General features: G+C 38.1%; 18 protein-coding genes, 1 long non-coding RNA gene, 1 other non-coding gene and 10 pseudogenes across 34 annotated transcripts in view; 4 read left to right on the top strand and 26 right to left on the bottom strand.

Moving 5' to 3' along the window:
• Positions 1-7,421: 7,421 nt before the first annotated feature.
• On the bottom strand, positions 7,422-14,808 carry LOC131778536 (uncharacterized). Its single transcript, XM_066164378.1, has 6 exons — positions 14,459-14,808; positions 14,144-14,200; positions 11,086-11,454; positions 10,005-10,193; positions 9,387-9,608; positions 7,422-8,779 (listed from the first exon to the last, which is right to left on the bottom strand). Exons 1-6 carry the CDS (start codon positions 14,724-14,726, stop codon positions 8,466-8,468), a joined length of 1,419 nt encoding a protein of 472 aa, XP_066020475.1. The 5' UTR covers positions 14,727-14,808; the 3' UTR covers positions 7,422-8,465.
• Positions 14,809-17,848: 3,040 nt separating this feature from the next.
• Positions 17,849-26,334, bottom strand: LOC131777562 (uncharacterized; annotated as a pseudogene).
• Positions 26,335-27,998: 1,664 nt separating this feature from the next.
• On the bottom strand, positions 27,999-41,134 carry LOC131795401 (uncharacterized). Of its 2 annotated transcripts, none has more exons than XM_066164375.1 (8): positions 40,503-41,134; positions 38,876-38,920; positions 37,233-37,280; positions 36,306-36,680; positions 35,345-35,569; positions 33,247-33,519; positions 31,273-31,860; positions 27,999-28,353 (listed from the first exon to the last, which is right to left on the bottom strand). In XM_066164375.1, exons 1-8 carry the CDS (start codon positions 41,050-41,052, stop codon positions 28,127-28,129), a joined length of 2,331 nt encoding a protein of 776 aa, XP_066020472.1. In that variant the 5' UTR covers positions 41,053-41,134; the 3' UTR covers positions 27,999-28,126. The 2 variants fall into 2 exon arrangements, with proteins under 2 accessions (XP_066020472.1, XP_066020468.1); XM_066164371.1 differs by having other exon boundaries at positions 28,231-30,468.
• Positions 41,135-46,996: 5,862 nt separating this feature from the next.
• Positions 46,997-54,945, bottom strand: LOC131785175 (uncharacterized; annotated as a pseudogene).
• Positions 54,946-56,069: 1,124 nt separating this feature from the next.
• On the bottom strand, positions 56,070-70,721 carry LOC131785174 (uncharacterized). 3 transcript variants are annotated; one of them, XM_066173427.1, is made up of 14 exons: positions 70,376-70,721; positions 70,077-70,113; positions 66,951-67,088; positions 66,803-66,841; positions 66,279-66,380; positions 65,634-65,716; positions 65,007-65,069; positions 62,500-64,221; positions 61,344-61,391; positions 60,730-61,104; positions 60,163-60,384; positions 59,579-59,809; positions 57,918-58,661; positions 56,070-57,716 (listed from the first exon to the last, which is right to left on the bottom strand). In XM_066173427.1, exons 8-14 carry the CDS (start codon positions 63,053-63,055, stop codon positions 57,334-57,336), a joined length of 2,559 nt encoding a protein of 852 aa, XP_066029524.1. In that variant the 5' UTR covers positions 63,056-64,221; positions 65,007-65,069; positions 65,634-65,716; positions 66,279-66,380; positions 66,803-66,841; positions 66,951-67,088; positions 70,077-70,113; positions 70,376-70,721; the 3' UTR covers positions 56,070-57,333. The 3 variants fall into 3 exon arrangements, with proteins under 3 accessions (XP_066029524.1, XP_066029535.1, XP_066029530.1); XM_066173438.1 differs by lacking the exon at positions 61,344-61,391; XM_066173433.1 differs by lacking the exons at positions 66,279-66,380; positions 66,803-66,841; positions 66,951-67,088; positions 70,077-70,113; positions 70,376-70,721 and having other exon boundaries at positions 65,634-66,230.
• Positions 70,722-72,595: 1,874 nt separating this feature from the next.
• On the bottom strand, positions 72,596-77,423 carry LOC136280157 (uncharacterized). The gene is made up of 3 exons (XM_066164885.1): positions 77,285-77,423; positions 75,534-76,391; positions 72,596-73,010 (listed from the first exon to the last, which is right to left on the bottom strand). Exons 1-3 carry the CDS (start codon positions 77,421-77,423, stop codon positions 72,640-72,642), a joined length of 1,368 nt encoding a protein of 455 aa, XP_066020982.1. The 3' UTR covers positions 72,596-72,639.
• Positions 77,424-77,700: 277 nt separating this feature from the next.
• On the bottom strand, positions 77,701-81,137 carry LOC131782725 (uncharacterized). The gene is made up of 4 exons (XR_010716613.1): positions 80,512-81,137; positions 79,247-79,292; positions 78,546-78,950; positions 77,701-77,791 (listed from the first exon to the last, which is right to left on the bottom strand). It is a non-coding gene; the product is annotated as an uncharacterized protein (transcript).
• A 1,111-nt stretch (positions 81,138-82,248) lies between these two features.
• LOC131782731 (uncharacterized) lies at positions 82,249-89,990 on the bottom strand. Its single transcript, XM_066164877.1, has 7 exons — positions 89,341-89,990; positions 88,209-88,256; positions 87,586-87,960; positions 87,028-87,252; positions 86,449-86,679; positions 84,966-85,724; positions 82,249-83,869 (listed from the first exon to the last, which is right to left on the bottom strand). Exons 1-7 carry the CDS (start codon positions 89,894-89,896, stop codon positions 83,472-83,474), a joined length of 2,592 nt encoding a protein of 863 aa, XP_066020974.1. The 5' UTR covers positions 89,897-89,990; the 3' UTR covers positions 82,249-83,471.
• Positions 89,991-89,999: 9 nt separating this feature from the next.
• Positions 90,000-95,346, bottom strand: LOC136278889 (glutamate dehydrogenase, mitochondrial-like). The gene is given in 11 exon segments (XM_066162044.1): positions 90,000-91,128; positions 91,918-91,980; positions 92,550-92,632; positions 93,066-93,189; positions 93,328-93,402; positions 94,088-94,189; positions 94,612-94,650; positions 94,755-94,778; positions 94,781-94,897; positions 95,114-95,145; positions 95,337-95,346. Coding segments are annotated over 11 exon segments (789 nt in total). The 3' UTR covers positions 90,000-91,008.
• A 5,196-nt stretch (positions 95,347-100,542) lies between these two features.
• Positions 100,543-109,907, bottom strand: LOC131782732 (uncharacterized). Of its 2 annotated transcripts, none has more exons than XM_066164872.1 (7): positions 109,250-109,907; positions 107,392-107,439; positions 106,730-107,104; positions 105,705-105,938; positions 105,386-105,604; positions 103,682-104,542; positions 100,543-101,377 (listed from the first exon to the last, which is right to left on the bottom strand). In XM_066164872.1, exons 1-7 carry the CDS (start codon positions 109,803-109,805, stop codon positions 101,001-101,003), a joined length of 2,670 nt encoding a protein of 889 aa, XP_066020969.1. In that variant the 5' UTR covers positions 109,806-109,907; the 3' UTR covers positions 100,543-101,000. The 2 variants fall into 2 exon arrangements, with proteins under 2 accessions (XP_066020969.1, XP_066020972.1); XM_066164875.1 differs by having other exon boundaries at positions 103,682-104,539.
• A 480-nt stretch (positions 109,908-110,387) lies between these two features.
• LOC136280160 (glutamate dehydrogenase, mitochondrial-like) lies at positions 110,388-118,427 on the bottom strand (annotated as a pseudogene).
• Positions 118,428-120,645: 2,218 nt separating this feature from the next.
• On the bottom strand, positions 120,646-125,534 carry LOC136278884 (uncharacterized; annotated as a pseudogene).
• Positions 125,535-125,665: 131 nt separating this feature from the next.
• On the bottom strand, positions 125,666-129,116 carry LOC136278880 (uncharacterized; annotated as a pseudogene).
• A 1,525-nt stretch (positions 129,117-130,641) lies between these two features.
• LOC136278875 (zinc finger protein 862-like) lies at positions 130,642-132,129 on the bottom strand. The gene is made up of 2 exons (XM_066162042.1): positions 132,058-132,129; positions 130,642-131,457 (listed from the first exon to the last, which is right to left on the bottom strand). Exons 1-2 carry the CDS (start codon positions 132,127-132,129, stop codon positions 130,642-130,644), a joined length of 888 nt encoding a protein of 295 aa, XP_066018139.1.
• On the bottom strand, positions 131,787-145,871 carry LOC131782727 (uncharacterized). Its single transcript, XM_066165937.1, has 7 exons — positions 145,196-145,871; positions 143,350-143,397; positions 142,688-143,062; positions 142,131-142,355; positions 141,531-141,761; positions 134,583-135,287; positions 131,787-133,522 (listed from the first exon to the last, which is right to left on the bottom strand). The coding sequence occupies exons 1-7, from the start codon at positions 145,749-145,751 to the stop codon at positions 133,119-133,121; spliced, it is 2,544 nt and encodes an 847-aa protein (XP_066022034.1). The 5' UTR covers positions 145,752-145,871; the 3' UTR covers positions 131,787-133,118.
• Positions 137,654-139,343, bottom strand: LOC136283358 (uncharacterized; annotated as a pseudogene).
• Positions 145,872-146,493: 622 nt separating the features above from the next.
• Positions 146,494-150,683, bottom strand: LOC131782728 (glutamate dehydrogenase, mitochondrial-like; annotated as a pseudogene).
• A 5-nt stretch (positions 150,684-150,688) lies between these two features.
• LOC136280551 (uncharacterized) lies at positions 150,689-154,385 on the bottom strand. Its single transcript, XR_010717292.1, has 3 exons — positions 154,038-154,385; positions 153,740-153,775; positions 150,689-151,870 (listed from the first exon to the last, which is right to left on the bottom strand). It is a non-coding gene; the product is annotated as an uncharacterized lncRNA (long non-coding RNA).
• Positions 154,386-156,448: 2,063 nt separating this feature from the next.
• Positions 156,449-161,252, bottom strand: LOC131782724 (uncharacterized). Its single transcript, XM_066162033.1, is given in 3 exon segments — positions 156,449-156,799; positions 159,367-160,223; positions 161,117-161,252. Coding segments are annotated over 3 exon segments (1,344 nt in total).
• Positions 161,253-161,515: 263 nt separating this feature from the next.
• On the bottom strand, positions 161,516-165,283 carry LOC136278872 (uncharacterized; annotated as a pseudogene).
• On the bottom strand, positions 164,755-180,110 carry LOC136280545 (uncharacterized). Of its 3 annotated transcripts, none has more exons than XM_066165928.1 (15): positions 179,855-180,110; positions 178,158-178,219; positions 176,654-176,791; positions 176,504-176,542; positions 175,985-176,089; positions 175,407-175,487; positions 175,147-175,270; positions 174,640-174,722; positions 172,018-173,810; positions 170,950-170,997; positions 170,329-170,703; positions 169,772-169,996; positions 169,216-169,446; positions 167,720-168,469; positions 164,755-166,618 (listed from the first exon to the last, which is right to left on the bottom strand). In XM_066165928.1, the coding sequence occupies exons 9-15, from the start codon at positions 172,571-172,573 to the stop codon at positions 166,221-166,223; spliced, it is 2,583 nt and encodes an 860-aa protein (XP_066022025.1). In that variant the 5' UTR covers positions 172,574-173,810; positions 174,640-174,722; positions 175,147-175,270; positions 175,407-175,487; positions 175,985-176,089; positions 176,504-176,542; positions 176,654-176,791; positions 178,158-178,219; positions 179,855-180,110; the 3' UTR covers positions 164,755-166,220. The 3 variants fall into 3 exon arrangements, with proteins under 3 accessions (XP_066022025.1, XP_066022033.1, XP_066022029.1); XM_066165936.1 differs by having other exon boundaries at positions 175,449-175,487; XM_066165932.1 differs by having other exon boundaries at positions 176,654-176,742.
• Positions 173,727-176,535, bottom strand: LOC136278870 (glutamate dehydrogenase 2, mitochondrial-like). Its single transcript, XM_066162026.1, has 6 exons — positions 176,504-176,535; positions 175,985-176,111; positions 175,407-175,487; positions 175,147-175,270; positions 174,640-174,722; positions 173,727-173,810 (listed from the first exon to the last, which is right to left on the bottom strand). The coding sequence occupies exons 1-6, from the start codon at positions 176,533-176,535 to the stop codon at positions 173,727-173,729; spliced, it is 531 nt and encodes a 176-aa protein (XP_066018123.1).
• Positions 180,111-183,182: 3,072 nt separating the features above from the next.
• On the bottom strand, positions 183,183-195,162 carry LOC131785176 (uncharacterized). Of its 3 annotated transcripts, XM_066165914.1 has the most exons (8): positions 194,030-195,162; positions 192,686-192,733; positions 192,087-192,461; positions 191,000-191,233; positions 190,682-190,900; positions 188,967-189,806; positions 188,155-188,299; positions 184,167-184,298 (listed from the first exon to the last, which is right to left on the bottom strand). In XM_066165914.1, the coding sequence occupies exons 1-7, from the start codon at positions 194,583-194,585 to the stop codon at positions 188,157-188,159; spliced, it is 2,415 nt and encodes an 804-aa protein (XP_066022011.1). In that variant the 5' UTR covers positions 194,586-195,162; the 3' UTR covers positions 184,167-184,298; positions 188,155-188,156. The 3 variants fall into 3 exon arrangements, with proteins under 3 accessions (XP_066022006.1, XP_066022008.1, XP_066022011.1); XM_066165909.1 differs by lacking the exon at positions 188,155-188,299 and having other exon boundaries at positions 183,183-184,298; XM_066165911.1 differs by lacking the exon at positions 188,155-188,299 and having other exon boundaries at positions 183,183-184,298; positions 188,967-189,803.
• Positions 185,046-187,342, bottom strand: LOC136283341 (uncharacterized; annotated as a pseudogene).
• Positions 195,163-195,308: 146 nt separating the features above from the next.
• Positions 195,309-207,792, bottom strand: LOC131768995 (glutamate dehydrogenase, mitochondrial). The gene is given in 17 exon segments (XM_066165921.1): positions 195,309-195,806; positions 196,671-196,733; positions 197,316-197,398; positions 197,798-197,921; positions 198,061-198,141; positions 198,939-199,040; positions 199,458-199,496; positions 199,607-199,744; positions 200,586-200,647; positions 201,794-201,805; positions 202,214-202,238; positions 202,348-202,386; positions 202,389-202,437; positions 202,887-203,041; positions 203,183-203,319; positions 205,047-205,181; positions 207,425-207,792. Coding segments are annotated over 17 exon segments (1,614 nt in total). The 5' UTR covers positions 207,675-207,792; the 3' UTR covers positions 195,309-195,686.
• Positions 207,793-209,034: 1,242 nt separating this feature from the next.
• On the bottom strand, positions 209,035-248,214 carry LOC131768999 (zinc finger MIZ domain-containing protein 1). Of its 7 annotated transcripts, XM_059084716.2 has the most exons (21): positions 240,526-240,573; positions 237,826-237,894; positions 226,133-226,363; positions 223,267-223,451; positions 222,486-222,531; positions 221,936-221,995; positions 220,514-220,685; positions 219,055-219,284; positions 217,746-218,048; positions 216,994-217,295; positions 215,844-216,417; positions 215,145-215,283; positions 214,382-214,496; positions 214,080-214,178; positions 213,880-213,985; positions 213,576-213,724; positions 213,222-213,289; positions 212,814-212,882; positions 212,236-212,591; positions 211,829-212,109; positions 209,035-211,511 (listed from the first exon to the last, which is right to left on the bottom strand). In XM_059084716.2, the coding sequence occupies exons 3-21, from the start codon at positions 226,263-226,265 to the stop codon at positions 211,419-211,421; spliced, it is 3,480 nt and encodes a 1,159-aa protein (XP_058940699.1). In that variant the 5' UTR covers positions 226,266-226,363; positions 237,826-237,894; positions 240,526-240,573; the 3' UTR covers positions 209,035-211,418. The 7 variants fall into 7 exon arrangements, with proteins under 7 accessions (XP_058940699.1, XP_058940702.1, XP_058940701.1 ...); XM_059084719.2 differs by lacking the exons at positions 226,133-226,363; positions 240,526-240,573 and adding an exon at positions 248,062-248,214; XM_059084718.2 differs by lacking the exons at positions 226,133-226,363; positions 240,526-240,573 and adding an exon at positions 243,965-244,100.
• A 2,753-nt stretch (positions 248,215-250,967) lies between these two features.
• On the top strand, positions 250,968-252,381 carry LOC131769034 (uncharacterized; annotated as a pseudogene).
• Positions 252,382-252,617: 236 nt separating this feature from the next.
• Positions 252,618-260,030, top strand: LOC131769038 (uncharacterized). The gene is made up of 4 exons (XM_059084776.2): positions 252,618-252,750; positions 255,388-255,540; positions 255,697-256,642; positions 257,018-260,030. Exons 2-4 carry the CDS (start codon positions 255,407-255,409, stop codon positions 258,233-258,235), a joined length of 2,298 nt encoding a protein of 765 aa, XP_058940759.2. The 5' UTR covers positions 252,618-252,750; positions 255,388-255,406; the 3' UTR covers positions 258,236-260,030.
• Positions 260,031-260,447: 417 nt separating this feature from the next.
• LOC131769032 (uncharacterized) lies at positions 260,448-266,912 on the top strand. Its single transcript, XM_066172499.1, has 4 exons — positions 260,448-260,512; positions 263,206-263,358; positions 263,512-264,454; positions 265,265-266,912. Exons 2-4 carry the CDS (start codon positions 263,225-263,227, stop codon positions 266,489-266,491), a joined length of 2,304 nt encoding a protein of 767 aa, XP_066028596.1. The 5' UTR covers positions 260,448-260,512; positions 263,206-263,224; the 3' UTR covers positions 266,492-266,912.
• Positions 266,913-278,778: 11,866 nt separating this feature from the next.
• The window catches only part of LOC131769015 (uncharacterized), a 5,760-nt gene continuing 5,025 nt past the window's right edge, over positions 278,779-279,513 (top strand). The window contains exon 1 of the mRNA XM_059084752.2: positions 278,779-279,000. The gene's annotated coding sequence lies outside the window, so the exon portion shown is untranslated. The remainder of the gene's footprint in view (positions 279,001-279,513) is intronic.

Raw genomic sequence — 279,513 nt, 5'->3', positions numbered from 1 at the left:
GGAGGTTATATTTAGCTATTATTTATTGTCTTTTTCCTCTAACCCCCCTCCCGTCCCCCCCCCCCCAAAAAAAAAAACCCCTCAGAACAAATAATAACTAGCCATTTAGTTCGTGGCTTGCAAAAATTTTGTTATCATAAGCTGGTGAAAACATACTCATGAGTTGTTTGAAAAACCTGGGACAGAATTCAAATTGATTGGTGTCTGATGGCGAATCTACGAGACATATCAGCCACCGAGGTAAGAAGTGAATAATTCAATATGCCAAACGATTGCAAAATATTTTTTAAGAGGTAGGGGGGGGAAGGGAGGTCATAGTTGAAGTTAACCACAAGGTGAGTGGGGGAGGAATAAAAAAAAAAGGGTACTTAACCCTTTCACTTATAAATCTCATTCGTATTTCTCCTCCTTGATGTTAGTTCGAATTGTATCGGACCAACTAATAATGAATACCCAAACAGATGTTTTTCTCTATCTAACCTTTTTTGTTCAAATTGTATCGGTATTATAAGGAGAAATTTTTTTTTGGCCACTCAACTGAGTTAAAGGTGTTAAGGAGAGGAGAGTGTATTTCCATAGAAGCAATCGAGGCAAAGAGGAGTGCGTGGAGAGAAGAAGTAAGGAGGGGTGGGACTGGGGGGACTGGTTTGGGAGTAGGTTTCGTTTTAGATTTTTTCCTTTCATTTCTTTCTTCACACTCTCGTTATACTGAAAATAAAAAGAATTATCTTCCCGAATCGGCGAATTTCGGGGTAAAGTTAACTGTTCACGTTAATATATGCAGCGGAAACTGAAATTGAACCTTACGCAGTTGATGAGTCTTATTTCGGAAAATAGACTAACTCTGGGATGACATATGACTCCTAGATTCATATCAACGACAAACGTGACTTTTGGCTACACGGGTTGTAGTCCTACTCAGTGGCTTGTAGAACGTCCACGTTTATTGTACTTTTCTTTTAAATAAAAACACGACGTGTAATTAAATTTCCGGTTCCTGAGCATTTTTCTGTGTTATGCTCATGACGGAGCAGAGGCGATCGGCTCAAAATTTTCTTCCAATGTACACGCAAAGCACAAATATAGAAGAAGGTATAACTACATTAAATAATATTTCTGCCGTTAGAGTTTTTCATCTTATAATGAAATTCTCAACATTGTCATACTTCTTGCCATCGCCCGGGAAACAAAAGCGAAACACAAATTCTTACCCTTGAATCTATGGGCCAATTTCAAGCTGGCTCATGCACGGGTTTTCATTGTAAGATTCACAGCTTTTGCGGGGGAAAGGTCGATATGACTTTGTCCCCTCGAACGTTAATAAGACCCCGTATTCAAAACGTCTTTGAGGAGACGCCAGTTTCTCTATATACCCGACAGTGTAATACTGTCAACCACAATACCTTCGCATCGATTTCTTCACAGATCGCCCATTCATTCGCGTGAGGATGAGCGTTTACGGTAATAGTGATACAAAGTGAAGAATCTCAGGCTTCATAAAACGACCACGCACACTATTTTTTCGTTTCCTCTCTCCTCGAAGACAGCTCGCTGTCTTCCAAAACCACCTTTTTTCATAGAAGCGCATTTTTCCACTTTCCGCACTGGTATTTGTTGTCTACCCCCTTTTCGACCTCAGACATCGAAACGCACGACATTATGTCATAGTTTACCAGTTTTGTTTGAGTTCATCTTTTTCCCATTAAAATCTCTCAATTCCAGCACTTTGTCTCTCTCTTTAAACGTCAGCAGATGTTCCTATTTTGGATCAAAAGCAAGCAGTTTCTCGATTGGACATGTGGCTGTCTTGCTGTTGATATATCTCTTTACTCGGTCTGAGACGTCTTCGAAATATGTGATCGCGTCTCAGAAACGATCTTCGTTTTCATTGGACTCCAATGATCCTTCCTTCACGATTTCCTTTGGAGTAAACTCCATCGACGCCGTGTGCAGCCGGCCCCATCAGCTTTTCTTCAATACTGATTCGCCATTGCTTCTTCGCTGATCTTTCAAACGGCTTATCGAGCTCTGGGGCAGTTGTTAGTAGACATGGAACTTTTTTATCAGTCGTGAAACTCAGCGATGTCCGATTTCCTCGTCTTTCTAGTTTGTCAGGACAAGTCCTCTTTGAAGCTGGAATCTGTTGGTTTCCAATTCGAGGCAGTCTTGGAAGGGAGAATGGCGAGGCTGAGGGATCAAAACCCAACTCTTTTACTTCGCAATTGTTTGCAGAGTGGAACTTTCTTCGAATTGGCGGTAATCTCGTTTTGCCCAAACCCGACGCGTATTTCTGCGCCATTTCCCTGCTTCTGCGCTATCTGGTGTACAATCGAACTATGAAACAATTGTACTAATACTGCCGTGCTTTACAGGAATAATGATTCTCTTAAAAACAGACATCTATTTTTGTCAGAGAATCAGCTCCATTAGGTATGGAAATTCACCGCTATTCCTGCCCAAAAACGTGGTTGTCGTAACTCATTTAAGTGCCACCGACTTCACTTTAAAGTGTCGTTAGCATCGTATATCTTCACTAAACTTTTTTCTTCTCGTTAGCAAGTTAGCGAGAACCCTTGTCAAACTCTTGAATTTTTCTTCATGTAAAGAGAAATCTCGACATGAAATCTCAAAGGAATACTTTAAATTATATTATCGCTGTCAAAAATCAGAACAGCTGAAAAAACTGAGCGAGTTAATTGCATAAACTCCTTTTTTTCACCTGCGCAAGCTATTCACTAAATATAAATGCTTAAGACAATTTTCAAATGCTGCTCTATTTATACTTTGCATACTTTACAATAACGGGGCCATTATTCCCAAGTTGTGCTCAGTAACATGACAAAAAACACACTGGTGAGGAGTGAAAACAAAAACCGAAACAACTAGATAAGAAATGAATAAGTGTCGATGGCACTTGCGGCGTGGGAAGGATTTTGCTTTACTGATATTCATTAGAGATATATATCGTTATTTAACCATTTATTCACTGTCAACATTTGTATCGTTAATTCTGCTCACATGAGCGTATATACTAGCGCAGTTCTTTGAAGTTGGCATAGTTTTTTTTTTTTTATATTTTCTGTACTGTATTTATTTTGCTTTTTTTTTGTTTTGCTGTTTTTTCTGTTGTTGTTGTTTTTATTGTTGTTGTTTTTTAGTGAGCAGGGAGCTATCAAGTCTAAGAAGTATTTTAAAACTAATAATTTTTTTGCCCAAAAGATTCCTGCAAGTTGCCTAATTTTTTTTACGAAATAGTCGAAGAAAAGAGAGGGTCATACGATACACTGAAACTGAGAGTTTGTTAGCCACTTCTCCATTTTCAGATCCATTACTGTTCTTATCTACTATACGCTGTTGAAACTTTCTTCACACTGACACTGGCGTAAGGTCTGAATGGTCATGTCAGTATTTCTACTTGATAACAGAGATAACGTTGGCCGTCTTCCCCTGAAGATTTCGGCACAGACTATTAGTGTTGCTCAGGATTATTATCAGCACACACCGTCTGAAAAAAGATGGTTTTACCACGCCGACCTAGGTTAAAATAGATAAAAAAAAACAAACAAAACAAAAAAAACATGCACACACCCACGCACACGTGGAAACTTTTGTAAAAGCTGACTTCGCCCACATCCTTCTTACTGCCAAAAAACTCTGACTTGCCCAAAATGTGGGGGGCTGCAGCCCTCCCCCCCGGCCCCCCAGCATGTACGCCTAAGTGGAGAGTTCTTTTTCCTGGATACCATCGATGCTCTAAGCTAGCAAGGCTTTGGTACAAGAAAATGAAGGACTGCTTCGATTTCTCGTATCAGGGCCCAGCTGGCTAAGGCGAGTCTGCAAAACAAAGTTCGGAAAAAGGTTGGGGGCCACAAAAAGGCCTAAGCCTACACGTGTTCCTAAAATCAGTCCAATCCAGAGTGGTAAATAGAAAGCGCTTTCAGCAGAGTTCTATCAACACTCCTCGATCATTTAAGACAACTCCCCGGAACAAACACGCTTCACCTGCCGAGACAGATTTTTCGAAAATCATATCATCGACTGGTAAGATCAGCAATGAAATATATTTAATTATTATACCGAAGTCAACCTTTAATGATCATTTTAGCCTCTGGTATTAAATAAGATACGCGAGTGGCTGATTTGAAAACCAATTATTATCGATAACAACAGCACAAAAAGAAAAGTATTTAGCTTTCAACCTTTCGCCACGACGGTGTGGCCGAAATACGGTTCGGGCCCTGAGATCGAGCCAATCTACGTGTTAAAAATAGCCCTTTGAAACAAAATATTTGTTCTACCGATAATAAATGAATGGGTTAAGGAAGGAATTGAAGTGTCAAAAATGTGTTGCAACAAATTGCATAAAGCTTGGATACACATAACGACGAAAAATACATTTCAAAGTTAATGGGAAATTTGACAGCGATCAGCCAATCAAAACACTCTGGCATGACAGGAGCTGAAGCGACGGAAATCCAGAGATAAGCGGTTGCCTGAAGCAAAAAAGATATTGGTTTGTTACTTAAAACGGACAGTTATAGTAGGTTGCGAAATCATCTGCCATAGAGGTCAATTCTTGCCTTGGCAAATGTTCGAACAGTTGACTTGAACAAATAAATGACGAATAACTGGTCCTAATAAGTGTAATCTAAATATGTATATTCAAACCAATTTTCTTTTCTGAATTTATGGCTGAGACCAATTTTTGAGGTAGGCAGATGTTAAAATCAGAGATAAAAAGCTAGGAGCCCCTTTATTGTTTCTTGTGTTTCTTCGAAATGAGTTTCAAGTTGAGAACAAATTTTAGATCGATCAAAGTCGGTTTCAGAGTCGCCTTCATGTAGTGTTAAGAGATACATTTTACGAAAAGCTGAAAATTAGAATAGGAGTAGCATTAAACCTCTTAAACACTGTTGACCGCTCAGTGAAAACGTTAGGAGCATAAATGACCCATTCTTTAAAAAAAAATAATAATTCTTTGAAATTACCGCTTAGCATATATGGGTTGCACTCTTTTTCCCCGACTCTTTCTCGCAAAAGCGTGAGGTTCTGCTGAGTTGATTTATCTTATTCATGAATTCTGTCGATCGGTTTACTTGAACCAGCAAGTTGCTATCAGTTTCGCCTCAGGCAGATTTCCAGATGGAGGGATGTCACCGCCATCGGAAGAAGTGGAGAATAGAGTGCTAATGACAACTGGGAATTTGTGCCGACGCCTCTTGTTTTCGACAGCGCATGTGTTTTTGTTTTTGTCTTAAAAGCGATTAATTTTCATGTGTGTCATTAGACCACCTCTGTTCTCTCGTGTTTGTACGTTTCGTTGCACGTCTTTTCATGTTTTATTGCTTTTTCGCTTTTTTTTTTTCAGATAGTTTTGAAAGTTGGCGCGCTCTAATTTAGAATAATGTAGGGGGAATCGTGCAACTCTCTGATAGCTCATCAGTTGACAAGCAACATTTGAGAATGGCGTACAGAAATCCAACAGGCAAGGAACCAACGAATCAAACGCGATTACCAAGGATTACGAAAAAAATCGGGAACACTCAAAACCCGGTTTCCAGCGAAAGTGCAGAAGACAACTCTCCTTTGAGCTTTTTGCGGCTTCCGCAAATTGGAAAGCGCTTTACCGGGCAAAGCAATGCGGAGTCTTGTCTCCATGGGGAACAAACATTCAAATCTTACGAGATCGCAAATGTGAACATGAAATATCAAACTGTGGGCCGAGCCACCAGACACCACATAACGTCTTCGATTGAAAGAAAGAAGGACTCGGAAGAGGTGACCAGGAGCGATGAGACATACGCTCGCTCGAAAGCATTTACTGTTGAAGGAAATCGATTCGATAACCATTCGGTAAGGGGTGAGATGGTAAAAGGCACCCTTGGTGGCGAGAACTCATTAAAAAAACCCATACATTTGCTTCGAAGGCGGCTAAGACCAGGGCGAGCCTATCAAGGTAGTTGTAGCCAGATATTACACGACGAACTTCTGACATTCGATCAAAATATGGATTTGCTGCGCACATGTACAGAAAGGGATAATATCGTCGAAGTCAGGGATTTCAGTGGGAAAAGGATTGATGTCAATAAAACCGGAGACAGCGATATAACATCTTACATAGCGATGTTTGAAGTTGAAAGGAGAACAACGGAGTCGTTCACGGACGACAACAAGAAGCTTTTAAATTGCACCGCGAAAGAGCAGAAAAGCTCAGAGGAAGAAACAAATGAACGTGTCCGTGGGCGTTTTTACGAGGCTCTAGATCATCATTTTTTCCACTACTATCGAAAGACTCATCCTGAGAGAAGAATGGCGATTTGTGAAGAAATTGAACGAACTATTGTTGTAAACGATTTGGCCCTATCTTGTTTCAGGGAACATTTAAGCCTTCAAGACGTCATGAACACTTGGATGCTATGAAAAAAATTTGTTAAGCTTTGGAGGAAAGTCCTGAGTTGAATTTACAGTTAAAAAAACTGACAGGAAATGATTCCACTGCACGTTTTTCAGCTGCCGCCATACAAACGGCTAATGACGCACTTGAAAAGTTCATTCTGTGTTTGACTATAAACGTAGAGGAAACACTCGAACGCGTCCTGGTCAGACTTTAAGGGAAAAGAGAAGATTAGAATAAGACCACTTAACATGTGACCTGATTAGCATTCTGCCGAGTACTGAAAATAATTTTTACCGTTTGACACAATCACACGCCGTTGTTAACCACTTTGATGTATTTTCGAAAAGCCGGAAAAAAGGAAACAATCTTAATTTCTGACGTTATTCAAACTCGCTTCTTAACAGGAAAAACAGCGAAGAAATAACGTCTAAAGATGAAAAGTAAATTTAAAATAGCAAAAAAATTCTGAATGTTTCCATTTAGTTAAAAGTGAACTGAAGTGACATTGTCATAGTTCCGTTTCTTTGTTTCCTCCTGGAGCAGGTGAGAGGCAGCAATTAGCAAACGAATCATAACCGGAGAAAAGTGTAAGTTTTCTGACCTTTTAAGGCGTCTTCTTATTCACAGTTTTTTACAAAGAAATTTACATCAAAAGAATTGGTAAAACTACCATTAATTCCTGTCTATCGTTGTTTTCAATTAGTGCAATGCCATAAAATTTAAAACTTCAATGCGCTAAGAACGTAGTTCAACCTGTAATATCTCTACCTTTTCTTGCATTTTTTTGTCTCGAATGACTGAGAAAATATGTTTTGTTTTTTATTTGCTTACAGCATCTCCCGACCAAATTTATCCAATAGTGTAAGAGAAGTCAACTTTCCTTCCATCATTCGTTCGTTTCTTCGATTGTTCTTTGGTTTTTCCGTGCGCGCATTCGTTTGTTCGTTTGTTTTTCGTTCGTTAGTTCATGCATTCGTTCTGTCGTTCATTTTTTCATTCTTCCATTTATTCGTTCGTTCGTACATTTGCTCATTGGTTGGCTCGTTCATTCGTTCTTCCGCTTGTTCATTGGTTCGCTCGTTCGTTTCTTTTTTTTTCCTTAGTACATTTGTTCTTTCATTCTTCGTTCGTGTGTTTGTTCGTTCGGTTGCTCGTTCGTGCGTGTGTTCGTTCGTTCGCTTGTTCGTTCGTTCGCTTGTTCGTTCGTTCGTGTGTTCTTTCGTTTGTTCGTTCGTTTGTTCCAGACAACCAAGCTACAACCTCTTTTCCACGAAAAAGATAAAATACCCCCATCACCCTCCTGGTTCATACTTACGGCTTAAAAAGTGGGCTCTTTCTACACTTTGAACCAGCATCGAAGTCACCAAAGCCTGACTACTTAAATCAGTAAACACCTCAACACCTTTACAGATTTAATGAATGTAACCGAAGAAGTTACAATTCATAGACCCAAAGTTTACAATTCATAGACCCAACGTTTTTTGTTTCTTAGTATTTAGCATAGCTGCCTGTTCGACAAAATACCGTCATAATTAGTGAGGATCGAACTAAAAATCCGATCAAACTAAAACGAAGCCGCTTTAAATCTGAGTTTGGGTCACTTGGGTCTCAGACAATCGTCTATTTCCTGAATAAAATAGTCCAATTGATTATAAAACGTAAATGTCTGAAAAGTGGCCTCTGTATTTTGTATAATTCAGCTGAAACTGAGTATAATCTAACTCGGTTAGCCTTGATGGTTTACCTCACTTTCCGCCGCAAAATTACTAATTAGTCGGCTCTTCATGCGTTATAAACCTTATAAGACACGACAAATTCTCCTCTGTTGTACACATGAACGTGGCTTCTTTCCATATTCTTTTCTGCTAAAGACCTCTAATTCTCTCATCATTGATATCAGGTCCACTGTTTGCCACAATCCAGCCTCGAGGTTAGAAAATTATCTCCTCCAGAAGAAGCAGACACGTCAACAAGGTTTTCGTGCAGCCCTATTCTTCGCTTCGATAACAAAGGACAGATAATCAATTTCACTTTTATGGGAAATGAGGTGACTAACCTCTCCTTTAATTTACCGAGTCAGATATTGATAACACGGCTGGGGAGTACGGTTCAATGTCACAACGGACGAGGATGAAAAATACAGCAAATAACGAAAATTTATCTGGGGATAAATTTTAAAACGAACGCTAAATTTAAGTCTCCTATTCTGCAAATAATTATGTACGAACATACGCCTCTCTAAGTCCATTTGTGCTCCTCCTTCTAAAGCTCGCTCTGGTTGTTTTCCAGTTTGTTCAACTCCCTCTTTTCTTGCCATGTAGTACAAGTTAGAATCAGAATTTCTGCGTCGCCTCTTCCAAGGTCTCCCGAGAGTCGTAGCTTCTGGAATAATTAAAGACAAAAAATGATAACTAAAAAAGCTTATCCTCAAGCAAAATGGAAGTTGTGATGGCCTAAAGAAGATATAATTTCTAAAACGTTTTATGTACTTATGCTTGTTTGTAACGGCCCCCTTGTAACCTCCTCATCGCAACTGGTTGTGATAGAAGGTTTGTCCTTAATCTGACCAGACTCTTCGTATCGATCGATGGAGATTCTTACCATGTTTGTCAATAGAATAAGACAGATGGTAAGTTTTGAGCTCGGTAGAGGAATAGAGAAAGATGTTTTTTGTCTTGTCACGAGCGTGGGACAAAGAAAATAAAAGAGTCCCCATGAGGAATCGAACCTGAAGCTATCGAAACTGCAGTATGCAGGACACGTGTCATATGAAATTCGAAATAGACCTCGCTCACCGTGGAGTATCTTCTACACCCTTTTCTTCAAGAAGCATTTATTTTACCACGCTAACTTGTTAGAGTGGAAAAATTCAGAATATCTTCTAAAGTATTACGAAAGCCATTCACGTGTTCGAACAAAAATTACTCTACCCACAATGTTACCACCCATCGCCGATATTTCGTTAAGCTCAAAAAGATTTAGTGGGTACCTGAATGCTTACGGTCCATATTGCTCATCCTTTCTGCTTTCAGAGTTTCTTCAAGCTCTGCGATCTTTAATTCAAAAATCTGTTTCTCTTTCCTCCATTCTTCTGCTTGCTCCAATTGCCTCATCGAAGCTACCTCGACCTCATTTCGTTTGTAATAAAGAAAAGACTCCGAATGCCTTCGAGTTCTTCGTCCAGGCAGTTCTTCCTGTTTGATATTTGGCGCTGTATGAAAGATCAAAAAAATAATTTAAAAATATTAAAAATTTGTCAGGTTTCAACGAAAATGAGCAAAAATCATCCCTGACTTCTTTGAACCGAGACCAGCGAGAAGAATAAGGATGGGAATGAAATCATCAGCATGCATTCTTGGTGCTTTTGCATTTGGTCGTGGTATATACTATACGAAGAATGTCAGATTGGCCTGAAAATCAACAAGGTACCATTCTACTACGACATTCTTTACTTTTTCAATTTAATTATACTCTACACAAAACGTAGCTGATTCCCGAGCTCTATCCCATATAAATGTGTTTTAAAATATAATCTTCACATTGTCCCGTAACTGATCCCAGCCAGAGCATAGGATACGTACAAAAGGTAGAGTTTAATCAATCCTACCCCTCGGCTCTCTTGCCAGGATAATCCTCTCCTTGAGTTTCTTTATTTCCTCTCCATGAACTTGTCTTTCAAAGCTCAACTGGTTTTCTGCCTGTGTCAGCTTCATCATAGCAATCTCTCTCTGATTTGAATTGATGTGAAAGAAGGAGTCAGATTTCCTTCGAAACCGCTCTTCTTTCAAATCAGGCACTGCCGTAAGGATACAATAAGAAAGAGGATTAAGTTAGGATCAATTAATGTTGCTGGATTGTCAGATACAGCAATCATTGTTCAATGCAAGATAACGACATCGTTTCTGGGTAACAGTACGTTCTTTCTTTTTAAAACAGGCTGATTACTTGTTTAAGTCGAGGATTAGCTTCCCATGTTGAAAGGGTAACTCTTACTTTTCCCTTTTTTTTTTATCATTCATAGCTGCAAACGGACTCAGGATTACCTTGATGAAACATGTTCCACATTGTTTGACCTACAAAGGAGGAACACTTAACGCAAAATTACTAAAAAACAAATTATTTCCTCTCTCCCCCAAAGAATGTCGTTTTGTAAACTTTGTCCTGTTTACTAGGGATAGAACTCTGACGAACGAGACTCAATTAAACTGTTTTATTTCGCTCTCGTATTCGCTTATTTACATCAGGTGTGTAAAAAGCTACTCTGCAAAATTTGTAAGAAATCACTCTCTTATACGATATTTTCTACATTTTGATTGGTTGTTGCCGAGTAGTGATTTAAAAGGGTCATTCAAGGTTGCGTTGATTATGTAAACCATTCAATGTCCATAGTGTTCGCACTCATCATCTGACATGTGTCACGCACGAATCAAAGTCTCCGACAGTCGAATTTGTGCACTCTGTAAACTTGATCAAAAAGTGGTGACTTTTAAGTTTTAACAACATCGTTCGAGGGGGAAGGGGAGGTTCTGTATACACGCAAGAATTGGTCTTTTTCAATATCTGGATATAGGATATGTTTTCAACAACTTTACGAAGGAATTTTAACCCTATCGTAGTAGCTTTTCCCGTTCAACGTTACATTTGTCCAAACTTAAATTCAACACGCATCTGCACATATGTTACCATACCTTGATTTTGCAGAAAATTAAATGACATCATATACTCTTTTTCATCGATGAAAACAGCCACCTCAATGTCTTTCGCATCTGTCAACTGTTTGATGTCATCGGTAACTAGAAATTTTTTAAGACGTCTCTGCAATGTTCCATCTTTGTAGATGTCCCATAACTCCTTTAGAGCTGCTGGCGTCTCTGCTTGTACTGTGAAGCACAGAGATCCCTCACTGATCTCAACCAGTTTGGTGTATGCAACCAGCACAACTTTGTTGAAGGTCTCCACAAACTCGTCAAGAGTTGAGCAGCTACGGAGAGCCATGCCACTACTAACTACCAGGAGAGCACCACCAATTGTGCGAAAATTACAAACCATCTTGATCGCTATTGAAAGAAGTCATTTTTGATCTTAAGTAATCATAATATCTCATCAAAAGAAACATTTGCAACAGACGTATGGCAAATTTTTTCAAAATATTTCCTCCAAGATAGAATTGTGCCACAGTCTGCCCCCTCCCCACTCCACATACTCACCCCCCACCCACCCACACACAGCATGTCACATGCAGCCACACCCACCCACCCACACACACACACACACTAATCCAATAATTTTTACAATATCAGTCACTCAAGGATGAAAGCCCTGTTTGAGTGATTTTAAGACATTAAAAATACAGTTATATTGACTAATTATATATACTCTCAAAATTATTTGTGGTATACTAGAAGCTTCTTTATAACTGCAGATTTTTTTAATAAGGGCAAGAAATTAATTACTCTAGTCTGAATTAATCATATTCAAAATTATTCAAGCATCAAGTTAAGACATTTTAAATATGAGGATATATGATTGGACAATCAAACTTCTCTTTTAAGAACATTTAAGGGAAAGAATGTTGTTTTTTAGATAGTTACAGTTTCTAACAGTTTTTAAAAGTGTTTCTAAAAACAAAATTAATCAATATACAGTATTGATATGCTTTCTTGTGAGAGGGCAGGAATAAATTAGGATGCAATATTGAACCCACAAGAAAAAAACAAAACTTCAGTTTTGAAATTATGTTTTCAGTAGTTTACAAGAGAAAGCCATACAAATTTAGCTTTGCATGGCTTTGCCTCTGTAAATGATGTGTTCAGGTTTTTGTAACTGCATGCAAAAGGGGAGTTTGAAAATAGAATAAGAAAGATGGTCAGTTTTGAGTTTTGTAAAGAAATAGAGAAGTATATTTTTCATCTTGGCACAAGTGTGGGACAAAGAAAACATTCTGAGTCCCCATGAGGAATTGAACCTCAGACCTACTGATTCTGCACTCTAATGCTCTACCACTAAGCCACAAAGATTCTAAGGTGAGCAAGGTCTATTATGAAGTTCATATGACATCATGTGTCCTGCATACTGCTAGGATTGTAGTAACACATTACACAAACTCTAATCACCTGATCACTAATAAAAGTGTCAGTAAAATAAAACTTAACTTTATTAACTGATTGTAGTTGTACAATACAAACTATTAGGGCCAAGAATCAATGTCCAAAGGTAAATTTTGTATAGTATTTTGTTCATATTAGTTTTCACCTCTATGTTTTACGATTAGATCTATTTGCAAATACTGATGCTAAAAACTTATTCAGCAACCAGTGGTGTTTTGTGGAGGACAACAATAATTGATTAATTTAAAGCTGGGAAAAACTCACAGATAAAATAATTAACAGTGGTAATAAGAGTTCCAGCCTGACTACACAATCTTTTGGTTTTGTTCTCACAATGCAAATGAATTCATTCGACATGACTGGAATGCTTTTGAACATTGTACAATGCCAGGTATGAAAATCTTATAAAAAAAACTGCTGTAAATAAATAATCAGGCAGATTTTAAAGTCACTGCACCACATTAACAATATAGACAACTACAGTCTGAAGGCCATTTGTATATGTATTTCAAACAAGGCTTGGTGTCCAAACTGGTAACTAACTATCTGACATCATTTAAGCCAATTCCGACATGTTATTCAATGCTATGGCTATGATTGTCAACTTCAGTTTAGCTGAAAAGTTGCCAACCACCCCTACCCCCAAACACACAAACACACACAACCCTAACCTACCAGAAAACAAAAATCATTTCATCTGACTAGCACCAAAAGAGTGCATGGAAGAAAGAGGGAAAGGGACCTCTGGAAATATGGACCAAAGTTTGCTGTTCTCAACCTTTAACAGCTCCCAGGATCTGATTGTTGATTCTCCCCTCTAGCTGCTACACATTTCCTTATAAATTAATTGCAAGAATTTGGTGTTAGATCAAGACCACAACTTCTACCTGATACATTTGAGTATTCTCATTACCTGTTTGCTGGATAGTGGATGGATGTTGTAGAGAGAAGTTGCATGTGAGTCACTTCTGGGAGTTAAAGGGTTAAAAAGAATTTTCCAGTTGTGATTGAAAGCTAGAGACAATATTACAGCATTATATAGATGGCAAATTTTCCACAAGCACAAATCCTAATTAATTCTCTCTCTAAAGCTTCCAGAGAAGTGCATTGTTGGCTTAAACTAATTTTTGTGTTAAACTGCATTTTGAGAAATTGATCTGGGTATGCATCCATTCTTGCATTCAGACAGTGGCAAGAATATTGCAAGCAAGTGGGCAAATAAATATATTTTCAAATTTTGCCAGTACATCAAGCAGAAGCCAAATTTTGAAAGTTTGTGAGTATTGAAAAAATTTAATCACTTGCTACTCCTTCAAAATGGGAAGTTTAGAAGAGAGGTTGACACTAAGTCATGTATTTTTGCCTGTATCCCTGATTATCATTGTTTCTGGCTATTTGGAACTTAAATTAGATGAACTGGGCCTTATAAGAGTCGACTTAATTGTTTAGCACACAACAATACTCTAATAAATCTATGTCGTGATGCATTAATGGCCAAGCACTGATTCTTACACCATTATAAATATTGTCTGATTTTATCTTACATTTCTGTTACTCATATTCAGCATCCGGCCTTAATGTCTGTTTGCCCTAAATATTTTACATGCACAATTAAGAACGTTGCCTTTTTACACCTTACCTCCTTTCAAATTGACGGCGGCTTGCTTAAATGAAGTAATGATGCCAAGTGACTGAGCTGAAATTTCAAGGATTCGTAAAGTTATCTAAAGCCATAATGAAATAAGATTCGTGATACTGGGAACTTCCAAAGCAATAAGTACTAAGCGAAATTATCAATTAATACATAATCCCCTTAACAAGAAATCATTTTCTTTGCAATCAGTATAGAACCTCTGGGCCTTAAATTGAACTTCTCGAGCAAAAAGGCGCTTCCGGCTTTTCAAATTTCCTTCGCTGAATTTCAAAACAAATACGACTAGCATTAATTGAGCACCTTTTCTCTTGATCTCAAACTCTTCCACCTTCTTGAGCATGGGTCGGTTCTTCAACTGTTTCAAAATCTGCTTCAAATTTTCTAACCGGTCCATTCCGAGGTTATCCTGTTTCTCGAGTTCTTTAAATAATCCGAGTGCATTTTGAATCGTTCCTTCACTGCCTTCTGAGATCAGCTTTCGGCACATAAAAATCAATCTATCTAATTGGTTTACATCAATTTTCGTACTTATCTGAAATAGAAGGTCACTATACTCGATTTCAGACATATTTTCTGTATATAAGGGTCTTCTGTAGCGCGAAGATGATGCAGAGTTTCACTGATGCGTGTTGGCCGACCAACATGGCGGACACAGGCGGAAGAATTGTGACTAAGTGTTGCATGACTAACTTTCAGCTTGCGTGACATTCAAAAACCGACCGTGTGCGACCGTCACGCGAGCTACCAGACCCCAACCCTATTTGATATAAGTGGATAAGGTCTAAGTACCTGACAATACATTTATCAAGATATCTGTGATAAAAATAAAAATAAACTCTCGACATTTATTTCATTTTAGTTCTTGAAAGTGGAATTTGAGTCAATCGTTCAGTAGTTCGTTCTTTGCTGTGATTTGTATCCAATGCCCGAACTCACAGAATTATCACCCTCTGGAAGACATCGCTGAACTGACACACCATCAGCCGAGAGGCATAAGCAACATCTTTAGAAAGTAATCATACAGAATCAGGATCAAGATTAGTTTGCTTGGAATTGAAATAGAGGGCGATACACCCAGTCTATCACGTGGTAGTATATAGATGCCCTGATATCACAAACGTTCCTTTCATCGATGCGACAAGAATTATTGGCTTGACGCAAAAATAAAAGTATTGTTCTCGACGATCATCGATCCGCTAGGAATTACTCATACTTCTTGGTATCGTGCACTTGTGCAGCAAGAAGAGAAAAGAGATCAGAGGCTAATAAACAGCATTGTTTACTCGCATAACGCGTAGTAGAGAGAAAGCATTCCACTTGCTGTAAGTTTTCAGTTGTACTATTCAGGGTCAACCAATAATTGGGAGGTTATTGTTGGGAAACAGAGCCCAGACAATCCGACAGAGGTGGACGCTTTGTTAGAAACATAATTCTTAAATGTTAGGCTATACAGGCCCTATACAAGCCGGCGCAAGGAATTTTAGTAGAGATAAAACGAGGCTAATTATATGCAATTAGGATGTTAATGCTGATTTCATAGTGATGCAATACTATTAATATTAACCGTCCAGGTATAGATTGCAGCAAATCATGGAATAAGAAGCCTCCTCGAAACATCAGGCATTGCTTATCTACATCAAACTTGTCCACTTTGATGAACCAAGATCCAGCCTGAATACAATTCATGGTAGATAATTGAATTCACGGTTTTTTCTCATTTAAATCAGTGTCCCGTTTATTCAATTCAAGCTGACAATTTCATGAGAAATTATAATTCGTCAGATCTAATGTGTGCAACGATGATCCATAAGTTTAATCAATTGGTTACCTAATCTGAACATGTTAAACAGTTCTTGACATACCTACATAGGTTCCCTTGTAAGGTTTTGAGGTTGAAATGACTGTCCAAAGTTCAGGGGACGGGAGGGTAGTTTCTGACATGCCCGTCAATCGGAGTGTGTTGTTGAGTCAAATGGGACTTCTTAGACTAACTTAATTTTGTCACGCGCTGTTTTGCTTTGAATGCATTAACACAAACACTTGATTGCTAGGTTTTTGCTTGAGAGTGGGCTTCACCTTTGATCTAGACTGGCCACTTAAAGCGCAGGTAGCTTAACGTCAAGGCTGGCACTCGAACACACTCGAACACAGCCCAGGGACCTCAGTCACTTAGAATTCGTTGCCCAGGGGGAGAGGTTTATGCGAAAGGATGGAAGTTGTAAGTTTGAACATGATAACCACGAGTAACCTCTTTCTAATGAATAATGTTTTCTTTATTTTTCGTTCAAGTAAACATAATACTGAATGTTTTTTCATTAGTTTTCGCGCAAGAAAAAAGTATTATGATCACTTCTCTAGAACACAATGTTTGTTTGTGCAATCATCAAATATTTTTCACTAGAATTGACCAGTTTGGTGGACCTTCCTAGTAAACTAAGTACTAATGACTTCCAACTATCATTTCAACAAATTCAGGCTGTGTTCACCACATTTAAAATTAACTTTCGTAGACTCGTTTGCTTTTTTCATTTGAGCTGCACACTTTTGAATGAGTACACAAGTTTTCACACCCTGGTAAAACATCGCTTAAAATGGTTTTAAGCACAAGCACCTGTCGTTCTCGAGCTGGTTTTGGGCGGAAACACAAACCCATTGTCTTACGTCCTTTTACAGTTGGAATGTATGCTGCCATTAAGGAATTGTGGAAAATAAAATAAGAGTTAAGCGTGTACATAAGTAATCCAAGAAAAACGTGAACTAAACACACTTATTTCATCCAAGAGCCTGTAATATTCCAAAGAAAAGAACACAGGTTGCATTAAATTCACAAACCATAATTGCATAAACGAGTGAATGTAAGTTAATCGTTTATTCCCATATTATTAGACATCACGGGCTATTATCCACTGAGGAGAAAACACTTTTGTGACAAAAGTTAAAAATACTATGGGAACCAATAACAGCTAAGCTATAGCTAAGGATGACAGCCGTTACCCTTATAGCACTGTACTATTTACACTATTGAAATTAGAGATCCTGTTGTCGCTTATGGAATTGTGTTTCATTAACATTCTCCGCCCCTGGCACCGATCTTTTAGATACTATACGGTTAAGAGGGAGATCACGCTTTTTGCTGTTTGCGAAGTTAAGCGTAAATTTTGCAGAAAATGTCAAAGGCAAGAATTTTTATTTCTCTCCGTTTGCTTTCAACCGTTCATACATCAGAGTTGTAATATTTTCAAAGAGAGGTTTTTTCCCCGCAGCTGTCATTTAAGGAGTAAAGAAAAGTGAATTGAATCAGATCTGCTGCGTTTCATGCATTTGTGAGATCTTGTTTGTTTCTGTTCGTGCATTTCATGATTTATGGTCCCTCGTGATGCTGTGAGGGGTTTTCAAATTCGAGAGGTAACGAAAACTTCTAAATAATCATTCACGCCTATTTGTCACGATATGCACTCGGTTACGTGCGATTTACTATACTTATACCAAAATCTTATTTATAGTGGATAATGCTTCTCCACTAAAAGTTAACCATACAATTCGTAAAAAAATTGGAGTGGTAAACATAAACAATGAACTAAAAAGTTTTGGAGAACGTGATAGCATAACAAGTTTAATTTGCATTGGTTAACATACTTATTGTACATCATGCGCAATTCTCAATGAGAAACACTTCTGTGAAACAAAGGGGAAAATACTATGGGAGCCAATAACAGCAAATAAAACCGGAATCTTAAAAGAGAAAAAAGCTAAGGATGACAGCCGTTATCCTTATAGCAATATTTACACTATTGAAATTAGAAATCCTATTGTGCCTTAGGGAGGTTTTTTCATTAACTTTCTCCGCCCTTAGCACTGATGTTTTGGATACTATACAACTAAGACGGAGATCGTCAAAAACTGATTTCGATCGGTCGTTGGAGAAAAGGGCCAATCGTAGATAAAAAATACAAAAAAAAACACGAATAGTTCTTTGAGGAATTTTACAAACAATGCAAAGTGTAAGCTTCCTTATCAGGTAAAAGTTACTAGCCGCCCAAACGAAAACACAATGATATACAAAGTAGTACCCCAAGATGATCTACGTTAATTGGAATTAGTTCTCAGTATTTAGCATGGCTACCTGCTCGACAAAATGACGTCATAATTACAGATGATCGAACTAAAAGTCCGATCAAACTGAAACGTAGCAGCTTTCAATCTGAGTTTAGGTTACTTGGGTCTCAGAAGATCGTCTATTTCCCATATAAAATAGTCCAAGTAGGAGGCAGGACAGCGTTTTCGAAAAAGACTAATTTTACAACGTCAATGTCTGAAAAGTGGCCTCTGTATTTAGTTTAATTCAGTTAAAACTGAGTATAATCTAATTCGGTTGGCCTTAATGGTTTACCTCGCTTCCTGCCGCAATGTTACTAATTAGTCGGCTCTTCATGCATTATAAACCTTACAAGACACGACAAATTCTCCTCTATAGTAGAGTTTTTAAGCTTTACTCGAGAAAGAAAGCCTCTCCTAGGCATTTCTGCCAAAGACCTCCCTAACTCTCTCATCATTGATATCAGGTCCATCGTTTGCCAGCGTTTGATAAAAATCTCCAGCATCAAAGGTAGAATAACATTATCATAAAAGGGAACAAACACATCAACAAGCTCTTTGTGTGGCCATGAATAATGCTGATGGAGCAACGAATGGACGATCAACTTCACTTTTGTGGGGAATGCGGTGACCAACCTCTCCTTTACAGATTCAAATAATGATTCTACTGCTAGGAAGCGCCATTTACATCCAGAGGTAGGACAATCGAGGATGAAAAATACAGCGACTAACGAATATTTATCTGAGGATAAATTTTAAAACGAACGCAAAATGTAAGTCTCCTCGTTACAAAACTACAATTACGAGTTACAGTTGACAATTAAATATTCAGTAACAGATGTAAGACTAAAAGTTGATCTATGTTAACGAGAATTGTTTCTCTGTATTTATCATCACCGCTTGCTCGAAAAAAAGCGCCTTGACTCATTTTAACAAAGGTCGATGCCATTAAATTAAACTGAATCAAGCACAGATTTGTTTCCAACCACGAGCGACATGAATTAGGAAATTAGTTGTTCCCTCGCCTGAAGAGCAAGCACAAGGTGAAAGCGAGGAGAGCGCATAGGGTGAGCCGCACGCAAGAGGAGGAGCACGTGACTCGCGCCTCCTCTCGCGCGTGTCTTCCATTTCGTGCTCGCCTCGCGCTTACCTCTCCTTGCCTGGATACGCTGAAAGAACTTCTGTTCTGCATGGTAAATGTCCCTTGTTTCTGGTGATATATCGATTTATTGATTCTTGGACCATAGTAAAAAAAACTAAAGAAACTTTTTAACTTTTGGGCGAAGGTGCAAAGTACAACCATAATACCGTTCTCGTCTAAGTTTATGGCACTAACAAAGTTTTACTTATGCCCTCAAGTGTTATAAATCACCAATAAATTACGCACTCACCATAAACCAGTAATGTAGACCAAGATGGTCAAGCTTTAGCTTAACTACTAAATTTATGTTTGTTTCGTGGTATGCAGACATACCACCCCGGCCGCGTTCTTTTTTTGTTAATTTCCGTTTATACATTTTCACCAACCTTGATTGGATATCCAACTCTGTATGACTTCTGAAACTTTCGGACTCAATATGTTCAACACCGTCGCCGGCACTGGGAGACTCTCAACTGCTTCAATAACGTTTCTGCAGCGTATCACAGTTACCTCGCTCTTAGTGTTAAGACCTTTAAAAAACTTTTCAATCCCCTCGGTGTCGTAAGTCTCCTCACCGTCAATAATCAGAACAGCAACACTGCTGTGATAAGATATGGGGCGATCATCAGGATTCCTTAATTTCTCCATTTCCTGTAGACGAAGAGCAGGTCGCACCAATCTTATGGCTCGTGGTTTTCCTTCTTCAAGCAAATCAATTAGGTCATATAACTGTAGAGCTTCAAAGACTTCTTTTAATAGCTTAACAGGTGTGTCCGGAAACATACCGAGATTTTCAATGAATGTTCTTACCCGAAGAGAGAGCAGTGAAATTCCAAATGACTGACATATTTGTTTAAAAGCAATTTGATCGTTTTTCAGTCTTCTCTCCAGTTTTCTGATTACTTCCCTGCTGAGATCTTTCCAGCAAAGTTTGTGGTCGTCGCCTGAAAAAAGATGAATACCAACATACAAAGAATTCAAAACAAAAAGGGGGGGTGGCTCTCTCATTATTATTATCATCATAATCGTTTCTTTTTTGTAAAGGATAGCACTGTTCAGTCCTACGCGAAATCGAACATAGCAAAGAGTAACTAAGTGAAAGCTCAACACAAACTGATGGATGTAATTCTCCTCCACTTTAGGTCGTTGTTAAAATAGAGGTGTTGGTACTCAACTGATATCAGCTTTTTACTTTAAAATCATTAAGCAAGATCTCGATGGGTGTTATTAAATTGTAGATCAGCAGACCGTGGAGCCTACGGAACCCGCAAAACCAGCGGAACTAGCGGAACCATTAGATTTTTTGCAGGAAAAAAAGTATGTATTTAGTCCGGTTTGTGTACACTGATTGGTCAGTTTTGCCGTGATGTCCAAACCGGACTAAGTACATTCGACTGACATCAACCTTTCACTTGACTCTGATGATGACTTCCGCTCAGGTTGTCGAAACGTCAGTCACCACTACCGACAACAGTCCTTCTCAGGACTACACTCACCCGGACGATCAAACTACACTATTACATGTTACCCCCGGGTTCAAACCATTTACTGTAATAAGTTTTGCGATAAAAATGCGATGATGTTACTTTACGCTCATGTTCCTCATTCCAGGTACAATGTCCAAGGAATGGAATTTAAGGCCACTAATTCCAGCTCTCACTCGGGGTAGGTTACTGCTGATTGTTCTCTATGACATTACGTACCCTTTTACGGTGAATGTCGCCACAGTTAAAGTTGGACGTCAACGACATTTAAAACATACTTCTCTTTGAAACTAATCTTCTGTATACCCGAAAACGAACTTTCAAACAGTGTTAAGGTCTTATAGTTTTATGCTTTATTTCATTACTATTCTTTTACAAAAATATAGGGCTTCACAGGTTCCGGAGGTTCCGCGGTCTGCTGATCCACAGTTTAGTAACACCCGATCTCAATCCAGAATCTCGTTAATTCCTAAAGCGCTCATTCAGTTCAATTATCTGGTAAACTAGATAACTTTACAAGAGACCTGAAGTTCTTCCCACCCCTAACCTCAGAAAAGTTCCCTTGTAGGTTACATGTACTGGCGGAGTAACTCAGTGTTTTACGATCCTGCTGAAATGTCACTCTGCTGTCTACCAAACACTTTGGGGGTTGACATGCCATGACTAAAATGAAATAATTACCAGGTATGTCTTGCATTTCTATCTCAGATGTTGTACCAAGTGTTCTTATTCCGCTGTCACTTGTGTCTGTCGTCATGCTGTGTGTTTCATGGATATTCTGTAAATAATTCTCTACGAACAAACGCTTCTCGATATCCAATTGTGCTCCACCCTCTAAAGCTCGTTCTGGTTGGTTATCAGTTTGTTCAACTTCCTCTTCTCTTGCTTTGTAATACAGATTGGAATCAGAATTTCTTCGACGTCTTTCCCTTGGACGTTCGAGAATCTCATATTCTGAAACAGAAAAAAAAACAATGAAGTGAAATAGCTTAAATTGAGGAGTACGATTGGTAATTATTACACTTAAAAGACCTTTTTAGGAAAGGATTTAAGAGTTTATCAAAATAAGCAGTTGACCTACTTTTTATCTATAATTTTGCTTATTTCCAACGACAATTTTTTTGGTGACTTGCTTATGGCAAGTGGATGTGAGGGGTGAGGGTCTCTCTTTGGTTTAACCAGGCTTTTCATTTTGATAGATGTATCTATCATAATTACTATCGTTCGGTTCGTACGGAGAATATGTGACATTTTAGTTAAACTTTGACAACGAACTATAACAAAGGTACGTGTGTACTCAGTTACGTAAGATGAATTTTGACATAATTATAATAATATATTTCAGTTCATCGAAATAATAACAGACTAACTGTTCAAAAAAAAAAAAAGCTTCTTTGGGCCAGCAAACTAACTCAGAAATTTGATTATGGATAAAATTGTTTCAAACAGAAAATGAGTGAATCCAATTAGTTCTTACGTATTATTCAGTTTGCCGATGCAGCACTAGAACTGTCCGAATTAGCCTGGCCAATTAGAAGGTACTTGTAAATTACATTTACATTTTGGCTTGTACAAGGAAACTTTCCCTGTACAAGCCACTATTTGAATGGCATATAACTACCTTTTATTATTGCAATCATACCTTGATGAGGTAAAAATAAATTGAAATAGGCTTCGTTATACTCGTGTACATCAGAACGCGTTTCGCCGAAGAAGTATGGTCAATAATCTGTTTAGTGTTACAAGACAAGGTCGCGGAAGAGAAAAGAATACAACACATCATCGCTTTTCAAGTGACGATAAAAGTACTATAGTCCGTACTTATTTCCCGAACCATTTATCATGTTTTCTATGATGGTCCTGTTTCTTGTTTTCCTCGAAAAATTGAACACCAAGACAGCAGGATAACAAATTGTTTAGAAAGTCATGGTCCTGAGAAAGAGCGACAGCACTGATCAGCTAACCACGTGCAAACAACTTTCCAGTTTGCTTATAAGGTTGGTTCTATATGTACTCTACTCTGTGTCACATTTCATTCTCTTTCGCTTTCGATTAATCTAACTTCTGATTGAATTCTACTAAAATAATTGCTTGCGGTATCTTCTACCCGTTTTTCTCCGGGAAGCATTTATTTTACAACATTAACTCGTTACAGTGGAAAAATTGAGGATGGCTTCTCATGTTTGCTCAAAATTATGCTGTATAAAAGATAAACAAAAGAATTTTTAAAAATAAAAAAAATTTGTCAGGTTGCAACGAAAATGAGCAAAAAAACATCCCTGACTTCTTTGAACCGAGACCGGCGATGAACGAAGGGAATGAAATTATCAGCATGCATTCTTGGTGCTTTGGCATTTGGTCGTAGTATAAACTACACAAAGCATGCCAGATTGATCTGAAAATATAAAAGATACCATTCTTCTAAGACATTCGTTTCTTTTTCAATTGAATTATACTCTACTCTACACAAAATCCGGCTGATTCCCGACCTCTATCCCATACACATGTGTTTTAAAATATAACCTTCACATTGTCCCATAACTGATCCCAGCCAGAGCATAGGATACGTACAAAAGGTAGAGTTTAATCAATCCTACCCCCTCGGCTCTCCTGCCAGGATAATCTTCTCCTTGAGTTTCTTTATTTCCTCTCCGTGAACTTGTCTTTCAAAACTCAACTGGTTTTCTGCTTGTGTCAGCTTCATCATAGCAATCTCTTTCTGATTTGAATTGATGTGAAAGAAGGAGTCAGATTTCCTTCGAAACCGCTCTACAATCATATCAGGCACTGCTGAAATGATACAATAAGCAAGAGAATTAAGTTTGGATCAACTAATCTTGCTGGATTGTCAGATACAGCAATCATTGTTCAACGCAAGATATCGTGATCACATCTGGGTAACCGTATGTTCTTTCTTTTTAAAACAGGCTGATTGCTTGTTTCAGTTGAGGATTAGCTTCCCATGCTGAAAAGGTGACTCTTCCTTTTCCCTTTTTTATAATTCATAGTTGCAAACGGACTCAGGATCACCTTGATGAAACATGTTCCTCACTGTTTGACCTACAAAAGAGGTTAAAAGTCTTGGGACACTTAACGCAAAATTACTAAAATCAGACCCTTCCCCCTCTCCCCCAAAGAATGTCGAATTGCGCTCTGTAAACTAGACCAAGATATGGTGACTGTTTAATTTCACCAACACTATTCGAGGGGGAGGGCAGGTTCTATGTACGCGCAATAATTGGTCTGTTAAAATATTTGGATATAGGATGTGTTTTCAGCAACTTTCCCAAGGAATTTTAACCCTATTGTAGTAGCTTTTCCCTTTCAACGTTTCATTTGTCCAAACTTAAATTCAACACGCATCTGTACATATGTTACCATACCTTGATTTTGCAGAAAATTAAATGACATCACATACTCTTGCTCATCGATGAAAACAGCCACCTCAATGTCTTCCGCATCTGTCAACTGTTTGATGTCATCGGTGACTAGGAATTCTTGAAGACGTTTCTGCAATGTTCCATCTTTGTACATGTTCCATTATTCCTTTACAGCTTTTGGCGTCTCTGCTTGTACTGTGAAGCACAGAGATCCCTCACTGATCTCAACCAGTTTGGTGTATGCAACCAGTACAACTTTGTTGAAGGTCTCCACAAACTCATCGACAGTTGAGCAGCTACGGAGAGCCATGCCACTACTAACTACCAGGAGAGCACCACCAATTGTGCGAAAATTACAAACCGTCTTGATCGCTGTTGAAACAAGTCATTTTTGATCTTAAGTAATCACAGTACAGTGTATCTCATCAAAAGAAACATGCAACAAACGCATACCAATTTTTTTTAAAAAAACAACTTCTCTGAGATAAAATTGTGCCACAATGCTGCCCCCTCCCCCCTCCCCCCTCCACACACTCACCCACTCCACACATACACACACCACATGCACCCACACACACTACTCCAGAAATTTTCACAATATCAGTTGCACAAGAATTACAGCCTTGTTTGAGTTATTTTAAGACATTAAAAATACAATTACATTGACTAATTTTGAATACACTCAAAATTATTTGTGGTATGCAAATAGCTTCTTTACAACGGCAGATTTTTTTAATAGTAAGAAATTAATTAGTCTGAATCAATAATATTCAAAATTATCTAAGCATCAAGTTAATATTACATTTTAAATATGAGGATTTTTTTGGAAAGCTCTCTTGATTGGACAGTCAAACTTCTCAACTTCAAAACTAAACTAATTTAATATGTAAAAATGCATTTTTAGCAATTGATCTGGATATGCATCCATGCATAGTAGCTAGAATATTGTTAGCTTGGGCATATAAAAATAATTTCAAATTTTGACAGTACATCAAGCAGAAGCCAAATTTTGAAAGCTTGTGAGCATTGAAAGAATTATACTATTTGGTACTCATCCAAAATGGAAAGTTTAGAAGAGAGGTTGGAAAGATTAGTCATGTATTTTTGCCTGTATCCCTGATTATCATTGTTTCTGGCTATTTGGAACTGACATTAGATGAACTGGGGCTTATGAGAGATGACTTAATTGCTTAGCACACAAAAATACTCTTATAAAACTATGTCATAATGCATGACAGGCTAAGTACTGATTCTTACACCATTACAAATACTATCTAATTTTATCTCACATTTCTGTTACTGGTGTTCAGCATCCGGCCTATGTCTGTTTGCCCTAAATATTTTAAATGCACAAGAACCTCGCCTTTTTACACCTTACCTCCTTTCAAATTGACAGCAGCCTGCTTAAATGAAGCAATGATGCCAAATGACTGAGCTGAAATTTTAATGAATCGTGAGGTTTTCTAAAGTCATGATAACAAAAGATTCTTAATAGTGGCAACATGGAAACTTAACATTCCAAAGCAATAACTGCTAGACGAAATTATCAAATTAATATGATACATAGTCCTTCTTAACAAGAAATCATTTCCTATGCAACAAATGAAGAAACTCTAAGCCTTAAATTGAACTTCTCGAGCACCAAGGCACTTCCGGCTTTTAAAATTTCCTTCGCTGAACTGACCTCAAAACAAATCAATATGACTAGCATTATATTTAATTGGGTACCTCTTCTCTTGATCTCAAACTCTTCCACATTCTTGAGCATGGCTCGCTTCTTCAACTGTTTCAAAATCTCTTTTAAATTTTCTAACCGGTCGATTCCGAGGTAACCTTGTTTCTCAAGTTCTTTAAATAATCCGCGTGCACTTTTTATAGTTCCTTCACTGCCTTCTGAGATCTTCTTTGTGCACATAAAAATCAATCTTTCTAATTGGTTTACGTCAATTTTCGTACTTATCTCAAATATAAGGTCATAACACTCGATTTCAGACATATTTTCTGAATATATGGGTCTTCTGTAGCGCGAAGATAATGCAGAGTTTAACTAAGGCCTGTTAACTAAGCCGACCAACATGGCGGACACAGGCGGAAGAATTGTGACTTCAAGTGTTGCATGACTAACTACCAGCTCGCGTGACGTTCGAAAACCGACCGTGTACGAACGTCACGCGAGCTACCAGACCAAAACCCTGTTTGTTTAGGGTGGGTAGGGTGTAAGTACCGGGAGAAAATTCATCAAGATATTCGTGATAAAAACTCTCGACATTTCTTTCATTTTAGCTCTTGAAAGAGGAATTTCAGTCAATCGTTCCGATGTTCGTTCTTTGATGTGATTTGTGCCCAATCCCCGAACTCGAAGAGTTATCATCCTCTGGGAGGCGTCGCTGGACTGACTCACTATCAGCAAAAAGGCATCAGCAATGTCTTAGGGACGTAATCATACAGAATAAGAGTCGAGTTCAGTTTGCTTGGAATCGAAATTGAGGGCGATACACCCAGTCTATCACGTGGTAGTATACAGATGCCCTGATATCACAGACGTTCCTTTCGTCGATGCGACAAGAATTATTGGCTTGACGCAAAAATAAAAGTATTGTTCATAACGATCATCGATCTGCTAGGAATTACCCATGCTTCTTGGTATCGTGCACTTATGCAGCAAGTAGAGAAAAGAGATCAGAGGCTAATAAACAGCATTGTTTACTTGCATAACGCGTAGTAGAGAGGAAATCCTCCCACTCGCTGAAAGTTTTCAGTTGTACTACTAAGGGTCAACCAATAAATGGGAAGTTATCGTTGGAAACAGAGCCCAGACAATCCGACAGAGGTGCACGCTTTGTTAGGAACATAATTTTAAATGTTAGGCTATACGGGCCCTATACAAGCCGGCGCAAGGAATTTTAGTAGGGATAAAACGAGGCTAATTATATGCATTTAGTATATAAATGCTGATTTCATTATGATGCCATACTATTAATATAGACTGTCCAGTTGTGGCTTGCAGCAAATCATGGGATAAGAGGCCTTCTCGACACATCAGGTATTGCTTATCTACATCAAACTTGTCCACCTTGATGAATCAAGATCCAGCCATAACGCAATTCATGGTAGATTATTGAATTCACGGTTCTGTCTCACTTAAATCAGTGTCCCGTTTATTCAATTCAAGCTGGCAATTTCAGGAGAAATGATAGTTCTTCAGAACTAATGTGTGCAAATTAAAGATGATCGTTTACGTTTAATCAATCGGTTACCTAATCTGAACATGTTAAAACAGTTCTTGACATACCTACATAGGTTCCCTTGTAAGCTTGTGAGGTTGAAATGACTGTCCAAAGTTCAGGGGATGGGAGGGTAGTTTCTGACACGCAGGTCAATCGGAGTGTGTTGCTGAGTCAAACGGGACTTCTTAGGTTAACTCAATTTTGTCACGCGCTGTTTTGCATTGGGCGCATTAACAAACACTTTATCGCTAGGTTTTTGCTTGAGAGTGGGCTTCCCCCACCTTTGATCTAGATTGGCGCAGTTAGCTTAACGTCAAGGCTAGCACTCGAACAAAGCCCGGGGACTTCAGTCTCTTAGAATTCGTTGTTCAGGGGGAGAGGATTCTGCGAAAGGATAGAAGTTGTAAGTTTGAACATGATAACCACGAGTAACCTCTTTCTAATGAATAATGTTTTCTTTATTTTCGTACAAGTAAACATAATACTGAATGTTTTTTCATTCGTTTTCGCGCAAGAAAAAAGTATTATGATCACTTCTCTAGAAGACAATGTTTGTTTGTGCAATCATCAAATATTTTTCACTGGAATTGACCAGTTTGGTCGACCTTCCTAGGAAATTAAGTATCCATGACTTCAAACCATCATTTCAACAAACTCAGGCTGTGTTCACCACATTTAAAATTACCTTTCGTAGTCTCGTTTGCTTTTTCATTTGAGCTGCACACTTTTGAATGAGTACACAAGTTTTCACATCCAGGTAAAACATCGCTTAAAGTGGTTTTAAGCACAAGCACCTGTTGTTCTCGAGCTGGTTTTGGGCGAAAACACAAACCCATCGTCTTACGTCCTTTTACAGTTGGAATGCATGCTGCCATAAAGGAATTGTAAAAAATCAAATAAGAGTTAAGCGTGTACTTGAGTAATCCATGAAAAACGTGAACTAAACACACTTATTTCATCCAAGAGCCTGTAATATTCCGAAGAAAAGAACACAGGTTGCATTAAATTTACAAACAATAATTGCATAAACAAGTGAATGTAAGTTACTCGTTTATTTCCATATCAAGGAAACACTTCTGTGAGACAAAAGTTAAAAATACTATGGGAACCAATAACAGCTAAGCTATAGCTAAGGATGACAGCCGTTACCCTTATAGCACTGTACTATTTACGCTATTGAAATTAGAGATTCTATTGTCGCTTATGGAATTGTGTTTCATTAACTTTCTCCGCCCCTAACACCGATCTTTTCGCTATTATACGGTTAAGAGGGAGATCACGCTTTTTGCTGTTAGCGAAGTTAAGCGTAAATTTTGCAGAAAACGTCAAAAGGCAATCATTTTTATTTCTCTCCGTTTGCTTTCAACCGTTCATACATCAGAGTTGTAATACTTTCAAAAAGAGGTTTTTTTCCCCGCAGCTGTCTTTTAGGGAGTAAAGAAAAGTGAATTAAATTAGATCTGGTGCATTTCATGCATTTGTGAGATCTTATTTGTTCCTGTTCGTGCATTTCATGATTTATGGTCCCTCGTGATGCTGTGAGGGGTTTTCAAATTACACTCTCGAAAAAATTCGAGAGATAACGAAAACTTCTACATAATCACTCGCGCCTATTTGTCACGATATGCACTCGCGTACGTGCGATTTGCTATACTTATACCAAAATCTTATGAATAGTGGATAATACTTCTCCGCTAAAAGTTAACCTTACAATTCGTAAAAAAAATTGGAGTGAAATGAACAATGATCTTCAAAGTTTCGGAGAACGTGATAGCATAAAAAGTTTAATTTGCATTGGTTAACATACTTATTATACATCATGGGCTATTCTCAATGAGAAAACACTTCTGTGAAACAAAGGGGAAAAAACTATGGGAGCCAATAACAGCAAATAATACCGGAATCTTAAAAGAGAACAAAGCTAAGGATGACAGCCGCTATCCTTACAGCACCATTTACATTATTCAATTTGGAGATCCTATTGTGCCTTATGAAGGTTTTTTTCATTAACTATCTCCGCCCCTAGCACTGATGTTTTGGATACTATACGACTAAGAGGGAGATCGTCAAAAACTGATTCCGATCGGTCGTTGGAGAAAAGGGCCAATCGTAGATAAAAAATACAAAAAATAACGAATAGTTCCCTGAGGAGTTTTACAAACAATGCAAAGTGTAAGCTTCCTTATCAGGTAAAAGTTAGTACCCGCCAAACGAAAACACAATGATATAAAAGTAGTATCCCACGATGATCTAAGTTAATTGGAATTAGTCATCAGTATTTGACATAGCTGCCTGCTCGACAAAATGCCGTCATAATTAGAGACGATCAAACTAAAACGAAGCCGCTTTAAATCTGAGTTTAGGTTACTTGGGTCTCAGAAGATCGTCTATTTCCCGTAGAAAATAGTCCAAGTAGGAGGCAGGACAGCGTTTTCAAAAAAGACTAATTTTACAAGGTAAATGTCTGAAAAGTGACCTCCGTATTTAGCTAAATTCAGTTAAAACTGAGTTTAATCTAATTCGGTTGGCCTTATTGCTTTACGTCGCTACCTGCCGCAATATTACTAATTAGTCGGCTCTTCATGCATTATGAACCTTACAAGACACGACAAATTCTCCTTTATAATTAACTCCTCATGGTCTCTTGGTAAAAGAAAGCCACTCCAAATAGGCTCTCCTGGAAAAGACCTCTTTAACTCTCTCATCATTGACATCAGGTCCATCGTTTGCCAGCGTTTGATAAAAATCTCCAGCATCAAAGGTAGAAAAACATTACCATTAAAAGGAACAAACACCTCAACAAGCTCTTTGTGCGGCCATGAATGTGGCTGACTGGACGACAAACGGATGATCAATTTCACTTTTGTGGGGAATGCGGTGACCAACCTCTCCTTTACAGATTCAAAAAATGAATCTGCTACCAGGGAGGACCAACTATAGGGACCATCGAAGATCAAAAATACAGCAACTAACGAATATTTATCTGAGGATGAATTTTAAAACGAACGCAAAATGTAAGTCTCTTCGTTACAAAACTACAACTACGAATTACAGTAGACGATTAAATATTCAGTAACAGATGTAAGACCACAAGTTCATTTATGTTAATGGGAATTATTTCTCAGTATTTATCATGATCGCTTGCTCGAAAAAAAGCGCCTTGACTCATTTTAACTACGCACAGATTTGCACAGATTTGTTTCCAACCACGAGCGACATGAATAAGGAAATTAGTTGTTCCCTCACCTGAAGAGCAGGCGTTATTCTTAATTATTTTTTAGCGGGCGGAGACAAACACAAGGTGAAAGCGAGAAGAGCGCGTAGGGTGAGCCGCATGCAAGAGGAGGAGTACGTGACCCGCGCGTCTTCCATTTCGTGCTCGCCTCGTGCTTACCTCTCCTTGCCTGGATATGCTGAAAGAACTTCTATTCTGCATGATAAATGTTCCCTTGTTTCTGGTGATATATCGACTTATTGATTCTTAGACCGTAGTGTTAGGTCTTAAATCCTCAAAGAAACTTTTTAACTTTTGGGCGAGGATTTCATGGTGCAAAGTGCAACATAATACCGTTCTCGTCTAAGGTTGTGGCACTAACAAAGTTCTACTCATGCCCTCAAGTGTTATAAATCACCAATAAATTATGCACCTACCATAAACCCGAGATATAGACCACGACGATCTAGCTTTGGCTTAACTATTAAAGATATGTTTGTTTCGTGGTATGCAGACATACCACCACGACCGCGTTCTTTTTTTGTTAATTTCCGTTCACATATTTTCACCAACCTTGATTGGATATCCAACTCTGTATGACTTCTGAATAGGTCGGACTCAATTTGTTCATCTCTCTCTTGAGTTTCTCCTTATTCTTCTCCAGCGACAGTGAGTAACTCTTAGCTTCTTCAAAAACGTTTCTGCAGCGCATCACAGTTACCTCGCTCTTAGTGTTAAGACCTTTAAAAAACTTTTCAATCCCCTCAGTGTCGAAAGTCTCCTCAAAGTCAATAATCAGAACAGCAACACTGCTGTGATAAGATATGGGACGATCATCAGGATTCCTTAGTTTCTCTACTTCCTGTAAACGAAGAGCAGGTCGCAGCGATGTTGTGGCTCGTGGTTCTCCTTCTTCAAGCAAATCAATCAGGTCATATAACTGTAAAGCTTCAAATACTTCCTTTAATAGCTTAACAGGTGTGTCCGGAAACATACTGAGAATTCGACTAAATGTACCTGCCCGAGAGAGGAACAGTGATCCATCAATTCCAAATGACCGACTTATTTGTTTAAAAGCAGTTTGATCGTTTCTCAGTCTTCCCTCCAGTTTTCCGATTACTTCGCTGCCGACATGTTTCCAACAAAGTTTGAGGTCGTCGCCTGAAAAAAAATGAATACCAATATACAAAGAATTCAAAACAAAAAGGGAGGTGGCTCTCATTATTATTATCATCATAATTTTTTTATCGAGGATAGTACTGTTCAGTCTTACGCGAAATCGAACATAGCAAAGAGTAACTAATTGAAAGCTCAACACAAACTGATTGATGCAATTCTCCTCCACTTTAGGTTGTTGTTAAAATAAAGGTGTTGGTGCTCAATTGATATCAGCTTTTTACTTTAAAATCATTAAGCAAGATCTCGATGGGATTGATTAAATTTTAAATCAGCCGACCGTGGAGCCTCCGGAACCCGCAAAACCAGCGGAAGCAGCGGAACCAGCAGCACCAGCAGAACCATTAGATTTTTTTGTAAGAAAAAAAGTAATAATATAATAAAATAAAAGCTAAAAATACCTTAACACTGTTCCAAATTTCGTTTTCGGGTAAAAAGAAGATAATGTTAAAAGGGAAATGTGGCTTTTTTGTAACCTTCAATCTTTGACGTCCAACCACAAGAAACCCAAGCTCACACAGTGAGCCTCTGTGAATATGAAACATGTTCCCGTTGCTCAATGGGTGAAATATAAGGATTTGCATGGAAATGAACGACAACGCTGTTTCTTAAAAAGTGGACATAAAAATTGATCCCCTGGACTAAATTTATTCACGAAACCTGACAAATTACTCAACATAATGACGTAACATCACGCAAACGGTAAAAACATCAACCACAAATTCACGATACAACTAATGAAACGAAATAAACACCCGCAGGTTATTAACGCGTAAACGAAATACACACAGAAAACAATAAGTTTCGCGATAAACATGCGATGATGTTACTTTACGCTCATGTTCCTCATTCCAGGTACAATGTCCAAGGAATGGAATTTAACACCGCTAATTCCAGCTCTCACTCGGGATAGGTGACTGCTGATTGCTCATTATGACATTACATACCCTTTTACGGTGAATGTCGCCACAGTTAAAGTTGGACGTCAACGACATTTAAAACATACTACATACATAATCTTCATACCCGAAAACGTTTAATAGTATTCTATTTTATTTAATTACTATTCTTTTACTAAAAATATAGGGTTCAGAAGTTCCGCGGTCTGCTGATCCACAGTGTAGTAACACCCGATCTCGATCCAGAATCTCGTTAACTCCTAAAGCACTCATTTAGTTCAATTCTCTTGTGAACTAGATATCTTTCAAAGAGACCTGAAGTTCTTCCGATCTCTAACCTCAGAAAAGTTCCCTTGTAGGTTACATGTACTAGCGGAGTAACTCAGTGTTTTACGATCCTGCTGAAATTTCACTCTGCCATCTGCCAAACACTTTGGGGACTGACATGCCATGACTAAAATGAAATAATTACCAGATATGTCTTGCATTTCTATCTCAGATGTTGCACCAAGACTTCTTATTCCGCTGTCACTTGTCTCTGTTGTCATGCTGCGTGCTTCATGGATAATCTGAAAATAATTCTCTATTTCCATACGCCTCCCGAAATCCAATCGTACTTCACCCTCTAAAGCTCGCTCTAGTTGGCTTTCAGTTTGTTCAGCCTCCACTTTCCTTGCTTTGCAATACAGATTGGAATCAGAGTTTCTTCGATGTCTTTTTCTTGGATGTTCGAGAATCTCATATTCTAATACAGAAAAAAAAAACAATGAAATAGCTTAGAATTGAGGGGTACGATTGGCAATGATTACACTTAAAATACCTTTTCAGGAAAGGATTTAAGAGTTCACCAAAATAAGTAATTGACCTACTTTTTATCTATAATTTTTTTTACTTCCAACGACAATTTTTGATGACTTACTTGTGGCAAGTGATTGTGAATGAAGAGAGTTTCTCTTTTGTTTAACCAGGCTTTTCATGTCGATAGATGTATTTGTCATCATTGCTATCGTTCGGTTCATATGGAGAATGTGACATTTCATTTAAACTTTGACAACGAACCGTAACAAAGGTACTTGTACGTTCAGTTATGTTAAATGGATTTTGACATACCGTAATTTCCGGTCGATTACCCGCGGGTAATCTGTTGATTTTGCATTAAATCCGCGCCACTGCGGGTAATAGGGAGGTGCGGGTTATGTGACAATTTTAAATTCTTCTGGAAGTTGAATTGAAAAAATTTCTCACCTACCTGCGTTTCCACCTCTCAAATGAATTTTATTGTATCAAAAGTGCCACAAAGCGGCACGAAAACATGATGCCAACTCGAGTTTATTTCACGCATAATTAGTTGCGTGACAAACAAATTTTTATCGGCACGCGTGAAAACAAAACCTTGATGGTGACAAAAATAATCCAAGGATATCCGGCGCATCAGTAACAAATTTCCAGTTTTCACTAGCTTGAGCTAAAGAGAATTTTCCCGTTTTAAGGGACTTGTTAGGCCCAGTAGAACAGGAGATATCGATTTTTTTGAGAAATTGCCGACAGTAATTTTAAATCCCAAATGCATCACCAGAATGTTGAAAATAATAGGTGCGAAACTTAACTAATTTCGCGCTGAAAAAGTATTTTAACGACAAATGAACAATGGATATTGCTCATTACGCTCCTACATGCTATAAAAAGGTAACTGACTGAATAAGAATTATAAACCTCGATCATTCGCGATAAGTGTATCCACGAGTCACCAATTAAGTTAAAATGCCTGCTGTGAAACGCCCACGTCACAGTTTTACGTTTGATTATAAGCTTAGAGTAATAACTCTTGCCGATGAAATCGGTAATAGAGCAGCAGCAATAATCAATCAATAAAGTATAAGCTAATATTGACACAGAATTGTGCACATGTCTGAATCGAAAGACTGAAATGTATCGCCTTAATGTCACGTTTTCGCCACCGAAAAAGTTGAATAACAACATGCGGGTTATCCACCGGTGCGGGTAATCCGTTGACTTTTTTTTTCGCCGTATGCAATAATCGGCCGGTGCGGGTAATCGGCCGTGCGGGTAATCGACCGGAAATTACGGTAATTATAACTAGAACCACCATTTGGAACTTACCGGGGCCCAGTGGGACACGGGATTGCAAAAATATAGTTAATCTCTCACACCGCTCCCCCTCTTCTGTAGCACGTTTTTTAAGATGATATAAAGTTAGCTTTGATAACGATTGCGACGGCACTTACAAGTTAACCACAAGCAAACAATGTTTCAGTTAACTTAAAGCTGGTTCTGCACCACGCTTGCTTACGGTAAATACGGTATCACTCACCTATGGCCCCGATTACGTTAACTTTTATTTGAATTTTGTGAAAATAGATGCTTCCGCTATGTTTTACCTGGTTTTCCGTCCCAGGAAAAATCAATTGAACCAATTCGTGGGAAGGACATGAAAGGTATTTTCTAATGCAATACGATAGTTATATGTTTGCAAGAAATTTACTCTGCCCTCTATTTTACCAGTGATCCCCTATACATTTTGCGAAAATAAATTAGGTATAACTAGTTACCTAAATGCTTGCGATCCAGATCTCTCGTCCTTTCCGCCTTCAGAGTTTCCTCAAGCTCTGCGATCCTTAATTCAAGCATTTTTTTCTCTTCTCTCCATTTGTCTTCTGTTTCCTCCATCAGCTTCATTAAGCCTATCTCATTCTCGTTGGGTTTGACGCAAAGAAATGAGTCCGAATTCCTTCGGGTTCTTCGTCCAGGCCGTTCTTCCTGTTCAACATTTGGCGCTAAAGGAAGAATTAACCAACAAGAACAATTAGAATGTAATTTGATTTGAGGTTGATTGATCCATTAAAAGAAAGATTTGATGATGATTAAATTTTAAACCATGTAAAAAATTGCGATTAATGTTCTTGAGCAACCCAGCATGAGCCCTCAATCCTGGCTTATGTAAACTCTGGCCATATATGTGTAAGGAAAAAAGAGGGAAGGGAGGGAGGGGAGGGAGGGGAGGGAGAGGAGGGATGTAGGAATGTTTGAAAACAACTGCTACGAAATAATGAGGGAAAGACGCCACCAAACTGTTCGATAACTCAAAGACTTCAACATTAACGTAATTGCGACATTTCAAATGAGCCTGCAATAATATGGCGATGACCGATCACACAGGTCATTTAAAAAAAGAAACATGTTCCGTTCCGAAATTTCAGATTTGTTTTGTATATTTTGTTGACGGTCACTAATCAGCTGATCAATAATTCAGCAGCTTCTTTGGGCCAGCGACAACTAATTCAGAAATTCGACCATGGATATAACTGTTTCAATAAGAAAGAGTGTATCCGGATAGGTTCTTACTTATTACTCAGTTTGCCTGATGTAGCACCAGAACTGTCCGAATTTAAACCTAGCCAATTAGAACGCACTTGTAAATTACATTTACATTTTGACTTGTGCGAGGAAGCTTTCCAAATACAAGCCCCTATTTACATGGCATATGACTACCTTTTATCATTACAAGCATACCTTGATGAAGTAAAAACAAATTGAAATAGGCTTCGTTATACTCGTGTTCATCAATGAACACTGTCACTTCAATGTCTTCTCCATTCGCAAGTTGCTTAATTTCATCCGTGACTAGGAATTCTTGAAGACGACTCTGCAATGTTCCATCTTTGTAAATCTCCCATAACTCCTTCAAAGCAATCAAATTCTCAGATTCTACCGTGAAGCGTACAGAACCATTACTGATCTCAATCAGCTTGTTGGATGAAGGTAATACAACTTTTTCAAAGGTCTCCTGGTAGTCCTGGCGACTGGAGCACTTTTGCAGAGCCATGCCACTGTTAACCGTTAGAAGACCACCAGCAACGGTACGAAAATTACACACCAAAGTTAAAGCTGTTGAAAAAAAGCACAACAATTGGTAAATAGTTCAGGAGATGGTTATTAGACATATACATATAATTTATTTCACGCGTAACACGCCCACACACTGAATAGAATGAGTGTGGCCATGACAATTCTGGTTTGCTTGGGAAGCAAATGGCACTAGGATATGAATGGGTGTTTGCAGACACTGTGTGCCGCAGATTTTGCAGCATTTCACGGAAAGTTTACTCAGACAAGAGAAAGAAGTTAGTTTATAATCGCTTGGTGGTAATTTTTGAGAATCAGGTTATGATGATAATAATTGACCACTACCCCTATAGGGCCATTCAAGGCCAATACAAACAAACTGGACACAGATACTGTAAAAAAAACATAGTTTTTAACAATCCCAGCTAGCCGGAGGCAGACCAGTAGGCTATACACAGCACACAGCAAATGAGTTGAACTTGGGGCAACTGACAACAAATCCAGGGCATAGAAGGGTGGAGGGCTTGAACACGGGATCATCAAAATATGAGTCTAGCACCACCACCACTCAGCCACATGCCTTCAGTGACTCACCTCTTTTTAAGTTCTCTACCACAAAGGACACACCCCCTACACACGGTGCTGAAAACAAAAATGTGGACAAATGAATAGAGAAATCTCTTATCAATTCAACTTTCCACAACTGACTTCCTTTAAAATTTAAAGCTATGCAGAAAGGGCCAAAATGCAGCAGCTTCTGACAGAACCTCTGTCATTCCAAAGGAAAGCTATTACTCTGTATACTCTTGCTGATCCTTATTCAGTTAAGCATTTTTGGAAGCCAGTCATGAGGTGGGGAGTGTGGGTTTGACCACATAGGGTTCATTTCAGTTTGCATGTGTTAAGTCTATCAAATTTGTTACTGGGATCCCCTTCCCCAGCCAATAAGATAGACACCTTCAAAACAAATTACTGTGAGTGCAAACATAGATGGAGTGAACCCAATCAGCCCAAGAACCTGTTCATCTACCCCCCCCCCCCCCCCAAAGAAGAAAAAATTCAATATACATCAACTAATGAGAACATCATATTTTGAGGACCAGAGAGACTTATCAGTTGGAAATCTTGTGAGAGGTAAAGGAAAAAGGAGAGGGAAAAGATAAAATAACCCTAGAACAGGGCCTGGAAATGAGAATTCTATTTTCCCACTCCTTTCACTAGTTAAAACTTTCAAAGCAATCAGCTCTGTAGAATAATTATTCATGAAATAGTATGATACAAGAGTCAGTCATCAAGTTTCAATTTTCATTTATTAGTAGCAGGGATTACTGCAAGGCTAAGTCAATTTAACTCTCTACCTAGTTTTACTTCAAACATGTGGATAAATCAAATCTTTTCCACACACTCAGTATTACTAATGCATCCAAATGTAAGATTTTATGTGGGAGCCATGTTAATTACATGCATATAACTGGATATTAAAACAGAAAGCTAAGAACCAGCTTTGGGTACAGTTATTGTTTATGGCCAATTAAATAATTGAAATTAAGGATAATAAACAGTAGTTAAGAGCTTTCTATGACTAATGATTGATCATCATATGATAATATCAATTAATATCAAATAATATAAAAGGCCCATTTGGTCAATGGTTTTGAAGTTAATGTTAAATCAGATCAACTTATCAATGTCCAAACAGTGGCCAAAAATAAATGGGTTAATTATTCTTAAATAAAACTATCCACATTAGGTCAGGTGGCTCCCCTAAATCCTCTTAGCCATTTAACACCCATGTGTGACTGAGACAGAATTTCTCCTTAAAAAATACAATACCAATGAGGCAATTATCAGTTCATTGAAGGTAAAATTCTCCAAACTAAAGGAGAATTTCCAATGAGATCTTGGGAGTAAAAGGGTTAAATTGACCTAGTTGAAAGTAAATTCCAAGATCAAAAGTTCAGCTCATATTTTGTTCGTTTTTGGCCTATACTTGAATTATTTTAGATGTTACACTTAAAGCTGCTCAAGTACTATTTCAGTCTTTGATTAACTTAAGAAATAAGCTGGTAAAAAAAATGACCACTCAATTAACATATGTTAGCTAGCCATTTGATTAAGCAAATAATTAATTTCAAGTTAATTATGTAACTATTGTATTGTTAGAAAAGTGTGGAATGTAATTAGGAAATAAATAAACTGTTATATATAATGATGAAAGTCTAATTTTAAATAAATACCTTTAATCCAGTCTGCAATAGATGTTACATAAGCAGCTGCTCGTCCTGAAATTATAAGTCAGAATTTGAATATAACATTTGCCCAAAAAAACCAGTACTCATTCATTGATGCTATATTCTATCTGATCAAAGGTCAGCTACCTTAACAATTCTTTCAATTTTTTAGTAAATATACTGATTTGCACAGATGGGGCTTGTAGACTATCCTGTGAATACCTTCTGTATAGCTAGAGATTTTTCTGGAAGTTTGATGTTAAGTGTAGGTGGCACAGCTGCCTAGTTTTTGCCTTGAACATTTTCTATTTAATGTTCTGTGCATCTCCCTTGAGAAGAAACCAGAACAGAAGATTGACATATAGCAGTATTCTTGGCCAATAGAAATTTCCTGCATGTTGCCATGCAGGGAAAACTCAAATCTATTATACTAAAAAAATACTTAAAATTTATGCATCCACCAAAATTTCAAGAATTTCTTCCAGGGCTCCCACAAAACCACATGTAAATTCAGTTTAGCACTCTCTTACTTGTGAAGTACCTTTTCATAATTTTTTCATTGACTTCATAGCTCTAATTAGCCAACATTACAATAATTCCAGTCTGCTGATTTGATTGTTTCATGAGCTTTAAAATTATTATGCATAAACACATTGAATTTTGTTAGTGACTGCTGTCAGACCATCACTCAGTCATTTAAAATGGTGCCAAAATTTCTTAAGCCTGAAGACTTTCCAGTTTATAAGAAGCAGAATAAAGGGGTAAGTTTCTAAAGAAACTGTGGTGCTGCGTCGGTGGGAGAGTATAGCAGGTAATTTAGTGTTAACAACTGGGTTGAAAACGTAAATTAGCCACCGTAAAGGGTAAAAAAGCTGACGTTTCGAGCGTTAGCCCTTCGCTCTGACGAAGGGCTAACGCTCGAAACGTCAGCTTTTTTACCCTTTACGGTGGCTAATTTACGTTTTCAACCCAGTTGTTAACACTAAATTACCTGCTATAAGCAGCAGAGTCCATGAAATTTAACGACCTAATGTTTGTGCTTCTACAGGTATCTATGGCACCTTAAGTTTTTTAATACTGGTATTTAATTGGCTTAACAGCATCAGTGATGTTCCAAACAATAATTCAATTCTATTGGCAACTTGTCAGAGTTGCCGACTTCGAAGAAAGTTTTATCTCATAATAAATTTCGGAGTATAAAACATAGAGCAAGAGAGCGAAAGCTGCCAGATTGTATTATGTTCGATCCTTTCCCAGACCTCTCTTTAACTTCTTTCGTTTATGGCATGTAAAATTTCGGAACATAGCAACAGAGGATCCAAGCAAAGGTTTTTAAACATGTCACGCGCCGTATTTGACGTTATTATAACGTGAGCAGAGACGAAAAACGAAATGGACACTCCGACTTTGAAGGTCTCCACACTCAGTTAGATTGCAAGCTTACGCACGGTAGTAAAAATCAAGCACAGCTAGCACTCGCGTTCCGTGTTCAAAAACAAAACAGAACATAACAGGAATGATGAAAAGTATAGTCAAACTGGCATAACTGTTAAAATTCATACTAAGCATGACGGTGTCGACGTTTGTAGTAGCTAACTCATCTATAAAAACAAGAAAGCAGCCTCAAGCTCACCTTTCTGACTTTTAAACTTAGCTTCCCGATTCCTTCGTTCTTCGAACTTTTCCACTTCCTGAAGCAAATCGCCTTCCTCTGTTATTGCCAGAAGATCTTTCAAAATATCAAGGCAGCTTATTCCCAGAATCTCTTCATCTTCTAGTCTTTGTAACAACGACTGAACATCTTGGATGTTTTCTTCTCTTTCTTCTGATATTTTCCCTTTACAAATCGTGATCAGCCCTTTCAGATCATTGAGTTCGTCGAGTGCAGACTTAGCCTTTTCAAGCAAAGCTTTATACTCCTTTCTTTTGATCTCAAATGTTTTCACTTTTTCTAAAAGGAACCACTCTCCAACCTCTTCCAAAAGCTCTTTCACTAACTTCAATCGATCAGTTCCCAGATAATTCTGTTCCTCCAATGTCTGGAACAACGCCAGGGCATTCTCGATGTTGCTGCCACGAGGTAGCTTCTTCCTGCACATAAATAGCAGCTTCTCCAGCATATTCAATTCGTCGAGTCTCTTACTTACTTCAAAGAGTAAGCTGCTGTATTCGATAGCTGACATTACTGCAAACAAAATGATTTTTTTTTGCAATTCGTTGGTTAACAAGAGTTGATGTCGGACATACGACACCACAGTCGCCAAGAGTCACGAATATTCCGAGAATGAGATTTACAACTTCTTCCTCAGTGGGATCCCCCAGAGGTCTTGCGCTAAGTGTAGTGAGCTCTGGGGACGAGACAGGAATGACAATGCAGACTTGTCATGTAACTGACCGGAAACAGACTTTAGTGCCCAAATAAGAGAATATATCATGGTAATCCAGACTATTTGAGGACATTTGAATCCCAAAAGTAAATTCCTACATAATATTCCTTCAACGTTTCAAGTTGCGGTCACTGATATTCATAAAATACAAAACATATCACATTAGATTCAGTTTAGTATCGGCATGAGGAGCTGACTTGAATATTTTCGGTAAATTTCGTCTTCTTGCAATTCATGTTGTGGTCAACCCTGTGTGTTTGGTGTCGACTCAAACCTTTTTAGGCTGCGTGATATCATGACGCATAATAACTCACCATCAAGAGTGCTCAATATCGTTCGTGACCACCATTTCATGAAGGTCACGCGAACCTCTCAAGGATGCATCTTCTTAGTGCACATAATCTAGGTCGCTCGCATGACATTTAGTAAATATGGTGGGTGAAAAACTTCCACAAATTGAATTGTTTCTATCAATAAAAAAAAATCAAAACCTCAGTTGACCGCTGAGATGTTCGTTATTTTCTATAAAATGCTCAAACTCACAGAAATGCAATAACATTAACGTCCCAAGAGCTTCACTGAATTGCACTCTTTTTTTTTCGTCTCCCAGTGTAGCCAAGAGAAAGCAGATGGTGAACATAACCTGATGCAAGAAAATATACTCACGGAGACTCTCTGACCTAGATATTGTAAGTCCTTCAGCAAAACAAAAAAAACAAAAGCAAAAAAAAAAAGAACGATTGTCTAACGGTTCCCAGCCGATGCCGGAGTGATTTGGGTGCACATGCACAGTTTGCTTTGGGAAATATGCTGTTTGACCAGGGCAGTCAAGGCTTGACGTGTTCTTCAAAAGTTTCATGACTTAATAGAGATAGAAACAGAGAATATTTCCAGAGGCCGGGAAACATTTCATTTTATTGTTTTCCCGTACGCTTGTTTGATGAAGCACTTTCCATTTTTGAGCTGGGTCTAAGGCAGGCTTGAAGTCAAGTAGAAGAAGAGCTTGAAACAAAAATCCGCAGTTTTTTTCTGCAGGATTTTTAGAGTCAAACAGAATTTTAAGAAAATTTTAGAATTTTTAAAACATTGAAGGAAATTTAGACGATAGCATGAAGACAAATTTACTTTGTTCTTCTTCCACTGTTTCCAAGCGGGTTCCATAAAAATTTCAAACTCTGCCAAACGTTTACTGTCGTTACCGTTTGGGGGTTTAAAAGAGAAATATGGAAGGAGACAACGCTGACGAACCACTAGCATTGTGTAGTAACAAGAGATTATAATCTCTTGGTAGTAAATAAATGATCATTTTGAATCAGTTTGAAGGTGCTTCCATGCAATTTTAGCACAGGAATCTCGCATTTTATGCAATTAATGTGATTATTTCGGCAAAAAAATTCATCGAGATTTTTAAAGACAAAATAAGATTTCTGGAAATTTTTTTGACAATTTCCGAAAAGATTTTTAGGCCATTATGAACCTTAAAAGACAAGACTAAGATAGTAAATATAGTCGAGATTTTTGCCATTCTTCGCAAGAGATTGTTTCTTCTTTCAATACACTTTTCTGCGAAAGTCCTCTTTAACTCTCTTATGAAGTTAAAAATCATCACCAGACGGATGCAGATTTCCACAGGGGTAAAAATGTAAGTGACAAAGATACTAATTATTAGGACGACGAAGATGGACAATGACGACGATGGAAGCGATGAGGCTAATGATGACGTAAGTTTTCTTCATTGCACAGAGTGAGGCAACAGGTTAAGCCGCTGTTGCGGCCCAGCCTTGATTCCTACATTAGTTGGCGTCTGTAAAAAAAATTATTTTTCTTCTCTGTAGCCTGTCACACTCAATTTGATCAAAGTGAACTGCAAACAGCTATGGAAAGTATTTTAAAGTAAGGAAATGTGCTTCATGAATTCTATTTATTTGGTGCATGTTGGTCTACATTAGTAAAGAAGCTTCAAATTTCTAATGCAAGAAAATGATTCAAAACATAAAAATAACTACCACTTTACGGCCATCTATAACAGGAAGCTGTTCAATTGGCTGCGAATTTTCTCGGTTTCCCTTTCGTTAGTTTTTTTTTAAAGTTGACTTAGTCCTAACCACATACAGTTCCTACCAAATATCTTATTTTAATTGAAATCTGTCATAGCTAATCGGATATATTTAGAAAAAATGACGAATCAGAACAAGAGGACTTGCCGGGCAAAAGCGATAGGTCCTCTTAAAAACAGAGTAAAAGAATTGAAATCTTAGTTAAGTGCCTATGACACGAAATTTTTTTTTTGCGTAAATATTTAGCGCATCATATCCACAAACCAATTCCGATCGAAGAAAAAATTTCGAAAAACCTAAAACTCGGTCTTTTCAGGCCCCAAAGTGCTCTTATTCAGTCTTAAAAGTGTCCCGTGGACTAGTAATGAATTAGCGGCTGATGACGTAGAAATCTGTGAAAACTCTCAGTTGACACTCGCAAATCTTTCACATCTCTCGTAATTTTGTATCAGTCAGCGTTGAAATACTCTCGAAATAATTTCCGATACCGATGTATACCTATCTTTAACAAGCTCTACCGAGAGTTGTGAGACATCGTACTCAAACAGTAGAGAAGAAATGGAAGTTGCGAGTACGGTTCAGCCCTATACAAAGGAGAACAGCGCTACATCAAACGAAGATTTCGACGAAGACTGACAAAGACGGTTTCTCGGCTGCGGTGTTAGGTCAAGATAGAAAAAAAAATTCCCGCTACTGAATGTTTAGTTTGCTGCGTTTGTGTTTTGTTTTCTATGGCGAAATCTATGTCAAGAATGAGTAGCTGTGTTCGTTTCTGTTGCCATTTTATTCCTTTGCACTATGTGCGGCGAAAGTTCCCCTCGGTCAGTGCTCCAGAGTTCCGTTGCTGTAGAGAAATTCCCTTATTAATCCAAAAGCTAACTTTTGACCAAATAATCAGCTGTATCACGAGGCACAACAATTTTTCACCGAGAAGTCATTAGGAAATTTCACTGCAAGTTGCTCCTCTCCTCGGAGATTGCAAAGGCAGAGCTACTGTCGCGATCGTCGAGCCGGTCAAACTGAACAACGACCTCTATAGATACTGGTTTTTTTTTTTTTTTTATACCCATTTTTCTTTGCTTGGAGAAGTATCGAAGCGACAAAAGCGTGGAGGTGGACAAAAGATGTAGATACCAGTAAGGAGACTACTTTCTTGCGTGGTGCATGCGCGAGTTCCTTTTATTTTCGCAACAGGTTATATACCCCTGCCTCTCCCCTGCTCTGCTCTAAGTAAATGTCAACATCAAAACTGAACACCTTGTAGATGATCATAAAGAGAAGGTATTTAGATTCAGGTACATACCCTAACCAAGTTTTTATTCGTCCTACTTTTGCAAATAAATTTTATATTGTTCGCAACTGCAAGTTAAACATCTTTGGATACTAATAATATTCCGTTAACATTGAATCAAGGAACTCCCTAATACAAATACAATTTTGTTCAAAAATATTCATACACAAAATCAATCTAAAGTCACCGTTTCTCTGGTTCTTTAAAACAAGAAGAATACAACTGTGGGACGTGGCACTTAAAGTTATGTTAGACACCAATAATTACTTATCACTTGGGGCTGAGCAGGGGGACGTTGGAGTGCATTTAGTCCGTCGATCCTTTCGCTTATTTCGATGAGAAATTTATTATTTTCAGTGGTGGACATTTTAAATACATGGCAATACCGCTTCTCTCCTTGTCTTGCGAAAGGTTCTATTTCTTACGGTTCTCTACAATCTATACAACATAGCAGGGACAAGGCCTAACAAAAGGTGTTTTCTTTAACTCACACAAATGAATTCCTGGATATGTGGTAATCTACTGTAAACGCTGCCTTTTACTTTAAGACACCAGCCCTCCTTTGCACATGAACAGAAGGCAACTGCGGACATTTTGCTCGTCGAGGTTTTCGCTTATTTCAAATAACAAATTACGATATTCTATCACTGACATGTTACAAAGGTTTAGAATGTTTTTGTCTTAAAGCAGGTGGCGAAATATTGCTGCACGGATCACAATTAAAGACCAAGAGTCCTCTGCCCTTTTACCGTGTAGATAGGCAGTGACAGTCATCACAGCAGTATGCTCGAAACACGGCGGCCTAACGTTTGCACATGTGCAAACGCCAGACGAGATTAGTTGTCATGGTTTGATTGCTAGATTTTCATAACGATAAGGAAACAAAACCCACACATGTATTTTCAGCACCTGACCCTCATGATTTAATTCCACTTAGCAAATTAACAACTATGTTATGCAATACCCAACACAACATTTTGTGTATGACACACCAGTTTGTATTCCATACCACTTTTCGCTTTTACAGTGGTCGGTGACAGAAAGAATTAGATTGAAACTCAAAGGTTATGGACTTTTTGTTTTGTTATTTTGTTGGATTGTTTGTTGTTTCTGATGCTGTTTTGTTTTTGTTGTTGTTATCATTGTTAGATTAATAGTTTGGACTTGGGTCTGGCTACAGCCATGACCAAATGGCAATGATCTGCCAGTCAGTCACATAATAAGAATAATAGGTATAATAATGATAATAGTAATAATAATAATAATAATGATAATAGTGATAATAATAATAATAATAATCATCATCATCATATAATAATAATGATAATCAGATATTATAAAGCGCAAATTACATAAATGTATGATCTAATGCGCCTCACAGAAAATAAAAATTTCCGTTAATAATGACAGCTACTTAAAACTGATATAAAGTTGAAAATAAATGAAATGTAAATAAATATTCACAAAACCTAATAAAATCACTATATTACTGGGCTAACAAACCTAAAATTTTCATCTTGTAAATATTCTAATCAGAAGAGAGATACTAACCTAATAGTCATTTAACTTTTTCAGCCGATCTAAAAAAATTGAGTTAGTTGATTCGTACTCGTCCTAACATTCAGTGGCGATCAAAATGTACGAGGTCTCACGAAATACCCCACACCCGAGCACGTGAACAGATGTCGATTATTGCGTATACGACAAATTAGTTTAAGAGTCGAGGGAGTAAGTTTTAAGTAGAATTCTGTTGTGTAGACTTGTTTCATCCCTAATAACGACTAAATTATTGTCTCGATTTTTAATAACAGTTAATTTGTGCATAAACAGAGCTCATCAAACGTAAATTATATTGCTATTTAACCGGCATAAGAAACCGACCTTACTTTTATCATAATTAACATTGAAAACATGTACTTCATTAGTAGGGATACGAAACGGCTAAACTGATTGAGTACGAATGCTCCCAGCTGGGAAAGAATCAATTGAGTCAAAAACTTCCAACTAGTAAGCTTCCCTGACCGAGGTTCAACTATACATTTTACTTCTCTAATTACAACAGTTTTCTTCGTTTTGCATTTACACGTTTGGACTTCTTTTAAAACGAATACAAAATTAACCTATACACAATTATATGCTCCAAGATATGCATCAAGGATATCGAGATCGCACATGCTTCCTTTAACTGACTATAAAGTGGCGCACAAAATATCATGTTTTAACTTTGTCTATACCTACGAAATACAGAACGATGTTGCTGCCTGTTCACTGCATGAAGATCACCCATGAATGCAATTAGAACTGACATTCGCTGAGTATCCATCATAAAAAGGATCTTAACATGCATTCTTTTCTGAAATTATGTCCACTTAATTAACATATAATTAGTTTTCTAAACACCCTTGACCATTTCTTTCTCAAACCGTGGAAGAGTCGACATTTTGCTTTCAATTTTTACTACGTATCGACTTGATGTCAGTTCCAGAGTTCTTTTCAGTTCTTGCATCATTGATAGAAGATCCAATGTGTACCATCGCTTGTTGAAAATCTCAATCATCGAACTAACAAAGAAATCAGCGGGTATATTTGAAAACTTTACGATAAGACTCTCAGGAAGGCTTCCAATCCACTTCGAGGAAGGTGCACCAACAAGAAGTTTCGTGTGATTCGGAAACAATGCCAACGTTTTCGCCACAACTTTATTCAGTGTTGAGCTATTGAGAATGGAAGAATCTTCACTGATGATAAAAAACACCGCAATATAGGTACATTTCTCTGTAAAAGAAACATATTATAAAACATGAAAAAGACAATAAAAACCAAATAAAAACTTGCGTATAGGTTACGAAACATGACGTTTACCAACTGATGCTCACTACTCGAAAGCTCGTTTACCAATATCACACTACGAAACTAGCTACCGCATGGAAACTGTCATGACCTAGAGTTCAAATACCTAAATAAGTTATTTCTAATAATGAAATGCCATGGGAACGCCAACGATGATGAACCCTTTCAAATGGAAACTTATATGGCCCAACATTTCAACCTTTATTTCTGCCTAAGAAATTTTAGTTACAACGAAGTTGTTTTATGTAGCTCTTATTTAAAAATCCCTTTTCTTTGCTTAAATATATATGCTTTTCTTTCTGTACAGTATCTGTCAACAACTGCTTATTTGATTTTTCTATTTAGCCGAGCTCTGTGGAAGTTCAACTTTCTGTACAGTAGTTTTCATTTTTACCCCAGATCACTCTGGGGTAAAATAGACGGCCATCAGACGGCGATAGACGACCATCAGTAAAAAAAGTAAAATCGACATTGCTCGGAAACGTAAGAAGAAAAGGCGCGTTGAAAACAGGAACTACAGACAAAGCCAAGTAGTGCGAACCTTCGCCTCTGAGTAATTCGAATTTTTCCGCATGACATGTCAGTCTGCATGTCACCGCATAAGGCGGAAAATCGTGCAAAGCTTAGATCCCCTTTAATTGTTCAGACTCCCTGATTTTGTCTGTTATATCTTTTTCCGGCCCACCAACTCCAGCTCAGTTTTTCTCGCAATATAGTTGTTTCTGATTTGTCAACAGACTACGCTGAGAAAGAGGGACTGCTTTGCAATACTTTTTATTTTACCAATTTCACTTCTGGGTTCTGATAACCACGCCACCGTGCCTAAAATTATTTTTAATGCTATATGTGCATGATCAGAAAGCAGAGAAGATTAAAAAGAGCTGTCCTCTAACAGAGAAGTTTGTTTTCTGCAACCAACCTTGATCGCGAAGTAAGTTTTCCATAGTCTTTAACACGTTCGTCTGTGCTCTCTCATTCCTTTCCTCCAGCTCCTTCATAAGCTCACTTTTCTTGTCCAACTCCCTTCTCAAAATTGCTAAATTGTCCCTTAGCGTCCTTAATCTTTCTTTCCTATGCTCAGTGACGCGGTAATGAGAATAACCAGACCGATCCTCACTCTCAAGGGAAAGCATCGTCTTTTTATCCACTTGTTCTAGATTTATCTTCCTTTGGTTTTTTCGTTTTAAGTCACAAAGTTCCCTTCGTTTTTCTACTTTCAAGGTTGAGTCTATGAGTGTTATCACATTTCGTAAATTCAAATCTCTACAGAACTTTTCGATCTTTTGAGCGTTGACACTTTCAGCAGTGTCATTGATTATCAAAACAAACGCATTGCTGTGAAAATTTGTGGGGAGATTACCAGTCTTTAATTTCTCTATTTCCTCTGGAGAAAGAACAGAATGAAGAGAACGCGGTCTCACTTTGGCGGCCAAAAACTCCACAAAATCGTACAGCTGCAGGGCTTCAAAACACTCCTTAAGTACGCTAATAGGAGTGTCAGGGAAAAAATATCCGATGTGGTCGAAAATCCCCTCTCCAGGATCGTAAAAGTTCAGGTGAATATTCCTTTGAAGTCCAAAAAACCGTAAGAATTTTTGACGAACACCCTCGTCTCTAAGCCTTTCAATCAACTCTCGTCTCACGTCAGGACTTAAATCCTTTAAACAAAGTCCACTGGTCCCTGGATGAGATAAAATAAGGACATAAGAACATTAAAAGCAGTTGATCGTGAAGTCAGATCGTCCAGATGAGGACAGTCCTGAAAGGTTTGCACTACGAGGATGAGTGCGCATGAAAGTGGTTTTAATATAAAATGAAGGAAACGACAGTTTAACTGTGCTTACCTCTAACTTCTTCTGTTTCAAATTCGGATGTTGCAGCGTGTATTCCAAGTGCACTAACACTTGTCTCAGTCGTTGTACTGCGCGTCTCTTGTACATCGTCTAAGTACTTCTGTACGAAGGCGAGTTTTTCAGCACCCATCAAGACAGCTCCATCTGACTGAGACACCCCTTTCTTGTCACTTTCTTTGATCTTCTCTCTAGAAACGAGGAATTTTTCACCTAGGACGAGAAAATAGATCGTGATTTTAATGGTTCAGAAGCACAGACGCACTCAGAAAAGTACTTCTAGTAACTTAACTATGCTGAGATTCATTCACACACCAATGTAAATTGACCACGAGCAGTCCTTCCTTTTCGGCGAAGTCCTTCGCGCGAGTCAAAAGAAAATCAGTGAAAAAAATTGATGTAGGCGTGCCGCGGGCAGCTCTTTGAGTGACGTCGATGCGGCGCTCCAAGTGCTTCTCGCGGTTCGATAAAAATTTGTTGTTTTTTAAACTGATATTTTCGACTCACGCGACAGACTTCGCCGAAAAGGAGGGACTGCTCGTAGTCTAGAAGCACTGATGTATTTGTACCTAAAAAACAAATCATAGCCAACCACTTGGGTTGATGTCCATCAAAAGGCTACAAAAATAAAAGCACGAGCTGTGATAATGATTGCCACAAAAGCAGCAAGCAAGTTATATTGTGTTTGAATTCACTAAAGACGACGACCTAAACCGTATATACATATCGAAATATACATACGCCCGTTTTCAAAAACGTTGCAATTTGGAAATTTATATGAAATATATTTACCTTCTGTTTCTCTATTAAAAAGGTGTTTCCAGAATAAATTATAGGGATATTTGGTTTCGTCACGCAAAGTGGAAGAGTATAAGTTGCGTGACAAGACCAAACAACGGTTGCAAAGGAGACTACAGTAAGTGTAGCACCAATGTACTTTATTTTTTTTTCTTAAAATCATTCAGATATTAGTGACAATGGACCACAAATCATATTTGAACTTAATGCTATCTCTCTTCCACAAACATTAGGTACTTGGAGTCCTACTTCGGGCACTAGCCTTGACGTTAAGCCCCTTGCATTTTCCTCGGCCAGGCCGGCTTGAAACCGAGGTGATTTGAAGTTTCTGTATGGGTGTCAAATTTCACGTTTTTAAATTCCGCGAGGATTTTTATGCGCGGGTCTAAATTTTCGCGATTTTTTATAATCGCGAGAATACGTACGAATTAAGTAAATCCAGAAAGTGGAACGGTCAACGAACGAATTGCTCCTAGTTAGAGGATCCAAAGGATTCCAGTGTCTTCTATAAAATGTTTAGTATGCGTAAATCAACCAACTTTAAACGATACTAGTAAACAAGAAATAAGTCGACTCAAAATTGACTCGTGACTCAAGCTTGAATATGGGTTCGAATTTGACTCATTCCAGGACAAATCTCTGTCTGGTACAACCCGTATCACATGTCCCCCGTTCGTGCTACTTTCAGGATATGATCACCTTTCTTTCTTTTACTTCCCTTCTCTTTTAAGCTGGTAGCTCGCGGGGCTGTACGGCTTTGAACAACCCCGGTAACGCCATCACGTACGGCCCTCGTGCGGGAATTTTTGTCGAACGCTTTTCAATGAGCGCACGCGTGAGGCCGTGAGGGTCATGTATATACTAAAACAGTGGATACCGTTGAAGGCGCGCTCTGATTGGCTACTCACACTCCGAATATCCTCTTTTATCAACCGAGCAACGGGATCTACGAACGAAATACTTTAATCGTTGCAGGAATAAAAGGGTTAAAATCATCTTTTGTGTGCTCTATTATCTCACTGTCTTCGAATATACTAAAGCACCTCTAATTTCTCAGTGTCGAAGGCTATTCGTGGATATTAAATATCCACCACCAAGCCCCTGGATAGTTGTTAATTATTATTTCATTGTCTCGCGTTCTAACATAACACTGTTCTGGCGAGGAATTTGGCCGACTCTTTTCTTCTTGTGAGCAACACGGACCAAGCGGCTGAACTGATGTATCTAAAACGTAGTCGAAGGTACCCTTAAAAAGTTTCATCACGAGATCAAAATCAATAAACTCAAAACTGACAAAACATTACTATTTTTATAGACGGGGTCAAGCCCTAAACACTGTTTGTTGTAAATCTATCAACCATTATATAAAAAGCTACAAGTAAAAAATACTGACTTGAAGCTCTCACCTTCCACAAACGTGCCTATTCTCATTCTGTTAATTTTTTGTTCCAAGCCTATTATTTTTTGCCGCAATTCAGCCTCGTCTCGTTGAAGTCTCAAGATTGGTGGTTCCTCATTTGCTTTTAAATACACAGCTGAATCAGAGTTTCTTCGTCCACGTTTCTCAAAATCAAAGGTTTTGTCTTCTGAAAAACAACCAAAACATAAACAGAAATTAAACAGTTCTACACACTCATCGGTACGCATGCATCAATATCCTCAATTGACCTAATCGAGAACGATTGGACCTGAACCAGTAAACGCCTGTACTCCTTTGCACTCGTAACGCTGAGCTTAATTCAATTTGAGGTGCTAAAATCTCAACCTTCTGAACGTTAGATGCAACCAAAATGGCCTTTGGACATGGGAAATTTTCGTCAAAGAGGAGGCAGTGTTTCAGTTGATAAACTGAAGCTTGCAATCTCGGATACAATAATTTCTCAGAAAATCTTTTGTTAAAAACTAAGGCTGGAATTCAGTGTGACAAGCTATGATCAAAATAACTAATGAAGGTACAACCGAGGATACGAAGCTATGAATCCCACAAAACAACCAGCCAAACGAACAAACAACCACACTTCGGTCTTACAGTGTCAACACTGTAAATGATTTCAAAACCAGTCCTTACCAAAATTTTTATCGGGTGATCCTGTAGGTGCAATTTCGTTTTGCTCAAAAGGATGCGATCCCAAATTCTCTTTTTTATCCTCCAGAAGAGCAATTCTGTTGTGCAGATATTTCACTTCAGTTTCTAGACATTTCAGTCTCGACAGTGGCAATTCTTTTGCGTCGAAATACACAGCTGAGTCAGAGTTTCGCCGTCTTCTTTCAACACAGTCAATCGTTGCACCTCCTAAAAGTAGTAAAATAAAAATTAACAACGATAACTTTAAAACTGATATTATTAGCGCGATAAATTTACACTTTAAAGGAAAGCCCCATAGATAAGTGGTGTGACAAGATAAAACTTAAGGTAAATTGTTAAAAAATGGTGCCTAAGTCTTATTTCGAACTTGCAATATTAAGTTAAAAAATCTCATTACCAAGAAATATTTAAGAGTACACGGAGCAGTGAATCTGCTCCTTCTAATTGTCCTAGCTCATTACTAGTGTTTTTCCATCCATCACACATTAGATAAATTTACTTGTTAAGCTCTGATGGGCCTCTGTCCTCTGTAGCAACCGTATCCGTAATAAATAGTTTCTGTACGACTTTGTCCATGCAATAACTATGTGAGGCATTGAGAAAAAGAAGAGAAGTAGGAAGGGCTCATGAGAAAGTCCCACGGAACTTGAAAACCCTGAAGAAGGAGGGCCTTTTTTTTCCGGTAAGGGGTGGGATTCTACATAGAGAACGGCCACAAACACAGTTGTATGCAGTAGAGAGTCACGCCCTTAGTTTTATTTTCTCTTGTTTTTTTACCCTTAAAGCAGAAAATACATCAAAGATGTATCAAGGAACGCTAAACGCGATCCATATGATAATTCGGGCTAAATTTGTTAAAGTTAAGTCAAACATAGCGATGCAGGGTCACCTTGGGTCCCATGTATGAGCTCGATACAAGCTTTCTGATATTCGTCCTCATCGATGTTGACATTCACCTCCACATCCTTTCCATCGGCTAGTTTTCTCATCTTATCAGTGACAAAGATATCGTACAGGCGTTTCTGAAGAGTTCCATCCTGGTATAACTTCCACAAGTTTGTAAGCGCTGATAAACTTTCAGCTTGAACTGTAAGGCACACACAGCCATCAGTGATTTGAACCAGACTTGTACCAGCCGGAAGCACACAGCTCTGTACAGCAGCGACAAGCTGATCATATGAGGACCAGCCACTCAAGACCTCCGTGGCGGAAATGATTACTAAACCACCAGCAAACAACTTGAATACGGTCTTCATATTTATCACTAGTGGACAACAAGAACGAGTTATAAGCTAAGTACAACTTAAAGGAACAGTGACGGATTAGTTAGCCTCATTTATTTAAGAGTTAATGACTGCACATGTTGGCCTAGTTGTTCAAGGGGAAGAGAAGCTATCTCAAAGATAATTTTAACAAAAAGCGCTGTACCATCCGCCGGTGAGAGAATTATCTAAAGGACAACATTACCCACCCCTGGATCAACTGGAGCATGCACCATATTTGTAGTCTATATCAAAGTCGTGTCAAAGAGCTCCTAACATTTAACAAGATACGGCCTACCTCCAGTGAGCGAATTTCTGACGGATGATGCAAGAGCCGCTGCTTGTGCTAGAACATAACAAACAGAAAGTCAGCTGGACAAAATTTACAAGTGAACCATCTCTTTGTTGGCATTCTATCATAGACTACACATGACAGTGGAATAAAAAGAATCTCTAAAGCTAATCATAATCATACTAATCATAAAATCTTTGGGTTTGCTTTCTGTTATTTTTTTCAGCAGATGGAAAGGAGTGACTGCCTCAGTTGAGGTGTCATATAATTGTCGATTAAGAAGTGACATGCGATCCAAAACACAGATCAACGACCTCACGCTTGGTTTGTCTTGGGCTCAGAGTACGGAACTATAGTTTGGGAAACTTGATGTGTTTGGGGGAAACTGCTGGTCGAGGCTTTCAAAGCGCGAAATGGCCGGATTGAAAAGCCGTACGAATCTCAGACCCAAACCGTCATTTAAACTGGAAGCCATTGGCACTCGGAATTTGCAAAGTACCTTCCCGAGTAACTAAATGTATGGGCGCTGAATTTGATTCAAAGTTGTGTTCTTTACGTGTCCGTAATATGCCAGTTCCATCATATTACATAAGAAAGAGCCGAAACGCGACAAACTTCGACACAGCAAAAATGATAAAACAAATATCTTTCTTCCTCTCAAACTCATCTTCCTTATTTCTTCGTTCCTCGAACTCTTCCACTTTCTTGAGTAGATCCTTTTTCTCCGTTTCGGTGAGGATCTCCTTTAAGATATCAAGACGATCAAGACCAAGAATATTCTGGTTTTCTAGTTCCTTGAATAACGAGCGAACATTCTCAATAAGGCCTTCACTTTCTTCAGACAACTTTCCTCTGCAAACTGAGACGAGCCGTTCCAGATCATTGAGTTCGTCGAGCACACGAATTATCGCCTCGAGCAAAGCGTTGTATTCTTTCCGTTTGTTCTCAAATCTTTTCACTTTTCCAAAAAGGGACCATTCTCTGAAACCTTTTAACAGCTCTTTGATAACCACAAGATTATCAATTCCAAGATTTTGCTGTTCTTCCAATTCCTTCAATAACGATAGCGTATCGTGGATGTTGCCGTCGCTTCCAGATGTTAGATACGTTCGACAAGTGAACAGAAGACGATGGATTGGACTAACTTCGTCAAGTTTTTCACTTTATTTCAACCAGTAAATAACTATATTCTATGGCAGACATGTCATGTGTGGACTACCCCTCACTTAGAGCAGGCTACGCTATTTTGTGCAAGACACGTTCAAACAACCCAAATAACCCGCTCCATTTCACTGGTCACGCACATCGAATTTTCTTACAAAACAGCTCTTGCGCAATGCATAAATCCATTTTGGTCCCAGCCTCTCATGAGCAAATTCAATGAAAAAAGAGGTAAAGTTTCGAAGAATGTTACGGGTAATGCAAACAGTTTTGATTTCCTCCTCTGGTTGAATATTTGTTGACAAGCCTGTATATCCATCAATAATTTGGTTTTATTAGGTGAAGAAATGGCGAGAAAGAAGCAAACATCAAATACCTGAAGGGCAAAGTGAAACAGATAAAGGTTACCACGAAGGTGGAAATATTAGTGACGACATTGGAAGTGTCATATCATCGTAGACGATGATGACGTAAGTTCTCTTGATCTGATTGCGCAGACTACGGGAAAGGGTTCAGCCGGTGTTGCGGTCTAACTTGTTTCTTAAATTACATGGCGTCTGTAAAAAGGCTAGGCTAGGCTATGACACGCAGTCTGATCAAAGTGCAAAGTGTTGTAGAGGCTTTAAGTTTTCTTCTTTTAACCAGGATCAAGTTGGTGCGCCCGAGAAAAGAAGCTTAGAATTTAACATAAAAAAAGTTATTTAAAATATTAAAATAGCCACTCCTTTACCATCATCCGTAACAGGAAGCTGTAAAATTAACCGCAAATTTCCTCGCTTTCCTTTCGTATATTTATTATAATTTGTTCTTTTTGAAAGTTGGCTTATTCCAAGCCTCCTACAGTTCCTATTATATACCCTAATTTTGTTTAAATCTAATTTTTGTTTAAAGCTAATCAAATATCTCAAGAAAAATGAAAAAAAGAGAATATTGACAAAACCAATTGGTGCTTCTACATGCATAGTAGAAGAACTCAAATGTTCCTAAAGAGCGACTTGATAAAATATTTTCGAAACCGAGGAGCACTAACAATGGTGGTGTAGAGAGTAACGAAAGGAAGAATGCATGCTACAACAGAGCACGCTGGGAAACATCAAGGACAGCGTGTCAAGAAGTGAAGGAAGGCTGAATGTATAAATCTCATGGAAATCATCACAATACCTCAGTTGAATTCAACTTTTTTGCAAAGAATTGTCGTCACTTTGCTTTTGAAGCCTTTGTGGATTCTCACTAATGTAAATTGAAGTTCATGGGTTACTCTACCGCAATCACAATATTCTTGATCATTACACTAACAAAATAACTGAACCTTGCTTAAAATACGTTTTTAAATCTCGTTAAAGGAACTACTGCTTTTTCCGCGGCTAATAATCCATGCATAACCATAAATTCTAGCAAAACTCTGAGTCACTAAAGTCATTTTCTTCTAAATATTGTTGTCGCATTGTTACAAAAATTCCAATTACCACATCTACACTAGTTTTTAAAGTTGAATTTTGCATCATAATCTGTTCCTACATGGTATATTAATATAGCTATCTGAACTGTTGTTGTTTTGTATAGATCAGCTTTGGATGTTCGGTTACATCGTGTAATAATTGTCAGCTTTATGAATTCTGTACTCATCCACCAACCTGCCAACCTAAAAAGCTATCGATCAATATCTTACTCATAAGAGGTGATCTCTATAGATACTGGTGGTTTTTCTTTTTCCCTTACTTGGAGATGCAACGCAGCGGGCAAAGCGTCGAAGTGGACGAAAGATGTAAATGCTAGTAAAGAGAAAACTGTCTTGCGTGCGCGTATGCTCGAGTTCATTCTAGTTTCGCGTCATGAAACCACTGCAACTCTAATGTTCAGTTCTAAGTAAGAGACAACATTAACCAAACCCCCGAGAGGATAATTTCAAAAAAGAAAATCGTTTTGATAATATTCCCTTGAAAGGAGATTCAGGTATATTCCTTTCCCAGGTTTCATTGGTCGTGCTTTTGCAAATAAATTTGTCCGCAACTGCATGATGAACATCTTTGAAAGTAAATTGCATTTCCTCCCTAATATAAGAAAAAAAGTTTGAATAACCCTGATACTTGAAAACAAGAAAAATACAACAATGGGATGGCGTGTATTATTCTGTTGGGAACCAGTAGTTATTTATCCCCTAGGGAGGGGGAGTGGAGGATTCTGAGAAGATTACCTGAGGTTCTTTTTCTTAGGGGGAAAGGAGGGGGATCAGTCAATTGACTGCCAGTGAGGAGAGGATCGTAAGAATACGACAGAGCCCTAAGGGGGGACTAGGTAAATTTAACAGCAAATATCCTCTACCTCCACGCCCACCCCCTTGACGATAAATAATAATCGGATGACTGGTCATTTATTAGTTGTTAATAATGTTTCCTATTTCAAATAGTGTTCCGTCAAATTCACATATCTTTAGCTTCGCTCGAGCTTCTGTTCTTTCCTTTTCTCAAACCTTGCATGAGCAGAAAGATGGCTTCGGATTTCACCCGAAACTATAACTTGTTTTCTCACTAATTCTCTCAACATTGACGCGAGATCCATTTCGTGGTATCGCTTGGCGAAAATCTCAATCATCGAATTGACTATCGAGGAGTTCATTAGCCTGATTGGAGTACCGACAGATAGAAACTCAGGAATATCAATAATCACTTTCCTCCATGGACCACCGACCAAAATTTTCGTGTGATCTGGAAGCGATGTCAACTTGGACTTCACACATTCTGATGAAACATCAAAATCCTCAATTGATTCCCTTTTGTCGACGATGAAAGCTAAAACAATCGCGGTGAATTTCTCTGTTGAACAAAAACAATAAAAACAATAAAATTATGATTATTTCGTAAGTCAATTTCTCAGCTGCTGTTGTTTCGTATCCTTCAAACTGCTCCAAGATGTGTGAGCCTCAACGTTTGTTTCTTTAGTGTTTCAAACCTTAAAATAATGAACTATCTCAAACAGTCGACACTTTCATGCTTAGAAAGTAATTTGCAACCAACCTTGATTCTGAATCCAATTGTCCATTGTAGACGTTATGATCGTCTTAGTCTCCTCATTCTCTTTCAGTAGCTCCTCCACAAGCGGTTTGTTCATCTCTATTTCTTTTTCAAGTTGTGCGACTTTAATCTCGATTTCTCTAAGATAAGAGGAATCAGATGCTATGTTGCTCGTTGCACATTTGCTGGTTGCACTCTGAAGTTCCTCCAACTGCTTGCTTAGTTTTTGCTTGTCCATTTGCTTAATTTTCAAATCATTCACTTTCTTGCGGTTTTCTTCCGAGAAAGAAGATCCAGTTATTGTGACATTGTTCTGTGAATTTAAATCTTTAAAAAATCGCTCGATCTTTTGATTGAGGTCCTTGTCCGCACTGAAATTTACTACCAGCACTGCCACATTGTTGTGAGACTTTGTGGGAAGATCACCAGTGCGTAACGTCTCGACTTCTTCCCGGGAAAGGACAGGACGAAGTGAAATTGGTTTCACTGCCGTCTCCAGAAAGTCAACAAGATCGTACATTTGCAGAGCCTCGAAACATTGCCGTATTAGGTCAACAGGAGTGTTAGGATACCTTTTTGCAATCAACTTCATAGCAAAAACATGTTTCTGCGTGATAACTCTTGTGTCCACTTTAACACCAAAAAATCGAAAAACCCTCTCCAACCCAACTTTATCAGAAGAAAGTATCTTATCCAGTTCGTTAATTGACTCTTCCCTCAGATCTTTTACGCAAAGTGTTTTAGAATCTGAGTAAGGTTGAAAGGAAAAATAACGATTAGAAATATTTGATTACGGTTAAACTTCTCCAATCAGGCCACCTTTGGCACCGTGAGGAGCGACCTTTGTAGAGAGAATGTTGTCAAAGGGAGATAGGGGTGTAATGTAGCATCTATTTTTTCTGTAGGTCGGACAGTTTTTTAAAATAATATTGGTATAAAATGAACAATACTATTAAATGAATCAAAACACAAAAAAAAAATTTGATTTTGGGCGAAAAACTGAATGTCAACAAAGGAAAATAAATAATGAAGGGTGACTAAAAGCAGTTTGTTAAACGTTCACCTTTGGCACTGGAGACATTTGTGTTTCCCTTAAGTGCATTAAAAATTTCAAGGGTTGTCTGCCTCAGCGAATAGCCTCGAAGTTTGATGTTCGTCCGTTGGTGATTGAACAGCTGTTCTCGAGTGATTATTTTTGAACGGCCTAATGGTTGTCGACGTGGTGGAAAGGAGGCAGGTAATGGAGGTTGACCGAATCAAAATTCCTGCACTAAACTACGTCAGACCTATGGTGCCATTCATGGTAGCTATGCCATCTTTTCAGAACAGAATACTTTTCAAGGGCGGAAAATGGACCACACCCTATGTTGGACTTATTTTGTTTTTTATTGGGTAAACTAAAAAGAATATCGATGATCTTTTTTTGCGGCTTGAGTTCAATCGAGTGCTACGTCTTAAACTGCATGTAACTTAAAATAGAAATACAAATAAAAATAAAAATACTCCTTTCTTCTTCAAACGCAAATTTGGATGCAATTTGTCGCATTAAGCTCTGATTAACAACACTCTTCCTTTACTCATGGAAAACTTGAAATTTGTAACGAGTCACCGTTGACATCGATTCATAAGAAATAACAACAGAAATGACAGTTAAACCAGTTTACCTCTCACGACTTCTATTCCTTCTTCGGATATAACAGTAAGTGTTCCCAAACCGCTGTCACTTGCCTCAGTCGTCATACTGCATGTCTCTTGCACATTCTCTAAATACCTCTGTACAAACTCCATTTTTTTGGCGCCCATTAATTTCATTAATTGTTCACTTTCGCGTCTTTCTGATCCTTCCATCTTTAGAGTGTCTTTCTCCATCTTCTTGGGGTCACATGGTTTGTTATCTAGGACAGATTACCTCACAGTTAGTACCACGAATTCAGTTTTCAGACTATTTGGAGAAGGAGGTAAGGTATTAAAAAAAAAGAAAAAAGAAAAAAGAAAAAAAGAAAAAGAACAAAACGCCCAAGAATTTTGGCTTTACTTCCATGACAATTTTTTCAAACCTAAAAAGTTTCTCCAAAGTTAGTTTAGGGACCAGAAATGACCAGGATTATGAGTTATGTTTAAGTCCGCAAAAACATAACAAACTAAACGAAATGCCAAGGATGATTCTTCACAATGACGGCAAACCACAAACAACCAGACAAACGACCAAGCAACCACACTTGGTATGAATTTCAAAAAGCGTACTTACCAAAACTTTCATCGGGTGATCCTATAGATGCAATTTCCTTTTCCTCACAAGGGTGGGATCCCAAATTCTCTTTTTTTTCTTCTATTTTTCTTCTTTTGTGGGGATTTTCCTCTGCAGTTTCTAGACATTTAAGCCTTGACACTGGCAATTCTTTTGGGCTGAAATACACAGCTGAATCAGAGTTTCGCCGTTTCCTTTTAAAATTATCAATCGTAGCACCTCCTAAAAGAAGTAAAATAAAATTTAAAAATGGTAACTATAAAAGTGATATTATTAGCACGATAAATTTACACTTCAAATGAACACACTATAGGTAAGCGGTAGGAACAGATAAAAACTTAGGTTAAATTGTTGAAAAACGGTGCCTGTATCTGATTTCGAACTGTAATACTAAGGGTGGTATATGCGGTAGACAACCATGCCCTTAGTCGTATTCTTTCTTGGTTGTTTACCCTCAAAGCGGTAACGAAAAAAGATATCTATCAAGGAACATTTAACAAGATCCATATGGAAATTCGGGCTCAGAGATTCACTAAAACTGAGTCAAACATAGCAATGCAGGGTCACCTTGGGTCCCTTGTATGAGCTCGATACAAGCTTTCTGATATTCGCCTTCATCGATGGTGACATTCACCTCCATATCCTCTCCATCGGCGAGTTCTCTCAACTCATCAGTGACAAAGAAATCGTGCAGATTTTTTTGAAGGGTTCCATCTTGATACAACTTCCACAAAAGTTTAAGAGCTGATAAACTTTCAGCTTGAACTGTGAGGCACACACAGCCATCAGTAATTTGAACCAGCCTTGTGCCGGCTGGAAGCACACAGGTTCGTACGGCTGCAACCAGCTGATCAAATGAGGACCAACGACTCAACACCTCCATGGCAGAAACGGCTGTAAGGCCGCCAGCAACTAATTTGAATACTGTTTTAATGTTCACCACTGAAAACAATAAAAATATGTATATGTTTTGTGACATGACTCATTCTACAAAGGATGGTGGTGTTGTTTTTCCAACTAATTCGAACCGCAAAGGAGAATGCGTTTCATGTTGACTCATTGCCAAGACTTTTTGATAACGGCCCCGTCCTGTCCTCCCTTATTGCCTAAAACTGTCGCGTCCAAGGGACAGGGTGAACCCTTTTAAGAGAATTTACCAGGAAAAATTTTAACTGGCTTACCTCCAACCAATGTGCTTCTAACGGATGACATAAGAGCAGCTCTTTGTGCTATATAAAGGGAACAGCAGGTGTCAGACACTTAAGTGAACTAAAATTCTTTCTGCCCATCATAGAAAAAGCTGTCTCAGGATCTTTCTCTTTTTCATGAGATTTACATCAAGAATGCTAAGTAACTAAGTCGGCTGCACCGTTGGATAAGCCCACTTGAAGGTTAAGGACAAGGATCTCAAGATAGTTGGTAACCTACTCAAGGAGGGATACTAAAAACAAAACAGTTCTTTAGGAGGTAAATATTGCGGTGGAAAGCTCCCCTGCCTGTCTCAGGAAATGTCTAAGTTAATAACATGATTTTCCATACCACATGTGGTATCTCTCTATACTTTCTCGAGACTAAAACTCAGAGGATTTAGAGGAGATGATGTCAAAGAAAACCAGCCCACACACTTCAACATTCCTCAAGAAAGGATAAGAGAAAAGAAGCTGGAAACAGGGTTGTACACGCCAGATAAACCCTACCTGCAACCTTCCCTTCTATTTTACACTGCAGGTAGGATCGTAAATAAGTTTGTCAAACTGACCTTCACATCTATCACAGAGATAAGTTGTTTTTATTTAGTGTTGCCCTCAAAGTTCTGGTGCTAGTTTTTAAATTTCACATTCTTGAAATAGGGTTAATTCATTTCAATTAATTTATTAGAATTGTATGCCATAGAATTTCATCTTATGCAGACAACTGATTGTCTGGTAGCAAACATTACCGTGAGCCCAACGAAGCGATTAATTCAGTAAGTATTATCAACTTCTACTAATTGGTAAACAAAAATTGCGAGAGCTCAGTAAGTGAAACAGGTCCACTAACACACGAAGCAAACGCGAAATTTTAAGACTTTCCGACCAGACTGTTATGCATCTACAAAAAGAATCAACCTGTCTCTCATATTTTGTCGCATTTCTTTGCAGTGTTGTTTCCCTACAACCGAAGATGAATAAAGTGAGGTTCTTGAACATTTCATTAATTCCCACACTCAAACCCGGATGATGTACAGCTTGTAGAGGACAAGGGCGGCAACAAATACTAGAGCCTTTTATACTTTTTATCGGGAGCATATCAAAGTTATTGTTGACCATTAAAAACAGAAAACAGAGATTGAAATACCTTTCCTCGCTTCGGATTTATCTTCCTGATTTCTTCTTTCTTCGAACTGTTCAAGTTCCTTCAAAAGCTCGTTTGACTCTGTTTCAGCTAGAATGTTCTTCACAACATCGAGATAGTCAATCTCAAGATTGTCTTGGTTCTCCAGTTCTCTAAACAGCGAGCGAACATCCTCAATGTTGCCTTCACTCCCTTCGCGAACACTTCCCCTGCATATCGCGATCAGTCGTTCCAAATCATTGAGCGCGTCGAGTGAAGAAATTATCTTTTCAAGCAAGGCCTTGTATTCCTTTCTTTTGCACTCGAATCTCTCCACTTTTTCAAGAAGAGCCCAGTCTTCGACACCCTTCAACAGCCTTTTCATTAGCTGGAGGTGATCACTTCCTAAATTATTATTTACCTCTAACTCTTTACACAACGACAGAGTATCGTGGATGTTGCCTTCGCTGCCAGACGCCAGCTTCCCTCTGCACATGAACAGAAGGTGATCGAGTGCATTCAGTTCGTCGAGTTTCCGACTTATTGCGAAGAGTAAGTTATTGTATTCAGTGACAGACATATTAAATCTATGACCGTAGCAATTCTCTCTTCCTATTGCAAAAGGCTTAGTAATCTCTTCATGGATCCAACATGGCGGATACAAGACATCACGGCAATACAAGTCACGCAACTAATTTCCCAGAAAACTGCGCACGTGCACCTCGGTTCCTCAGGAAGAAAGGGCGGAGCCCTAAGCCTGAAGGTTACATAACTTTCTGAAAGACGAGTCTCATTTATTACTCTCCATACTTTTGCTCCACTCACTATTACAATTTGGTAAACTGACTAGGGCAAATAGAAGTGGTACGTATGTTACCGCACATTTAAGACGTGCACGCCGTGTGCGGCAGAAAAGAACACTAAAATCAACTAGTTAGAGACAGAGCGTTAAGTAACTCATAATAGTACAAAAGGAAATGCACGCTATGAAAGATGCTTGAGTTTTGAATTTCTTTACGCCTGTGCACTGAAGAGCTAGATGGTTACAAAAAAGACCGATCAAGAAGCACCACGCTCCATGACGAGTTTAATTTCAGATAAATAGTTAAAACGAGCGGTTTTTTTTTCACTTCTCAGTAAAATAATCTTAACTTATAGTTCTCATCAAATTGTGGCGAAACAAGATCTCAATCATAAAAAGAGAAGATGGCAGGTTTCCTAAGAAAATCCCAAATCAAGCCCATTAAAAGTGACAAGAGCTTTCCGTTATTTATTGATGGAACATTTTCTCATTTTCTCATTTTCTCATTTTACTGTCTATTTCTTTCGTAATGTTGCGGTTTCAAAAACAACTGTGACCTAAAAAGTGCTACAGCTATGTCAAGTGTCGTTGTTTTACAGTTATGACCAAAGAATGCGACTGCTGTGTGATTCAAAATTCAGAAAAGACAACAAAACGTTGTCATTCGTTTCATCCAGTTTACAAAGACACACAATCATCATGGACGCATGACCGCTGCAGTAGATGCTTTTACAATAAATATCCTCCATGGAAAAGCTCATTCATAAATTTAGCCAAATGAAAATTATCTAAGAATTAATCACTGGTCAATTTTCACAGGAGGATCATGTAAATGTGAAATCAGCCACAGTGTATGTGTTATGGACTTTTTCCATGGACACGATATATGCAGCCGTCCTTATGTCTAGACCCAGTTGGTACTCATTAGCACAATGCCTAATTTGCTAAAAAGGAAAAGAAAAATCACAGTTAAATTCTCATTCAAGAAAAGACAAAGTTCAATATTGGCCCTATAAATTTTCATTGGGTGAGTGGTCCATTAATGTTATCATCATCGTTATGACACATTTTTGAAAAATCTCATGAATTACCAAACCTCACGTTTGTTTTGTCTGCTTCAGCCTTCGGTTCCGGTAGATGACTCAGACCTCCGTTTTGATAATTCATGTTGTTATATACCTTGATTTTCACTCAACAAAACGAGAACTGTGACTGGTTGATTCTTGGTCACGTGCCCCTGATCAAATTCAAATGTATCCCGACCGGGATACAATTGCGCAGTTGTTGCCCGGGCGCCCGAATTCAACAGCACATGATTGTTTAAGGGAAAGTCTAAATATATAACAAAGCACTTAATGTATGGTCGCACAAGAAATTAGTTACTTTTGTTTTCCCTCGAGTCCTGATGTCTTCCTCGACTTCGTCTCGGGAAACATCAAGACTCGAGGAAAAACAAAACTAACTGTTTCCCTCGGGACCATACATTAAGTATAGAATGTCATGCTCAAACTCATCCAATAACTGCTTATTATTACCGGACCAAAGGGTAAATTTGTTTTTTACTCATTACTAATTTCCCAGGAATGCTACCAGTATGTTATGACGTGATATACTCGCCGCAGTTTTCCAAATATCAAACGTGGGCCCTGTTTTGACGGCTCAGCACCCAAGGTAAGGACAAATATGGACGTAATTTCGTGAAGAAAACCTCGAATCAGTGACGACATACCTTAGCTGATCGTTCCATGGTGAACTCCAATCCAGAGTGAACAATATCTTTTTCATTCGCGCCCTAGAAGATTACAAAACTTTAAAATTAAAAGACTACATTACATTTTGGGAGAGAACAAATCTTATTGGAAAATCATGTACAAATCTTGCAGCTCAGGGTTTACCAGACAGTTGGGAATTCAAACGAAATTACATATAATTACTGTGTGCTTCATAAGGCACCACCTTCAGTGAAGCACCATCCCCCAAATAAGCAACGTACGGGAGAGTAAAAATAACGATAAGTGGTTTCCCCGAATAAACATCACATCTAGAAAAGCGGGGTTTATTTGGGTTGCAGGCAACTGAGTCGTAAAAAATGTAATAAAATTCGCGCTGCTCAATCGAGTATGCTGGGTGCCGAGAAGGATCCAGAATTCTTCTAAGGAGGGGAGTGCACCACTAAAGAAGGACGTAACTGACAGAGGGACGCAAACAAATTTTAGCAGGATACTAGTGATATAAAAAAGCCGTAGGTCATCACAGTGAGGGAGGGGGGGGGGGAAGGGCCGCGGAGTTGTCGCACCCATCCCCAGATCCAACTCTGTGGTGCGTAGCAATAAATAAAATAGAAAGCAATGCTCACAGCGATCTTTTGCAAGAACTTAGCCGGTGGTTTGATTGGAATGGCTTCCTTGAAATGATTATACAGGCTTTCTTGGACGCTACCTGTCGAAGAAGAGACAAACATGCAGAAACACTAAGAGATTATCAAATAACAGCACTTATACAATACATTTGAATCTAAGGGGACATTCAAAACCCATAATGACTTTAAGCAATGCAAAGAGGTCACCAAAAGTGTTAAACAATAAAAAAATGCCTATGAAGGTGAGCTGTCTCTGGTAGCTAATCAAGTAAAGAAGAAGAAGAAAAAAGTTATGCAGATCAAAAAAAGGTAAAATTGGTCGTGATGGGATTTATGCTCTCAGTCATATTTCACTATTTCATATGGCGAAGACAATATTATCTTAAATGACTCGATACTCATAGTAAAAGGAGTATAAGGAGTAATTGTGTCAATGTCACTCATGATAGTTAAAAGGTCAACCAAAAATTAACATCACCAAATATGTCAGGAAACCCTGTGAAAAATTATTATAGATTCCCATTCCTCTACAAACTGGGATAACCTTTCTCCCTAATGAGCAACCAAGTTTGAAAACCTAACAACCAAATAACAGCCCAAAAATCAAATATTATTAAATAAATACTTCTAGTAACAGAGTACCTTTGCTTTGACTTTGTGGGCATTTTTAAGGGTGATTTGTTTTTCGTTGGCTGCAGGAACTAAAATGTCACATTCTCCTTCTAGGGAGTTCTCCTCAGTCATCTGAAACATTGCATGAAAGTGAATATGTTTCAAAACCAATGTCTACAATTACTTATTTTATAATTTAATGTCAGTTGACTGCACCTGCTGAGGTTTTGAGACATTTTCCAACTGAGTAGGAGGTGAACAGAATGTTAACTTGAAAGCATTAATCCATCCTGAAGGTCTCAGGTAAACCAGCATATAACATTTCATTTTGCTTATATTCTTGGAGGAAGGAGCTACTTCATTAAAAAATTTATTTCCACAGTGTTTAAGTTTCATTATTCATCATTTAAGGACTTTGATGACCAGAATCAATAGAGCAGCATTACCTTGAGTCAGTAAACCTAAGCAAAAATGTTAATTTGCTATAAAAAAATTAGCAAAACCTTACATAGCGGTAAAAATAATGGTTATTTTGTTCACAGCATTTCACAAACCTTTGCACCTGGGAAACCTTTAACTGAGCCATTATTGTCCTGAAGTAAAAGAGAAAAAATAGACAAATGTAAGTTAAAGAAATTTTAAAATAAAATTTTAAAAAAAACACAGTAGAGAACTCTGCATGTAAAAAGCTACACATTGTACCAGTTTTTAGTTCTGAAGTTCTTTAGGATCAATTCCATTGGCATTGAAGAGATTTCCATCTTTCTCCATGATCCCAATACACCTAGCTCCTGCATGGTGAAGATGACAATAGGTGTGAAGACCAACATTACCAAATCCCTGTAAACATTAAAAAGCAGATATGAATTACTGAACTTATTTGTAAAGTGGAGGTGGCTAGTTATAGATATTTACTGAGCTGCAATATAGTGAGGTAAATATTCACCACCAGCCACCCACACTGGGGTAAATGAATGTTTTAATATTTACTATACAATGTGATAATATAGCACAAAAAGATGATTTTAACTCCTTTATTCCAGCAACAAACAATTACAATCTTTTTGGGCACAAATCCTGCACAAGTTGATTGAAGGTCAATAACAAAGGAAGAGTGCACCTTCAATGATATCCGCTGTTTTAGTATACACTTATGCCACTTAAAGCATGCTTATTTATCAGTAGAGGACACAAAGTGGCTAATGGTTGGTGGTGTGTTGAATATCAGGTCAACAGATTTGCATCCAAGCTCTGGCAGTGCCTTTGTGTTTTTTGATCTGAAGTAATAAACAATTACACCACTTTCACCAATACTGAGGTGAATCATTGTTTTAGTAAATAAAAATTAGTTTATTTCTGTCAATGTACTGAAAAATGGTCAGAAATTAAATTATTGACATATTTTGTCTCTTCAGCTGCTCAAAGGTAAATAGTACTTGCCAATCAATTTCCAACCAGCCAATCAGCATGCATTTGACTGTATTTTGGTGCCATCCTTTCTTTTGACTATTTTATGTTCCACCCTTTGACCCCTAAGAGTGACCAGCATCTAATTTCTCCTTACAATATTGCCTCTGAATCAAAGAAGATTACTAGAATAAAGGAAATGTTACCAACTAAAGAACCTCTTGATTGTTAAATAAATTCCCCTTATCAGCACCTTAACAAATGTATAGAGAAAAGTATGGAGAATATCCTTACAGATGCTAGGGTGAAAAGGGTTAAAAGATCAGAGCTTAAACCTTTGTGTTCATTTTCAAGAAGTGAATGATTGGTGTTATCACTCCACTTACACAGCACCTTGATACTATGTTACAGCTAGAACGCAGAACACTCAGCCAACTTGGTAACAGTAAGAGCACATTCAATGTCAATGTCCCCAAAAGTTAGTTGGGTATCAAACCATTCCTCATCAATTGTACTATAGGTGCCATCCACCCAGCCCCTTCAGGCTGCCTTGACAATTTCTTTCCCCTTTTACAGCTCATCATTGTTAAAGTCACAATTGGAGCAGAAAAATGTCAGTGAAAAGCCAGAAAAAATCCTTGTATTCAGTGGATCACAGCTTTTGATAACTACTTTCCTCCAACTCCATCACTATAAACTAAAAACCAGTCTTCAAAGTCTTTATTCTTGACACGATAGGTGAACCATGAGAAGGGATAAGTTTTGTATAGCCATTTGCTTTTAAGACATTAGAAACATATTTCCTCTCCTCAGCCTTCAAATCAAGTGAAGATGGTAGACAGTCAGCCCTCCTGAGAAAAGTTTTGGCCACACACTTTTTATAGAAAATAGGGTGGTGAGAATCGAAAGCGTGGTATTTGCCTGCGTGGGTAGGTTTACAATAAACACTTGTCTCTAAATTCTCTTGAAACCTTCTGGAAAAATTTGAATCAAGAAAGGGCAAATGTCTATCCTTTTCATGTTCAAGCAGACAGACCAAACATCAGTTTGGTACACATTTGAAAGAACATCAAAAAGCAATTTTCTTTTGCAAAAAAGAAAAATTGAGTTTTGTCGGAGCACACATGCCTAACTAACTATATAATTGGGTGGGATAAGTCTAAAATTATCATTACTAATAGATGCTTTTGTTTGGAAGCTTGGCATAGTAACAGAAGCCTATTTACACCTCATCAGAAAAAAGGCAGCTAATCAGTGATCGTATAAAAGGACTTCTTGTTGCAGCAATTAGATCAACCCTGATGAGGGCACTAGACAGGAGAGTCAAAACGTTGGGTCTATATATTATAACTTCTTTGGTTACATTCATGAAATCTTTAAACCAGAGTAGCATCAAACCATGTCTGTTACATTGAATTTGTTGATAGGTTTGTAATGGAAGTACAGAAATATGACGGGCAATTTGGGTTGATTGATTATAAGACCAGATTACTGGTGAGTAGGAGAATATAAATTGTGTACACAAACCAGTGTGATTGCACATTTGTTGCGAGATCATTTACAATGAACTTAAGTCTGACACACATGGATCACTTATTAATTGTGGATCACCACAACAATTTTACCCTCCAGGTGTATTTAGGGGATACATTCAAACACAGAGTAGAGCTCCAAGAGATCTTAATCTGAAGCCTAGTCCAAAGATCTAATCCATTGGACATTAAAAAAGCATCAAAGATAAGGAGAAGTTTATCCTTTGGATACTACCTATTTTGAACAATGGAACAAGATAAAATGCTTACTGTAATTTACAACAAAACACATCAAAACTCTTCATTTCATTGCTAGATGTAAATGTAGCTCTTTTAAGGGTCCGAGTCCATGAATTATTTTTTTATAAATTTAATCATGACTATTACAATTTCTTGAAATGTGATTGGAGCAGTAGCTGCTTTATTTTTCACTAATCATTTTGTAGAGTTGTAATCAGACAGTGTAATCGCATAGTTGGCTGTAATCGGACACCTGTAATCAGACAGTTGAGGCAGCCAATCATATTTTGTCCTTTCAGTCAAATCCACCACAGATTTGATCACAATAACCATAGCAACAACCACTTATCCTTAAAAAGTTGTGGAATTTCCAAAGTTGAGGAATTTTTTAATTTAGACACTGTCTCACCAGAGATGTTTGTCCTAAGTCTATCTGTTTTTCAGAAATTGTAACAGTTATGATTAATTGGTAACAGTACTTTGTGTTCTCCAATTCTGTCTGTAGCTATACTCGTGACTGCTTCACAGTCATGCAATTTTGCTAATCACTAGATGTGATTACAGACCAAATTGAACTCTACTCAACCCTATTACCATTATTAATTACAAATGTGCTAAATTCAATATTTTGTAAATTTTTAATGCATACCTGAACTTATAAAATTTTCTTTTCCATGGCAAACACCCTGAAAAACGGAATTTGGGCCACAGATTAATTTCTCATAACTGAATTATTACAAATCAGAAAAACAAATTCAAAAATAAGAAAATCCAAAATGAAATTATCAAATTAATACATAATCCCTCTTAACAAGAAATCATTTTCTTTGCAATCAGTGAAGAAGCTGTAAGCCTTAAACTGAACTTCTCAGGCTAAAAGGCACTTCCGGCCTTTCAAATTTCCTTCGCTAAATTTCAAAACAAATATGACTAGCATTAATTGGTCACCTTTTCTCTTGATCTCAAACCCTTCCACCTTCTCGAGTATGGATCGCTTCTTCAACTGTTTCAAAATCTGTTTCAAAATTCCTAACCGATCGATTCCGAGGTTATACTGTTTCTCAAGGTCTTCAAATAATCCGAGTGCATTTTGAGTGGTTCTTCCACTGTCTTTTGAGATCTGCTTTCTACACATAAAAACCAATCTTTCTGATTGGTTTTGGCCAATTTTCGTACTTATATCAAATATAAGGTCACAATAATCGATTTAAGACATATTCTCCGAATATATGGGTCTTCTGTAGCGCGAAAATGATGTAGAGTTTCACTAATGCTTGACAGTTAGCCGACCAACATGGCCGACACAGGCGGAAGAATTGTGACTTAAAGTGTTGCATGACTAAGCACCAGCTCGCGTGACATTCGAAAACCGATGGCGCGCGAACGTCACGCGAGCTACCTGACCCTAACCATACTTGTTAAGGATGGGTAGGGTCTAAGTACCTGACAAGACATTCACCAAGATATCTGTGATTTAATAAAACTCGCGACATTCCTTTCATTTTAGCCCTTGGAAGTGGAATTTGAGTCAACTGTTGAGATGTTCGTTCTTTGCTGTGATCTGTATCCAACGCCCGAACTGACAGAATTATCATCCTCTGGAGGACGTCGCTGGACTGACACACTATTGACAAAAAGGCATCAGGCATCTTAAGAACGTAATCATAGAGAATCATAAACAAGATCGGTTCGCCTGGAATCGAAAGTGAGAGCGATACACCCAGTCTATCAGGTGGTAGTATGCAGATGCCCTGATATTTCAAACGTTCCTTTCATCGATGCGACAAGAATTATTGGTTTGACACAAAAATAAAAGTATTGTTCGTAACGATCATCACCGCTGCTAGGAATTACTCATACTTCTTGGTATCGTGTGCTTACGTAGCAAGTAGAGAAAAGAGACAAATAAAAAGCATTGTTTACTTGCATAGCGCGTCAACACATCAGGCATTGCTTACATGGTACATCAACCTTTTCCACCTTGATGAATCAAGATCCAGCCAGAATGCAATTCATGGTAGGTTAATCGGAGTGTGTTGTTAAGTCAAACGGGACTTCTTAGGTTTGCTCAATTTTGTTACGCTCTGTTTTGCAGTGGGTGCATTAAACACCATAAACACTTGATCACTGGGTTTTTGCTTGAGAGTGGGCCTAACTCGCCTTAAAGCGCAGGAAGCTTAACGTCAAGGCTAGCACTTTAACACAGCTCGGGGACTGGATTGGTAGCAAGGGTGGAGAGGAAAGATTTTGGACACCTCAGTCTTTTAGAATTCGTTTCCCAGGGTGAGAGTTGTAAGTTTGAACATGACAACCACGAGTAACCTTTTTCTAATGAATAATGTTTCCTTTATTTTTCGCACAAGTAAACATAATACTGAATGTTTTTTCATTAGTTTTCGTGCAAGAAAAAGTATTATGTTCACTTCTCTAGAAGACAATGTTTGTTTGTGCGATCATCGAATATTTTTCACTGAAGTTGACCCGTTGGCTGGACCTTCCTAGTAAATTAAGTACCCATGACTTCAAACTATCATTTAAAAAAATTCAAGCTGCATTTACCACAGTTAAAACTTCATTTGAGCTGCACACTTGTGAATGAGTAAACAAGTTTTCACATCCTGGTAAAAACATCGCTTAAAGTGGTTTTAAGCACAAGCACCTGTTATTCTCGAGCTGGTTTTGGGCGGAAACAGAAACCTATTTTTCTACGTCCTTTTACAGTTGGGATGTATTCTGCCATTAAGGAGTTGTAGAAACTCAAATAAGGGCTAAGCGTGGCTTAAGTAATCATGGAAGAGGCAGAACATTTAAGTCCCCTTTGTCTCAAAAATACTGTTTACACGTATTTGGTTGTTTTGTTGAAAAATGTCCTGAAGACTAACCTTAACAATATTTGTCTTATACGGTACCAGTGTTTTTTGTAATTTACATTAGTGCACATTTCTTTTTCATGAGATATCGCGATTGAGATGCAACGAAACTCGTACAAAAAAATATCATTAAAGCGCACAGCCCATCTTGAAGGAAACCATGCTTATCCACTATCCTCCTTTACGTTGCTAAATCAGTGAGGACGACGGTTGATGGACAAGTCATTAACCGGATGCAATTTAAAAAGGACGTAAGATTATAATAAGATACATCCATACATATAATAAGATTATAATAAGATTATAAACCATGATCTATACAACAATCTTTTTGTTTACCTCCTAAAACCGTGACAGAGTAGACAAATTGTCCATCATTTCTAAATTATCTGGCCAAGTCCTTTTAAATTCTCTCATTATAGAAATAAGGTCCAAGGAAGACCAACGCTTCTTGAAAATTTCGATGAATGAAGTAAAAAGTTGCGAATCGTTGTCTGCTCTTCTCCGGACGCGACTATAACCAGTTTCCATAAATATTATATGAAGGGTTTCAGGAATTTTACTGATACTTTTCCATCTATGGGAGCTAGCCACGAGTTTTCCAAGATCTGAAATTGATGCCAACTTCTCCTCAATTGTTTCATGAAGGCGTTTGAGAAAAACTTTATGGGCCAAATGGTCAGGACAGATTAAAAATACCGCAATGAAGGTGGTAGGCCCAAAATGTGAAGCCTAAGCATACACTTCAGAGAAGTTGTCGCTTATGAAAAGAAAAGACCACGTTTCATTGAGTCTGAAAGTGTCACAGCGTTTTGGGTATCCCCGCGTTTTAAGTATCCCCGTAACCAAAATGTTATGTTTCTGGTATCCCCTCTGGGGATACTCAGAACACTGACAGTAAATTAAACAAGAGATTGGGACAAGTACACCTGATGCTGAAAATACGCATCTATTTGCGTGAAAAGGTGAACAATTGCCTGAAGTTGCATTCTTTAGCGACAAAAAAACCGATCATTTGCGCGTAAATCAGATTCAATAACGATTCAATAGCTCCTATTTCAAATGTTTTCTCGTTGTTATTGAGATGTTTCATTTTTTTTCAAATACAATTGTACATGCATCATGGCCGAACTAAAACCGAAGTAAGGAGAATGTTCCTCTTCTACAAACGCCTTAGAGTGACTAGGACACTCTCAACGCTTCAAAGACGTTTTATAGCTCTCCTGCCTTAAATACAACCCTGACGGACATGTCTGGAGCTATCTAACTTAAGAAAGCAATTTCTCTGACTTCAAGGAGCAGTATTGAAAGTCCACCACGACTCAACATTGGACGCCATATTACTTGCCCCAATCCCTTGTTTTATTTACTTTTAGCGCTCTGAGTATCCCCAGAGGGAGTAAAAATAAATTAAACAAGAGATTGGGGCAAGCACTCCTTTTCCCTGAAGATCGTGGAGCAGGCAATAAGCTGTCTAAAGGCGGCGATCAAGTCCGACATCTCGCGTCCAGAAATTCAAAGACGCATAGATAACAGCGATGAGGCCAGAGCCAGAGGAATCTCATCAAGAGAGTTTCGAACACAACAACTGCTTAAAGCTCTGCACAGAAACATTGACACTGTGACCGCAGCTAAAAGTGCACAATGGTACTGCTTTATGCAGATATATCTGCCAAGATGTTTGAATAGATAGATTATTGAAGGGTAAACTAAAATTCAGAACAAAATAAATTTGGAACGGCTATTTTTTTTAATTGGAATTCGATATTAATTTGAATATCGAATGTAAGAAACGCTCAATAGTTTGTACAAGCGCATTTAATAATGACTGTCTTAATCATATTTACGCCGTCTAGAAATGCTCTTGAATTGCAAAAAGTGTAATAAAAATGTTAATAATTGGTTTATGCACTATACTGTTTGTATATTGTCTCTATTGACTTTCATGATTGTGTTAATGACTTAAAGATTAGCGCAATTGAAAGTATATTTTTCCCTTTTGTGCGGCAAATGACGCATAAGAATGCCCAAAAACGTAAATGGAATACTGATTAAAATGCAAAAATTATTATTGAATCCGATTTACGCGTAAATGATCGTTTTTTTCTCACTAATGAATGTAACCTCACGCAATTGTTCGCCTTTACATGCAATTCTGCGTGTTCTCTCATTATGATCAGCAAAAGGCGTACTTGTCCCGGTCTCTTGTTTAATTCACTTTTAGCGTTTTGAGTATCCCCAGAACGGATACCGAAAACGCTAGCATTTTGGGTACGGGGATACTTAAAACGCAGGGATACCCAAAATGCTGTGACTGCGGCATTTCAATAAGTTGTGCTCAAACAAGCACAAAATTATTCATCATGGCTTAAAAAAGGAAGGAATTCAAAGACTCCAAGCCAAAATATCGGACAATGGAAAACAATACCCTTTTTCGATGATTTAACATATAATACGAGCGAACATTGCGGTAATTGCTCTTGTTTTTCCTCGCCCCCTACTTGGAGAAATAACATGCAACTCCCAAATATCTCCCGTGTTATGTCAATCCACCGAATTGGGTGCATGTTTATGACCCATTATTTGCAAGCATGAGCAGCTACTGTGTTTGTTAGCAATGCAACCTACGTGACAAAGTGAGTAGCTATCGTGGTTAAAACCAACAGACAGTATTTATCAACCCTCAAATCCAGGAAGATATACAAACACCCGTGTAAAACACATAAGTCGGAAAAGGCAATCAACGATGATCAGAGGAGCACACCTGGGACGCTCCTATTTGATTGGAATCACGTAGTAAAAAACAAGATCACTGCAGCTATAAACACAATTAAAACAGTTGCGAAAAAGAGTCATGAAAATAATTCAGGCTTTAACAGAAATTCCAGATTTTTCCTCTCTATCTTTTAATTGATTAAAATTCCGCAGTTCAAAAAACATTTCCATACAACCTTTTCAACAGAAAAAAAATATAGCTACCCACTAGATAAGATGGTTTTTTTAATTTGGCGGCCATTCTGTGCGCAGTGACTTCCGCAAAATTTGGAAAGCGATAATGTTTATAAATATTGCACCACAAAAATAACATTTTAAATTACCACCAGAAACTGACTTTTTGACGATGGGATATACAAGAGAGACTTAAAAAGTACACAAAGAGAAACAAGGAAGAGGTGAGCGGAAAGATCTTAAAAACACGTCTTTCCATAGTCACTTCCTAGAGTTTGTACAAATTTACCAACCTTGATCTTGGATCCATTTGTCCATGGCATTTAACAAGGCCAACTCTGCATCATTATTCTCCCTTTCAATATCTTCAATCCGCTTAGTTCCCCTTTTAATTTCTTCTCTCAGTTTCGTAATTTCTTCCATTATGGCCTCTAGTTGTTTTCTCAGGAAAAGTTCTTCCTCTTTGAGGTTTGTAATAGATTTCACCCTCAATCTCGAAAGCTGTGAATCAATCCACGGAGGGCCACCTACTTTCCGCACGCTTTCTTCTTCGGGGCTTTTGCTCTTCTCCTGGTCTTCCCCCTCAATCCTCTTTTTCATTTTCTCTAACCAATATCTGATTTCCTTCTCCTTGGCGACCGCATACATTTCCAACTGCTCCCTCTCCTCTATATTCTCCCGCACTAGATACTTCTTTTCCAGATTAGTAAATGGTATTACACCTACTTCGTTTCTTGGGTTTTGATCTTTAAAAAATGTTTCGATCATTTCTGCAGTGCCTTTTTCACTGCTAACATTAACTACCACAACTGCCATGTTGCTGTAGTTTTTCGTGTGACGATCACCGAGTTGCAATTTTTCCACTTGCTCCGAAGACAGCGCAGGACAAAGTGCACGTGGTTTCACTATTGCTAGAATCTCAGCGAGATCGTTCAATTTTAAGGCCTCAAAGCATCCTTTCAACACGCTCACAGTAGTGTAAGGAAAGAAACGTTCAATGGGAAGGAAAGAGAAAGAGAATGAATCACCTTTTAAACCGGAAAAACGGGAGACTTTTTCCATTGCAATAGCGTCAGCCCTAAGCCTTTGATTCAATTCACTTGTGACCAACTGACTGAGATCTTTACAGCAAAGTCTATCTGCCTCTTATGAAATGGAAAAGGAAAATTTAAGATAACAGTAGATAGGACTGTATTGAACAGACCGCAAACACATCAGAAACTGGGTTACGCGCTCAACTCAGTTCTCTTCCACGTAAGCACTACTGAGGAGAGAATCTTTATTTTGCGTTCATGTGAATCGTGCTGCATAAAGCCTGAGTTACGCCGACACTTAAAAAGATTTTCAAATCGACCTTCATGTTTTAAAAGAAGGCTGCTTAACTGAAAAGCTTAAAAGCCAGCCATCACCACCCAGACGGGTGGTGATTTGTGGTCCAAAGGAAAATGAGACGGGGTGCGCGAAGAGCCATCGTTGTAAGTGTACACGTTTCGTACTCCCCTTTTCCTACCATTTGTGCAGAGTCTAAAAGGACAAAGGAGACCTAGGCACTAGCATAATCTCCTCCGGATAACGTCTGTCTCACCTACGCATTACTAGTAGGCCAATCTTCCTCACTACCCAAAAATAGAAAATACTCTTTAACCTCGAGGCGTTCCACTCGACTCAACGTTTTGATTATTTCATGGATTTCCTTGAACGGACGAAATGATAGTATAGTAAAGATCTATTCATTGAATCAGATGTAAAACTAAAATCCCATTAAGCTGTGCACCTGTGAAATTTAGAGACGGAACATTTCTTCCCTACGCTTTTGGTCTCTGTTTTTTAGACCTCGATAGCTCAAAATTGAAATTCTTTCAGAGCTGCTGGTGTCGTTTTTGATGTGCTCCTCCGTAGCTTTCAAAAAATACACTGCATATTAATATGGAGTTTGCATTTATGGATTTTCAAGACTAATGTTTGCTCTTGGGGGCAAGGGGCAAATATTATTAAAAATCAATCCGTTTTTAGAGGGCTAGAGCTTGGGTAAATAAACCGCTAATTTCTTCTGTTTTAATTACGGATACCGCTGCTTGAGTACTCAGAGCACTGTCACTCGCCTCAGTCGTCACACTACGAGTTCCATGGACATCTTCCAGATACTTCTTTACAAGGGAAACCTTCTCCATATTCATTGGCTCGACTTTATTTGGTTCCCACAATCGATGCTCTTCTGGTGCTTTGTTGTCTGAGTAAGAATCACACACATGTTCTATGCGCTTCAGATCGATTTTAAGCTTTCAGGTATGCTGTGATATGTACTCATACACAAATTACATCGTTACCTTCGAGCTCGTAGGGTATTTTCCTGATTTTGGTTTGCTGCCTCTTAGCACTACGATCTCCAAAAACCTTCAAAGAAACTTCTTCAATTTCTTTCTCCATAACTGCCATTCTCTGATTAAATGCTGCCTATATGCGTTTGATCTTTAACATTGACAGTTCCTCCGTGACGCTTGCATACAGAACTGAATCAGAGTTTCTCCGGGTTCGTTCCTCTCGTCTAGTGAGTTTAACTTCTACAGAACAAAACAAAAACAGGCAAACAAGCTAATCACAAGAAAAGGAAGTAGTGTTTGCGTAGACCATGACAACATACTACATCATTACTAAGTGTTATGATCTGAGGAAGAAAGATTTGGTGAAAGCGATCAAAGAGGTGTCAACAGATATGGATTTTTTTGTGGTTAATTTCTCAAAAAAGTTGAAAATATACCATTGTCAGTTATAATTAACACACATCATACTTTATGAAATCCATGGCGTGTGGCTAGTCACAGATTCCCAAAGTTCATATTGCAAAAACATTTTTGAGATTAAAAAAAACTAGCATTGGGAGAAGTCGACAGAAGAAGAAATCTAAAGTAGACTTATTAGGGGTAAAATCTAACTCATAAAAAATTCAGTCAGACATTCTAGAAGAATTCTAGAAGAATTCAGTCAGACATTCTAGAAGGGGGTAAGAGTTAATGCATGTACTCCGATCGTGGATTCATACACCTATGGTTCTAACTATAATTTATGGTTGCGCTGGAGAATGTCAAACGAAACTATATAGTACATAGCACACCGTAGCATGAATTATGGGCCTCTGTACTTTATTGTAACTTTTGACAAATGTATCAATTCACTAGGGAAAGGGCAAGGTTTACGCTGAATTCTAACACGACTGCACTAGTCTCTCACGACCTTTCACTCATCCATCGACTGAACGCTAAAAACGTTTTAACTGACTAAGAAGGGCGGGCGACAGTAACAAGAAATCAACTGTGTAACATACAATACCTTGAGCTCCATTCATCAACTCGAGACAAGCTTTCTGATATTCTTCTCCTTCGATGGTGACATTCACCTCCACATCCTCTCCCTCGGCCAGTTTTCTCATCTCATCAGTGACAAAGAAATCGTAAAGTCGTTTCTGAAGAGTTCCATCCTGGTATAACCTGCACAAGTTTGTAAGCGCTGATAAACTTTCAGCTTGAACTGTGAGGCACACACAGCCATCAGTGATTTGAACCAGGGTTGTACCAGCCGGAAGCACACAGCTCTGTACAGCAGCGACAAGCTGGTCATATGAGGACCAGCCACTCAAGACCTCCGTGGCGGAAACGATTACTAAACCACCAGCAAACAACTTGAATACAGTCTTCATATTTACCACTAGAGGACAACAAGAACGAGTTATAGGCTAAGTACAACTTAAAGGAACAGTGACGGATTAGTTAGCCTCATTTATATAAAAGTTAATGACTGCACATGTTGGCCCAGTTGTTCAAGGGGAAGAGAAGCTATCTCAAAGATAATTTTAACAAAAAGCGCTGTTCTATCCACTGGTGAGAGAAGTATCCAGAGGACAACATTATCCACCCCTGGATCAACTGGAGCATGCACCATATTTGTAGCCTATATCAAAGTCGCGGCAAAGAGCTCCTAACATTTAACAAGATACGGCCTATCTCCAGTGAGTGAATTTCTGACGGATGATGCAAGAACCGCTGCTTGTGCTAGAACATAACAAACAGAAAGTCAGCTGGACAAAATTTACAAGTGAACATAGATGACAGTGGAATAAAAAAAGAATCTCTTAAGCGCGTAGAGAAAATCCTCGCTATCAGTTGACATCTAAACGCGCTGGTCACGTGTAATTTGTACAAGCACTCACCGGCATACCAGGTTTCGTAGCTGCATAAGAGAGCAAAAATCGTAATTGTTGGTGGGGGGCAAATTAATAATTCATCAGAGCCACTTTGTTTGCCAATACAACAACAGAGTTCATTAAATGTACTAATCATGAAATCTCTGGGTTTGCTTTCCGTTATTTTTTTAAGCAGATGAAAAGGAGTCACTGCCTTGGTTGAGGTGTCAAAGATTCACTGTACAGCGCAGATACAACAGTGTCATCTCCAGCTGACTAGAGTACGGAGATACTACTCAAGTAAAAACAATGAGGTGTGAGAGGTTCTAGGCTTAGGGAAGGAGAAAAAAAATGGCGCCGAATGACCGGCAAATCGACTTTTTTCGCCGGCACAAGCAGAATAGATCAATGAATTGAATCTAATTTCTACGGGACCGAAGAACTTTGTCGGATCTACAAAGCAAAATTATGAAGGAAATTTCAAAGGATGTTGGAGAACTAAAATTGTAAATTACAGAAACAGCCTGAAATTTGTTCGAGTTACACATATTCATAACACTGTGGCTAAATGACCGGCAGCCGGTCAAAATTTTTCAATACACGAATGGACCGGCAGTCCTACACATTTGGTAATTTGCAGAATCGAAGGAACTCAGTTAATCCGAACCATCATATAGTTGTCGATTAAGAAGTGACACGCGATCCAAAACACCTTACAAATCATCGACCTCACGCTTCGTTTATCTTGGGCTCAGAGTACGGAACTATAGTTTGGGAAACTTGATGTATTTGGGGAAAACTACTGGTCGAAGCTTTCAAAGCGCGAAATGGCCGGATTGAAAAGCCATACGAATCTCAGACTCAAACTGCCATTTAGACTGGAAGCCATCTTCGAGATAGCGCAACAATTTAATAGATTGGCACTCGGATTTTTAAGGTACCTTCCACTGTAACTAAACATGTGGGCGCTGAATTTGATTTAAAAAAAGTGTTCTTTACGTATCCGTAATAAGCCAGTTCCATCATATTACATAATAAAGTGCCGAAACGCGACAAACTTCGGTACAGCAAAAATGATAAACAAATACCTTTCTTCCTCTCAAACTCATCTTCCTAATTTCTTCGTTCCTCGAACTCTTCCCCTTTCTTAAGTAGATCCTTTTTCTCCGTTTCGGTGAGAATCTCCTTTAAGATATCAAGACGATCAAGACCTAGAATATTCTGGTTTTCTAGTTCCTTGAATAACGAGCGAACATCCTCAATAAGGCCTTCACTTTCTTCAGACAACTTTCCTCTGCAAACTGAGACGAGCCGTTCCAGATCATTGAGTTCGTCGAGCAAACGAATTATCTCCTCGAGCAAAGCGTTGTATTCTTTCCGTTTGTTCTCAAATCTTTTCACTTTACCAAAAATGGACCATTCTCTGACACCTTTTAACAGCTCTTTGATAACCACTAGATTATTAATGCCCAGATTTTGCTGTTCTTCCAATTCCTTAAATAACGATAGCGTATCCTGAATGTTGCCTTCACTTCCAGATGTTAGATACGTTCGACACGTAAACAGAAGAAGATGGATTGGACTAAGTTCGTCAAGTTTTTCACTTATTTCAATCAGTAAATAACTATATTCTATGGCAGACATGTCATGTGTTGACCACACCTCACTTAGAGCAGTCTACTATATTTTGTATTTCAAGACCCGTTCGAACAACTCAAATAGCGCTCCAATTCACTGGTCACGCACATCGAAATTTCTTAGAAAACAGCTCTTGCGCAATGCATAAATCCATTTCGGTACCAGCCTCATGAGTAAATTTTATGAGAAAAGAGGTCAAGTTCCGACGAATGTTACAGGTGATGCAAACAGTTTTGATTTCCTCCTCTAGTTGAATTTTTGTTGACAAGCCTGTATATCCATCAATACTTTGGTTTTATTGGGTGACTAAATGGCGAGAAAGAAGCAAACATCAAATAACTGAAGGGCAAAGTGAAACAGATAAAGGTTATCACGAAGGCGGAAATATTAGCGACGACATTAGAAGCGTCATATCATCGTAGACGATGATGACGTGAGTTCTCTTGATCTGATTGCGCCGACTAAGGGAAAGGGTTCAGCCGGTGTTGTGGTCTAGCCTTGTTTCTGAAATTACATGGCGTCTGTAAAAAGGCCAGGCTAGGTTATGACACGCAGTCTGACCAGAGTGCAAAGTGTTGTAAAAGCTTTCAAAAAAGTATTGAGAGGCGCTTCAAGAATTCTGCTTCATTTTACCTTGATCATGTTGGTGCGCCCGAGAAAAGAAGCTTAAAATTTGAACATAAAGAAGTTATTTAAAATACTAAAATAGCCACTCCTTTACCATCATCTGTAATAGGGAGCTGTAAAATTAACCGCAAATTTCCTCGCTTTGCCTTCGGTTATTTATCATAATTTTTTTTTGAAAGTTGGCTTATTCCCTAGCCTCCCACAGTTCCTATTATATAACGTACTTCTGTAAAAATCTGTCAGAGCTAATCAAATATCTTTAGAAAAATGAAAAAAAAAGAAGAGAATATTGGTAAAACCGATCGGTCATCTTACATTCATAGTAAAAGAACTCAAATGTTCCTAAAGAGCGACTTGATAAAATGTTTTCGAAACCGAGGAGCACTAACAATGGTGGTGTACAGAGTAATGAAAGGAAAAATGCATGCACTAACAAAGCACGTTGGGGAAAAACAAGGACAGCGTGTCAAGGAGAGTGAAGGAGGGGTGAATGTATAAATCGCATGAAAATCAATACAATACCTCAGTTCAATTCAACTTGTTTGCAAAGAATTGTCATCAATTTACTTTTAAATTCTTTGTAGATTCTCACCAATTTAACTTGAAGTTTATGGGTAATTCTACCGAAATCACAATATTCGGGATCATTAGACTAAAAACAAAAATGAGCTTTGCTTAAAATGCGTTTTTCAATCTCGTTAAAGGAACTACTGCCTTTTCCGCAGTTACTAATTTGCACAACAATAAATGCTAGTAACACTTTGCGCTACTTCTTACAAGTCATTTTCTACTGAATAGTGTTGTCGCATTGTTACAAAAATTCTAATTAACCCATCTAAACTAGTTTATAAAGCTGAATTTTGCATCATAATCTGTTCCTACCGAGTATTTTAATATAGTTATCTGATCTATTGTTTATTTGTAAAGATCAGCTTTGAATGCTCGGTTACGTCGTGTAATAAATGTCAGCTTTATGAATTCTGTACCCATTCCACTAACTACCAACCTAAAAAGCTATCGATCAATATCTTACTCATAAGAGGCGACCTCTATAGATACTAGTGGTTTTTCCTTTGCTTGGAGATGCAACGCAGCGGGCAAAGTGTCGAAGTGGACGAAAGATGTAAATGACAGTAAAGAGAAAACTGTCTTGCGTGCGCGCATGCTCGAGTTCATTCTAGTTTCGCGCTATGATACCTCTGCAACTCTACTGCTCAGCTCTGAGTAAGAGGCAACATTGACTCAAACCACTGAGAGAATAATTACAACCAAAAAAAAACGTTTTGATAATATTCCCTTGAAAGGAGATTCAGGTATATTCCTTTTCCAGGTATCATTCGTCGTGCTTTTGCAAACAAATTTGCCCGCAACTACATGATGAACATCTTTGAATGTAAATAGCATTTCCTCCCTAATATAGGAAAAAAACTTTGAATAACTCTGATACTTGAAAACAAGAAAAATACAACTATGGGATGGCGCGTGGTATTCTGTTAGGCACCAGTAATTATTTATCAGCCTGGGAAGATTAATTTACTACTCTTTTTTTAAAGGAAACGGATTGGGGATCGGTCAACTGACTGCCAATGAAGAGGGGGTCATATGAATACGACAGAGCCTCGAGGGGGGATCAGGTAAATTTCATTGTGACACAACAAAGAATCCTCTTACCCCCCCCCCCCCCCATCCCCTAGGCGATAGATAATGATCGGATGACTGGTCCCTTATTAGTTGTTGATAATGTTTCTTATTTCAAATAGTGTCTCGTTTAATTCACATATGATTAGCGTCGCTCGAGCTCCTGTTCTTTCCTTTTCTCAAAACTTGGAAGAGTAGAAAGATTGCTTCGGATGTCATTCATACCTCGATCAAAAGCTAGTTCCGGACATGTTCTTAATAATTCTCTCATCATTGAGACGACATCCACTTTGTGGTATCGCTTGATGAAAATGTCAATCATCGAATTGAAGATCGAGGAGGTAATTGGTATTAATGGAGAACCAACAGATAGCATCTCAGGAACCTTACGAACGATTTTCCCCCTTGGAGCACCAACCACGATTTTCGTGTGATATGGAAGCGATGACAACTTGGACGCCACACATTCTGATAAAACATCATAATCGTAAATTGATTTCTCTTCATCGATGATGAAAGCTAGAAAAATCGCGGTGAATTTCTCTGTTGAACGAAAATAACAACAAAATATAAATAAAAAGAACAGAGACTAAGAAAAGCAAGCAATTGTTGACGAAGATAAGCCGATAAGCTTGTCTCAATACGAATTTGTGTCACTGACAAATAGTTTATGCATAATCTTTCTCTCCTTGCCCTGGACAAAGGGGTGTTAAGGTGATTCCTCAGTATCGCACTGCGCATTCTGTACTGCGCATAGGAATCACGTAATCAGGCTAATAAGCGCGTGCATTGTGACAACATGGTATTCTTTTTTAATTAATAGACCAGGTAAAAAGGTACGACAGCCTTTAGCTCTTGAACGAGCACTGTGACCAATATTTTCTATTACGTAATTTTGGCGTACAAATTATCCCCTTTAAATTGGGGCATTAACAAAAAATTATTCGAAGGGAAAAAAAGATGGTTAAAATTATGCAAATTATGACCTTGAAAGGAACGGCTCGGGGAACTTTTTGAGTCGGTGTCGTTTAAATTTGCGCGTTTTTCTCCACAAACTATATATCAAATTGATCCATACGCTCGAGACTTTCTACCTATCGAATTTTTCAAGTGTTACTTTAAAAACCATTGTTTTCAGCTGCAGCAAAACGTACTGTGAACCGATGAAATGACGCGCGCGATTAGTGTCAGAACAGGCACAAATGGGGTAAGTTTGGTTCATCATATCTCTTAAACAAGCCCCTTTATTAATTTAATTTTTCGAAACAGACATTGGTGAGGGACATTTGAGGAAAGTTTAAAAAAAATTGTTCGACATCTTATTTTTATCAGGAAACATCTTGACTGAGCCAGTGAGAAATGAAGATGGAATTAAAATCAATGCTAGTTAAAATTCATTTTACGCCGTTCTTTTGGTTCCTGTGACTTTGGCGAAATGATAACGAAACGAGATCACATGTCATGTCATGAAGATTATTTCGAGGGTCAATTCCTCAGCTGATATTGTTTCGTATCCTTCAAACTGCTCTCAGATGAGTGAGCCTCAAGGTTTGTTTCTTTTGTGTTTCAAACCTTGATATAATTAACTATTTCACACAATCGATACTCTGTTATGCATAGAAAGAGGTTTACAACCAACCTTGATTCTGAATCCAGTTGTCCATTGTAGACGTTATGATCGTCTTAGTCTCCTTATTCTCTTTCAGTTGCTCCTCCACAAGCAGTTCGTTCATCTCCATTTCTTTTTCAAGCCGTGCGACATCAAAATTTATCTGAGAGACCAAATTACCCCTTCTACGTTTTGTGGTTGTAAACGGAAAATTTTCCCTTTTTTTTACCTTCTCGCTTTGTAGTTTCCAATGCATTTGCTCCTCGCGTAGTCGTTTCAAACGCTTTTGTTCCTGTTTCAAATCCTTCAGTTCCTTAAGCTTTTCTTCCGACCTAGAAGATCTAATTACAGTGACATCGTTCTGTGAATTTAATTCTTTAAAAAATTCCTCAGTCTTTTGATTGAGGTCTTTGTCCGCACTGTCATTCACTACCAGTACTACCACATTGTTGTGAGATTTTGTGGGAATATTACCAATGCGTAACGTCTCAACTTCTCTAGAGGAAAGGACAGGACGAAGTGAACTTGTTTTCAACGCCTTCTCCAGAAGGTCAACAAGATCATACATTTGAAGTGCCTCGAAACATTGTCTCATTAGGTCAACAGGAGTGTTTGGAAAGCTATGTGCAATATGCCTCATACAAGAAACATAACTGGAAGGTCTAAAGTCCACTTTAAGACCAAAAAATCGAAAAACCCTATCCAACGCAACTTTATCTGCAGAAAGTTTCCGATCCATTTCATGTAATGACCCTTCCCCCAGATCTTTAACGCAAAGTGTACTGGAATCTGAATAATGTTAAAAGGAAAAAATAACGATTAGAAACATTTGATTACATTGAATTTCTCCACAAAGGCCACCTTTGGGACCGAGAAGAGCGACCTTTGACGGACGGATTGTTTCCATAATGGATGGCGTGTGATGTAGCATTTTCTGATGGATGAGACATATTTTTTTTATGTTTGGGCAGAAAATGTCCACAAAAGAAAACGAGTAATGAAGCAGTTTTTAAAATGTTCACCTTTGTTGTTGGAAACATTTGTGTTGTCTGCCTAAGCGAATCACCACGCAGTGTAATGTTCGTCTGCCGGTGATTAAACAGTCGTTGTCGAGTGATTATTTTGGCTGCATGAACGACCTAAATGGCTGTCGACGGGGTGAAAAGGGGGCCACATCTTTTCAGAAGAGAACACTTTTTGTAAAGGCAATGATTACGGTAATGGACCGTACCTTATGTTGGTCTTCTTATAGGTTTATTTTCATTGGATAAACGAAAAGCAATATTGATGTTCTCTTTTGCAGCTCGAGTGCTACACCCAAAACTGCGTGTAAATCAAAATGAAAACAAAAATGAAAATACCTCTTTCTTCTTCAAACGCAAATTTGGATTTGACTTCTCGCAATAAGCTGTGATTGACAACCCTCTTCCTTTCCTTTGCTCTTTGCAACGAGTCATCGTTAACATTGTTTCATTAAAAATAACAACCGAAACGACAGTTAAATCAGTTTTACCTCTCACATCTTCTGTTTCCTCTTCGGACACAGCAGTGCGTGCTCCCAAACCACTGTCACTTGCTTCAGTCGTCAAGCTATATGTCTCTTGCACATTTTCTATATACCTCTGTACAAGATCCATTTTTTCTGCGCCCATAAATTTCATTGTTTGTTTACTCTCGCGTCTTTCTGATCCTTCCATCTTTAAAATGTCTTTCTCCATTGTCGTGGGGCCCCATGGTTTGTAATCTAAGACAGATTACCTCACAGTTAGAGCCGTGATAACTATGGTAATAATGATGATAATAATAATAATAAATATAATAATAATAACAATAATAATAATAATAATAATAATAACAATAATAATAATAATAATAATAACAATAATAATGTGTAATGAGGGAACCAAACTCGCCAAGGCGGTTTTCAGTGGTGATCTACGTTTTCATTTTTTTGGGAACTCGGTAACATAACAATCAAAACGAAATGCCGAGGATGGTAATTCATGACAACGGAAAAACATAAAACAACCAGACAAACGAACAAACAACAACACCTTAGTCCTATAGTGTTGAATTCACAATCAGTTCTTACCAAAACTTTCATCGTATGATCCTAAAGGTGCGATGTCCACTTTTTCCAAAGAGTGCGATCCCAAATTCTGGTTTTTTTCCTCCAGAAGTGTAATTCTGTTGTGGAGATATTTTAATTCAGTTTCTAGACATTCAAGCCTTGACAATGGTAATTCTTTTGCGTTGAAATACACAGCTGAATCAGAGTTTCGCCGTTTTCTTTCAACACTGTCAATCGTTGCACCTCCTAAAAGTAGTAGAATAAAAATCAATAATGGTAACTTTAAAACTTATATTATTAGCACGATAACTTTGACTTCAAATGAACGCACTATAAATAATCAGAAGGAACGGATAAAAACTTTAGTTAAATTGCTGAAAAATGGTGCCAGTATCTTATTTCGGACTTGCAAGATTAAGGGTGGTAAGGTTGACAATCTATTTGGTGAACAGCCACAAATACATTAATATGCGGAAACGAAAAAAGATATGCATCAAGGAACACTTAACACGATCCGAATGGAAATCCGGGCTCATAAATTCGCTAAAAAATGAGTCAAACATAGCAATGCAAGGTCACCTTGGGCCCCTTGTATGAGCTCGACACAAGCTTTCTGATATTCGCCTTCATCGATGGTGACATTCACCTCCACATCCTCTCCATCGGCGAGTTCTCTCACCTCATCAGTGACAAAGAAATCGTGCAGATGTTTTTGAAGGGTTCCATCCTGATACAACTTCCACAAAAGTTTAAGAGCTGATAAACTTTCGGCTTGAACTGTGAGGCACACACAGCCATCTGTGATTTGAACCAGCCTTGTGCCGGCTGGAAGCACACAGGTTTGTACGGCTGCAACCAGCTGATCAAATGAGGACCAACGACTCAAAACCTCCATGGCAGAGACGACTGTAAGGCCGCCAGCAACTACTTTGAATACTGTTTTAATGTTCACCACTGAAAATAATAAAAATATATATATATGTTTTGTGATATGACTCATTCTACAAAGGATGGTGGTGTTGTTTTTCCAACTAATTCGAGCCGCAAAAAAGAATGCGGTTTCACGTTGACTCTTTGTTGGAGCCAAGAATTTTAGATAATGGCCCTGTCCTCTACTCCCTTATTGTCTTAAACTGTCGCGTCCAAGGTACAGGGTGAGCCCTTTTAAGAGAATTTACCAAAAAATTTTGTTACTGGCTTACCTCCTACCAATGTGCTTCTGACGGATGACATAAGAGCAGCTCTTTGTGCTATATAAATGGAACAACAGGTGTCAGTCAGTTTAGTGAACTACAACTCTATCAAAGAAAGCTGTCTCAGGTTCTTTCTCTCTTTCATGAGATTTACATTAAGAGTGCTTAGTAACTAAGTCAACTGCACCGTTAAATAAGCCCACTTGAAGGTTAAGGACAAGGATCTCAAGATAGTCGGTAACCTACTCAAGGAGGGATACTAAAACAAAACAGTTCTTTAGGAGGTAAATATTGTGGTGGAAAGCTCCCCTGCCAGTCCTCTGAGTTAATAACATGATTTTTCATATCACATGTGGCATATCTCCCTACTTTCTCGAGGCTAAAACTCAGAGGATTTACAGCCTCCTACGAGATGATGTCAAAGACAACCAGCCTACACACTTCAACATTCCTTAGGAAAGGATAAGGTAAAAGAAGCTGGGAAGAGGGTTGTATACGCCTCGACAGATAAACCCTACCTGCAACCTTCCTTTCTATTTTACACTGCAGGTAGGATCGTAAATAATTTTGTTTGTTAAGGATCAAACTGACCTTCACATCTATCACAGAGATAAGTTGTTTTAAGCATTGCCCTCAAAGTTCTGATGCTCGTTTTTAAATTTCACACTTAAAATAGGGTTAATTCTTTTTATTAATTTATTAGAATTGTATGCCGTAGAATTTCATCTTATGCAGACAATTGATTGTCTGATAGCAAAGAGAAACGTGAGCCCAACGAAGCGATTAATTTCGTATTATCAACTTCTACTAATTGGTAAACAAAAATTTCGAGAGCTGAGTAAGTGAAACATGTCCACTAACACACGAAACAAACGCGAGACTTTCAGACCAGACTGTTATGCGTCTACAAAAAGAATCAACCTGTCTCTCATGTTTTGCCGCATTTCTTTGCGGTATTGTTTCCCTATAACCGAAGATTAATTGGTTGCTCTACTTGAACATTTCATTCCGTCGCTCGAACCTGGATGATGTTCAGCTTGTAGAGGACAAGAGCGCAACAAATACTAGGGACTTTTTCTACTTTTTATAGAGAACATATATAAAAGTTATTGTTGACCATTAAAAACAGAGATTGAAATACCTTTCCTCGCTTCGGATTTATCTTCCAGATTTCTTCGTTCTTCGAACTCTTCGAGTTCCTTCAAAAGCTCGTTTGACTCTGTTTCAGCTAGAATGTTCTTTACAACATCGAGATAGTCAATCTCAAGATTGTCTTGATTCTCCAGTTCTCTAAACAGCGAGCGAACATCATGAATGTTGCCTTCACTCCCTTCGCGAACACTTCCCCTGCATATCGCGATCAGTCGTTCCAGATCATTGAGCGCGTCGAGTGAAGAAATAACCTTTTCAAGCAAGGCCTTGTATTCCTTTCTTTTGCGCTCGAATTTCTCCACTTTTTCAAGAAGAGCCCAGTCTTCGACACCTCTTAACAGCCTTTTCATTAGCTGGAGGTGATCAATTCCTAAGTTGTTATTTTCCTCCAACTCTTTACATAACGACAGAGTATCGTGGATGTTGCCTTCGCTGCCAGGCGCCAGCTTCCCTCTGCACATGAACAGAAGGTCATCGAGTGCAATCAGTTCGTCAAATTTCCGGCTTATTGCGAGGAGTAAGTTATTGTATTCAGTGGCAGACATACTAAATCTATGACCGTAGGAATTCTCTCTTTCTATTTGCAAAAGGCTTTATAATCCCGTAACTGGTTTTTCTTTATGGATCCAACATGGCGGATACAAGACATCACCACAATGCAAGTCACGCAACTAATTTTCCGGAGAAAACTGCGCACGCGCACTCCGGTTCCTCAAGAAGAAAGGTCGGAGCCCGAAGCCTGAAGGTGACACAACTTCCTGAAAGACGAGTCTCTTTTATTACTTTCAATACTTTAGCTCCACTCACCATTACAATTTAGTAAACCGACAAGAGCAAATGGAAGTTGTACATAAAGCGTATGTTACCGCACATTAAAGTGCATGCCGAGGTGTTCAAGAGAAAAGAACACTAAAATTAACTAGTTGGAGATAGAGCGTTAAGTAACTCACAATATCACAAAAGGAAATGCGCGCTATGAAAGATGTTTGACTTTTGAATTTCTTTACGTCCCTGTGCACTGAAGAGCTAAATGGTTACAAAAAGAACCGATCAAGAAGCAGCACACTCCATGACGAGTTTAATTTTAACGGGGAAAACTGGAGTACGAAAAACACATCAGATAAATAGTTAAAACGTGCGTTTTTTTTTTTCACTTCTCAGTAAAATAATCTTAACTTACAGTTCTCATCAAATTGTGGCGAAACAAGATCTCACTCATGAAAAGAGAAGATCGCAGGTTCCCCAAGGAGATCCCACAGAAATTAGGAGTAACAAATCAAGCCCATTAAAAGTGACAAGAGCTTTCCGTTATTTATTGATGGAACATTTTCTCATTTTACTGTCTATTTCTGTCGTAACGTCGCGGTTTCAAAAACAACTATGACCTAAAATGCGCTACAGCTATGTCAAGTGTCGTTGTTTCAAGAACAGCTATGACCAAAGAATGCGACTGCTGTGTGATTCAAAATTCAGAAAAGGCAACAAAAACGTTGTCATTCATTTCATCCAGTTTACACAGACACACAATCATCATGGACGCATGACCGCTACAGTAGATGTTTTTACAATAAATATCCTCCATGGAAAAACTCATTCATAAATTTAGCCAAATGAAAATTATCTAAGATTTCATCACTGGTCAATTTTCACAGGAGGATTATGTAAATGTGAAACCAGCCACAGTGTATGTGTTGTAGACTTTTTCCATGGACACGATATATGCAGCCGTCCTTATGTCTAGACCCAGTTCGTACTCACTAGCACAGTGCCTAATTTGCTAAAAAGGAAAAGAAATATCACAGTTAAATTCACTTTTTTACGAAGAAAAGACAAAGTTCAATATTGGCCCTATAAATTTTCATTGGGTGAGTGGTCCATTAATGTTATCATCATCGTTATTATACATTTTTGAAAAATCTCATGAATTACCAAACCTCATGTTTGTTTTATCTGCTTCAGCCTTCGGTTTCGGCAGATGACTCAGACCTCCGTTTTGATAATTCATGTTGTTATATACCTTGATTTTCACTCAACAAAACGAGAACTGTGATTGGTTAATTTTTGGTCACGTACCCCTGATCAAATTCAAATGTATCCCGACCGGGATACAATTGCGCAGTTGTTGCCCGGGTGCCGAATTCAAAAGCACATGATTGTTTAAGGGAAAGTCTAAATATATAACAAAGCACTTAATGTATGGTCCCACAAGAAATTAGTTACTTTTGTTTTCCCTCGAGTCCTGATGTCTTCCTCGACTTCGTCTCGGGAAACATCAAGACTCGAGGAAAAACAAAACTAACTGTTTCCCTCGGGACCATACATTAAGTGTAGAATGTCACGCTCAAACTCATCCAATAACTGCTTATTATTACCGGACCAAAAGGGAAATTTGTTTTACACTTATTACTAATTTCCTAGGAATGCTACCAGTATGTTATGACGTGATATACTCGACGCAGTTTTCCAAATATCAAACGTGGGCCCTGTTTTGACGGCTCAGCACCCAAGGTAAGGGCAAATATGGACGTAATTTCGTGAAGAAAACCTCGAATCAGTGACGACATACCTTAGCTGATCGTTCCATGGTGAACTCCAATCCAGAATGAACAATATCTTTTTCATTTGCATCCTAGAAGATTACACAACTTTATAATTAAAAGACTACATTACATTTTGGGAGAGAACAAATCTTATTGGAAAATCATGTACAAATCTTGCAGCTCAGGGTTTACCAGACAGTTGGGAATTCAAACGAAATTACATATAATTACCGTGTGCTTCATAAGGCACCACCTTCAGTGAAGCACCATCCCCCAAATAAGCAACGAACGGGAGACTAAAAATATCGATAAGTGGTTTCCCCGAATAAACATCACATCTAGAAAAGCGGGGTTCGTTTGGGTTGCAGGCATCTGAGTCGTAAAAAATGTAATAAAATTCGCACTGCTCAATCGAGTATGCTGGGTGCCGAGAAGGATCCAGAATTCTTCTAAGGAGGGGAGTGCACCACTAAAGAAGGACGTAACTGACAGGGGGACGCAAACAAATTTTAGCAGGATACTAGTGATATAAAATAGATAGGTCATCACAGTGAGGGAGGGGGGGGGGGGGGGGAGAAGGGCCGCGGAGTTGTCACACCCATCCCAAGATCCAACTCTGTGGTGCGTAGTAATATATAAAATAAAAAGCAATGCTCACAGCGATCTTTTGCAAGAACTTAGCCGGTGGTTTGATTGGAATGACCTCCTTGAAATGATTATACAGGCTTTCTTGGACGCTACCTGTCGAAGAAGAGACAAACATGCAGAAACACTAAGAGATTATCAAATAACAGCACTTGTACAATACATTTTTATCTAAGGGGACATTCAAAACCCATAATGACTTTAATCAATACAAAGAGGTCACCAAAAGTGTTTAACAATAAAAAAATGTCTATGAAGGTGAGCTGTCTCTGGTAGCTAATCAAGTAAAGAAGAAGAAGAAGAAAAAAAGTTATGCAGTTCAAAAAAAGGTAAAATTGGTCGTGATGGGAGTTCGAAGTTGAAAGGAAACTGCAATTTATGCTCTTAGTCATATTTCACTATTTCATATGGCGAAAACAATATTATCTTAAATAACTTGATACTCATAGTTAAATTGCTTATCTACATATACAAAATGAGTGATGAAGATCCATCATTTAACGTATTCTTAGTGAAAAGACAAGCTCACCTAAAACATTAAAACTTGCCTCCTTCTCGTATTTCCAAGTCAAACGTCCAAAACTGACATGATTGATGTTCTTCAGCCACTCAAAATAGGATACTGTCACACCTCCCGCATTCAAATACAAGTCCTACATGGTCACAATATAAAACATTCAAGCTCAAACCATGCCTCTAGTGCAAAAATTAATCACGATAAATAAACACAAGTCAGAGCTTCATATCCAAATTTACTTCAGATTGCACTTGCTGTTTCTTTGTAAACTTACCAGAATAATAATTATTTTTCGATTTTCGATCTCTGCCTCAGGTGTGGTCAGCCCATTTGCCCCCTCAGCAATAACCTGAGTACACAAAGTAGAGTAATTAAGAAAAAAAAGACTTAACTGATGGTCTCCACTTTCTACTATTCACATAAAGGTGAACTTGTCTAGTAATTACTTTTAACAAATAAAATGTTCTGTTGTAAAGCAAGCAAGAAGCAGCTAGAGCACAAAAGAAGCGAAGGAGAAACACGAGACGCAGTTGAGTGTTTCTTCCTTCTTCTTTGTGCCTTATTTCCAAACTTTATTAAAATTCTGTTAGGAGGGAAGATTGAGATAGCGTAAAGTAAAATTAATGTATCAAACAATTAAAAAAAGCAAATTATATCAACCATTTCACTCCAAAGATCTCATTAGTAATTCTCCTTACTGTCTACTGTACAATTCTTATGTTAGTTTGGAGAAATTGGTAATGGATCAACTAATGAGCTCCTGATTGATATTTTTCTTTATACTCATCACTTGTCTTCTTGATATTGTAAGGAGTAATTGTGTCAATGTCACTCATGATAGTTAAAAGGTCAACCGAAAATTAACATCACCAAATATGTCAGGAAACCCTGTAACAAATTATTATAGATTCCCATTCCCCTAAAAACTGAGATAACCTTTCTCCCTAATGAGCAACCAAGCTTGAAAACCTAACAACCAAATAACAGCCCAAAAATCAAATATTATTAAATAAATACTTCTAGTAACAGAGTACCTTTGCTTTGATTTTGTGGGCATTTTTAGGGGTGATTTGTTTTTCGTTGGCTGCAGGAACTAAAATGTCACATTCTCCTTCTAGGGGGTTCTCCTCAGTCATCTGAAACATTGCATGAAAGTGAATATGTTTCAAAACCAATGTCTACAATTACTTATTTTATAATTTAATGTAAGTTGACTGCACCTGCTGAGGTTTTGAGACTTTTTCCAACTGAGTAGGAGGTGAACAGAATGTTAACTTGAAAGCATTAATCCATTCTGAAGGTCTCAGGTAAACCAGCATATAACATTTCAACTTGCTTATATTCTAGGAGGAAGGAGCTACTTCATTAAAAAATTTATTTCCACAGTGTTTTAGTTTCATTATTCATCATTTAAGGAATTTGATGACCAGAATCGATAGAGCAGCATTACCTTGAGTCAGTAAACCTAAGCAAAAATGTTAATTTGCTATAAGAAAATTAGCAAAACCTTACATAGCAGTAAAAATAATGGTTATTTTGTTCACAGCATTTCACAAACCTTTGCACCTGGGAAACCTTTAACTGAGCCATTATTGTCCTGGAGTAAAAGGGAAACAGTAGACAAATGTAAGCTAAAGAAATTTTAAAAAACATAAAAAAACACAGTAGAGAACTCTGCATGTAAAAAGCTACACATTGTACCAGTTTTTAGTTCTGAAGTTCTTTTAAGGATCTATTCCATTGGCATTGAAGAGATTTCCATCTTTCTCCATGATCCCAATACACCTAGCTCCTGCAGGGTGAAGAAGATGACAACAGGTGTGAAGACCAACATTACCAAATCCCTGTAAACATTAAAAAGCAGATATGAATTACTGAACTTATTTGTAAAGTGGAGGTGGCTAGTTATAGATATTTACTGAGCTGCAATAAGTGAGGTAAATATTCACCACCAGCCACCCACACTGGGGTAAATAAATGTTTTAATATTTACTATACAATGTGATAATATAGCACAAAAAGATGATTTTAACCCCTTTATTCCAGCAACAAACAATTACAATCTTTTTGGGCACAAATCCTGCACAAGTTGCTTGAAGGTCAATAACAAAAGATATTTTGAAGTCAATAGCAAAGGATATTCAGAGTTTGAGCAGCCAATCAGAGTGCCCTTTCAATGATATCCACTGTTTTAGTATACACTTATGCCACTTAAAGCATGCTTATTTATCAGTAGAGGACACGAAGTGGCTAATGGTTTGGTGTGTTGAATATCAGGTCAACAGATTTGCATCCAAGCTCTGGCAGTGCCTTTGTGTTTTTTGATCTGAAGTAATAAACAATTACACCACTTTCACCAATACTGAGGTGAATCACCCTTCCTAGGAATTCTCAAAATTCCCAATTATGCAAATGACCCTTGCAAACTGAATTCCCAGTTTTCTGGGAATTTCTGGGAATTCCTAGGAATTCCTAGGAATTCCTAGGAATTCTCAAAAATTCCCAACTATGCAAATTAACTCTGGTTTAAAAAGCTTGGAATTACTGGGAATTTCTGGGAAAGGAAGACTCCAGTTTTGTGAGGACTTTGAATCCCTAGGAATTCCTAGGAATTCTCAGCTTTACAAACTACCTATAATTTAAGAAGTGTGGAACTCTTGGGAATTTCTGGGAATTGAATTTGAGGCAATTTTAATACCCTGAGGTCCACATAAATTCTAAGAAGTTCTCAATACCTTGAATGTGAAGGTTTTAAGAAAAAGAGTAATTTCAGAAGCTGAAAACTTTGGCTCAATAAAAGGTATGCTATACAAAACTTACCAAGAGATATACATACATGTACATGTTTATAACTTAAAGATCATGAAATTTATTACTCAAACTAAGTTTTAGTAAATCTTTACATTAATATGGATTTTCTCATGAACCAGCTGTCAGTTATGTTAAATGGAAATTGCCAACTTCCACAATAATTAACAATAATTACATTGTTATCTTACTTCCCTAACCTACATTACTGGTCGCCTTTGTTAGAAAACCTTGGAACAGTCAAGCTCAGTTGCCTCAAACGCTGTCAGAGACTTTTTGTTGACAATACTTTTAGTAGAAATTTCATGCCTTAGACAAACAAATTCAACACCTAATTAATCTTTCTTTTTTCATGATTGTTGTTGCTACTTTTTTTTTTCAGTTTTTTGCTCTATTTTCATGACTAATTGCTGTAATTTGTTTTGCTGTTTTTATTCTTACAAAACATTTTTGTAAGAATTCCAATACTTGTGGATCATCCACACACTTTGCAAACATTTGGCATTCAGACAAGACAGAGGTAGTCAATGTTCCCTTTGAGGAAAAACACCTTTTATATGATATCTTCAATTTACTTTATTTGAAACTCTGATCTGAAAATATTTGTCAACAAGACTTGTTAGTAGTGAGAAGTACCAACCAAGTTTCCTTTCGTAACTTAATTTCTTAAATGTCCCAATCACTGGATCTCCCAAAAAATATTACATCTTTTTATTTTTGGTGCAAATTACAAGTCCTTCTTTATATAAAAATGAAAAGTGCTAGTCACACTTCAATAATAACAGCTCTTAAGTTTACTTGTTGTTCTTGTCTGTCTGTCAGCTATCAACAAAATTGTTTTATACTTCGGGCAGTGCATAACTATTTGTGGACCAGAGTTCCAACACACCTCTGTAATCGCATATAGCTACTTCTGTCTCTTGTACAAATGTTTCTCCTTCGTAAGACGCACTCTACTCTGTTGTCAATACTGCTTTAAGTTCAGTGGAAACGACTGACTGAGGAATCGAGATGGCGGTGTTGGAACGTGTTGCTGAACGCTTGCTACGGTCAAGCTTTGTAGATTTAGGTACTGGTACACTGGGATCATCTATGTATCTATTATACTTCCGAATGTGGTATCCTTCTTTTATAAATATGAGGGTAAAAGACGATTTGTAGTCGCATTCAAAACTGTGATTGGCTTGTGTTATTTCTCACCTTTGCCATTAACACAACTCAAGTGAGTTTCGAGTCTTTGTTTCCTCGACAACTTTCGGCCACAAATCGTGCATTTGTAATACGATCGATTCTTGTCGATTATTTCTACATAGAGTGAGCTCACATCTTTATTTATATCACCAAACTATCCATCTTCTAGAAGCAGAGAACCGGTCGGAGAAGTCAGAATGAAGTTGGGCGCTTCTCTTAACACTGCAATCGGCAAGCCAGCGGATTCACTTTGCTAGCCAATGACAAGTCCTAAAAGATCCACGTGATCATGCCCGTGATCGGAAACAAAGAAGACTCCATTTGGCGCTCATCTTTGAATGCACTTTTCATCGGTTGATCGCTTTTCTCAACTGTTTTGCTTAATATAACATTTCTAAAGATAGCTTTTATTGTGGTTCAATGGGAAAACGAGAATAGCGTGAGTGTTGTAAAAGAAAAGAAAGTCGTTGGCGCCGTGGAGTTAAAAGAAGGGACAAACAAGGGTCGAGTGGCCATCTGTAAAGCTACGATTTTGAAAGTTTGTGGTGAGTAAAAATTGCGATATTCGTTACGTGATCAAAATCTTATAAAAGAATAGATGTAGCGGGTTGAATTAAGCTTACATAACGCTCGGCACAACTGAAACTAGACTAATTCTGAGAATCGAATCGGTCACTTGCATGCCGCAGTTTCTTAAGCTTATGCTTTACAATGAAATAAACCTATCAGTAAGGTTTCAAGATTCCTCTAGTCACGTTTGGGAACATTTAAGATTATAATAGGAACTGTTATTAAACAAACCTTAGTACATAAAGAAGCCCTCCTTGGTAAAAACAAAATAATGTATTCAGCCCTTTTATAGTAAAATCCATGAGAGAGATATACTAACTCCAATATAAAAGTCACTCAATATAACAGAGATTTCTCAATTTGAGAATCCAATGAATGCCCTTTTCCTCATAGCCATCTTAAAAGCCTGGTCTGAGCTTTAAATATACATATTTTAATATATTATTTTTTTTCAAATTCAGATGTCAAGGAATCCAGATACAAAATGGTCAAGGTTCTTGTTGACAACCTCATTCAAGGCCAACTCATTGTGAGCCCAGGAAAAAAAATACAAACAGTACAAACAGCAGCTAAGTTTCCAGTTCAGGATAACTTCATTCTAATTTATTGTTACAGTTACAACAAGATTTTAATCAAAAAATCAATTTTATTTGTCTGTAATTAGCCCCTTCACTCCCAAGAGTGCTTGGTTTTCAAATATAACTTAAGATATTGTATTTTATGGAAAAGATTCAACAGATTTTATTCACAATTTGTGTCAAACCAAATTTAATGATTGGTTTAACTAATTTAACTATTTTATATGAATAGCTGTAATTGAGGATTAATCCATATGGAGTTTTCAAGAAAAGAAAAATAAATCAAATTCCATCCTAATATTACCACACATTGATGTTAATAATTAATCAAAAATATTTTACATGTAAGCCTTAATTAAGCTTCTAAATAAATTTCATTGAATACTTGAATTTTTTAGCTGGGTTTTTTTAATTTAAAGTATTTATTTTATATCATTAGCCTCATATTTTTGCTTAAAATTCCCAGTAATTCTTAAACATTCCTAAAAATTCCCAAAAATTCCCAGAAATTCCCAGAAATTCCTAGGAACTTTTTAGATTTACAGCTTTTCAGGGAAAGTCATTGGTTCTCTGAGTTGGAATTCCTAGGAATTCCTAGGAATTCCAAGTCCTGTTGGCTATAAACTTGGAATTTCTGGGAATTTCTGGGAATTTCTAGGAATTTCTAGGTTTTTAGAACCAGAGTTGTTATGGTTGGGAATTCCTAGGAATTCCTAGGAATTCCCAGTCCGAATTCACCGTGAAAATTCACACCTTTATTCCTAGGAATTCCTAGGAATAAATTCCTAGGAATTCCAAAAGCCATTTCACAAGGGCATTGTTTTAGTAAATAAAAATTAGTTTATTTCTGTCAATGTACTGAAAAATTGTCAGAAATTAAATTATTGACATATTTTGTCTCTTCAGCTGCTCAAAGGTAAATAGTACTTGCCAATCAATTTCCAACCATTTCAAAACAAATATGACTAGCATTAATTGGTCACCTTTTCTCGATCTCAAACTCTTCCACCTTCTTGAGCTTGGATCGCTTCTTGAACTGTTTCAAAATCTGTTTCAAAGTTCCTAACCGATCGAATCCGAGGTTATCCTGTTTCTCAAGTTCTTCAAATAATCCGAGTGCATTTTGAGTGGTTCTTTCACTGTCTTCTGAAATCTGCTTTCTACACATAAAAACCAATCTTTCTAATTGGTTTAGGCCAATTTTCCTACTTATATCAAATAGAAGGTCACAATACTCGATTTAAGACATATTCTCCGAATATATGGGTCTTCTGCGAAAATGATACAGAGTTTCATTAATGCTTTTTGGCCGACCAACATGGCGGACACAAGCGGAAGAATTATGTCTTAAGGTCTTGCATGACTAACCACCAGTTCGCGTGACATTCGAAAACCGACGGCGTGCGAACGTCACGCGAGCTGCCAGATCCTAACCCTACTGACAAGACATTCACCAAGATATCTGTGATAAAAAAAAAAAACTCGCGATATTCCTTTCATTTTAGCCCTTGAAAGTGGAATTTGAGTCAACCGTTGAGATGTTCGTTCTTTGCTGTGATCTGTATCCAATGCCCGAACTGACAGAATTATCATCCTCTGGAGGACGTCGCTGGACTGACACACTATCAGCAAAAAGGCATCAGGCATCTTAAGAACGTAATCATAAAGAATCAGAAATGAGATCATTTCGCCTGGAATCGAAATTGAGGGCGATACACCCAGTCTATCAGGTGGTAGTATGCAGATGCCCTGATATTTCAAACGTTCCTTTCATCGATGCGACAAGAATTATTGGCTTGACGCAAAAATAAAAGTATTGTTCGTAACGATCATCACCGCCGCTAGGAATTACTCATGCTTCTTGGTATCGTGTGCTTACGTAGCAAGTAGAGAAAAGAGACAAATAAAAAGCATTGTTTACTTGCATAGCGCGTAGTAGAGAGGAAAGCCTTCCACTTGCTGTAAGTATTCAGTTGTACAAGTAAGGATCAACCAATAATTGGGAGGTTATTGTTGAGAAACAAAGACCAGACAATCCGACAGAGGTGGACGCTTTGTTACGAAATAATTCTCAAAAGTTAAGCTATACGGGCCCCATACAAGCCGGCTCAAGGAATTTTAAGAGAGATAAAAGCGAGGCTGGTTATATGCAATTAGTATATGAATTCTGATTTCAAGATAATGCCATACTATTAAAATTAACCATTCAGGTATGGCTTGCAGCAAATCATGGGATAAGAAGCCTCCTCAACACATCCGGCATTGCCTATATGGTACGTAACACTTGTCCACCTTGATGAATCACGATCCAGCCAGAATGCAATTCATGGTAGGTTAATCGGAGTGTGTTGTTAAGTCACACGGGACTTCTTAGGTTAGCTCAATTTTGTCATGCTCTGTTTTGCATTAGGTGCATTAAACACCATAAACACTTGATCCTTAGGTTTTTGCTTGAGACTGGGCCTTAATTGCCTTAAAGCGCAGGAAGCTTAACGTCAAGGCTAGCATTCGAACACAGCTCGGGGGCTGGATTGGTAGCAAGAGTGGGGAGGAAAGGTTTTGGACACCTCAGTCTCTTAGAATTCGTTGTCAAGTCATCTTACGTTCCCCATACACAACAAAAGGGGAAGGCGATATATAATATCGCTACACGGGTATAAGCAACCAATTTGTCATACTTCTTACGATTTGAACTTCCATATTTACGACTGGAATAAAACGGTTTAAGAAATACCTATGTCCATACAGATGTTATAAGATTATAAACCATGATCTATACAACAATCTCTTCGTTTACATCCTAAAACCGTGGCAGAGCAGACAAATTGTCCTTCACTTCTACATTATCTGGCCAAGTTCTTTTAAATTCTCTCATTATAGAAACAAGGTCCAAGGAAAACCAACGCTTCTTGAAAATTTCAATGAATGAGGTAAAAAGTTGCGAATCGCCGTCTTCTCTTCTCCGGAGGTGACTATAACTAGTTTCCGTCAGTATTATATGGAGGGTTTCAGGAATTTTACTGATACTTTTCCATCTACGAGGGCTCACCACGAGTTTTCCAAGATCTGAAATTGATGCAAACTTCTCCTCAATTGTTTCATGAAGGCGTTCGAGAAAAACTTTATGGGTCCAATTGTCAGGACAGATTAAAAATACCGCAATGAAGGTGGATCCATCTACAATAGAAGACCAGGAAACGTATCACTGAATTATAAAAGAAGCAAACTAAAGGAAACAAATTCAAACAAAAGAAACACAAACAAGACAAAACGAAATAAACTAGAAGAGCGCAAAAATAGAAAAAACAGTGACATCATGGAAATCATCCTACGATTATCACCAATCGGCGGCCGCCCAAAATGTAAAGCATAAACATACTCTTTAGAGAAGTTGTCGCTTATCACCTGAAAATACCACGTTTCACTGAGTCTGAAAGTGTCACTGCGTTTTGGGTATTCCCGCGTTTTAAGTATCCCCGTAACCAAAATGCTAGCGTTTCCGGTATCCCCTCTGGGGATACTCAGAACACTAACAGTAAATTAAACAAGGAATTGGGGTACGTACACCTGATGCTGAAAATACTCATCCATTTGCGTGAAAATGTAAATAATTGCGTGAAGTTATATACTTTAACAACAAAAAAACGATCATTTGGCATGTAAATCAGATTCAATAACGGTTTTCGCATTTTAAGCGGCATTCAATAACATTTTTAGGCATTCTTATGCGTCATTCGCCGCATAAGTTAATGTTTGTAGTAACCCTCATGCTATTAGCTCCTATTTCAAATGATTTCTCGTTGTTATTGAGATGTTTCATTTTTTTTCAAAGACAATTATACATGTATCATCAAAAACCGAAGTAAGGAGAATGTTCCTGTTCTACCAACGCCTTAGAGTGACTAGGACACTCAACGCTTCAAAGACGTTTTATAACTCTCCTGCCTTAAATACAACCCTGACGGACATTCCTGGAGCTATCTAACTTAAGAAAGCAATTTCTCTGACTTCAAGGAGCTGTATTAAAAGTCCACCACGACTCAACATTGGACGCCATATTACTTGCCCCAATCCCTTGTTTTATTTACTTTTAGCGCTCTGAGTATCCCCAGAGGGTTTAAAAGTAAATTAAACAAGAGATTGGGGCAAGCACACCCTTTTCCTGAAGATCGTGGAAAAGGCAATAAGCTGTCTAAAAGCGACGATCAAGTCCGACATCTCGCGTCCAGAAACTCAAAGACGCATGGATAACTGAAATGAGGCCAGAGCCAGAGGAATCCCATTAGCAGAGTTTCGAGCACAACAACTGCTTGAAGCTCTGCACAGAAACATTGACACTATGACCGCAGCTCAATGGTAGGGGTTAAAGAGTATTTATGGTATTCAATGGTACCGCTTTATGCAGACATATCTGCCAAGATGTTTGAATAGAGAGATTATTGAAGGGTAAACTAAAATTCAGAACAAAATAAATTTGGAACGGCTATTTTTTTAAATTGGAATTCAATATTTGAATATCGAATGTAAGAAACGCTCAATAGTTTGAACAAGCGCATCTAAAAATGACTGTCTTAATCATATTCACGCCGTCTAGGAATGCTCTTGAATTGCAAACAGTGTAATAAAAATGTTTATAATTGGTTTATGCATAATACTGTTTGCGTATTGTTTCTATTGACTTTCACGATAGTGTTAATGACTTAAAGGTTAGCGCAAATGAAAGTATATTTTTCCCTTTTGTGCGACAAATGACGCATAAGAATGCCCAAAAATGTTACGGAATGCTGATTAAAATGCAAAAATCGTTATTGAATCCGATTTACGCGTAAGTGATCGTTTTTTCTTACTAATGAATGTAACTTCACGCAATTGTTCGCCTTTACATGCAAATGGTATGTATTTTCTCGTTATGATCAGCAAAAGGTGTACTTGCCCCTGTCTCTTGTTTAATTCACTTTTAGCGTTCTGATTATCCCCAAGGGGATACCGAAGACGCTAGCATTTTGGGTACGGGGATACTTAAAACGCGGGGATACCCAAAACGCTGTGACAAAATTATTCGTTATGGCCCAAAAAAGGAAGGAATTCGAAGTCTCCAAGCCAAAATATAGGACAATGGAAGATAAAACCCTTATTCGATGATTTAACATATAATACTAGCGAGCATTGCATTTCGGGTACGGGGAACATCGGTAGAGCGACTGATGAAGGGCTAACGCTCGAAACGTAAGCTTTTTTTACCCTTTACGGTGGCCGATTTACGTTTTCAACTCAGTTGTTAACACTAAATTACCTGCTATACTCTCCCACCGACGCAGTAGCACAGTTTCTTTAGAATCTTACCCCCTTTATTTTTGACGATGGGATATACAGTAGAGACATAAAAAGTACACAAAGAGAAACAAAGAAGAGGTGAGCGGAAAGATCTAAAAAACACTTCTTTCCATAGTCACTACCTACAGTTTGTACAAATTTACCAACCTTGATCTTGGATCCATTTGTCCATGACATTTAACAAGGTCGACTCTGCAACACTATTCTCCCTTTCAATGTCTTCAATCTGCTCAGTTCCCCTTTTAATTCCTTCTCTCAATTTCGTTATTTCTTCCGATGTGGTCTCTAGTCGTTTTCTCAGGAAAAGTCCTTCCTCTTTGAGGTTTGTAATAGATTTCACCCTCAATCTCGAAAGACGTGAATCAATCCGCGGAGGGCCACCTACTTTCCGCACGCTTTCTTCTTCAGGGCTTTTGCTCTTCTCCTGGTCTTCCCCCTCAATCCTCTTTGCCATTTTAGGAAGTTGGATCTCTAACCGATATCTGATTTTCTCCTCCTCGGCGACCGCATACGTCTCCAAATACTTCTTCTGCTCTATGCTCTCCCGCACTAGATGCATCTTTTTCAGATTAGTAAATGTTATAACACCTACTTCGTTTTTTGGGTTTAGATCTTTAAAAAATGTTTCGATCATTTTTGCAGTACCTTTTTCATAGCTACCATCAACTATCACAACTGCCATCTTGCTGTAGTTTTTCGTGCGACGATCACCGAGTTGCAATTTTTCTACTTGCTCCGGAGACAGCGCAGGACAAAGTGCACGTGGTTTCACTTTTGCTAGAATCTCAGCGAGATCGTACAATCGTAAAGCCTCAAAGCATTCTTTCAACACGCTCACAGTAGTGTCAGGAAAGAAATGTTCAATAGGATGGAAGGAGAAAGTGAATGGATCACCTTTTAAACCGAAAAAACGGAAAACTTTTTCCATTGCAGTAGCGTCAGCCTTAAGCCTTTGATTCAATTCATCTGTGACCAGCTGACTGACATCTTTCAAGCACAGTCTATCTGCTTCAAATGAAATGGAAAAGTACAATTAAAGATAACATTGGATAAGTCTGTATTAAACATACCGTAAATATATCGGAAACTGGGTTCTGCGCTCAACTTTTCTTCCCCGTAAGCATTATTGAGAAAACAATCCTTTTTTCTGCGTTGACCTGAATCGTGCTGCATTAGGCCTGAGTCACGAAGACACTTAAGCAGTTTTTCAAATCGACTTTCTTGTTTATAGGAAGGCTGTTCAACTTAACAGCTTAAAGGGAAATAAAGCGGAGTGCGCGAAGAATCATCGTTTTAAATGTACACGTTTCGTACTCCCCTCTTCCTCCCATTTGTACAGAGTCTAAAAGGACAAGGAAGACCAAGGCACTAGAATAATCTCTTCTTGATAACTTCTGTCTCACCTTCACATTACCAGTAAGCCAATCTGCCTCACTCCCCCAACAATAATAAATACTCTTTAACCCCTAAGAGTTCCATGCGACTCAAAGTTTCATAACTTTTGGATTATTTGATGAATTTCCCTTAACGGACAAAATGATAGTATACTAAAGATATGCTCATTGAATCAGATGTGAACCTAAAATCACATCAAGCTACCCACCTTTAAAATTTCTTCCTCACGTTTTTGGTGTTTATTTTTTAAAGCTAGTTAGCTCAATATGAAAATTCTTTCAAAGCAGCTGATATCGTTTTTGATGTGCCACTCCGTAGCTTTCAAAAGGTACACTGTATATTAACATGGAGTATGCATTTATGGATTTTCAAGACTGCCGTTTGCTCTTGGGGTAAGGGGCTAATATTATCAAAAATCAATCCATTTTTAGAGGGCTAGAGTTTGGGTAAACTTACTGCTAATTTCCTCTGTTTCAATTTCGGATACCGCTGCTTGTGTACTCAGTGCACTATCACTCGCCTCAGTCGTCATACTACGAGTTTCATGGACATCTTCCAGATACTTCTGTACGAGGGAAAACCTCTCCCTGTCCATTGGCTCGACCTTGTGTGGTTGCCACAATCGATGCTCTTCGAAACCTTTCTCAGTTTCTCTAAGTTCTTGTGCTTTAGTCTCTGAGAAAGAATAACACTCATGTTCTTCTATTCGCTTTAGATCGATTTTAAGCTTTCAGGTATGCTGTGATGTGTATTCATGCACTATTTACATCGTTACCTTCAAGCTCGTAAGGTATTTTCCTGAATATGGTTTGCTGCCTCTTAGCACTACGATCTCCAAAAACCTTCAAAGAGACTTCTTCAATTTCTTTCTCTATAACTGCCATTCTCTGATTAAATGCTGCCTGGATGTGCTTGATCTTTAACATTGACAGTTCCTCCTTGACGCTAGGATACAGAACTGAATCAGAGTTTCTTCGGGTTCGTTCCTCTCTTCCAGTGAGTTCAACTTCTACAAAACGAAATAAAAACAGGCAAACAATCTAGTCAAAAGAAAAAGAGGAAGTAGTGTTTGCGTAGACCATAACAAAGCACTTTATTTAGTGTTATGATCTGAGGGAGACATGTTTCGTGAAAGCGATCAAAGAAGTCAACAGATATAGATTTTTTGGGGAGCTAATTTCTTAAAAAGTGTCTAAAATATACCATTATCAGTTTCAGTTAATACGCATCGTTAACTTTATGAAATCCATGGCGCGTGGCTAGTCACAGATTCCCACATTTCATATTATAAAAGCATTTTAGAGATTCAGAAAAAAATTAGCATTGAGAGAAGTCGAAAGAAGAAGAAATCTAATTAGACGTTTTAAGGGTAAAATCTGATTCATAAAAATTTAGTCAGACATTATAGAACGGGGTAAGAGTTAAGGCACGTAACCAGACCGCCACCTTGCATAAAAGTTGCAAATTTTTGTCTGATGTGCGTTCCAGTATTGTTATGCGTTCGTGAATTCATGCGCCTAACGAATGTTAAAATGAATGTTAAACGGGGTATGAAAAAAAAACACGTTTTTTAAGGATTCTATTTATGACACCGTAACATCAATTAGAGGCCTCCGTTTCTTTATTGTAACTTTTGATAAGCGTGTCAATTCACTAGGGAAAGGGCAGGTTTAAACTATCACGATTGCACTAGTCTCTCGAGACCTATCACTCATCCATCGCCTGAACGCTAAAAACGTTTAAGCTAACTGAGAAGGGCAGGCGGAAGGAGCAAGAAACCAACTGTGCAACATACAATACCTTGAGCTCCATTCATCAACTCGAGACAAGCCTTCTGATATTCTTCTTCTTCGATGGTGACATTCACCTCCACATCCTCTCCCTCGGCCAGTTTTCTCATCTCATCAGTGACAAAGAAATCGTACAGTCGTTTCTGAAGAGTTCCATCCTGGTATAATTTCCACAAGTTTGTAAGCGCTGATAAACTTTCAGCTTGAACTGTAAGGCACACACAGCCGTCTGTGATTTGAACCAGGTTTGTACCAGCTGGAAGCACACAGCTCTGTACAGCAGCGACAAGCTGCTCATATGAGGACCAACCACTCAAGACCTCCGAGGCGGAAACGATTACTAAACCACCAGCTAACAACTTGAATACGGTCTTCATATTTACCACTAAGGGACAACAAGAATGAGTCATCGGCTAAGTACAACTTAAAGGAAAAGTGACGGATTAGTCAGCCTCGTTTATATAAGAGTTAATGACTGCACATGTGGGCCCAGTTGTTCAAATGGAAGAGAAAGCTATCTCAAGGATAATTTTAACAAAATGTGTTGTACTATCCATCGGTTAGAGAATTATTCAGTGGACAATATTATCCACCGCTGGATGAACTAGAGCATGCAACATGTTTGTAATCTATATCAAAGTCACCCCTAAAATTTAACAAGATACGGCCTACCTCCAATGAGTGAATTTCTGACGGATGATGCAAGAGCCGCTGCTTGTGCTAGAACATAACAAACAGAAAGTCAGCTGGACAAAATTTACAAGTGAACCGTCTATTTGTTGGCAATTGTTTTAGAACCATGGTTCGAGATCAGCTGTGCAGTATGCATCAATGCTTCGAAACTATTTTGAATTTGTAAACACTTCCGGAGGCGAATTCGATTGGCCGATCAAAACAATGACCTCTTGGTCGATTAGACAGGAGGGGACCCGTGACTCTAAAACAATTTGTTGATGATAAGTGACGGTGTGGTCCCCAGCGAGGCCCAGTTTTCAAAGGAGGCAGGGTAACCTAGCTGGGTTTTAACCGGTTGTGTCTGGGTTGATTGTGCTCGTGTGTCGTGGTAAATGTGTATGTGGTTCGTTAGAAACGTCTAAACCGGAAAATTGGAATCAAACTGCGGCTTAGCGTCGGTTTCACAGGGAGGATTGAGTCGGTAGTGAATTGAAATGAAACTACAATATATGTGCTGAGGTTCTGAGTTGGATTAATGGCCACCCGGTCATTTTGAGCTGGGATTTTTCGCTTCTGGGATCGGGCGTTCGGAAATGGAGTGTGCAGCCTTGAGCTTCTCTTATGTACGTAGTAAACCTAGAAATAACAATAACAGCGCGCGTTATGTCCGAACTTTATTATAAAATGTGTTGAATTTTACACAGTGAGGAGCAATATGATCACAGGGATTTATTTTGGCCCAGTTTTTGTCCATTGAGATATGCAATAGTTGAAGCCTTCCTTCCCTTCTTATCTGTATCAAGGATCAAGGTTGGAATAGGCTACTTTGTCCAAGAATTTAACATCCCCGTATAACGTAAACATAAGCCCCAGTTAGCAGTTATCTCTCGTTTGGTCTCGCATGTGCTCTTCGGGATGTCACGCCACGCTCCTCTCATAAAATTTAGGTTTTCTGTTCTTTAAAGCCACGAAATTGTTTGGGGTTAGGGATTATCATTCAGAATATTACTCGATTTATTCTAAATACACCAGTTTGTTTAGCATTTAAAATCGCAATTTGTTTCTTCAAATCTGAATGTAAGCTTTAAAAACACAATCAATTGTTTCATGGCGAACATAATAACGGCATATCGAAGCTATCAATCAATTTTAGCCAATTCGAAGCAAAATATCTGAAAAGTTCACGCACTTTGTAAAAGTTTGAGCTCTAAGTGGATCAAACAAGTTTATGAACAAGAAAAAACACCAAAGAAACACTCAGACTTCTAGACTATTATGTGTCAACGAAAGAAAATAAATAGTCTCACATTTCGTATCGTTTTAGTGCCCAGAAGTGACGCAGAGCGTGGAGTAAACATTATATTTCCTCGCTAGGTTTTGGCTGGTGTAGCTATAGTTTGTAAAAGGCAAAAGCAAGATAGTTATACGAAACTTTTCATATTCTATCAGGAACATACGTGGGATCTTGTTGACATCGCCACAAGAGAGGGTCCGGCCGCTTGCAGGGTGATGTCTACCATTCTTGATTTCCATATACTTAAGTTAGGGCCGGATTAATATAAGAACACTCTAGCACTAACTTCCCACTTACTCTAAGACTAACACAAACATTGCCCTTCATTCTGAACGCCAACCACTAACTCAGTTACCGATAAAAAATTCAGTCCAATGGGAATGTTTTCGAACAACAATAGCAACCAAACCAACCGTAAAAAAATAAACCTTTCTACAGATCTCGTGGAGGACAATTGAATTTGTAGGATCACGCTTTCGCAGAACTCGACTATGATCCTATGGTTACCTTCTGTGAGTACTGCCATTATTATAAGAATGAAGAAAACAGAGAACTAAATACCTTTCTTCGCTTCGAATTCATCCTCCTGGTCTCTTCGTTCTTCAAACTCTTCCACTTCCTTGAAAAGATCGGTCTTTCCCGTTTCTGCTAAAATGACTTTGACAACATCGAGGCAGTCGATTCCCAGAGTTTCTTGATTTTCTAACTCTTCGAACAAGGAGCGAACATCCACAATGTTACCAATGTTGCCATCACGAATATGTCCTCTACATAATGTGATCAGCCGTTCCATATCATTGAGTTCGTCGAGTACACAGATAATCTTTTCAAGCAAGCCTTTGTATTCTTTTCGCTTATTCTCGAATTTTTTAACTTTTCCAAACAGAGACCATTCCTTAACACTTTTCAACAGCTCTTTCATGAGTTTAAGGCGATCCACACCTAGATAACCATGTTCTTCTAGTTCTTTAAACAATGACAATGCGTCGTGTACGTTTCCACTGCCAGACTGGGCTAGCTTCCCACGGCAAATAAAAACAAGACGTTGGAGTGCATTAAGTCCGTCGATCCTTTCACTTATTTCGAAGAGCAAACTATTATATTCAGAGGTGGACATTTTAAATCTATGCCAATATCACTTCTTTTCTTGTCTTGCGGAAGGTTCTCTTTCTTACGGTTCCGCAAAAGGCTTAGTAATCCCGTAACTGTTATTTCTTTATAGATCCAATATGGCGGATACAAGACATCACGACAATGCAAGTCACGCAACTAATTTCCGAGAAAACTGCGCACGCGCACTCCGGTTCCTCAGGAAGAAAGAGCGGAGCCCTAAGCCTGAAGGTGATAGAACTTCCTGAGGGACGAGTCTCTTTTATTACTTTCATTACTTTAGTTCTACTCACCATTACAATTTTGTAAACCAACAAGGGCAAATATAAGTGGTACATAAAGCGTATATTACCGCACATTAAAGAGGTGTCCAAGAGAAAAGGGCTGGTTACAGATAGAGCGTTAAGTAACTCATAACAGTACAAAAGGAAATGCGCGCTATGAAAGATGTTTGAGTTTTGAGTTTCTTTACGTCCCTGTGCACTGACGAGCTAAATGGTTACAAAAAGAACCGATCAAGAAGCAGCACACTCCATTGCGAGTTTAATTTAACGGAAAAAACAGGAGTACGAAAAACACATCAGATAAATAGTTAAAACAAGCGGTTTTTTTTTCTTTCACTTCTCAATAAAATAATCTTAAATAACAGTTCTCATCAAATTGTGGCGAAACAAGATCTCAATCATAAAAAGAGAAGATCGCAGGTTCCCTGAGAAAATCCCAAAGAAATTAGGAGTAACTAATCAAGTCCATTAAAAGTGACAAGAGCTTTCCGTTATTTATTGATGGAACATTTTCTCATTTTCTCATTTTATTGACTATTTCTGTCGTAACGTCGCGGTTTCGAAAACAACTATGACCTAAAAAGTGCGACAGCTATGTCAAGTGTCGTTGTTTCAAGAACAGCCATGACCAAAGAATGCGACTGCTATGTGATTCAAAATTCAGAAAAGGCAACAAAACGTTGTCATTCATTTCATCCAGTTCACACAGACACACAACCATCATGGACGCATAACCGCTGCAGTAGATGCTTTTACAATAAATATCCTCTATGAAAAAGCTCATTCATAAATTTAGCCAAATGAAAATTATGTACGAATTCATCACTGGTCAATTTTGACAGGAGTATTATGTAAATGTAAAACCAGCCACAGTGTACGTGTTGTAGACTTTTTCCATGGACACGATATACGCAGCTGTCCTTATGTCTAGACCCAGTTCGTACTCACTAGCACAGTGCATAATTTGCTAAAAAGGAAAAGAAAAATTACAGTTAAATTCCCTTTTTTTACGAAGAAAAGTCCAAAATTACTGTATTTGTTCTCGATGCCCTGAGTTCAATTTCTTGGCCTTCCTTAATATAAAGCCAACTGGTGGGCTTCCTTAGCTTATTTACAATTTGTTCGTATTGGCCCTATAAATTTTTATTGGGTGGGTGGTCCATTAATGTTATCATCATCGTTATGATACATTTTTGAAAAATCTCATGAATTACCAAACTTCATGTTTGTTTTATCTGCTTCAGCCTTCGGTTTCGGTAGATGACTAAGACCTCGGTTTTAATAATTCATATTGTTATAATGACTTTTGATATATGAAATTCATATATTTGCAGTGTGGTGAAGAAACGAATTTAAGAGATCCTCACAGCTCAGAACACTACTGAAATAGTAGTTGAAAATAGGACCTGAAAAAAATTCAGTCCCGTACGGGATTTGAACCCATGAAATTATTGTTACCGGAAAGATTATTACTGGAACAAAAGGGAAATTTGTTTTATACTTGTTACTAATTTCCCAGGAATGCTACCAGTATGTTATGACGTGATATACTCGACGCAGTTTTCCAAATATCAAACGTGTGCCCTGTTTTGATGGCTCAGCACCCAAGGTAAGGACAAATATAGACGTGATTTCGTGAAGAAAACCTCGAATCAGTCACTACATACCTAAGCTGATCGTTTCATGGTGAACTCCAATCCAGAATGAACAATATCTTTTTCATTCGCGCCCTAGAAGATTACAAAGTTTAAAATTAAAAGACTCCGTTACATTTTGGGAGAGAACAAATCTTATTGGAAAATCATGTACAATTCTTGCAGCTCAGGGTTTACAAGACAGTTGGGAATTCAAACGAAATTAAATATAATTACCGTGTTTGCTCCATAAGGCACTGCCTTCAATGAAGCACCATCCCCCAAATAAGCAGGCAAGTGAGAGTAAAAATATCGACAAGTGGTTTCCCCGAATAAACATCACATCTAGAAAAGCGGGGTTTATTTGGGTTGCACGGCATCTGAGTCGCAAAAAACGTAATAAAAGTCGGACTGCTCAATCGAGTATGCTGGGTGCCGATAAGGATCCAGAATTCTTCTAAGGAGGGGGGTGCACCACTAAGGAAGGATGTAACTGACAGGGGGACGCAAACAAATTTTATTGCAGGATACTAGTGATATAAAAAAGCCGTAGGTCAACATAGTGAGAAAGGGGGGAAGGGGGCGGAGGGCGTAGGAGTTGTCGCACCCATCCCCAGATCCAACTCTGTGTACTAAAAATAAAAATCAATGCTCACAGCGATCTTTTGCAAGAACTCAGCCGATGGTTTAATTGGAATGGCTTCCTTGAAATGATTATACAGGCTTTCTTGGACGCTACCTGTCGAAGAAGAGACAAACATGCAGAAACACTAAGAGATTATCAAATAACGGCACTTGTACAACACATTTGTATCTAAGGGGTTATTCAAAACCCATAATGACTTTAAGCAATACAAAGAGGTCACCAAAAGTGTTAACAATAAAAAAATGCCTATGAGGGTGAGCTGTCTCTGGAAGCTAATCAAGTAAAGAAGAAGAAGAAAAAAAGTTATGCAGTTAAAAAAATGGTCGTGATGGGAGTTCGAGGTTGAAAGGAAACTGCAATTTAGGCTCTCAGTCATATTTCACTATTTCATATGGCGAAGACAATATTATCTTAAATAACTTGATACTCATAGTAAAATTACTTATCTATATATACAAAATGAGTGATGAAGATCCATCATTTAACGTATTTTTAGTGAAAAGACAAGCTCACCTAAAAGATTAAAATTTGCCTCCTTCTTGTATTTCCAAGTCAAACGTCCAAAACTGACATGATTGATGTTCTTCAGCCACTCAAAATAGGATACCGTCACACCTCCCGAAAATTCAAATACAAGTCCTACATGGTCGCAATATAAAACATTCAAGCTCAAACCATGCCTCTACTGCAAAAATGAATTACGATAAATAAATACAAGTCAGAGCTTCATATCCAAATTTACTTCAGATTGCACTTACTGTTTCTTTGAAAACTTACTAGAATAACGAGTTTCTTATTTACAATCAGAACTTCCTCTGCCTCGGGTGTGGTTGGCCCATTTGCCCCCACAGCAATAACCTGAGTACACAAAGTAGAGTAATTAAGAAAAAAAAGACTTAACTGATGGTCTCCACTTTCTACAATTCACATAAAGGTGAAGTTGTCTAGTAATTACTTTTAAGAAATAAAGAAGTCTTGACTAATTGTTCTGTTCTGTTGTAAAGCAAGCAAGAAGCAGCTAGAGCATGAAGGAAGCGAAGGAGAAACACGTGATGCAGTTGAGTGTTTCTTCCTTCTTCTTTGTGCCTTATTTCCGAACTTTATTACAATTCTGTTGAGAGGGAAGATTGAAATAGCATAAAGTAAAATTAATGTATCTAACAAAAAAAAAAGCAAATTATATCAACCATTTCACTCCAAAGATCTCATTAGTAATTCTCCATACTGCCTACTGTACAATTCTTATGTTAGTTTGGAAAAATTGGTTGTGGATCAACTAATAAGCCCCTAATTGAAATTTTTCTTTATACTCATCACTTGTCTTCTTGATATTGTAAGGAGTGATTGTGTCAATGTCACTCATGATAGTTAAAAGGTCAACCGAAAATTAACATCACCAAATATGTCAGGAAACCCTGTGACAAATTATTATAGATTCCCATTCCCCTACAAACTGGGATAACCTTTCTCCCTAATGAGCAACCAAGCTTGAAAACCTAACAACCAAATAACAGCCCAAAAATTAAATATTATTAAATAAATACTACTAGTAACAGAGTACCTTTGCTTTGATTTTGTGGGCATTTTTAAGGGTGATTTGTTTTTTGTTGGCTGCAGGAACTAAAATGTCACATTCTGCTTCTAAGAGGTTCTCCTCAGCCATCTGAAACATTGCATAAAAGTGAATATGTTTCAAAATCATTGTCTACAATTACTTATTTTATAATTTAATGTCAGTTGACTGAACCAGGTTTTTGAGGCTTTTTCCAACTGAGTAGGAGGTGAACAGAATGTTAACTTGAAAGCATTAATCCATTCTGAAGGTCTCAGGTAAACCAGTATATAACATTTTAACTTGCTTATACTCTAGGAGGAAGGAGCTACTTCATTAAAAAGTTTATGCCCCCAGTGTTCGTTTCATTATTCATCATTTAAGGACTTTGATGACCAGAATCGATAGAGCAGCATTTCCTTGAGTCAGTAAACCTGAACAAAAATGTTAATTTGCCATAAAAAATTAGCAAAACCTTACATAGAGGTAAAAATCATGGTTATTTCGTTTACAGCATTTCACAAACCTTTGCACCAGGGAAACCTTTAACTGAGCCATTATTGTCCTGGAGTAAAAGGGAAACGATAGACAAATGTAAGCTAAAGAAATTTTAAAATAAAACTTATAAAAAAACACAGTAGAGAACTCTGCATGTAAAAAGCTACGCATTGTACCAGTTTTTAGTTCTGAAGTTCTTTAGGATCTATTCCATTGGTGTTGAAGAGATTTCCATCTCTCTCCATGATCCCAATACACCTAGCTCCTGCATGGTGAAGAAGATGACAACAGGTGTGAAGACCAACATTACCAAATCCCTGTAAACATTTAAAAGCAGATATGAATTACTGAACTTATTTGTAAAGTGGAGGTGGCTAGTTATAGATATTTACTAAGCTGCAATATAGTGAGGTAAATATTCACCACCAGCTGCCCACTCTGAGGTAAATAAATGTATTAATATTTACTAAACAATGTGATAATATAGCACAAAAAGATGATTTTATTCCAGCAACAAACAATTACAACCTTTTTGGGCACAAATCCTGCACAAGTTGCTTGAAGGTCAATAACAAAGGATATTTTGAAGTCAATAGCAAAGGATATTCAGAGTTTGAGCAGCCAATCAGAGTGCCCTTTCAATGATATCCACTGTTTTAGTATACGCTTATGCCACTTAAAGCATGCTTATTTATCAGTAGAGGACACAAAATGGCTAATGGTTTGGTGTGTTGAATATCAGGTCAACAGATTTGCATCCAAGCTCTGGCAGTGCCTTTGTGTTTTTTAATCTGAAGTAATTAACAATTACACCATTTTCACCAATACTGAGGTGAATCATTGTATTAGTAAATAAAAAATAGTTTATTTCTGTCAATGTACTGAAAAATGGTCAGAAATTAAATTGTTGACATATTTTGTCTCTTCAGCTGCTTAAAGGTAAATAGTACTTGCCAATCAATTTCCAACCAGCCAATCAGCATGCATTTGACTGTATTTTGGTGTCATTCCTTCTTTTGACTATTTTATGTTCCACCCTTTGACCCCTAAGAGTGACCAGCATCTAATTTCTCCTTACAATATTGCCTCTGAATCAAAGAAGATTACTAGAATAAAGGAAATGTTACTAACTAAAGAACCTCTTGATTGTTAAATAAATTCTCCTTATCAGCACCTTAAGAAATGTATAGAGAAAAGTATGGAGAATATCCATACTGACACTAGGGTGAAAAGGGTTCAAAGATCAGAGCTTAAACCTTTGTGTTAATTTTCATGAAGTGAGTGATTAATGTTATCACTCCACTTACACAGCACCTTGTTACTACTGTACAGCTAGAACGCAGAACACCCAGCCAACTTGGTAATGGAGCACATTCAATGTCAATGTCCCCAAAAGTTAGTTGGGTATCAAACCATTCCTCATCAATTGTACTATAGGTACTATCCACCCAGCCCCTTCAGGCTGCCTTGACAATTTCTTTCCCCTTTTACAGCTCATCATGTTAAAGTCACAATTGGAGCAGAAAAAATGTCAGTGAAAAGCCAGAAAAAATCCTTGTATTCAGTGGATTATAGCTTTTGATAACTACTTTCCTCCAACTCTATCACTATAAACTAAAAACCAGTCTTCAAAGTCTTTATTTATGACACAATAGGTGAACCCTGAGAAGGGATAAGTTTTGTATAGCCATTTGCTTTTAAGACATTAGAAACATATTTCCTCTCCTCAGCCTTCAAATCAAGAGAAGATGGTGGATGGTCAGCCCTCCTGAGAAAAGTTTTGGCCACAGACTTTTTATAGAAAATAGGGTGGTGAGAATCAAAAGCGTGGTATTTGCCGTGTGGGTAGGTTTACAATATACACTTGTCCCTTGAAACCTTCTGGAAAAATTTGAATCAAGAAAGGGCAAATGTCTATCCTTTTCATGTTCAAGCAGACAGACCAAACATCAGTTTGGTAAACATTTGAAAGAGCATCAAAAAGTGATTTTCTTTTGCAAAAAAGAAAAATTGAGTTTTATCGGAGCACACATGCCTAACTAACCATATAATTGGGTGAGATAAGTCTAAAATTATCATCACTAATCGGTGTTACCACCAGAGCCTTTGTTTGGAAGCTTGGCATAGTAACTGAAGCCTATTTACACCTCATCAGAAAAAAGGCAGCCAATCAGTGATCGTATAAAAGGACCTCTTGTTGCAGCAATTAGATCGACCCTGATGAAGGCACTAGACAGGAGAGTCAAAACGTTGGGTCTATATATTATAACTTCTTTGGTTACATTCATTAAATCTTTAAACCAGAGTAGCATCAAACCATGTCTGTTACATTGAATTTGTTGATTAAGGTTCATGATGGAAGTACAGAAATATGACAGGCGATTTGGGTTGATTGATTATAAGACCAGATTACTGGTGAGTAGGAGAATATAAATAGTGTGCACAAACCAGTGTGATTGCACGTTTGTCGCGAGATCATTAACAATGAAATGTGAGTCCCCTGAGTTTAAGTCTGACAAACATGGATCACCCATTAAATGTGGATCACCACAACAATTTTACCCTCCATGTGTATGTAGGTTACACATTCAAACACAGAGTAGAGCTCCAAGAGATCTTAATCTGAAGCCTAGTCCAAAGATCTAATCCATTGGACCAATTATAAAAGCATCAAAGATAAGGAGAAGTTTATCCTTTGGATACTTAAACCTATTTTGAACAATGGAACAAAATTAACATGCTTACTGTAATAATTACAACAAAACACATAAAAACTCTTCATTTCATTGTTAGATGTAAATGTAGCTCTTTTAAGGGTCCGAGTCCATGAATTATTTTTTTATAAATTTAATCATGACTATTACAATTTCTTCAAATGTGATTGGAGCAGTAGCTGCTTTATTTTTCACTAATCATTTTGTAGAGTTGTAATCAGACAGTGTAATCACATAGTTGGCTGTAATCGGACACCTGTAATCAGACAGTTGAGGCAGCCAATCATATTTTGTCCTTTCAGTCAAATCCACCACAGATTTGATCACAACAACCATAGAAACAACCACTTATCCTTAAAAAGTTGTGGAGTTTCCAAAGTTGAGGAATTTTTTAATTTAGACACTGTCTCACCAGAGATGTTTGTCCTAAGTCTATCTGTTTTTCAGAAATTGTAACAGTTATGATTAATTGGTAACAGTACTTTGTGTTCTCCAATTCTGTCTGTAATTATACTCGTGACTGCTTCACGGTCATGCAATTTTGTTAATCACTAGATGTGATTACAGACCAAATTGAACTCTACTCAACCCTATTACCATTATTAATTACAAATGTGCTAAATATAATATTTTGTAAATTTTTAATGCATACCTGAACTTATCAAATTTTCTTTTCCATGGCAAACACCCTGAAAAACGGAATTTGGGCCACAGATTAATTTCTCATAACTGAATTATTACAAATCAGAAAAATGAATTCAAAAATAAGAAAATCCAAAATGAAATTATCAAATTAATACATAATCCCTCTTAACAAGAAATCATTTTCTTTGCAATCAGTGAAGAAGCTGTAAGCCTTAAACTGAACTCCTCAGGCTAAAAGGCACTTCCGGCCATTCAAATTTCCTTCGCTAAATTTCAAAACAAATATGACTAGCATTAATTGGTCACCTTTTCTCTTGATCTCAAACCCTTCCACCTTCTTGAGTATGGATCGCTTCTTCAACTGTTTCAAAATCTGTTTCAAAATTCCTAACCGATCGATTCCGAGGTTATACTGTTTCTCAAATTCTTCAAATAATCCGAGTGCATTTTGAGTGGTTCTTATTTACTGTCTTTTGAGATCTGCTTTCTACACATAAAACCAATCTTTCTGATTGGTTTTGGCCAATTTTCGTACTTATATCAAATATAAGGTCACAATAATTGATTTAAGACATATTCTCCGAATACATGGGTCTTCTGTAGCGCGAAAATGATGTAGAGTTTCACTAATGCTCGACTGTTGGCCGACCAACATGGCCGACACAGGCAGAAGAATTGTGACTGAAAGTGTTGCATGACTAAGCACCAGCTCGCGTGACATTCGAAAACCGATGGCGCGCGAACGTCACGCGAGCTACTAGACCCTAACCCTACTTGTTACGGATGGGTAGGGTCTAAGTACCTGACAAGACATTCACCAAGATATCTGTGATGAAAAAACTCGCGACATTCCTTTCATTTTAGCCCTTGAAAGTGGAATTTGAGTCAACTGTTGAGATGTTCGTTCTTTGTTGTGATCTGTATCCAACGCCCGAACTGACAGAATTATCATCCTCTGAAGGAAGTCGCTGGACTAACACACTATTGACAAAAAGGCATCAGGCATCTTAAGAACGTAATCATAAAGAATCATAAACAAGATCGGTTCGCCTGGAATCGAAACTGAGAGCGATACACCCAGTCTATCAAGTGGTAGTATGCAGATGCCCTGATATTTCAAACGTTCCTTTCATCGATGCGACAAGAATTATTGGTTTGACACAAAAATAAAAGTATTGTTCGTAACGATCATCACCGCCGCTAGGAATTACTCATACTTCTTGGTATCGTGTGCTTACGTAGCAAGTAGAGAAAAGAGACAAATAAAAAGCATTGTTTACTTGCATAGCGCGTAGTATATAGGAAAGCCTTTCACATGCTGTAAGTATTCAGTTGTACAAGTAAGATCAACCAATAATTGGGAGGTTAGTGTTGGGGAACAAAGTCCAGACAATTTGACAGAGGTGGACGCTTTTTTACGAAGTAATCCTCAAACGTTAAGCTATACGGGCCCCATATAAGCCGGCGCAAGGAATTTTAAGAGAGATAAAAACGAGGCTGGTTATATTAGTATAGGAATTCTGATTTCACAATGATGCCATACTATTAAAATTAACCGTTCAGGTATGGCTTGCAGCAAATCACAGGATAAAAAGCCTGCTCAACACATCAGGCATTGCTTACATGGTACATCAACCTTTTCCACCTTGATGAATCAAGATCCAGCCAGAACGCAATTCATGGTAGGTTAATCGGAGTGTGTTGTTAAGTCAAACGGGACTTCTTAGGTTTGCTCAATTTTGTTATGCTCTGTTTTGCAGTGGGTGCATTAAACACCATAAACACTTGATCCCTGGGTTTTTGCTTGAGAGTGGACCTAACTCGCCTTAAAGCGCAGGAAGCTTAACGTCAAGGCTAACGCTTTAACACAGCTCGGGGACTGGATTGGTAGCAAGGGTGGAGAGGAAAGATTTTGGACACCTCAGTCTCTTAGAATTCGTTGTCCAGGAGGAGAGTTTTCTACGAAAGGATAGAAGTTGCAAGTTTGAACATGATAACCACAAAAACCACTTTCTAATGAATAATGTTTTCTTTATTTTTCGCACAAGTAAACATAATACTGAATGTTTTTTCATTAGCTTTCGTGCAAGAAAAAGTATTATGTTCACTTCTCTAGAAGACAATGTTTGTTTGTGCGATAATCGAATATATTTCACTGAAGTTGACCCGTTGGCTGGACCTTCCTAGTAAATTAAGTACCCATGACTTCAAACTATCATTTCAAAAATTCAAACTGCATTTACCACAGTTAAAACTTCATTTGAGCTGCACACTTGTGAATGAGTAAACAAGTTTTCACATCCTGATAAAAACATCGCTTAAAGTGGTTCTAAGCACAAGCACCTGTTATTCTCGAGCTGGTTTTGGGCGGAAACAGAAACCTATTGTTTTACGTCCTTTTACAGTTGGGATGTATTCTGCCATTAAGGAGTTGTAGAAACTCAAACAAGGGCTAAGCGTGGCTTAAGTAATTCATGGAAGAGGCAGAACATTTAAGTCCCCTTTGTCTCAAAAATACTGTTTACACGTATTTGGTTGTTTTGTTGAAAAATGTCCTAAAGACTAACCTTAACAAAATTTGTTTTATACGGTACCAGTGTTTTTTTTTTAATTTACATTAGTGCACATTTCTTTTTCATGAGATATCGCGATTGAGATGCAATGAAACTCATACACAAAAATATCATTAAAGCGCACAGCCCATCTTGAAGGAAACCATGTTTATCTGCTATCCTCCTTTACGTTGTTAAAACAATGAGGACGACAGTTGATGGACGAGTCATTAACCGGATGCGATTTAAAAAGGAAGTAAGATTATAATAAGATACATCCATACATATAATAAGATTATAATAAGATTATAAGATTATAAAATTATAAACCATGATCTATAAAACAATCTTTTTGTTTACCTCCTAAAAACCGTGGCAGAGTAGACAAATTGTCCATCACTTCTAAATTATCTGGCCAAGTCCTTTCAAATTCTCTCATTATAGAAATAAGGTGCAAGGAAGACCAACGCTTCTTGAAAATTTCAATGAATGAAATAAAAAGTTGCGAATTGTTGTCTACTCTTCTCCGGACGCGACTATAACCAGTTTCCGTCAATATTATATGAAGGGTTTCAGGAATTTTACTGATACTTTTCCATCTAGGAGAGCTCACCACGAGTTTTCCAAGATCTGAAATTGATGCCAACTTCTCCTCAATTGTTTCATGAAGGCATTTGAGAAAAACTTTATGGGCCAAATGGTTAGGACAGATTAAAAATACCGCAATGAAGGTGGTAGGCCCAAAATGTGAAGCCTAACCATACACTTCAGGGAAGTTGTCGCTTATGAAAAGAAATTAAAAGACCACGTTCCATTGAGTCTGAAAGTGTCACAGCGTTTTGGGTATCCCTGCGTTTTAAGTATCCCCGTAACCAAAATGTTATGTTTCTGGTATCCCCTCTGGGGATACTCAGAACACTAACTGTAAATTAAACGAGATTGGGACAAGTGCACCTGATGCTGAAAATACGCATCCATTTGCGTGAAAAGGCGAACAATTGCCTGAAGTTATATTCTTTAACGACAAAAAATCGATCATTTGGCATGTAAATCAGATTCAATGACGATTTTCGCATTTTAAGCGGCATTCAATAACATTTTTAGGCATTCTTATGCGTCATTCGCCGCATAAGTTAATGTTTGTAGTAACCCTCATGTTGTTAGCTCCTATTCCAAATGTTTTCTCGTTGTTATTGAGATGTTTAATTTTTTTTCAAATACAATTGTACATGCATCATGGCCGAACTAAAACTGAAGTAAGGAGAATGTTCCTCTTCTACAAACGCCTTAGAGTGACTAGGACACTCTCAACGCTTCAAAGACGTTTTCTAGCTCTCCTGCCTTAAATACCACCCTGACGGACATTTCTGGAGCTATCTAACTTAAGAAAGCAATTTCTCTGACTTCAGGGAGCAGTATTGAAAGTCCACCACGAATCAACATTGGACGCCATATTACTTGCCCCAATCCCTTGTTTTATTTACTTTTAGCGCTCTGAGTATCCCCACAGGGGATAAAAATAAATTAAACAAGAGATTGGGGCAAGCACTCCTTTTCCCTGAAGATCATGGAGCAGGCAATAAGCTGTCTAAAGGCGGCGATCAAGTCCGACATCTCGCGTCCAGAAATTCAAAGACGCATAGATAACAGCGATGAGGCCAGAGCCAGAGGAATCTCATTAGGAGAGTTTCGAACACAACAACTGCTTGAAGCTCTGCACAGAAACATTGACACTGTGACCGCAGCTAAAAGTGCACAATGGTACTGCTTTATGCAGATATATCTGCCAAGATGTTTGAATAGAGAGATTGTTGAAGGGTAAACTAAAATTCAGAACAAAATAAATTTGGAACGGCTATTTTTTTAAATTGGAATTCGATATTTGAATATCGAATGTAAGAAACGCTCAAAAGTTTGTACAAGCGCATTTAATAATGACTGTCTTAATCATATTTACGCCGTCTAGAAATGCTCTTGAATTGCAAACAGTGTAATAAAAATGTTAATAATTGGTTTATGCACTATACTGTTTGTATATTGTCTCTATTGACTTTAATGATTGTGTTTATGACTTAAAGATTAGCGCAAATGAAAGTATATTTTTCCCTTTTGTGCGGCAAATGACGCATAAGAATGCCCAAAAACGTAAATGGAATACTGATTAAAATGCAAAAATCGTTATTGAATCCGATTTACGCGTAAATGATCGTTTTTTTCTCACTAATGAATGTAACCTCACGCAATTGTTCGCCTTTACATGCAAATCTGCGTGTTCTCTCATTGTGATCAGCAAAAGGCGTACTTGTCCCTGTCTCTTGTTTAATTCACTTTTAGCGTTTTGAGTATCCCCAGAACGGTACCGAAAACGCTAGCATTTTGGGTACGGGGATACTTAAAACGCAGGGATACCCAAAATGCTGTGACTGCGGCATTTCAATAAGTTGTGCTCAAACAAGCACAAAATTATTCATTATGGCTTAAAAAAGGAAGGAATTCAAAGACTCCAAGCCAAAATATCGGACAATGGAAAATAATACCCTTTTTCGATGATTTAACATATAATACGAGCGAACATTGCGGTAATTGCTCTTGTTTTTCCTCGCCCCCTACTTGGAGAAATAACATGCAACTCCCAAATATCTCCCGTGTTATATGTCAATCCACCGAATTGGGTGCATGTTTATGACCCATTATTTGCAAGCATGAGCAGCTACTGTGTTTGTTAGCAATGCAACCTACGTGACAAAGTGAGTAGCTATCGTGGTTAAAACCAACACACAGTATTTATCAACCCTCAAATCCAGGAAGATTGATATACAAACACCCGTGTAAAACACATATGTCGGAAAAGGCAATCAACGATGATCAGAGGAGCACACCAGAGGCGCTCCTATTTGATTGGAATCACGTAGTAAAAAACAAGATCACTGCAGCTATAAACACAATTAAAGCAGTTGCGAAAAAGAGTCATGAAAATAATTCAGGCTTTAACAAAAATTCCAGATTTTTCCTCTCTATCTTTTAAAATTTCGCAGTTCAAAAAACATTTCCATACAACCTTTTCAACAGAAAAAAAATATAGCTACCCACTAGATAAGATGGTTTTGTTAATTTGGCGGCCATTTTGTGCGCAGTGACTTCCGCAAAATTTGGAAAGCGAGAATGTTTTAGAACATTTTATCACACCATTAGTTTTCATGCGTCCTACTAGCTAGTTTTACACTATGCTAATTTACAGTGGCACCTCCAACGTTTAAAACCATAGCCCAAATATTTTATCGTCCTCCCTGATGATGCCGTAGAACGGCGAAAGCTCGGAGTGAATAAAGAAAGAACCACAGTAGCACTTAAAAGCTTCATTTGATCAATATCCCTTAGTTCCATTTGTTCATAACATTTCACGAGGCCAACTCTGCATCACTATTCTCCCTTTCAATATCTTCAATCTGCTCAGTTCCCCTTTTAATTTCTTCCCTCAGTTTCGTAATTTCTTCTATTATGGTCTCTAGTCGTTTTCTCAGGAAAAGTTCTTCCTCTTTGAGGTTTGTAATAGATTTCACCCTCAATCTCGAAAGATGTGAATCAATTCACGGAGGGCCACCTACTTTCCGCACGCTTTCTTCTTCGGGGCTTTTGCTCTTCTCCTGGTCTTCCCCCTCAATCCTGTTTTTCATTTTAGGAAGTTGGATCTCTAACCCATATCTGATTTCCTTCTTCTTGGCGACCGCGAACATCTCCAACTGCTCCCTCTCCTCTATATTCTCCCGCACTAGATACTTCTCTCTCAGATTAGTAAATGGTATTACACCTACTTCGTTTCTTGGGTTTAGATCTTTAAAAAATGTTTCGATCATTTTTGCAGTGTCTTTTTCACTGCTAACATCAACTACCACAACTGCCATGTTGCTGTAGTTTTTCATGCGACGATCACCGAGTTGCAATTTTTCAACTTGCTCCGAAGACAGCGCGGGACAAAGTGCACGTGGTTTCACTTTTGCTAGAATCTCAGCGAGATCCTTCAATTGTAAGACCTCAAAGCATTCTTTCAACACGCTCACAGTAGTGTCAGGAAAGAAATGTTCAATGGGAAGGAAAGAGAAAGAGAATGGATCACCTTTTAAACCGGAAAAACTGGAGACTTTTTCCATGGCAGTAGCGTCAGTCTTGAGCCTTTGATTCAATTCACTTGTGACCAACTGACTGAGATCTTTCAAGAAAAGTCTATCTGCCTCTAATGAAATGGAAAAGGACAATTTAAGATAACTGTGGATAGGACTGTATTAAACAGACCGCAAACACATCAGAAACTGGGTTACGCCCTCAACTCAGTTCTCTTCCCCGTAAGCACTACTGAGGAGAGAATCTTTAGTTTGCATTCATGTGAATCGTGTTGCATAAAGCCTGAGTTACGCCGACACTTCAAATCGACCTTCATGTTTTAAAAGAAGGCTGCTTAACTGAAAAGGTAAAAAGCCAGCCATCACCACCCAGACGGGTGGTGTTTTGCGGTCCAAAGGAAAATGAGACGGGGTGCGCGAAGAGCCATCGTTGTAAGTGTACACGTTTCGTACTCCCCTTTTCCTCCAATTTGTACAGAGTCTAAAAGGACAAGGGAGACCTAGGCACTAGCATAATCTCCTCCGGATAACGTCTGTCTCACCTACACATTACTAGTCGGCCAATCTTCCTCACTCCCCCAAAAATAGAAAATACTCTTTAACCTCGAGGCGTTCCACTCGACTCAACGTTTTGATTATTTCATGGATTTCCTTGAACGGACGAAATGATAGGATAGTAAAGATCTGTTCATTGAATCAGATGTAAAACTAAAATCTCATTAAGCTGTGCACCTGTGAAATTTAGAGACGGAACATTTCTTCCTTACGCTTTTGGTCTTTGTTTTTTAGACCTAGATGGCTCAAAATTGAAATTCTTTCAGAGCTGCTGATGTCGTTTTTTATGTGCTCCTCCGTAGCTTTCAAAAAATATACTGCATATTAATATGGAGTTTGCATTTATAGATTTTCAAGACTAATGTTTGCTCTTGGGGGCAAGGGGCGAATATTATTAAAAATCAGTCAGTTTTTAGAGGGCTAGAGCTTGGGTAAACATACCGCTAATTTCACTGTCAGTCGCCTCAGTCGTCACACTACGAGTTTCATGGACATCTTCCAGATACTTCTGTACAAGGGAAAACTTCTCCATATCCATTGGCTCGACTTTATTTGGTTGCCACAATTAATCAATCTTCTGGCGCTTTAGTGTCGGAGAAAGAATCACACTCATGTTCTTCTATGCGCTTCAGATCGATTTTAAGCTTTCAGGTATGCTGTGATATGTACTCATACACTATTCACATCGTTACCTTCGAGCTCGTCGGGTATTTTCCTGAATGTGATTTGCTGCCTCTTAGCACAATGATATCCAAAAACCTTCAAAGAGACTTCTTCAATTTTGTTCTTCATAACTGCCATTCTCTGATTAAATGCTGCCTGGATGCATTTGATCTTTAACATTGACAGTTCCTCCGTGACGCTAGTATACAGAACTGAATCAGAGTTTCTCCGGGTTCGTTCCCCTCGTCCAGTGAGTTCAGCTTCTACAGAACAAAACAAAAACAGGCAAACAAACTAATCAAAAGAAAAAGAGGAAGTAGTGTTTGCGCAGACCATGACAACATACTAAATCATTACTAAGTGTTATGATCTGAGGGAGACAGATTTGGTGAAAGCGATCAAAAAGGTGTCAACAGATATGGATTTTTTTGTGGTTAATTTCTCAAAGGTGTTGAAAATATATCATTATCAGTCATAATTAACACTCATCACACTTTATGAAATCCATAGCGTGTGGCTAGTCACAGATTCCCAAAGTTCATATTACAAAAGCATTTTAGAGATTTAAAAAAAACTAGCATTGGTAGAAGTCGAAAGAAGAAGAAATCTAAAGTAGACGTATTAGGCATAAAATCTAACCCATATAAAGTTCACTCAGACGTTAATGCATGTTCTCCGGTCGTGGATTCATACGCCTTATGGTTATGGCTATAATTTATGGTTACGCTGGGGAATATCAAACGAAACTACATAGTACATAGCACACCGTACCATGAATTATAGGCCTTTGTTACTTTATTGTAACTTTTGATAAATGTATCAATTCACTAGAGAAAGGGCAAGGTTTACGCTGAACTCTAACACGACTGCACTAGTCTCTCATGACCTTTCACTCATTCATCGACTGAACGCTAAAAACGTTTTAGCTGACTAAGAAGGGCAGGCGACAGTAACAAGAAAACAACTGTGCAACGTACAATAATGCCTTGAGCTCCATTCATCAACTCGAGACAAGCTTCTTCTTCGATGGTGACATTCACTCATTCATCCTGGTATAACTTCCACAAGTTTTTAAGCGCTGGTAAACTTTCAGCTTGAACTGCAAGGCACACACAGCCATCAGTGATTTGAACCAGACTTGTACCAGCCGGAAGCACACAGCTCTGTACAGCAGCGATAAGCTGGTCATTTGGCGAGGACCAGCCACTCAAGACCTCCGTGGCGGAAACGATTACTAAACCACCAGCAAATAACTTGAATACAGTCTTCATATTTACCACTAGAGGACAACAAGAATGAATAATTAGCTAAGTACAACTTAAAAGGAACAGTGACGGATTAGCTAGCCTCGTTTATATAAGAGTTAAAGACTGCACATGTGGGCCCAGTTGTTTAAGGAGAAGAGAAGCTATCTCAAAGATAATTTTAACAAAAAGTGCTGTACTATCCACCGGTGAGAGAATTATTCAGTCGGAAACATTACCCACCCCTGGGTCAATCGGAGCATGCAACATATTTGTAGTCTATATCAAAGTCGTGTCAAAGAACCCCTCATATTTAACAAGATACGGCCTACCTCCAGTGAGTGAATTTCTGACGGATGATGCAAGAGCCGCTGCTTGTGCTAGAAGAGAACAAACATAAAGTCAGCTGCAAAAAATTTACAAGTGAACCATCTCTTTGTTGGCATTCTATCATAGACTACACATGACAGTGGAATAAAAAAGAATCTCTAAAGCGTGTAGAAAAAATGCTCGCAATCAAGTTGGCATCTAAACGCACTGATCACGTGTAATTTGTACCAGCTGACTAGAGTACGGGGATACTATCACGTAAAAACAATGAAGTGTGACAGGTTCTAGGCCTAGGGAAGGAAGAAAAATTGCGTCGAATGACCTGCAAATCGACTTTTTTCACCGGCGTACCCACAAGCAGAATAGATCAATTAATTGAATCTAATATCTACGGAACCGAAGAAGTTTGTCGGATATACAAAGCAAAATTATGAAGGAAATTTCAAGAGATGTTGGACAACTGAAATTGTAAATTACAGAACAGCTTGAAATTCGTTCGAGTTACACATGTTCATAACGCTGTGGCTAAATGACTGGCAGTCGGTCAAAGTTTTCACTAAACGAATTGACCGACAGTCCTACACATTTGGTAATTTGAAGAATCGAAGGATCTCAGCTAATCCAAATATGATCCAAAACACCTTTACAGATCATCGACCCCACGCTTGGTTTATCTTGGGCTCAGAGTACGGAACTATGGTTTGGGAAACTTGATGTGCTTGGGGAAAACTGCTGGTCGAAGCTTTCAAAGCGCGAAATGGCCGGAATGAAAAGCCATACGAATCTCAGACCCAAACCGCCATTTAAACTGGAAGCCATGACTTCGACACAGCGCAACAATTCAATAGATTGGCACTCGGATTTTTAAAGTACCTTCCACTGTAACAATGTTTGGGCGCCAAATTTGATTCAAAAAAGTGTTCTTTACGTATCCGTAATGAGCCGGTTCCATCATATTATATAATAAAGTGCCGAAACGCGACAAACTTCGGTACAGCAAAAATGATAAAACAAATACCTTTCATCCTCTCAAACTCATCTTCCTAATTTCTTCGTTCCTCGAACTCTTCCACTTTCTTGAGTAGATCCTTTTCTCCGTTTCGGTGAGGATATCCTTTAAAATATCAAGACGATCAAGACCTAGAATATTCTGGTTTTTAGTTCCTTGAATAACGAGCGAACATCATCAAGAAGGCTTTCATTTTCTTCCGATAACTTTCCTCTGCAAACTGAGATGAGCCGTTCCAGATCTTTGAACTCGAAAATACTAAAATAGCCACTCCTTTACCATCATCCGTCACAGGAAGCAGTAAACGGTTAAGAATAAATGAAAGTCAGTCAGTAAGCAGTAAAATTAACTGCAAATTTCCTCGCTTTCCCTTCGGTTATTTATTATAATTTTTCTTTTTTTGAAAGTTGGCTTATTCCTAGCCTCTTACAGTTCCTACTATATAACCTTTTGTATAAATCTGTCAGAGCTAATCAAATATATATCTTTATAAAAATGAAAAAAAAATAGAATATCGGTAAAACCGATCGGTCATCTTACATGCATGGTAAAAGAACTCAAATGTTCCTAAAGAGCGACTTGATAAAATATTTTCGAAACCGAGGAGCACTAAGAATGGTGGTGTAGAGAGAAACGAAAGGAAAAATGCATGCAATAACAAAGCACGTTGGGGAAAAACAAACAGCGTGACAAGGAGATTGAAGGAAGGGTAAATGCATTAATCTCAGTTCAATTCAGCTGATTTGCAAAGAATTTTCATCATTTTCAGGGTTTTCAACTGTTTTGTAAAGTAGCGGACATACTTCTGAAAGCACCGGACGTGAATGTTTTCTTGGCAAAAGAAGGCGAAGCACCTAGGGCGGTCTGGGGGCATGCTCCCCCAGGAAATTTTTAAAATAGAATACTCAGAAACGCCATTTCCAGCGTTTCTGGAACCAAGGAAACAGTTTCCTAGGCAATGCTGGCGCTCACTAAAATTCTCTTTAAAAAGTAAATTACTGAATGAAAATGGTCAGTTGGTAGGGGGAGGGGGAGGGAGAATGGCAACAACAGAATTTTCATTGGCTCATCATTGCGAATTTATTTGATTTTCAAAAAAGATGTTTGGTAACTTGGGTTGTAGTCCATTCATCAAGAGTGTAGGCTATTCATCAAGGTCCGAGCCAAAAGCTGAATCATCACTGTCTGTGTCACAGTCCACCTCGCAAAGCCCAAGAGCAGCTGTGGCTATTTCTACCTCCTGTGAGAGAAAGAAATGAATAGCAACCGAGTAAGCACTCAGATATTTTAAGTTTTAGCAGCAGCTTGGTTCAGTTAAAACACTTTTGAAGCTCGCAAAAAAGCGATTAGGTAATGACTCTTAACGTGAATAGCTTTAGTCGTGTAACTGACCTCTTCAGTGCGGGCATCAGCATCAACCTCGTGGTCTTCAATTTCATCTACAGCCTCTTGACTTTGATTGCCACTCAGCCTCTCTCCCTCTGAAGCACGTGTTTCACTGACCGACTCAACTTCAGGCACCTGCAAAATTTAAACCGTATTGTTGTGAGCATATGACCATACAATACACTGCATCACTATTCAGGAAAAAATGTACCGTTATGTTACAAGGTTGTGTCAAAATAATGAGTACCTTGCTTTCCTTTGGTGAACGAGGCTTACGTCTGCTCTTTGCGGACAACCAGATTTCTGCCGCCCTTTGGACTATGTCAGTACACTCCTCTGTCCCAAACGATGGGCCATTGATGCTCACATGCATAAGTGCATTTAGCATGTCATCAGTGAGTCGACTTCTCATTCTTGTTTTGATGCGTTTAATAGCCTTTCCACCTCTTTCAGGCCAACAATTGCTAAGGGGCATCGTCCATGCAGCTTCCGCCACCATAAGAAGTTCTGAATAGGTATCCTGGTAGGTCTTACGCCGCGCAAGCAACCTTTGTAAGGTCCAGTCTGTTGTGGTGAGAATGTTGGTATCTTCAGGGCTTCTGTCATTCGGCTGCAACAGAGTTTGCGGCACTTGTTTCTTCCAAGCAACCATTTCAAACTTGAAATTCTCCCATTGTGCGAGTAATTTTGCAGACTTCATTTTCTTTTCCTCTTCTTCTTTTGTTCCATAGAAGTGGTTACTGATGATTTTTATCTCTGCCTGGCCATAGTCTTCAAATCCCGGGTCACTTTCATTTGGAAGATCAGCGATATCGAAGATGGAAAAGGCGCTAACTTGTGGCAAAGTGGGTTCAAAGCGATTGTTGATATTGTCTTGCAGGGCCACAATGTAGCGGTTCATGAGAGAACACAGCTCTTGCATCTTGTTGTCTGAAAGCGTTAAACCACAACGGTGAAGCCTTCCATTCTGAGCGAGGTCGTTCTGCAGCTTTTTCAAACATTCTTTGTCCTCTTTAAGCCTGTTTGGCCTTGATTGCAGGAAGCAGGTGTGAGAAGTTTACGTTTCCTCGTTGAAAACGCAAGACATCGTGGAGGATGTAAATGGTGCCGATGAATTTCATCTTTTTCATTCTTTTCAGGAGACCATCCGCTGCTGATCCCGTTGGTTCAGTTTTAAGCTGCTCCAGCGTTTCGATTACTGCGCAGAAATCCGTAAATACCGCCTCTACCGATTTATCTAACGACAACCAGCGTGTACGACAAGCCTTCTTCAGCTTTTTTGCTACCTGCTTCCTCCCCGCCGAATTTAGTGTACGATTCTTTGTACTCTCTTGCACTTTAAGATACGTTGCAGTGCGCTTTGCAGAATTCTCGAATAGCTTCCACAACTGGTGTAACTGTAGTTCACAGTGAGCAATGTAGTCAAGGGTATCTGCAGAGCTAGCACAAGCAAGAGCAAGTTTGTGTGCTAAGCAGTGGAAAGACAGGATCAATGGGTTCTCATCTTTTAGAAGCTTTGCCACCCCGTTTCTGGCCCCAGCCATAACAGACGCACCGTCAGAGACAAAGCTGCGCTTGGTTTGTACCTCTAACCTAACGGATTGCAACTGTTCGAGGAGTACATTTTTGAACTGTGGCGCATCTGCCGAGTTGTTGCCTTTCAGTGTGTTTGATATTGCAAGGAAACTGGTGGTGGTGGTACAGCTTTGACTGTCATAATACTGGATAAAAGTTACAAGCTGCTGCGTCAAAGAGATGTCGGTGACCTCATCAGTGAGGATGCCATAAACGCCATTACCAATCTTTTCTTTAATCTTTTCTTTGAAAACCTGTGCAAGAGTTAAAAACAGCTATCTTTCAATTCCCTTTGACGAGTAGGGGAACTGACGTTTCAGATCAACTCCAGCAATCTTCTTTATCATCTCAAGAACCGAGGACAACTTTCTGTTTAGCAACTCTTCTTTAGCTAGCCAATAAACAACTTCGAAAATTTTCTTGCGCTCTTTTCCCTTGTTCTCTTCCTTGTCAGCAGGAATGAGAACGAAATAGTCACTTCAATTCCGTTTAAATGAAGAGGGGAAACCAATAAAATATCCCGCTGCTCAATAAGCAAAGAAAAAAGAGTTATATGGCCGTTTTGAAGAATGTAATTGATTATTCTGTTATCCTCTAGTCAGTATGTTCATGAGATGCCTTAGTAAGAAAAATATATAATACAGTAGTAAAAAAAAATCGCCAATATTGATCTCAAAGTACCGGACGTGGAATGGCAAACGACCGGACGAAACGTCCGGCCTCCGGCCTCAAATGAAAACCCTGATCGTTTTGCTTTTAAATTCTTTGTGGATTCTCACTTGATCACTGCTTAGACTAAAAACAAAACTGAACCTTGCTTAAAATGCGTTTTTAAATCTCGTTAAAGGAATTACTGCCTTTTCGCAGTTACTAATCTGCACAACAATAAATGCTAGTAATACTCTGCGCCACTTATTATAAGTCATTTTCTACTGAATAGTGTTGTCGTATTGTTTCAAAAATTCCAATTAACCCATCTAAACTAGTCTCTAAAGCTGAATTTTGCATCATAATCTGTTCCTACCAAGTATTTTAATATGGTTATCTGATCTATTGTTTGTTTGTATAAATCAGCTTTGGATGTTCGGTTACATCGTGTAATAAATGTCAGCTTTATGAATTCTGTACCCATCCACCAACCTACCAACTTAAAAAGCTATCTATCATTATCTTACTCATAAGAGGCCACCTCTATAGATGCTAGTGGTTTTTATTTTTCCTTTGCTTGGAGAAGTCAACGAAAGATGTAAATGCCAATAAAGAGAAAACTGTCTTGCGTGCGCGCGTGCTCGAGTTCATTCTAGTTTCGCGTTATGATACCACTGCAACTCTACTGCTCAGCTCTAAGTAAGAGACAACATCGACTCAAACTACCGAGAGGATAATTACAACAACAAAAAAAACCGTTTTGAGAAGATTCCCTTGAAAGGAGATTCAGGTACATTCCTTCTCCAGGTTTCATTTGTTATGCATTTGCAAATAAATTTGTCCGCAACTGCATAATAAACATCTTTGAATATAAATAGCATTTCCTCCCTAATATAGGAATAAAAATTTGAATAACCCTGATGCTTGAAAACAAGAAAAATACAACTATAGGATGGCGCGTAATATTCTGTCGGGCACCAGTAATTATTTATCACCTGGGGAGGAGTAGTGGAGAATTCTGGAAAGATTAATTTATTACTCTTTTTTAAAGGGGAACGGATTGGAGATCAGTCAACTGACTGCCAATGAGGCGGGGATCATATGAATACGACAAAGCCTTGAGGGGGGATCAGGTAAATTTCATTGTGACGCAACAAAAAATCCTCTTACCCCCCCCCCCCCCCACCCCCTTGGCGATAAATAATGATCAGATGACCGGTCCCTTATTAGTTGTTGATAATGTTTCTTATTTCAAATAGTGTCTCGTTTAATCCACATATGATAAATGTCGCTCGAGCTCTTGTTCTTTCCTTTTCTCAAAACTTGGAAGAGTAGAAAGATTGTCATCCATATCTAGCTTAAAAACTATTTCCGGCCGCGTTCTTAATAATTCTCTCATCATTGAAACGAGATCCACTTTGTGATATCGCTTGATGAAAACCTCAATCATCGAATTGAAGATCGAGGGGCTAATTGGCTTGCCTGGAGAACCAATAGATAGCATCTCAGGAAAGTCATCAATGATTATCCTCCTGGGAGCACCAACCACGATTTTCGTGTGATATGGAAGCGATGACAACTTGGACGCCACACATTCTGATAAAACATCATAATCGTAAATTGATTTCTTTTCATCGATGATGAAAGCTAGAAAAATCGCGGTGAATTTCTCTGTTGAACGAAAATACAACAAAATATAAATAAAAAGAACAGAGACTAAGAAAAGCAATGCAATTGCTGACGACGATAAGCCGATAAGATTTTGCGTCACTGACAAATAATTTATGCATAATCCTTCTCTCATTGACCTGGACAAAGGGGTGTTAAGGTGATTCCTTAGTATTGCACAGCGCATTCTGTACTGCGCATAGGAATCACGTAATCAGGCTAATAAGCGCGCGCATTGTGACAACATGGTATTCTTTTTTAATTAATAGACCAGGTAAAAAGATACGATAGTTTTTAGCTCTTGAACGAGCACGGTGACCTATATTTTCTATTGCGTAATTTTGGAGTACAAATTATCCCCTTTAAATTGGGGCATTAACAAAAAATTATTCTAAGGGAAAAAAGATGGTTAAAACTATGCAAATTATGACATTGAAAGGAACGGCTCGGGAACTTTTTGAGTCGATGTCGTTTAAATTTGCGTGATTTCCCCACAAACTATATAGCACATCGTTTCATACGCACGAGACTTTCTACCTAGCGAATTTTTCAAGTGTTACTTTAAAAACCATTGTTTTCAGCTGCAGCAAAACGTACTGTGAACCGATGAAATGACGCGCGTGATTAGTGTCAGAACAGGCACAAATGGGGTAAGTTTGGCCAGACATTGGTGAGGGACATTTGAGGAAAGTTTAAAAAAAATTGTTCGACATCTTATTTTTATGAGGAAACATCTTAACTGAGCCAGTGAGAAATGAAGATACACTTATCGCGCTGTAGAATTAAAATCAATGCTAGTTAAAATTTATTTTACGCCGTTCTTTTGGTTCCTGTGTTTAGCATGTTTCACTTTGGCGAGATGATAACGAAACGAGATCACATGTCATGTCATGAAGATTATTTCGTGGGCCAATTCCTCAACTGATGTTGTTTCGAATCCTTTAACCTGCTCTCAGACGTATGAGCCTCGAGGTTTGTTTCTTTTGTGTTTCAAACCTTGATATAATTAACTAGTACACACAGTCGATACTCTGTTATACTTAGAAAGTAGTTTACAACCAACCTTGATTCTGAATCCAGTTGTCCATTGTAGACGTTATGATCGTCTTAGTCTCCTCATTCTCTTTCATTTGCTCCCCCACAAGCGTTGCTATTTTTTTTTCAAACTGTGCGATTTCAAACTCAAATTTAATGAAAAATTCTTCATTTGAACGTTTGGTCTCTTCAGATTTTACCATTTGCCTTAGGTATTGCAAATTTAATTGCCTGTGTTCCAAAGACTCTTTCAAATCCCACAGTTCCTGGAGCTTTTCTTTCGACCCAATTACAGTGACATCGTTCTGTGAATTTAATTCTTTAAAAAATCCCTCAATCTTTTGATTGAGGTCTTTGTCCGCACTGTCATTTACCACCAGTACTACCACATTATTGTGAGACTTTGTGGGAAGATTACTGGTGCGTAACGCCTCGACTTCTCCCGAGGAAAGGACAGGACGAAGTGAACTTGTTTTCACCGCCTTCTCCAGAAGGTCAACAAGATCATACATTTGAAGTGCCTCGAAACATTGCCTCATTAGATCAACAGGAGTGTTTGGAAAGTTATGTGCAAGCTGCCTCATACAAGAAACATGACTGGAAGGTCTAAAGTCCACTTTAAGACCGAAAAAACGAAAAACCCTATTCAACCCAACTTCATCAGCAGAAAGTTTCCGATCCACTTCATGTATTGACTCTTCCCTCAGATCTTTAACGCAAATTGTATTGGAATCTGAATAAGGTTAAAAGGAAAAATAACGATTAGAAAAATTTGATTACGTTAAATTTCTCCGCAAAGGCCACCTTTGGGACCGAGAAGAGCGACCTTTGACGGACGGATTGTTTTCATAATGGATGGGATGTGATGTAGCATTTTCTGATGGATGGGACATTTTTTTTTATGCTTGGGCAAATAATGTCCACAAAAGAAAACAAATAATGAAGCAGTTTCTAAGAGCAAATGTCAATAAAAATCACAGATTACCGAAAAAGTCGCGGACATGGTCAAAAATCGATTTGGTTCATTTTTTGCCTGTGGGTAGCCTTATCTAGTAAACAAACGGAAATGGGGTTAGATTTTTGAAATATGCACTTCAACGGGAATAATTTGTTTTAACATTTCCGGGGGTAAATAGCTCAAATTTCACCAAGCGCGATCCTGAAATTATGCACTTTTCGGCCACTTGTCATGCTAAGAAAAATGTAACGGAAGGACTTTTCTAGTCATAGAAATATTGAGTTGGACTTGCATTATCGAGACAAAGTGATAGTTTTTGTCTCATGTTATTCTTGGAGGAGCTACGTCCCTATTAAGAGACGACATCTTCGGCCTTTCGAAATTAAGGCAAAGGTGGCCTAGAATAGCTTGGCAAAAATACATGTGGTAGTGTCTCAAAGTTTACAATAACACTACCAAGAAGTCTTGAAAGATAGTTCTTTACGATGTGGGTTTTATTTCTTTGGGACCTTTGACTATCAAAAGATGACCACCAGCCGAATTTCGGTTAAATTATCATGACGCCATAATGAGATGCATAATAACAAAATTAAACGCGTCGGACACAAATAACTGTTTTGGTCAGTTTGACTAGAAACACATTAAATGTCTATAACTTCACTTGATTTTTATATACGGAGACAGGAGAAACAATTTTCGACTTTTGCTACCCTTTGAGAATCACGCCATAATTCTGCATAATTCTACACACAACAGGTTAAACAGTTGAATTGCACTCAAAAGGTTAAATTTGGCACAAAGCCGTTAGTTTCCGTTTACTTCTCATCCGGTGAACATGGATTCGAGCATTTGCATCCCTTCTGCGCCTTCTGCACTCGCCAGTTTCGAATTTACTGAAAATCGTCCAACATAAAGATAAGGAGGTTTCACAAGCAATGGTGAGCTCGAGTGACTAAAATCCGATATGTAGGACTCTGCTGTCACGCAACGCCTTCATGTAAATAATACACGCACCGCTTTTATAATCAGCAGATCAGTTATTCGTAAAACGTTCAGTGCTCAGTTACTTGGAAGAGCAGGTACACTCCTGGACTAATTGTGTGAGTCGTGCGATGAATGGCTTTTTCCTCTTCTGAGGTGAGATGTCAGAAATATCCAGCCCAAGGTCGATGCACATGTCTCTTAGCCTATCCACTCTTAAAGTTGTGAGTGTACGTTTTTGTACAAGTTCGCAGATGTTTAGATCGAAAAATACAATCGGATGTTGAATAGCCACATCTCTCATCACATTTGCACACACTGCAGATAGATGACTCTCAGCTTCGGCGGAAATTTCACCCTTGTCGACCCTCTCCATGTCCACTTCTGAGATTTCACTAGCTTTTGCTCGGTTACCGGCGGCTGTAACTTCTAATCGCTTCTTTGCTGAAAGACGGCTGAAGAAGCCACTAATCTGCTGCGACGTAAGGACTTCATCAGGTTGAAATCGACGTCCCCCCGCTTGGTCTCTTGCTAGGCTTATGGTTTTCGAAACTTCCTGTGGATCGCTTTTCCGTTCACTATACTTCCCTTTTTGAAATTGGTAAAAAGGTAAAAGTTTCATTTCAGTCTCAAATTTAACTGCAACACTGGTGTGATTTCACGCTACGCATGCTTCTTTAAGCATCTTAGATGGTGCTTTTTTTTCGTTTATTGCACGATTCGCCATTCGAAATCTCTAGTGCAAAATCTATAGTGTATTAAACTTCCATATTCGCACTTTGCTTTCAGTAAAAACTCAGGATACAGAAGTAATTGTTAGAGCTCGAAGCTACAAATCACAGAGAAAAAATGAAGAGCCATGGAGGTTACAGGTAAGCTTATTTATAATACTTAAGTTTTGTCTCAGTTCGAACTTTGCTTGATGTAATTTTCATTTAATTCTTAAAACATACACACACACATTCACAGCAGATATTTATCCATTTAATTTTTTTTAGGTTGAGATATCAAGGACTCCCGAAGTTAAAATAACCAGTACCTCCTGCAACTGTGAAGCAGGTGCAGGGCTCTGTAACCATGCAATAGGGCTGGTTTACCTCCTTGAGCATTATAGAAAACTGGGCTTAAAAATTGTACCTCCTGCCATGTCAAAAACAAGTCTACCACAAACATGGCACGTTCCCCCAGCTTCGATCTTGGTTTTCACTTTCAGTTAAGAAATTTGCTTTGACAGAGCTTTCCTTAATATGTCGGTGTCTCACAATCTTGAACGTCGGTGCGCCACTTGGACTCTGCGATGGCGAGTCTAGGATTTCCAATTTTTCGGGCTACTTCATGACTCCTTCGAACTTGGCCCATGGCACTACTTTACCGGAACCCACATTGAATGCTCTCCACACTCGTGTGTCACTTTCATCGTACTCACTTTTGTTGAGTTGTTGAGTAAGCTTATGCCATCCCATTTGATATTAAAGGTGCTTGACGGTTTGGCAGCAACATAACTTGCTTTCTCTCCTGTGGTTTCTTAGCCAGATTCAATTGCAATTGCTGTTTTGAACTGTAGAGCGTTGATGACATCACTGTCTTCGTTTACGTACCTTCCAACGTACCTTCCCTTGATTGTTGCTGCTTTGCGATCACATCCCCCCTTCCCACCTTGAGAGTCCGAAAAGTCGTTTCTTACAACAGCCACTCCAATGGCATCACCGGCCAGCTTAGCTGAGATGATTGAATTTCCGCTGTGATAACAGCCAGCGTTATCTTGTTTTTAATAAGCCATTTCCAGCTCTGGAATTTCCTTTTTCAGGGTAGTGAGGCAGTCAAGCATTATCGAAGCCACAGTCACACTGTCTTGAGCGCAGCTTTGAAATACGTGAACAGGTGTCTGCGATTCAAAGTGCTCAGAACCCTCTGACCGTCTTATGGCAACGCTAATGTGCCATGGCAATCCTCGCTTCGCAAACCAATCCGACTGTGCCTCTCGATATTTTCGGGGCGTATATTTCATTGCCCAGTCCTGGACTAACAACACCGATCGGCTGTCGAGTTTGGCTAAAACTGAATGCTTCGCCTCAGCTTGGTGGACTGAACGTAGCTGATGGACTTTCCAGCAAATGATATCATCCCTTGCCTGTTTGATGGTAAGTTGTAAGTCAGCTTGATCTTCTGCTGACGAGAGCGCACTTGAACACTCATCTTCTATGGTACACAATACTTCCTGTAACTCATAACACTGCTCATATGACTCATTGTGGAGATGGTCGCGGGAGCCCCGAAATTCAGCATTGCTCGGGTCACTTAGAGCGTAAATTTGACAATGATCGGGAACCTTTGAGGCCTCCACTGCATGTACCTAAAATAAAAAATAAAATGACAAGCGCGTGATTCAGTGTATATTTATAAAGCATTGCATGCGCATATGATCGACATTTCAAAAATATTACTTAATTGATTCTCAGCGTTGTATACATGTGTTTAAGCGTATTACAGTGAATTGTAAACTGTTGTTTCATCAATTAAGCATAAAGAAGACTTGGAGAGAAAGAAAGAGGTAGCCGTGAATCATAGTAAGAAGTTTATTACATCACCTCTGCAAAGGCAACGCATAATTATAAAATATGCACCCACCTTGTAGTCGCCCTTTAGGTACTGCTTCGAAAAACGAAGTTGCTGCTTAATTTCCCTCGCTCATTGCTGAGTCTTGCCACAGTCAACAAGCTTGTCTACGAGTTTTTCTATAGCATCAACTGCTTCCATTCCTGATGCTGAAAAGTTATCAAGTCCTTGCAGAGACTTGCGAACAGATGAAGAACACACGGCCCAAACTCTCTGAAGAGTTTTCTTACTCATGGGCTCAAAGTTCGTTTCACAGCAGTATTGTTGATACTATTGGACAATACGCTCTGGTATCATTGTTCTGATAACATTGGGTGTTTTTATGATCTCGCCAGTCGACAATTTTAGAAGTTTTTCCCGAAAGGAACATCTTGAGTAACGTGTGGACTCGTTATGAAAGAAACAAAATGTTCTAATCTTACAGGTTCAATTCTCATTCTCCTTTTCTCCTGGTTTGGAAGAGGAGCAGCTCCTCCGTGTATCAGGCTTCACGAAAATCCCGCTTCTTGCTAAGATAAGTTCAATCTCTGTCTCAACACCTGAAAATTGTAAAAAACGCTTGTGGCTTCCTCTGCGCCACAAACGCCACCTACAATATCAAGTAAAGATTAAGACATTCTTTTTCTGCTGGAGGTAAAGCAACCGTTGTCTTTATTCCCCTTCCCACGCTTCTGTTTTTAGTTTACTTTCGTTAACTGATCACATTTGTTTTCCGTGGGAAAATTGTATCGTTATTTTCGTTCCATAAGGTTTTCACTGTACGGTTTATATTTGTGAAATTTTTTAAAGTTTATTTCTTTGTTGTATCGTTCTCGTTCATGATGGCAATATATTTGTTTAGATCTTATATGTGAGGCAGAATGAATTGTTTGTTGATCTCGTTACGTGACAGATTATCATATGTCACGCAGAGTGACAGGAACCTGTGAAAAATTAAAATCCGGCAAATCGCTAGCGTTACCTGCCGTTTTGTACGGGACCCTTTTTGTGTGAGACGTCAAAAAAAACCAAAATTAGGATCAAAGTAGACTAAACGTAACTGGGTTGTGACACGCTGTAGAAAATGACAACAACAAGTAACTTTATTTTACTCATCCCGGCTCAGTGGCTTCCATGAGTTAGCCGGTCGGCCCCCTTCACACCAAATTGCAAAGGACAGTATTTCGAAAATATCTTCCAAGCGGAATAACAAGGGCCTATAAAAGATTTCTAAGGTAAGGAACTATTGATGTCAAAGCAAAAATAAAAAGCTAAGTGCGGCTGCGACTCAAATAATGCTTTGCTTGTGTCATTGCAATGTTGATTTTGTTCATTTCAATATGGCGCCATTTACAATTTTAGCGAAGTTTGGTTGGTTGGTACATCAAAACAGAAGAAGATACCAGAAGAATGAAACGATGAATTTGAAGACCCACCTTATAAGCCCTCGTGATAGTATTGCTGAAGATTTGGAGAAACTACCACATGTATTTTTGCCACACTACATTAGGCCGGGTTTGGCATGAATTAAAAATGGCGAACACGTACACTGGTAATTAACCCGTGGTTTCGTCAGGAAGGACACGATACAAAAAATATCACTATACCTTGGTAATGGAAGGCCACATGTATATATTTATGGCTAGAGAAGTCCTGCTGTTGCATTTTAGTTCATGCAAGGACGGGCTGAAAACTGCATAATTTAGAGCTCGCAGGCACTCATTTTCGATCATGCAATTAATATCGGTTTATTTCCGTTAAAATGAATATTTACAGAAACTAACCTCACTTCACTTTAAGTAGTACCTATAGCTACCTGTAGACAAAAAATGGGACGAAACGATTTTTTTTACCATGTCCGCGATTTTGTTATTTTTCTTTGATTTTTAGAGACATTCACTCTTAAAACGTTCACCTTTATTGTTGGAAACATTTGTGTTTTCCCTAAGCGCATTAAAAGTTGTCGATGGTTTTCTGCCTAGGCGAATCACCACGCAGTATAATATTCGTCTGTCGGGGATTAAATAGTCGTTGTCGAGTGATTATTTTGGCTGCATGAACGGCCTAAATGGCTGTCGACGGGGTGAAAAGTGGGCCACATCTTTTCAGAAGAGAACAATTTTTTGCAAAGGCAGTGATTACGGTAATGGGCCGTACCCTATGTTGGTCTTCTTATAAGTTTATTTTCATTGGATAAACGAAAAGCAATATTGATGTTCTCTTTTGCAGCTCGAGTGCTACGCCCAAAACTGCGTGTAAATTAAAATGAAAACAAAAATGAAAATACTTCTTTCTTCTTCAAACGCAAATTTGGATTTGACTTCTCGCAATAAGCTGTGATTGACAACCCTCTTCCTTTCCCCCTTTGCTCTTTGCAACGAGTCACCGTTAACATTGTTTCATTAAAAATAACAACCGAAACGAGAGTTAAATCAGTTTTACCTCTCACGTCTTCTGTTTCCTCTTTGGACACAGCAGTGCGTGCTCCCAAACCACTGTCACTTGCCTCAGTCGTCAAGCTATATGTCTCTTGCACATTTTCTATATACCTCTGTACAAGATCCATTTTTTCTGCGCCCATAAATTTCATTGCTTGTTTACTCTCGCGTCTTTCTGATCCTTCCATCTTTAAAATGTCTTTCTCCATTGTCGTGGGGCCCCATGGTTTGTAATCTAAGACAGATTACCTCACAGTTAGAGCCGTGATAACTATGGTAATAATGATGATAATAATAATAATAATAAATATAATAATAATAACAATAATAATAATAATAATAATAATAATAATAATAATAACAATAATAATAATAATAATAATAATAATAACAATAATAATGTGTAATGAGGGAACCAAACTCGCCAAGGCGGTTTTCAGCGGTGATCTACGTTTTCATTTTTTTGGGAACTCGGTAACATAACAATCAAAACGAAATGCCGAGGATGGTAATTCATGACAACGGAAAAACATAAAACAACCAGACAAACGAACAAACAACAACACCTTAGTCCTATAGTGTTGAATTCACAATCAGTTCTTACCAAAACTTTCATCGTATGATCCTAAAGGTGCGATGTCCACTTTTTCCAAAGAGTGCGATCCCAAATTCTGGTTTTTTTCCTCCAAAAGTGTAATTCTGTTGTGGAGATATTTTAATTCTGTTTCTAGACATTCAAGCCTTGACAATGGTAATTCTTTTGCGTTGAAATACACAGCTGAATCAGAGTTTCGCCGTTTTCTTTCAACACTGTCAATCGTTGCACCTCCTAAAATTAGTAGAATAAAAATCAATAATGGTAACTTTAAAACTTATATTATTAGCACGATAACTTTGACTTCAAATGAACGCACTATAAATAAGCAGAAGGAACAGATAAAAAGTTTATTTAAATTGCTGAAAAATGGCGCCAGTATCTTATTTCGGACTTGCAAGATTAAGGGTGGTAAGGTTGACAATCTATTTGGTGAACAGCCACAAATACATTAATATGCGGAACGAAAAAAGATATGCATCAACGAACACTTAACACGATCCGTATGGAAATCCGGGCTCATAAATTCGCTAAAAAATGAGTCAAACATAGCAATGCAAGGTCACCTTGGGCCCCTTGTATGAGCTCGACACAAGCTTTCTGATATTCTTCTTCTTCGATGGTGACATTCACCTCCACATCCTCCCCCTCGGCCAGTCTTCTCATCTCATCAGTGACAAAGAAATCGTACAGGCGTTTCTGAAGAGTTCCATCCTGGTATAATTTCCACAAGTTTGTAAGCGCTGATAAACTTTCAGCTTGAACTGTGAGGCACACACAGCCGTCTGTGATTTGAACCAGGTTTGTACCAGCTGGAAGCACACAGCTCTGTACAGCAGCGACAAGCTGCTCATATGAGGACCAACCACTCAAGACCTCCGAGGCGGAAACGATTACTAAACCACCAGCAAACAACTTGAATACAGTCTTCATATTTACCACTAGGGGACAACAAGAATGAGTCATCGGCTAAGTACAACTTAAAGGAAAAGTGACGGATTAGTTAGCCTCATTTATATAAGAGTTAATGACTGCACATGTGGGCCCAGTTGTTCAAATGGAAGAGAAAGCTATCTCAAAGATAATTTTAACAAAATGTGTTGTACTATCCATCGGTTAGAGAATTATTCAGTGGACAATATTATCCACCGCTGGATGAACTAGAGCATGCAACATGTTTGTAGTCTATATCAAAGTCGCCCCTAAAATTGAACAAGATACGGCCTACCTCCAATGAGTGAATTTCTGACGGATGATGCAAGAGCCGCTGCTTGTGCTAGAACATAACAAACAGAAAGTCAGCTGGACAAAATTTACAAGTGAACCGTCTATTTGTTGGCAATTGTTTTAGAACCATGGTTCGAGATCAGCTGTGCAGTATGCATCAATGCTTCGAAACTATTTTGAATTTGTAAACACTTCCGGAGGCGAATTCGATTGGCCGATCAAAACAATGACCTCTTGGTCGATTAGACAGGAGGGGACCCGTGACTCTAAAACAATTTGTTGATGATAAGTGACGGTGTGGTCCCCAGCGAGGCCCAGTTTTCAAAGGAGGCAGGGTAACCTAGCTGGTTTTCAACGGTTGTGTCTGGGCTGATTGTGCTCGTGTGTCGTGGTAAATGTGTATGTGGGTCGTTAGAAACGTCTAAACCGGAAAATTGGAATCAAACTGCGGCTTAGCGTCGGTTTCACAGGGAGGATTGAGTCGGTAGTGAATTGAAATGAAACTACAATATATGTGCTGAGGTTCTGAGTTGGATTAATGGCCACCCGGTCATTTTGAGGTGGGATTTTTCGCTTCTGGGATCGGGCGTTCGGAAATGGAGTGTGCAGCCTTGAGCTTCTCTTATGTACGTAGTAAACCTAGAAATAACAATAACAGCGCGCGTTATGTCCGAACTTTATTATAAAATGTGTTGAATTTTACACAGTGAGGAGCAATATGATCACAGGGATTTATTTTGTCCATTGAGATATGCAATAGTTGAAGCCTTCCTTCCCTTCTTATCTGTATCAAGGATCAAGGTTGGAATAGGCTACTTTGTCCAAGAATTTAACATCCCCGTATAACGTAAACATAAGCCCCAGTTAGCAGTTATCTCTCGTTTGGTCTCGCATGTGCTCTTCGGGATGTCACGCCACGCTCCTCTCATAAAATTTAGGTTTTCTGATCTTTAAAGCCACGAAATTGTTTGGGGTTAGGGATTATCATTCAGAATATTACTCGATTTATTCTAAATACACCAGTTTGTTTAGCATTTAAAATCGCAATTTGTTTCTTCAAATCTGAATGTAAGCTTTAAAAACACAATCAGTTGTTTGATGGCGAAGATAATAACGGCATATCGAAGCTATCAATCGATTTTAGCCAATTCGAAGCAAAATATCTGAAAAGTTCACGCACTTTGTAAAAGTTTGAGCTCTAAGTGGATCAAACAAGTTTATGAACAAGAAAAAACACCAAAGAAACACTCAGACTTCTAGACTATTATGTGTCAACGAAAGAAAATAAATAGTCTCACATTTCGTATCGTTTTAGTGCCCAGAAGTGAAGCAGAGCGTGGAGTAAACATTATATTTCCTCGCTAGGTTTTGGCTGGTGTAGCTATAGTTTGTAAAAGGCAAAAGCAAGATAGTTATACGAAGCTTTTCATATTCTATCAGGAACATACGTGGGATCTTGTTGACATCACCACAAGAGAGGGTCCGGCCGCTTGCAGGGTGATGTCTACCATTCTTGATTTCCATATACTTAAGTTAGGGCCGGATTAATATAGGAACACTCTAGCACTAACTTCCCACTTACTCTAAGACTAACACAAACATTGCCCTTCATTCTGAACGCCAACCACTAACTCAGTTACCGATACAAAATTCAGTCCAATGGGAATGTTTTCGAACTACAATAGAAACCAAACCAACCGTAAAAAAATTAACCTTTCTACAGATCTCGTGGAGGACAATTGAATTTTGTAGGATCACGCTTTCGCAGAACTCCACTATGATCCAATAGTTACCTTCTGTGAGTCCTGCCATTTTTATAAGAATGAAGAAAACAGAGAACTAAATACCTTTCTTTGCTTCGAATCCATCCTCCTGGTCTCTTCGTTCTTCAAACTCTTTAACTTCCTTGAAAAGATCGGTCTTTCCCGTTTCTGCTAGAATGACCTTGACGACATCGAGGCAGTCGATTCCCAGAGTTTCCTGATTTTCAAGCTCTTCGAACAAGGAGCGAACATCAACAATGTTACCAATGTTGCCATCACGAATATTTCCTCTACATAATGTGATCAGCCGTTCCATATCATTGAGTTCGTCGAGTGCACAGATAATCTTTTCAAGCAAGCCTTTGTATTCTTTACGCTTATTCTCGAATTTTTTAACTTTTCCAAACAGAGACCATTCCTTAACACTTTTCAACAGCTCTTTCATGAGTTTAAGGCGATCCACACCTAGATAACCATGTTCTTCTAGTTCTTTAAACAATGACAGTCCGTCGTGTACGTTTCCACTGCCAGACTGGGTTAGCTTCCCACGGCAAATAAAAACAAGACGTTGGAGTGCATTAAGTCCGTCGATCCTTTCACTTATTTCGAAGAGCAAACTATTATATTCAGAGGTGGACATTTTAAATCTATGCCAATATCACTTCTTTTCTTGTCTTGCGGAAGGCTCTCTTTCTTACGGTTCCGCAAAAGGCTTAGTAATCCCGTAACTGTTATTTCTTTATAGATCCAACATGGCGGATACAAGACATCACGACAATGCAAGTCACGCAACTAATTTCCGAGAAAACTGCGCACGCGCACTCCGGTTCCTCAGGAAGAAAGAGCGGAGCCCTAAGCCTGAAGGTGATAGAACTTCCTGAGGGACGAGTCTCTTTTATTACTTTCATTACTTTAGTTCCACTCACCATTACAATTTTGTAAACCAACAAGGGCAAATATAAGTGGTACATAAAGCGTATGTTACCGCACATTAAAGAGGTGTCCAAGAGAAAAGGGCTGGTTACAGATAGAGCGTTAAGTAACTCATAATAGTACAAAAGGAAATGCGCGCTATGAAAGATGTTTGAGTTTTGAGTTTCTTTACGTCCCTGTGCACTGAAGAGCTAAATGGTTACAAAAAGAACCGATCAAGAAGCAGCACACTCCATGACGAGTTTAATTTAACGGGGAAAACAGGAGTACGAAAAACACATCAGATAAATAGTTAAAACAAGCGGTTTTTTTTTTCTTTCACTTCTCAATAAAATAATCTTAAATAACAGTTCTCATCAAATTGTGGCGAAACAAGATCTCAATCATAAAAAGAGAAGATCGCAGGTTCCCTGAGAAAATCCCAAAGAAATTAGGAGTAACTAATCAAGTCCATTAAAAGTGACAAGAGCTTTCCGTTATTTATTGATGGAACATTTTCTCATTTTCTCATTTTATTGACTATTTCTGTCGTAACGTCGCGGTTTCGAAAACAACTATGACCTAAAAAGTGCGACAGCTATGTCAAGTGTCGTTGTTTCAAGAACAGCCATGACCAAAGAATGCGACTGCTATGTGATTCAAAATTCAGAAAAGGCAACAAAACGTTGTCATTCATTTCATCCAGTTCACACAGACACACAACCATCATGGACGCATAACCGCTGCAGTAGATGCTTTTACAATAAATATCCTCTATGAAAAAGCTCATTCATAAATTTAGCCAAATGAAAATTATGTACGAATTCATCACTGGTCAATTTTGACAGGAGTATTATGTAAATGTAAAACCAGCCACAGTGTACGTGTTGTAGACTTTTTCCATGGACACGATATACGCAGCTGTCCTTATGTCTAGACCCAGTTCGTACTCACTAGCACAGTGCATAATTTGCTAAAAAGGAAAAGAAAAATTACAGTTAAATTCCCTTTTTTTACGAAGAAAAGTCCAAAATTACTGTATTTGTTCTCGATGCCCTGAGTTCAATTTCTTGGCCTTCCTTAATATAAAGCCAACTGGTGGGCTTCCTTAGCTTATTTACAATTTGTTCGTATTGGCCCTATAAATTTTTATTGGGTGGGTGGTCCATTAATGTTATCATCATCGTTATGATACATTTTTGAAAAATCTCATGAATTACCAAACCTCATGTTTGTTTTATCTGCTTCAGCCTTCGGTTTCGGTAGATGACTAAGACCTCGGTTTTAATAATTCATATTGTTATAATGACTTTTGATATATGAAATTCATATATTTGCAGTGTGGTGGAGAAACGAATTTAAGAGATCCTCACAGCTCAGAACACTACTGAAATAGTAGTTGAAAATAGGACCTGAAAAAAATTCAGTCCCGTACGGGATTTGAACCCATGAAATTATTGTTACCGGAAAGATTATTACCAGAACAAAAGGGAAATTTGTTTTATACTTGTTACTAATTTCCCAGGAATACTACCAGTATGTTATGACGTGATATACTCGACGCAGTTTTCCAAATATCAAACGTGTGCCCTGTTTTGATGGCTCAGCACCCAAGGTAAGGACAAATATAGACGTGATTTCGTGAAGAAAACCTCGAATCAGTCACTACATACCTAAGCTGATCGTTTCATGGTGAACTCCAATCCAGAATGAACAATATCTTTTTCATTCGCGCCCTAGAAGATTACAAAGTTTAAAATTAAAAGACTCCGTTACATTTTGGGAGAGAACAAATCTTATTGGAAAATCATGTACAATTCTTGCAGCTCAGGGTTTACAAGACAGTTGGGAATTCAAACGAAATTAAATATAATTACCGTGTTTGCTCCATAAGGCACTGCCTTCAATGAAGCACCATCCCCCAAATAAGCAGGTAAGGGAGAGTAAAAATATCGACAAGTGGTTTCCCCGAATAAACATCACATCTAGAAAAGCGGGGTTTATTTGGGTTGCACGGCATCTGAGTCGCAAAAAACGTAATAAAAGTCGGACTGCTCAATCGAGTATGCTGGGTGCCGATAAGGATCCATAATTCTTCTAAGGAGGGGGGTGCACCACTAAGGAAGGATGTAACTGACAGGGGGACGCAAACAAATTTTATTGCAGGATACTAGTGATATAAAAAAGCCGTAGGTCAACAGAGTGAGAAAGGGGGGAGGGGGGGGGAGGGCGTAGGAGTTGTCGCACCCATCCCCAGATCCAACTCTGTGTACTAAAAATAAAAATCAATGCTCACAGCGATCTTTTGCAAGAACTAAGCCGATGGTTTAATTGGAATGGCTTCCTTGAAATGATTATACAGGCTTTCTTGGACGCTACCTGTCGAAGAAGAGACAAACATGCAGAAACACTAAGAGATTATCAAATAACGGCACTTGTACAATACATTTGTATCTAAGGGGTTATTCAAAACCCATAATGACTTTAAGCAATACAAAGAGGTCACCAAAAGTGTTAACAATAAAAAAATGCCTATGAGGGTGAGCTGTCTCTGGAAGCTAATCAAGTAAAGAAGAAGAAGAAGAAAAGTTATGCAGTTCAAAAAATGGTCGTGATGGGAGTTCGAGGTTGAAAGGAAACTGCAATTTAGGCTCTCAGTCATATTTCACTATTTCATATGGCGAAGACAATATTATCTTAAATAACTTGATACTCATAGTAAAATTACTTATCTATATATACAAAATGAGTGATGAAGATCCATCATTTAACGTATTTTTAGTGAAAAGACAAGCTCACCTAAAATATTAAAATTTGCCTCCTTCTCGTATTTCCAAGTCAAACGTCCAAAACTGACATGATTGATGTTCTTCAGCCACTCAAAATAGGATACCGTCACACCTCCCGAAAATTCAAATACAAGTCCTACATGGTCGCAATATAAAACATTCAAGCTCAAACCATGCCTCTACTGCAAAAATGAATTACGATAAATAAATACAAGTCAGAGCTTCATATCCAAATTTACTTCAGATTGCACTTGCTGTTTCTTTGAAAACTTACTAGAATAACGAGTTTCTTATTTACAATCAGAACTTCCTCTGCCTCGGGTGTGGTTGGCCCATTTGCCCCCACAGCAATAACCTGAGTACACAAAGTAGAGTAATTAAGAAAAAAAAGACTTAACTGATGGTCTCCACTTTCTACAATTCACATAAAGGTGAAGTTGTCTTACTAGTAATTACTTTTAAGAAATAAAGAAGTCTTGACTATGTTCTGTTCTGTTGTAAAGCAAGCAAGAAGCAGCTACAGCACGAAAGAAGCGAAGGAGAAACATGAGACGCAGTTGAGTGTTTCTTCCTTCTTCTTTGTGTCTTATTTCCAAACTTTATTACAATTCTGTTGAGAGGGAAGATTGAAATAGCATAAAGTAAAATTAATGTATCTAACAAAAAAAAAAGCAAATTATATCAACCATTTCACTCCAAAGATCTCATTAGTAATTCTCCGTACTGCCTACTGTACAATTCTTATGTTAGTTTGGAGAAATTGGTTGTGGATCAACTAATAAGCCCCTAATTGAAATTTTTCTTTATACTCATCACTTGTCTTCTTGATATTGTAAGGAGTGATTGTGTCAATGTCACTCATGATAGTTAAAAGGTCAACCAAAAATTAACATCACCAAATATGTCAGGAAACCCTGTGACAAATTATTATAGATTCCCATTCCCCTACAAACTGGGATAACCTTTCTCCCTAATGAGCAACCAAGCTTGAAAACCTAACAACCAAATAACAGCCCAAAAATTAAATATTATTAAATAAATACTACTAGTAACAGAGTACCTTTGCTTTGATTTTGTGGGCATTTTTAAGGGTGATTTGTTTTTTGTTGGCTGCAGGAACTAAAATGTCACATTCTGCTTCTAAGAGGTTCTCCTCAGCCATCTGAAACATTGCATAAAAGTGAATATGTTTCAAAATCATTGTCTACAATTACTTATTTTATAATTTAATGTCAGTTGACTGAACCAGGTTTTTGAGGCTTTTTCCAACTGAGTAGGAGGTGAACAGAATGTTACCTTGAAAGCATTAATCCATTCTGAAGGTCTCAGGTAAACCAGCATATAACATTTCAACTTGCTTATATTCTAGGAGGAAGGAGCTACTTCATTAAAAAGTTTATGCCCCCAGTGTTCGTTTCATTATTCATCATTTAAGGACTTTGATGACCAGAATCGATAGAGCAGCATTTCCTTGAGTCAGTAAACCTGAGCAAAAATGTTAATTTGCCATAAAAATTAGCAAAACCTTACATAGAGGTAAAAATCATGGTTATTTTGTTTACAGCATTTCACAAACCTTTGCACCAGGGAAACCTTTAACTGAGCCATTATTGTCCTGGAGTAAAAGGGAAACGATAGACAAATGTAAGCTAAAGAAATTTTAAAATAAAACTTATAAAAAAACACAGTAGAGAACTCTGCGTGTAAAAAGCTACGCATTGTACCAGTTTTTAGTTCTGAAGTTCTTTAGGATCTATTCCATTGGTGTTGAAGAGATTTCCATCTCTCTCCATGATCCCAATACACCTAGCTCCTGCATGGTGAAGAAGATGACAACAGGTGTAAAGACCAACATTACCAAATCCCTGTAAACATTAAAAAGCAGATATGAATTACTGAACTTATTTGTAAAGTGGAGGTGGCTGGTTATAGATATTTACTAAGCTGCAATATAGTGAGGTAAATATTCACCACCAGCCACCCACTCTGAGGTAAATAAATGTATTAATATTTACTAAACAATGTGATAATATAGCACAAAAAGATGATTTTATTCCAGCAACAAACAATTACAACCTTTTTGGGCACAAATCCTGCACAAGTTGCTTGAAGGTCAATAACAAAGGATATTTTGAAGTCAATAGCAAAGGATATTCAGAGTTTGAGCAGCCAATCAGAGTGCACCTTCAATGCTATCTGGCCACTGTTTTAGTATACACTTATGCCACTTAAAGCATGCTTATTTATCAGTAGAGGACACGAAGTGGCTAATGGTTGGTGGTGTGTTGAATATCAGGTCAATAGATTTGCATCCAAGCTCTGGCAGTGCCTTTGTGTTTTTTGATCTGAAGTAAAAAACAATTACACCACTTTCACCAATACCGAGGTGAATCATTGTTTTAGTAAATAAAAATCAGTTTATTTCTGTCAATGTACTGAAAAATGGTCAGAAATTAAATTGTTGACATATTTTGTCTCTTCAGCTGCTCAAAGGTAAATAGTACTTGCCAATCAATTTCCAACTAGCCAATCAGCATGCATTTGACTGTATTTTGGTGTCATCCCTTCTTTTGACTATTTTATGTTCCACCCTCTGACCCCTAAGAGTGACTAGCATCTAATTTCTCCTTACAATATTGCCTCTGAATCAAAGAAGATTACTAGAATAAAGGAAATGTTACTAACTAAAGAACCTCTTGATTGTTAAATAAATTCTCCTTATCAGCACCTTAAGAAATGTATAGAGAAAAGTATGGAGAATATCCATACTGACGCTAGGGTGAAAAGGGTTAAGAGATATCAGAGCTTAAACCTGTGTGTTAATTTTCATGAAGTGAATGATTAGTGTTATCAATCCACTTAGACAGCACCTTGTTACTACTGTACAGCTAGAACGCAGAACACTCAACCAACATGGTCACGGAGAACATTCAATGTCAATGTCCCCAAAAGTTAGTTGGGTATCAAACCATTCCTCATCAATTGTACTATAGGTACCATCCACCCAGCCCCTTCAGGCCGCCTTGACAATTTCTTTCCCCTTTTACAGCTCATCATGCTAAAGTCACAATTGGAGCAGAAAAAATGTCAGTGAAAAGCCAGAAAAAATCCTTGTATTCAGTGGATCATAGCTTTTGATAACTACTTTCCTCCAACTCTATCATTATAAACTAAAAACCAGTCTTCAAAGTCTTTATTCATGACACGATAGGTGAACCCTGAGAAGGGATAAGTTTTGTACAGCCATTTGCTTTTAAGACATTAGAAACATATTTCCTCTCCTCGGCCTTCAAATCAAGTGAAGATGGTAGACAGTCAGCCCTCCTGAGAAAAGTTTTGGCCACAGACTTTTTATAGAAAATAGGGTGGTGAGAATTGAAAGCGTCGTATTTGCCTGTGTGGGTAGGTTTACAATAGACACTTGTCTCTAAATTCCCTTGAAACCTTCTGGAAAAATTTGAATCAAGAAAGGGCAAATGTCTATCCTTTTCATGTTCAAGCAGACAGACCAAACATCAGTTTGGTACACATTTGAAAGAGCATCAAAAAGTGATTTTCTTTTGCAAAAAAGAAAAATTGAGTTTTATCGGAGCACACATGCCTAACTAACCATATAATTGGGTGGGATAAGTCTAAAATTATCATCACTAATCGGTGTTACCACCGGGGCCTTTGTTTGGAAGCTTGGCATAGTAACTGAAGCCTATTTACACCTCATCAGAAAAAAGGCAGCTAATCAGTGATCATATAAAAGGACCTCTTGTTGCAGCAATTAGATCAACCCTGATGAAGGCACTAGACAGGAGAGTCAAAACATTGGGTCTATATATTGTAACTTCTTTGGTTACATTCATTAAATCTTTAAACCAGAGTAGCATCAAACCATGTCTGTTACATTGAATTTGTTGATAGGTTTGTGATGGAAGCACAGAAATATGACAGGCATTTCGGGTTGACTGATTATATGACCAGATTACTGGTGAGTAGGAGAATATAAATAGTGTACATAAACCAGTGTGATTGCACGTTTGTCGTGAGATCATTTACAATGAAATGTGAGTCCCCTGAGCTTAAGTCTGACACACATGGATCACCCATTAAAAGTGGATCACCACAACAATTTTACCCTCCATGTGTATGTAGGTTACACATTCAAACACAGAGTAGAGCTCCAAGAGATCTTAATCTGAAGCCTAGTCCAAAGATCTAATCTATTGGACCAATTATAAAAGCATTAAAGCTAGTGAGAAATTTATCCTTTGGATACTTATACCTATTTTGAACAATGGAACAAACTAACATGCTTACTGTAATTTAAAAAAAAACATCAAAATTCCTCATTTCACTACTAGATGTAAATGTAGATCTTTTAAGGGTCCAAGTCTATGAATTATTTCTTTATAAATTTAATCATGACCATTACAATTTCTTCGAATGTGATTGGAGCAGTAGCTGCTTTATTTTTCACCAATCATTTTGTAGAGTTGTAATCAGACAGTGTAATTGCATAGTTGGCTGTAATTGGACACCTGTAATCAGACAGTTGAGGCAGCCAATCATATTTTGTCCTTTCGGTCAAATCCACCAATCACAGATTTGATCACAATAACCATAGCAACAACCACTTATCCTAAAAAAGTTGTGGAATTTACAAAGTTGAGGAAGTTTTTAATTTAGACAGTCTCACCAGAGATGTTTGTCCTAAGTCTATCTGTTTTTCAGAAATTGTAACAGTTATGATTAATTGGTAACAGGACTTTGTGTCCTCCAATTTTGTCTATAATTATACCTGTGACTGCTTCACGGTCATGCAATTTTGTTAATCACTAGATGTGATAACAGACCAAATTGAACTCTACTCAACCCTATTACCACTATTAATTACAAATGTGCTAAATATAATATTTTGTAAATTTTTAATGCATACCTGCACTTATAAATTTTCTTTTCCATGGCAAACACCCTGAAAAACGGAATTTGGGCTACAGATTAATTTCTCATACCTGAATTATTACAAATCAGAAAAATAAATTCAAAAATAAGAAAATCCAAAATGAAATTATCAAATTAATACATAATCCCTCTTAACAAGAAATCATTTTCTTTGCAATCAGTGAAGAAGCTGTAAGCCTTAAACTGAACTTCTCAGGCTAAAAGGCACTTCCGGCCTTTCAAATTTCCTTCGCTAATTTTCAAAACAAATATGACTAGCATTAATTGGTCACCTTTTCTCTTGATCTCAAACCCTTCAACCTTCTTGAGTATGGATCGCTTCTTCAACTGTTTCGAAATCTGTTTCAAAATTCCTAACCGATCGATTCCGAGGTTATACTGTTTCTCAAGTTCTTCAAATAATCCGAGTGCATTTTGAGTGGTTCTTCCACTGTCTTTTGAGATCTGCTTTCTACACATAAAAACCAATCTTTCTAATTGGTTTAGGCCAATTTTCGTACTTATATCAAATATAAGGTCACAATAAACGATTTAAGACATATTCTCCGAATATATGGGTCTTCTGTAGCGCGAAAATGATGTAGAGTTTCACTAATGCTTGTTGGCCGACCAACATGGCGGACACAGGCGGAAGAATTGTGATTTAAAGTGTTGCATGACTAAGCACCAGCTCGCGTGACATTCGAAAACCGACGGCGCGCGAACGTCACGCGAGCTACCAGATCCTAACCCTACTAAGGATGGATAGGGTCTAAGTACCTGACAAGACATTCACCAAGATATCTGTGATAAAAAACTCGCGACATTCCTTTCATTTTAGCCCTTGAAAGTGGAATTTGAGTCAACCGTTGAGATGTTCGTTCTTTGCTGTGATCTGTATCCAATGCCCGAACTGACAGAATTATCATCCTCTGGAGGACGTCGCTGGACTGACACACTTTTGGCAAAAAGGTATCAGGCATCTTAAGAACGTAATCATAAAAAATCATAAACAAGATCGGTTCGCCTGGAATCGAAATTGAGGGCGATACACCCAGTCTATCAGGTGGTAGTACGCAGACGCCCTGATATTTCAAACGTTCTTTTCATCGATGCGACAAGAATTATTGGCTTGACGCAAAAAAAAAAATTATTGTTCGTAACGATCATCACCACCGCTAGGAATTACTCATGCTTCTTGGTATCGTGTGCTTACGTAGCAAGTAGAGAAAAGAGACAAATTGTTTACTTGCATAGCGCGTGGTAGATAGGAAAGCCTTCCCTTGCTGTAAGTATTCAGTTGTACAAGTAAGATCAACCAATAATTGGGAGGTTAGTGTTGGGAAACAAAGCCCAAACAATTTGACAGAGGTGGACGCTTTTTTACGAAATAATCCTCAAACGTTAAGCTATACGGGCCCCATACAAGCCGGCACAAGGAATTTTAAGAGAGATAAAAACGAGGCTGGTTATATTAGTATAGGAATTCTGATTTCATAATGATGCCATACTATTAAAATTAACCGTTCAGGTATGGCTTGCAGCAAATCACGGGATATGAAGCCTCCTCAACACATCAGGCATTGCTTACATGGTACATCAAACTTGTTCACCTTGGTGAATCAAAATCCAGCCAGAACGCAATTCATGGTAGGTTTATCGGAGTGTGTTGTTAAGTCAAACGGGACTTCTAAGGTTTGCTCAATTTTGTTACGCTCTGTTTTGCATTGGGTGCATTAAACACCATTGACACTTGATCCCTAGGTTTTTGCTTGAGAGTGGGCCTAACTCGCCTTAAAGCGCAGGAAGCTTAACGTCCAGGCTAGCACTTTAACACAGCTCGGGGACTGGATTGGTAGCAAGGGTGGAGAGGAAAGATTTTGGACACCTCAGTCTCTTAGAATTCGTTTCCCAGGGTGAGAGTTTTCTACGAAAGGATAGAAGTTGTAAGTTTGAACATGATAACCACGAGTAACCTTTTTCTAATGAATAATAATGTTGCCTTTATTTTTCGCACAAGTAAACATAATACTGAATGTTTTTTCATTAGTTTTCGTGCAAGAAAAAGTATTATGTTCACTTCTCTAGAAGACAATGTTTGTTTGTGCGATCATCGAATATTTTTCACTGAAGTTGACCCGTTGGCTGGACCTTCCGAGTAAATTAAGTACCCATGACTTCAAACTATCATTTCAAAAAATTCAAGCTGCATTTTCCACAGTTAAAACTTCATTTGAGCTGCACACTTGTGAATGAGTAAACAAGTTTTCACATCCTGGTAAAAATATTGCTTAAAGTGGTTTTAAGCACAAGCACCTGTTATTCTCGAGCTGGTTTTGGGCGGAAACAGAAACCTATTGTTCTACGTCCTTTTACAGTTGGGATGTATTCTGCCATTAGGGAGTTGTAGAAACTCAAATAAGGGCTAAGCGTGGCTTAAGTAATTCATGGAAGAGGCAGAACATTTAGGTCCCCTTTGTCTCAAAAATACTGTTTACAAGTATTTGGTTGTTTTATTGAAAAATGTCCTAAAGACTAACCTTAACAATATTTGTTTTATACGGTACCAGTGTTTTTTTTAATTTACATTAGTGCACATTTCTTTTTCATGAGATATTGCGATTGAGATGCAATGAAACTCATACACAAAAATATTATTAAAGCGCACAGCCCATCTTGAAGGAAACCATGCTTATCCGCTATCCTACTTTACGTTGTTAAAATTAATAAATTCTCTCACTATAGGAATAAGGTCCAAGGAAGACCAACGCTTCTTGAAAATTTCAACGAATGAAATAAAAAGTTGTGAATCGTTGTCTACTCTTCTCCGGACGCGACTATAACCAGTTTCCGTCAATATTATATGAAGGGTTTTAGCAATTTTACTGATACTTTTCCATCTAGGAGAGCTCACCACGAGTTTTCCAAGATCTGAAATTGATGCCAACTTCTCCTCAATTGTTTCATGAAGGCATTTGAGAAAAACTTTATGGGCCAAATGGTCAGGACAGATTAAAAATACCGCAATGAAGGTGGTAGGCCCAAAATGTGAAGCCTAACCATACACTTCAGAGAAGTTGTCGCTATGAAAAGAAAAGACCACGTTCCATTGAGTCTGAAAGTGTCACAGCGTTTTGGGTATCCCCGCGTTTTAAGTATCCCCGTAACCAAAATGTTATGTTTCTGGTATCCCCTGTGGGGATACTCAGAACACTAACCGTAAATTAAACAAGAGATTGGGGCAAGTACACCTGATGCTGAAAATACGCATCCATTTGCGTGAAAAGGCGAACAATTGCCTGAAGTTGCATTCTTTAGCGACAAAAAAAAACCGATCAATTGCGCGTAAATCAGATTCAATGACGATTTTCGCATTTTAAGCGGCTATCAATAACATTTTTAGGCATTCTTATGCGTCATTTGCCGCATAAGTTAATGTTTGTAGTAACCCTCATGTTGTTAGCTCCTATTTCAAATGTTTCTCGTTGTTATTGAGATGTTTCGTTTTTTTTCAAATACAATTGTACATGTATCATGGCCGAACTAAAACCGAAGTAAGGATAATTCCTGTTCTACCAACGCCTTAGAGTGACTAGGACACTCTCAACGCTTCAAAGACGTTTTATAGCTCTCCTGCATTAAATACAACCCTGACGGACATTTCTGGAGCTATCTAACTTAAGAAAGCAATTTCTCTGACTTCAGGGAGCAGTATTGAAAGTCCACCACGACTCAACATTGGACTCCATATTACTTGCCCCAATCCCTTGTTTTATTTACTTTTAGCGCTCTGAGTATCCCCACAGGGGATAAAAATAAATTAAACAAGAGATTGGGGCAAGCACACCTTTTTCCTGAAGATCGTGGAGCAGGCAATAAGCTGTCTCAAGGCGGCGATCAAGTCCGACATCTCGCGTCCAGAAATTCAAAGACGCATAGATAACAGCGATGAGGCCAGAGCCAGAGGAATCTCATCAAGAGAGTTTCGAACACAACAACTGCTTGAAGCTCTGCACAGAAACATTGACACTGTGACCGCAGCTAAAAGTGCACAATGGTACTGCTTTATGCAGATATATCTGCCAAGATGTTTGAATAGATAGATTATTGAAGGGTAAACTAAAATTCAGAACAAAATAAATTTGGAACGGCTATTTTTTTTAATTGGAATTCGATATTTGAATATCGAATGTAAGAAACGCTCAATAGTTTGTACAAGCGCATTTAATAATGACTGTCTTAATCATATTTACGCCGTCTAGAAATGCTCTTGAATTGCAAACAGTGTAATAAAAATGTTAATAATTGGTTTATGCACTATACTGTTTGTATATTGTCTCTATTGACTTTCATGATTGTGTTAATGACTTAAAGATTAGCGCAAATGAAAGTATATTTTTCCCTTTTCTGCTGCAAATGACGCATAAGAATGCCCAAAAACGTAAATGGAATACTGATTAAAATGCAAAAATTATTATTGAATCCGATTTACGCGTAAATGATCGTTTTTTTCTCACTAATGAATGTAACCTCACGCAATTGTTCGCCTTTACATGCAAATCTGCGTGTTCTCTCATTATGATCAGCAAAAGGCGTACTTGTCCCTGTCTCTTGTTTAATTCACTTTTAGCGTTTTGAGTATCCCCAGAACGGATACCGAAAACGCTAGCATTTTGGGTACGGGGATACTTAAAACGCAGGGATACCCAAAATGCTGTGACTGCGGCATTTCAATAAGTTGTGCTCAAACAAGCACAAAATTATTCATCATGGCTTAAAAAAGGAAGGAATTCAAAGACTCCAAGCCAAAATATCGGACAATGGAAAATAATACCCTTTTTCGATGATTTAACATATAATACGAGCGAACATTGCGGTAATTGCTCTTGTTTTTCCTCGCCCCCTACTTGGAGAAATAACATGCAACTCACAAATATCTCCCGTGTTATATGTCAATCCATCGAATTAGGTGCATGTTTATGACCCATTATTTGCAAGCATGAGCAGCTACTGTGTTTGAGTAGCTATCGTGGTTAAAACCAACAGACAGTATTTATCAACCCTCAAATCCAGGAAGATTGATATACAAACGCCCGTGTAAAACACATAAATCGGAAAAGGCAATCAACGATGATCAGAGCAGCACTAGTGGCGCTCCTATTTGATTGGAATCACGTAGTAAAAAACAAGATCACTGCAGCTATAAACACAATTAAAGCAGTTGCGAAAAAGAGTCATGAAAATAATTCAGGCTTTAACAAAAATTCCAGATTTTTCCTCTCTATCTTTTAAAATTTCGCAGTTCAAAAAACATTTCCATACAACCTTTTCAACAGAAAAAAAATATAGCTACCCACTAGATAAGATGGTTTTGTTAATTTGGCGGCCATTCTGTGCGCAGTGACTTCCGCAAAATTTGGAAAGCGAGAATGTTTGTAAATATTGCACCACAAAAATAACATTTTAAATGACCACCCGAAACTGACTTTTTGACGATGGGATAGACAGGAGAGATTTAAAAAATAACAAAGACAAACAAGGAAAAGGTGAGCGGAAAGATCTTAAAAACACGTCTTTCCATAGCCACTTCCTAGAGTTTGTACAAATTTACCAACCTTGAACTTAGTTCCATTTGTTCATAACATTTCACGAGGCCAACTCTGCATCACTGTTCTCCCTTTCAATATCTTCAATCTGCTCAGTTCCCCTTTTAATTTCTTCCCTCAGTTTCGTAATTTCTTCTATTATGGTCTCTGGTCGTTTTCTCAGGAAAAGTTCTTCCTCTTTGAGGTTTGTAATAGATTTCACCCTCAATCTCGAAAGATGTGAATCAATCCACGGAGGGCCACCTACTTTCCGCACGCTTTCTTCTTCGGGGCTTTTGCTCTTCTCCTGGTCTTCCCCCTCAATCCTGTTTTTCATTTTAGGAAGTTGGATCTCTAACCCATATCTGATTTCCTTCTCCTTGGCGACCGCGAACATCTCCAACTGCTCCCTCTCCTCTATATTCTCCCGCACTAGATACTTCTCTCTCAGATTAGTAAATGGTATTACACCTACTTCGTTTCTTGGGTTTAGATCTTTAAAAAATGTTTCGATCATTTTTGCAGTGTCTTTTTCACTGCTAACATCAACTACCACAACTGCCATGTTGCTGTAGCTTTTTGTGTGACGATCACCGAGTTGCAATTTTTCAACTTGCTCCGAAGACAGCGCGGGACAAAGTGCACGTGGTTTCACTTTTGCTAGAATCTCAGCGAGATCCTTCAATTGTAAGACCTCAAAGCACTCTTTCAATACGCTCACAGTAGTGTCAGGAAAGAAATGTTCAATGGGAAGGAAAGAGAAAGAGAATGGATCACGTTTTAAACCGGAAAAACGGGAGACTTTTTCCATTACATTAGCGTCAGCCATAAGCCTTTGATTCAATTCACCTGTGACCAACTGACTGAGATCTTTCAAGGAAAGTCTATCTGCCTCTAATGAAATGGAAAAGGACAATTTAAGATAACAGTGGATAGGACTGTATTGAACAGACCGCAAACACATCAGAAACTGGGTTACGCCCTCAACTCAGTTCTCTTCCCCGTAAGCACTACTGAGGAAAGAATCTTTAGTTTGCATTCATGTGAATCGTGTTGCATAAAGCCTGAGTTACGCCGACACTTAAAAAGATTTTCAAATCGACCTTCATGTTTTAAAAGAAGGCTGCTTAACTGAAAAGGTAAAAAGCCAGCCATCACCACCCAGACGGGTGGTGTTTTGTGGTCCAAAGGAAAATGAGACGGGGTGCGCGAAGAGCCATCGTTGTAAGTGTACACGTTCCGTACTCCCCTTTTCCTCCAATTTGTACAGAGTCTAAAAGGACAAGGGAGACCTAGGCACTAGCGTAATCTCCCCTGGATAACGTCTGTCTCACCTACACATTACTAGTCGGCCAATCTTCCTCACTCCCCCAAAAATAGAAAATACTCCTTAACCTCGAGGCGTTCCACTCGACTCAACGTTTTGATTATTTCATGGATTTCCTTGAACGGACGAAATGATAGGATAGTAAAGATCTGTTCATTGAATCAGATGTAAAACTAAAATCTCATTAAGCTGTGCACCTGTGAAATTTAGAGACGGAGCATTTCTTCCTTACGCTTTTGGTCTTTGTTTTTTAGACCTAGATAGCTCAAAATTGAAATTCTTTCAGAGCTGCTGATGTCGTTTTTGATGAGCTCCTCCGTAGCTTTCAAAAAATATACTGCATATTAATATGGAGTTTGCATTTATGGATTTTCAAGACTAATGTTTGCTCTTGGGGCAAGGGGCGAATATTATTAAAAATCAGTCAGTTTTCAGAGGGCTAGAGATTGGGTAAACATACCGCTAATTTCTTCTGTTTCAATTTCGGATACCGCTGCTTGTGTACTCAGAGCACTGTCAGTCGCCTCAGTCGTTACGCTACGAGTTTCATGGACATCTTCCAGATACTTCTGTACAAGGGATATATCCATATCCATATCTATTGGCTCGACTTTATTTGGTTGCCACAATCGATGCTCTTCTGGTGCTTTAGTGTCGGAGAAAGAATCACACTCATGTTCTTCTATGCGCTTCAGATCGATTTTAAGCTTTCAGGTATGCTGTGATATGTACTCATACACTATTCACATCGTTACCTTCGAGCTCGTCGGGTATTTTCCTGAATGTGATTTGCTGCCTCTTAGCACAACGATATCCAAAAACCTTCAAAGAGACTTCTTCAATTTCGTTCTTCATAACTGCCATTCTCTGATTAAATGCTGCCTGGATGCGTTTGATCTTTAACATTGACAGTTCCTCCGTGACGCTAGTATACAGAACTGAATCAGAGTTTCTCCGGGTTCGTTCCTCTCGTCCAGTGAGTTCAGCTTCTACAGAACAAAACAAAAACAGGCAAACAAACTAATCAAAAGAAAAAGAGGAAGTAGTGTTTGCGTAGACCATGACAACATACTAAATCATGACTAAGTGTTATGATCTGAGAGAGACAGATTTGGTGAAAGCGATCAAAGAGGTGTCAACAGATATGGATTTTTTTTTGTGGTTAATTTCTCAAAGGTGTTGAAAATATACCATTATCAGTCATAATTAACACTCATCACACTTTATGAAATCCATGGCGTGTGGCTAGTCACAGATTCCCAAAGTTCATATTACAAAAACATTTTAGAGATTTAAAAAAAACTAGCTTTGGTAGAAGTCGAAAGAAGAAGAAATCTAAAGTAGACGTATTAGGCGTAAAATCTAACTCATATAAAATTCATTCAGACGTTAATGCATGTTCTCCGGTCGTGGATTCATACGCCTTATGGTTATGGCTATAATTTATGGTTACGCTGGGGAATATCAAACGAAACTACATAGTACATAGCACACCGTACCATGAATTATAGGCCTCTGTTACTTTATTGTACCTTTTGATAAATGTATCAATTCACTAGAGAAAGGGCAAGATTTACGCTGAACTCTAACACGACTGCACTAGTCTCTCATGACCTTTCACTCATCCATCGACTGAACGCTAAAAACGTTTTAGCTGACTAAGAAGGGCAGGCGACAATAACAAGAAAACAACTGTGCAACATACAATACCTTGAGCTCCATTCATCAACTCGAGACAAGCTTCTTCTTCGATGGTGACATTCACTCATTCATCCTGATATAACTTCCACATGTTTTTAAGCGCTGGTAAGCTTTCAGCTTGAACTGCAAGGCACACACAGCCATCAGTGATTTGAACCAGACTTGTACCAGCCGGAAGCACACAGCTCTGTACAGCAGCGATAAGCTGGTCATATGAGGACCAGCCACTCAAGACCTCCGTGGCGGAAAAGATTACTAAACCACCAGCAAATAACTTGAATACAGTCTTCATATTTACCACTAGAGGACAACAAGAATGAATTATTAGCTAAGTACAACTTAAAAGGAACAGTGACGGATTAGCTAGCCTCGTTTATATAAGAGTTAAAGACTGCACATGCGGGCCCAGTTGTTTAAGGAGAAGAGAAGCTATCTCAAAGATAATTTTAACAAAAAGTGCTGTACTATCCACCGGTTCGAGAATTATTCAGTGGACAACATTACCCACCCCTGGATCAATTGGAGCATGCAACATATTTGTAGTCTATATAAAAGTCGTGTCAAAGAACCCCTCATATTTAACAAGATACGGCCTACCTCCAGTGAGTGAATTTCTGACGGATGATGCAAGAGCCGCTGCTTGTGCTAGAAGATAACAAACAGAAAGTCAGCTGCACAAAATTTACAAGTGAACCATCTCTTTGTTGGCATTCTATCATAGACTACACATGACAGTGGAATAAAAAAGAATCTCTAAAGAATCTCTAAAGCGTGTAAAAATGCTCGCAATCAAGTTGGCATCTAAACGCACTGATCACGTGTAATTTGTACGAGCACTAACCAGCATACCAGGTTTCGTTGCTGCATAAGAGAGTCAAAATCGTAGTTGTTGGTGGGGGGCAAATCAATAATTCATCAGAGCCGCTTTGTTTGCCAATACAAAAACAGAGTTCATTAAATGTACTAATCATATAATCCCTGGGTTTGCTTTCTATTATTTTTTTCAGCAGATGGAAGGGAGTGACTGCCTCGGTTGAGGAGTCAAAGTTTCACTGTACAGCGCAGATACAACAGTGTCCTCTCCAGCTAACTAGGGTACGGGGATACTACTCACGTAAAAACAATGAAGTGTGACAGGCTCTAGGCCTAGGGAAGGAAGAAAAATTGCGTCGAATGACCTGCAAATCGACTTTTTTCGCCGGCATACCCACAAGCAGAATAGATCAATAAATTGAATCTAATATCTACGGGACCGAAGAAGTTTGTCGGATATACAAAGCAAAATTATGAAGGAAATTTCAAAAGATGTTGGACAACTGAAATTGTAAATTACAGAACAGCTTGAAATTCGTTCGAGTTACACATATTCATAACGCTGTGGCTACATGACTGGCAGTCGGTCAAAGTTTTCAATACACGAATTGACCGACAGTCCTACACATTTGGTAATTTGAAGAATCGAAGGAACTCAGCTAATCCAAATATGATCCAAAACACCTTTACAGATCATCGACCCCACGCTTGGTTTATCTTGGGCTCAGAGTACGGAACTATATATGGTTTGGGAAACTTGATGTGCTTGGGGAAAACTGCTGGTCGAAGCTTTCAAAGCGCGAAATGGCCGGAATGAAAAGTCATACGAATCTCAGACCCAAACCGCCATTTAAACTGGAAGCCATGACTTCGAGACAGCGCAACAATTTAATAGATTGGCACTCGGATTTTTAAAGTACCTTCCACTGTAACAATGTGTGGGTGCTAAATTTGATTAAAAAAAGTGTTCTTTACGTACCCGTAATGAACCGGTTCCATCATATTATATATTAAAGTGCCGAAACGCGACAAACTTCGGTACAGCAAAAATGATAAAACAAATACCTTTCATCCTCTCAAACTCATCTTCCTAATTTCTTCGTTCCTCGAACTCTTCCAATTCCTTGAGTAGATCCTTTTTCTCCGTTTCGTTGAGAATCTCCTTTAAGATATCAAGACGATCAAGACCTAGAATATTCTGGTTTTTAGTTCCTTGAATAACGAGCGAACATCATCAAGAAGGCTTTCATTTTCTTCCGATAACTTTCCTCTGCAAACTGAGATGAGCCGTTCCAGATCATTGAACTCGAAAATACTAAAATAGCCAATCCTTTACCATCATCCGTAACAGGAAGCAGTAAACGGTTAAGAATACATGAAAGTCAGTCAGGAAGCAGTAAAATTAACCGCAAATTTCCTCGCTTTCCCTTCGGTTATTTATTATAATTTTTCTTTTTTTGAAAGTTGGCTTATTCCTAGCCTCCTACAGTTCCTACTATATAACCTACTTTTGTATAAATCTGTCAGAGCTAATCAAATATCTCTAGAAAAAAAAAATAGAATATTGATAAAACCGATCGGTCATCTTACGTGCATAGTAAAAGAACTCAAATGTTCCTAAAGAGCGACTTGATAAAATATTTTCGAAACCAAGGAGCACTAACAATGGTGGTGTAGAGAGAAACGAAAGGAAAAATGCATGCAATAACAAAGTACGTTAGGAAAGACCAAGGACAGCGTGACAAGGAGAGTGAAGGAAGGGTGATTGCATTAATCTCAGTTCAATTCAGCTGGTTTGCAAAGAATTTTCATCATTTTGCTTTTAAATTCTTTGTGGATTCTTACTTGAAGTTAATGGATTACTCTAACGAAATCACAATATTCATGATCACTGCTTAGACTAAAAACAAAACTGAAGCTTGCTTAAAATGCGTTTTTAAATCTTGTTAAAGGAACTACTGCCTTTTCGCAGTTACTAATCTGCACAACAATAAATGCTAGTAATACTCTGCGCCACTTACTAAAAGTCATTTTCTACTGAATAGTGTTGTCGTATTGTTTCAAAAATTCCAATTAACCCATCTACACTAGACTCTAAAGCTGAATTTTGCATCATAATCTGTTCCTACTAAGTATTTTAAGATGGTTATCTGATCTATTGTTTGTTTGCATAAATCAGCTTTGGATGTTCGGTTACATCGTGTAATAAATGTTAGCTTTATGAATTCTGTACCCATCCACCAAACTAACAACCTAAAAAGCTATCGATCAATATCTTACTCATAAGAGGTGACCTCTATAGATACTAGAGGTTTTTATTTTTCCTTTGCTTGGAGAAGCAACGCAGTGGGCAAAGCGTCGAAGTCAACGAAAGATGTAAATGCCAATAAAGAGAAAACTGTCTTGCGTGCGCGCGTGCTCGAGTTCATTCTAGTTTCGCGTTATGATACCACTACAACTCTACTGCTCAGCTCTAAGTAAGAGACAACATTGACTCAAACTACCGAGAGGATAATTACAAAAAAAAAAAAAACGTTTTGAGAAGATTCCCTTGAAAGGAGATTCAGGTACATTCCTTTTTCAGGTTTCATTTGTTATGCATTTGCAAATAAATTTGTCCGCAACTGCATAATAAAAATCTTTGAATATAAATAGCATTTCCTCCCTAATATAGGAATAAAAATTTGAATAACCCTGATGCTTGAAAACAAGAAAAATACAACTATAGGATGGCGCGTAATATTCTGTCGGGCACCAGTAATTACTTATCACCTGGGTAGGGGTAGTGGAGAATTCTGGGAAGATTAATTTATTACTCTTTTTAAAGGGAAACGGATTGGGGATCAGTCAACTGACTGCCAATGAGGCGGGGATCATGAGAATACGACAGAGCCTTGAGGGGGGATCTGGTAAATTTCATTGTGACACAACAAAAAATCCTCTTAACCCCCCACCCCCTTGGCGATAAATAATGATCGGATGACCGGTCCTTTATTAGTTGTTGATAATGTTTCTTATTTCAAATAGTGTCTCGTTTAATTCACATATGATTAGCGTCGCTCGAGCTCCTGTTCTTTCCTTTTCTCAAAACTTGGAAGGGTGGAAAGATTGCTTTGGATGCAATTCATACCTGGCATATAAATTAGTTCTGGATTTGTTCTTAATAATTCTCTCATCATTGAGACGAGATCCACTTTGTGGTATCGCTTGATGAAAATCTCAATCAACGAATTGAAGATCGAGGAGGTAATTGGCCTGCCTGGAGAATCAATAGATAGCATCTCAGGAACCTTACCAATGATTATCCCCCTTGGAGCACCAACCACGATTTTCGTGTGATATGGAAGCGATGACAACTTGGACGCCACACATTCTAATAAAACATCATAATCGTAAATTGATTGCTTTCCATCGATGATGAAAGCTAGAAAAATCGCGGTGAATTTCTCTGTTGAACGAAAATAACAATAAAATATAAATAAAAAGAACAGAGACTAAGAAAAGCAAGCAATTGCTGACGACGATAAGCCGATAAGCTTGTCTCAATACGAATTTGTGTCACTGACAAATAATTTATGCGTAACCTTTCTCTCCTTGCCCTGGACAAAGGGGCGTTGAGGTGATTCCTCAGTATCGCACTGCGCATTCTGTACTGCGCATAGGAATCACGTAATCAGGCTAATAAGCGCACGCATTGTGACAACATGGTATTCTTTTTTAATTAATGGACCAGGTAAAAAGGTACGATAGTCTTTAGCTCTTGAACAAGCACGATGACCTATATTTTCTATTGCGTAATTTTGGAGTACAAATTATCCCCTTTAAATTGGGGCATTAACAAAAAATTATTCGAAGGGGGAAAAATGGTTAAAACTATGCAAATTATGACATTGAAAGGAACGGCTCGGGGAACTTTTTGAGTCGATGTCGTTTAAATTTGCGTGATTTCCCCACAAACTATATATCAAATTGTTCCATACGCTCGAGACTTTCTACCTATCGAATTTTGTCTAGTGTTACTTTAAAAACCATTGTTTTCAGCTGCAAAACGTACTGTGAACCAATGAAATGAAGCGCGTGATTAGTGTCAGAACAGGCACAAATGGGTAAGTTTGGCCCATCATATCTCTTAAACAAGCACCTTTTTTAATTTCATTTTCGAAACAGACATTGGTGAGGGACATTTAAGGAAAGTTTAAGAAAAATTGTTCGACATCTTATTTTTACGAGGAAACATCTTAACTAAGCCAGTGAGAAATGAAGATACACTTATCGTGCTATGGAATTAAAATCAATGCTAGTTAAAATTCATTTTACGCCGTTCTTTTGGTTCCTGTGTTTAGCATGTTTTACTTTGGCGAAATGATAACGAAACCAGATCACATGTCATGTGGGCCAATTCCTCAGCTGATGTTGTTTCGTATCCTTCAAAATGCTCTCAGACGTATGAGCCTCGAGGTTTGTTTCTTTTGTGTTTCAAACCTTGATACAATTAATTATTTCACACAGTCGATACTCTGTTATGCTTAGAAAGTAGTTTACAACCAACCTTGATTCTGAATCCAGTTGTCCATTGTAGATGTTATGATCGTCTTAGTCTCCTCATTCTCTTTCAGTTGCTCCTCCACAAGCGGTTTGTTCATTGCTATTTCTTTTTCAAGCTGTGCGATTTCAAACGTTATCTCAGAGACCTCATCATCCCGTCTAAGTTTTCTGCTTTTAGACCAAATACCTTCCATAATTTTTGCCACCTCGCTTATTCGTTTCAAATCCATTTGCTTCCGTTTCAAATCCATTTGGTTCCGTTTCAAATCCCTCAGTCTCTTGAGCTTTTCTTCCGACCAAGAAGATCCAATTACAGTGACATCGTTCTGTGAATTTAATTCTTTAAAAAATCCCTCAATCTTTTGATTGAGGTCTTTGTCCGCACTCTCATTTACTACCAGTACTACCACATTATTGTGAGACTTCGTGGGAAGATTACCAGTGCGTAACGTCTCGACTTCTCCCGAGGAAAGGACAGGACGAAGTGAAATTGTTTTCACCGCCTTCTCCAGGAGGTCAACAAGATCATACATTTGAAGTGCCTCGAAACATTGCCTCATTAGGTCAACAGGAGTGTTCGGAAAGCTATGTGCAATCTGCCTCATACTAGGAAAATGACTGGAAGGTCTAAAGTCCACTTTAAGACCAAAAAATCGAAAAACCCTTTCCAACCCAACTCTATCAGCAGAAAGTTTCCGATCCACTTCCTTTATTGACTCTTCCCCCAGATCTTTAACGCAAATTTTACTGGAATCTGAATAAGGTTAAAAGGAAAAATAACGATTAGAAATATTTGATTACGTTGAATTTCTCCACAAAGGCCACCTTTGGGACCGAGAAGAGCGACCTTTGACGGACGGGTTGTTTTAGTGGGGTGTGATGTAGCATTTTCTGATGGATGGGACATTTTTTTTAATGCTTGGGAAGAAAATGTCCACAAAAGAAAACGAATAATGAAGCAGTTTTTAAAACGTTCACCTTTGTTGTTGGAAACATTTGTGTTTTCCCTAAGCGCATTAAAAGTTGTCAATGGTTGTCTGCCTAAGCGAATCACCACGCAGTACAATGTTCGTTTGTCGCTGATTAAATAGTCGTTGTCGAGTGATTATTTTGGCTGCATGAACGGCCTAAATGGCTGTCGACGGGGTGAAAAGGGGGTCACATCTTTTCAGAAGAGAACACTTTATGCAAAGGCAGTGATTACGGTAATGGGCCGTACCCTATGTTGGTCTTCTTAAAGGTTTATTTTCATTGGATAAACGAAAGCAATATTGATGTCCTATTTTGCAGCTCGAGTGCTACGCTCAAAACTGCGTGTAAATGAAAATGAAAACAAAAATGAAAATACCTCTTTCTTCTTCAAACGCAAATTTGGATTTGACTTCTCGCAATAAGCTGTGATTGACAACCCTCTTCCTTTCCTTTGCTCTTTGCAACGAGTCATCGTTAACATTGTTTCATTAAAAATAACGACCGAAACGACAGTTAAATCAGTTTTACCTCTCACATCTTCTGTTTCCTCTTCGGACACAGCAGTGCGTGCTCCCAAACCACTGTCACTTGCCTCAGTCGTCAAGCTATATGTCTCTTGCACATTTTCTATATACCTCTGTACAAAATCCATTTTTTCTGCGCCCATAAATTTCATTGTTTGTTTACTCTCGCGTCTTTCTGATCCTTCCATCTTTAAAATGTCTTTCTCCATTGTCGTGGGGTCCCATGGTTTGTAATCTAAGACAGATTACCTCACAGTTAGAGCCGTGATAACTATGGTAATAATGATAATAATAATAATAATAATAATAAATATAATAATAATAACAATAATAATAACAATAATAATAATAATTATGTGTAATGAGGGAACCAAACTCGCCAAGGCGGTTTTCAGTGGTGATCTACGTTTTCATTTTTTAGGGAACTTGGTAACATAACAATCAAAAGGAAATGCCGAGGATGGTAATTCATGACAACGGAAAAACACAAAACAACCAGACAAACGAACAAACAACAACACCTAAGCCCTATAGTGTTGAATTTCACAATCAGTTCTTACCAAAACTTTCATCGTATGATCCTAAAGGTGCGATGTCCACTTTTTCCAAAGAGTGCGATCCCAAATTCTGGTTTTTTTCCTCCAGAAGTGTAATTCTGTTGTGGAGATATTTTAATTCTGTTTCTAGACATTCAAGCCTTGACAATGGCAATTCTCTTGCGTTGAAATACACAGCTGAATCAGAGTTTCGCCGTTTTCTTTCAACACTGTCAATCGTTGCACCTCCTAAAAGTAGTAGAATAAAAATCAATAATGGTAACTTTAAAACTTATATTATTAGCACGATAACTTTGACTTCAAATGAACGCACTAAAAATAAGCAGAAGGAACAGATAAAAACTTTAGTTAAATTGCTGAAAAATGGTGCCAGTATCTTATTTCGGACTTGCAAGATTAAGGGTGGTAAGGTTGACAATCTATTTGGTGAACAGCCACAAATACATTAATATGCGGAAACGAAAAAAGATATGCATCAAGGAACACTTAACACGATCCATATGGAAATCCGGGCTCATAAATTCGCTAAAACTGAGTGAAACATAGCAATGCAGGGTCACCTTGGGCCCCTTGTATGAGCTCGACACAAGCTTTCTGATATTCGCCTTCATCGATGGTAACATTCACCTCCACATCCTCTCCATCGGCGAGTTCTCTCAACTCATCAGTGACAAAGAAATCGTGCAGATGTTTTTGAAGGGTTCCATCCTGATACAACTTCCACAAAAGTTTAAGAGCTGATAAACTTTCAGCTTGAACTGTGAGGCACACACAGCCATCTGTGATTTGAACCAGCCTTGTGCCGGCTGGAAGCACACAGGTTTGTACGGCTGCAACCAGCTGATCAAATGAGGACCAACGACTCAAAACCTCCATGGCAGAAACGACTGTAAGGCTGCCAGCAACTACTTTGAATACTGTTTTAATGTTCACCACTGAAAATAATAAAAATATATATATATTTTGTGATATGACTCATTCTACAAAGGATAGTGGTGTTGTTTTTCAAACTAATTCGAGCCGCAAAAAAGAATGCAGTTTCACGTTGACTCTTTGTTGGAGCAAAGACTTTTAGATAATGGCCCTGTCCTCTACTCCCTTATTGTCTTAAACTGTCAAGTCCAAGGGACAAGGTGAGCCCTTTTAAGAGAATTTACCAAAAAATTTTTTTACTGGCTTACCTCCTACCAATGTGCTTCTGACAGATGACATAAGAGCAGCTCTTTGTGCTATATAAATGGAACAACAGGTGTCAGTCAGTTTAGTGAACTACAACTCGATCAAAGAAAGCTGTCTCAGGTTCTTTCTCTCTTTCATGAGATTTACATTAAGAGTGCTTAGTAACTAAGTCAGCTGCACCATTAAATAAGCCCACTTGAAGGTTAAGGACAAGGATCTCAAGATAGTTGGAAACCTACTCAAAGAGGGATACTAAAACAAAACAGTTCTTTAGGAAGTAAATATTGTGGTGGAAAGCTCCCCTGTCAGTCGTCATGTCTGAGTTAATAACATGATTTTCCATACCACTTGTGGTATCTCTCCCTACTTTCTCGAGGCTAAAACTCAGAGGATTTACAGCCTCCTACGAGATGATGTCAAAGACAACCAGCCTACACACTTCAACATTAAGGGAAAAGAAGCTGGGAACAGGGTTGTATACGCCTCGACAGATAAACCCTACTTGCAACCTTCCTTTCTATTTTACACTGCAGGTAGGATCGTAAATAATTTTGTTTGTTGAGGATCAAACTGACCTTCACATCTATCACAGAGATAAGTTGTTTTAAGCATTGCTCTCAAAGTTCTGGTGCTCGTTTTTTAAATTTCACATTAAAAATAGGGTTAATTATTTTCAATTAATTTATTAGAATTGTATGCCATAGAATTTCATCTTATGCAGACAACTGATTGTCTGGTGGTAAAGATAACTGTGAGCCCAATGAAGCGATTAATTCAGTAAGTATTATCAACTTCTTCTAATTGGTAAACAAAAATTTCGAGAGCTGAGTAAGTGAAACAAGTCCACTAACACACTAATATTTCTTTTCGGTGTTGTTTCCCTATAACCGAAGATTAATGGTGTGCCCTACTTGAACATTTCCTTAATTCCCTCGCTCAAACCCGGATGATATTCAGCTCGTAGAGGACAAGAGCGTTACAAATACTAAGGACTTTTTATACTTTTCATCGAAACATATATATAAAAGTTATTGTTGACCATTAAAAACAGAAAACAGAGATTGAAATACCTTTCCTCGCTTCGGATTTATCTTCCCGATTTCTTCGTTCTTCGAACTCTTCGAGTTCCTTCAAAAGCTCGTTTGACTCTGTTTCAGCTAGAATGTTCTTCACAACATCAAGATAGTCAATCTCAAGATTTTCTTGGTTCTCCAGTTCTCTAAACAGCGAGCGAACATCCTCAATGTTGCCTTCACTCCCTTCGCGAACACTTCCCCTGCATATCGCGATCAGTCGTTCCAGATCATTGAGCGCGTCGAGTGAAGAAATAACCTTTTCAAGCAAGGCCTTGTATTCCTTTCTTTTGCACTCGAATTTCTCCACTTTTTCAAGAAGAGCCCAGTCCTCGACACCTCTCAACAGCCTTTTCATTAGCTGGAGGCGATCAATTCCTAAATTATTATTTTCCTCCAACTCTTTACACAACGACAGAGTATCGTGGATGTTGCCTTCGCTTCCAGGCGCCAGCTTCCCTCTGCACATGAACAGAAGGTCATCGAGTGCAATCAGTTCGTTGAGTTTGCGGCTTATTGCGAGGAGTAAGTTATTGTATTCAGTGGCAGACATACTAAATCTATGACCGTAGGAATTCTCTCTTCCTATTCGCAAAAGGCTTTATAATCCCGTAACTGGTGTTGCTTTATGGATCCAACATGGCGGATACAAGACATCACGACAATGCAAGTCACGCAACTAATTTCCGGAGAAAACTGCGCACGCGCACTCCATTTCCTCAGGAAGAAAGGTCGGAGCCCTAAGCCTGAAGGTGACACAACTTCCTGAAAGACGAGTCTCTTTTATTACTTTCAATACTTTAGCTCCACTCACCATTACAATTTAGTAAACTGACAAGAGCAAATAGAAGTGATACATAAAGCGTATGTTACCGCACATTAAAGTGCACGCCGAGGTGTCCAAGAGGAAAGAACACTAAAATTAACTAGTTGGAGATAGAGCGTTAAGTAACTCACAATATTACAAAAGGAAATGCGCGCTATGAAAGATGTTTGACTTTTGAATTTCTTTACGTCCCTGTGCACTGAAGAGCTAAATGGTTACAAAAAGAACCGATCAAGAAGCAGCACACTCCATGACGAGTTTAATTTTAACGGAAAAAACTGGAGTACGAAAAACACATCAGATAAATAGTTAAAACGTGCGTTTCTTTTTTTTTCACTTCTCAGTAAAATAATCCTAACTTACAGTTCTCATCAAATTGTGGCGAAACAAGATCTCACTCATAAAAAGAGAAGATCGCAGGTTCCCCAAGGAGATCCCACAGAAATTAGGAGTAACTAATCAAGCCCATTAAAAGTGACAAGAGCTTTCCGTTATTTATGAAGGAACATTTTTCTCGTTTTCTCATTTTACTGTCTATTTCTGTCGTAATGTTGCGGTTTCAAAAACAACTATGACCTGAAAAGTGCTATAGCTACGTCAAGTGTCGTTGTTTCAAGAACAGCTATGACCAAAGAATGCGACTGCTATGTGATTCAAAATTCAGAAAAGGCAACAAAAACGTTGTCATTCATTTCATCCAGTTTACACAGACACAAAATCATCATGGACGCATGACCGCTACGATGCTTTTACAATAAATATCCTCCATGGAAAAACTCATTCATAAATTAAGGCAAATGAAAATTATCTAAGATTTCATCACTGGTCAATTTTCGCAGGAGGATTATGTAAATGTAAAACCAGCCACAGTGTATGTGTTTTAGACTTTTTCCATGGACACGATATATGCAGCCGTCCCTATGTCTAGACCCAGTTCGTACTCACTAGCACAATGCATAATTTGCTAAAAAAGAAAAGAAAAATCACTGTTAAATTCACTTTTTTACGAAGAAAAGACAAAGTTCAATATTGGCCCTATAAATTTTCATTGGGTGAGGGGTCCATCAATGTTATCATCTTCGTTATGATACATTTTTGAAAATCTCGTGAATTACCAAACCTTATGTTCGATTTCGGCAGATGACTCAGACCTCCGTTTTGATAATTCATGTTGTTATACGCCGAGACTTTCACTCAACAAAACGAGAACTGTGATTGGTCGATTCTTGGTCAGGTGCCCCTGATCAAATTCAAATGTATCCCGACTAGGATACAATTGCGCAGTTGTTACCCGCGCGCCGACTACAAAGCACATGATTGATTAAGGGAAAGTTTAAATATATAACAAAGCACTTAATGTATGGTCCCCCGGGAAATTAGTTACTTTTGTTTTCCCTCGAGTCCTGATGTCTTCCTCGACTTCGTCTCAGGAAACATCAAGACTCGAGGGAAAACAAGCTGTTTCCCTCGGGACCATACATTAAGTGCATAAAGTCATGCTCAAACTCATCCAATAACTGCCTATTATTACCGGACCAAAAGGGAAATTTGTTTTTCGCTCATTACTAATTTCCCAGGAATGCTACCAGTATGCTAGGACGTGATATACTCGACGCAGTTTTCCAAATATAAAACGTGGGTCCTGTTTTGACGGCTAAGCACCCAAGGTAAGGACAAATATGGATGTGATTTCGTGAAGAAAACCTCGAATCAGTGACGAAAGTGGCGCACCCTTCCCCAGAAATACCTCTGTAGTACGTATTAATAAACTAAAAATAAAAAGCAATGCTCACAGCGATCTTTTGCAAGAACTCAGCCGATGGTTTGATAGGAATGGTTTCTTTGAAATGATTATACAAGCCTTCTTGGACGCTACCTGTCGAAGAAGAGACAAACATGCAGAAACACTAAGAGATTATCAAATAACAGCACTTGTACAATACATTTGTATCTATGGGGACATTCAAAACCCATAATGACTTCAAGCAATACAAAGAGGTCACCAAAAGTGTTTAACAATAAAAAATGCCTAGGAGAGTGAGCTGTCTCTGGTAGCTAATGAAGTAAAGAAGAAGAAAAAAGTTATGCAGTTCAAAAAAAGGTAAGATTGGTCGTGATGGGAGTTCGAGGTTGAAAGGTAACTGCAAATTATGCTCTCAGTCATATTTCACTATTTCATATGGCGAAGACAATGTTATCTTAAATAACTTGAAACTCATAGTAAAATTGCTTATCTGTCAATACAAAATGAATGATGAAGATCCATCATTTAACGTATTCTTAATGAAAGACAAGCTCACCTAAAATATTAAAATTTGCCTCCTTCTCGTATTTCCAAGTCAAACGTCCAAAACTGACATGATTGATGTTCTTCAGCCACTCAAAATAGGATACTGTCACACCTCCCGCATTCAAATACAAGTCCTACATGGTCAAAATATAAAACATTTCAGCTCAAACCATGCCTCTGGTGCAAATTAATTACGATAAACAAACACAAGTCAGAGCTTCATATCCAAATTTACTTCATATTGCACTTGCTGTTTCGTTGTGAACTTACTGGAATAACAAGTTTCTTATTTTCAGTCCGAACTTTCTCTACCTCAGGTGTAGTCGGTCCATTTGCCCCCTCAGCAATAACCTGAAAACACAAAGTAGAGTAATCAAGAAAAAAAGACCTACCTGATAGTCTCCACTTTCTACTATTCACGTAAAGGTGAAATTGTCTAATAATTGCTTTTAACAAATAAAGAAGTCTTGACTTGACTAGAGTACACAAGATCTCATTAGTAATTCTCCTTACTGTCTACCGTACAATTCTTATGTTAGTTTTGGAGAATTTGGTATTGGATCAACTAATAATCCCCTAATTGAAATTTTTCTTCATACTCATCACTTGTCTTCTTGATATTGTAAGGAGTAACTGTGTCATTGTCACTCATGGGAGTTAAAAGGTCAACTGAAAATTAACATCACCAAATATGTCAGGAAACCCTGACGAATTATTATAGATTCCTATTCCCCTACAAACTGGGATAACCTTTCTCACTAGCGAGCAACCAAGCCTGAAAACCTGACAACCAAATAACAGCCCAAAAATTAGATAAATAAAAATTAATACTACTAGTAACAGAGTACCTTAAATGCTTTGATGTTGTGGGAATTTTTAAGGGTGATTTGTTTTTCGTTGGCTGCAGGAACTAATGTGTCACATTCTGCTTCTAGAAGGTTCTCCTCTGTCATCTGAAACATTGCATGATTGTAACTATTTTTCAAAATCAATGTCTACAATTATTTATTTTATAATTTTTTCAATTGACTGCACCAGGTTTTTTGAGGCTTTTTCCAACTGAGTAGGAGGTAAACAGAATGTTAACTTAAAAGCATTAATCCATTCTGAAGGTCTCAGGTAAACCAGCATATAACATTTCAACTTGCTCATATTCTAGGAGGAAGGAGCAACTTCATTAAAAATTTATGTCCCTAGCAGTTCGCTTCATTATTCTTAATTTAAGGACTTTGATGACCAGAATCAACAGAGTGGCTTTTCCTTGAGTTAGTAAACCTAAGCAAAAATGTTAATTAGCCATAAAAAAATAGTGAAACCTTACATAGAGGTAAAAATCACAGTTATTTTGTTCACAGCATTTCACAAACCTTTGCGCCTGGGAAACCTTTAACTGAGCCATTATTGTCCTGGAGCAAAAGGGAAACAATAAGCAAATGTTAGCTGAAGAAATTTTGATATAAAACTTATAAATAAAAACACTATAGAGAACTCTGTGTGTAAAAAGCTACACATCGTACCAGTTTTTAGTTCTGAAGTTCTTTAGGATCAATTCCATCTGCATTGAAGAGATTTCCATCTCTCTCCATGATCCCAATACACCTAGCTCCTGCACGGTGAAGATAACAACAAATGTGAAAACCAACATTACCAAATCCCTGTAAACATTAAAAAGAAGACATGAATTACTGAACTTATTTAACAACTCATCACCAAATTGGAGGTGGCTAGTTATAGATACTGGTATTTACTAAGCCATGATATGGTGAGGTAAATATTCACAACCAGCCACCCACACTGAGGTGAATAAATGTTTTAATATTTACTAAACAATGAGATAATATAGCATGAAAAGATGATTTTAACTCCTTTATTCCAACAACAAACAATTACAATCTTTTCAGGCACAAATCCTGCACAAGTTGCTTGACGGTCAAAAACAAAAGATATTCTGAGGTCAATAGCAAAGGACATTCAGAGTTTAGTAGCCAATCAGCATGCACCTTCAATGCCATCGACTGTTTTAGTATACACTTATGCCACGTAACCCTTTAACTCCCATGAGTGACTCAGACAGAATTTCTCCTTACAATATCAACCAGATAAGTGATTATAATAAATAAAAATATCAATTTGGGGATAATTAGTTGATCCAATACTAAATTCTCTGAGCTAACATTATAAGAATTGTATGGTTCACAGTAAAGAGAATTACAAATTTGGTCTGGGAGTTAAACTTTCTTTACAGTAAAGAGAATTACAAATTTGGTCTGGGAGTTAAAGGGTTAAAACATGCGTATTTATCAGTAGAGGACACAAAGTGGCTAATGGTTGGTGGTGTGTTGAACATCAGGTCAAAAGATTTGTATCCAGGCTCTAGCAGCGCCACTGGTTTTTTTTTTGTTCTGGAGTAATTAAAAATTACACCACTTTCACCAATGATTGTTTTCGTTTATTTCTGTCAATTGTACCAAAATATGGTCAGAAATTAAATTGTTCACATCATTTTGTCTCTTTGGCTACTCAAAGGTGAATAGTACTTGCCAATCACTTCTCGACCAGCTAATCAGCAAGCATGAAAAGCACTATTCACCTGAGTGTGTGGTATGTGCTAAAACAATTTATTCTCACAGTGCCTCTCTCTATAACTGGGCCAGTCAGCATACATGAAAAGCGCCATTCATCTAAGTGTGTGGTATATTCTAAAACAATTTATTCTCATAGTGCTTCTCTTTATAACTGGGTAAATGGCAAACTGTCGAGGCAAATCTAGAAAAATATTGAAGACTTGCTTCTAAAGGTAGAAAAACCCAGAAACCTCAGGTAGGTTGAGGCAACTCCCAACTATCTCTTCTACATACCAGTTTTAGTGTTTATCAAATAAATGCAGATTTTCTGCAACAACTTTAAAGCAACTTTAAATTACCTCTTTTTATTTAAAATAAACACATAGCAAACATTTTTCCAACATGACTGACAATGTTTCATATCAGCAATGATCATGTAATTCTTTTCAGTAATTACCTGAACTATGAATGTCTTTCCTTGAAGACCAGGTTCTAGGCCAATCAATTTAGCATATTTTTCTGAAAAAAGGCAGAAAGTATCAACATTATTTTACTATCAGTTGTTTTCCTTTGCCTGAACAGATTCCTTTTCTTTAAAGCCCTGCATGCTAATTATTATGCTGACAGATATGCAGGGTGTATGCCATAGCTTCCTGACACACAAAAATAATAGAACCAAAGAAAAAGACCGGGGTGAATGAGAGAAACTGAAGAGACATCTGCATTTTTAATGTATCAACTGAGACAATTGTGCATCTGGCCTTATGGGAACTAAACTTTTCTAATGTGCATTTGTATTTTGGTGTTATTCCTCCTCTTGACTTTTTTATGTTCAACCCTTTGACCCCTAAGAGTGACCAGCATTTAATTTCTCCTTACGATATTGCCTCTGAATCAAAGAAGATTACTAGAATAAAGGAAATGTCACCAACTAAAGAACTTCATGATTGTTAAACAAATTCTCCTTATCAGCACCTTTAGAAATGTACAGAGAACAGTATGGATACTGATATATGCATACTGACACTAGGATGAAAGGGTTAGGAGATCAAAGCTTAAACCTTGGTGTTAATTTTTATGACATGAATAAGTGGTGTTATCACTCCACTTAGGCGGTGCCTTGATACTACTGTACAGCTAGAATGCAGAACACCCAACAAACATGGTCACAGAGCACAATGTCAATGTCCCCTAAAGTTAGTTGGGTATCAAACCATCCCCCCATCAATTGTACTATAGGTACCATCCACCCAGCCTCTTTTTTGCTCTCTTTCACAGCTCATCATGTTTAAGTCACAATTGGAGCAGTAAAAACATTATTCAAAAGCCAGAACAAATCCTGGTTTTCAGTGGATCATAGCTTTTGATAACAACTCTCCTCTAACTCTATTGCAGTAAACTAAAAACCAGTCTTTAAAGTCTTTATCTAAGACACAACAAGTGAACCCTGAAAAGGGATGAAATGTGAGTCACCTGAGCTTAAGTCTGACACACATGGATGAGCCATTAAATATGGATCACCACTGACAACAATTGTATACAGATTCAAACACAGAGTAGTACTCTACAAATCTTGATCTGAGGCCTAGTCAAAAGATCTAATCCTTTGGATATTATAAAAGCATTAAAGCCAGTGGGAAGTTTGTCCTTTGGAATGCAGGATACAATCTATTTCAAACAATGGAACAGAATAACATGCTTACTGTAACATAGACAAAACACATCACAAAAAAATTCTTCATTTCATTGCTAGATGTAAATGAAGCTCTTTTAGGAGCCTAAGTTCATGAATTGCTTTCAATGTGCTAAAACTAGTTTTGTGTAAATTTTTAAAGCATACTTGAACTTATAAAATTTTCTATTCCATGGTAACCACCCTAAAAAATGGAATTTGGGCCACAGATTAATTTTCTCATAATTGAATTATTACAAACCTGAAAAATAAATTCAAAAATAAGAAAATCCATAGCAAAAACTGCCAAATGAAATTAACAAATTAATACATAATCACTCTGAACAAAAAATCATTTCCTTAGCAATCAGTGAAGAAGCTGTAAGCCATAAATTGAACTTCTCGAGCAAAAAGGCACTTCCGGCTTTTCAAATTTCCTTCGCTGAATTTCACAACAAATATGACTAGAATTAATTTGGCACCTTTTCACTCAAACACTTCCATCTTCTTGAGCATGGATCGGATCTTCAACTGTTTCAAAATCTGTTTCAAAGTTCCTAACCAGTCGATTTCGAGGTAACCCTGACTCTCAAGTTCTTCAAATAATTCGAGTGCATTTTTAATCGATCTTTACTGGCAGTTGAGATCTGCCTTCTGCACCTAAAAACCAACCTTCCTAAATGGTTTACGCCAATTTTCGTACTTATCTCAAATACAAGGTTTCAAACATATTTCCTAATTATGGGTCATCTGTATACCAATATGGCGGACACAGGCGGAAAATTGTGACAGTGTTACATGACCAACCACCAGCTCGCGTGACGTTCGAAAACCGACAGTATGTGAACGTCACGCAAGCTACCAGACCCCAAACCCTATTTGTTTAAGATGGATGAGGTCTAAGTACTTGAAGAGACATTTATCAAGATAACTGTGATAAAAAAAACTCTCGACATTACTTTCATTTTAGCTCTTGAAAGAGGTATTTGAGCCAATCGTTCAGATGTTCGTTCTTTGCTGTGATTTGTACCCAATGCCCGAACTCACAGAATTATCATCCTCTAGATGACGTCGCTGAACTGACACACCATCAGCAAAGAAGCATAAGCAAAATCTTAAGAACGTAATCATACAGAATCAGGATCAAGATCAGTTTACTTGGAATCGAAATTGAGGGCGATATACCCAGTCTATCACGTGGTAATATACAGATACCCTGATATCACAAACGTTCCTTTCATCGATGCGACAAGAATTACTGGCTTGACGCAAAATTAAAAGTATTGTTCGTAACGATCGTCACCGCCGCTAGGAATTACTCATGCTTCGTGGTATCGTTCACTTACGTAGTAAGTAAAGAAAAGAGATCAGAGACTAATAAACAGCATTGTTTAGTTGCATAACGCGTAGTTGAGAGAAAAGCCTTTCACTTGCTGTATGTTTTTAGCTGTACTATAAAGGGTCAACCAATAATTGGGAAGTTGGCTGTTGGGAAACAGAGTAAGGTAATACGGGCCCTATATAAGCCGGCGCAAGAAATTTTAGTAGAGATAAAACGAGGCTAATTGTGTGCAATTAGTATATGAATTCTTATTTCATAATGATACCATACTATTAATATCAACCATCCAGGTATGGCTTGCAGCAAATCATGGGGAAAAAAGCCTCCTCGAAACATCAGGCATTGATTATCTACATCAAACGTTTCCACTATGATGAATCAAGATCCAACCAGAATGCAGTTCATGGTAGATTATTGAGTTCACGGTTCTGTCTCCTTCAAATCAGTGTCCCTTTTATTCAATTCGGCTGGTAATTTCATGAGAAATTACAATACGTTAGATCTAATGTGTGCAACGATGATCCATTAAGTTTGATCAATTGGTTACCAAATCTGAACACGTTAAACGGTTCTTCACATAACTGAATAAGCTGCCTTGTGAGGTTTTCAGGTTACAACGACTATATGAAGATCAGGGAATGGGAAGGTAGTTTCTGACACGCCGGTCAATCGGAGTGTGTTGTTTAGTCAAACGGGACCGCTTAGGTTAGCTCAATTTTGTCACGCGCTATTTTACATTGGGTGCATTGACACAAAAAACGCTAGGTTTTTGCTTGAGAGTGGGCTTCACCCGCCTTTGATCCAGAGTGGCCACTTAAAGCGCAGGAAGCTTAATGTCAAGGCTAGCACTCGAACACAACCCAGGGACTGGATTGGTAACAAGGGTGGGGAGGAAAGGTTTTGGACACCTCAGTCTCTTAGAATTCGTTGTCCAGGGGAAGAGGTTTCTGCGAAAGGATAGAAGTTGTAAGTTTGAACATGATAACCACGATAACCTCTTTATAATGAATAATTTTTCCTTTATTTTTAGTACAAGTAAACATAATACTGGATGTTTTTCAATTAGTTTTCGTGCAAGAAAAAATATTATGATCACTTTCCTGGAGGACAAAGTTTGTTTATGCGATCATCAAATATTTTCTCTGGAATCGGCCCGTTTGGTAGACCCTCATAGTAAATTAAGTAGTCAACTATCAATTCAACAAAATTCAAGCTGTGTTCACCACATTTAAAATTATTACCTTTCGTAGTCTCGTTTAATTTTTCATTTGAGCTGCACACTTTTGAATGAGTACACAAGTTTTCACATCCTAGTAAAACATCGCTTAAAGTGGTTTTAAGCATAAGCACCTGTTGTTCTCGAGCTGGTTTTGGGCTGAAACACTAACCCATTGTTCTACGTCCTTTTACAGCTGGAATGTAGGCTTCTATTAAGGAGCTGTAGAAAATTAAATAACGGTTAAGTGTGTACTTTAGTAATTCATGGAAGAGGCGGAACATTTAAGTCCCCTTTCGTTTCAAAAATACCGTTCACGCGTATTTTTTTTTTATTTTATTAAAAAATGTTCCAAAGACTAACCTTGTAAATAATATTTGTTTTTAGAATAAGAGAGATGGTAAGTTTTTAGCTCGGTAAATAAATTTTCATGGGAACTTAAATGTTCTTACACGTTTTGTGAATAGGATAAGAGAGATGGTAAGTTTTATTCTATCATCTCTTATTCTATTTACAAAACATGACGCCATCGACATTAGTCGTGGTTACACTGGCCCTTTTACCTATGGTAAATAGCGTTTGCCCACGAGCAAGGACATTTTTGTGTGTAACCGCTTTCTCCAGACCGAAACTGCTTTAAGGTTATTTCCATGGATACATCAAAAAGAACATGACAGTTCCTGAACCGAAAAGTTCGGTTTATCTGCTCCCTAAGGTGGCTTGACCAATCATTAAGCAGAATGTAGCTAATACAGGAAATCGCCTGCAGTGTTTTGAGGTGACCTCCGATGCGCTTGGTCAATTTCGCGCCTTCTTCGGTGTCTTCTCGCAAAAAAACTGTTGGACTGTTATATTTATGGAGGACTGTCGTATAATGAGCAGGAGAATCACTGTAATTTAGCTTAATAGATCTCGATTCGTAACATCCATGTTGCTCTGTACTTTTCCTGCCAATTTGTCAGGTCAGTGAACTCATATCTAATTATCCAAGGGCAACATGAAACCTAAGCTTAACCAAACCCAAGCCATTTACCCTCCGTAAGGCCCCAAACCCAAGGTGTGTGTAACCACGGCTACCGTTGATCCTCGCAGTATGCAGGACGCGTGTCATATGAACTTCGTAATGGACCAGGCAATGGACCTCGCTCACTATGGAGTCTCTGTGGTTCAGTGTTTAGAGCATCGGAGCGCGAAATCCGAAGGTCTGAAGTTCGATTCCTCATGTTCCACGCTCGTGACAAAACGAAAAACGTCTTTCTCTAAATATTTATTTTAAACGGTACCATGCAGTGTTTTTTCTAATTTTTATTGGTGCACATTTCTTTTTAATGCGATATCGCGATTTGGATGCTAAAAAAACTCGTACAAAAAATGTTTTTAAAGCGCACAGCCCATCTTGAAGGAAACCATGCTTATCAGCTATCGTCCTTAAGGTTGCTAAAACAATGAGAACGATGGTTGACGGACGAGTCATTTACCGGATGCAATTTAAAAAGGACGTAGGCAATATATTTACGCAGAGATATGTAAACTTCCTTGAAGAAAGGTTTGTTAGACCGTGACCAATACGCCAAAAACAAAAAAGATTCGTAGTACAGAAAAAAAGTTCTCCCCCAAAGGCACTGACATTCCTCCACACTTCTCAACTCATGTTTGGCCGTTTAGCATGAAGTGAGCCAGTGGGCTACGACCCAAAAGTAGGGGGAGGTTATTTGAGCTCGCCGCGCTTACATGTATGTTCTGGAAAATCTACTCGAAAATATGTTACCTCAGGCCATCTTACCTTCCCCATGCACAACAAAAGGGGAAGGCGATATAAGATATCGCTACATGGGTATAAGCAATTAATTTGTCATATGACGGCCCACCCTCTTACCATTTGAACTTCCATATTCACGATTAGAATAAAACGATTTAGGAAATACCTATGTCCATACAGATATTATAAGATTATCAACCATGATCTATACAACAATCTCTTTGTTTAGCTCCTAAAACCGTGGCAGAATAGACAAATTGTCCTTCACTTCTAAATCATTTGGCCAAGTCCTTTTAAATTCTCTCATCATTGAAATAAGGTCCAACGAAGGCCAACGCTTCTTAAAAATTTCAATGAATGAAGTGAAAAGTGGCCAATCGTTTCTTACTATTCCCTTGAAGGGGTAGTGACGAGTTTGCTTCACTGTTATATGAAGAGTTTCGGGAATTTTGCTAATACTCTTCCATCCAGGAGGGCTCACCACAAGTTTCCCATGATCTGGAATTGATAACAACTTCTCCTCAATAGATTTATGAAGGCGTTTGGCGAAAAAACGTTGGGCCCAACTGTCAGAACAGATTAAAAATACCGCAATGAAGGTGGATCCATCTACAACAGAAGACCAATAAACGTATCACTGAATTAAAAAAGAAACAAACTAAAAGAAGAAATACAAAAAAAAAAAAAGAAAAACAAAATAAACGAAAAAGAGCGCGAAAAAAAGAAAAAACAATGACATCATGAAAATTATCCTACTGTTATCACCAAAATTAAACAAAATTATGAATCCGCGAACGCAGTCGAACCTCCGTGAGCAGCCGCCCAAAATGTAAGGCCTAACCAGACCTTTCAAAGGCGTTATTGCTTGCGACACGAAAAGACGACGTTTCACTGAGTCTGGCTCTACCTAGAATGCTAGCGTTTTCGGTATCCCCTCTGGAAATACCCAGAACACTGAAAGTAAATTAAACAAGAGATTGGGGCAGGCACACCTTTTGCTGTTCATTACGAGAAAATACGCATCCATTTGCGTGAAAAAGCGAACAATTGCGTAAAGTTACATTCGTTAAAGAGAAAAAATGATCATTTGTGCGTAATTCAGATTTCTAAAGATTTTTGCATTTTAATCAGCATTGGGTAGTAGACACAGACAGTACACAAACAGTATAGACCAATTATTAACATTTTTATTACACTGTATGCAGTTCAATAGCATTCCTAGACGGCGTTAGTACGATTAAGAAAGTCATTAACGAGCTTGTACAAACTATTGAGTGTTTCTTACATTCTGTATTCAAATACCGAATTCCATTTGAAAAATACCCATTCCAAAATTATTTTGTTCTAAATTTTAGTTTACTTTTCAATAATCTCTCTATTCAAAGACATTGGCAGATAGGTCTGCATTAAGTAGTACCATTGTGTACTTTAAGCTGCGTTCACAATGTCGATGTTTCTGTGCAGAGCTTCAAGCCGTTGTTGTGTTCGAAACTCCTCAGTGGGATTCCTCTGGCTCTGGTCTTATCTCTATTATCCATGCGTCTTTGAGCGAGATTTCGGCCTTGATTGCCGCTTTCAGACAGCTCTACGATGTTGAGGAAAGGGCTGTGGGGGGGGGGGGAAGGGAACATTTTAGGCTCTGTGTCTGGGGCGGGAATGACTAGGTTTCAGTGGGCCGGCACTCCGTCATACGCGAAGATCACCTCCTCCTTGATATCCAGACTTGTCCTCGCCTGCGCCAGGAAGTTGTCGAAATGCGCAGAATTCATTCCACCAACAGCTGCTGAGGAAAACACAAGTCCATTGATAGGCGATATTTTCATGGTCACAGTCAAGTTTATTACTCGCTGGCCGCACACTTGACGTTACGCCCTCTCTGCCTGCCGCGCTCTACCGTGACTTCTGGCCGTCCAAACGTTGTAGCCGCATTTGTCGACAAACACACAGTAGCATACTACGGCATGGTCCATAAACCAGGTTCCGTAATCGACTCGTTTGTTCAGCACATCAGGTCTGTTTCTGTCAGCAGGAAGGGGCCTTGCCAGTTTCACTCGAAACAGCATCCCGTCTAATGTCCTTTCCATGGTGCGGTCTTGGATCTCGGGTTTGAGTCATATTATGGTAGCCGTCTCCTCAGTTCACTGTTTATCCGACAAAGTGTGAGTAGACAGTTTTCGTTAATAATTTCCTCTAGGCAATCTCTTATCTCATCATTTACGCGCACGTTGTTTCTACCATCTCGTGGTCCATCCTGGATCCTGCCCTCTCAGATGTAGCGCGCCACAATGCCTCTTGCCGTTGATCGGTTCACTCCGAGCGCGTCTGCGACCACAAGATAGTCTTCCTCCTGGTCCTCGAATCCTCTTACGATTCTCTCACTGTGGTCGAGTGATATTCGGCTTCTTCGTGGCATTTGGCTAGCGGCCAGAAGACGTTCACGAAGCGAATGAACTGAACGAAATTTACTGACATTATAAAGTCAGGCAAAATAAGTGTTCAATTTAAAATCAATACTTGCCTGTTGAATGCAAAAAGCACTCAATTGCATGTACAAGCACATTAATGATTGTCTTTTTCATACTAATGCCGTCCAGGAATCCTTTTGAATTGCAAACAGTGTAATAAAAATGTTAATGAGTGGTTTATACTCTATAATGTTTGTGTACTCTCTCTAATGACTTTCATGATGGCTTTGATAACTTGTACTTTGTATACTGATATAAAGTTTTTTTTCTTTCATAAAGAAAAAAACAATATAAATGGACAAACAAAAAAGAAATATTTAGTTTCTTCCTCAAGTCAAACAATAGAAGGGTTAATTCCGTAGATTACTCCATATCCTTGTTAACCCTTCAGGCTAACGTTTAACATTGTTCGTATAATTTCCTGATTATACCCAAACAATCACGGTGTAAGTAGCAAAAATTTAACTACTGCTTTTTAAAGCTGAGTTCGAAAGAAATAGGGAAACCCAAAGTGCGGCTACATCATTCTTTGAATGCCATAAGTTAATGTTTGTAGTAACTCTCATGATTCTCACACCGATTTCAAATGTTTTGTCGTTTTTATTGAGATTTTTCATATTTTTCAAATACAATTGTATATTCATCAAGGCCGAATAAAAACCGAATTAAGGAGAATATCTCTTGTCTACCTACGCCTTTGAGTGACTAAGACACTCATCGCTTCAAAGACGTTTCATAGGTCTCCTGCCTTAAATAACATCTTAACAGACATTGCTGGAGTTATCTAACTTAGCAAAGCAATTTCTCTGACTTCAGGACGCAGTTTTAAAAGTCCACCACGACTCAACATTGGACGCCATATTACTTGCCCCAATCTCTTTTTAATTTACTTTTAGCGTTCTGAGTATCCCCAGAGGAGATGAAAGTAAATTAAACAAGAGATTGGGGTAAGGACACCTTTTTCCTCAAGATCGTAGAGCAAGCCGTACGCTGTCTGAAAGCGGTGATCAAGGCCGACATCTCACGTACGGAAACTCAAAGACGAATGCATAACAGCGATGAGGCCTGAGACAGAGGAATCCCATTGGGGGAGTTTCGAACACAACAACTGCTTGAAGCTCTGCACAGAAACATCGACACTGTGACCACAGCTAAAAGTGCATAATGGTACCGCTTTATGCAGACACATCTGCCGAGATGTTTGAATAGAGAGATTACGGGTAATCTAAAATTCAGAACAATATAAATTGGAACGGTTATTTTTTACATTGGAATTCGATATTTGAATATCGAATGTAAGAAACGCTCAATAGATTGTACAAGCGCATTTAATAATGACTGTCTTAATCATATTTACGCCGTATAGGAATGCTCTTAAATTGCAAACAGTGTAATAAAAATGTTAATAATCGCTTTATGCATAACACTGTTTGTACATTGTCTCTATTGACTTTCATGATGGTGTTCATGACTTGAAGGTTAGCGCAAATGAAAGTGTATTTTTCCCTTTTATGTGACAAACGACGCATAAGAATGCCCAAAAATGTAATTGAATGCTGATTAAAATGCAAAAATCGTAATTGAATCTGATTTACGCGCAAACGATCGTTTTTTTCTCGCCAATGAATGTAACTTTACGCAATTGTTCGCCTTTTCACGCAAATGGTGCGCATTTTCTCGTAATGAACAGCAAAAGGTGTACTTGCCCCAATCTCTTGTTTATTTCACTTTTATGTTCTGAGTATCCCCAGAAGGGATACCGAAAACGCTGGCATTTTGGGTACGGAGATACTTAAAACACGGGGATACCCAAAACGCCGTGACAGCGGTATTTCAATAAGTTGTGCTCAAACAAGTACAAAATTATCCAATCCAAAAAAAGGAAGAAATTCGAAGACTCCAAGTCAATGTACCGGACAATGGAAAAATAAATTCCTTACTCGATGATTTAACACATAATACGAGCGAAAATTGCTGTAATTGCCCTTATTTTCCCTCACCACTACTCGGAGAAATAACATGTAACTCCCAAATATCTCTCCGTGTTATATATGTTAATCCATAGAACAAGGTGCATGTCTAGAACCCATTGTTTGCAAGTATGAGCGTCACTTTTAGAGCCACTGTGTTTGTTAGGAATGCTACCTATGTGACAAAGAGAGTAGCTATCGTGGTTAAAACCAACAGACAGTATTTATCAACGCTTAAATCAAGGACGATTTGTATATAAACACCCGTATAAGACGTGTTAGTCGGAAAAGGCAATCAACGATGATCAGAGCAGCACACCGGGAGCGCTCCTATTCGATTGGAATCACGTACTAAAAACAAGCAAGATCATTGCAGTTTGTAACACAATTAAAGTAGTAGCGAAAATAAGTCATGAAAATAATTCAGGCTTTAACAAAATTCTTAGCCATGAATGTCCAGTGATTTTTCCTTTAAAGTTTAAAAATTCCGCAGTGAAAAAAAAAAATTCCATACAACCTCTTTTACAAAAAAACAAATATAAGTACCCCTGGATCAGATGATTTTGTTTCATTTGGTAGCCATTTTGTACGCAATGACTTCTAAAAGATTTGGAAAGCGAGAATTTTTGTACGGTTTCGAAGGTTTCCAGTTTCCAGAACATGTAGTATTGCACCACAAAAATACTATTCTAAATGACCACCGGAAACTGACTTTTTGGCGATGGGACACACAAGAGGGTCTTAAAAAGCACACAAAGAGAGGCAACGCAGAGGTGTGCAGAAAGATCTTAAAAACACTTCTTTTCATGGTCATTTCCTAGTATTTGTACAAATTTACTAACCTTGATCTTGGATCCATTTGTCCATGACATTTAACAAGGCCGACTCTGCATCACTTTCCTCCCTTTCAATATCTTTAATCCGCTCAGTTCCCCTTTTAATTTCTTCTTTAAGTTTCGTAATTTCTTCCATTTCGGTCTCGAGTTGTTTTCTCAGGGAAGGTTCATCCCTTTTGAGATCTGTAATAAATTTCACCCTCGCTATCGAAGAGTCACCTAATCTCCGCATGCCTTCTCCTTTGGGGCTTTTGCTCTTCTCCTGGCCTTCCCTTTCAATCCCACTTCTCACTTTAGAAAGCTGGATTTCTAACTCATGTCTGAGTTGCTTCTCCCAGGCGAACGTATGCATCTTCGACAACTCTTTCCGTTCGATATTTCTCCGCATTAGTAACTTATCTCTCTCATTAGGAGATGTTATTACATCTACTTCGTTTTTTGGGTTTAGATCTTTAAAAAATGTTTCAATCATTTTTACAGAATCCTTTTCGCTGCTAACATCAACTACCACAACTGCCATCTTGCTGTAGTTTTTCGTGCGACGATCACCGAGTTGCAATTTTTCAACTTGCTCCAGAGACAGCGCAGGACAAAGTGCACGTGGTTTCACTTTTGCTAGAACCTCAGCGAGATCGTACAATCGTAAGGCCTCAAAGCATTCTTTCAACACGCTCACAGTTGTGTCAGGAAAGAAATTTTCAATAGGAAGGAAGGAGAAAGACAATGGATCACCTTTTAAACCGAAAAAACGGGAGACTTTTTCCATTGCAGTAGCGTCAGCCTTAAGCCTTTGATTCAATTCAGATGTGACCAACTGACTGAGATCTCTCAAGCACAGTCTTTCTGCTTCAAATGAAATGGAAAAGTACAATTAAAGATAACATTGGATAAGCCTGTTTTAAACAGGCCACAAATGCTTCAGAAACTGGGTTACGCGCTCAACTTTTCTTCCCCGTAAGCACTACTGAGAAAAGAATCTTTTTTCTGTGTTCACTTGAATCGTGTTGCATAAGGCCTGAGTTACGCTGACACTTGAAAAGATTTTCAAATCGACTTTCTTGTTTTATAGGAAGGCTGCTTGTCTCAAAAGCTTAAAAGCCAGCCATCACCACCCAGACGGGTGGTGATTTGTGGTCCAAAGGAAAATGAGACGGGGTGCGCGAAGAGCCATCGTTGTAAGTGTACACGTTTCGTACTCCCCTTTTCCTCCCATTTGTACAGAGTCTAAAAGGACAAGGGAGACCTAGGCACTAGCGTAATCTCCCCTGGATAACGTCTGTCTCACCTACACATTACCAGCACGCCAATCCACCTCACTCCCCCAACAACAGAAAATACTCTTTAATCTCTAAGAGTTCCATTCGACTCAAAGTTTCATAACTTTTTGATTATTTGATGGATTTCCCTGAACGGACGAAATGATAGTGTAGTGAAGATATGCTCATTGAATCAGATGTAAAACTAAAATCACATTAAGCTGTGCACCTGTAAAATTTGGAGGAGGAAAATTTCTTTCGTACTTTTTTGATCTTTGTTTTTTAAAGCTAGTTAGCTCAAAATGAAAATTCTTTCAAAGCCGCTAATGTCGTTTTTGATGTGCCCCTCCATAGCTTTCAAAAGGTATACTGTATATTATCATGGAGTTTGCATTTATGGGGTAAGGGCCCCAATATTATCAAAGTCAATCAGTTTTTAAAGGGCTAGAGTTTGGGTAAACTTACCGCTAATTTCTTCTGTTTCAATTTCGGATACCGCTGCTTGTGTACCCAGAGCACTGTCACTCGCCTCAGTCGTCACACTGCGAGTTTCAGGGACATCTTCCAGATACTTCTGTACAAGGTAAAACTTCTCCATATCCATTGGCTCGACCTTGTGTGGTTGCCACAATCGATGCTCTTCAAGTCCTTCCTCGGTTTCTTTAAGTTCTTGTGCTTTAGTCTCTGAGAAAGAATCACATTCATGTTCTTCTATTTGTTTCAGATCGATTTAAGCTTTCAGGTATGCTGTGATATGTACTCATACACTATTCACATCGTTACCTTCAAGCTCGTAGGGTATTTTCTTGAATATGGTTTGCTGCCTCTTAGCACTACGATCTCCAAAAACCTTCAAAGAAACTTCTTCAATTTCTTTCTCTATAACTGCCATTCTCTGATTAAATGCTGCCTGGATGCGTTTGATCTTTAACATTGACAGTTCCTCCTTGACGACGGGATACAGAACTGAATCAGAGTTTCTCCGGGTTCGTTCCTCTCGTCCAGTGAGTTCAACTTCTACAAAACAAAATAAAAACAGGTAAACAAGCTAATCAAAAGAAATAGAAGGAAGTAATGTTTGCGGAGACAACATACTAAACCATTACTTAGTGTTATGATCTGAGGCGGGAGATAGATTTGGTGAAAGCGATCAAAGAAGTGTTCACAGATATAGATTTTTTTCCGGCTAATTTCTCAAAAGTATGTAAAATATACCAATATCAGTTACAATTAGCACATATCATTAACTTTATGAAATCCATGGCGTGTGGCTAGTCACAGATTCCCATATTACTTGTTATAAAAACACGTTTGAGATTCAGAAAAAAAAATTAGCATTCAGAGAAGTTGAAAGGAGAAGAAATCTAAATTAGACGTTTTAAGATAGGGTAAAATCTAACTGATACAAAATTCAGTCAGACATTATAGAACGGGGCAAGAGATAATGCATGTAACCAGACTGCCCCCTTGCATAAGTGTAATTTTTTGTCTGATATGCATTCGATATTATTGTGCGTTTCCCTAAACTTCCCTTTCCCGCCGATCGTGAATTCATACGCCTTACGAACGTTACACTAGGTGTGGAAAAAAAAAGTGTCGAAGAATTCTATTTATGGTTACGCTGGGGAATATCAAACGAAACTACACAGTAAATAGATATACACCGTAGCATTAATTATAGGCCTTTTGTTACTGTATAGTAACTTTTGACCAATGTGTCAATTCATTAGGAAAGCGCAGGGTCTTCGCTATCACGACTGCACTCGTCCCTCACGACCTATCATTCATCCATCGACTGAAAACGCCGGTTTAAGCTGACTGAGAAGAGTAGGTGACAGTAACAAGAAACCTATTGTGCAACATACAATACCTTGAGCTCCATTCATCAACTCGAGACAAGCTTTCTGATATTCGTCTTCATCGATGGTGACATTCACCTCCACATCTTCTCCACTGACGAGTTCTCTCACCTCATCAGTGACAAAGAAATCGTGCAGATGTCTTTGAAGGGTCCCATCTTGATACATCTTCCACAAAATTATAAGAGCTGATAAACTTTCAGCTTGAACTGTGAGGCACACACAGCCATCTGTGATTTGAACCAGCCTTGTACCGGCTGGAAGCACACAGGTTTGTACAGCTGCAACCAGCTGATCAAATGAGGACCAACGACTCAACACCTCCATGGCAGAAACGACTGTAAGGCCGCCAGCAACTACTTTGAATACTGTTTTAATGTTCACCACTGAAAATAATAAAATTATGTATATGTTTTGTGATATGACTCATTCTACCAAGGATAACTCGAACCGCAAAAAAGAATATGTTTCATGTTGACTCTTTGTTGGAGCCAAGACTTTTTGATAAGGGCCCAGTCCTCTTCTCCCTCTTTGTCTAAAACCGTCACGTCCAAGGGACAGGGTGAGCCCTTTTAAGAGAAATTATCAGGAAAAATTTTAACTGGCTTACCTCCTACTAATGTGCTTCTAAAGGATGACATAAGAGCAGCTCTTTGTGCTATATAAAGGGAACAGCAGGTGTCAGTCAGTTAAGTGAACAACAACTCTTCCTGCCTATCATAGAAAAAACTGTCTCAGGATCTTTCTCTCTTTCATCAGATTTATATTAAGAGTGCTTAGTTACTAAGTTGGCTGCACCATTGGATAAGCCTACTTGAAGGTTAAGGACGAGGATCTCAAGATAGTTGGCATCTTACTCAAGGAGTGATACTAAAACAAAACAGTTCTTTAGGAGGTAAATATTGCGGTGGAAAGCTCCCCTGCCAGTCTCAGGAAATGTCTGAGTAAATAACATGATTTTTCATACCACATGTGGTATCTCTCCTTCCTTTCTCGAGACTACAGTACCGTTCGAAGATAAGCGAACCACCTAACGCGTTGTCAACGCGTGGGCTCGAAGAAGTCAACGCGTTAGTGCTCTTTCGCTAACGCGTTAGCTAACGCGTTGATCATCGACCCGTATCGCCTTTGTTATTCACTTTGCCACCTCCAACCTTCTTTCTTTTGTATCCAAACTAAGAGGATTTACAGCCTCCTACGAGATGATGTCAAAGACAACCAGCCCACACACTTCAACATTCCTCAAGAAAGGATAAGGGAAAAGAAGCTGGGAACAGGGTTGTATACGCTTTGATAGATAAACCCTACCTGCAACCTTCCTTTCTATTTTACACTGCAGGTAGGATCGTAAATAATTTTGTTTGTTGAGGATCAAACTGACCTCCACATCTATCACAGACATAAATTGTTTTGAGCATTGCCCTCAAAGTTCTGGTGCTTGTTTTTAAATTTCACATTTGAAATAGGGTTAATTATTTTCAATTAATTTATTAGAATTGTATGCCATAGAATTTCATCTTCTGCAGACAACTGATTGTCTGGTGGCAAAGATAGCCGTGAGCCCAACGAAGCGATTAATTTAGTAAGTATTATCAAGTTCTACTAATTGGTAAACAAAAATTGCGAGAGCTGAGTAAGTGAAACAAGTCCATTAACACACGAAGCAAACGCGAGACTTTCAGACTTTCAGACCAGATTGTTATGCGTCTACAAAAAGAATCAACCTGTTTCATGTTTTGTCGCATTTCTTTGCGGTGTTGTTTCCCTACAACCGAAGATGAATAGTATGAGTTTCTTGAACATCCCATTAATTCCCTCAATCAAACCCGGATGATGTACAGCTTGTCGAGGACAAGAGCGGCAACAAATACTACGGACTTTTTATACTTTTTATCGAGAAAATTTATAAAAGTCATTGCTGACCATTAAAAACAGAAAACAGAGATTGAAATACCTTTCCTCGCTTCGGATTTATCTTCCCGATTTCTTCGTTCTTCGAACTGTTCGAGTTCCTTCAAAAGCTCGTTTGACTCTGTTTCAGCTAGAATGTTCTTCACAACATCGAGATAGTCAATCTCAAGATTGCCTTGATTCTCCAGTTCTCTAAATAGCGAGCGAACATCCTCAATGTTGCCTTCACTCCCTTCGCGAACACTTCCCCTGCATATCGCGATCAGCCGTTCCAAATCATTGAGCGTATCGAGTGAAGAAATTATCTTTTCAAGCAAGGCCTTGTATTCCTTTCTTTTGCACTCGAATTTCTCCACCTTTTCAAGAAGAGCCCAGTCTTCGACGCCCCTCAACAGTCTTTTCATTAGCTGAAGGCGATCACTTCCTAAATTATTATTTTCCTCCAACTCTTTACACAACGACAGAGTATCATGGATGTTGCCTTCGCTGCCTGGCGCCAGATTCCCTCTGCACATGAACAGAAGGTGATCGAGTGCATTCAGTTCGTCGAGTTTCCGACTTATTGCGAAGAGTAAGTTATTATATTCAGTGGCAGACATATTAAATCTATGACCGTAGCAATTCTCTTCCTATATGCAAAAGGCTTAGTAATCTCGTAGTTGATGTTTCTTTATGGATTCAACATGGCGGATACAAGAACATCACGACAATGCAAGTCACGCAACTGAGTGCCGTAGAAAACTGCGCACGCGCACTCCGGTTCCTCAGGAGGAAAGGGCGGAGCCCTAAGCCTGAAGGTGACACAACTTCCTGAAAGATGAGTCTCTTATTCTTTAGCTCCGCTTACCAGTACAATTTAGTAAACCGACAAGGGCAAATAGAAGTGGTGCATAAAGCGTATGTTACCGCACATTAAAGACATGCATGCCGAGATGTTCAAGAGAAAAGAACACTAAAATTAACTAGTTACAGATAGAGCTTTAAGTAACTCATAATAGTACAAAAGGAAATGCGCGCTATGAAAGATGTTTGACTTTTGAATTTCTTTACGTCCCTGCGCACTGAAAGCTAAATGGTTACAAAAAGGACCGATCAAGAAGCAGTACGCTACATGACGAGTTTAATTTTAACGGGGAAAACTGGAGTACGAAAAACACATCAGACAAATAGTTAAAACGAGCGCTTTTTTTTTTTCAATTCTCAGTAAAATAATCTTAACTTAAAGTTCTCATCAAATTGTGGCAAAATAAGATCATGAAAAGAGAAGATCTCAGGTTCCCTAAGAAAATCCCAAAGAAATTAGGAGTAACTTATCAAGCCCATTAAAAGTGACAAGAGCTTTCCGTTATTTATTGATGGAACATTTTCGCATTTTCTAATTTTACTGTCTATTTCTGTCGTAATGTCGCGGTTTCAAAAACAACTATGACCTAAAAAGTGCGACAGTTGTGTCAAGTGTCGTTGTTTCAAGAGCAGCTATGACCAAAGAGTGCGACTGCTATATGATTCGAACTTCAGAAAAGGCAACAAAACGTTGTCATTCATTTCATCCAGTTTACACAGACACACAATCATCATGGACGCATGACCGCTGCAGTAGTTGCTTTTATAATAAATATCCTCAATGGAAAAGCTCATTCGTAAATTTAGCCAAATGAAATTATCTTAGAATTAATCACTGGTCAATTTTCACAGAAGGATTATGTAAATGTGAAACCAGCCACAGTGTATGTGTTGTAGACTTTTTCCATGGACACGATATACGCAGCTGTCCTTATGTCTAGACCCAGTTCGTACTCACTAGCACAGTGCATAATTTGCTAAAAGGAAAAGAAAATCACAGTTAAATTCACTTTTTAACGAAGAAAAGTCCAAAATTACTGGATTTGTTCTCGATACCCTGAGTTCAATTTCTTGGCCTCGCTTATTATACGACCAACTGGTCGGCTTTCTTAGCTTATTTACAATTTGTTCGTATTGGCCCTATAAATTTTCATTATGTGAGTGGTCCATTAATTTTATCATCATCGTTATGATACATTTTTGAAAAATCTCATGAATTATCAAATCTCGTGCTTGTTTCATCTGCTTTAGCCTTCGGTTTCGGCAGATGACTCAGACCTCGGTTTTGATACGTAGACTTTCACTCAACAAAACGAGAACTGTGATTGGTTGATTCTTGGTCACGTGCCCCTGGTCAAATTCACATGTATCCCGACCGGGATACAATTGCGTAGTTGGTGCCCGCGCGCCAATTACAACAGCACATGATTGTTTAAGGGAAGTCTAAATATATAACCAAAACACTTAATGTATGGTCCCTCGGGAAATTAGTTACTTTTGTTTTCCCGCGAGTCCTGATGTTTCCCTCGACTTCGTCTCAAGAAACATCAGGAGTCTCGGGAAAACAAAACTAACTGTTTCCCTAGGGACCATACGTTAAGTGTATGGTGTCATGCTCAACCTCATCCAATAACTGCTTATCATTACCGGACCAAAAGGGAAATTTGTTTTACACTTATTATTAATTTCCCAGGAATGCTACCAGTATGTTATGACGTGATATACTCGAAGCAGTTTTCCAAATATCAAACGTGGGCTCTTTTTTGACGGCTCAGCACCCAAGGTAAGCACAAATATGGACATGATTTCGTGAAGAAAACCTCGAATCAGTGACGACATACCTTGGCTGATCGTTCCATGGTGAACTCCAATCCAGAATGAACAATATCTTTTTCATTCGCGCCCTAGAAGATTACAAAAGTTTAAAATTAAAAGACTACATTACATTTTGGGAGAAAACAAATCTTATTGGAAGATCATGTACAAATCTTGCAGCTCAGGGTTTACAAGACAGTTGGGAATTCAAACGAAATTACATATAGTTACCGTGTTTGCTCCATAAGGCACTGCCTTCAATGAAGCACCTTCCCCCAAATAAGCAACGTAAGGGAGAGTAAAAATATCGATTGTTGGTTTGTCCGAATAAACATCACATCAAGAAAAGCGGGGTTTATTTGGGTTGCGCGGCATCTGAGTCGCTAAAAATGTATCAAAAGTCGCACTGCTCAATCGAGTTACACTGGGTGCTGAGAAAGATCCAGAATTCTTCTAAGGAGGGGTGCACCACTTAGGACGGCCGTAACTGACAGGGGGACGCAGACAAATTTTACTACAGGATACTAGTGACATAAAAAAGCCGTTAGTCATCACATTGAGGGGGGGGGGGGGGGGGGAAGAGAGAGAGGGAGGGAGGGCGGCCGAGTTGGCACACCCTTCCCCAGGTCCACCTATGTGGTGCGTATTAACAAAGTGAAAGCAATGCTCACAGCGATCTTTTGCAAGAACTCAGCCGACGGTTTGATTGGAATGGCTTCCTTGAAATGATTATACAGGCTTTCTTGGACGCTACCTGTCGAAGAAGAGACAAACATTCAGAGACACTAAGAGATTATCAAATAACAGCACTTGTACAATACATTTGTATCTATGGGGACATTCAATACAAAGAGGTCACCAAAAGTGTTTATCAATAAAAAAAAAAATGCCTATGAAGGTGAGCTGTCTCTGGTAGCTAATCAAGTAAAGAGGAAGAAAAAAAGTTATGCAGTTCAAAAAAAGGTAAGATTGGTCGTGATGGGAGTTCGAGGTTGAAAGGAAACTGCAATTTATGCTCTCAGTCATTTTTCACTATTTCATATGGCGAAGACAATATTATCTTAAATAACTTGATACTCATAGTAATAAGTAAATACAGAATGAATGATAAAGATCCATCTTTAATGTATTCTTAGTGAAAAGACACGCTCACCTAAGAGATTAAAATTTGCCTCCTTCTCGTATTTCCAAGTCAAACGTCCAAAACTGACATGATTGATATTCTTCAGCCACTCAAAATAGGATACCGTCACACCTCCCGCATTCAAATACAAGTCCTACATGGTCACAACAAAAAAACATTTCAGCTCAAACCATGCCTCTGGTGCAAATATTAATTACAATAAACAAACACAAGTCAGAGCTTCATATCCAAATTTACTTCAGATTGCACTTGCTGTTTCGTTGTAAACTTACTGGAATAACGAGTTTCTTATTTTCAATTAGAACTTTCTCTGCCTCAGGTGTGGTCGGTCCATTTGCCCCCTCAGCAATAACCTAAGAACACAAAGTAGAGTAATCAAGAAAAAAAAAAGGCAACTGATGGTCTCCACTTTCCGCTATTCACGTAAAGGTGAAGTTGTCTAACTATTAGTTAATTTTAACAGATAAAGAAGTCTTTACTATATTTTGTTCAGTTGTAAAGCAAGCAAGAAGCAGCTACAGCACGAAAGAAGCGAAGGAGAAACATGAGACGCAGTTGAGTGTTTCTTCTTCGCGCCTTATTCCCGAACTTTATTACAATTCTGTTGAGAGGAAAGATTGAGATAGCATGAAGTAAAATTAACGTATCGAACAACTGCAAAGAGAAGAAAGGTGGTCTGGCGGTAAGCATGGCAAACTCTGGATCAAGTGGGACGAATTCTATATTAAGTGATTGAAACATTTATGTTGTACGTTGTAAAAAAGCAAATTATATCAACCATTTCACTCCAAAGATCTCATTAGTAATTCTCCTTACTATCTACCGTACAATTCTTACGTTAACTTGGAGAATTTCGTATTGGATCCACTAATAATCCACTAATTGATATTTTTCTTTATACTCATCACTTGTCTTCTTGATATTGTAAGGAGTAATTGTGTCAATGTCACTCATGAGAGTTAAAAGGTCAACCGAAAATTAACATCACTAAATGAGTCAGAAAACTCTGACGAATTATTATAGATTCCCATTCCCTTACAAACTGGGATAACCTTTCTCACTAATGAGCAACCAAGCTTGAAAACCTAACAACCAAATAACAGCCCAAAAATTAGATATCATTAAATAAATACTACTAGTAACAGAGTACCTTTGCTTTGATTTTGTGGGCATTTTTAAGGGTGATTTGTTTTTCGTTGGCTGCAGGAACTAATATGTCACATTCTGCTTCTAGAAGGTTCTCCTCGGTCATCTGAAATATTGCATGATTGTAGTTATTTTTCAAAATCAATGTCTAAAATTATTTATTTAATAATTTTGTCAATTGACCGCACCAGGTTTTTGAAGCTTTTTCCAACTAAGAAAGAGGTGAACAGAATGTTAACTTGAAAGCATTAATCCATTCTGAAGGTCTCAGGTAAACCAGCATATAACATTTCAACTTGCTTATAATCTAGGGGAAGGAGCAACTTCATTACAAATTTATTTCCCTAACAGTTCACTGCATTATTCCTTATTTAAGGACTATGATGACCAGAATCAACAGAGTAGCATTTCCTTGAGTAAGTAAACCTAAGCAAAAAATGTTAATTAGCCATGACGAATTGGCGAAACCTTACATAAAGGTGAAAATTACTGACAGTTACTTTTTTCACAGCATTTCACAAACCTTTGCACCTGGGAATCCTTTAACTGAGCCATTGTTGTCCTGGAGAAAAAGGGAAACAATAAACAAATGTAAGCCGAAGACATTTTAAAATAAAACTTATAAAAAAGACACTATAGAGAACTCTGTGTGTAAAAAGCTACACACTGTACCAGTTTGTAGTTCTCAAGTTCTTTAGGATCAATTCCATCTGCATTGAAGAGATTTCCATCTCTCTCCATGATCCCAATACACCTAGCTCCTGCACGGTGAAGATAACGACAGGTGTGAAGACCAACATTACCAAATCCCTATAAACATTAAAAAGAAGTCATGAATTACTGAATTTATTTAACAATTCATCACCAAAGTGGAGGTGGTTATAGATATTTACTAAGCCACGATATAGTGAGGTTAATATTCACCACCAGCCACCCACACTGGGGTAAATACATGTTTTAATATTTACTAAACAATGAGATAATAAAGCACAAAAAGATGATTTTAACTCCTTTATTTTGTCTCTTCAGCTGCTCAAAGGTGAATAGTATACTTGCCAATCACTTCCCAACCAGCCAATCAGCATGTATGAAAAGCACTATTCACCTGTGTGTGTGGTGTATTCTAAAACAATTTATTCTCACAATACCTCTTTCTATAACTAGGCCAGTCAGCATTCACAAAAAGCACTATTCACCTGAGTGTGTGGCATATTCTAAAACAATTTATTCTTACAGTGCCTCTTTTTACAGCTGGGCCTGGGTCAGCATAGATGAAAAGCACTATTTATCTAAGTGTGTGATATATACTAATTAACAATTTATTGTCACAGTCTCTCTCTATATAACTTGGTAAATGGTTATTAAACTGTTGAGGCAAACCTAAAAAAATATCGAAGGGTTGCTTAGAAAGGCAGAGAAATCCAGAAAATCTCCTGCAGGTTGAGCCAACACCTAGCTATCTCTTCTCCATATCAGTTTTGTGTTTATCAAATAAATGCAAATGTTCCAGGACCACTTAAAAGCAACTTTAAATTATGTAAAGCAACTTTACATTTCCTCTCTTTTTTTAACAATGAACATATAGCAAACATTTTTCCAACATGACTGACAATGTTTCGTATTAGCAATGGTCATTCTTTTTAATAATTACCTGAACTATGAATGTCTTCCCTCGAAGACCAGGTTCTAGGCCAACCAATTTAGCATATTTTTCTGAAAAAGGCAGAAAGTATTAACATTATTTTACTATCAGTTGTTTTGCTTTGCCTGTACAGATTTCTCTAAGTCCTGCATGCCAATTAATATTCTTACAGATATGCAGGGTGTATGCCATAGCTTCCTGACACCTAACACAAAAGAATCAAAGAAAAAAGACTAAGGATGAATGGGAGGAACTGAAGAGACATTTGTAGTTTTCATGTATCAATTGAGATAATTGTACATGTGAACCTATGGGAACTGAACTTTGCTGATGTGCATTTGTATTTTAGTGTCATTCCTCCTTTTGACTTTTTTATTTTCAACCCTTTGACCCCTAAGAGTGACCAGCATGTAATTTCTCCTTACAATATTGCCTCTGAATCAAAGAAGATTACTAGAATAAAGGAAATTTTACTAACTAAAGAATCTCTTGATTGTTAAATAAATTCCCCTTATCAGCACCTTAAGAAATGTATAGAGAACAGTATGGAGAATATCCATACTGATGCTAGGGTATAAAGGGTTAAGAGATCAGAGCTTAAACCTTTGTGTTAATTTTTGTGAAGTGAATGAGTGGTGTTATTACTCCCCTTAGACAGCACCTTGACACTACTGTACAACTAGAGTGCAGAACACCCAGCTAACATGGTCACAGAGCACAATGTCAATGTCTTCCAAACTTAGTTGGGTATCAAACCATCCCCCCATCAATTGTACTCTATATAGATACCATCCACCCAGCCTCTTAAGGCTGCCTCGACAATTTTTCTACCCTTTCAGAGTTCATCATGATGTTAAAGTCACAATTGGAGCAGAAAAAATGTTAGTTAAGAGCTAGAACAAATCCTGATATTCAGAAGATCATAGCTTTTGATAACAACTCTCCTGTAACTCTATCACTATAACCTAAAAACCAGTCTTTAAGGTCTTTAACTGTGACACAATAGGTGAACCCTGACAAGGGATGCAATTAATTTGAGCAAAGCATAACACTGAATTTGTTGATAGATTCATGACAGAAGTACAGAAATATGATAGGTAATTTGGGTTGATTGATTGACAGATTGGAACTACTATTGAGTAGGAAAATGAAAATAATGTACCACAAACCAGTGTGATTGTTTGTCGCAATATCATTTACGACAAAATGTGAGTCACCTGAGCTTAAGTCTGACACACATGGATGACCCATTAAATATGGATCACCGCAATAATTGACACTGCCCTCCATGTGTAGATTACACATTCAAACACAGAGTAGACTTCTAGAATTCTTAATCTAAAGCCTGGTCCAAAGATCATATCCTTTGGACATTATAAAACATCAAAGCTAGTAGAAGTCTGGTCATTTGAATACTATCTATTTTAAGACAATGGAACAAAATAACATGCTTACTGTAACATTACAACAAACACATCACCCAAAAAAAAACTCCTCATTTCATTCCTAGAAGTACTTGTTAGCTCTAACGTTGTAAGAGCCCAAGTCTAAGAATTGCTAATATATAAACATAATTACCAAATATGCTAAAAAAAATTTTTTGCAAATTTTGAATTCAATATACCTGAACTTATAACATTTTACTATTCCATGGTAAACACCCTGAAATGGAATTAGGTCACAGATTAATTTCTCATAATTTTTTTATTACAAATCAGAAAAATAAATTCAAAAATAGGAGGAAAATCTGAAAGAATAAAAAATATATTACCCTTCCTGTGGCTGACACTCTTCCATGAATTCCTTTCTCCAACGATGAATTGGTTTCCCAGTGACACAAGCATATGCATTCATGTGCCCAATAACCTGTAGTGAATGCAATTCACAATAATACATAACATGACAAATGTGTGATGATAAAGTAGCATGGCCTGTCCCCTTTAATGTCTGAAGGGCTTGACTTATGGAGCAAACTTCCAATATGCCCAACATGCAAGTTTGTAATGTAGCAGCTCTGATTACTTTAAAAACAAATTGTGCTAACTTAGGAGTCAACAACTTTTGGGTTCTATCTGAGTACTTCTGGAAGGCATCTGGCTTTCATTAGCTACTCAACTATTTATACAAGGTATGACGAGAGAGACCGGTGAGAGCTAAAGGATCTTGTATTGAAACATCTAGGATTACAATGATCCTTGCCAGGGCTTGAACCTAGGAACCTTTAAGTTTGTAGAAGAGTCTAGCTCATTATACCTAAGTAGGCCACCAAATCACATAGGGAGTGGCAGTGAGCTTAAATTGTCATGTACTTACCTAAAGTCATAATCAAAGAGTCAGCAATTCCAACTCATTTCTCTCTCCCCCTTTCCCATGTCTGGGGCTGGAACATCAAGACCAGGCCCAATGAAATTCTTTTTAGCAAGCTCCACATTGAATCGGCGTGTGATCCTCTCCAGCTCAGGTTGCTATAAAAGAAAGACAAAGCAAAAAAAAAAAACATTTAAGTTAAGGAGAGAAGAGTTACATCTCAAAAGAAGCCTTAAAAACAAAACCAGAGAATGAAAACCAATGAAAACATAAAAATCTATGTATAACAAGAAACATACTGAGTATTTTGAAGGGTTAATTTTGATGCCACCCTTTGCACCACCAAAAGGAACATCTACCACTGCACATTTGTACGTCATAAGAGTGGCCAATGCCTGTACCTCATCAATATCAACATCATCACTGTACCTAATACCTGGAGAAAAAAAAATATCCACATTGGACATGAAAGTGAGCCACAAAAAACAAACTATTTTAATAGCATATTGTGTACAGCCACCAGTTCTTGAACCTCATCAGTTGGTTTTTCTTTACCCATCAAGAAATATTTCTGGTATTTACTGTTTCTAGGTTTCTCGGTTAGAATATACATGGAAAAATTTCTCAGTTCTGATTGGTTAAGATAAATGCAGTTTTCAGGTAATTCAGTGCAGAAGAGAGTTAATTCAGTGCAGGAGGGGGTTGATTCAGTGCAAAAAAAGTAACAAATCAGACATTCTGATTGGTCAATAATCAGAGAAACTCACAGATAGCCAATCAAATGTGAGCCTTGGACATCACAACAAAATTTGAAAATTTGAAATTTGCGAGCAAAACAATGGTTGGCATTTTAAGTAGGCTTTCTTTTGCAACTGCAGATGAAAAACAGCTCAAACAACGAAAACATTGTAAAAAGCACTGCTTTTTGGTTGTTGGTTTGGAAAAAGTGGTGATTAGAGAAGGGAATTGCCAAGGAAATTGAAAATTACGAGCCAACCCAGCTTAATACTGTGCTCTGGCGATCCAACACTGAAATTAAAAACAAACATGGTTAAACCTTGAAAACGACAATCCATTTCATCGAAAGTGATTCGGACACATACTGAACAATTCCTTGAACTGTTTAGTCAGACTCTGAACTTTTTTGCGCCTTAAAGATGTGAAGATATCATCACATATTATTGTTTTAATCGTACGTTGTTGTTTTGACCGAACGCAGGTTTGAATAAATTATTTTTGCACTTGATGTGCGCACTTTGCTTATGCTTAATTTTGATAAGCCATCTTGTATTTTTCCATGTATATTATTACACTTAATCACATGATTTTACTCGTGCAATTTGGAATAAACAAGCACTTGTTAATTTTTTCAAAGACCACAAATTGCACGAGCCCTATGGGCTTGTGCAATTTTGTTTGTCTTTGAAAAAATTTACTCATGCTTATTTATTCCAAGTTGCACTCGAAATCATGTGATTACCTATACGAACTGACAACATTATTTGAATCCATGTCTAGAAATGACAAATCTACAACAAAGACATGTGTGGCTGAGTAGGGACTTCAACAGTATATATGGTTTGCTGACACTGAGCTGGTATCCACAGCAACTATGTCAATAGTAATTACCACCAAATTTCAGTAACAGCACCACTAAATGCAAGCTAGGTTAACCATCAAAAAACCAAAAATTACCTTGATGTGCCAGATGATACAGCTTATGTAACTGACAAGTATGTTAACAACAAAAACTTGAAAATATATCAAGTGCCATTATGCTTGGTCACAAGTGAGTATTTGGCTTGAAAATAAGACCATGTATAAAGTGTATAAAGCAAAGTGTTTGGAACACATAAACTGTAAAATGCACTGACTCCAGAAATTTACTTCCTCTCATTTTGTTTATGTATCAGACTCTGTGACCAACAAGAGTCCTTTTCAGAGCTTCTCTCAACTGCACAATCAGATCATAGTCTTAATTTTACACTCCTGATATTATAGCATCTAAAGTATACACATTCTGATTCTGATCCAATAAAGAGTAACTGTCTAAAATCAGCTGGAAGGAAAGAGTTGCTGTAATAACCCTGTCTAGCATGCAAAAATATGTTTGTTCATACTGTTATTTTAAATTATTTCATTTTGGAAAATAAGCCAACCAACCTCCTTTGCACGGAGTCCTGTGATGGCTGTGCTGTGCCCTGTAACCCTGGATAAGCTCAAATGCACCATTATCTCGTCTGATAGGAAACATTACTGAAAGAACATCTGCACATGGCTTCATAACATCTAGTGTCCCTAAAAGAAAAACAACCTGGAACTCACTTGAAGTAGAATTAATTGGACTGAAACAAATGCTTCTTAAAATTAGAACAAGCTGAGGCAATTGCACCAAAAGTGCAAAACATCATCGGCGCAGTACTGCTGGACTTTAGTAAAGTTTTTGATCTGGTAGATCACAGCTTACTTTTATCAAAAATCAGTATGTACCACACTGATAATACATCTCTGCGGTGGTTTGAGTCTTACCTACATGATCGAACACAGCGATGTTGTATCAATGGATCATTGTCTGACGCACTACCAATTACTCGAGGCGTCCCACAAGGTTCTATTTTGGGTCCCATCCTTTTCTTCTTACATATCAATGACCTTCCACTTGCAATACCCGATTGCAATGTGGATATTTACGCTGATGACACTACATTATGGATGGCTAATTCTAATCCTTTGCATATCCAACTTCAGGGAAATCTCAACAAAGCGAATCACTGGTTCTTGCTAAACAAGATGGTCCCAAATGCAAAGAAAATAAAACAGCTACTTCTTGGAACCAAGCAAAAACTTTCCTACTGCACAAACCCATCGCTTAACCTTTCGTTGCAAGGCACTGAAATCAAAGAGGCCGTAAATGAAAAGTTGCTTGGTGTGAAGATAGACAAGCATCTTAATTGAAATAGCCATATAGATTACATGATCACTAAATTAAATTCTAGGGTAAAATCTTCTTAAAAGAGCCAGAAAGTACCTGAATTTATCACTTAGGAATTAGCTATACAATGCTTTAATTAAACCAATATTTGAATATTGTTGTTCAGTGTGGGGAAACACTAAGATTGATAATTTACAAAGGCTCCCCATAATTAAAAAATGTTGTGCCAGAGTAATTTTAAATGCAAGCACTGAAAGATCAGTTGGCCTTTTTAAGAGATTAGGATGGATACCCATTAGTGACATAATAGAGCAAAGGAAATTGTGTATTATGCATAACATTATCCATGGGAAATGTCCTGATTACTTTAATCATTATATTTGTTATGTTAAAAATAGACATCTTTACACAACTCAGGCATCAACTAATATGGACTTATCCACACCTTTCTTTTGCACTATGACTGGCAAACGTTCATTCCTTGCAAGTGACACTAAGATTATGGAATAACCAAGACAGTGCCACTAGGAGTCTCGCTTCCCTTTGTAAATTTAAAAATCAACTATACAAGAAATATATAGATCAGAACTCCAGAGTTGATAATTTTACTATAAGCAGAAATTTTTAATTAATTTCTAATTTTTAACTGTATTTTTACTTCACATTTTTGCTATTTGAATTTGAAGTTTTAGTGGACCGCAATGAGAACTACTGGTTTTACCAGTAATTGTGTTATCCAATTAAGTCATTATTCTTTGTTCTTAAGCTGTCAAGTTTTTTTTGGTAAAATTTCCACACAGCCCCATACTATTGTAAAACAAATCTGTTTTCCCAATGGCAATGTATTGTTTTTGTCATTGTTTTCTCTATCCAAGAACTGAATACATAATGTAGTATGGGGCTGTGTGGAAATTTTACCAGTGTTTTATTTTCAAGTTTTGGCATTAGTAGTAATATAATCAGCTGGGAGACATCAAGCTCATTTGGGAGAGCACACACCAAAGTATTTCAAATCACTTAATGAATGTGACTGTTCATTTATTTAAGGCTATAACACTATAATCATGGTGAATTCATTATTTTTTATCAACACAAAAGTTTTGCTTAAACCATCATGATTCGAACACAACAGTATGCCCATATTTGGAGAAAACGGAGGATGGTCGGGGGCGTGAATGCAATGTCACAAAAGCTTCGAGAACCGGTTGAATATTAATTTTAGCTGAAGCATAAGAATTTCGTTTATCGGATCTAAGCTTAAAATACTGAAATTAGACTTCAAAACTTGATGCCTCACTCTCTAGTCTAAAATTTTTCAAAATTACGTGCGAATGTCAAATGTGAAAGTAAGAGTTCATGGGGGCTGAGGTCACATTTCACGAGCTGGTAAAGATCTACCGACAATTATCCACCAGTCTCGCCAAGCTGTGGTTCAGATGAGCAACAAAAAATAAATCGATTTAACCCTGGACGATCGTACAGTTCACGCGAATGGCGATTGATTTAAACCTCCCATACAATAACACTGAAATGTTCCGTCGAGCGACTTAATCTAATTTTGTTGAAAGACGAGTCTCAGCCGATGGTGGTAATTCAAGAGAGCTGTTACCTTTTATCCTGTGTTGCTTGTCTTCAAACTTTTCTGGACGATAACCTGGTGGATCAGGCTTGGTTAATAACCTGTGTTCCACGTATACTCTCGCATTCTCAAAGAAGCCCTCACACATTTGAGTGAAAGATGGATCTTTGGGATCAGAACTCGTCGACATCTTTTCAACAGCATTTTGAACAGCAGGAAGGCATTTCTTGCTTCTGGCGAATGCGCCTCTTAAAGAACTAACACACTGAAGACCGAACATTGTAAAATCAAGAGAAATCACAACTATCTACGTATGGCATAAATCTTTCGATGAACAAATTTACGTCGTTCACGTCAGCTAGTCAAACCGTGCTCAGTCGATTGTGAGGTGACTTTTCCGCCAATTAGAGACTAGTGCCAGGTTCTTACCAAAACTCCTCACTTCTTCTAAAAAAAACCTTCTCTGAGTCAGAGTCCTAATAAGGAGCTTGCTCCTAAGCTAAGGAAAACAAAATGAACAAGTTCGGACACGAAACATCACATCTTAACATCAGAAAACCAAAAAACGATTTGGAAAACAAGGAAGACAAGAATTAGTGATCTAATGTTTCCTTATGAAAAACTGGAAATGAAATTAGACTCGCCTCTCTCTTTATCGTTTAATTTGAAGTTCATGTCAAATCAATCGTGTTCGGAAGTACCTCATCTACATTGATGCAAGTTTTTGAAGTGAACCCACGCGTTCCTTAACTTCCGGAGCCACATAAAGATCTGCGACCCATAGCCGGTCACAGTCACGTTTATTCTCCTAGACATCTCCTTACCCTCAACAATGTTTTCTACGAAAATATTTGCAAAGCCACGCTTTGGCTAGAACTTAGGGTTTTTTATGGCAAGTTTAATTAAAAACACCCGCCGCTAAAGCCGCACTCGAATTTTAATTCGCAAACTAATATGACGTCAATAAAGGGGTACGAATTCTTTGATATTGGACCAGGCTACCGGCTATGTCTGCTATGCTTGTTTTTTCGATAACTGGAGGTACCTCTTCAGGATTATAACTATTGAAAGGTTGAAACTTACAATTGAAAAGGATAAGATAGAGGCAAGAACTCCATAATTCCGCCGTTCCAATTGTTGCGATCAAAAATACTCCTATTTCCCAGTACTATGTTTAATTATTGTTCAGACGGGAAAATCAAACCGATATCGTGACCTCACGCCTTTAACAAGGTTAACAAATAAATTTATAAAATTTCAATCTTTTACCCACGAGGTAATTTACGAGTAAAGACAACTTACAAACTAATACTTTTAACCTGTTCACTAATCCCCCGAGAAATATAGTACACCGATCAAGTCATCGAAGTATAAATTAAGAGTAGGTTTCCAAAGAAATTGTTTTGAGGCGTCGGTTGGGCTATTACAAGATAATCTGGTTTAATCAACTGAGTAGAGAATTTGCCACCTTGAAGAGTTTCTAAAGCTGTTTCGAGCAGTGGTCCTTCGTCAGAGTGAAATTACTTCGAAACATCATCGGAGTAATGGGTAAAGGGCGACAGTGGGTCCAAACTACACTAAAATCCACTGCTCTAAATCCAATAGTGAACAACAATAAGACTTGAATGACCTTTATTTCTTATAAAATTTAGATATAGAATATCTACACATACAGGCGGCTTTAATAAGTCTATCGTAGCCTTCTTCGTAAGAATTTGTTCTCTCCTACAGAACTGTAGTTGTACACTCTAAGTTATAAATAGGTATAAAATCTACTATGCTATCGATACTACAAGAGAGATGACAATGATTTACTTCGCTTATAATCTCGAACTTACATTGAACACATTTTTCCCTGAAAACGATCGTCATAAAATGTCCGGCGTCGCTTGTAGAAGTAGAGAATAATATGACAGATTTCCGAACTCACTTCAATCTTATTACGGTGGATTCAGACGGGGTTTTGGAGTGGTGCTCATTTCGTAGCCAGTACTTGATGTGTTATCCAAATAAATCTGCGAACTACGGCACTACTATAAATTAAAGTATTTCCCTAACATTTTGAAACATCTTGGGCTAAAGGCTAACAACGACAGTAACAGAAATGCGGCTTTTACCAACCAACTATCTCATTTTTCCAGATATGCGTTCCATACGAGTATTTACAAAGACTAGATCATATTTTGATATACATTATTTATAGATATATAAATACATGTTCACTTTATGTACAGCATGACATAAATGCCACCAAATAAAGCGCAACTACGTCTAATAACGTCTTCTTAAATCTGAAAGTCGTACGGGGGAAACAATCGCGCACAAACCGTCGGCAGTCTTCGCCCAGACTCTCTTTGCAATACTTTTTTAGTCATGTTTTATTTTGTCTCTGAACTTAGAAATGGCTAAGGAATACACATCATGTTACCTGGAATCTGAATAAATTAATTTGCTTACAAGTATTCTCCCTGAAATAAATGCTACCCGAACAATCTGAAGCAAGTTTTCAAAGGAAAAAGAAAATTGTGACTGGAAAAGAAAGTAAAGTTCGAGCTCTTGCAACATTATGAATCAGAAAAGAATGTGGAAAAAAAAAGAAGAGACGGAAAACTGTCAACCAATTCGTGAAAGACAAGTCGTTACTGTTCATACTGCAGGACAGAAATGGTTTGAAAGGAAGACAAATTCGTAACAGGTTTTTGAATGTTCACACGGGAAAAGAAATTGGATGGCTCAAGCGTTTGATGAAAGTAAGATTTGAATGTGCACACAAAAGTTCGAGAAATTTGTACTAACTGCCAGACAGGAAAGACGCTTCTCGAGACAAATCTTTTGCTTGAATCTTCCATTTTGACAACAACGGGTCATCAAAAGTCAAGTCCTTCTTAGGAGAGTGATAACATAGAAGTGCAGAAATGAGAAGCTCATACTGAACTGTACCTCGTACTTATAAAAATACAATAAAAAAACGTGGTAAAATATTTCATCAGGCGAAAGACTCTTGACTGATGTGAATAATAAAACCGACAGTTAAAAAAAATTAAAAGTCGAGATCCCAAGAAAGAAAGAAAGAAGAATACCGACTTGGTCAACGTTATTCCACGAAGGAATGTTCTGTAGAGGAGATTATGAAACAAGTATCATGCGTGTCCCTTTCTAGATAATATACCTAAACGCTATCATTACTACGATAAATCTCATTAACACAATACTACATTTTGTTCTAATACTTCTGTCATGGCGCTACCTACGTGTAACTAAAACCTATAAATCCCTCTAATTAAAACGAAAAAGAATACTTCTACTTCATTTCTATGCTTGTACACAATGAGGGTTACATGCCCCATTTAATTTATTTATGCATATATTATAGCATTTACCGAACTAATTCCAAATGTTGGAATGATTAATAATTCTCTTTGTCTTTCACCCGCACTTGAGGAGTACAAGGTGCAAAGTGGAGTACTTTGTGTGACTCACAACGGAAATGGCCTCTCTTTCTTAGTACTCTGTTAGATAAAATTTTCAGCTTGAGTTTGACCCAAATCATAGCTTCCTTATCACTATACATACACCACGACACTAATATAGCTTTGACTACACAGCCTGTAAAAAAGCACAAACCGCCAAGATATCCAGGATAAAAAACTGCCGCAACCAAGAAAATTTTCCTTGCTCCTTACATCAGATTATAGTACGAAACGAAACCGAAGTGATGGATAAGAAAAAAAAAGAGTTACTCACAAAAGGAAGTATGAAAATTGAAAAGGGTTTACACATAAAAGTAAGGACAAAACTTCACTAGAAAAACAGAAAACATTCCAAATAGTAATGTATTATAGCAATAATCAATTTTGTTTAACTACGTAAACTTGAGAATATTTGTACTATACAAAAAAAGTACGTAGAGGTCTTTCAACCTACCCCTTCAATACAAATTATTCGCTCTATTTTCAAGTACAGCAAAGTAAAATATTTCTAGCATGAATCTTTCCTGTGAGCGAACGACATCACCATGACAAAGCTACTCGAACATGGACAAGATATCTTCGCTGGGAAGGTCGGACGGCGTCAGATAGTTGAAAAGCTCTTCTGGGTCGAGGGTTCCAGGTAAAACCTATAAGATTGTCACCACACTCAACGTCAGAATACGATGCATGGCCAATGTTGACCTCCGATCCTTAGACCTTCGTACATGCAAGCAGCACTGACATAACGACGAAAATGACCCGTTTTTGCGCGCACTTATGCAGTTAGAGTGATAACTTGCTTTCAGGCATGCAGAACAACCCAACGCCAAACCAAAGGTTTGGAGAGGTTCAGAGCAGAACAACGATTTACGCTCACAGCTGTCACTGTCATATGAACAGTCCATTAAACAAGAAAATTAGTTTATGTAAAGAATAATCTACTTCCCCCCGGATATCAACTTACGTCTAAAGCGCCTTCCACTCCATCAGTTCCTCCGCCATGATCTTCCAGAACACCAAAGTTAAAATCGTCCGGAAGATTGTCGTGTTCGAGGTCGGCGGCAATGCTATCAGCATTCCCTGACACGGGCGGCTGGGAGAGGCTTGACGAGTGCTGCGTTCTTTCAGCAGCACCTTTTGGATTTGTATGACTCCCTGGAGTTTGAGGAGTGGCGGGACCTCGAGTGTGGTTGCTGCTTTGCGTCGTGGCTTGGCTAGTGACTGGACTGGGTGTCATCTTTTCACCTAAGGAAGTAGAACAAAGACACTCTTGAATTAGAATGCGTTTAGAGGTTAAAAATTAAAGACAAAGTACCATAAAAGCGCATATAATAAATGTTGTTCTCAACAGCACACTGCTCAGTCACTCACCACTGGGCGTAGATGCCGCTGGTTGCGTCGTTGCAGAATTGCTAGCGTTATGCTCTTGCAGCTGATTTCCACCTGATGAGCTGTGAGACTCAGGGGGTGTCCGTCCAGGAGGAGTAGGTGCACCCATACCAGGGTTAGACGGTGGTTGCGTTTGATAAGGCGAGTAGTGTCCACTACTGCTGGACATTTGTGATGTGGGTGTCCTAACACCAGAGAGCGGTAACGAGTCAGGAGGAGACGGTCGAGCCTTCTTAGCCGGCTGTGGTCCTTGACATTCGTCATCTTTTGGTTCCTGTTTAACAGGAACAGGCTTCCATTGACTGTTTGGATCAATTGTTACTTCTTCCACATCAGAGCTGAAATAGAAAGAAGTCGCTACGGTTAATGTGGAATGCTCTATGATCAACAACACAGCAGTCTTATCAACATCATAACTACCTAGAGGATTTTAATTTAAAATTCTCCAAAACGATAAATAATATTCTTTCATTTGGTTAACTGCATTAGATTCGAATTTGTCTGTGTAAAAACGGTGCACGTCGCCGATCAATTTTTTGTTAAATGGTAACTATAGCAACCACCTGGACGTTGTTAGGATGCCCCACATGAACTGATCCACTTCGAGTCCTTCAAGAAGTGCAACTTTGCTGAAAAATGAAAAAATTGAAAATAGATTAAGTTTAGAGTTAAAAAAAAACAGGAGGAAAGTTAAAGATGGTAGAAAATAAAATAAAACAGTTTAAATGCTTTTATAATAGCCTTGCGACTTCCTCTGATCTATAACTATGGGGAAACCACTCGGGCACATGAATCCCATCGACTGAATTGATACAACTGGAGTTTTATCACAATGTAAAACTTCCTTTCTATGACATGAATATTTTCAACGATTTGCATCAAATTAAAAGTAGCTTAAGCTCTCGCAAAAAGAACAGGGGAAACAAAAGTAAAATGCCAACAATAACAGTAACTTCTAAAGCACTCACCTACAAACAGGACATTTCCAGCTTCCTCTTTCACAGTTGAGCCTTAAATACGATTCTAAGTCAAAACACTATGGAAAAAACAGATTGGAGTTGCGAATTCAGTAAACTGGACGACAGCCAGACATTCCAAGTCTAAGAAAATGGTATTTGACTTTGGATTCAGGGTATTTGTAATGGTTCGGTCTCATATTTGATAAATAGTACATGTACACGCATACACCATGTTCCTATTGCCACACTTTATCATACTGAACTGTTTGCTGTTATTCTACCTTGGAAAACATAATGTAATCAGATGGATTTCAAGATGTTAAACAAAACCCTGTAAGCCAAGCATACGTATAAGTTACATACCTGGATATGTTTACAATCATGGCCTCTGGCTGGTAACGTTATCCTTCTGAATGTGATGGGGCATTTAAGCGATACTTTGATAGCCGTTTGCTCTACACTGTCGTCTGTGCCGCCAGCAGCAGAAGAACTGAACGAGAAATTCCTTTTAACTGTGGATCAAAGAAGATCATATCTGAATTAGCAATGAATGCGTGGTACTTGAAAAAGAATACAATGCCTGATGCAAGCCTTTCAGCTCTGGAAACCAGTCACAAGCTCTACAAAACAAACATCAGGTACAGCAGCAAGTATTTGCAATACTCACTTTTTGTGATACAGTGTTCTGCTGGAAGAAGTCTTTTACGTAACAAGCTTTGTAAAACTGAGCTTACGGAAGGTCTGTGGACCAACTGAAGAACGAAGAGGTGGGACTGAAAGGATAAACATTAAAAACAAGTTTCGTAAATAATAATGCTTATCATAAGAAAAAGAATACCAAATGATCGAAATGTTGATGTTACTTACACAGCAGCAAGCTGTGACTGTAATCTGTATTGTGTTCCTTCCTGGTTTACAAACATTCTTCAAATGAAGAGGTTTATGCGAAGTTTTATTGTCCCCTTGCTGTAACAAAATAAATAAATAAATTCAAAAATATATATTTATCAAATTGCTAGTTTAACACCAACAACACATTCATACAAGGGTCTACTGGGTTTTAGTTAATCAATAAACCAACAAAGACACATCTATATGGAATGGTTATTTCAGCAACACATTAGTAACAAATTAAAAAAAATAAAATATAACTCCTGATTTTAACGCACCCTTTCAATAATAAGAGGGTTGGCATTCACACTGACAGTCACAGACTGTGGCCAATTTGTATACATCTGTTTATCTTCATGGTGGTAGCATTTGAACTGAAGCTCAAGATCAGGTCTGGAAAGGAAAAATTTGTTCTCAAATTTTTACACTCTTGCACATTTAACTTCTTCTTAAGAAAGACCTTCAAGTTCTATATAAAACACCCACTGTTCCTTGTTTCCCATGCCTTGCACATAATTCCTAGAATAACGACTTTGTGAGCCCTTTTAACACTTAAGTCTCATGATCTAAATGCTAAATCTGCCCCACCATATATAATGAAAATATTTCTGGTTTTTATTTAAAGGATAACCCTTGATCTACAAAAACATGTCCCTACAGAATTTAGTTTCCCCCACCCACCCCACTCCCCCCTCAAAAAAGGTGAAAACATGACACATTTCCCAAGAAGTGTTTTGATACTTGATCAAAAAATAGTAAAAATAACTTTCCAACAAAAATTTAATTCATCTCAATCCCAAAACTTTTTCCCCTCTAAACAAAAGGAAAAAAATGGCTAATCCACAAATTAGAAGTCCTAAAAAATTCCATGCTACACCATAGTTAAAGATTCTACTCCTTAGTCAAATTTTTAATTTATTTATTTGCTTGACATTGTCCCTGATAATTCTATATTTGAAGAAAATAAAACACTGGTTCCTCCTGGAATTCAAAAGAGGGTCAAAGAGGATAAAAAGTAAATAATTAAAAATGAAACATTACCTCATCATTAGTGTCTGATGGACCGAGTCCCTGAGATGGAACACATGATTACTGACTGCCAGATTATGCTCCAGTCTAAAGGGAGCAAGGACTATGCCATCTCTTACAGGAAATGTCAATCTTATGACATCGTTTTCACCTAATAATGACAGAGAGGAATACATAAAAAAACTGTGTTAAACAGACTGATCTGTGTTACTGTAATAAAGTCAGCTCCTAAAGAAGGAATGACAAATTTAAAGCTAATGGTATTTGTATCAAAGCCCTACAGCTGATTGCAAATAAGTGCCAGCGGACATCTACAGAGTATGTGTAACCCACAATACCAAGACAATATGCAACAGGGAGTATTCAAATTACATTGTAAGTTCATTGCAAAATAGTATGACCGCAATTCAGCCAACTTTGCACAAATGTACCTTGCAACTGTCTGCACAGCTAAAAAGGTCTGTTAAAAATTATTGTTCTAAACTAAAAGGAATGATGTTATTTGCGATAATATTTGTAGAAGCCTAGGAAGGACTGCCAGTTGCTTAACTAAAACAAATGTTGTTATTTGTGATAATATTTGTAAAAGCCTACAAAGAACTGCCAGTGGCTCTGGGACTCTGAAATGGTGATATTCAACAACATACACACAATTCAATGGTGATCTATTTGTAAAAAGAAGAAAATAAATATGGGACTTATCTCACTTACTATTCAACCTTGTGGGCTTGACATCCTCATAAGCTTGTGGTGAAGCAGTGTTAGGAACCACTTGGGGTTTGATGTCATAGCAGTTTGATGGATTCAGGGCAGCATCACTGATACTCATGTAAGGGCTTGGCATTGCCCCTGGTGTGACTGGCGGTGACATTGCATTTGCCATTGTAGCATTAGGATACTGGGGTGTACTCTTGCGTCGTCTCTGCATGGGTCGTGGCCCCTGTTGTGGCAGATGAGGGCCGTACATTCCTGGTTGGGGTATCTGCCCCACTGAGGGCAGCTGAGGACCTTGTGGCACTTGTGGCATTTGACTCATGGGACTCATTTGAGACATCTGGTTTAATGGACCTATTGGTGGCATCTGCGGGCCCATCTGTGGTCCAACTGGCTGGTTTATCTGCCCCATTGATTGGTTGACTGAGTTTGGCTGCATCATGTGTCCCATCTGTTGGTTCATCTGTGACATGGGGCTCATACTTGGTGTATAGGGTGGAGGAGGTGTTGGTTGTTGTTGATAACCAGCCTGTGCTTGATATGAAGAAGGCATCTGATAGCCACCCTGTTGCTGAAAAGGAAAATAAATTTATTGAACACAAAAACCACATGATGGCTTTATTGCACAAAAGAATAACAGTCATACAGGGGGTTAGCACTTTCTAAGTACATTTTGCCTATGACTCCACCCTATTGGTCCACTGAACTTCAAAACTGAACAATTACACAGTAATCCCACACCAAAAAAAAATGGTTTAAGGGGCAATCAAGGAGATGGAAAGGCTGCATGCACTTATTTTATACATCATGGAATGATGAATAAACAAACATTTAAAATATCATTTGACATTTGCTATCACACATTCACAAGTGAAAACTTGCAAAACCTTTATGATGATTTAATTTAATATGCAATTTCTCATGAGCTGGTATAGTTATACAAAGAGCAGCTTCATCACCACAAATATTTAAAGGGGCATTTTCTATGCCAACTCACCTTGTGTGTTATACCCAAGGACACTTCTAAAGCTAAATTATTTATGGTAGTCAAAAGTGTGTAGGTGACATAATGGTTAAGAGGTATGAAGTTAGCTAAATTTCATCATCCAAAGCATTAGAACAAAAAGTAAAAAAGAGTACACCTTACCCCATATTGTCCAGCATACTGCTGCTTGTAATGTTGTTGCATTTGCTGTTGTTGTTGTTGCAATTGCTGTTGTTGCTGCTGTTGTTGTTTTCTCATCATGTAATCCTGTAAATATTGAGTGCGGCTGATCCCAGAGTTGGGTTTCTGCATACCCTGCTGGGCACCGGGTTGTTGCTGCTGCTGTTGTCCAAATGGCTGTGGATATTGGGGGAAGTTGCTGCGCTGATATGGTGGGGGAGGGTGTTGCGGGTGGCTGGCTTGGTTGGGACCATATTGGCTCTGCCCTGGAGGGAAACCATAATCTGTAGGGAAAATGCAAAGAGGATCCCAAATTCATTAAAAACTAGGAAAACAGAGTGTATGTAGAAATTTATAAGCAACACTTTATCAGAACCTCCTTAAGGATATTCTCAATACATCTGTGATCATTACAAACACAGATCTTCAAATGACTTGTAAAAATCAGTCAAGGGGAAATTCATGGTGGAATGGCTAACACCAAACCCAAAAGAAACATCTTAAGTAAAGGCTTCCTTCAAAAATTGCCCATCAAACTTTCAAAGAGTGTAATGCTGTAGGCACTATATATACTCCAACAAATTAAAACTTCTGAGTCTCTGAGTATGCTGGCAAAATGGCAAAACTTTTCTGGCCTGTGGCAAAATCACTTCCATTCCTGCCCCATATGTTACTATATTACAGCTTTGTTACCCTAGAGGATCAAATTTGAGTTTTCTGTTTTCTTCACTTACCCATTTGTTGCTGATCTTGAAGTGCAGCAGTGGCAGTTGCTGTGGCTGTTGCCGTTGCTGTAGCAGCTGCTGCAGCAACAGCAGCTGCAGCCGCAGCAGCAGCTGGGTTGGCAGCAGGCTGTGGAAAGGGTGATGCATTAGGTGGACCAGCATTTTGTTGCGAGTAATAATTATTACTTCCAGGAGGAACACTGGGTGTGCTTCCTGTGGCAGGGAAGCTGTTTTGCCGCTGCATGTAGTTCTGTGCTACAGGCTGTGTTGTCTCTTGAGGAAGCCTGCTTCCTGGTCTTGCTGGGTAACCCCCTTTTTACAGACAGATAACAAAGAAATTTTACATTATCCCTCAATACATTTAGTTGCTACAAATGTTTTTCAGCACATTACCCGCTTCTTCTTGAGCTGAAGAGGCAAAGCTAGATTTTAGTGATAATGCACAACTTCAAAGTGAAATTGGGAAAAAAATATGGGCTGCCTTTAAATCAAACCCTACAATCAAGCTCTGATTGGTTAACCTCATTTAAAGCTTCCATGCATTTCCTTGTGCTGTCATGTCCAGTCAAGTAACAACTTTGTAAGTTTAGTATTTGGTGACACTTTCACGGGATAGTTTGAAAGTTTGCAAGGTTTTCTATTAGGGCAGTTGGCCTGTGAATTCTGCTGGCTATTTGACAAGCTTCCACCACCTTTTTAGGTTTGAGTATTACCCCAAAGTTTAAATCTAGTACCAAACTGTAATCACAAAGTACAAGCTTAAAATGAGCCAAGATCAATTCATGAAAAAGCAAATAAGGAACTTGCTCTAATTCTGTTTGAAAGTGCATGGCAGCAATTTAATTTATTTATTTGTTTATTAGGAACACATACTCAGTTCTCTACTTACTCTTAAACATTTTTATCTACCCTGACTCTTATTGAAAGCCTTAATATTATGTTTAAAAGAATTCATTTTAAAGCAAGTTTGGGAGTTACTGAGTCATAATACTGAAGATTACTTGCTATCCCTTACAGAATGCAATATTTCCTAACTGTTATCTAATAGAGATTAAATTCATTCAGTGGATAATAATGATTCTACCTTAAAACATTCATTGCCACAAGCATGATATTGAAAAGGTACACGCAATTAAACTGAACATAGCCACTTGAAATGAATTTGATATCGTACACCATCACTAAACAGAGTGAATAAAACCAATTGAAAACCTTAACATTTGACGACATATCCCCCAAAAGCCTCATAATATTTAGGAAGGTATCAGTAGTGATTAATTTCTTAGTATACACAGAGAAAACACAATTTCATTCTGACCTGATTGTGCATATTGCTTTGGATTTGCAGAAGTTGAGAGATAGGGATGTCCCACAGAATTAACTGTGTTTGTGGTGGGAATTCCTGGATTGGTTGGATCATGTGTCATGTTTGCTGTTCCATTAGTCATTGGGGACGTGACACCCCAAACTGTTGTCACCACAGATAGTGACGGCTGCTGTTGGCCATGACCTTGAGTACTCTGTGGCCACATGACAGTCGATGCATCACTGTAATATAAGAGTTATATATTAAGCACTGTTGTCAGATATCTATGCCTTGGGTCAATTGCTTACGTGTGGGAACTGACCTAAGGACAATTGTTTTATCCTAGTAAGTACATACTGAGAACACATCTTGAATAAAATATTGCCCCTGGCCAGTGATATTCAATTGATGTGCTGATAACAGGAAATTAGCTGCTCAAACAATTCCTCTTGCACAACATCACTGATTCAGAACAAAAAACAATGAACCATTCAGTGCTTAGATATTTGCAAAGTTAAAATGAACATAGAGGGCTCTTATTCTCCTCATGGAAAACAAGCAGTACACTTTAGGGGATCTCATGACTGTCGAGGCATTAAACAGTTACAGCCTTCTGAGATAAAAAAAAAATTGCAAGGGCAGTATACCCAGTGTTCTTTATAACCATGTTAATAGAAAAAGGATGTTTAGACCTCAAGTAATCAAGCCTTTTTTAATCAATATCAGTATTAACTTCCGAAAACTCTAGAAATCACTTCTGAATTTTCATAATATCTAAAATTAAAAAAGGTGTAAAAATATTGGTCTTTTCAACTTAGTATTGCGACACACTGAGTCTCGTAGTTAAGCCTTTTCACACAAAATCAAATTTACTGCATGGTTACTTTATTAATTGGCAAACAGTTAAATTACTAATAATTGGAGCAAAATTCTTGGTTTATAAAAAATTTGAGGTAAGAGAGATTTCTTATGCAGGGATATCAAATGCAGTGACTAATCTCTAGGGACATTATCTTCAAAAATGTAAATTTCTGTGGCAATAATTTCCACAGAAGCAGAAGTTGTAAACTCAAATTCCTTTAAGTTCACAAGCTTAAAATCAATTTGTTACTCAGATCATCATTTTAGCAAAGGAAACTAAGAGGACACCACAAAACCTGTTGAATATTCTCTTGCCAAGAGATTTCAAGCTGATGCCTAATGAATTCAAAACAAATCCAGAGTAATTAATTCAGGTAAACTAGACCATGTGTTCAAAGCTGGTTTAATTGCTACTGTTTTAAGGCAGGAGACCAACAAGCATTTATTAGCAGCCCTCAAGGATCAGCAACAGCAAAAGGTAGTGGCACAGTAAGCAAATAGAAGGTTAAAATACTCAGTTATGATGTTAATGAACACAAGAACAATCTAACACTTCAAAGTGCAAGACTACACAAAAAATTAGTTTTAAAAAACCCAACAAGCGTCTTACTTGTTTGAGAGCTGACTTAATTGATTCATTGGGTTCAACTGATTCATCTGAGCAAGCTTGTTTCCTGGTGCTGTGGGGTAGCCTGCTGTCTTCTGAGTATCAACATTTCTCTGCTTTTGATGCCGAAGTAAGAGAAGTCTGCCGAGATCTTCACACCAAACACCTAACATAGCTGAGAATAAGACATGATCAATACAATGTAGCAATATTAGGTTGGGAATCTGCAGAGGGCAAATATAAATAATGCCATTTTTGGCTAATTAAGTGTTCATTTCAATAGTTTTCTTTATGAACAACCAGTACTTTGATCCATTTAACATCAAACAAGAAAACAAAAACAGCTCATGTATAAATACTGCTTTGGTTTTCACAGCTGTGAATATTACTCAAGTTTGACATCTTATGTTAAAAAAAAAAAGAAGAAGAAGACACTTCCATGACAATATTTCTTGACAGTTTTTGTTGATGAAGTCAACATTACCATTGTGATTTCAATGGTTTAGTCACCTTCACAATACAACACGGGAAAATATTTTGCAAGAAGTAAAACTGAACATGCAAGATTATGTCCACCAGATAATTTCAGTGTAAAAGTGAGCCTAATCTCATAGTCAAGTACACTGACACTGTGCTTCAGAACCTGCACCTTAGTTTTATTTTTTTACTCTAAACCCATCACAAAACTCCAAGAAATGATTGCATGTTCTTTCAGTCTTCCCACCCGCAAATTTATGACCTTGTTCCCACACCAGCCCACCTTCACCACACTTGTTTAATATACTAATCCTACACAAAGTAGTTTAACTTTCCACCTAGCAACTGCTACCTTAATCCCTCAACAAACACAAACCAGATTTCAACCTTCACAGCTCTTCACAAAATTAATTTGTGTGCATCACATTTTATACCATAAGATATTGCATCATGAGCCAGTCGTGCATGCACAACAAAACTTGGCCATCGCTGGTACAAGGATAATAAGCTCTACAATCTCATCTGATTTTTTTAATATTCTTTTTTTTAAATATTACACACCAGAATCATAAGTTTTAAAACATTGCTTGGCATTGTCACTTACTAAAAATCTCTGACTCTTTCCCAAAATGAATCTTAGAAAAGAGAATTTCCCTTATAAAATAAATACTAAATTTGCCAACAGTAGCCCTACAACAACCTTTCTTTTTCCCCTAAAAGCTTCCTTTTCCCCATAAAAAATTGTAGCAAGGAATACTCATACAAGTGCCTCAACAAAACAATATAGACTGACAAAACAAATGAGTCATAGTGCTCTTTATTCAATAATACCTCACTTTCCATTGAAATTTCAGTTTCCTTGGCTTTAAAAATACTTTACAACCATTATTCTTGTTTTATCCTAAGGTGTCACAAAGTATATTTAATGATAAAGATGGAGGTACCTACCAGCTGACTTTGTGGTGAACTTGTCTCTGTGTGCAGCACAAACAGCCAGGAGTCGATAACCTAAAAAATGGAAATTTATAAGACTTCACAAAGTAGATTTGTGGTCAATCTTGAAATGCACATCTCCATGCCATGAAACCACTTTTAATTAATTTGTCAGAGGCTTTTGGTTAATGTGATTAAAATTAGAATTTTTGTGTCTGAATTTATGCACAACACTAAGAAACCTTAAGTTCCAGGTGTATCTATGGTCAGTATTTAACTGATTATTTAGAGTCCTTCTAGACAAACTCACTCTTTTGGTGGGTTAAGAACTGTATATGAAACTTATCCTGTAATCAGTTGTATAAATTAAATAGAATGGCTCATTGAAAGCAAGTCAGAGTATGCAGAATGGAAAATAAGCTATCCAGATTAGTACTTGAGATAAATCACTCTTCAGAAATGTTAAATAATCCAATCATCCTAATATCCCCTGCAGTTGGTGAATGCAGAATTATCAGTGTTGTTAAACAGAGGAATATGAAGGAAGCAAAACTGGTGCACATACCTAAATCCAAATCATAACCTGGGTTGGCTGCAACTTGACTCACAACCTACACAACAGTAAATTGCAAAGTTTTGGTACATAACAATCTGCACAATATAGATTTAGCTAGACAAGTATAGCACATCTAATTAGCAAACTTGAAACTTAAACTCAAAACCCTAATTTACAATCCATCACCGACACATTTTTGCTCTCCTGCAATTGGTCTAAATGCATCACGTGGACAAATCTGCCCCAGCTAAAACGTATTTATCCTGGAATATTCTCTAATTAATATTTTCCAAATTTTAAATCCTGTGTGGAGTACAATTAAAGCTTTCATTTAAAATTCCATTCAACAAGAGAGCATTTTGCTGTTTCTACAGTAGGTACAAATTTCATTGTTTATCAAATTGCACCAGAAACCACACAAAGGGTGAACTTCCAACAAAGTAAACAGTTAGCTATTCAAACATTTTTTTCTCCATATAAAACAAAAAATGTTTTGAAAGAAAATAAGCAAATATGGCACAAAAAATATGCTTGTTCTTGGACATTATCTGTTCCTCAAATTTCACAGTTTTCCCTGACCCTTGCTCTTGCAAAACTTTTCCTTCCTCAGAACAGGTAATATCAAGGGACAAATATACAAAGATGGTTTTTCACCAAATATAGGCTAATGCCTACAGGTACCACTTTTCCATGAGTTCACGCCTTCATGCCCAAAGGACAAGGCTTAATTATTACAACTGCAAGATTGACTATCCAGTTTGTACAACCAAACTGATAAAACAATGCCTACCGTGAGACATCCCATCAAGTTGCTTTCAAATGCTCGTTGAAAAGCACGTACATCCCCACACCATTCCAGAAGTTCTCTTGCAGAAGTCTGAAATCCTTGTGGAGAGGACAGGTGCTGTTTTATACACTGGAGTCTTTCATTAGTTTGTTGAATGTGCCGTTCCATGCTCAGGCTCATTCCAGCACCTACAGAAAATGTGATTTTCTTATATTCACAGTATTAACAACTTAAAGATATTCTTAAATTATGGTCCACAGAGGATATGATGATGAGTTATCTTTTCCACCTTAGGAGGAAGGAGGAGCTTCTACTAGTTCTGCTAATATGCATGCAGGAGTATCACTAACACTGATTCATCAGAGTTTAAACCTAACACTTTTTACTGTATTTCATACTAGATTCCCTCAAGTGGCAGAAAGCATACCTGAGCCCAGTCACTTCTAGGAATACATAGAGCTTACAGGGAGTTTTAAAAACACAAATGGAAATATCATGACCCTGTCTACTTCTGGGTGCTGCACACAAGGGCTTTATCAGTTCAACCCTCCACGACCCAGTTGCTCGTAGGGTAGATAATGCCTTCCAAAAGATAAATTTATTTTCACTGAATAGCACAAAACCCTTTCTAAAGACTTCCCCACTGGACAGTAATTAAACTGTTGGATAGCGTTGTCCACCCTTTGAGTGACTGGCCTCAGAACAGGTAGATTACTGTGAAAGTGGACCACAGTATACTTCATGCAAAGTAACTTAAATTATGTATACTGTGCAATGTCCCCAGATTACTCTGAGGGGTCTTACTAGTAGCCATGCTCATCTACCTAGTGACATAAATATTCTACCAAATTCTGAACACAACTACCCTTCATAACATATCTTCCAAAATGTACTAAACAAATCTCCAAGTAATCAGTGCAGCTAGCTAGGGCTGTGAGATTAAGTCAAAAAATGAAAGTGCAAACACTCTGCTTTGTCCTTCTTGTGCTAACAATGGTGTGAAAACCATTAAAACAGTGTTCTCTGATTAATTCCTTTTGATCTGATAAACAACACTTCCCTCTTGTGGCATCATAATTACATATACCAAATTACCAACAAAGGAACTTAAGTTAAGATGTAATTAAACACCCATCCAAAAAGCATGTAATCTTTGTTGATAATTAGCAACCAAATCTCAACATAATTTGCCAGTGGCAATATTTATAAATGGCCATCATGTTAGTATTGGTTTCAATTTTTCAACTTTAGACATACACTACAAAGTCAGCATGGAACCTAACAGTTCAAAATCTTTCAAAGACTTCTTTGATTCCGATCTGCCAATATATCATGTATACAGGGTCAGCTTCTTCCCTAAAACTAACCCTCACCTACTTAACGTGTGCAACACAGATTTTGAAACAAACTGAACAATTAAGTTGTAAAAAATGCTAAGGTAAAACTCGCATGCCTACCTTATGAATTTACTACACAAATCACCCTGCATGCCCCAACAAATATACAGGCTGTATGTTGTCAAGCAGGGCAAATTTGCATGAGGACTTAAGAGTTCACAGCCCATGAAAAATTATGCAAACAAAGCTTAATTCCAACATGTTTGAATAAGCTAAATTTTCAAAGACACAGAGGAACTGATACTAACAGAAAAGAAAGTAAACACTTTTGAGAGGCCATATTTAAATTCTGTACAATTGTTCAAAGTAACCTTGCCAGTTGAAAAAGAAACCAGAGTCAAAATAAAAGGCCAACCGCACAAGCTATTGCATGGTCTTTGTTACCACCAACTCAATAGTGGAGCTTAATTATTCAAAGACCACAAGCAATTCCATTGTCTTCCATCCCCATTCAATACTTGTCTTTGGTCCACCACATAGACTTCCACATGTACCTCTTTTGAAAAGATGAATTAATTAAGAAAACAGTAGTGCTCTCCCACAGAACCCAATTCACACTCCTCAAGAAAACTGCTCTGTGGTCCTTGAAGAAAGCAGCCTCTCTGTTTGATAACTTTTTTATACAAACAAAGACTCTCCTGGGCTCCACTCAAAACATCTTTTTCCTATGGAGTAAACCTATCAACCGTATCACGTCTCATAAAGAGCAAAACTGGAAACAAAAGCTGCTCTAAATACCACTATTTCAGCTCAAATTACAACACACAGTTGTACAATTTACATGCGATTTATACACCAAAGAAACAGTAAAGAGAACAATGAATTTGGTAAATACACCTTGTGAATGCAGCCTGTTTTCTAATCCAACCCTTAAGCCGCTCATTTAGGAAAATCAGTGTAAAAACTACAGTCAATCTAATTGACAAAACCCTTATACAAATGATTATAATTGTTTAAAACCTTTTCATTGCACCTTTTATATAATCCTTAAAACTACATTTCTATAATTTCCTGTGCTTAATGTAATGGTTATCTTTATCAATTTGTCTGTAGGATATATGTTAAGTCAACTGGTGTCAGTAAACTGTTACCAAGGTTCAATTCACCCACCAAAACAAGCTCAATTTAATTCTCACAGAGGCTTTTTTTGATGTTCTACCCACTTTAATTTATAAGAAAATTGCTGTGAACTGAAAGCCCACTTTGACCACATGCCTGGGTGCAAAAAAAAACTTTGGTCTATGTCAAAATAATAGCAATTTTCTGACAATGTTTTAGCCAAACAAAAAAACATCTTGTTAAATATAGTGGTGTTGATTGTAACTTGACTATATTCATGTTAAGGAGTTTAAATGCAGCTCTTGACGAGAGTCATATTAACAGTAGTTGGATTCAAGACATTTTAAGTTAATATTAAAAAGTTCAAAATTAATCAAGATTAAAATATGTCAAGTAAAAAAAGGTCCATTTACTGTTCTGGTTGAGGTGTTGGTTATCCAATGGTTGACTCTGGGCTGTTGCTGTTCCATAGAAAAGTCCATCATCCAAGTCACCCATGTTTTTGCCGGTGAAGTCCCCCAAACCATTTAGAGGGAAATCCCCCATACTGACACAAGAGTTTCCAAAAATACCACAGAGTTGCGAGTCTTCAGTGTAACCAAAACTTGTTAAAACACCTCAGTGTTATGAGCTTTGGGATAGAGCTAACAGAGTAATGAGAACACTTGGTTAGGTTTAAAAATTTTATGTTTTAAGGGTTTCAGTCATTACTTATTTAACAGTTTCAATTTTAGCATCTGAGAAAATTTATAATAGAGAGTAACCTGGATTTTAGACAAAAAGTTACCATTTATGCAAAAATTACCACCAAGAAAATGCCATTTTAAAAATTTTATGCCTTTAGGTGTTAATAACAGCAATTTATTTTCCCTGCACATGCATTTCAAGTATTGAACCAAGTGCTAGACACATCATTAAGATTTAATAACCAGAAGCCTGTGTGCCCATGTGCAAATTGAGGCTTTTTCAAAACTGATGACTGACAATAAGAACAAGTCAAACCAATGCAGGTACATGGAACATGACAACCACCTGTACACAAAAACCAACCCCTCCCATTCACATAAACATGTAACTACTTACAGCCCCTGGTCCACAAACAAAACCTGACACAAACTATTTGAAATCTTTAAAAAAATTCTACACACAGTGCTAAGATTCCCTACCAAGCATCAGCCCCCCTAACAGGTTTGTTTGAGCTCACTGTCTCAGACCAGTGGGCATGAAATGTTTAATTCTAGGTCAGTGACACTATCAACTCTTTCAAAAAGCATGCATGGACACCCTTAACATAGTGCTATCAATAAAATTAAATACCTGATGATCAACACACTGGCACCCCCCGTCCCCGTATTTCAATAAATATGTTTCTTGTTATCAGGAGGGAGGAGGCAATTGGTGTAATAGTGGAACTCTTAACAACTCTTCAGCCAAGTCTTCAGCTACTAATTGCAGGGTGTGATTATGACAGCAGACACATCTAACTCTTAGGCAAATAAGTTTTGAGAGCAATTCACGTGTTATCACACAGACAAACAGCCATGCTGTATCTTTCAACAATGAAATCATATTCAAGTATTACGACAACTTAGGTAATCCAATAAACAACGTTAACAACACCACTGACATGAGCACAAGCCAAACACTCTGGGCTTGCAGATCAAATTTTTAACTTGCTTTGAAAAACCTTTTCTGAACAATTTCAATCAATTTCTCATCTTCCTTTGTTTAAGATTATAATAATGGTCATAAAAATAAATTCAGAAAACCAAACTTAAGCAAAACTTACAAAAAAAAAAAGAGGAAACAGGAACCCTACCTGTGCACCTAAAAGATAAAAATTAAACAAACAACTCCCATAACTAGTTTGCTTAGGGCAAGATAGACAGGCCTATATTTGGCCCATCAGGTAAAATGTCATTCTGGATCAGAAACCTTCAAAAGGATGTAGGCATTGGTGACAAGCAGTTAATAGGTTTCCATGAATAATTTTTCATTCTGATGCTAATTCTACTGCCCACCAGTCAGGCATGGTTGGCCTTAATAGCATGGCCCCACCATGATTTCTCTGAGGTGCACAACCCACTAAAGAACCTAATTAAGATTCGATACCATTCTTTATGTAATCTGCACTTTTGCTTATGATTTCCTTTAACGGTTATTTTGCTGTTTAGAACTATTTTTATTCAAATATGACTATGGTACAATAATAAATATCCACTTTTCTGAGTAAACATGTTTATGTGTAATTTTCTTCATGTGTCCCATCAACTACAGCAAAGCATTAGGAGACAATGTTGACAATGGCTCCGACAAACAACATACATGTACATTTACATGCAGGAACAGTGTGAAACAAAAAGGTCAAAGCATTATTCTATTTTTTTAAATTTAATTCTACGTCCCATTAATTTGGTTTTGTTTATTTCCTGTTTGTGTTTTCTTTCTGACATGTAGTTTTGGTATGATTTCCATCTTTAGAAGACAAAATTTATGAAATGTTTCAAAAAGTAATAAATTATGATTATTCCTGTTTCAATACAACTTAAAGCAGGTTTATTTAGACATTTGAATTTCCTTTAAAAGAGGTGTCAAAGAGACTCCTTACAAAACTGGTGTCATAGCAACCACTTCAAAAGACAATGGAATAAAAAATCCAAACAAAAGAGAAAGCAGCTGCTACATCATAGAAGGGTGGATGAATTATTATCAACAAATATTTTTTACACCTATCATGCTGGCTTTTAACCACAAGCAATCTTTGCTTATAAAGTAACACTCTACAAAACTGCAGTTGAAACTGCTGTTTTTTTTTTCCAACAAAGTATTATTCAAGTTTTAATCAAATGTAAGGAAAAATGGAATATCATGATAGGGTTAACTTGACATTTAAATGTTAATTAGCCAGGGTCCTGTCAGCTGAAAAATATATAAAATTAAAATATTTCACCTCACAAGCCAGTGATTCTTGACGTTAATTGTTATTCCAAACCAAACCTTAATTACTCACAAACATCTTTGAAAGACCCAGAACCTGTACACATTTCTATACCCATGGAACAATAAAACCAAAAATGAAGGTTTACTTTGGACAATTCACCATTCCATGCATTTGCATGTTTTAATTTCTAAACAAAACCTTTTAACTCAAATTTAAATTGCCATAAAAAGCTCTGGACATTTCTTCACAGTTTTTACATGAAAACGATGGGTAACTGACATGTTTACATTAACCTCAGAAATAGGAATTCCCTTGATTGGTTCATGATGATAAACCAGCTGTTTTATAATCAACAGTACAAAAATGATTGACAACAAGAATGGTACAGGTGCTTTACAATATTCAATTTAATATTGCAAAGGAACATGAAATGCTGAGACCTTTCGCCAACTCCTTTCAACTTATGAGATTAACCTAAAAGAATATCTGAAAAAGACCATGCCTCTTCCATCATAAATTAATTGAATGAATTCAACTGCACAATATTTAATATCAAAGAAATGTAATATTTTTCATAATAACTGTGACCTTCCAAATTATACAGAACATCTAAAAATATTAGCAAGCTAAATGGGTTCATATCAGTTTTGGTTACATGCAAAAAAAATTTTTGCATGTGTACCTGAAATGACAATTCAGAAAAGGATTAAAGAAATGTCATTAACATTTTGACCAAAAAGGTGGAGGAACTTTCTTAAGCTAGGAACATGCGCATGTGTGGTTACAATACTGCCATCCACAAATATTTCTGGAAAATAGATTAACATTAAAAAAACCCAGACTGTTTCTGATAAAGGTATTAAAAGAGACTAACAAACAAAATTAATGTTGACATCCTGATAAAGATCAATGCTCAACTGACTGTATTGGACATTGGTATGTGTTGTAAACAGTATGTATAAAAGTGAACTGCACAGTATTTTAAAATAATTAAATAAAGAAATTTACAGTTGCAACATAACAGGATTCCAATTAGCTATTCACCTTTCATGATGCAGTTGCGTGCAAACAGAGTCTGATCATCAGTGAATTAAGACAAAGCACTTCCAAAGAACATGCCTGTACTTGATCTCATTAAAAAGTACTCCAATGCATTACATTTGACCAACATTTAAAACATTTCTTGATTCACAGCCACGCAAGTTAAGGTAAAGCAGGGCCTCATTGGTTCTCTTGATGTATGCTCAAGTCAGCTGTTACAACTGTATCATTTAATATGTAGTCAAGTCTTCAAATAAACCTCGCTGTGAAACTCACTGTACCCCACTGAGCCAAGTTTCATTTCCACTTTTTCAGTGACATTGGAAAAAAACTTGTCAAAGTGAGTAAGACAGTGAACTGAATCTTGACATACATGAATGTTTATTAAGTTTTTGGACATTTCCTTTAACTTGTGAAAGACATACAATAGAACATCATAAAAAATAAGTTACACCAGAACAATTCTTAATTGCAAGAAAAAATATTTGGGACCAAGTCCAAGGCGTGTGTCAATCATGTGATTGCTTTCCAAAGGTTTCCAGGGATAACAAGGTTTTTATCATATGAAGAACAAAATTGTACTACAAAAAATTTTTAAGCATCTTATTTTATAGCGTATAAGCCTTTGAAACCTCTTGTCAGAAAATCTGTTATGAGCATAATCCACCAAACCAAAGAACAATTGAAAAACTTTGAAACATTCTTCAACAAAAGATGATTTTAAAAATAAATTAAGAAACATAGCACATGAAAATCAACAGTTCTTGTATATTTGACACTCACAATTTGAAACAACAGTTATCAAAGATCATAGGCCAAGATTAAAAATTTGAACATCATTAAGGCACGTGGAAAGTGTATCCAGTGTACTATTGAGCCCTTCTACGATGTATAGTATATCAGAAATCTTTTCATAGTAAAAAATCTTTAAGAAAATGGTGATCAAAGTTAAAGGCTATCAATGTCCTCTAATTATTTCAATCCTCTATCCACTCTATTCAAGCAAGGTCATGGAGAAAGAATAGCTGATTTATAAACATGTAATCAATCTGTCTCAACGCATGAATTTTCTTCTCTGTCAGTTTAATTCCTGATGGAAAAGAATTTTCATTTATGTGTCAACTCCAACAAAGATTCATTGTGTGGGAACACAATGGTCATAATATGCCCAATAAGTTATTAACATAGTTTGTAAGCTTGTAGAGGGGGAAAAAAAAAAAACAGGAAAACAACACTCAAGGGTGCATGTCATTGTTATGCTTGATTCCCTTACATAGGATACATACATGTACCTATACACACATTTTGGAATGAAACACAGATTACACAATTAAGAAGGGAGTTACATTATAAAGAATGAAAGGAATGACAATATCAAAGCTTGTTAAGTAGGTGTTTGACAAAGAAAAATTCCAGATGTCATAATATTTTGCCTGTGTCAGCAAATCTGTGAGGACAAATTCACTCTGTATTACCATGACCAGGAAATTATCTTTGTTCCTGACGTTTTACTAACAAAAACAAGTTTGCATCAGCATCCAGAAGGACATGTACAACTAGCATTCAATTGTAACTTTAAATAGTTCCCGCCCAGAAGTGGAAAACAAGAGTGGAAAAAGATCAAATCATGCAATAACTATTGTATTGCCTTTGGCCCAATAACATGTATTAAGCCAGAACAAATATCACGACTTGTGTTTTGACTCAAGATTTCTTTCAACACCATCGTTTGAAAAGGTAACATGCTTTATCTCCATGTTATTGATAAAATGATAAGACGAGGAGACTTTTTCAAGTTAAGACTACACAGACTTTCCAAATATTCAAACGTGTAATATTTTCCTTTTGAAATAAACATCATCGGAACAGCAAGTCATTAATGCACGTTGTTTCCTCATTCAATCCCGCCATATAAATTAAAGCTGTCACGCCACAATAATTGATTACTGAGAAAGCTGGAAATTCGCACTGATGGAAATTATACCCTGACGACTTCCCGTTTTCCTGATGATCGAAAATAGGTAAACGTTTTTCTTCTCCATTTCTGTTTCATTTCTTTTGATCCAAATGGTAAGTTGAACAAAAATCCGGGTTGAGGTCGAGCGATTTCTCTGATTAACCATTCGTAAGTTGAGATACTCAAATTTTAGCTGTCAACAAAATACGCTTCCCTAAATAAACTTGAGGGTTCAGATTTTGCAGTGTCATTTAATTACTTTTTTTAGCGACTAGTCATTAGAAATTGAAAAGATCGGTCGCAAAGAAACCTGCGTGTCTGTGCGCGGAAAACAAACTTGAAGGCCTTCTAAACTTTCAATCACTATGATGAGCATTTTCAGTATTTGGCGGGACTGTTTTAGTCTTCAATACCTTAGCATACGACAATAATGAAGTACTGTTTAGTTTTCACTAAAAGATTACTCATTCATTGTCGACTGGACGCTCTAAACAGGTTTTTCGATAAGGGCAAACAACGCTGCACGCGCGATCTGATCGCTTACTAGCAAACAATAGCCAAACTATTCCTCAGAAATTTAAAACTTGAAGAGCAATACGGATCAAAATACAGGGGTCTTCAAAGAAAGCTGTACTCCCGGTGACCTCAATATTGACGATAAAACAAATACTTCAGCAATCGCAACAGACACACTTCGCAAAAATGCAAATTAGCAAAAAAGCAGGTCTGTGATGCAAATCAAATCAGGTTGCCTTTATCAGCACCGTTTTCTCTTACAATTTGTACCGCAAGTTTACTCATTATGCCACTCTGGAATGAGACGAGAGGCTGGCCAAGGTCGTGGATAGAAAGCAGTGGACATGATTAACGAATTAGCATTAAAAAGCCGATACTAAAATTATTTTCTAGTAGGAGCAAGGGAAAGTCTCGATATTTGCATAAGAAGCGGTACGCTTGATCAGTAATTCAAAATCCCTAGGCATCAAAATTGAACGTATTTTAGAGTGATAACCCAACTAGAAACCACAAAATTCTTTAAATAATTTAGTTTAACCTAGTCGTTCGTACATTTATGACGGTTCTTTAAGATCTACTGCTGCTAGCAGTAGACACAATGGCCTATTTTAATAAGTAAGCTTACTGCCATTCTGTGTATCATAGCGAAAATTGCAAACTTTGAGTCCGTGATCACAATATTAAACTTCAATAAGACTGCAATAAGACTATTTTGGTAATGAAGGAAAACTAATCACGCGTGCAAAGGGAAATATTGAAAAGTCAATTCGAGCCTGGGTACTCGGAAATTTTACGACGCATTTCGAACACAAAGCATTTTGATAGATCCCCGCGAGAACTGTTTACAACTCTCTCCTGATCCAACACAAAGACAAATTGAAATCCTGTGTGTGCCGTCTTACCTGGGCTCAGGACACAACTGAAGCTAAGACGTCACCAAATGGCTATCGAAATTTTATAAACAGTCTTAGAGGAAAGGATGGCGAGGTTAAAATAGCGAAATATACAGTGATTTTGATGCGATCTCTCAAACTACATGCATGAGAGATAGCTCGGAACCTTAGATCATCCCAGATTTTTTTCTTTAAATACGAGTCACCGCTATGTTTATATGTCTTCCTAACGGTATACACGGGTCAGAAACTTCTCACAATGCTACAATAAAACCCGCTTTGGGTACTTTTGGAAGCAATTTACAAAATAACTACAAAGAGGCAAATTGAAGTTCAAAGCCCAACCGCGCCGCGGCTGGCGAAAGTCGAAGCGAAGAGCGCTTATGCCCGCAACATTACACCACAGTTCTAACTCTTTGAAATTCAAAGCGCCAGAACCTTTCGAAACTAGCTCTATACAATAAATTATTCACTTAAATTCTCTGATAAGTTACACATCATCGAACATAAAACAAGAGGAAGAAAACTTACGTTATAAACCATCACGTTGTAGGTGAAATGTCTCAATCCAATTTTCGCGTAAAATCCTTTCGAAAGCAAAGTTCCTATTTCCCAAAAGAATTCCACTCGCCTCACATCATTCTAGACGAATGATCCCTCGTTATTATCCGCTATATGCTGAATCACAAAATGTCCAATTATTACCAAACTCAACGCTTGAAACCTTTAAATTTGTTCAATATAGAACGTCGAGGAGCTTCGCCCGGTCAGGCTTTCCAGACAAAAAAGCCAAGTTTCATTGTAAACGACACACATGCAATCCAAGTGATTGGATGTCAAATATCCACCAATCAAACGCGTTCTGAAATGTACCGCATTGTCAATCACCCGCCAACACGAAATCACCCGCGCTTTAGAATTTCCGGTCAAATCACCTAGAACACTTGTAAAACACCCCAAAAATAGTAGCAATAAGGGCCAGATTACTCCATGCTTAGGTAAACGGAGAGACTGAAAGTGGAAGGGTACGAAATTTTGCGCTACCGCTGGCGTGAATTTCAAGGCAGAATCTCAAAAATAGGACAAGTGGTGACAAGTTGACGTTGTTTTGTCATTATTTTTATTGACCACATGTGACGTGGTCCTCATTGGATAAGATATATGCAGATTGATAAACAATGGTGAACAAGGAGGCCATTGAGATGAACAAAGGTTGAAAACGTATTAACCAATGGAAGAAGGCGGTGGCGGCTTTACAATGATAAAGGCAGCACACGCGTGATGCGAATTTTGATTTCTCGCACATTTTGGCGTGACAGTGATCTGGCGACACCGCACGCAAAACGAAAAACAGATTTGTCTCGAACTTGAATGTATCTGAGTTACACTGACGCAAATATCTTAACAGGCTTCGTTTATTTTTAGCTTAATCTCCGAAATAAAAGATACCTTTCCCTTGATACGAAAGCTCAAAACATACTAATCGACCTCTGTTACAGAATTAAAGCAACTCCGATCAAACCCGCCGGTGTGAAAGGATAACTGGGATCAATGATAAATCACTCAGTAAAATGATGAAATGGACATCTTTTAAAAATAGATATGATCACGCAACAGAGGAGGGTTGAGTATACGTGGGAATGGAATCTCCTACACTATTTCATGATTCAGCTAAGGCAACAAAACAGGATGCGAAGTGCACGTACGAATACGTCAAAGAATACATATTACTTCAGGTAAGTATCCGCTTTCGAAGATCTCTTCAGACACTCTCTGAGAAACCGCGAATGTTTCTATGAGCAAACACTTAAGAGAGAGCACACGATACCCTTTTTTAGTCAAAACAGAAAGAGGTGGAATATGGGAATATGTGCCAAGAGCCACGCGTGTTGACCAAAGAACTAGAAGAGTCAGTAAACAAATTCATGGCAGCTAACATCGGCAGTTGTTCATCTTCAACTGGAGGCCAGTGATATTTCCCCCTCTTAAAGTTACTTCTTTATTTTTACATTTTGGCAAAACGTTGATTAAGAACACATAAGGCCAAACACTGCCAACTGCGAGCATAACTCTGAGACTAATAGAAAAAATTAAGATGAGTCGACCACGATGGCCGTTTTATTTCGAATTAACTTGGCGAAAAACACAACAAAAAAAACACTTGAGTATTGAGCAATAAAATTAAAAATATACGAAATATTGTGCGATGAAAAACAACTGGCGGTGTTGCTCTAATCATAAGCTCCTCAACTTTGAAAACACTTGGCTCAGTAAGGAATGGACTCAAAGGCTTATCGATCCAAAATTAAGAAGGATTGCACAAAATTCCGAGCATTTAGACGAATATGAACGTTGTGCGTGCTCTTTGTCTTATGTAAAAAGCCATTTTCCTCAGTTAATGATGGTTTTTTTTCCCTTCTTTCTGTTTAATTTTTAATTTCTTTCCTTTTTTCATCCGTTAACGTGACCGGAAGGAAGGGAAATTTTCAAGTGTCCGAATCATTGCAAGGTGGGGTCGGCATTCGAACCAAACGTAATTGCGCGCAAGTCGTAAAATTTGATCGCCGGCTCCTCGCTGGTTTCTTTTGTCAACCGGCTCATCTCTCAAGATTCTCAGGTAGAGCCGTAACACCAATTGGGAATCTGCCCGTTGGTTGAAAATGGCGTGACTTTGTTGGGTGAAATGAAATAACCTCCTTAAACAAGGGAGTAATATTTTAAAACATTCAATGGGTTCCTTATCGTTTACACATAAAATACTAGATTTTGGTGGTGAATATTACCATATGTCTCAAATCGTAAAAAGCCATCCCCAGGATTTATAAATATATAGTGGAGATAAAGAAGTGGAAATAAAACAAAGTCTTACTCAAAGGTAAACGGAGACTGGATTCCTGGATTATTGTGTCCGAAGGATGAGTATGCTACAAATTTAGTTTATATGCGCAGTTTTGTTGCAACAAGAGAATACGAACTAAATTCATTGTCAATTCTTTAATACGCCGGCATTTGTAAATTTCAAACGAATGTTAACAATAAATTTTGCTCCAAAAGATTTCACGCACTCAGGGTTGTCAAAGTAGGCGGTGCAATGTCATGCTTCAATGCTGAAAATTGAGCCTCAAACATTCGGAATTTTTAGAGTAGATGATGAAATGACGGTTGCCGCTCACTGCAGACACGTTGCCCCTGAAGGTGTGGCATAATTGGTAACTGTATCTATCGTGCATAAAACTATCTGACGCTGTTTGTTTGTTTGTGTTTTTTATGTATATATCGTGATGGTGAGCAGAGATCATTTGTTTTAAAAAGAGGCGCAATTGGAAATTACTTTTACGCAAAGATATCAAACTGGCCGACAGTTTCAGCGTAAAAGGACGCCAATCGATTCTGTCGTCATTTAGTTGACCGTGCGCGAATAGCTTTTAATCTGAAAGTGATCTGATCGTTTTTCCAATTTCCATTTAAAGAACCATGAAAATATAAATAGTTTCCTTTTCTGTGGGTAAAACTTGTAGTTTGATTTTCATTGATTTGTTGACAAACCCAAATATATCCCTTTAAAAAGTTGTTGCAGTGATATTGTTTCAATATGACACAGCGCGAATCAAAAAGGAATTGAGAAAAAAGATTTTAAATTGTCGGAGACGATCCCTTATCCGTCCATGCGAGACCCACTATTTTTGTTTCAACGATCAACGGTATTCAGAAAGAGAACTTTAAATATTTAAAAAGAAAGCTGTAATCGTGTATCAATTACTAGAGTTATACATGAATTCTGTACAACTGATTACATAAGGAGACAACCATTGAATTTTTATCCTCTTTCGAGTTTTCTGTCCAACTTGGCAATACGTGAATCAGACGATGAAAGAAAGAATTAAATATCACTCCTCATCCACACATCTTAAGACGCATGAGTCATGTATCTAAGGTAGAGAGCAAACTCCCTTATGATAAACTTGAATATCGTAAATCAGAGAGAGAATACAAATAAAAAACCGGATAAAAGTACATTTCCCGATTGGCCCGCCTCGCGATCCTTCCATTGATTCAAACACCTTTCCTTCGAAGCTATCGGTGGGAAATTTCTTCGACAAAGACCTTCTTTGCGAGAAAATGTGCCCGTGAGTTAGGTAACTTGTTGGTCTTCAACCGGGCAAATCTAATTTCCCGCTAACAAGATAGCCAAACTAACACATTTGCGGCGCTGTTCTTAAATTCTAATGCCTCCTTCGCAAGTCGCATAAAACGATTTTGTTTTTTATGCAGAAAAGTGCAATTTATGGAGAAGGAGGATTTTCACGGTCGCAGGAAAAACCGAGGCGAAACCCGCGTGTAAAAGTCGCGATAGATTTGGCCTTTTGACGCGAAAAGCAAAATAACGCACACAAAATATACAATATCAGGTGAAAGTTAATTGCGACGAATTTCATTTACAGGCAAACTTAGCTTGTGTCTAACGCTGAATAATTAGACGAGCCTAGAATCTGTTTCTTAACATTTAAATACGTTCACCTTGGTTGAAATCTCGCTGGGAAAAAAATTAACCGATTTCCAGTAACATTTTCTCTGCTGCCCTAAAAAGTCCATTGTTGAGCACTCCCCGAGGTTTGCGACGAGTCAATAAAGATTATTTCTATGCCTGGACTCTCGCACGAGCGGAATATTTAAATTGCCTTTCGGTTTAATGCGGCGGGAAACGTATTGCCAGTCAATCTCTCTAAAGTAATTCAGCATTACTTTTAGTTAGCTTACCTGCGCTGGTTATTCCGGTTGTTTCCAAATCTATGTATTCAAGCTCCATCCGAAGTAAAATTCACCTACCTACAAACAAAGTAAATTTGAAAATTTATCTTTAATGTTAATTAATTCAAAAATAGATTAGGTTGTCAGGTAGGCATAAAATTTTCATGCATACATGTCATCAATTTAGCTATTGAAAACAGCTGAAACTGTTCGTTTTCGCTACTTTATTTTGGAAGGGATAAAATTTAACCACGATCGCACAAGCGATCGTTTTTGCATGAAGTCTAGTCGTATCGACACAAGGAGTCTTAAAAAAAAACAATCTGTTTTTATTACTAAAGATTTCACATAAAGGGAATCTTCGCGTCGTGGAAATGATTATGCGTTTTCAGTCGAAAGCTACAGAAACGCTCATTTCATTTTCCACAGCGGCTAAATGAAAATGACCCCGTTCTAGGTCTTCATTACCATATTAATAGTCCACAAAACAGAAGGAGAACAAGCAGAACAAGCCAGAGGGGAATATTCTTGATAATTTTGCCTTTGCTCATCGCCTTAAACAGCAAACGCAGAAAGTTAACATTAACACTGGAGGCCGCTTGATCAGGTCACTTTCATGAGTAAACATTAGATCTCAAAAGCGCGGGTTATACCGAACCATTGAGTGGAGGGGGAAGAAACATTCACGAACCTTCTCGCAACAGTTCTTGTGTCACGGTTTGAATAACTTAAAAAATCAAGCTTTCATTTTTCGTTCGTTGTCCGTAATCGTTGGAAATCTTTTCCTTACTTAAATATCCTCTTTCTTTTTTATCTGATGGTTTCGTGCTATCCTTGTCGTGTTAGTTCATCCCAACTAAACATGAATTTAAGGTTTTATTGCATTCTGAAAAAGATTCCTGCATCACCAAAATGACCTAAAATATCATGATAAAGTTCTTCAAGATGATGCAGAAAATATCGTGATAAAAACCTGAGCATTCAGACTTCGTCCAGACGAATGAAGTTGAGATTGCGCTTGCGTTCCCGCTATAAAATTTACTATATTTCCTGGTGATAACTGTAAAAACACTGACGGTCATAAGTTATTGTTCTTTTAGCAGCAGTTCTTAGGGCAAACAAAAATTGTCAGCTGCCCATAACAGTGACTGAAAACGAGCCTGGAGGAAATTGTAGTTTGATCTGCAAGTTTATCCTGATTGAAATATTGTTAAAAATCATACTAGCCGCAAAAAAAATATTGATTTTACAACATGAGGTATGCGAGGATATCACAAACGTTTTCCCGCAGGCCTCTTTTTTTAATCTTGGCAACAAGAACAGGGTAAACACGAGATCATAAGTGTGATGAAAAGAAATTTTCCTTTCAGGCTTTGCATCTAAAAATTCTTCAGATAATTGTTTAAGTAATATAAACAAATTTCACAACAAAACATCTGCGAATTTTGCAATATATTTTCCGCTGATTTTATAGCCTAACTAGACAACTTTTTTTGCTTTCATTATTGCATAATCTCGAAATAACGCCAATTTTGTTTCTTCAAATCGAGTAGATAAGATATGTCTTTCTTTTTGGGTGAACTAAAAGAAAAAATATTCATTAATTTAATGAATGGTTCACTTATTCTGATCACACAAAAATGAATTCATTTTTTTTTCAATTTTTTGTTTCTAACGCGTTCCTCATCCCTAATCGCTCATCTTTAAAAAGAAGGCGGGCAATTTGTATCTCTTAGCCAATCAGAAACAGTTTATTCCTGAGCGCGTGCTTGATTGACTTTGTAACATCACAATAGGTTTCTTCAATGTTTTGATCTTATTCAAAAGCTAATATTGAAACTTGTTTTCTCGCAGGCAAGTATCTTTTATGCGGTTTACCGATGTTTCCTGTAGTAAGGAAGGGACCGTAGCTTATTAAAAAAAAAAGGTATTCTAGGCAATTAAGTTTTTGGCAGCAGCGACTGACCTCGCGGCCGTAAATAATTGGATGCAAAGTTGCGTTATTTTCTTTAGTGACACAACCGAAGAAGCTTTCACACTGGCGTTTTGAAGTTTCCAGTCCTACTGGATTATCTATAATTTTCAGTTTATCTAAACACATAATTTTGAAGAAGGTGATTTATAGTGTAGTCGAAGGAGCCATTAACACTGACAACACAAATTATTTACTTTTTCGTGAAAAGGGTAAAAATGTAATAAAAATCCCACTGCCACTGAAGTAAATTGCTAAGCGACACCTTTAAGATTCCTAATCTCGAATACAAAAATACAAATTATCATAAACGTAAGTGTGATCGTCGCAAATACAGAAACGTTTATGAGAGCCACGCACAAAGATTGCTCTTTCTAAGAGAAAATAAAACAAAGAAATACAAGTTATTCCTTTGCCAAGAACGCGTAGCCTAGTAACTGCACAAGCGATACCGTAGTATTCGGATTAGATCATAAATTTCGCAATTTGTCGCGGCGCGCTTGGGTTGGTTTCATACTGACAGTGTTTATATTTTTCTGACAACAGTGTAACTGAAAATTAAGGAAGCTATCATTGTAAACTAGTATAAATTGAACAACAAACTTGTGCCTTGCTGGTGGACGTGATCATTGCCTTGGAAGAGGTGTAATTATATCACTCTTAAAAAGAACCGCTCCGTAGGCGCATAGACGGTATAATTTACCGTATTTCACAGATGTAAAAAATTGAACAATAACCTTCATCAATTGACAAGCCCTTGTCAGTCGAAAGCCACGCGTACAGCGGTAAAGAACTCCATGATCATCTGGATACAATGAGAAGGCGAATCTATCTTGGCATCGTTTTATTCAAGTTGTTGGACCACCCCCTCTATTTACATAAAAAGGGACAGTCGGCACAACCAGCGAATGGCAAAGTGGCTAGCAACGTCTCGATGTTTTATGCATTTGAAAAGAAGCTGTTTTTTCTTTTCTCTCGGGATATGAGATGGGCGGGATATATACACCACTTATGCGATGTTACTTACTAGCAAATCGCTTGAGCTCATCAAATTTAAGTTTGATTAATTTTCCTCGAAAAATCAGCAAAGTGCACAAGCAAAAAAAATCAGACTTTTTGATATATATTTTTAAAAATGGACAATTGTTCCATTTACTGAAGTAAATCTCCAAGCAAACACGAATATTTTTATTGTCCAGAGAACTGACACACAAAGATGATTTTTACCTTATAATACATTATTTCATATTTCCAGAACAGTCCGGCTAAAATCACTTGTCATATGCGAAGAAACTTGGATTGAAAAATTACTTAGTGATGAAAGAAGATTGTAAGCGTTGACTTTATTACGCAGAATATAGGTCAACAACACATCAATTGCATTTAATTCAGGGATAAAAACACCTTCAAAGATTAAAAAAAAACCTAGAAAATTTCGTAGAAAAAAACAAATAACATACCGAAAGGGTAAAAAAATTCATTCGTGACACAAAATCCATTTTCAAGATAGTAACAACAAAGAATTGTGTTCGCGCTGTCATTGGTGATATGATTACGACTTGGTCGCTAAGTAAGTAATACGCTTAACCCTCTTTGAGGTTTATCGGATTTGGTCGTCATGTAAGCGAGCGACCTAGTAATAGCAGAAAATGGTATTAAAGTTTAGTCAGGGCACATTTAAAATTCTTTGTTGTTATTTTTCAGGAGCATAGTTGTAAGCTTAAAGTACTTTGTTGCCCAGTTCTTATGCTTACGGCCAGCACCCCATTCCTTGTCATTTGCTGGTGGCAAGCAACTGCCTTCATCCATTTCAAACAGCCATGTGATTGTTGAACCTTTCCACTAGTTGTTGTTGTTGTATTTTTTTTTAATGTCATTCTTGCGCACATCCTATTAGAGACTTACAGCGATATCAATTTCGATCGTAATTGAAAGCTGGATTTGTTTTGGAATGTTGTAAACTAAGTAACAATATCCACCCTTGTTTCGTTCTTCATTTATTCAGCCCTTAGCTTGTTCGTTAGGTCAAAATTAGTTCTTCCATTTAAAAACCTATAAATCTTCCGATCCGGCGCAAAGAAGAGAGTTTCTTGAGCGAACAAGGAGAACATTTGGAAATGTGCGTTTGTAATGTATCTGTATACACGAATATGTATGAAGGAATTCGCAGTTTCTTTTCTTCATCATCAAAGCATATCTATAACTGGTAGCTAAACCTTACGTACGCACTTAAAATCTGATAAACGAGGAGACGAGGAAGTGGTCTCTAACCTAGTATGACTTCATGTTCTCACAAGCATATCTAAAAAGAAAAGTGGAAACAACATATGGTATTAATCTTGCTAAAGGGTGTGATAGGTTATACAAGAGATAACGCTGATCAAAGGTGTCTCGACTCCGCTTTTTCTTCAGGCTGGGTGCATGTGTGGTGTGCTTGTATTCATAACAACTGATGCTCATCTGTTTATACACCGCACCGGCAAACTTTGTGCTTCACGTTTCTTCCTGTAGCTCTTAAGGTCAGACATTCCTTAAATCTTCGCGAAAGATATTATTGATATTACTGATCATAAACGACAGGAAAGACTGAGGTTAAGATCACCGTATTGTTCCTTCTCTTCTGAAAGTAAATTTACTCCTTCGGATTGATATAAGCTATTTGGAAGGAAAAAAGTTCCGGACTTTGTCGCTCAGCGGTACTGAGTAAGTAAGAATAATTTAAGGTTGCTCTGTCAAAATTAATCCGCCAATTTCTTCAGAATTGAATAGCCAATTCTTCGGGAAAGGGAGCAAAGAAGAAACCTGTTTCACGATGACAGAGGAGAAAAATACCAAACACTTTGATTTCATTTACTCTGGCAGATGCAAGCTGGCAGAAGAAACACGGCGCTTGAGCCATAACATCTGACTATTTGAATAAGAAATGAAAAACGAGCTGAAAAACTGTCGCATTAAGCACGTTGGGTGGTTAGCAAAAACATACCGTGGTCTGGTGGTTGTATTTCTTTAAATACGGTATGAGCATAGGTGTTTTTTCTGTCCCTATGTTTCTGAATAATTTAAAGATTTCAAATAAAATCGAAATCGGGAAACATAAATTAAGAGTTCCTGCTGGCGAAGGTAAGAAATTTCGAATACGAAGGAGCAACCTTCACATCGAGTTTTCAACTCCTCTCAACGAACGCAATCTACCGCTCAACAATAACCTAAACAAATTTCACGGTTCAAAACTGGGAGAAAGTCAGCGGAACCATTCTTTTAAGTCAAAACCTGTATAAAGTTGAAGTTCGATTTACGACCCAACAAGTAGCGCTTAACGAGAAACACCGTTCTTGAAAATATTCCAACTTAAAAGATTCACGCCGTATCATGATGACTTGTCTTTCTTGAAGCTCAACTGCTATGGAAATTAAAGGTCAATTTTCTGTCAAATATTCCTTTAAGTCTCACGAATACGCAAGAATAGAGATAAAAAGGGAAGACCACACCATAATCTCGAAAAAGTTAGGTTACAGTCCGTGTTCATTAAATTAAAAGTCATGAAACACCCCCGTTGAACACTTTGAAAAGGATAAAAATTGGTTGACTGTAGTTGTATTTTGCATAAAGTTAGAGATTTTGAAAAGTCGCTTATTAAATATGCGAACAGGAAATAGGCCATTGTTCACAACTGACTAAAGCGACAACCTGGCTTTGCCAGAGTAATGCGCATAGGTAAATTAACGATTACGATGAAATGCGCACCATAAAAACTCAATGAATAAAAATGGTTCATTCCACGAAATGGGCCGTTTTTTGCCACACTTTCGACAAATCCAAGCCAGTAGCGTTGTCAGAGCGAAGATTTATTTCAACACAAGTCTTAAAGATTTCGTACATGTCCAATTTAGAAAATATACGAGTGTCGATGCCAATTCGATTCATGACACGCTTGTAAAACGTTCTTTGGGCCCACGCTGAAACAAAACATAATTAAATAGAAACGATAGCGGTCGGTGAAGATTCAAAACACACAATCTCTTCAAGATCTAACCAACTATGTTAGTTGACTACAACAATATTAGGAGAACGTAAACAAGCTTTCACAGGTTGGAGTTGAGTCCATTTCAAATTGAGATCGAATTCGATTCACATCGTTAAGTACACGTTTGGGTATCAGGGCTTACATTAAGTTACCTCTTGCGTGCCTTCCAAGTGATTCAAAGACATCAGCTGCGACAACGATCATATTAATCTTGTAATAACCACATAAAATCAAAGTTCTCCTCCCCTCAGGTGGACACCAAACATTTGATTTCAGTGCTAATACACAAGGCATACCTTTTGTTTGGGAGCCACCATTCACAAATGCGACCGCTGCGGCCAATGAACAAAGCCCTTGATCAAATAGGCTTTCAAGGTTTTTCAAAAGACAAGGAATCAACGCTTGGCTGATATTGTGACAGCGATTGTAATCGAGCAATCTTCGCCTTGATGCTAATGAGGCGAGATTTTGGTACAAAGAAAAGCTACATAGTGACTTTTTTGCTGTTAACACTAAACGGCTTGATTATAATTGCATTGCAAAAAGTTACCCTCGAATGCTTAGGTGCGAGTGAAGAATCCGTCGATTTAATGTTCCGTTAGAAAATAATTTTTCGATTCGATTTCAATTTTCACATGCACAAAGAGGTTAATTACAAAGCACTTAAACAATTACTTGAATTCTTTCCACCTTGTTAACTTTTTGACTTTCTCGTATTGTTTACCTTTTCTCATTCTGTTCCCCAGAGCTTACCTTAATCGAGAGAGGTAAAAAATAATCCATACAAAACAGTTAATTGAATATCACTTTCATGACGTGAAACGGAGCATCATAAAAATAGCTGGTGAAAATCTGTTGATATTCAATATCAGGTGAACTTTCATTTTCACACGATATTTATCCAGTTTGAATAACTTGAGGGTTTTGCTTCCTTGAGCTTTTTCAGAGTTAAGCAGATACATGTAAATTTGTGTAAGCACAAATACTATGTTTCTAGAAGCGGGTTCTGGTCAGTTATCTTTGAGGTGTACAATATCATTCCCAAAAATTATGAACACCTTAATTCTCCTTACTCCTTTCTCCTGTTCGCCAATGGGTGGACAATGAGAATTAGACTAGTTATCAACTGAAGAATGACATTATGGACTGGAATATCAACTTCTCATCAGCATATAACAAAAAATTGGTTTGCCATTTGTTGGGAGAGTTTAAAACCAGTGCACTTTGTCTCTGCCATCCTTTCTCGAAATAACAATAAATTATCGCAACTACAAGTTTTGTTATTCATTTAACAGTAATTACATTACCATCCAGCAAATCACTCAAAACATATGTTGTTAATCAATTTAACGACACATGATTTTGTTTGATCTTCCTAAACAAAGATAGACTACGAGCTGTCCCTTCTTTACGCCGAAGTCCGTCGTGCGATTAAGAAAAAAAATCATTAAAAAAATAATAAATAAATAAATAAATTGATGTTAGCGCGCCGTGCGGAACAATGGGAGTGAGGCGCACGAAAAGTTCTGCGTAGCGCGCTTAGATCAATTTTTTTCTCTGAATTTTACACTCGCGCGATGGACTTTGTTGTAAAGGAGCGACTGCTCGTAATCGTAACCCAAGGAGCTCAGGCCCTATTTCATGCAAAGAAACTATATTCGTTGTTTCGGTGTTTTGTAACAATAAGTTAAGAAAATAAGCCTCTTAATCATGCTATGTGTAAAACTTGCCTTACAATTTACATAGTGTTACTGCCGAAAACAAAAAAAGAAAACTGTTCATTCATTGACCCTACTCGTGATCCATTTATGCTCGTTGGACAGTTCTTAATCCTTTAACTCCCAGATCAAATTTGTAATTCTCCTTACTGTCAAACATACAATTCCTATACTGTTAGTTCAGGACAATTTAGTATTGGATCAACTTATTATCCCCAGATTGATAATTTTCTTTGTTCTCATCACTTATCTGGTTGATATTGTATTGATAACGTAAGGAGAAAATCTGTCATGGTCACACATGGGAGTTAAATGGTTAAACAATCGGTGTGCTCATTGTAGTTTGCACTGAGAACCAATTACTTCTTGGAATTGAAGTGCAACCTTCACGAAGGATTTATCTGAATATCAACGGACCCATGTCTCTTCAATCATACACAGTCTTAAATGAGAGTTGAAAGTAGCTCGATGTCTACGACGCAGTGTATAGGACAGAAAATTTCCAATCATAAATGTATTTCATTTCTACCCTGACTTTCAAGAAAAATAGAAGTTTACAAAAAGTCCGGGTGAAAACAGACTTTTGCGAGCGAACCAATGATTGACCAAGACTGTGATTGTAATTTCACTTCGAATGCACTTGCTGATCTTTGCGGATAATCTGTCTGTCTCAGACGAAACTAGTTGTAATATGAGATCTTGCTCCTCTTATTTGTAATCTAATGCAGTGGGGTGACATAACGATATCGAGCGGAGATCGAGGATAATACCATGTTGTCAATTGCAATGACTCTGCGTAAATCTTGTTCCTCTATCACTGAAGTGGAACAGTAATATGCAATTTTTTCAAAACATCATCTCGACTTGCGGAGTTTCATCCCACGATCAAGCAAAACAAGCTCTCTTTCAAAGGAACCTAATGATTTCCCGGAACATATCAAGAGAACCGGAGGAAATAAGGTTAATTCGTATCAAATGAAAAAAGCAAAGAGCTTATTCGTGCATCATTTCAGCCAAATGCAACAACTGTGGCGTGTTTGATGAGTGGCTTTTTCTAACACCTAGAAATAATACATGTTATTTTCATAATTGCCTGTATTTCCACCGAATTTCAAAGGATTAGTCATCATTTAATTAATTTGGTCCCAATGATTACGGGTCGGTAACTACGCCGGGCATAATTAGACGCCTCTCAGCGGTAGCATATCGAGTTCAAAATAGAAACAATTTATGCGGAGCGCAACAAAAGTTCTTTTTGCGAGAAAACGCAAAGTGCAATTAGGTCAAGAATAACTTCCGTTTTAGTTAAAATACTACAAGTCTCCATGGAGATTGGTGATGTGACGTCAAACATCACGTGTGCAACAGGTTACTTGTATTGTTTTCAAGCTTTCTTGGCATTTCCTTTCAGGAAGCTCTCAGGAAGCAGACGAAATTTGCAATAAAACAGAGATGTCTGGTTATATTAAAACATGCAATAGACTAAACTGAATATTACAACCTGTTAATTACTTGTTACTGAACGGCAATGATGTCATCAAGTCAGCTTAGATTTTAAAGTTTGCGCTTTATGAGGCGATAGTGTAATGCGCGCGAAACGAATCGCTAAAAGAGTGGTCGACTTAAAACCTTAATTCCCGTTGTGATGGACAAAATGAAAGCTCATTTCCGGTGAAACTCGACAAGCGGGAGATACACAGATTGAAACATCACTAACAACGATGAATTCATTAGCCGATTGAAAATAAGAAGAAGCGTTTTAATTACTCCTAGCAAAGATTTGCGTTGGTATTTAAAGCGAGCCGTTCTGTGGCTTTAAAGAACGGTTATCTATCCTAAGAATCTTTACTTTGCCGACGTTAAAATCTGTCATTCACCCTCTCGGATAATAATTGTCTCCTTCTTGGGTCTCCAATCTGTTCGATAACCCAATTTCACTGGTGCTGGCCTCCAAGTACCGTCTGATTCAGAAACAGGTAATTGATAGAGATCAAATAAAACAACTTAGACCAATGTGTATGTGGGCAACTTTGTAGTGCATCATAATTTGTTCTAATCAATTACCAGCTATTTGTCCTTTCGTTTATATTCAGAGCAAACAGCACCATCACAAACATTACCGATCTCAATAATTAAATACCTTTTTTTAATAGTCAAGTCTCTAATGGTTTTCCAACTGCACTGTCGCACTTTTTTAATTGATAAGGAGACGTTTAAAGGGTTTCTTATCAAAATTAGGCGTTTCGCACGATTTATTTTGACGCGAAGTTTACCCACTTGTAAGAGAATGGCTCTGTGACCCACAAGGGGCGGGAATATTTTAACCTGGTGCTCTACGCCAAATAAACTTGAAAGCAATGAGGCGAAAGATCCGTTGGTTTTTTCTCTGACTGATATCTAGGGATAACCTGAATTCAGGCGCAAGTAGTAAGTAAGTGTAATCTATAGTCTTATTGGACAGGCGCGTTTCACTGGGGGTGTTACCGTGCTCGTTACACAGAGATCAGCGAATATAAACTGTAGTAACTCACCTGTAGTCACTGGATCTACCCTGACTCAAGGCAAAGGTCCTTTGCTCATTGAAGACCACGTGGTCGGCTACGGCTTTAATAGAGCTACACAAGCGTGATAAAGAAACGTAAAGAAAGCCAGGGCCTTTAACGTTGAATGTTCGCCATGGCTCAGCGGCGCGGCGCAGATTGTATGTTTTGAGCAACATCAAATGAGCATCGACATCATTTCCTGTTTGGTTGTTCGCGTGACTCCCGGGGGACATACGAAGCTCGGAATATCTGTGAAAGCCAATGAAATGCGCTGGCAACTCAACTTGAGCCTTTTCAGGGTGATTTTTATTTTTCTGGTTCAAATTAAACTTGAGAAGCTTTGTGTTGTTGTTGTGAGGTGTAATAGCGCTACAGGATTAACCAAAGTACACGAGGCAGCGCATTTTTGATACTCGTAAGTTGATTACCTTCGAACCCATCAAAGAAATAAAACCAAGCTTAACCCGTGGAGGCATCTGCCATGCCAGATGTTTCTCTGTACATGCAGCATCTTACATACCGTGCGTCACTGATTTGTCAACAAACGCTGTTTTAACTTTGCGGAACTAACGTAAGGTCTTGATGTTCCAAGAAATACCGAAGCCAATAGGAGGATTCCCAACCACAATACTGACCGAGTGGAAAGACTGCCGAAGGCTTTCAAGGAAGAAATAATTGATTTGGCTCAATTTGGAGGATAAGTAGCTTGATAAGGTAGAATCAAATGCTGTCATTTAGTCATTCTTATATCTTAACATCTGACATTTGACATCCAGCACTTTTCAATAGTTTCGTCTCAGTATTATTTGGTCAATTTCTGTTATAAAGTCAAGCTACATTTTTAAATAAATGGCAAGTTGCGTGTTCCAACTTTCTGGCTAAGATAATACTAACTTCTATTCAAACTGCTCATTTTATTACTGAAACAAAGTTTTTTGACAGAAAAAAGTAGGGTTGCCCTGTGTGGAATATGGACACATGAAACACTCCTCAGTCTTTATAACTTCACCCTTCGTCACGAATTGTCGAAACTACGCTAAATGTTTCGATAAAATATTAACTGTTAATTATCTAAAATGCTGAGTAAATAAAATGTCATTTTTTTCCTTTCAACAGATTACGAGCAGTCCTAAACTGTAAGCTTAGTCCATCGCGTGAGACAAACATAATCAGCAGAAAAAAAATTATAATGATGAGATAGCCATGGAAAATGTTTTTTCTTTTTAAACGCCGTTTACATTTCACTCACGCCATGGACTAAGCTAAGAAAACTAGGAAGGTGTAAGATTATCTTTTCAGTCAATGGTTTGATTTGTTTGTCTACAGTCCAGCGTCCTGTTTCATTTGATTTGATTTCACTTCGCCTATCATAATCCAACAATAATCAGGCTGGTTGGCGTGGATAACAATGATTTTGAGAAAATTGCCAGTTGATCGTCAGGGAATGAGTATAAACGTAGCGTAGTAATATAATTTGAGTTGCGTGTGACCGTGTTGGAGTCGTGTCATGCTCAGGAAATCATTTTTATGGGAACAAATAATCCGTCCGCCATTTCTTCACGCATCAGTCACGCGACACTCTTAGGAGAGGGGGAAGCAGTATTTTACAGTAGGAGGGTCATATACTGGCGTCCTATTGACATTCCACTGCAAGATGTATTATTTAATCATCACAAACAGGAGAGGATAACTTTATTCTCTCTCGTCACACAGTACAACTCTCCCACCCCTCCCCCCCAACCCCAGCACTGACCTTGACTCAAGTAACTTCGCTTTTCTTTTGTGCACTCTAATATAAAATCCTACTGAAGTGGACTTTTTCATCACATGGCTTAAAAACTTTTCGCGGTCGCGTCATTATGGTCAGATCATGACGCACAAACCTTGTTTGATTCAAATGCACGTGGTGCGCAGAAAGGAATACCGCGTCTTTGGTAGCCTGAGCTAACATCAAAAAATACCACCATATGTATTATTAAATAGACAATTTAAAGAGATTTGATGAGTATTACATGCATTCTGCGCTAATCTGCGATAAGCAGGAAAACGATTAGAGGCCAAAGAGATTGCAGGATACCTTCAGTACATGCAAACGTTGTCTATTTTATTATTATTTATTTTCCACAAGAATGTGGTATTTCCTTTTCCCAGTTTACTTGTAAGTTTATCTTTCCAAACCTGCCGCCTAAATTTTTTTGTCGGTTGACGAACAATCTTAATATTCAGGCCTATGTTGTATCCGGTTTCCTCAGTCGCTTTTAGCAGCCTTCTTTCTACGCTGGAAAAACTCAAAAGTATAATGAGTTGGTTTATCTTATGCCACAGATGGTAGAATCCAAATTGACTTTGGCCCTCAGCTGAACCGCACGACTGCTAAGAAATATGGGAAATGTTTGGATTGTGAGAAAGACCAACTTACTGGCCGAAAATTTTGAAGACGCTGGCAACGTAGATAAAAGCATAACTCTATATTGAGTGGTCGTTGTCTGATGGGAGAAACTCACGCAAACGCTGACTGTGACAACGTTACGATTATCCATGCAGCTAGCGCGTGACCGATGATAACTCATTGGGCCTTCTACTGCCGAGGTTCAGACATCAACTCTCTACACTGTTATTTGCAGAAAAAAATATGGCACAATCTTCTTAGCTTCATGTTATTTTGCAAATAGTTAGACATCATTTGTATTTGTGGTTTAGAATAGTTTGCCTCCTTATTAGCCATGTGTCCTAGAGCAGAAACAAACACTTGAAGTAATGTAGGAGTAATCATAGGCTAATCGGTTTAAGTACCTCTTGTACCCAAGCATATTGAGTAATGGCTTAGTGATTCGTTTTAATTTTGCTTTCTTTTTCGAATTTTCTCCCTGTTTAGGAATACTTCATAATCAGCCATGGAGTCCCGTCTCGAGTTTCGATTCGGTATTGATTTAGTGGAAGCTGCTCTTGCTCAACGCCAGTTCTTGATGCTCGTTGATGATCATTAAAATTTACATGCCGGTCCACACGTTAAAAGGTATGCTCTGTTCCTTTCATGTACATTACTGAACGAGGAATTCTCGAGAAGAAGACTAATGGTATACACGCAATATGGTTTTGTGACGAAATATACTGCTTTGTTATTTTCCCAGTCCAGAACTTGATACTCTCGACGAACTTTGCTCAAGACTGAAATTCCCACCAGGGAGGCGTAAAATGATTCAGAAGCTTGTAAATGTAAAGCGAAAGAACTTAGTGAACAAGTGAGAGAGAGTTAGTTGGTTTCGATCCTCCTTTCATTTTTCGTCCCCGGTTCTGTCTCTCTTGAGTATTCAGTCCTAATAGGGCTCTTTTTATCTAAAGGCAAAACTTCCCTCGGTTTTTTTCTTTTTTTAATTTGAGTCTCTTTTGGCGTGTGTTTTAGAAGCTGTTCCTTAATCACCGAGCATTTCTTCGCGACATCTCAACCATGCTAAAGAATGAATTGTGATCTTTGGTTGAAGATCATGAAAATTTGAGCGTAATCGATACGCTCTTAGCCTAATATGTACAATTGCTTTTGTAAGGTAAAGCTCGTCGTAGGTTCATAACAAGCACTCTTGCCTTACCCACTTCTATTTCCTTTAGATATGAACTTCTCTGGTTGCCTTTGCTAGCTCAGTATGTCACTCGTATCAAGAAATGGTCTATTGCTTTGGGTGTGGCATGTGCACATGCTGTCCCCTGTCGATTACCTGATAGACTGCAATTAAATTGTCTCTACTCGGTAGGAATACAACATAATCTAAGAGCTACGCCAGAAAGGGCTTATAAAGGCCAGGCCCCGTTCGTTCGAAAGTTGGATAACGCTATCCACCGGATAAATCTTTATCTGCTGAATAGCAATGTATCCGTTAAATAGCGTTATCTGCCCTTTGAATAACTAGGCCCAGGGCCCTTTGGGGAGATCTGGATCCTGAGGAACCTTTCAAAGTTGAACTGACGGCCCCTGTTGATAAGGCACCAGATTTCAAATCAAGAATTGAGTATGACATCGAGGCTGCTTGTGCTCGACAGAGGGTTTTTAATTATCAGGTGTCCCTACCTCATTTTGCGGATAACAAATTCTTGATCGAAGCATTGGAGAGGTATAAATTACATCTTCATCTAAAGCAGTAAAATCCAGAAATGTGTTTTGTACCGTGCTATGACTTTGACCTTATTTAATGGCATATCAGGTTAATCCTGGGTAAAGTATTCGATCACAATAATGATTCGATTGAACAACCGACAGCCAGGGTCAAAACTAGGCAAGTAACACGAAAGGAATGGAAAAACCCGGGGCATTAATTTGAACTTAATGAAGCCATGTTTCGCAGAGAGCATCCACTTGGTTCGCAGAAAGAATCCATTGATTACAGTTTGTATGGAGCTTTTGAGTACACCGTAGACGAGTTCGCGAGCATCATGACACTAATAGTTCCTCTACCTCAGCCTGCAAATTCGAGGTTCGGTGAACAACAACTTCCTTTTGCAAAATAGATGAGCCCTGACAAAGGCTAACTCATGCCCTTGATGGCTTGAATTGCTAAGTAGACGATGACAAACCTTGATATTAAGTGGTTAACGCTTGACAGAAGATAATCAATTCAAAGTTGACGTTGGAAAGGCTGGAATCCATCTCAGAAAACCAAGGCTCAGGGAAAGAGATTCACACAGGTAACGCGTAAACTTTATTTCTTACTATTTCCTTCCTTATCGTTTTTCTTCCATGCTTCCCGGAAACTTGAACCAGTTATATCGGGTAATCGCTTATCTTAGCTAAGTTTCTGCTCAGCAGAGTGTTTCAAAATGGCTCTTCGACTCTATAAAGAACATCTCATACAGTTTTTCATGAAGAATGTCAGTTTTGCTTGCATCATCTCGCATTTTTTCACTTTTGCGCAGTAATTTTTAGTAGTTAGTATCAAAGTCAGGGGTCTTAATATCTGAGCCCTTTGGATAAATACCAATTACTATGTAGTTCTCACCACAGCATAGATTTATTGAAAGTAAATAATCCGAATTCTAAAAGTTTCAATGTCTGCATATCAGAGACATCCATTTTAGTCGAGGCGCTCTATCTCAATCGATTCGCAGTCAAAAACAGTTTCCAGTTTCTCTTTCAATATATGAATTTTATTAATAAAATGAGACATTCAAAGTCAATGCAGAGACAAAACAAATTAAAGAGAGAATAATTATACTTTGTCTGTGTTCAGCTAGTTGTTCACCACAGTAAAAGTATTTTATATCACCTGTAAATACAGCCATTTTTTCAAGTTTTTTCGCTGTTGATTTGAAAAAATAGAGCTAAAGAGGAGTTTTAAGGTTTTAAGAATTCGAAACTTGAGCAAAACAAGAGTTCATTTTCTCAGTAAGTTTACGTATCCGCTACAGCGGAGTCATGCATTAAGTGGCTTGAGTGGGTGGGAAAACAAAGGGGTCTTTGGTCAGGCCGCACCTGTCACCACGATAAAAGGCTCCCGTATATTAGAAATTACAAAAGACTTCGTGTTTGATTTAATTCACGGCTGACTAGTTTTTCATGTGCTTTGAAGTTCTCGTCTCAGGAGAGATTTCCTTATAATTCTACTATATTTTGGTCTTCCAATTGATTTATTCTGCAAACGGAAAGGAGATTCACAGTTTTGACCATTTAACTCCCAGATCAAATTTGTAATTCTCCTTACTGTCAACCATACAATTCTTATAGAGTTAGTTCACAGAATTTAATATTGAATAAACCTATCATTCCCAAATTGATATTTTTCTATATTCTCATCACGTATCTGGTTGATATTGTATTGATATTGTAAGGAGAAATTCTGTTTTGGTCACTCATGGGAGTTAGAGGGTTAAAAGAGGTAAGCGCTCTCAATGGAGTGCACTTCTGCACACCTCCATGATAAGCTTGTTGATATCTGAGTAATGACTTCGAACTGAGTAATCTGTCTTCAAACATCTCATAAAATACACTTCATGGCCCTCTCTGTATCGTTCAACTATTTATTTGCTATTCACAAGTACTGCGTAGTGTTTACGATAAATCGAAAGCGGAAAATTATACCTTGTCTGTATCAACGTGTGCACACCTCCATATCGAGTAACTCTAGACATAGAGGGTCAAGTCAGAGTTGCTAGTCAGTAAAAAGGCTAAGATTGTTTTAAGGAAACTAGGATCATTGTAGGAACATAATTTTCGGTATTAAGACGTGTTCCTTTTTTTCCTTTCGCTTACTGTTTTGAAACCTGAGACATCGATATAATTAAGTGGGAACTTTCTGCCAACCGTTCAGCACCGTTCAGCACCGTTCAGCACCGTTCAGGATGAGAGCTTGATTATCATGTTAGTTAAGTTGCTGCTCATGGGGCTATTTTGAAGGGATCCAAGATTTTCTGAAGCACTTCCTGATATGTTTCTCACAAAAAATATCAGGTTTGACCATAGCATTTTCATTGATGCCACATCTCTCATCTCTGTTCAAGAAACTCGTGTTAGAATAGTTTGAACCTGTGGGAGATTGTTCCGTCGAGTCTTGTGTTTTAAATCTCTTAGTTCTCGATAGGTAAATTCAAAAGGGTTGGGGAGGAAGCCCTTCCTAATAAAGTAGGCGTAAACATTGGAAACAAGGCTCTGATGAATCGACAAGATCGGGTCACGCAATTGCGAAGGTGACTAGGATTACATGTAGTGATCTACGGTGCTTCTTCTCCAAGCCCCTTCGATAGCGAGTAATTAAAGCTTGACTAAAAGAAAGTTGCCGGCAGTTGATTGTGGAGAGGCCTGGATTATTTACAGAAAAAACCGTGCGCAGCTCAGTGTAATCTTAATTTGGATGGGGAAACGTTTGTCTTTTCATTGCCATCAATTACTGTTGTAACACCGATGCTTCTTAGAAACTTAAATCATGTATCTACGCTTGCTGTTAAAATTAGGTTGAGCATCAAGTCAGTTAGCTTTCTTGTAACGAAAGTATTTCAAAAATGTTTTCAGACTCTCTATTTCACTCATAAATATGTTTAAAAATTAACATAATGCTGGTTTGACCATAGTATCTTGAAAATATAGCCACAGCTGTCATCTTAATTTGCGCGAAATTTTACTGTGGCTGAATCATAATGCTCTGCATCTCAGAGTGATTGTTAGCTGGTTGAATAATTTTAAATTGTTTCCCCCTTTTTTCCAATATCTCCTCTTAGAATGAATCATTTTGCAAGTTCTTGACTTGTGATTGCTCTAATTTTTAGGAATATCCTAAATTTACATCTTTAGACGAGGAAACCTTTAGCTTTTTTCATTTTTTACTTGTTTAGTAACCTTTCAAAGTAAGCCATGACGTTCTGTCCCGAGTTTCAATTCGGTATTGATTTAGTGGAAGCCGCTATTGCTCAACGCCAGTTCCTGCGGATCGTTGATGATTATCCAAGTTTATACGCCGGTCCACACGTTCGAAATGCAATCAGAAGGTATGCTCTGTTCCTTTCATTGACAGTACTAAACAAGGAATTCTTGAGAAGACTGATCGAATGCAACCAATTGTTTTTATTTCATGAAATCTACTGCTTTGCTATTTTCTCAGTAACAAAAATCCCTCTTGCCTTAACTATTTCCTTTTCCTTTAGATATGAACTTTTCTGGCTGCCTTTGCTGGCTCAGTATGCCACTCGTATCAAGAAATGGTTTATTCCTTTGAACGTCGCAGCACCACTTGACATCGCCTGGGTGTGGCATGTGCACATGCTGTCCCCTGTCGATTACCAGAGGGACTGTAATGAAATTGTCGCCACTTTGGTGGATCATAAAATACTAGTCGGTGAGCAACGTGATAGAGGGCTTGTAAAGGCCAGGGCCCTATGGGAAAAGGTGTATCCCGAAGAACCTTTTGAAGTAGACCTGGCGGCCCCTGTTTGCGACGCGCCAGATTTCCAATCAAGAATTGAATATGACATCGAGGCTGCTTGTGCTCGACAGAGGGTTTTTAATTATCAAGTGTCCCTACCTCATTTTGCGGACAAGAGATTTTTGACCGAAGCAGTGAAGAGGTATAAATTGCATCTTTATCTGAAGCAAAAAAATCCAGAATTGTTTTTTGTACCGTGCTATGACTTTGACCTTATTTGGCACGCACATCAGCTTAATCCATTAATCTACACACAAGACACCACGGAAATCCTAGGTAAAGTATACGATCACAATGATTCAGTGAACGACCGACGGCCAGGCTCACAACTAAGCAAGTCTGAAACAGTAACACGAGAGAAATGGAAAAACCTGGGCCAGATATTTGCACTAAATGGAGCCATGTTTCGCGGAGAGCCTCCTCTTGGTACGCAGAAAGAATCCATTGATTACAGCTTGCATGGAGCATTTGAGTACACCGTGGACTTGTCCATGTTGGAAGTTGAAGGTCTCCCAATGAAATCGAAAACCTATACTGTCAAAATTGAAGATGTCAATGGCTCGCAAGTGCTAAAGGTGCAAGTTCGTGGACCTGCTGCAAGAGTTACAAAATCTAATGGTGTGTTATCAAGGTTTGCATACAAAAAGAAGAATAGCGGAAATTTGAGGGTGAGTGTTCTTATACAATTTTTTTTCTTTAATGTTTTATTTCCATCAGGACTTGAAACTAGCTTTTTAATAAATTATTGACAAAACTGACATACCTGAAGGTTTTGTATAAACGAATAATAATAGGTAGTCGTATCTAGCCACAAGTCATATTACAATCATAGGCTTTCCGCGGTGAGTAATCTTACTGAGGGTTGCCGAATTACTGAGAACATTAAGATTCATTGATGAAAAATTATAGCGGAGCTCGCAGAGCGTAGCCCCATGATTATACAAAATAGTAGTAACTCATCAAGCCGCAAAAATTTGGATGTACGACCGTACGACCGTACAAGGTGCTACTTTTGACATGCATGGTTTGGTTTACTTTGTTAGGTTCGTATTCAGCAACATGGGACTTGCTCTTGCTTTTCACATTTACTAGACGAGTCTGCAGAGTATTACTTCTCAGCCGAATATCTGGCCTGGAGAGTCTCCTACAAAAGTAACGTGGTGCCTCAACCGGAAACGCACAAGTTAACCATTGCTGGAAACCTGATTGTTCGGTTTACCACTGTGGTGCATCCACCTCAGCCAGATGAATACATTTTCACAGTAATGCCAAATGGGGATTTCAGCCCAGTCCAAGATGCTGCTTCCATTTTGAGCTCACCAGCACTGTTCCTTTCGCCTTGTTCTTTGAACCAAACCCTGGCTTCTAGTGAAATGTCAATGCATCGGCTACTGGATTATTGGGGACGAGAAGCGTTTACCTGCCGAGTGATACACTCCGCTGAGTTGCTGTTCTCCTCCGTAGAGGTCATGAACCGCGTCGGTAATGTTGTTAGCACCGCGCACCTTCTACGCGAAAATATCCTTCCGACGAAGGAGCAAGTCGGCAAGCCTGATTTTTGTTGCACTTTGAATGAGGCGGGAGGGGTAAGAGCCATATTGATTAGAGGGTGCATAGACTGGGGCATCTGCATCGGCAAATGGGAAGGAGCTGTAAAGGGCGTCCCTGGTGTACCTGGAATAAAAGGGTCTGAAGGTAGTCCAGGTGTTAAAGGAACGCCTGGTGTGAAGGGCCAACCGGGTGATTTGTGCATCGAGTTCTTCTCATTGTCCGGAGCACAAGAGTGGAAAAGAGTGAAGAAACGGGGAGAAAACTTCAGGGTAAGTCTTAGCAAAAAAGAGATAGTCAACGTAAACCTTCGGACTGGAGTGATCTCTTTTCCATCCGCGGTAAGTGCCGTACCAGAAAACATTGCACTGGGATTCTCTATAGCTGTCCTTCATCTTCTGTGTCAGCCTAACACTTCGACAAGAATGACCGACCACACGAAGCCATCAGTTATGGCGTCAAGCCTGGAAGACAAACCTCGCAGAATCCGTTGTGAAGACCTGGCGCTGGTAGTCGCAGCAGGGTTCTATGCCACCACTGTACCGAGCAACGCATATATTAAGCACAAACTTGGGGACGCCTGTGGTGGCGGTGGTGGATACGGAGGATGTGGAGGATGTGGAGGATGTGGAGGATGTGGAGGATGTGGTGGATGTGGTGGCTGTGGCTGTGGCTGTGGCTGTGGCTGTGGCTGTGGCTGTGGCTGTGCCTGAGGTTGTGGTTGTGGCTGTGGTGGCTGACGGGATTATGGCTTGCTTACTAACTAAGGATGAACTGAAAGGCTGAGGAACTGAGGAACTTACGTTTAAGTCCTCGAAAATAGAGAGATTTTTATGACCTGCCCTCACTGACATGAAACTGTGCTCTAATTTGAAAGTAACAGAAATATCTTTAGAGAAGGGAACATGCCCGCATGAACCGAGTCTGGTGCATCTTTGGGTTTGCGCATAGTATTGAGTAATTTTCTTTAACCTCTGTGCCGTCATTTCCAAATAGGACTGTCACAATTACTTACCGAGGAACTTCGCCGTATTTCGGCGAGATTTTGCGAGTGTTTCTAGGGTACTCTTAAGTTAGATGTATAAGTCAAAGATTTATTAGACTTAATTAATTGGATACAACGTTATTCTCTGGACATTAGAAAAAATATGATGTAGTAACATAAAATATCCACTTGTATCTCGATTTAATGGTAAAGTAGAGAACACACAAATATGTAATTTATAGTTGATTGTTACCCGATAGATGTTATGCTAACTTGTCGCTTAATCGAGAGTCGTGATTCACAAAGATAGAAAAAAAAATAATTCGAGAAGCACAAAGACATTTTTCTTGATAGTTATTCACTAAAGATTCATGGTTTTTCATGTAGTTTTACTATCCTTTACTTTATCAGTTAATAACAGTAGACGAATGTTTGACGCTGTCGCTGAAAATAAATCGAGGAAGACTGCGGTTATTTAGCGAAGTTTTACGCGATAAAATATTTTTTGGCTGTATTTTTCGCCAGCATAGCACAATTGTTGCTTGGGATAATTTTTCCCTCGGACAGATATAATTCAGTTTTTACCTTCCAGGCCTCCCGGCAACCTGATCGATTGTTTCTCGTAAATATTTTATGTGGATTGATATTCATGTCAGTTAAGTTCTTTTTTCGGGAGGATACCGGTATTTCGAAGTGGCTCCACAACTCTCTCTAATAGTTCTTGTTTACTTTCTCATACAGAACATTTTTTCAGTTAAAACTTCCCTCCATTGTTAATTTGATGGTTGTGTGAATAGGTGTGGATAGCAGTAGATATGTAACGAATTTAGGAAAGTATACGACACTTTTAAAAAACATGTTTCGACAGTTCTTCTGTCATCTTAAGTTCTGTTTTATACAAAGTACAAAGTTGAATTCAAGGTGTATAAACCAATGCTGATTGGCCAAAACAAACAACAGAAACAGAACAATGTATGCATTTGCAAGGAAATGTTAATTTAAAACTTTGCGGAACTAACGTAATATCTTAATGTTCTAAGAAATACCGAAGCCCATGGGAGGATTGCCAACCACAATACTGACCGAGTGGAAAGACTGGCGAAGGCTTTCAAGCAAGAAATATTTAATTTGGCTCAATTTGGAGGATAATTAGCTTGATAAGGTAGAATCAAACGCTGTTATTCAGCCATTCTTGTAACTTAGCATCTGACATTTGACTCACATCCAGCGCAATAGTTTCGTCTCAGTACTATTTGGTTATTTTCTGTTACAAAATCAAGCTACATTTTTAAATACGTAAGAAGCCGCATGCTCCAACTTTCTTGCCAAGATAATCCAGATAATACGAGGTCCGGGTAATCGAGGTTAGACTGTAAAAAATTCTATTCAAACTGCTAATTTTATTACTGACACAAAGTTTTTTGATAGAAAAAATAGGGTTGCCTTGTATGGAATATGGACATATGAAACACTCCTTAACAATGTATCCAAAGTCGTTATAACTTCACCCTTCGTCACGAATTGTCGACACTACGTTAAATGTTTCGATAAAATATTAAGTGTAAATGATCTAAAATGTTGAGTAAATAAAATGTCAGTTTTTTTCCTTTCGCGTCATTATAGTCAGATCATGATGCACGAACCTTGTATGATTCACATGCGCGTGGTGCACGGCAAGGAATACCGCGTCCTTGACAGCCTGAGATAACATCAAAAAGTACCACCTTGTTTATTATCAAATAAACAATTTAAAGAGATTTAATGAGTATTACATGCATTTTGCACCAATCTGCGATAAGCAGGAAAACAATTAGGGGCCAAAAAGACTGCAGTGCCTGACAAAAGCTGACTCATGCCCTTAATGGCTTAAATTGCTACGTAGACGATGACGGACCTTGATATCGAATAGTTAACGCTTGACAGAAGGTAATCAAGTCAGAGTTGGCGTTGTAAAGGCTGGAATCTATCTCAGCAAACTAAAGTTCAGGAAAAGAGATCCATTCAGGTAACTTGAAAAGTTTATTTCTAACCTTTTCCTCGCTTATCGTTTTTCCTTCCATGCTTCCCGGAAACTTGAGTCAGTTACATCGAGTAATCGTTTGATATGGATAAGAGTTTATTTTAGTTAAGTTTCTGCTCAGGAGGGTATTTCAAAACGGCTCTTTGACTCTTTAAAGAACATCTCGTGCAGTTTCTCATAAAGAATGTTGGTTTTATCTGCATCACCTCGCATTTTTTTCACTTTTGCGCAAGTTAGTTTAGTTAGTTTTACGGGTCTCAATATCTGAGCTTCTGTCCCTTTGGGTAAATACTTATGAATATGTAGTTATCGCCATAGAATAGATTTATTGAAATTAAATAATCCGAATTATCAAATGTGTCAACGTGCGTGCATATTAAAGACAACCATCTTGGACGAGGCGCTCTATCTCAATCGATTCGGAGACAAAAAAAGTTTCCAGTTCCTTTCAATATTGTTCTAAGAACATATGAAATTTATAAAGAAAATGAGACATTGAAAGTCAATGCAGAGACATTAGAAAAATAAATTAAAGAGAGTTTAATAGGCTTGCTGATATCTGATTAACGACTTCGAATTAAAAACCGAACAATCCGTCTTCAAACATATCATGGGGCATACTTCATGGCTTTCTCTGTATCGTTCAGCTCTTACTATTCATTGGTACTGCGTGGTGTTTACGACAAATAGAGAGCGGAAAAATTATACTTTGTTTGTGTTCAGCTCCTTGTGTTCTACAGTAAGAGTATCTTAAATAACCTGTAAACGCAGCCATTTTTCAAGTTTTTCCGTTGTTGATTTGAAGATTGTGAAAAAATTTTGCAAAACAGGAGTTTGAAGGTTTTGGGAATTCGAAAATTGAGCAAAACAAGAGTGTATTTTCTCAGTCAGTTTACGGATCCGCTTAAGCTGAGTCATGCATTAAGTGGCTTGAGAGGGTGGGAAACAACGGCAGACATTGAGGGGTCTTTGGTAAAGCCGCATCTGTCACCTTGATAAAAGACTCCCATATGCCTACAAAAGACTTAATGTTTGATTTTATGGCTGACTAGTTTTTCATATACTTTGAGTTTCTTGTCTCAGGAGAGATATTTTCATAGTAAGACCATAGCTTGGTCTTCCAATTAGTTCATTCTGCAAACGAAAAGTAGATTTACAGTTTTAAAGAAGGTAAGCACTCAATCGAGTACGGGGCAGTATTAAAGACAAATTCCAATTTTCTTACGATATTGGTCTTGTGACATCATGTACTTTTGCGAATTATCAAGCCATCGAAGTAGAGGTCGGAAGAGTGATTTCGGAAATCTTAGGCGCTTACAGCAAACTTGAAACATTTTTTGAGGGTAAAGGTATCACCTCCCCGAGTTGTTTAAGGAATAGCTAGAAAAAGTCACTTTTAGAGCAGCACGCTTCTTTGTATTAGCCATGTGTTTTGGTGCAGAAAAAGACACACTGTATCACCGTGAGCACACCTCCATATCGAGTAACCTAGTCAGAGTTAATAGTCAGTGGAAAGACTAAGATTTTTTTAAGGAAGCTAAGATCAGAATAGAAACATAAATATCGGTATGAAGACGTGTTCCTTTTTTTTTTTTTTTGGCTTACTGTTATGAAACCTGATAACATCGATGCAATTTAGAGGAAACTTTCTGCTAACCGTTCAGCACCGTTTAGGATGAGAGGCTGATTATCATGTTAGTTGAGTTGCTGTTCATGGGGATACTTTGAAAGGATTCCAGATTTTCTGAAGCCCTTCCTGATATGTTTCTTATGAAAAATATCAGGTTTGACCATAGCATCTTAACTTATGCTACATCTCTCATCTTTGTTCAAGAAACTTGTGTGGCTATCTTAGAATAGTTTGAACCTTTGGGTGATTTTTCCGTCGAGTCGTGTAGTTTGAATCTCTAACTTCTCGATATGTCAAATCAAAAGGGCTAGGGAGGAAACCCTACCTAATAAAGTAGGTGTAAACGTTGGAAATAGAATTCACTTTTTAACGGGATAAGGCTCTGGTGAATCGCAATTGCGAAGGTGATGTAGGAATACATGCAGTGATCTACGGTGCTTCCTCCCCAAGCCACGTCGATAGCGAGTGGTTAAAACTCGACAGAAGAAAGTTACTGGCAGTTGATTGTGGAAAGACCTGGATTATTTGCAGATAAAAACTATGGCGCAGCTCAGTGCAATCTTAATTTGGATGGGGAAACGTTTGTCTTTTCATTGCCATCAGTCACTGTTTTAACACCGATGTTTCTAACAAACTTAATTCATGTATCTACCGCTTACTGTTGAAATCAGTTTGAACATCAAGTCAGTTAAGTTTCTTGTTACGAAGGTATTTCAAAAATGTTTCCAGGCTCTCCAAAGCACTTATAAGTAAGTTTCTCATGCAAAATGATAATGGTTTGACCAAAGTATCTTGACTATAGTTATATCTGTCACCTCAATTTGCGCGAATTTTACTGCGGCTGAATCATAATGCTCTACATCTCAGAGTGATTGTTCGCTAGTTGAATGATTAAAATAATTAAAAACCCTTTTTTCTTGTATCTCTTTCAAGAATGAATTACTTTACAAGTTCTTGACTTGTGATTGCTCTAATTTTCATGCATATCCAAAAATTACATCTTTTGTCGACGTAACCTTAGGCTTTTATTAATTTTCTCCCTGTTTAGTAACCCTTCAAAGTAAGCCATGACGTTCCGTCCCGAGTTTCAATTCGGTTTTCATTTAGTGGAAGATGCTCTTGCCCAACGCCAGTTCCTACGGATCGTTGATGATTATCCAAGTTTATACGCCGGTCCACACGTTCGAAACGCAATCAGAAGGTATGCTCAGCTCCTTTCATACACATTACTAAACATGGAATTCGCGAGAAGACCAATCGAATACAATCAATTATTTTGTCATGAAATCTACCGCTTTGCTATTTTCCCAGCGACAAGAAGCGCCCTTGCCTTAACTATTTCCTTTTCCTTTAGATATGAACTTTTCTGGCTGCCTTTGCTGGCTCAGAATGCCACTCGTACAGAGAAATGGTTCATTGCTTTGAACATTGCAGCACCACTTGACATCGCCTGGGTGTGGCATGTGCACATGCTGTCCCCTGTCAGTTACCAAAGGGACTGTAATGAAATTGTCGCCGCTTTGGTGGATCATAAGATACTAGTCGGTGAGCAACGGTATGAAGGGCTTGTAAAGGCCAGGGCCCTATGGGAAAAGCTGTATCCTGAAGAACCTTTTGAAGTAGACCTGACGGCCCCTGTTTGCGACGCGCCAGATTTCCAATCAAGAATTGAGTATGACATCGAGGCTGCTTGTGCTCGACAGAGGGTTTTTAATTATCAGGTGTCCTTACCTCATTTTGCGGATAAGAAATTTTTGACCAAAGCAGTGGAGAGGTATAAATTACATCTTTACCTGAAGCAGCAAAATCCAGAGACGTTTTTTGTACCGTGCTATGACTCTGACCTTATTTGGCACGCACATCAGCTTAATCCATTAATCTACACAAGAGACACCACGAAAATCCTAGGTAAAGTATTCAACCACAATGATTCGGTGAACGATCGAAAGCCCGGCTCAAAACTTAGCAAGTCTGAAACAGTAACACGAGAGAAATGGAAAAACCTGGGTCATCAATTTGCACTTAATGGAGCCATGTTTCGCGGAGAGCCTCCACTTATTACACAGAAAGAATCCATTGATTACAGTTTGCATGCAGCATTGGAGTACACCGTGGACTTGACCACGTTGGAAGTTGAAGGTCTCCCAAAACCGAAACCCTACACTGTCGAAATTGATGATATCAATGGCTCGCAAGTGCTAAAGATGCATGTTCGTGAACCAGCCGCAAGAGTAACAAAATCTGATGGTGTGCTATCAAGATTTGCATATAAAAAGAAGAATAGCGTGAATTTAAGGGTGAGCGTTCTTGTACTAATTTTTTCTTTCTCTAATGTTTTATTTCCATCAAGGCTTGAAACTAGCTTTTAAATGAAGTAGTATCATAATTGACACACCTGAAGTTTTTGTATGAATGAATAAAGATTGGTACTCGAATCTAGCTACAAAGTCATACTACAATCATAGGCTTTCCGCGGTGAGTCACTGTTGCCGAAGAAATAATACAAGATATCCACTGGACTAACGTTTTTCAAGCTGACCAACAGAGGGGTGCCGAATTACTGAGAACATAAAGATTCTTTGAAGAACAACCATATGAAATAATATCGCGAGTAGTAAGAGGCGAGCAGGTCCAGTATGATTTGACATGGGCAAATCACAAGAAATAGTAATAAGAAATTTTTTAGTAATTTTATCATCGAGTTTGTTTTTGTTTATCAATCATTGATCGCTTCAGATACGGTCAATCATTTTCCGTTGGAGAATGTAGCCAAAGGTAAGCATGAAGGCGAATAATTTGCACCAAGTTACACAATAAGTCGTATTACTTATGAGCGAACTCTAGTTTGTAGGTGGATATTTTCAACTTGGAAAGTTGTTTGTTGGACGAGGGAAAGGAAGAATGATTTGAGTAAAGAAGTAGCAGTCTCGGAAAGGATTGTTTTCGTCAACCTATAAGAACTAACGACCTTTTCCTTAATTGAAATCTGGTTATCACCGAACCTTAAGTCACAGTCACGGACTAAAAAACTTTCCATAAGCTACCCCTTCCTAAAATATTTCTTTGCACATAATGAATATGCATGTGTTTTTGGTTTACTCTGTTAGGTTCGTATTCAGCAACGTGGGACTTGCTCTTGCTTTTCACATTCATTAGACGAGTCTGCTGAGTATTCCTTCTCAGCCGAATATCTGGCTGAGAGATTCCCTTGCGAAAGGAACGTAGTGTCTCAACCGGAAACGCACGAGTTAACCATCGCTGAAAACCTGATTGTTCGATTTACTACTGTGGTGCATTCACCTAAGCCAGATGAATACTTTTTCTCAGTAATGCCAAATGGGGATTTCAACCCAGTCCAAGATGTTACTTCCATTTTGAGCTCACCAGCACTGTTCCTTTCACCATTTTCTTTGAATCAAACGGTGGCTTCTAGTGAAATGTCCTTGCATCGGCTAGTGGATTATTTTGAGCGAGAAGCGTTTATCTGCCGAGTGATGCACTCGGCTGAGTTGCTGTTCTCCTCCGTAGAGGTCATGAACCACGTCGGTGATGTTGTTAGCACCGCGCACCTTCTACGCGGAAATGTCCTTCCAGCAAAGAAGCAAGTCGGCGAACCCCAGTTTTGTTGCACTTTGGATGAGGCGGGAGGGGAAAGAGCCATGTTGATTAGAGGGTGCAAAGACTGGGGCATCTGCATTGGCAAATGGAAAGGAGTTGTGAAGGGTGTCCCTGGCGTACCTGGAATAAAAGGGTCTGAAGGTAGTCCAGGTGTTAAAGGAACGCCTGGCGTTAAGGGCCAACCGGGTGATTTGTGCATTGAGTTCTTCTCATTGTCCGGGGCACAAGAGTGGAAAAGGGTGAGGAAACAGGGAGAAAACTTCAGGGTAAGTCTTAGCGAAAAAGAGATAGTCAACGTAGACCTTCGGACTGGCGTGATCTCTTTTCCATCCGCAATAAGTGCCGTACCAGAAAGCATTGCACTGGGATTCTCTATAGCTGTCCTTCATCTTCTGTGTCAGCCTAACACTTCGACAAGAATGACCGACCACACGAAGCCATCAGTTATGGCGTCAAGCAGCCAGAATTACAAGACTCGTAGAATCCGTTGTGAAGACCTGACGCTGGTAGTAGCAGCAGGGCTCTATGCTACCACAGTACCGAGCAACGCATATATTAAGCACGAACTTGGGGATGCCTGTGGTGGCTGTGGTGGGTGTGGAGGATGTGGAGGATGTGGAGGTTGTGGAGGTTGTGGAAGTTGTGGAGGATGCGGTAGCTGTGGTGGATGTGGTGGGTGCGGGGCATGTGGTGGTTGTGGTGGCTGCGGGGATTAAGGCCTGTTTACTAACTGAGGATGAACTGAAAGGCTAAGGAACTGAGGAACTTACGTTTAAGTCCTCGAAAATGGAGGGATTTTATGACCTGCCCTCACCGACAAGAAAACTGTGTTCTAATTTGAAAGTAAGAGAAATATCTTTAAGGAAGGGAATATGTCTGCATGAACCGAGTCGGTGCATCTTTGAGTTTTTGCATAGCACTGAGTAATTTTCTTTCACCTCTGTGCAGTCATTTCCAAATAGGACTGTCACAATTGATTACGGAGGAATTTCGCCATATATCGGCAAAAATTTGCGATTTTTTCTCGGGTATGGAAGTCTGTAAGATTTAAAACTGAATGCGAACGTACCTATGTACATTTTGAAGACTCGCAGTTCTTTGCTCCCAAGTTTAAAATGTTTCATTTAATTGGATACAAAGTTATTCTCTTGACACGAGTAAAAAAAAAACGATGCAGTATCTCGATGTAATGGTAAAGTAGAGAACACGCAATTATGTAATTTACAGTTGATTGTTACTCGATAGATGTTAAGCTAACTGGTCGGTTAATGAGGAGTCATTATTATAATGATAGAAAGAAAATCTAGTGAGCACAATGATATTTTTCTTGCTTGTTATTCAGTAACGATTCAAGGTGATAAATGTAGTTTCACTATTTTTCAATCTTTACTTCGTCAATTAATAACAGTAGATGAATGTTTGTGAAGTTGTCGCTGAAAATAAATCGAGGAACACTGAGGTTGTTTAGCGAAGTTTTATGCGATAAAATTTTTTTGGCCATATTTTTCGCCGGCATAGCACAATTATTGCTTGGGATAATTTGTTTCTCTGACAAATATAATTCAGTTTGCATTTTAAATAGCCGACTAGCTGCTGCGCTAATTTTTGCATTAATTACAGACCTTGATTGGCAAGGACTATATGGAAAGATTAGGATCAATCTCAGGAAATTGAAGCTCAGGAAGATCCAGGCAATTGATAAATTTTTTTTACTCTTCTCTTACTCACTGTTCTACCCTCCAGGCCTCCAGGAAACCTGATCGACTGTTTCTCGTAAATATTTGATATGGATTGAAATTCATGTTAGTTAAGTTCTTTTTTCGGAAAGATACCGGTATTTCGTAGGAGGTCCACGACTCTTTATAGCATATCTTGTACAGTTTCTCATACAGAACGTTTTTTCTGTCAGAATTGTCCTCCATTCTTAATTTGAAGGTTGGGTGAAAATTTACCGAAACAGGAGTTTATTTCCTCAGTTTTCCGTGGTCATGCATTGAGTGGCTTAGAAAACAACGGTGGATATCGAGGGGTCAACACTTAAAAGAAGACAGTCACTTCAGAGTTGACTATCGAAATATTAGATTTATTTATGGTTAAAAGATGAAAAAAAAAACGAAAGTGGGCGTAAATTTTGGTAGCTATACTTTCCCCTTTCCTTAAACCTAGGACAATTGTTGCTAGAAACTCGAATCAGTTGTTTCTTTAGCTAACTGTTGAAATTAGACGATCATAAGTGGTTGCTTAGGAAGACAACGTTTTTGGTTGTTCGCATGACAACCGGGGGACATACGAAGCTCGGGAATATCTGTGAAAGCCAATGAAATGCGCTAGCAACTCAACTTGAACCTTTTCAAGGTGATCTTCATTTTTCTGGTTCAAATTAAACTTGAGAAGCTTTGTGTTGTTGTTGTGAGGTGTAATAGCGCCACAGGATTAATCAAAGTACACAAAGCAGCGCATTTTTGATACTGGTAAGTTGATTACCTAAGAACCCATCAAAGAAATACAACCAAGGTTAACCCGTGGAGGCATCTGCCATGCCAGATGTTTCTCTGTACATGCAGCATCTTACAAATCGCACGTCACTGATTTGTCAACAAACGCTGTTTTAACTTTGTGGAACTAACATAGGGCCTTGATGTTCCAAGAAATACCGAAGCCCATGGGAGGATTCCCAACCACAATACTGACCGAGTGGAACGACTGACGAAGGCTATCAGGTAAGAAATAATTGATTTGGCTCAGAACTTTGTTAACAAGTGTGAGAGAGGTGGTTGGCTTCGATCCTCCTTTTATTGTTTTTCCCCGGTTCTGTCTCCCTTGAGTAGTCAGTCCTCTATGGGCTCTTGTTATCTGAAGGTAAAAATTTTTTGGTTTTCTATTTTTTGTTCACCCGATTCTGTCTCTCTTGGGTAGTCAGTCGCATTTGGGCTGCTGCTATCTGAAGACAGAACTTTTAATCTTTTTTCTTCTGGTTCTCTCGGGTCTCTCTTTGCATGTGTTTTAGACTGACTGTTCCTTAATCACTGTGCGTTTTTGTTCGCGACACCTCGACGATGCTAAAAAATAGGTTATGATCTTTTTGTGAAGATCCTGAAAATTTGAGCGCATAAACAAAAGATAATCAAGCCAGAGTTGACGTTGGAAAGGCTGGAATCCATCTCAGCAAACTAAAGCTCAGTGAAAGAGATCCATTCAGGTAACTGGTAAACTTTATTTCTTACTTTTTCCTCGCTTATCGTTTTTCCTTCCATGCTTCCCGGAAACTTGAGTCAGTTATATCGAGTAATCGTTTGATATTGATAATAATTTGTTTTAGTTAAGTTTCTGCTCAGGAGGGTATTTCAAAATGGCTCTTTGGCTCTTTGAAGAACAACTCGTGCAGTTTCTCGTAGAGAATGTTAGTTTTACCTACATCACCTGGCATTTTTCCACTTTTACGCAACAATTTTCAGTAGTTAGCTTTAAAGTTACGGTTCTTAAAATCTGAGCTTCTGTCCCTTTGGGTAAATAGCTATTAAGATGTAGTTCTCACCACAGAATAGATTTATTGACATTAGATGATCCTAATTCTCAAATGTGTCAACGTACGCGCATATCAGAGACAACCGTTTTAGACGAGGCGCTCTATCTTAATCGAGTCGGGGTCAAAAACAGTTTCCAGTTTCTTTCAATATTGTTGCTCTAAGAACATGTGAAATTTATAGAGGAAATGAGACATTGAAAGTCAATACAGTGACCTTAGAAGAACAAATAAAAGAGAGTTTACTAGGCTTGCTGATATCTGAGTTATGACTTCGAATTAAAACCGAACAATCTTTCTTCAAACATTTCATAGAACACACTTCATGGCCTTCTCTGTATAGTTCATTGATTTGCTATTCACATACATATATATATATATATATATATATATATATATATATAGATACATACATATACATATGTGCGTAGTGTTTACGACAGATAGAAAGCGGAAAATTGTACTTTGTTTGTGTTCAGCTATTTGTTTACAAGAGTAAAAGTATTTTATATCACCTGTGAACACAGTTGCATGATGAGCCTTGCCCACAGAAATTGACAAGCCTACGGATCATTTTACGCTTCCCTGGTGGGAATCTTTTTCTTGAGCAAAGCACGTCGTGCTTTTTATGTTTTTCATGTTTTGGTCATTTTGAAGAAAATGACCAAAACAGTAGCTTGAAGGTTTTGTGAATTCGAAAATCGAGCAAAAGAAGAGTTCATTTTCTCAATCAGTTTAAGTATCCGCTAAAGCTGAGCCATACATTAAGTGGCTTGAGTGGGTGAGAAAACAAAGGCAAACATCGTGGGGTCTTTGGTCAAGCCGTATCTGCCACCATGATAAAAGACTCCCACATACCAGCAATTGCAAAAGAACCCCCATCCCCCCTTCGCCGCTTAGCCAGAAATCCGTGACAGCATGGCCGCCACGCACGCGCATCCATGACGAACTTGGTCCCAGGTTAATAACGAGTCGCAAATTCACTACAAGGAAAACAGTGCAATTTCAGCTAACCTTCTAATAATTGCTCTTGTATTACAACCACCGGAGGAGACGAACTCTTCCAGCTCGCAAAATAAAGAAGATTATATGTTCAACCTTTTGCTGCGTGCTCCATGTGCATTTGGGTGTTAAAGCGCTTCCCAAAGCGATTTCTGTTGGACGCATAAATCCTCGCAGTGCGCCATAAATTTTCTTAATAATGGTCCAAAGGTAGCATAAATTGTCTAAAATCTCCCCATTTTGCAGGTCTTCCCGATCGAACTGTTTTGTTCACATGCTAACTTCATTTATAATGCAAAATTAGGAGCCATTGAAGCAACTAAATCGGTTCCAAATTTGGTGGAAAAATAGCCCAAATACCGCTGAAGAATCCAAAATGCGACGCCCGTTTTAAAGCTCGAGAAAAGTTACAGGGAAAACGCCATTTTTTGTTGGCCGTAAACCGTAGCTTCTAGCCGAATCGTCCTCCATCTTAAATCCCAGAATGCTTTAATTGGCCTTGGTAACCTTGCCTTTAATAAACAATCGTCGAAAATTTGCAAGTGAAATGAGCAACGAATGTAGTCAATGTTGCTCGCGTTTTGAGGATGCAATCAGATTCACTCAACCAGAATGCTTTGTCTTTGGCGATAGTGAAAATGTGCGAAGTGGAATTGATGTAGCTTTGTTAAATATTGCCTGAAAAATTTCATTAGATTACAAAAAATCTAAAGGCAGGACAAGAAACGAGTGGGATAATCGAGTCCGAAAGTTTCATCTTATGGAGGGTCAAACAAAATCTGCTCATGAACTCTACCAAGATATTCAAAACATACAAAATGAACTACAAGGTTGGAAAAAGGCCTATGAGAATTTAGAGCTAGAGAAGGAAAGAATCTATGAAGAAATGGTGCTGGCAGTGAACCAAAGGGAAAATGAAACCCAAGTTCTGCATAAAACAAGCAAATAGCTTGTGCATCGTAGAAAAATTAAGTGGGAATTAATTCATACCAGGGAAAAATTTATTCAATTGTGAAAAAAGTTCGAACCTTGAAAACTTTTAGTTCACGGGCCGAAGTTGTTCTTTAGTTCTGCTCTTCCTTTGTTGTTAAACTACTATGGTTAACTGTCAAAGAATCAGACAGTAATGTGGTTCACAACATCAAAGCTCAACCACTCAAGGGAAAGGAGGAAGAAAGTACAGACCTTGTCTGAAAAAGAAAAACTGAAAGTGGAAAAAATTGTCTTCCTATTTGATAAATGTTTTGTGGGAGATGCATTTTATCACGAAATATTTATGATCACTGATGGTCTACCGAGGTCCTACTCAGTTAAACAATGCTGTGATGAACTGAACAAAATGTGCCAAACTGAACCACTAAATACCAAGTTTGAGGGGGTCACATTAAATTCAGTTTCAAACTGTGTTCAGAGTACATATGTCTGACTTTGTCAAGCAAAACAGTGACTTTGACCTCATCACTGATAAAATCAAATTCAAAATCAATGGTGACAGTGCAAGAATGACCCGAAATCCAAATTTATTTTGCTTTCATTTACTATTTTGCAAACAGAGGAGTCAGGTATGTCTGCTAACGAAATAGAACTCTTGGTATAGTCCATGGAACTGAGAGTTACCACACAATAAAAGAGTCGTTTCAGAGTTTATTCATCGAGGTAAATGACTTGATTGCCACAGGTAAAATGAATGTGGATGGCCAAGAGGTCAAAACTGAATTCTATCTTGGTGGTAATTACAAATTTAATTAAAGATGCTTCGACTCAAGGGGGCAACATCCAACTATGCTTGTGCATGGTGTAAAATACACAAAACTGTTAAATATCCCACTTGATCATTTAGTGGTAGATGAGCTTCACTTAATGCTAACAGTTACAGACATTTTCATTGGAAATCTGGCAAAACAGAAACAGCATCAACTGTGGTTGCAATCTGGACAGAGTTTGCAGAAATTTACAAAATCGTCAATGACTGGAACCTTGAGAAAGACCCCATAGAATTTTTCATGAAAGCCAAAGAATGGATTTCTCTTTTTGTCAGTCTTAATGGTAAAAGAGAAGGGTATGAGAGAGCCTGAGTTACCCCATACATGCACATCATGGTTACACACATTCCCAAGTTCTTTGAGCTCCACAAATCAGTCAAAATATTTACAGGGCAAGAGGTTGAAAAGAACAATGATGTAGCTCTTGCAATAATTCTGAGAAAGTCCAACAAGTGGGATTCTGCAGGAGATGTTCTGCAACAATAGCAATGTCAGTGGGAGCTTAAAGAACACAAGCAGGAAGTATGTAGTTGCACAATGTGCAAGGAAAGCTGGGGATATTGAAATTAAAGAAAACTGAAAAAAGGCATTGGTAAATTTAGTCAAGATCCTCTCCAACAATCAAGCAAAGCTCAAAATGAACTTCCCCTCTGTGAGTCCACTACCACTGACACTAGCTTTTCTCATATGACACCAAAGCAATTGAAAAACAAATAAAAGAAGAGAAATGTTAAAGGATTCAGCAACAAAAACAAGGCTGAACTTATCAAACAACAGGAGGAAATTTGTCAATAAAAAAATATGCAACATTTAGTATTCTGGGAGCATGAAATGGCTTTAGTTACTCTAAGGGGGACTCCCTTACACATTCAAAATTATGTTAACAAACTCAAAGGAAAAACTACATGATGAGCAAAGAGTGCAGTGAAAAGAAATTCCAAGCAAATTCATCACTGTGGATTAAGCCTAGGGTTACTAGATAGGGGCCATTTTTATTTTGTACATTCAACTCACCTATTGGTCATATTCTTAGCAGCTCTTGCATTCAAGCAGAACTCCTAAAAGTCCCTAAAGCCATTAGAGTGAATTTCATTTTCAGTAATACTATAATATCTATGATTAAATAGTTACCGATTGGCAACTGAAATCAATTGAAAGTTTCTCAGTTAACATTCTGTGATCTTCTTTAATTTGCCCATTTATAATAGAATATTTTTTTGGTGATTTGGATGTTTAGCCCTGACCCAATCCCCACTAAAATCAATAACCCTATCCCAGTTTTTCAGTTTATTACACCCATTTTGAAATCACTGGTGGTCCCTGTAATCTGATTGGCTCTGATTGATGCAATTTATTCACAAATCGCACCATTTTTTGCTTTAAATTGCATCCTTTTTCCAGCCAACGAGGTGGCTAAACTAAAAACAAAACAACCAATCAGATTTCAAGGCTTGTTTAAAGTAACCAATCAAATTGCAGGAAAATGAAAGACAAAGAGTATCATGTGGCAAATTTTGCAACTTTTATTTCCAAAACTCTTACTTTTTCCCCCCAAAAAATGGATGAATTTAATTTCAGACCAGCTCAGTAATGCATCAATAAAATATTTTAACTTACCATGTCCTGTATTTTGGGCAATTTCAAAATGGATGCAATAAAGTGGTAATTGAACCTCATGTCGTGTAATTTTGGTCTGAAATCATACTTGTGATTTCAAATCGACCTCGTGCTGTGTGCTCATTTGATTTTGAAATCATGCATATGATTTAAGCCCAAATTGCACTCCAATCAGTTCAATTACCATTATAAATTACATTGGTTAAAATTATCCTTATCCAACAAAGGATACCCTTTTTCCCTTCCCTCCTTTCCTTTACCATAAAACCAAAAAAACAAACATGATAGAAGTCCAAAATAGCATTAGACCCAGATTTAATTTTCAATTTCAACAGGGCTGATAATCTCAGGTTATCAACTTGTTGAGTTAGCCTCTCTTGGTCAACAATTGGTTTGTCTAAATTCTGTATTAAAAATAATAAAAATGGAAACATTGTAAGAGGGGTTGTCTATAAACAAGTAATACTGGAAGCACTGCAAAGGCAGAAAAAAAAGGAGAGCAGCAATTACTGTAATATTATTTGTGAAAAAAAAAACTTAGTTAAGCATATACCTTTCCATGTACAAGCTTATACTAGTGCATCTCTCTTGTTATGTCTGTATTTCAATTTCAGCAGGTTCAATTATAATGTTAATTTAACCCTTTAAATCCCAGATCAAATTTGTAGTCCTCCTTACTGTCAGCCATACAATTCTTATAATGTAAGTTTAGAGAAGTTAGTATTGGATCAACTAATTATCCCTAAATTGATATTCTTCTTTATTCTCACCACTTATCTGGTTGATGCTGTATTGATATTGTAAGGAGAAATTCTGTCTTGGTCACTGGTGGAAGTTTAAGGGTTAAATACAGTTCTAAAAAAATGATACAATAACATTTAAAAGGTTCGGTAGTTAAGTTCTCTTCATCTTCCCAACTTGTTTAAAACCCGCTACACTCTTTCCATTTCACCATATAATGAACCTGAAGATTGTAATTATCAAACTTGACAAACATTGACAAACATTGTAAACCAAGGCAGGCGAATTGTGAACTCACCGTTCCATGTGATGTCCTTTTCGAGATTAGCCTTTCCACGGCAAAATAATTAGGAGATACATTAGCTTTTATTTTCATTAATTTCTTTTTTGTATCTTAAAGAAGGTCCGCTGAAGAAATACTATGCATTTGGAGGAATAAACCGCGGCTATTCTCGCTTGAACACCTTCCAGGGCTCGTCATTACGTAATCTGATGCAATTACGCAGGCGTAGCAGGAATTTTTTCTTTTCTTCTTCTTCTTCTTTTTTTTTTTTTTTATTTTTTTAATTTTTATTTTTTATTGCAGATATGACCACCCGTTTCAAACCGCTGACTGTCTCGGATTTCTGGTCATCCCCGATTGTTTGAGTTTAATTATGGCTGTCTTGGTTTTTTTTATGTACTTTGAGGTTCTCGTCTCCGGAGAGCTTTTCTCAGTTACAATATAATTTTGTCTTCCAATTGATTCATTCTGGAAACGGGAAGGAGAGTTACATTTTAAAGGAGGTAAGTGCTCTCAATCGACATACTTTTGCGAATTGTCAAGCCATCGTAGCGGAATTCGGTAGAGTGATTTCGGAAATCTGAGGCGCTTAAAGCAAACTAAGAACACATTTTGAGGGTAAAGCTATCACATTCTCCTCAAGTTGTTTCAGGAATAGCCAGACGTCACTTTTAGAGCGGCTCACTTTTTTGTATTAGCCATGTGTTTTGGTGCAGAAAAAAACACACTGTATCAACGTGAGCACACCTCCATATGGAGTAACTCGTTACAGAGAGAGTCAGAGTCAGAGTTGATAATCAGTGGAAAGGCTAAGATTTTCTTTTAAGAAACTAGAGTCGGTTCAAAAACAATAATTTCGGTATGAAGACGTGTTCCCTTTTTTTCTTTCCCTTGCTGTTATGAAATCTGATAACATCGATACAATTAAGTTAAAACTCCCCGCTGACCGTTCAGCACCGTTCAGGATGAGAGACTGATTGCGTTATTTAAGTTGCTGCTCATGGGGTTATTTTGGATGGATTCTAGATTTTCTGAAGCCCTTGCTGACATGTTTCTCAGGAAAAATATCAGGTTTGACCATAGCATCTTCACTGATGCTACATCTCCCATCTCTGTTCAAGAAACTCGTGTGGCTATCTTAGAGTAGTTTAAATCTGTGGGTGATTGTTCCGTCGAGTCGCGTACTTGGAATTTTAAACTTCTCGATTGGTCAATTCAAAAGGATAAGGGAGGAAACCCTTTCTAATAAAGTAGGTATAAACGTTGGAAATATAATCTTAATGATGTAGCAGAAGGCTCTAGTGAATCGAAAAGATCGAATCACGCTGCAATTGCGATGGTGACTAGGAATACATGCAGTGATCTACAGTGCTTCTTCTCCAAGCCACTTCGATAGCGAGTAGTTAAAGCTTGACCAGAAGAAAGCCACTGGGAGTTGATTGTCGAAAGGCCTGGATTATTTGTAGACAAAAACTATGACGCAGCTTACTGCAATCTAAATTTGGACGGGGAAACGTTGTCTTTTTATCGCCATCAGTTACTGTTTTGACACCGATGTTTCTTGGAAACTTAAATCATGTATCTACTGCTTAAGTCAGTTAAGTTTCTTGTTGCAAAGCTATTTCCAAAATGTTTTCAGACTCTCCAATGCACTCATAGGAGATTTTTTTGGCCTGCCCTCACTGACATGAAACTGTGTTATAATATGAAATTAAGAGAAATATCTTTAAGGAAGGGAACAGGCCTGCATGAATCGAGTCTGGTGCATCTCTGGGTTTGACTGTCACCCTTATTTACCGAGGAACATTCGCCGTATTTGAGCAAAATTTGCGAGTGTTTCTAGGATACTCATCAATTGGGTACGTAAGTCTGTAAGACTTAAAACTAAATGCACCTATGCACATTTTTAAATTAAAGATTCGAAGTCAGTTTCTCCCAAGTTTAAAATGTTTCATTTAATTAGATACAACGTTATTTTCTTGACACTAGCAGAAAAAAAAGGGTGTAGTAACATAAAATATCCACTTGTATCTCAATTCAATGGTAAAGTAGAGAACAAGCAATTATGTAATTTATAATTGATGGTTACTCGGTGGATATTATGCTAACTTGTCGGTTAATGAGGAGTCATGATTTATTAAGATAGAAAAAATAATAACTCGAGAAGCACAAAGACATTTTTTCTTACTTGTTATTCACTAACGATTCAAGGTTTTACATTTAGTTTTACCATTCTTTACTTTATCAATTAATAACAGTAGATGAATGTCGCTGAAAATAAACCGAGGAAGACTGAGGTTGTTTGGCGAGGTTTTATGCGATGAAATATTTTTTGGTTATAATTTTTGCCGGCAGAGCACAATTGTTGCTTGGGATAATTTGTTTCTCTGACAAAATAATTTTTGCATTTGAAATAGCTTCACTTCAGAGAGAAATGATTGTGTAGGGTAACGTGGTTCGACTCAACATCGATTTAGTGGAGGCATTCCATGCTCACCGCCAGTTCTTACAGATTGTCGATGATCGTCCAAATTTATATGCAGGTCCACACGTTCAAATTGTTATCAGGAGGTATACTTACAAGGAACTAAAAAATTGAGTTCATGGTTTTTTTTTCTCAAGAAATCTACATCTATACTAATTAAATCTTACTCTTTAAACTAATTCTGATCTAGAGCGGCTCACACACGAAATGAGCGCCTTTCGACTTATTTCTTCAAGATATGAGCTGTTCTGGCTGCTATTGCTTGCTCAGTCTACCACTACTGCAGAAATTGAAATGCGACTGGATGTAGCCTGGGTATGGCAAGTGCACATACTGTCACCTGTCAGTTACAAAAGGGACTGTAATGAATTTTGTCGCAACTTTGGTGAATCATAAAATATTGGTCGCTGAGCAACGTCAGAATGGGCTTGTAAAGGCCCGGGCCTATGGGAAGAACTGTATCCTGGGGAATCTTTTGAAGGTGACCTGACGGGCCTGGAAACAGTGTTCCTGATTTTAGGTCAAGAATTCAGGTTCCCTTAATTTTGTGTTAGTTTACACCGTCTGCATTTTGGGAAATTTTGGGACACAGCTTCTTTAAGTAAACCTTCAGCAAAAAGTTTTCACTACCTCATTTTCCATCTGTTTGTTTCCTTCCCCTTCATCTTTTTCCACTCCCATTATTTTTTTCACATTTTCTTTAAAGCCCGGGCTTCACTGCATATTTTGTTATGCAGCATTTGCATTATGTCACAATAAATTATATCGAGTTACCGGTACATTTCAAAGACTTCTCAGTCAAATAACGTTACTCAATGATTTGCTCAAAAGAGAAAATAGTAGTGACCATCACGTTTGGAAATGACTGATACATTACGCATAGGTGATAGATATAAAAGTAATACTAAAAGACACCCATAATTTTTTTCTACATGAGAACTTAAATCTCCGGGAGTTTAAAGATAAAAATCTCACCTCACATGCCAACGAGGTGAGATTCTGTAGTGTTCTTAGCTGCGAGGATCTCTTAATTTCATCTCTTCACCGCAGTGCAAATACATGAATTTCATATATCTAAAACCATCATTCATTACTTGGATGGTTTATTTGGACCCAACACATTGACCAGTTGGCTTGTTAGCTCAGTTGGTAGAGCGCTGCACCGGTATCGCAAAGGTCATGGGTTCAAACCCCGTACGGGCCTGAATTTTTCAGGTCCTATTTTCAACTACTCGAATCAGTAGTGCTTTTAGCTGCGAAGATCTCCTAATTTCATGTTACGATTTGATTGCACAACAAATGCGTTTGAACCATTTGGACGATGTCTTCATTCTTTTACATCAACAAATTTTGACAGACAACGATGAAAACATAGATTTCTCGAAGCAGCTGGGTCATAACGTAGTGTTAATCCCCATTTATTGGCCTCCAGGAGGCTTTGTAGACGTCGATTTGCCATGAATCTGTAATAGCATGTAAATGATATGCATGGATTTTCAATCGTTTGCCACTCAAAAATAAAACATTGAATGACAACAAAACAAAACAAAACTTACCTTAACAAACGATGAAAAAGATGAAAGCAAATAACAAAATGATAGTGAAAGGAGGGCGAGGATGACAAAGACTCATGCCAAATAGCCAATAACTGAAGAAAACGAAATGGAGTGGGAACTAACTTGTGTCTCGCATGGCCCACATGATGATTCGCACGGCTCGCTGGCTCGCAACTTGTCAAGACTCTTGAGCTTCTACCTCCGAGAAAGGGGAATTTCTTTTCAGAAGGCGAGGGTTTGCGGGCGATAAGTTCGGTGGGTAAGAAGTTTTAACTTTTTCATCTCTCCCCGTTACACTTTCAACATTCTATAGAGATGTAAAATTTCCGTTTTTGCCGATTGTTGGAATCGACCTGATTTTCGCAAAGTTGAAGTCACTAAGACAATTCAATATTTTTCGGTTTCTCTGACGTACTTATTGTGAAATTTGTCAAATATCTCTGACGGAAATCTTTTGAGATGTGTAGGATGGATCTGTCACCTTTGCGCAGCAATCTTGTACGGCCAGAAATATTTAGTTATACCTTAAGTTCGATTCTCCCAATAAATTTTTCATTATCCTTGTCTGCATGGCTAAAATCGCGTATCACGCAGTTTTTTACCTTCGAGACGATTATCCAAATATTATTAACATATATGACTTGCAATTATTCAAATGGCTATTATTTGATAAAATTTTACGCAGTCATATCAAACAGCCGCTCTCAATCAAGTAAAGGGTGTGCATTTGTAACGCGAATTCAACTAGACAAAGTTCACGTATGCAAA

This window comes from Pocillopora verrucosa, chromosome 1 (genome assembly GCF_036669915.1).
Source record: "Pocillopora verrucosa isolate sample1 chromosome 1, ASM3666991v2, whole genome shotgun sequence".
Classification (NCBI taxonomy): domain Eukaryota; kingdom Metazoa; phylum Cnidaria; class Anthozoa; order Scleractinia; family Pocilloporidae; genus Pocillopora; species Pocillopora verrucosa.
Note: the sequence above shows the minus strand (reverse complement) of the source record. Positions and strands in the feature narration are given on the sequence as shown.

What these genes read in the sequence shown, in the direction of transcription:
- LOC131778536 (XM_066164378.1), bottom strand. Translation starts at nt 14,726, where the DNA reads ATGTCTGAAATCGAGTATAGTGACCTTCTATTTCAGATAAGTACGAAA. An exon ending in CCTGGCAAGAGAGCCGAGGG is followed by an intron (nt 9,609 to 10,004) that starts GTAGGATTGATT and finishes TCTTTCATACAG; the next exon opens with CGCCAAATATCAAACAGGAA. An exon ending in TATGGACCGTAAGCATTCAG is followed by an intron (nt 8,780 to 9,386) that starts GTACCCACTAAA and finishes TAATTATTCCAG; the next exon opens with AAGCTACGACTCTCGGGAGA.
- LOC131785176 (XM_066165909.1), bottom strand. Translation starts at nt 194,585, where the DNA reads ATGTCTGCCACTGAATATAATAACTTACTCTTCGCAATAAGTCGGAAA. An exon ending in TAAATCCGAAGCGAGGAAAG is followed by an intron (nt 192,734 to 194,029) that starts GTATTTCAATCT and finishes CCCTTTATATAG; the next exon opens with CACAAAGAGCTGCTCTTATG. An exon ending in TGAAACAGAAGAAATTAGCG is followed by an intron (nt 189,807 to 190,681) that starts GTAAGTTTACCC and finishes TTTCATTTGAAG; the next exon opens with CAGAAAGACTGTGCTTGAGA.
- LOC131769032 (XM_066172499.1), top strand. Translation starts at nt 263,225, where the DNA reads ATGACGTTCCGTCCCGAGTTTCAATTCGGTTTTCATTTAGTGGAAGAT. An exon ending in GTTCGAAACGCAATCAGAAG is followed by an intron (nt 263,359 to 263,511) that starts GTATGCTCAGCT and finishes CTTTTCCTTTAG; the next exon opens with ATATGAACTTTTCTGGCTGC. An exon ending in AGAATAGCGTGAATTTAAGG is followed by an intron (nt 264,455 to 265,264) that starts GTGAGCGTTCTT and finishes TTACTCTGTTAG; the next exon opens with GTTCGTATTCAGCAACGTGG.
- LOC136280157 (XM_066164885.1), bottom strand. Translation starts at nt 77,423, where the DNA reads ATGAATATGGAGAAGGTTTCCCTTGTAAAGAAGTATCTGGAAGATGTC. An exon ending in TAAAACAGAAGAAATTAGCG is followed by an intron (nt 76,392 to 77,284) that starts GTTTATTTACCC and finishes CCATTTCATAAG; the next exon opens with AGGCAGATAGACTTTGCTGT. An exon ending in GATCCAAGATCAAGGTTGGT is followed by an intron (nt 73,011 to 75,533) that starts AAATTTGTACAA and finishes ATTTTGGGCCTA; the next exon opens with CCACCTTCATTGCGGTATTT.
- LOC131795401 (XM_066164371.1), bottom strand. Translation starts at nt 41,052, where the DNA reads ATGTCAGCTATCGAATACAGCAGCTTACTCTTTGAAGTAAGTAAGAGA. An exon ending in TTTGTTTTTACTTCATCAAG is followed by an intron (nt 35,570 to 36,305) that starts GTATGCTTGTAA and finishes TTCTTCCTTTAG; the next exon opens with CGCCAAATGTTGAACAGGAA. An exon ending in GAGTTGGATATCCAATCAAG is followed by an intron (nt 30,469 to 31,272) that starts GTTGGTGAAAAT and finishes ATTCATCCTCAG; the next exon opens with ATAAATATTCGTTAGTTGCT.
- LOC136278875 (XM_066162042.1), bottom strand. Translation starts at nt 132,129, where the DNA reads ATGACTTATAATAAGTGGCGCAGAGTATTACTAGCATTTATTGTTGTG. An exon ending in TTAGTAACTGCGAAAAGGCA is followed by an intron (nt 131,458 to 132,057) that starts GTAATTCCTTTA and finishes ACTCTTGCACAG; the next exon opens with GTTTTCAAAGAAAAGATTAA.
- LOC131768999 (XM_059084716.2), bottom strand. Translation starts at nt 226,265, where the DNA reads ATGGGGGATTTCCCTCTAAATGGTTTGGGGGACTTCACCGGCAAAAAC. An exon ending in AGGTTATGATTTGGATTTAG is followed by an intron (nt 221,996 to 222,485) that starts GTATGTGCACCA and finishes TCCATTTTTTAG; the next exon opens with GTTATCGACTCCTGGCTGTT. An exon ending in ATGATTGTAAACATATCCAG is followed by an intron (nt 213,290 to 213,575) that starts GTATGTAACTTA and finishes TTTTTTCCATAG; the next exon opens with TGTTTTGACTTAGAATCGTA.
- LOC131782732 (XM_066164872.1), bottom strand. Translation starts at nt 109,805, where the DNA reads ATGTCCACCTCTGAATATAATAGTTTGCTCTTCGAAATAAGTGAAAGG. An exon ending in TGAATTCGAAGCGAAGAAAG is followed by an intron (nt 107,440 to 109,249) that starts GTATTTAGTTCT and finishes GTTATGTTCTAG; the next exon opens with CACAAGCAGCGGCTCTTGCA. An exon ending in GTTGATGAATGGAGCTCAAG is followed by an intron (nt 105,939 to 106,729) that starts GTATTGTATGTT and finishes TTCGTTTTGTAG; the next exon opens with AAGTTGAACTCACTGGAAGA.
- LOC131782731 (XM_066164877.1), bottom strand. Translation starts at nt 89,896, where the DNA reads ATGTCTGCCACTGAATACAATAACTTACTCCTCGCAATAAGCCGGAAA. An exon ending in CAGAAGCACATTGGTAGGAG is followed by an intron (nt 87,961 to 88,208) that starts GTAAGCCAGTAA and finishes TATTATTTTCAG; the next exon opens with TGGTGAACATTAAAACAGTA. An exon ending in ATCATACGATGAAAGTTTTG is followed by an intron (nt 86,680 to 87,027) that starts GTAAGAACTGAT and finishes AATCTGTCTTAG; the next exon opens with ATTACAAACCATGGGGCCCC.
- LOC131782727 (XM_066165937.1), bottom strand. Translation starts at nt 145,751, where the DNA reads ATGTCCACCTCTGAATATAATAGTTTGCTCTTCGAAATAAGTGAAAGG. An exon ending in GGAAACAGAAGACGTGAGAG is followed by an intron (nt 135,288 to 141,530) that starts GTAAAACTGATT and finishes AACCTTATTCAG; the next exon opens with ATTCCAATACAATTTGCGTT. An exon ending in CAACTGGATTCAGAATCAAG is followed by an intron (nt 133,523 to 134,582) that starts GTTGGTTGTAAA and finishes TTCGTTCAACAG; the next exon opens with AGAAATTCACCGCGATTTTT.
- LOC131785174 (XM_066173427.1), bottom strand. Translation starts at nt 63,055, where the DNA reads ATGTCTGTCACTGAATACAATAACTTACTCTTCGCAATAAGTCGGAAA. An exon ending in TAGAAGCACATTGGTTGGAG is followed by an intron (nt 61,105 to 61,343) that starts GTAAGCCAGTTA and finishes TATTGTTTTCAG; the next exon opens with TGGTGAACATTAAAACAGTA. An exon ending in GCTCATACAAGGGACCCAAG is followed by an intron (nt 60,385 to 60,729) that starts GTGACCCTGCAT and finishes TACTTCTTTTAG; the next exon opens with GAGGTGCTACGATTGATAAT.
- LOC136280545 (XM_066165928.1), bottom strand. Translation starts at nt 172,573, where the DNA reads ATGTCTGCCACTGAATACAATAACTTACTCCTCGCAATAAGCCGCAAA. An exon ending in CAGAAGCACATTGGTAGGAG is followed by an intron (nt 170,704 to 170,949) that starts GTAAGCCAGTAA and finishes TATTATTTTCAG; the next exon opens with TGGTGAACATTAAAACAGTA. An exon ending in GCTCATACAAGGGGCCCAAG is followed by an intron (nt 169,997 to 170,328) that starts GTGACCCTGCAT and finishes TACTACTTTTAG; the next exon opens with GAGGTGCAACGATTGACAGT.
- LOC131769038 (XM_059084776.2), top strand. Translation starts at nt 255,407, where the DNA reads ATGACGTTCTGTCCCGAGTTTCAATTCGGTATTGATTTAGTGGAAGCC. An exon ending in GTTCGAAATGCAATCAGAAG is followed by an intron (nt 255,541 to 255,696) that starts GTATGCTCTGTT and finishes CTTTTCCTTTAG; the next exon opens with ATATGAACTTTTCTGGCTGC. An exon ending in AGAATAGCGGAAATTTGAGG is followed by an intron (nt 256,643 to 257,017) that starts GTGAGTGTTCTT and finishes TTACTTTGTTAG; the next exon opens with GTTCGTATTCAGCAACATGG.
- LOC136278870 (XM_066162026.1), bottom strand. Translation starts at nt 176,535, where the DNA reads ATGGCTCAGTTAAAGGTTTCCCAGGCGCAAAG. An exon ending in AAGGTTTCCCAGGCGCAAAG is followed by an intron (nt 176,112 to 176,503) that starts GTTTGTGAAATG and finishes TTTGAAAAATAG; the next exon opens with TTACAATCATGCAATGTTTC. An exon ending in ATAAGAAACTTGTTATTCCA is followed by an intron (nt 175,271 to 175,406) that starts GTAAGTTCACAA and finishes TTGACCATGTAG; the next exon opens with GACTTGTATTTGAATGCGGG.